The sequence below is a fragment of the Telopea speciosissima genome, chromosome 7 (genome assembly GCF_018873765.1).
Source record: "Telopea speciosissima isolate NSW1024214 ecotype Mountain lineage chromosome 7, Tspe_v1, whole genome shotgun sequence".
NCBI classification, from domain to species: Eukaryota; Viridiplantae; Streptophyta; class Magnoliopsida; order Proteales; family Proteaceae; genus Telopea; species Telopea speciosissima.
In genome coordinates this window covers 49,486,123-49,774,480 of record NC_057922.1, presented here as the reverse complement: position 1 = coordinate 49,774,480, position 288,358 = coordinate 49,486,123, and the positions used below count along the sequence as shown (strand labels likewise).

The window sequence follows — 288,358 nt, the reverse complement described above, 5'->3', positions numbered from 1 at the left end:
CCGGGTTTTTTAGCCGGTTTTGGGTTTTTTCAGCTTCCGGTATGGATCAGTTCGGTTTCGAGGTTGTAATACCCCAATTCGAAACCTAGCCAATAAAACAACTGTTCGGACCAGCTTACCCGGTTCGGTTGACACCCTTAGGTAAACCGATCCCAAATGGGCCAAAACTGACCTCGATTACAAATCGATACGAGAAACCGATACAACCCGAACCCAAATAGAAACGAGCCAAAACCAAACTTTCCTTACTATTTTGGTTTCGGATTCACCATTCCCACACCTAAACCGGCTCGACCCGTACCGACCAGTCAACACACCTAGGTTGGCCAATACACATAGTACTGGATCGGGTTGATTCGATATAGTTTTACAGGTTCAACAAGCACAAAACCAAAGGCCTACTAACCCTAGACCTTGTCTAGATCTGACTAATATGATTTGGTTTGATTCGACTACACACCTGCTCCCACCAATAGGATTAAAATTGAATAAAATAATTCTCTATTTTTTTAAAACAAAAAACAAAAGAAAATATTTATATTTCTGACTTGGATTTTAGAAAAAGTAAACCATATTTTAATTTTTGGGGTTTGTTATTTATTTCTTTGCTTATTTCATACAAAAACTATTAAATAGATGATTTTTTTTTTTTAAAAAAAAAGATGAAGTAAAATAATGCAGCTGGTGGGAGTTGAAACCACAATACCAAGGCCTAATTTATAGTCTTGATCAATTAAGCTACAGGAGCTTTCATGTTAAGATATTTGTTATCTATCATCTTAAATAGAAGGGTATTTTACGTGAAAAAAGAAAAAACAATAAACACAAATATTTGCACCTGGTGGGAGTCAAACCCACAATACCAAGGCCTAATGCAATTGAGTTGATAAATTTAGAGCTACAGGCGCTTCCATATGTTTAGTTTTGCAAAAAAAATAAAATAAACCTAAATATAACGCTTAGCTGATTAAAAATTACAGTATATGAGCGCCGGTTGGGGTCAAAATTAAACACGACACCAAAGCACCAAACCCGTGAACCAAACCGGTCCGAACTAATAATCATTTCTTCGACTAGTTTATACCGATTTGGTAAATACATTTTCGTACCGGTTTGGTCTGATTTGATTCGGTTTTACCGTTTTGGGCTAAACACAAAACTTCAACTCCCGAAGGAATCAGCACAGACTAATAAGCTTTGGTTTGACCCATTTACATTGGGTCGGCTTAGGGGTGTCAGAAATTGAGGCCAAATAGTGTAAACCGGCCCGAATTGAAATTGCCCGGACCGAGCCACATCGATGTCTTATTAGACATGTTTTGGATTGCGGTATTATGACCCCGAAACTGAACCGAACCACACTGGAAACCGACTGAAACCGGCACAAAACCCGGACCGATGCCAAACCGATCTACCCCGATACCAAACTGATAACAACCCGACACCCATTTATAAAAATCAAAACAAACTTGTCCTCAGTTTTTTATAATTATGTAGGTTAAATCTAGGGGTATCAATCGAACGGTTCGGGCCGGTTGAGTCGGTTTCGGCATGGGCATGGTGAGTCCTAAACCAATAAGGAAATTTCGATTTCGGGTTCTTGTAGCGGTTTGTTATCGGGGTCGACTTCGGTTTAACATATGTATTTATACAACAACTATAACAAACAGTTTGATTTTTCAATGGGTTTCGGGTTTTTATCGGTTCCTTAACAGGATAGATCAGTTAGGTTTGGGTTTCGGTCCGGGTTTTTTAGCCAATTTTGGGTTTTTTTGGCTTCTGGTGTGGATCAGTTTGGTTTCGAGGTTGTAATACCCCAATTCAAAACCTACCCAGTAAGACAACGGTTCAGACCGGTTTACCAGGTTCGGTTGACAGCCCGATGTAAACCGATCCCAAACGGGCCAAAATCGACCCCGATTACAAATCAATACAAGAAAGTGATACAACCCGAAACCAAATAGAAACGAGCCAAAACCGAACTTTCCTTACTGTGTTGGTTTCGGATTCACCATTCCGACCCCTAAACTGGCTCGACCCGTACCGACCAATCAACACACCTAGGTTGGCCAATACACATCGTACCGGATCGGGTTGATTCGATATAGTTTTACCGGTTCAACAAGCACAAAACCAAAGGCCTAACCCTAGACCCTGTCTAGATCTGACTAATACGATTTGGTTTGATTCGATTACACACCTGCTATAGGCAATAGGATTAAAACTGAATAAAATAATTCTCTTTTTTTTTTTTAAACAGAAAACAAAAGAAAATATTTATATTTCTGACTTGGATTTAAGAAAAAGTAAACCATATTTTAATTTTTGGGGTTTGTTATTTATTTCTTTGCTTATTTCATGCAAAACCTACAAAATAGATGATTTTTATTTAAAAAAAAAAGATAGAGTAAAATAATGCAATTGGTGGGAGTCAAACCCACAATACCAATACCAAGGCCTGGTTGATAATCTTGATCAATTGAGCTACAATAGCTTTCATATTAACTTATTCGTTAATTATCATCTTAAATAGAAGACTATTTTACGTGAAAAATAAAATAAAATAAACACTAATATTTGCACCGGGTGGGAGTCACAATACCAAGGCCTATCTCATCTCAGTTGATAAATTTAGAGCTACAGCCGCTTCCATATGTTTAGTTTTGCGAAAAAAATAAAATAAACCTAAATATAACGCTTAGCTGACTAAAAATTACAGTATATAAGCGCCTGTTGGGATCAAAATTAACCATGACACCAAAGCACCAAACCCGTGAACCAAACCCGAACCCAAATAGAAACGAGCCAAAACCGAACTTTCCTTACTGTGTTGGTTTCGGATTCACCATTCCCACACCTAAACCGGCTCGACCCGTACCGACCAATCAACACACCTAGGTTGGCCAATACACATTGTACCGGATCGGGTTGATTCGATATAGTTTTACCGGTTCAACAAGCAAAAAACCAAAGGCCTAACCCTAGACCCTGTCTAGATCTGACTAATACGATTTGGTTTGACCCGATTACACACCTGCTCCAGCCAATAGGATTAAAATTGAATAAATAAATTCCCCTTTTTTTTTTTAAACAGGAAAAAAAAAATTATATTTCTAACTTGGATTTTAGAAAAAGTAAACCATATTTTAATTTTTGGGGTTTGTTATTTATTTCATGGAAAAACTACTAAATAGATGATTTTTATTTAAAAAAAAAAAAAAAAAAGTTATGGAATAATAATGCAGCTGGTGGGACTCGAACCCATAGTAATAAGGCTTAATTGATAATCTTGATCAATTGAGCTACAGGAGCTTTCATATTAATTTATTCGTTATTTATCGTCTTAAATAGAAGACTATTTTACTTGGAAAAAAAAAAAAAAAAACAAAAATATATGCACCTGGTGGGAGTCGAACCCACAATACGAAGGCCTAATTCATCTGAGTTGATAAATTTAGAGCTACAGGCGCTTCCATTTCTTTAGTCTTGCGGAAAAAAAAAATAAACCTAAAAATAATGCTTAGCTGATTAAAAATTACAGTATACGAGCGCCTGTTGTTGGGGTCAAAATTAACCACGACACCAAAGCACCAAACCCGTGAAGCAAACTGGTCCAAACTAATAATCTTTTGTTCAACTTATTTATACCGATATGGCCAATACATTTTCGTACCGGTTCGGTCTGATATGATTTGGTTTTACCGTTTTGGGCTAAACGCAAAACCTCAACTCCTGAACGAATCGGCACGGACAAATAAGCTTTGGTTTGCCCCGTTTACACTGGGTCGGCTTAGGGGTCTCAGAAATTGAGACCAAACCGTGTAAACCGGCCTGAATCGAAATTGCCCGGACCATGCCACATCGATGTCTTATTAGACTTGTTTCGGTTTGCGGTATTATGACCCTGAAACTGAACTGAACCGCACCAGAAACCGACTGAAACCGGTTCAAAACCCGGACCGAAGCCAAACCGATCTGCCCCAATACCAAACTGATAACAACCCGAAACCCATTATAAAAATCAAAATAAATTTGGTCTTAGTTTTTTTATATTATGTATGTTAAATCTAGGGGTATCAATCGAGCGGTTCAGGCCGGTTGAGTAGGTTTCAGCATGGGAATGGTGAGTCCTAAACCATTAAGGAAATTTCGATTTCGGGTTCTTGTAACGGTTTGTTATCGGGGACGACTTCGGTTTAACATGCGTATTTATACAAAAACTATAAAAAACAATTAGATTTTTTAATGGGTTTCGGGTTTTTATCGGTTCCTTAACGAGGTATATCAGTTAGGTTTCGGTTTCGGTTTCGGTCCGGGTTTTTTAGCCGGTTTTGGGGTTTTTTCGGCTTCCGGATTGGATCAGTTCGGTTTCGAGGTTGTAATACCCCAATTCGAAACATAGCCAACAAGGCACCGGTTCGGACCGGTTTACCCTGTTCGGTTGACACCCCGACGTAAACCGATCCCAAACTGGCCAAAACCGACCCCGATTACAAATCGATACGAGAAAGTGATACAACCCGAACCCAAATAGAAACGAGCCGAAACCGAACTTTCCTTGCTGTGTTGGTGTCGGATTCACCATTCCCATACCTAAACCGGCTCGACCCGTACCGATCAATCAACACACCTGAGTTGGCCAATACACATCTTACCGGATCAGGTTGATTCAATACAGTTTTACCTGTTCAACAAGCACGAAACCAAAGGCCTATCCCTAGACCCTGTCTAGATATGAGTAATACGATTTGGTTTGATTCGATTACACACTTGCTTTAGCCAATAGGATTAAAATTGAATAAAATAATAATTCCCTTTTTTTTTTAAAACAGAAAACAAAAAAATATATTTACATTTCTAACTCGGATTTTAGAAAAAGTAAACTATATTTTAATTTTTGGGGTTTGTTATTTATTTCATGCAAAAACTACTAAATAGACGATTTTTATTTAAACAAAAACAAAAAAGTTACAGAATAATAGTGCACCTGGTGGGACTCTACCCACAGTACCAAGGCCTAATTGATAATCTTGATCAATTGAGCGATTGGAGCTTTCATATTAATTCATTCGTTATTTATCATCTTAAAAACAAGACTATTTTACCGGGAAAAAAAAATAATAAACACAAATATTTGCACCGGGTGGTAGTAGAACCCACAATATCAAGGCCTAATTCATCTGAGTTGATAAATTTAGAGTTACAGGCGCTTCCATATATTTAGTTTTGCGAAAAAAATAAAATAAACCTACAATTTACACTTAGCTGATTAAAAATTACAGTATAAGAGCGCCTGTTGGGGTCAAAATTAACCATGACACCAAAGCATCAAACCGGTCCGAACTAATAATCTCTTGTTCGACTTGTTTATACCGATTTGGCAAATACATTTTCACACCGAATCGGTCTGATTTGATTCGGTTTTACCGTTTTGGGCTAAACACAAAACCTAAACTCCCGAACGAATCGGCATGGACAAATAAGCTTTGGTTTGCCCCGTTTACACTGGGTCGGCTTAGGGGTGTCAAAAATCAAGACCAAACCGTGTAAACTGGCCCGAATCAAAATTTCCCGGACCAAGCCACATCGATGTCTTATTAGACTTGTTTTGGATTGCGGTATTCTGACCACGAAACTGAACCGAACCATACCAGAAACCGACTGAAACCAGCACAAAACCCGAACCGAAGCCAAACCGATCTACCTCGATACCAAATTGATAACAACCCGAAACCCATTATAAAAATCAAAATAAATTTGTCCTTAGTTTTTTTATAATTATGTATGTTAAATCTAGGGGTATCAATCGAGCGGTTTGGACCGGATGAGTCGGTTTCGGCATCGGAACGGTGAGTCCTAAACCAATAAGGACATTTCGATTTCGGGTTCTTGTAACAGTATGTTATTGGGGACGACTTCAGCTTAACATATGTATTTATACAAAAACTATAAAAAACAATTAGATTTTTCAATGGGTTTCGGGTTTTTATCGGTTCCTTAACAGGGTAGATCGGTTAGGTTTCTGTTTCGGTCTAGGTTTTTTAGCCGGTTTATTGTTTTTTCGGCTTCCGGTATGGATCAGTTCGGTTTCAAGGTTGTAATACCCCCATTCGAAACCTAGCCAATAATAAGGCAACGGTTCAGACCCCGAGGTAAACCGATCCCAAACAGGCCAAAACCGACCGCGATTACAAATCGATACGGAAAAGCGATACAACCCGAAACCAAATAGAAACGAGCCGAAACCGAACTTTCCATACTGTGTTGATTTCGGATTCACCATTCCCACACCTAAATCGGCTCAACCCGTACTGACCAATCAACACACCTAGGTTGGCCAATACACATCGTACCGGATCGGGTTGATTCGATATAGTTTTACCGGTTCAAGAAGCACAAAACCAAAGGCCTAACCCTAGACCCTGTCTAGATCTGACTAATACGAGTTGGTTTGACTCGATTACACACCTGCTCTAGCCAATAGGATTAAAATTGAATAAATAAATTCCCTGTTTTTTTTTTAAACAGAAAACCAAAAAAAAATAAAAAAATTATATTTCTAACTTTGATTTTAGAAAAAGTAAACCATATTTTAATTTTTGGGGTTTGTTCTTTATTTCATGCAAAAACTACTAAATAGATGATTTTTATTTAAAAAAAAAAGAAAGTTAGAGAATAATAATGCACTTGGTGTGACTCGAACCCACACTACCAAGGCCTAATAGATAATCTTGATCAATTGAGCTACTGGAGCTTTCATAATAATTTATTTGTTATTTATCATCTTAAATAGAAGACTATTTTACCCGAAAAATAACACAAATACTTGCACCTGGCGGAAGTCGAACCCACAATACCAAGGCATAATTCATCTGAGTTGAGAAATTTAGAGCTACAAGCGCTTCCATTTCTTTAGTTTTGCGAAAAAAATAAAATAAACCTAAGTAAAACGCTTAGCAGATTAAAAATTACAGTATATGAGCGCCTATTGGGGTCAAAATTAACCACGACACCAAAGCACCATACTCGTGAACCAAACCGGTCCAAACTAATAATCTTTTGTTCGTCTTATTTATACCGATATGGCCAATACATTTTCATACCGGTTCGGTCTGATTTGATTCGGTTTTACCGTTTTGGGTTAAACACAAAACCTCAACTCCCGAACGAACCGGCATGGACTAATAAGCTTTGGTTTGCCCGGTTTACACTTGGTCGGCTTAGGGGTGTCAGAAATTGAGACCAAACCGTGTAAACCGGCCCGAATCAAAATTGCGCGGACCGAGCCACATCGATGTTTTATTAGACATGTTTCAGCTTGCGGTATTATGACCCCGAAACTGAACCGAACTAAACTTGAAACCGGCTCAAAACCCGGACCGAAGCCAAACCGATCTACCCCGATACCAAACTGATAACAACCCGACACACATTTCTAAAAATCAAAACAAATTTGTCCTCAGTTTTTTATAATTATGTATGTTAAATCTAGGGGTATCAATAGAATGGTTCGGGTTGGTTGAGTCAATTTCGGCGTGGGAATGGTGAGTCCTAAACCAATAAGGAAATTTCAATTTCGGGTTCTTGTAGCGGTTTGTTATCGGGGTCGACTTCGGTTTAACATATGTATTTATACAAAAACTATAACAAACAATTTGATTTTTCAATGGGTTTTGGGTTTTTATCTGTTCCTTAACAGGGTAGATCGGTTAGGTTTCGGTTTCGGTCCGGTTTTTTAGCCGGTTTTGGGTTTTTTCGGCTTCTGGTATGGATCAGTTCGGTTTCGAGGTTGTAATACCCCAATTTGAAACCTATCCAGTAAGGCAACGTTTTGGACCAATTTACCCGGTTCGGTTGACACCCCGAGGTTAATCGACCCCAAGCGGGCCCAAACCGACCCCGATTACAATTCGATACGAGAAAGCGATACAACTCGAACCCAAATAGAAACGAGCCGAAACCGAACTTTCCTTACTGTGTTGGTTTCAGATTCACAATTCCTACACCTAAACCGGCTCGACCCGTACCAACCAATCAACACAGCTAGGTTGGGCAATACACATCGTACCGGATCGGGTTGATTCGATATAGTTTTACCGGTTCAACAAGCACAAAACCAAAGGCCTAACCCTAGACCCTGTCTAGATCTGAATAATACGATTTGGTTTGACTCAATTAGACACCTGCTCCAGCCAATAGGATTAAAATTGAATAAATAAATTCCCTTTTTTTTTTAAACAGAAAACCAAAAAAAAATAAAAAATTATATTTCTAACTTGGATTTTAGAAAAAGTAAACCATATTTTAATTTTTGGGGTTTGTTATTTATTTCATGCAAAAACTACTAAATAGATGATTTTTATTTTAAAAAAAAAAAAATTTAGAGAATAATAATGAACCTGGTGTGACTCGAACCCATAGTACAAAGGCCTAATTGATAATCTTGATCAATTGAGTTACAGGAGTTTTCATGTTAATTTATTCGTTATTTATTATCTTAAATAGAGGACTATTTTACCGCAAAAAAATAAAAATAAACACAAATATTTGCACCGTGTGAGAGTCGAACCCACAATACCAAGGCCTAATTCATCTGAGTTGATAAATTTAGAGCTACAGGCGCTTCCATGTCTTTAGTTTTTTGAAAAAAATAAAATAAACCTAAGTATAACACTTAGCTGATTAAAAATTACAGTATATGAGCGCTTGTTGGGGTCAAAATTAACCACGACACCAAAGCACCAAACCCGTGAACCAAACCGGTCCGAACTAATAATCATTTGTTCGACTTATTTATACCGATATGGCCAACACATTTTCGTACCGGTTCGTTCTGATTTGATTCGGTTTTACTGTTTTGGGCAAAACAAAAAACCTCAACTCCCGAACGAATCGGCACAGACAAATAAGCTATATGGTTTGCAACGTTTACACTGGGTCGGCTTAGGGGTCTAAGAAATTGAGACCAAACCGCGTAAACCAGCCCGAATCGAAATTGCTCGGACCGATCCACATCGATGTCTTATTAGACATGTTTCGGATTGCGGTATTATGACCCCGAAACTGAACCGAACTAAACTTGAAACCGGCTCAAAACCCGGACCGAATGCAAACCGATCTACACCGATACCAAACTGATAACAACCCGACACCCATTTCTAAAAATCAAAACAAATTTGTCCTCAGTTTTTTATAATTATGTATGTTAAATCTAGGGGTATCAATCGAACGGTTCGGGCCGGTTGAGTCGATTTCGGCATGGGAATGGTGAGTCCTAAACCAATAAGGAAATTTCGATTTCGGCTTCTTGTAGCGGTTTGTTATCGGGGTCGACTTCGGTTTAACATACGTATTTATACAAAAACTATAACAAACAATTTGATTTTTCAATGGGTTTCAGGTTCTTATCGGTTCCTTAACAGGGTAGATCAATTAGGTTTCGGTTTCGATCCGGGTTTTTTAGCCGGTTTTGGGTTTTTCGGCTTCCGGTATGGATCAGCTCGGTTTTGAGGTTGTAATACCCCAATTTGAAACCTAGCCAGTAGGGCAACAGTTCGGACCGGTTTACCCGGTTCGGTTGACAGCCCGAGGTAAACCGATTCCAAATGGGCCAAAACCGACCCGGATTACAAATCGATACGAGAAAGCGATACAACTCGAACTCAAACAGAAACAAGCCGAAACCGAACTTTCCTTACTGTGTTGGTTTCGGATTCACAATTCCCACACCTAAACCGGCTCGACCCGTACCGACCAATCAACACACCTAGGTTGGCCAATACACATCGTACCGGATCAGGTTGATTCGATATTGTTTTACCGGTTCAACAAGCACAAAACCAAAGGCCTAAGCCTAGACCCTGTCTAGGTCTGACTAATATGATTTGGTTTGACACGATTACACACCTGCTCCAGCAAATAGGATTAAAATTGAATAAAATAATTCCCTTCTTTTTTTTTAAACAAAAAAAAAAAAAAAAAATTTATATTTCTAACTTGGATTTTAGAAAAAGTAAACCATATTTTAATTTTTGGTGTTTATTATTTATTTCATGCAAAAACTACTAAATAGATGATTTTTATTTTAAAAAAGAAAAAAACGTGAAAAATAATGCACCTGGTGGGACTCGAACCTATAGTACCAAGGCCTAATTGATAGTCCTGATCAATTGAGCCACAGGAGCTATCATATTAAGTTATTCGTTATTTATCATCTTAAATAGAAGACTACTTTACTGGAAAAATAAACAAAAATATTTGCACCTCCTGGGAGTCGAACCCTCAATACCAAGGCCTAATTCATCTGAGTTGATAAATTAAGAGCTACAGGCGCTTCCATTTTTTAGTTTTGCAAAAAAAATAAAATAAACCTAAATTTATCGCTTAGCTGATTAAAAATTACAGTATATGAGCGCCTGTTGGGGTCAAAATTAACCACGACACCAAAGCACCAAACCCGTGAACCAAACCGGTCCGAACTAATAATCTTTTGTTTGACTTATTTATACCGATATGGCCAATACATTTTCGTACCGGTTCGTTCTGATTTGATTCGGTTTTACCTTTTTGGGCAAGACACAAAACCTCAACACCCGAACGAATCGGCATGGACAAATAAGCTTTGGTTTGCCCCGTTTACACTGGGTCGGCTTAGGGAATGGTTTCGGCATGGGAATGGTGAGTCCTAAACCAATAAGGAAATTTCGATTTCGGGTTCTTGTAACGGTTTGTTATCGGGGACGACTTCGGTTTAACATACGTATTTATAAAAAAACTATAAAAAACAATTAGATTTTTCAATGGGTTTCGGGTTTTTATCGGTTCCTTAACAGGGTAAATCGGTTAGGTTTCAGTTTCGGTCTGGGTTTTTTAGCCGGTTTTGGGTTTCTTCGGCTTCCGGTATGGATCAGTTCGGTTTCGAGGTTGTAATACCCCAATTTGAAACCTAGCCAGTAGGGCAACGGTTCAGACCGGTTTACCCGGTTCGGTTGACACTCCGAGGTAAACCGATCCCAAACGAGCCAAAACCGACCCCGATTACAAATCGATATGAGAAAGCGACACAACCCGAACCCAAATAGAAACGAGCCGAAACCGAACTTTCCTTACTGTGTTGGTTTCGGATTCACCATTCCCACACCTAGACCGGCGCGACCCGTACCGACCAATCAACACACCTAGGTTGGCCAATACACATCGTACTAGATCGGATTGATTCGATATAGTTTTACCGGTTCAACAAGCACAAAACCAAAGGCTTAACCCTAGACCCTGTCTAGATCTGACTACTACGATTTGGTTTGACTCGATTACACACCTGCTCCAGCCAATAGGATTAAAATTGAATAAATAAATTCCATTTTTTTTTTAAAACAGAAAACAAAAAAAAATTATATTTCTAACTTGGATTTTAGAAAAAGAAAACCATATTATTATTTTTGGGGTTTGTTATTTATTTCATGCAAAAGCTACTAAATAGATGATTTTTATTTTTTTTTTTTAAAAAACTTAGAGAATAATAATGCACCTAGTGGGACTCGAACCTACACTACCAAGGCCTAATTGATAGTCTTGATCAATTAAGCCACAGAAACTTTCATATTAATTTATTCTTTATTTATCATCTTAAATAGAAGACTATTTTACCGGAAAAAAAATAAAATGAACACAAATATTTGCAACTGGTGGGAGTCTAACCCACAATTCCAAGGCCTAATTCATCTCAGTTGATAAATTTAGAGCTACAGGCGCTTCCATTTCTTTAGTTTTGCCAAAAAAAATAAAATAAACCTAAGTATAACGCTTAGCTGATTAAAAATTACAGTATATTAGCGCCTGTTGGGGTCAAAATTAACCACGACACCAATACACCAAACCCGTGAACCAAACCGGTCCGAACTAATAATCTTTTGTTCGACTTATTTATACCGATATGGCCAATACATTTTCGTACCGGTTCGGTCTGATAGGATTCGGTTTTACCGTTTTGGGCTAAACACAAAACCTCAACTCCCGAACGAATCGGCACAGACAAATAAGCTTTCGTTTGCCCCGTTTACACTGGGTCGGCTTAAGGGTCTCAGAAATTGAGACCAAACCGTGTAAACCAGCCCGAATCAAAATTGCCCGGACCGTGCCACATCGATGTCTTATTAGACGTATTTCGGATTGCGGTATTATGACCCCGAAACTGAACCGAACAGCACCAGAAACCGACTGAAACCGGCTCAAAACCCGGACCGAAGCCAAACCGATCTACCCCGATACCAAACTGATCACAACCCGAAACCCATTATAAAAACAAATATAAATTTGTCCTTAGTTTTTTTATAATTATGTATGTTAAATCAAGGGGTATCAATCGAGCGGTTCAGGTCGGTTGAGTAGGTTTCAGCATGGGAATGGTGAGACCTAAACCAATAAGGAAATTTCGATTTCGGGTTCATGTAACGGTTTGTTATCGGGGACGACTTCGGTTCAACATACGTATTTATACAAAAACTATAAAAAACAATTAGATTTTTTAATGGGTTTCGGGTTTTTATCGGTTCCTTAGCGGGGTAGATCGGTTAGGTTTCAGTTTCGGTCCGGGTTTTTTAGCCGGTTTTGGGTTTTTCGGTTTCCGGTATGGATCAGTTCGGTTTCGAGGCTGTAATACCCCAATTCGAAACCTAGTCAATAAGGCAACGGTTCGGACCGGTTTACCCTGTTCGGTTGACACCCCGAGGTAAACCGATCCCAAACGGGCCAAAACCGACCCCGATTACAAATCGATACGAGAAAGTGATACAACCCGAACCCAAATAGAAACGAACTGAAACCGAACTTTCCTTACTGTGTTGGTTTCGGATTCACCATTCCCACACCTAAACTGGCTCGACCCGTACCGACCAATCAACACACCAGGGTTGGCCAATACACATCGTACCGGATCGGGTTGATTCGATATAGTTTTATCGGTTCAAGAAGCACAAAACCAAAGGCCTAACCCTAGACCCTGTCTAGATCTGACTAATACGATTTGGTTTGACTCGATTACAAACCTGCTCTTGCCAATAGGATTAAAATTGAATACATAAATTCCCTTTGTTTTTTTAAGCAGACAAAAAAATAATTTATATTTGTAACTTGGATTTTAGAAAAAGTAAACCATATTTTAATTTTTGGGGTTTGTTATTATTTCATGCAAAAACTACTAAATAGATGATTTTTATATTAAACAAAAAAAAAAATTTAGACAATAATAATGCACCTGGTGGGACTCGAACCCACAGTACCAAGGCCTAATTGGTAATCTTGATAAATTGAGCTACAAGAGCTTTCATATTAATTTATTCGTTATTTATCATCTTAAATAGAAGACTATTTTACCGGAAAAAAAAAAAAAAACACAAATATTTTCACCTGGTGGGAGTCGAACCCACAATACCAAGACCTAATTCATCTCAGTTGATAAATTTAGAGCTACAAGCGCTTCCATTTCTTTAGTTTTGTGAAACAAATAAAATAAAACTAAGTATAACGCTTAGCTGATTAAAAATTACAGTATATGAGCGCCTGTTGAGGTCAAAATTAACCATGACACCCAAGTACCAAACCCGTGAACCAAACCGGTCCGAACTAATAATCTTTTGTTCGACTTATTAAAACCGATATGGCCAATACATTTTCGTACCGGTTCGGTCTGATATGATTCGGTTTTACCGTTTTGGGCTAAACACAAAACCTCAACTCCCGAACGAATTGGCACGGACAAATAAGCTTTGGTTTGCCCTGTTTACACTGGGTCAGCTTAGGGGTCTCAGAAATTGAGACCAAACAGTGTAAACCGGCCCGAATCGAAATTGCCCGGACCGTGCCACATCGATGTCTTATTAGACGTGTTTTGGATTGCGGTATTATGACCCCGAAACTGAACCAAACCGCACCAGAAACCGACTGAAACCGGCTCAAAACCCGGACCAAAGCCAAACCGATCTACCCCCGATACCAAACTGATAACAACCCGAAACCCATTATAAAAATCAAAATAAATTAGTCGTTAGTTTTTTTATAATTATGTATGTTAAATCTAGGGGTATCAATCGAGCGGTTCGGGCCGGTTGAGTAGGTTTCGGCATGGGAATGGTGAGTCCTAAACCAATAAGGAAATTTCGATTTCGGGTTCATGTAACGGTTTGTTATCGGGGACGACTTCAGTTTAACATACGTATTTATTCAAAAACTTTAAAAAACAATTAGATTTTTTAATGGGTTTAGGGTTTTTATCGGTTCCTTAACGGGGTAGATCGCTTAGGTTTCAGTTTCGGTCCGGGTTTTTTAGCCGGTTTTGGATTTTTCGGTTTCCGGTATCGATCAGTTCGGTTTCGAGGCTGTAATACCCCAATTCGAAACCTAGCCAATAAGGCAACGGTTCGGACCGGTTTACCCGGTTCGGTTGACACCCCGAGGTAAACCGATCCCAAACGGGCCAAAACCGACCCCGATTACAAATCAATACGAAAAAGCGATACAACACGCACCCAAATAGAAACGAACCGAAACCGAACTTTCCTTACTGTGTTGGTTTCGGATTCACCATTCCCACACCTACACCGGCTCGACCCGTACCGACCAATCAACACACTAGGGTTGGCCAGAATACATCGTACCGGATCGGGTTCATTCAATATAGTTTTACCAGTTCAAGAAGCACAAAACCAAAGGCCTAACCCTAGACCCTATCTGGATCTGATTAATACGATTTGGTTTGACTCGATTACACACTTGCTCCTGCCAATAGGATTAAAAGTGAATAAATAAATTCCCTTTGTTTTTTTAAACAGACAAAAAAAAAAATTATATTTCTAACTTGGATTTTGAAAAAAGTAAACCATATTTTAATTTTTGGGGTTTGTTATGTATTTCATGCAAAAACTACTAAATAGATGATTTCTATTTTAAACAAAAAGAAAAAATTTAGAGAACAATAATGCACCTGGTGGGACTCGAACCCACATTACCAAGGCCTAACTGATAATCTTGATCAATTGAGCTACAGGAGCTTTCATACTAATTTATTCGTTATTTATCATCTTAGATAGAAGTCTATTTTACTGGGAAAAATAAAAAAATAAAAATAAATATTTGCACCTGGTTGGAGTCGAACCCACAATACCAAGGCCTAACTCATCTCAATTGATAAATTTAGAGCTACAGGCGCCTCCATTTCTTTTGTTTTGCAAAAAATATAAAATAAACCTAAGTATAACGCTTAGCTGATTAAAAATTACAGTACACGAGTGCCTGTTGGGGTCAAAATTAACCACGACACCAAAGCACCAAACCCGTGAACCAAACCGGTCCGAACTAATAATCTTTTGTTCGACTTATTTACACCGATATGGCCAATACATTTTCGTTCCGGTTCGGTCTGATATGATTCGGTTTTAACGTTCTGGGCTAAACACAAAACCTCAACTCCCGAACGAATCGGCACGGACAAATAAGCTTTGGTTTGCCCCGTTTACACTGGGTCGGCTTAGGGGTCTCAGAAATTGAGACCAAACCGTGTAAACCGGCCCGAATCGAAATTGCCCGGACCGTGCCACATCGATGTCTTATTAGACGTGTTTCGGATTGCGGTATTATGACCCCGAAACTGAACCGAACCGCACCAGAAATCGACTGAAACCGGCTCAAAACCCGGACCAAAGCCAAACCGATCTACCCCGATACCAAACTGATAACAACCCGAAACCCATTATAAAAATCAAAATAAATTTGTCCTTAGTTTTTTTATAATTATGTATGTTAAATCTAGGGGTATCAATCGAGCGGTTCGGGCCGTTGAGTAGGTTTGGGCATGGGAATGGTGAGTCCTAAACCAATTAGGAAATTTCGATTTCGGGTTCTTGTAACGGTTTGTTATCGGGGACGACTTCGGTTTAGCATACGTATTTAAACAAAAACTATAAAAAACAATTAGATTTTTTAATGGGTTTCGGGTTTTTATCGGTTCCTTAACGGGGTATATCGGTTAGGTTTCAGTTTCGGTCCGGGTTTTTTAGCCGGTTTTGGGTTTTTCGGTTTTCGGTATGGATCAGTTCGGTTTCGGCCCAATTCGAAACGTAGCCAATAAGGCAACGGTTCGGACCGGTTTTCCCGGTTCGGTTGATACCCCAAGGTAAACCGATCCCAAACGGGCCAAAACCGACCCCGATTACAAATCGATACGAGAAAGCGATACAACCCGAACCCAAATTGAAACGAACCGAAACTGAACTTTCCTTACTGTGTTGGTTTCGGATTCACCATTCCCACACCTAAACCGGCTCGACTCGTACCGACTAATCAACACACCAGGGTTGGCTAGAATACATCGTACCGGATCGGGTTGATTGGATATAGTTTTACCGGTTCAAGAAGCACAAAACCAATAGCCTAACCCTAGACCCTGTCTAGATATGACTAATACAATTTGGTTTGACTCGATTACACACCTGCTCCTGCCAATAGGATTAAAATTGAATAAATAAATTCCCTTTGTTTTTTTAAACAGACAAAAAAAAAAAATTATATTTCTAACTTGGATTTTAGAAAAAGTAAACCATATTTTAATTTTTGGGGTTTGTTATTTATTTCATGCAAAAACTACTAAATAGATGATTTTTATTTTAAACAAAAAAAAAAAATTAGAGAATAATAATGCACCTGGTGGGACTCGAACCCACAGTACCAAGGCCTAATTGATAATCTTAATCAATTGAGTTACAGGAGCTTTCATATTAATTTATTCGTCATTTATCATCTTAAATAGAAGACTATTTTACTGGGAAAAAAAAAAATAAAAACAAATATTTGCACCTGGTGGGAGTCGAACCCACAATACCAAGGCCTAATTCATCTCAGTTGATAAATTTAGCGCTACAGGCGCTTCCATTTCTTTAGTTTTGCGAAAAAAATAAAATAAACCTAAGTATAACGCTTAGCTGATTAAAAATTACAATATATGAGCGCCTGTTGGGGTCAAAATTAACCACGACACCAAAGTACCAAATCAGTGAACCAAACCGGTCCGAACTAATAATCTTTTGTTCGACTTATTTATACCGATATGGCCAATACATTTTCGTACCGGTTCGGTCTGATATGATTCGGTTTTACCGTTTTGGGCTAAACACAAAACCTCAACTCCCGAACGAATCGGCACGGACAAATAAGCTTTGGTTTGCCCCGTTTACACTGGGTCGGCTTAGGGGTCTCAGAAATTGAGACCAAACCGTGTAAACCGGCCCGAATCGAAATTGCCCGGACCGTGCCACATCGATGTCTTATTAGACGTGTTTCGGATTGCGGTATTATGACCCCGAAACTGAACCGAACCGCACCAGAAATAGACTAAAACCAGCTCAAAACCCGGACCGAAGCCAAACCGATCTACCCCGATACCAAACTGATAACAACCCGAAACCCATTATAAAAATCAAAATAAATTTGTCCTTAGTTTTTTTATAATTATGTATGTTAAATCTAGGGGTATCAATCGAGCGGTTCGGGCCGGTTGAGTAGGTTTCGGCATGGGAATGGTGAGTCCTAAACCAATAAGGAAATTTCGATTTCGGGTTCTTGTAACGGTTTGTTATCGGGGACGACTTCGGTTTAACATACGTATTTATACAAAAACTATAAAAAACAATTAGATTTTTTAATGGGTTTCGGGTTTTTATCGGTTCCTTAACGGGGTAGATCGGTTAGGTTTCAGTTTCGGTCCGGGTTTTTTAGCCGGTTTTGGGTTTTTCGGTTTCCGGTATGGATCAGTTCGGTTTCGAGGCTGTAATACCCCAATTCGAAACCTAGCCAATAAGGCAACGGTTCGGACCGGTTTACCCTGTTCGGTTGACACCCCTAGGTAAACCGATCCCAAACGGGCCAAAACCGCACCCCGATTACAAATCGATCACGAGAAAGCGATACAACCCGAACCCAAATAGAAACGAACCAAACCGAACTTTCCTTCTGTGTTGGTTTCGGATTCACCATTCCCACACCTAAACCGGCTCGACCCGTACCGACCAATCAACACACCAGGGTTGGCCAATACACATCGTACCGGATCGGGTTGATTCGATATAGTTTTACCGGTTCAAGAAGCACAAAACCAAAGGCCTAACCCTAGACCCTGTCTAGATCTGACTAATACGATTTGGTTTGACTCGATTACACACCTGCTCCTGCCAATAGGATTAAAATTGAATAAATAAATTCCCTTTGTTTTTTTAAACAGGCAAAAAAAAAAAATTATATTTCTAACTTGGATTTTAGAAAAAGTAAACCATATTTTAATTTTTGGGGTTTGTTATTTATTTCATGCAAAAACTACTAAATAGATGATTTTTATTTTAAACAAAAAAAAAAAAAGTTAGAGAATAATAATGCACCTGGTGGGACTCGAACCCACAGTACCAAGGCCTAATTGATAATCTTGATCAATTGAGCTACAGGAGCTTTCATATTAATTTATTCGTTATTTATCATCTTAAATAGAAGACTATTTTACTGGGAAAAAAAAATAAATAAACACAAATATTTGCACCTGGTGGGAGCCAAACCCACAATACCAAGGCCTAATTCATCTCAGTTGATAAATTTAGAGCTACAGGCGCTTCCATTTCTTTAGTTTTGCAAAAAAAATAAAATAAATCAAAGTATAACACTTAGCTAAATAAAAATTACAGTATATGAGCGCTTGTTGGGGTCAAAATTAACCACGACACCAAAGCACCAAACCAGTGAACCAAAATGGTCCGAACTGATAATCTTTTGTTCGACTTATTTATACCGATATGGCCAGTTCATTTTCGTACCGGTTCAGTCTAATTTGATTCGGTTTTACCATTTTGGGCTAAACACAAAACCTCAACTCCCGAACGAATCGGCACGGACAAATAAGCTTTGGTTTGCCCCGTTTACACTGGGTCGGCTTAGGGGTCTCAGAATTTGAGACCAAACCGTGTAAACCGGCCCGAATCGAAATTGCCCGGACCGTGCCACTTCAATGTCTTATTAGACTTGTTTTGGGTTGCGGTATTATGACCCCGTAACTGAACCGAACCACACCAGAAACCGACTAAAACCGGCTCAAAACCCGGACCGAAGCCAAACCGATCTACCCAGATACCAAACTGATTACAACCCGAAACCCAATATAAAAATCAAAATAAATTTGTCCTTAGTTTTTTTATAATTATGTATGTTAAATCTAGGGGTATCAATCGAGCGGTTCGGGCCGGTTGAGTAGGTTTCGGCATGGGAATGGTGAGTCCTAAACCAATAAGGAAATTTCGATTTCGGGTTCTTGTAACGGTTTGTTATCGGGGACGACTTCGGTTTAACATACGTATTTATACAAAAACTATAAAAAACAGTTAGATTTTTTAATGCGTTTCGGGTTTTTATCGGTTCCTTAACGGGGTAGATCGGTTAGGTTTCCGTTTCGGTCCTGGTTTTTTAGCCGGTTTTGGGTTTTTCGGTTTCCGGTATGGATCCGTTCGGTTTCGAGGCAATAATACCCCAATTCGAAACCTAGCCAATAAGGCAACGGCTCGGACCGGTTTACCCGGTTCGGTTGACACCCCGAGGTAAACTGATCCCAAACGGGCCAAAACCGACCCCGATTACAAATCAATACGAGAAAGCGATACAACAAGAACCCAAATAGAAATGAACCGAAACCGAACTTTCCTTACTTTGTTGGTTTCGGACTCTCCATTCCCACACCTAAACTGGCTCGACCCGTACCGACCAATCAACACACCAGGGTTGGCCAATACACATCATACCGGATCAGGTTGATCCGATATAATTTTACCGGTTCAAGAAGCACAAAACCAAAGGCCTAACCCTAGACCCTGTCTAGATCTAACTAATACGATTTGGTTTGACTCGATTACACACCTGCTCCTGCCAATAGGATTAAAATTAAATAACTAAATTCCCTTTGTTTTTTTAAACTGAAAAAAAAAAAATTTTATATTTCTAACTTGAATTTTAGAAAAAGTAAACCATATTTTAATTTTTGGGGTTTGTTATTTATTTCATGCAAAAACTACTAAATAGATGATTTTTATTTTAAACAAAAAAAAAATTTAGCCAATACTAATGCACCTGGTGGGACTCGAACCCACAGTACCAAGGTCTAATTGATAATCTTGATCAATTGAGCAACAGGAGCTTTCACATTAATTTATTCGTTATTTATCATCTTACATAGAAGACTATTTTACTGGGAAAAAAAAAAAATAAACACAAATATTTGCACCTGGTGGGAGTTGAACCCACAATACCAAGGCCTAATTCATCTCAGTTGATAAATTTAGAGCTACAGGCGCTTCCATTTCTTTAGTTTTGGGAAAAAAATAAAATAAACCTCAATATAACGCTTAGCTGATTAAAAATTACAGTATATTAGCGCCTGTTGGGGTCAAAATTAACCACGACACCAAAGCACCAAACCCGTGAACCAAAGTGGTCCGAACTAATAATCTTTTGTTCGATTTATTTATACCGATATGGCCAATACAATTTCATACCGGTTCGGTCTGATAGGATTAGGTTTTACCGTTTTGGGCTAAACTCAAAACCTCAACTCCCGAACGAATCGGCACGGACAAGTAAGCTATGGTTTGCCCCGTTTACACTGGGTCGGGTTAGGTGACTCTGAAATTGAGACCAAACTGTATAAACCGGCCCGAATCGAAATTGGCCGGACCTTGCCACATCGATGTCTTATTACACGTGTTTCGGATTGCGGTATTATGACCCCGAAACTGAATCGAACTGCACAAGAAACCGACTGAAACCGGCTCAAAACTCGGCCCGAAGCCAAACCGATCTACCCCGATACCAAACTGATAACAACCCGAAACCCAATATAAAAATCAAAATAAATTTGTCCTTAGTTTTTTTATAATTATGTATGTTAAATCTAGGGGTATCAATCGAGCGGTTCAGGCCGGTTGAGTAGGTTTCGGCATGGGAATGGTGAGTCCTAAACCAATAAGGAAATTTCGATTTCGGGTTCATGTAACGGTTTGTTATCGGGGACGACTTCGGTTTAACATACGTATTTATACAAAAACTATAAAAAACAATTAGATCTTTCAATGGGTTTCGGGTTTTTATCGGTTCCTTAACGGGGTAGATCGGTTAGGTTTCAGTTTCGGTCCGGGTTTTTTAGCCGGTTTTGGGTTTTTCGGTTTCCGGTATGGATCAGTTCGGTTTCGAGGCTGTAATACCCCAATTCGAAACCTAGCCAATAAGGCAACGGTTCAGACATTTTCATACCGGTTCGGTTGACACCCCTAGGTAAACCGATCCCAAACGGGCCAAAACTGACCCCGATTACAAATCCATACAAGAAAGCGATACAACCCGAACCCAAATAGAAACGAACCGAAACCGAACTTTCCTTACTATGTTGGTTTCGGATTCACCATTCCCACACCTAAACCGGCTCGACCCGTACCGACCAATCAACACAACAGGGTTGGCCAATACACATCGTACCGAATCGGGTTGATTCGATACAGTTTTACCGGTTCAAGAAGCACAAAACCAAAGGCCTAACCCTAGACCCTATCTAGATCTGACTAATACGATTTGGTTTGACTCGATTACACACCTGCTCCAGTCAATAGGATTAAAATTGAATAAATAAATTCCCTTTGTTTTTTTAACGAAAAAAAAAAATTTTATATTTCTAACTTGAATTTTAGAAAAATAAACCATATTTTAAATACTTGATTTTTATTTTAAACAAAAAACAAAAATAAAGAGAAAAATAATGCTCCTGGTGGGACTCGAACCCACAGTACCAAGGACTAATTGATAATATTAATCAATTGAGTTACAGGAGCTTTCATATTAATTTATTCGTCATTTATCATCTTAAATAGAAGACTATTTTACTGGGAAAAAAAAAAAAAATAAACACAAATATTTGCACCTGGTGGGAGTCGAACCCACAATACCAAGGCCTAATTCATCTCAATTGATAAATTTAGAGCTACAGGCGCTTCCATTTCTTTAGTTTTGCGAAAAAAATAAAATAAACCTAAGTATAACGCTTAGCGGATTAAAAATTACAATATACGAGTGCCTGTTGGGGTCAAAATTAACCACGACACCAAAGCACCAAACCCATGAACCAAACCGGTCCGAACTAATAATCTTTTGTTCGACTTATTTATACCGATATGGACAATTCATTTTTGTACTGGTTCGGTCTGATATGATTCGCTTTTACCGTTTTGGGCTAAACACAAAACCTCAACTCCCGAACGAATCGGCACGGACAAACAAGCTTTGGTTTGCCCCGTTTACACTGGGTCGGCTTAGGGGACACAGAAATTGAGACGAAACCGTGTAAACTGGCTTGAATCAAAATTGTCCGGACCGTGCCACATCCATGTCTTATTAGACTTGTTTCGAATTGCGGTATTATGACCCCGAAACTGAACCGAACAGCACCAGAAACCGATAGAAACCGGCTGAAAACCTGAACCAAAGCCAAACCGATCTACCCCGATACCAAACTGATAACAACCCAAAACCCATTATAAAAATCAAAATAAATTTGTCCTTAGTTTTTTTATAATTATGTATGTTAAATCTAGGGGTATCAATCGAGCGGTTCGGGCCGGTTGAGTAGGTTTGGGCATGGGAATGGTGAGTCCTAAACCAATAAGGAAATTTCGATTTTGGGTTCTTGTAACGGTTTGTTATCGGGGACGACTTCGGTTTAACATACGTATTTAAACAAAAACTATAAAAAACAATTAGATTTTTTAATGGGTTTCGGGTTTTTATCGGTTCCTTAACGGGGTAGATCGGTTAGGTTTCAGTTTCGGTCCGGGTTTTTTAGCCGGTTTTGGGTTTTTCGGTTTTCGGTATGGATCAGTTCGGTTTGTGTAATACCCAATTGAAACGTAGCCAATAAGGCAACGGTTCGGACCGGTTTACCCGGTTCGGTTGATACCCCGAGGTAAACCGATCCCAAACGGGCCAAACCCGACCCTGATTACAAATCGATACGAGAAAGCGATACAACCCGAACCCAAATAGAAACGAACCGAAACTGAACTTTCCTTACTGTGTTGGTTTCGGATTCACCATTCCCACACCTAAACCAGCTCGACCTGTACCGACCAATCAACACACCGGGGTTGGCCAATACACATCGTACCGGGTCGGGTTGATTCAATATAGTTTTACCGGTTCAAGAAGCACAAAACCAAAGGCCTAACCCTAGACCCTGTCTAGATCTGACTAATACGATTTGGTTTGACTCGATTACACACCTGCTCCTGCCAATAGGATTAAAATTGAATAAATAAATTCTCTTTGTTTTTTTAAATAGACAAAAAAAAAATTATATTTCTAACTTGGATTTTAGAAAAATAAACCATATTTTAATTTTTGGGGTTTGTTATTTATTTCATGCAAAAACTACTAAATAGATGATTTTTATTTTAAACAAAAAAAAAAAATTTATAGAATAATAATGCACCTAGTGGGACTCGAACCCACAGTACCAAGGCCTAATTGATAATCTTGATCAATTGAGCTACAGGAGCTTTCATAGTAATTTATTCGTTATTTATCTTCTTAAATAGAAGACTATTTTACTGGGCAAAAAAAAAAAAATAAACACAAATATTTGCACCTGGTGGGAGTCGAACCCACAATACCAAGTCCTAATTCATCTCAGTTGATAAACGTAGAGCTACAGGCGCTTCCATTACTTTAGTTTTGCGAAAAAAATAAAAAAAAAACTGAAGTATAACGCTTAGCTGATTAAAAATTACAGTATATGGGCGCCAGTTGGGGTCAAAATTAACCACAACATCAAAGCACCAAACCCGTGAACCAAACCGGTCCGAACTAATAATCTTTTGTTCGACTTATTTATACCGATATGGCCAATACATTTTCGTACCGGTTCGGTCTGAGAAGATTCGGTTTTACCGTTTTGGGCTAAACTCAAAACCTCAACTCCCGAACGAATCGGCACGGACAAATATGCTTTGGTTTGCCCCGTTTACACGGGGTCGGCTTAGGGGTCTCAGAAATTGAGACCAAACCGTGTAAACCGGCCCGAATCGAAATTGCCCGGACCGTGCCACATCGATGTCTTATTAGACTTGTTTCGGATTGCGGTATTATGACCCCGAAACTGAACCGAACCGCACCAAAAACCGACTGAAACCGGCTCAAAACCCGGACTGGAGCCAAACCGATCTACCCCGATACCAAACTGATAACAACCCGAAACCCATTATAAAAATCAAAATAAATTTGTCCTTAGTTTTTTTATAATTATGTATGTTAAATCTAGGGGTATCAATCGAGCGGTTCGGGCCGGTTGAGTAGGTTTCGGCATGGGAATGGTGAGTCCTAAACCAATAAGGAAATTTCGATTTCGGGTTCATGTAACGGTTTGTTATCGGGGACGACTTCGGTTTAACATACGTATTTATACAAAAACTATAAAAAACAATTAGATTTTTTAATGGGTTTTGGGTTTTTATTGGTTCCTTAACGGGGTAGATCGGTTAGGTTTCAGTTTTGGTCCGGGTTTTTTAGCCGGTTTTGGGTTTTTCGGTTTCCGGTATGGATCAGTTCGGTTTCGAGGCTGTAATACCCCAATTCGAAACCTAGCCAATAAGGCAACGGTTCGGACCGGTTTACCCGGTTCGGTTGACACCCCGAGGTAAACCGATCCCAAACGGGCCAAAACCGACCCCGATTACAAATCGATACGAGAAAGCGATACAACCCGAACCCAAATAGAAACGAACCAAAACCGAACTTTCCTTACTGTGTTGGTTTCGAATTCACCATTCCCACACCTAAACCGGCTCGACCCGTACCGACCAATCAACACACCAGGGTTGGCAAATACACATCGTACCGGATCGGGTTGATTCGATATAGTTTTACCGGTTCAAGAAGCACAAAACCAAAGGCCTAACCCTAGACCTTGTCTAGATCTGACTAATACGATTTGGTTTGACTCGATTACACACCTGCTCCTGCCAATAGGATTAAAATTGAATAAATAAATTCCCTTTGTTTTTTTAAACAGACAAAAAAAAAAAAATTATATTTCTAACTTGGATTTTAGAAAAAGTAAACCATATTTTAATTTTTGGGGTTTGTTATTTATTTCATGCAAAAACTACTAAATAGATGATTTTTATTTTAAACAAAAAAAAAAAATTTAGACAATAATAATGCACCTGGTGGGACTCGAACCCACATTACCAAGGCCTAATTGATAATCTTAATCAATTGAGCTACAGGAGCTTTCATATTAATTTGTCCGTTATTTATCATCTTAAATAGAAGACTATTTTACTGGGGAAAAAAAAAAAATAAACACAAATATTTGCACCTGGTGGGAGCCAAACCCACAATACCAAGGCCTAATTCATCTTAATTGATAAATTTAGAGCTACAGGCACTTCCATTCCTTTAGTTTTGCGAAAAAAATAAAATAAACCTAAGTATAACGCTTAGCGGATTAAAAATTACAGTATACGAGCGCTTGTTGGGGTCAAAATTAACCACGACACCAAAGCACCAAACCGGTCCGAACTAATAATCTTTTGTTCAACTTATTTACACCGATATGGCCAATATATTTTCATACCGGTTCGGTCTGATATGATTTGGTTTTACCGTTTTGGGCTAAACACAAAACCTCAACACCCGAACGAATCGGCACGGACAAATAAGCTTTGGTTTGCCCCGTTTACACTGGGTCGGCTTAGGGGTCTCAGAAATTGAGACCAAACCGTGTAAACCGGCCCGAATCAAAATTGCCCGGACCGTGCCACATCGATGTCTTATTAGACGTGTTTCGGATTGCGGTATTATGACCCCGAAATGAACCGAACCGCACCAGAAACCGGCTCAAAACCCGGACCGAAGCCAAACCGATCTACCCCGATACCAAACTGATAACAACCAGAAACCCATCATAAAAATCAAAATAAATTTGTCCTTAGTTTTTTTATAATTATGCATGTTAAATCTAATGGTATCAATCGAGCGGTTCGGGCCGGTTGAGTAGGTTTCGGCAGGGGAATGGTAAGTCCTAAACCAATAAGGAAATTTCGATTTCGGGTTCATGTAACGGTTTGTTATCGGGGACGACTTCGGTTTAACATACGTATTTATACAAAAACTATAAAAAACAATTAGATCTTTTAATGGGTTTTGGGTTTTTATCGGTTCCTTAACGGGATAGATCGGTTAGGTTTCAGTTTCGGTCCGGGTTTTTTAGCCGGTTTTGGGTTTTTCGGTTTCCGGTATGGATCAGTTCGGTTTCGAGGCTGTAATACCCCAATTCGAAACCTAGCCAATAAGGCAACGGTTCGGACCGGTTTACCCGGTTCGGTTGACACCCCGAGGTAAACCGATCCCAAACGGGCCAAAACCGACCCCGATTACAAATCCATACGAGAAAGCGATACAACCCGAACCCAAATAGAAACGAACCAAAACCGAACTTTCCTAACTGTGTTGGTTTCGGATTCACCATTCCCACACCTAAACCGGCTCGACCCGTACCGACCAATCAACACACCAGGGTTGGCCAATACACATCGTACCGGATCGGGTTGATTCGATATAGTTTTACCGGTTCAAGAAGCACAAAACCAAAGGCCTAACCCAAGACCTTGTCTAGATCTGACTAATACGATTAGGTTTGACTCGATTACACACCTGCTCCTGCCAATAGGATTAAAATTGAATAAATAAATTCCCTTTGTTTTTTTTAAACAAACAAAAAAAAAATATTATATTTGTAACTTGGATTTTAGAAAAAGTAAACCATATTTTAATTTTTGGGGTTTGTTATTTATTTCATGCAAAAACAACTCAATAGATGATTTTTATTTTAAACAAAAAAAAAAAAAGTTAGAAAAATAATAATGCACCTGGTGGGACTCGAACCCACATTACCAAGGCCTAATTGATAATCTTGATCAATTGAGCTACAGGAGCTTTCATATTAATTTGTCCGTTATTTATCGTCTTAAATAGAAGGCTATTTTACCGGGGGGAAAAAAAAAATAAACACAAATATTTGCACCTGGTGGGAGTCAAACCCACAATACCAAGGCCTAATTCATCTCAGTTGATAAAGTTTGAGCTACCGGCGCTTCTATTTCTTTAGTTTTGCGAAAAAAATAAAATAAAACTAAGTATAATGCTTAGCCGATTAAAAATTACAGTATATGAGTGCCTGTTGGGGTCAAAATTAACCACGACACCAAAGCACCAAACCCGTAACCAAAGGGTCCGAACTAATAATCTTTTGTTCGACTTATTTATACCGATATGGCCAATACATTTTCGTCGGTTGGCCCGATATGATTGGTTTTACCGTTTTGGGCTAAACACAAACCTCAACTCCCGAACGAATGCACGGACAAATAAGCTTGGTTTGCCCGTTACATTAGGGCTCGAATGAGACCAAACCGTGTCTTAACGCCGAGCGATGTCTTATTAGACGTGTTTGGATTGCGGTATTATGACCCCGAAATGAACCGAACCACAGCAAACCGACTGAAACCGGCTCAAAACCCGGACCGAAGCCAAACCGATCTACCCCGATACCAAACTGATAACAACCAGAAACCCATCATAAAAATCAAAATAAATTTGTCCTTAGTTTTTTTATAATTATGCATGTTAAATCTAATGGTATCAATCGAGCGGTTCGGGCCGGTTGAGTTGGTTTCGGCATGGGAATGGTGAGTCCTAAACCAATAAGGAAATTTCGATTTCGGGTTCATGTAACGGTTTGTTATCGGGGACGACTTCGGTTTAACATGCGTGTTTATACAAAAACTATAAAAAACAATTAGATCTTTTAATGGGTTTCGGGTTTTTATCGGTTCCTTAACGGGATAGATCGGTTAGGTTTCAGTTTCGGTCCAGGTTTTTTAGCCGGTTTTGGGTTTTTCGGTTTCCGGTATGGATCAGTTCGGTTTCGAGGCTGTAATACCCCAATTCGAAACCTAGCCAATAAGGCAACGGTTCGGACCGGTTTACCCGGTTCGGTTGACACCCCGAGGTAAACCGATCCCAAACGGGCCAAAACCGACCCCGATTACAAATCCATACGAGAAGGCGATACAACCCGAACCCAAATAGAAACGAACCGAAACCGAACTTTCCTTACTGTGTTGGTTTCGGATTCACCATTCCCACACCTAAACCGGCTCGACCCGTACCGACCAATCAACACACCAGGGTTGGCCAATACACATCGTACCGGATCGGGTTGATTCGATATAGTTTTACCGGTTCAAGAAGCACAAAACCAAAGGCCTAACCCTAGACCCTGTCTAGATCTGACTAATACGATTTGGTTTGACTCGATTACACACCTGCTCCTGCCAATAGGATTAAAATTGAATAAATAAATTCCCTTTGTTTTTTTAAACAGACAAAAAAAAAATATTATATTTCTAACTTGGATTTTAGAAAAAGTAAACCATATTTTAATTTTTGGGGTTTTGTTATTTATTTCATGCAAAAACTACTAAATAGATGATTTTTATTTTAAACAAAAAAAAAAAATTTAGAGAATAATAATGCACCTGGTGGGACTCGAACCCACATTACCAAGGCCTAATTGATAATCTTGATCAATTGAGCTACAGGAGCTTTCATATTAATTTATTCGTTATTTATCATCTTAAATAGAAGACTATTTTACTGGGGGAAAAAAAAAAATAAACACAAACATTTGAACCTGGTGGGAGTCGAACCCACAATACCAAGGCCTAATTCATCTTAGTTGATAAACTTAGAGCTACAGGCGCTTCCATTTCTTTAGTTTTGCGAAAAAAATAAAATAAACCTAAGTATAACGCTTAGCTGATTAAAAATTACAGTATATGAGCGCCTGTTGGGGTCAAAATTAACCACGACACCAAAGCACCAAACCCGTGAACCAAACCGGTCCGAACTAATAATCTTTTGTTCGACTTATTTATACCGATATGGCCAATACATTTTCGTACCGGTTCGGTCCGATATGATTCGGTTTTACCGTTTTGGGCTAAACTAAAAACCTCAACTCCCGAACGAATCGGCACGGACAAATAAGCTTTGGTTTGCCCTGTTACACTGGGTCGGCTTAGGGGTCTCAGAAATTGAGACCAAACCGTGTAAACCGGCCCGAATCGAAATTGCCCGGACCGTGCCACATCGATGTCTTATTAGACTTGTTTTGAATTGCGGTATTATGACCCCGAAATTGAACCGAACCGCACCAGAAACCGACTGAAACCGGCTCAAAACCCGGACCGAAGCCAAACCGATCTACCCTGATACCAAACTGATAACAACCCGAAACCCATTATAAAAATCAAAATAAATTTGTCCTTAGTTTTTTTATAATTATGTATGTTAAATCTAGGGGTATCAATCGAGCGGTTCGGGCCGGTTGAGTAGGTTTCGGCATGGGAATGGTGAGTCCTAAACCAATAAGGAAATTTCGATTTCGGGTTCATGTAACGGTTTGTTATCGGGGACGACTTCGGTTTAACATACGTATTTATACAAAAACTATAAAAAACAATTAGATTTTTTAATGGGTTTCGGGTTTTTATCGGTTCCTTAACGGGGTAGATCGGTTAGGTTTCAGTTTCGGTCCGGGTTTTTTAGCCGGTTTTGGGTTTTTCGGTTTCCGGTATGGATCAGTTCGGTTTCGAGGCTGTAATACCCCAATTCGAAACCTAGCCAATAAGGCAACGGTTCGGACCGGTTTACCCAGTTCGGTTGACACCCCGAGGTAAACCGATCCCAAACGGGCCAAAACCGACCCCGATTACAAATCGATACGAGAAAGCGATACAACCCGAACCCAAATAGAAACGAACCGAAACCGAACTTTCCTTACTGTGTTGGTTTCGGATTCACCATTCCCACACCTAAACCGGCTTGACCCGTACCGAACAATCAACACACCAAGGTTGGCCAATACACATCGTACCAGATCGGGTTGATTCGATATAGTTTTACCGGTTCAAGAAGCACAAAACCAAAGGCCTAACCCTAGACCCTGTTTAGATCTGACTAATACGATTTGGTTTGACTCGATTACACACCTGCTCCTGCCAATAGGATTAAAATTGAATAAATAAATTCCCATTGTTTTTTTAAACAGACAAAAAAAAAATATTTATATTTCTAACTTGGATTTTAGAAAAAGTAAACCATATTTTAATTTTTGGGGTTTGTTATTTATTTCATGCAAAAACTACTAAATAGATGATTTTTATTTTAAACAAAAAGAAAAAATTTAGAGAACAATAATGCACCTGGTGGGACTCGAACCCACATTACCAAGGCCTATTTGATAATTTTGATCAATTGAGCTACAGGAGCTTTCATATTAATTTATTCGTTATTTATCTTCTTAAATAGAAGACTATTTTACTGGGGGGGGGGGGGGAAAACACAAATATTTGCACCTGGTGGGAGTCGAACCCACAATACCAAGGCCTAATTCATCTTAGTTGATAAACGTAGAGCTACAGGCACTTCCATTTCGTTAGTTTTGCGAAAAAAAATAAAATAAACCTAAGTATAACGCTTAGCTGATTAAAAATTACAGTATATGAGTGCTTGTTGGGGTCAAAATTAACCATGACACCAAAGCACCAAACCCGTGAACCAAACCGGTCCGAACTAATAATCTTTTGTTCGACTTATTTATACCGATATGGCCAATACATTTTCGTACCGGTTCGGTCTGATATGATTTGGTTTTACCGGTTTGGGCTAAACACAAAACCTCAACACCCGAACGAATCGGCACGGACAAATAAGCTTTGGTTTGCCCCGTTTACACTGGGTCGGCTTAGGGGTCTCAGAAATTGAGACCAAACCGTGTAAACCGGCCCGAATCGAAATTGCCCGGACCGTGCCACATCGATGTCTTATTAGACTTGTTTCGGATTGCAGTATTATAACCCCAAAATTGAACCGAACCGCACCAGAAACCGACTGAAACCGGCTCAAAACCCGGACCAAAGCCAAACCGATCTACCCCGATACCAAACTGATAACAACCCGAAACCCATTATAAAAATCAAAATAAATTTGTCCTTAGTTTTTTTATAATTATGTATGTTAAATCTAGGGGTATCAATCGAGCGGTTCGGGCCGGTTGAGTAGGTTTCGGCATGGGAATGGTGAGTCCTAAACCAATAAGGAAATTTCGATTTCGGGTTCATGTAACGGTTTGTTATCGGGGACGACTTCGGTTTAACATACGTATTTATACAAAAACTATAAAAAACAATTAGATTTTTTAATGGGTTTTGGGTTTTTATCGGTTCCTTAACGGGGTAGATCGGTTAGGTTTCAGTTTCGGTCCGGGTTTTTTAGCCGGTTTTGGGTTTTTCGGTTTCCGGTATGGATCAGTTCGGTTTCGAGGCTGTAATACCCCAATTCGAAACCTAGCCAATAAGGCAACGGTTCGGACCGGTTTACCCAGTTCGGTTGACACCCCAAGGTAAACCGATCCCAAACGGGCCAAAACCGACCCCGATTACAAATCGATACGAGAAAGCGATACAACCCGAACCCAAATAGAAACGAACCAAAACCGAACTTTCCTTACTGTGTTGGTTTCGGATTCACCATTCCCACACCTAAACCGGCTCGACCCGTACCGACCAATCAACACACCAGGGTTGGCCAATACACATCGTACCGGATCGGGTTGATTCGATATAGTTTTACCGGTTCAAGAAGCACAAAACCAAAGGCCTAACCCTAGACCCTGTCTAGATCTGACTAATACGATTTGGTTTGACTCGATTACACACCTACTCCTGCCAATAGGAATAAAACTGAATAAATAAATTCCCTTTGGTTTTTTAAGTAGAAAAAAAAATATATTATATTTCTAACTTGGATTTAAGAAAAAGTAAACCATATTTTAATTTTTGGGGTTTGTTATTTATTTCATGCAAAAACTAGTAAATAGATGATTTTTATTTTAAACATAAAACAAAAAATAAAGAGAATAATAATGCACCTGGTGGGACTCGAACCCACAGTACCAAGGCCTAATTGATAATCTTGATCAATTGAGCTACAGGAGCTTTCATATTAATTTATTCGTTATTTATCATCTTAAATAGAAGACTATTTTACTGGGAAAAAAAAAAAAATAAACACAAATATTTGCACCTGGTGGGAGTCGAACCCACAATACCAAGGCCTAATTCATCTCAGTTGATAAATTTAGAGCTACAGGCGCTTCCATTTCTTTAGTTTTGCGAAAAAAATAAAATAAACCTAAGTATAACGCTTAGCTGATTAAAAATTACAGTATATTAGCGCCTGTTGGGGTCAAAATTAACCACGACACTAAAGCACCAAACCCATGAACCAAAGTGGTCCGAACTAATAATCTTTTGTTCGACTTATTTATACCGATATGGCCAATACATTTTCGTACCGGTTCGGTCTGATATGATTCGGTTTTACCGTTTTGGGCTAAACACAAAACCTCAACTCCCGAACGAATTGGCGCGTCAAATAAGCTATGGTTTGCCCGTTTACACTGGTCGGCTTAGGGGACTCAGAAATTGAGACCAAACCGTGCAAACCGGCTCGAATCGAAATTGCTCGGACCGTGCCACATCGATGTCATATTAGACGGGGTTTAGGATTGCGGTATTATGACCCCGAAACTGAACCGAACCGCACCAGAAACCGACTGAAACTGGCTCAACTCGGCCCGAAGCCAAACCGATCTACCCCGATACCAAACTGATAACAACCCGAAACCATTTACAAAAATCAAAACAAATTTGTCCTTAGTTTTTTTATAATTATGTATGTTAAATCTAGGGGTATCAATCGAGCGGCTTGGGCTGGTTGAGTAGGTTTCGGCATGGGAATGGTGAGTCCTAAACCAATAAGGAAATTTCGATTTCGGGTTCATGCAACGGTTTGTTATCGGGGACGACTTCGGTTTAACATACGTATTTATACAAAAACTATTAAAAACAATTAGATTTTTTAATGGGTTTCGGGTTTTTATCGGTTCCTTATCGTGGTAGATCGGTTAGGTTTCAGTTTCGGTCCGGGTTTTTTAGCCGGTTTTGGGTTTTTCGGTTTCCGGTATGGATCAGTTCGGTTTCGAGGCTGTAATACCCCAATTCGAAACCTAGCCAATAAGGCAGCGGTTCGGACCGGTTTACCCGGTTTGGTTGACACCCCGAGGTAAACCGATCCCAAACGGGCCGAAACCGACCCCGATTACAAATCGATACGAGAAAGTGATACAACCCGAACCCAAATAGAAACGAACCGAAACCGAACTTTCCTTACTGTGTTGGTTTCGGATTCACCTAAACCGGCTCGACCCGTACTAACCTATCAACACACCATGGTTGGCCAATACACATCGTACCGGATCGGGTTGATTCGATATAGTTTTACCGGTTCAAGAAGCACAAAACCAAAGGCCTAACCCTAGACCCAGTCTAGATCTGAATAATACGATTTGGTTTGACTCGATTACACACTTGCTCCTGCCAATAGGATTAAAATTGAATAAATAAATTCCCTTTGTTTTTTTAAACAGACAAAAAAAAAATTTATATTTCTAACTTGGATTTTAGAAAAAGTAAACCATATTTTAATTTTTGGGGCATGTTATTTATTTCATGCAAAAACTACTAAATAGATGATTTTTATTTTAAACAAAAAAAAAATTTTAGATAATAATAATGCACCTGGTGGGACTTGAACCCACATTACCAAGGCCTAATTGATAATTTTGATCAATTGAGCTACAAGAGCTTTCATAATCATTTATTCGTTTTTATTATCTTAAATAGAAGACTATTTACTAGAAAAAAAAAATAAATAAACACAAATATTTGCACCTGGTGGGAGTCGAACCCACAATACCAAGGCCTAATTCATCTCAATTGATAAACTTAGAGCTACAGGCGCTTCAATTTCTTTAGTTTTGCGAAAAAAATAAAATAAACCTAAGTATAACGCTTAGCTGATTAAAAATTACAGTATATGAGCGCCTGTTGGGGTCAAAATTAACCACGACACCAAAGCACCAAACCTGTGAACCAAACCGGTCCGAACTAATAATCTTTTGTTCGACTTATTTATACCGATATGGCCAATACATTTTCGTACCGGTTCGGTCTGATATGATTCGGTATTACCATTTTGGGCTAAACACAAAACCTCAACTCCCGAACGAATCGGCACGGACAAATAAGCTTTGGTTTGCCCCGTTTACACTGGGTCGGCTTAGGGGTCTCAGAAATTGAGACCAAACCGTGTAAACCGGCCCGAATCGAAATTGCCCAGACCGTGCCACATCAATGTCTTATTAGACGTGTTTCGGATTGCGGTATTATGACCCCGAAACTGAACCGAACCGCACCAGAAACCGACTGAAACCGGCTCAAAACCCGAACCGAAGCCAAACCGATCTACCCCGATACCAAACTGATAACAACCCGAAACCCATTATAAAAATCAAAATAAATTTGTCCTTAGTTTTTTTATAATTATGTATGTTAAATCTAGGGGTATCAATCAGGCGGTTCGGGCCGGTTGAGTAGGTTTCGGCATGGGAATGGTGAGTCCTAAACCAATAAGGAAATTTCGATTTCGGGTTCATGTAACGGTTTGTTATCGGGGACAACTTCGGTTTAACATACGTATTTATACAAAAACTATAAAAAACAATTAGATTTTTTAATGGGTTTCTGGTTTTTATCGGTTCCTTAACAAGGTAGATCGGTTAGGTTTCTGTTTTGGTCCGGGTTTTTTAGCCGGTTTCTGTTTTTCGGTTTTTGGTATGGATCAGTTCGGTTTCGGCCCAATTCGAAACGTAGCCAATAAGGCAACGGTTCGGACAGGTTTACCCGGTTCGGTTGATACCCCAAGGTAAACCGATCCCAAACGGGCCAAAACCGACCCCGATTACAAATCGATACGAGAAAGCGATACAACCCGAACCCAAATAGAAACGAACCGAAACTGTACTTTCCTTACTATGTTGGTTTCGGATTCACCATTCCCACACCTAAACCGCCTCGACCCGTACCGACCAATCAACACACCAGGGTTGGCCAATACACATCGTACCGGGTCGGGTTGATTCAATATAGTTTTACCGGTTCAAGAAGCACAAAACCAAAAGCCTAACCCTAGACCCTGTCTAGATCTGACTAATACGATTTGGTTTGACTCGATTACACACCTACTCCTGCCAACAGGATTAAAATTGAATAAATAAATTCCCTTTGTTTTTTTAAACAGACAAAAAAAAATATTATATTTCTAACTTGGATTTTAGAAAAAGTAAACCATATTTAAATTTTTGGGGTTTGTTATTTATTTAATGCAAAAACTACTAAATAGATGATTTTTATTTTAAACAAAAAAATAAAATTTAGAGAATAATAATTCACCTGGTGGGACTCAAACCCACAGTACCAAGGCGTAATTGATAATCTCGATCAATTGAGCTACAGGAGCTTTCATATTAATTTATTCGTTATTTATCTTCTTAAATAGAAGACTATTTTACTGGGAAAAAACAAAATAAACACAAATATTTGCACCTGGTGGGAGTCGAACTAACAATACCAAGGCCTAATTCATCTCAGTTGATAAACTTAGAGCTACAGGCGCTTCCATTACTTTAGTTTTGCGAAAAAAATACAAAAAACTGAAGTATAACGCTTAGCTGATTAAAAATTACAGTATATGGGCGCCTGTTGGGGTCAAAATTAACCATGACTCCAAAGCACCAAACCGGTGAACCAAACCGGTCCGAACTAATAATCTTTTGTTCGATTTATTTATACCGATATGGCCAATACATTTTCGTACCGGTTCGGTCTGATATGATTCGGCAATACCGTTTTGGGCTAAACACAAAACCTCAACTCCCGAACAAATCGGCACGGACAAATAAGCTTTGGTTTGCCCCGTTTACACTGGGTCGGCTTAGGGGTCTCAGAAATTGAGACCAAACCGTGTAAACCGGCCCGAATCGAAATTGCCTGGACCGTGCCACATCGATGTCTTATTAGACTTGTTTCGGATTGCGGTATTATGACCCCGAAACTGAACCGAACCGCACCAGAGACCGACTGAAACCAGCTCAAAACCCGAATCGAAGCCAAACCGATCTACCCCGATACCAAACTGATAACAACCCGAAACACATTATAAAAATCAAAATAAATTTGTCCTTAGTTTTTTTATAATTATGTATGTTAAATCTAGGGGTATCAATCGAGCGGTTCAGGTCGGTTGAGTAGGTTTGGGCTTCGGAATGGTGAGTCCTAAACCAATTAGGAAATTTCGATTTCGGGTTCTTGTAACGGTTTGTTATCGGGGACGACTTCGGTTTAGCATACGTATTTAAACAAAAACTATAAAAAACAATTAGATTTTTTAATGGGTTTTGGGTTTTTATCGGTTCCTTAATGGGGTAGATCGGTTAGGTTTCAGTTTCGGTCCGGGATTTTTTAGCCGGTTTTGAGTTTTTCGGTTTCCAGTATGGATCAGTTCGGTTTTGAAGCTGTAATACCCCAATTCGAAACCTAGCCAATAAGGCAACGGTTCGGACCGGTTTACCCGGTTCGGTTGATACCCCGAGGTAAACCGATCCCAAACGGGCCAAAACCGACCCCGATTACAAATCGATACGAGAAAGCGATACAACCCGAACCCAAATAGAAACGAACCGAAACTGAACTTTCCTTACTGTGTTGGTTTCGGATTCACCATTCCCACACCTAAACCGGCTCGACCTGTACCGACCAATCAACATACCAGGGTTGGCCAATACACATCGTACTGGGTCGGGTTGATTCAATATAGTTTTACCGGTTCAAGAAGCACAAAACCAAAGGCCTAACCCTAGACCCTGTCTAGATCTGACTAATACGATTTGGTTTGACTCGATTACACACCTGCTCCTGCCAATAGGATTAAAATTGAATAAATAAATTCCCTTTGTTTTTTTAAACAGACAAAAAAAAAAAATTATATTTCTAACTTGGATTTTAGAAAAAGTAAACCATATTTTAATTTTTGGGGTTTGTTATTTATTTCATGCAAAAACTACTAAATAGATAATTTTTATTTTAAACAAAAAAAAAAATTTAGACAATAATAATGCACCTGGTGGGACTCGAACCCACATTACCAAGGCCTAATTGATAATCTTGATCAATTGAGCTACAGGAGCTTTCATATTAATTTGTCCGTTATTTATCATCTTAAATAGAAGACTATTTTACTGGGGAAAAAAAAAAATAAACACAAATATTGGCACCTGGTGGGAGTCGAACCCACAATACCAAGGCCTAATTCATCTCAATTGATAAATTTAGAGCTACAGGCGCTTCCATTTCTTTAGTTTTGCGAAAAAAATAAAATAAACCTAAGTATAACGCTTAGCTGATTAAAAATTACAGTATATGAGCGCCTGTTGGGGTCAAAATTAACCACGACACCAAAGCACCAAACCCGTGAACCAAACCGGTCCGAACTAATAATCTTTTGTTCGACTTATTTATACCGATATGGCCAATACATTTTCGTACCGGTTCGGTCTGATATGATTCGGTTTTACCGTTTTGGGCTAAACACAAAACCTCAACTCCCGAACGAATCGGCACGGACAAATAAGCTTTGGTTTGCCCCGTTTACACTGGGTCGGCTTAGGGGTCTCAGAAATTGAGACCAAACCGTGTAACCGGCCCGAATCGAAATTGCCCAGACCGTGCCACATCAATGTCTTATTAGACGTGTTTCGGATTGCGGTATTATGACCCCGAAACTGAACCGAACCGCACCAGAAACCGACTGAAACCGGCTCAAAACCCGAACCGAAGCCAAACCGATCTACCCCGATACCAAACTGATAACAACCCGAAAGCCATTATAAAAATCAAAATAAATTTGTCCTTAGTTTTTTTATAATTATGTATGTTAAATCTAGGGGTATCAATCGAGCGGTTCAGGCCGGTTGAGTAGGTTTCGGCATGGGAATGGTGAGTCCTAAACCAATAAGGAAATTTCGATTTCGGGTTCATGTAACGGTTTGTTATCGGGGACGACTTCGGTTTAACATACGTATTTATACAAAAACTATAAAAAACAATTAGATTTTTTAATGGGTTTCTGGTTTTTATCGGTTCCTTAACAAGGTAGATCGGTTAGGTTTCTGTTTCGGTCCGGGTTTTTAGCCGGTTTTGGGTTTTTCGGTTTTTGGTATGGATCAGTTCGGTTTCGAGGCTGTAATACCCCAATTCAAACCTAGCCAATAAGGCAACGGTTCGGACAGGTTTACCGGTTCGGTTGACACCCCTAGGTAAACCGATCCCAAACGGGCCAAAACCGACCCGATTACAAATCGATACAAGAAAGCGATACAACCCGAACCCAAATAGAAACGAACCGAAACCGAACTTTCCTTACTATGTTGGTTTCGGATTCACCATTCCCACACCCAAACCGGCTCGACCCGTGCCTACCAATCAACACACCAGGGTTGGCCAATACACATCGTGCCGGATTGGGTTGATTCAATATAGTTTTACCGGTTCAAGAAGCACAAAACCAAAGGCCTAACCCTAGACCCTATCTAGATCCGACTAATACGATTTGGTTTGACTCGATTACACACCTACTCCTGCCAACAGGATTAAAATTGAATAAATAAATTCCCTTTGTTTTTTTAAACAGACAAAAAAAAATATTATATTTCTAACTTGGATTTTAGAAAAAGTAAACCATATTTAAATTTTTTGGGTTTGTTATTTATTTAATGCAAAAACTACTAAATAGATGATTTTTATTTTAAACAAAAAAATAAAATTTAGAGAATAATAATTCACCTGGTGGGACTCAAACCCACAGTACCAAGCCGTAATTGATAATCTCAATCAATTGAGCTACAAAAGCTTTCATATTAATTTATTCGTTATTTATCTTCTTAAATAGAAGACTATTTTACTGGGAAAAAAAAAAATAAACACAAATATTTGCACCTGGTGGGAGTCAAACTAACAATACCAAGGCCTAATTCATCTCAGTTGATAAACTTAGAGCTACAGGCGCTTCCATTACTTTAGTTTTGCGAAAAAAATACAAAAAACTGAAGTATAACGCTTAGCTGATTAAAAATTACAGTATATGGGCGCCTGTTGGGGTCAAAATTGACCATGACTCCAAAGCACCAAACCGGTCCGAACTAATAATCTTTTGTTCGATTTATTTATACCGATATGGCCAATACATTTTCGTACCGGTTCGGTTTGATATGATTCGGCAATACCGTTTTGGGCTAAACACAAAACCTCAACTCCCGAACAAATCGGCACGGACAAATAAGCTTTGGTTTGCCCCGTTTACACTGGGTCGGCTTAGGGGTCTCAGAAATTGAGACCAAACCGTGTAAACCGGCCCGAATCGAAATTGCCTGGACCGTGCCACATCGATGTCTTATTAGACTTGTTTCGGATTGCGGTATTATGACCCCGAAACTGAACCGAACAGCACTGTGAGACCGATAGAAACCAGCTCAAAACCCGAACCGAAGCCAAACCGATCTACCCCGATACCAAACTGATAACAACCCGAAACCCATTATAAAAATCAAAATAAATTTGTCCTTAGTTTTTTTATAATTATGTATGTTAAATCTAGGGGTATCAATCGAGCGGTTCAGGTCGGTTGAGTAGGTTTGGGCATGGGAATGGTGAGTCCTAAACCAATAAGGAAATTTCGATTTTGGGTTCTTGTAACGGTTTGTTATCGGGGACGACTTCGGTTTAACATACGTATTTAAACAAAAACTATAAAAAACAATTAGATTTTTTAATGGGTTTCGGGTTTTTATCGGTTCCTTAACGGGGTAGATCGGTTAGGTTTCAGTTTCGGTCCGGGTTTTTTAGCCGGTTTTGGGTTTTTCGGTTTTTGGTATGGATCAGTTCGGTTTCGGCCCAATTCGAAACGTAGCCAATAAGGCAACGGTTCGGACAGGTTTACCCGGTTCGGTTGATACCCCAAGGTAAACCGATCCCAAACGGGCCAAAACCGACCCCGATTACAAATCGATACGAGAAAGCGATACAACCCGAACCCAAATAGAAACGAACCGAAACTGAACTTTCCTTACTGTGTTTGTTTCGGATTCACCATTCCCACACCTAAACCGGCTCGACTCGTACCGACCAATCAACACACCAGGGTTGGCTAGAATACATCGTACAGGATCGGGTTGATTCGATATAGTTTTACCGGTTCAAGAAGCACAAAACCAATAGCCTAACCCTAGACCCTGTCTAGATATGACTAATACAATTTGGTTTGACTCGATTACACACCTGCTCCTGCCAATAGGATTAAAATTGAATAAATAAATTCCCTTTGCATTTTTAAACAGGCAAAAAAAAAAAATTATATTTCTAACTTGGATTTTAGAAAAAGTAACCCATATTTTAATTTTTGGGGTTTGTTATTTATTTCATGCAAAAACTACTAAATAGATGATTTCTATTTTAAACAAAAAGAAAAAATAAAGAGATTAATAATGCACCTGGTGGGACTCGAACCCACAGTACCAAGGTCTAATTGATAATCTTGATCAATTGAGCAACAGGAGCTTTCACATTAATTTATTCGTTATTTATCATCTTACATAGAAGACTATTTTACTGGGAAAAAAAAAAATAAACACAAATATTTGCACCTGGTGGGAGTCGAACCCACAATACCAAGGCCTAATTCATCTCAGTTGATAAATTTAGAGCTACAGGCGCTTCCATTTCTTTAGTTTTGGGAAAAAAATAAAATAAACCTCAATATAACGCTTAGCTGATTAAAAATTACAGTATATTAGCGCCTGTTGGGGTCAAAATTAACCACGACACCAAAGCACCAAACCCGTGAACCAAAGTGGTCCGAACTAATAATCTTTTGTTCGATTTATTTATACCGATATGGCCAATACAATTTCGTACCGGTTCGGTCTGATATGATTAGGTTTTACCGTTTTGGGCTAAACTCAAAACCTCAACTCCCGAACGAATCGGCACGGACAAGTAAGCTATGGTTTGCCCCGTTTACACTGGGTCGGCTTAGGTGACTCCGAAATTGAGACCAAACCGTATAAACCGGCCCGAATCGAAATTGCCCGGACCGTGCCACATCGATGTCTTATTACACGTGTTTCGGATTGCGGTATTATGACCCCGAAACTGAATCGAACCGCACCAGAAACCGACTGAAACCGGTTCAAAACCCGAATCGAAGCCAAACCGATCTACCCCCGATACCAAACTGATAACAACCCGAAACCCATTATAAAAATCAAAATAAATTTGTCCTTAGTTTTTTTATAATTATGTACGTTAAATCTAGGGGTATCAATCGAGCGGTTCAGGCCGGTTGAGTAGGTTTCGGCATGGGAATGGTGAGTCCTAAACCAATAAGGAAATTTCGATTTCGGGTTCATGTAACGGTTTGTTATCGGGGACGACTTCGGTTTAACATACGTATTTATACAAAAACTATAAAAAACAATTAGATTTTTCAATGGGTTTCGGGTTTTTATCGGTTCCTTAACGGGGTAGATCGGTTAGGTTTCAGTTTCGGTCGGGGTTTTTTAGCCGGTTTTGGGTTTTTCGGTTTCTGGTATGGATCAGTTCGGTTTCGAGACTGTAATACCCCAATTCGAAACCTAGCCAATAAGGCAACGGTTCAGACTGGTTTACCCGGTTCGGTTGACACCCCTAGGTAAACCGATCCCAAACGGGCCAAAACTGACCCCGATTACAAATCCATACAAGAAAGCGATACAACCCGAACCCAAATAGAAACGAACCGAAACCGAACTTTCCTTACTATGTTGGTTTCGGATTCACCATTCCCACACCTAAACCGGCTCGACCCGTACCGACCAATCAACACAACAGGGTTGGCCAATACACATCGTACCGAATCGGGTTGATTCGATACAGTTTTACCGGTTCAAGAAGCACAAAACCAAAGGCCTAACCCTAGACCCTATCTAGATCTGACTAATACGATTTGGTTTGACTCGATTACACACCTGCTCCAGTCAATAGGATTAAAATTGAATAAATAAATTCCCTTTGTTTTTTTTAACAGAAAAAAAAAAAAAAAATTATATTTCTAACTTGAATTTTAGAAAAAGTAAACCATATTTTAATTTTTGGGGTTTGTTATTTATTTCATGCAAAAACTACTAAATACTTGATTTTTATTTTAAACAAAAAACAAAAAATAAAGAGAATAATAATGCACCTGGTGGGACTCGAACCCACAGTACCAAGGCCTAATTGATAATATTGATCAATTGAGCTACAGGAGCTTTCATATTAATGTATTCGTTATTTATCATCTTAAATAGAAGACAATTTTACTGGGAAAAAATAAAATTAAACACAAATATTTGCACCTGGTGGGAGTCGAACCCACAATACCAAGGCCTAATTCATCTCAGTTGATAAATTAAGAGCTACAGGCGCTTCCATTTCTTTAGTTTTGCGAAAAAAAATAATGTAAACCTAAGTATAACGCTTAGCAGATTATAAATTACAGTATATGAGCGCCTGTTGGGGTCAAAATTAACCACGACACCAAAGCACCAAACCCATGAACCAAACCGGTCCGAACAAATAATATTTTGTTCGACTTATTTATACCGATATGGACAATTCATTTTTGTACTGGTTCGGTCTGATATGATTCGCTTTTACCGTTTTGGGCTAAACACAAAACCTCAACTCCCGAACGAATCGGCACGGACAAACAAGCTTTGGTTTGCCCCGTTTACACTGGGTCGGCTTAGGGGACACAGAAATTGAGACGAAACCGTGTAAACTGGCTTGAATCAAAATTGTCCGGACCGTGCCACATCCATGTCTTATTAGACTTGTTTCGAATTGCGGTATTATGACCCCGAAACTGAACCGAACAGCACCAGAAACCGATAGAAACCGGCTCAAAACCTGAACCGAAGCCAAACCGATCTACCCCGATACCAAACTGATAACAACCCGAAACCCGTTATAAAAATCAAAATAAATTTGTCCTTAGTTTTTTTATAATTATGTATGTTAAATCTAGGGGTATCAATCGAGCGGTTCAGGTCGGTTGAGTAGGTTTGGGCATGGGAATGGTGAGTCCTAAACCAATAAGGAAATTTCGATTTTGGGTTCTTGTAACGGTTTGTTATCGGGGACGACTTCGGTTTAACATACGTATTTAAACAAAAACTATAAAAAACAATTAGATTTTTTAATGGGTTTCGGGTTTTTATCGGTTCCTTAAAGGGGTAGATCGGTTAGGTTTCAGTTTCGGTCCGGGTTTTTTAGCCGGTTTTGGGTTTTTCGGTTTTCGGTATGGATCAGTTCGGTTTTGTCCCAATTCGAAACGTAGCCAATAAGGCAACGGTTCGGACCGGTTTACCCGGTTCGGTTGATACCCCGAGGTAAACCGATCCCAAACGGGCCAAACCCGACCCTGATTACAAATCGATACGAGAAAGCGATACAACCCGAACCCAAATAGAAACGAACCGAAACTGAACTTTCCTTACTGTGTTGGTTTCGGATTCACCATTCCCACACCTAAACCGGCTCGACCTGTACCGACCAATCAACACACCGGGGTTGGCCAATACACATCGTACCGGGTCGGGTTGATTCGATATAGTTTTACCGGTTCAAGAAGCACAAAACCAAAGGCCAAACCCTAGACCCTGTCTAGATCTGACTAATACGATTTGGTTTGACTCGATTACACACCTGCTCTTGCCAATAGGATTAAAATTGAATAAATAAATTCTCCTTGTTTTTTTAAATAGACAAAAAAAAATTTATATTTCTAACTTGGATTTTAGAAAAAGTAACCCATATTTTAATTTTTGGGGTTTGTTATTTATTTCATGCAAAAACTACTAAATATATGATTTTTATTTTAAACAAAAAAAAAAAATTTAGAGAATAATAACGCACCTAGTGGGACTCGAACCCACAGTACAAAGGCCTAATTGATAATCTTGATCAATTGAGCTACAAGAGCATTCACATTAATTTATTCGTTATTTATCTTCTTAAATAGAAGACAATTTATTGGGGAAAAAAAAAATAAACAAAAATATTTGCACCTGGTTGGAGTCGAACCCACAATACCAAGGCCTAATTTATCTCAGTTGATAAACTTAGAGCTACAGGCGCATCCATTACTTTAGTTTTGCGAAAAAAATAAAAAAAACAGAATTGTAACGCTTAGCTGATTAAAAATTATAGTATATGGGCGCCTGTTGGGGTTAAAATTAACCACGACACCAAAGCACCAAACCCGTGAACCAAACCGGTCCGAACTAATAATCTTTTGTTCGACTTATTTATACCGATATGGCCAATACATTTTTGTACCGGTTCAGTCTGAGAAGCTTCGGTTTTACCGTTTTGGGCTAAACTCAAAACCTCAACTCCCGAACGAATCAGCACAGACAAATAAGCTTTGGTTTGCCCCGTGTACACTAGTTCGGCTTAGGGGTCGCAGAAATAGAGACCAAACCGTGTAAACCGGCCCGAATTGAAATTGCCCGGACCGTGCCACATCGATGTCTTATTAGACTTGTTTTGGATTGCGGTATTATCACCCCGAAACTGAACCGAACCGCACCAGAAACTGACTGAAACCGGCTCAAAACCCGGATCGAAGCCAAGCCGATCTACCCCCGATACCAAACTGATAATAACCCGAAACCCATTATACAAATCAAAATAAATTTGTCCTTAGTTTTTTTATAATTATGCATGTCAAATCTAGGGTTATCAATCGAGCGGTTCAGGCCGGTTGAGTAGTTTTTGGCATGGGAATGGTGAGTCCTAAACGAATAAGGAAATTTCGAATTCGGGTTCTTGTAACGGTTTGTTATCGGGGACGACTTCGGTTTAACATACATATTTATACAAAAACTCTAAAAAATAATTAAATTTTTTATTGGGTTTCGGGTTTTTATCAGTTCCTTAACGGGGTAGATCGGATAGGTTTCAGTTTCGGTCCGGGATTTTTAGCCGGTTTTGGGTTTTTCGGTTTCCGGTATGGATCAGTTCGGTTTCGAGGCTGTAATACCCCAATTCGAAACCTAGCCAATAAGGCAACGGTTTGGACCGGTTTACCCGGTTCGGTTGACACCCCGAGGTAAACCGATCCCAAACGGGCCAAAACCTACCCCGATTACAAATCGATACGAGAAAGCGATATAACCCGAACCCAAATAGAAACGAACCGAAACCGAACTTTCCTTACTGTGTTGGTTTCGGATTCACCATTCCCACACCTAGACCGGCTCGACCCGTACCGACCAATCAACACACCAGGGTTGGCCAATACATATCATACCTGATCGGGTTGATTCGATATAGTTTTACCGGTTCAAGAAGCACAAAACCAAAGGCCTAACCCTAGACCTTGTCTAGATCTGACTAATACGATTTGGTTTGAGTCAATTACACACCTGCTCCTGCCATTAGGATTAAAATTGAATAACTAAATTCCCTTTGTTTTTTTAAACAGAAAAAAAAAAATTTTATATTTCTAACTTGAATTTTAGAAAAAGTAAACCATATTTTAATTTTTGGGGTTTGTTATTTATTTCATTCAAAAACTACTAAATAGATGATTTTTATTTTAAACAAAAAACAAAAAATAAGGAGAATAATAATTCACCTGGTGGGACTTGAACCCATAGTACCAAGCCCTAATTGATAATCTTGATCAATTGAGCTACAGTAGCTTTCATATTAATTTATTCGTTATTTATCTTCTTAAATAGAAGAGTATTTTACTGGGGAGAAAAAAAATAAACACAAATATTTGCACCTGGTGGGAGTCGAACCAACAATCCCAAGGCCTAATTCATCTCAGTTGATAAACTTAGAGCTAAAGGCGCTTCCATTACTTTAGTGTTGCGAAAAAAATACAAAAAACTGAAGTATAACGCTTAGCTGATTAAAAATTACAGTATATGGGCACCTGTTGGGGTCAAAATTAACCACGACACCAAAGCACCAAACCCGTGAACCAAACCGGTCCGAACTAATAATCTTTTGTTCGACTTATTTATACCGATATGGCCAATAAATTTTCGTGCCGGTTCGGTCTGATATGATTCGGTTTTACCGTTTTGGGCTAAACTCAAAACCTCAACTCCCTAACGAATCGGCACGGACAAATAAGCTTTGGTTTGCCCCGTTTATACTGGGTCGGCTTAGGGGTCTCAGAAATTGAGACCAAACCGTGTAAACCGGCCCGAATCGAAATTGCCCGGACCGTGCCACATCGATGTCTTATTAGACTTGTTTCGGATTGTGGTATTATGACCCCGAAACTGAACCAAACCACACCAGAAATCGACTGATGCCGGCACAAAACCCGAACCGAAGCCAAACCGATCTACCCCGATACCAAACTGATAACAACCCGAAACCCATTATAAAAATCAAAATAAATTTGTCCTTAGTTTTTTTATAATTATGTACGTTAAATCTAGGGGTATCAAACGAGCGGTTCAGGTCGGTTGAGTAGGTTTGGGCATGGGAATGGTGAGTCCTAAACCAATAAGGAAATTTCGATTTCGGGTTCTTGTAACGGTTTGTTATCGGGGACGACTTCAGTTTAACATACGTATTTAAACAAAAACTATAAAAAACAATTAGATTTTTTAATGGGTTTCGGGTTTTTATCGGTTCCTTAACGGGGTAGATTGGTTAGGTTTCAGTTTCGGTCCGGGTTTTTTAGCCGGTTTTGGGTTTTTCGGTTTTCGGTATGGATCAGTTCGGTTTTGGCCCAATTCAAAACGTTGCCAAAAAGGCAACGGTTCGGACCGGATTACCCGGTTCGGTTGATACCCCAAGGTAAACCGATCCCAAACGGGCCAAAACCGACCCCGATTATAAATCGATACGAGAAAGCGATACAACCCGAACCCAAATAGAAACGACCCGAAACTGAACTTTACTTACTGTGTTGGTTTCGGATTCACCATTCCCACACCTAAACCGGCTCGACCCGTACCGACCAATCAACACACCAGGGTTGGCCAATACACATCGTACCGGGTCGGGTTGATTTAATATAGTTTTATCGGTTCAAGAAGCACAAAACCAAAGGCCTAACCCTAGACCCTGTCTAGATATGACTAATACAATTTGGTTTGACTCAATTACACACCTGCTCCTGCCAATAGGATTAAAATTGAATAAATAAATTCCCTTTGTTTTTTTAAACGAACAAAAAAAAAAAATTATATTTCTAACTTGGATTTTATAAAAAGTAAACCATATTTTAATTTTTCGGGTTTGTTATTTATTTCATGCAAAAACTACTAAATAGATGATTTTTATTTTAAACAAAAAAAAAAAATTTAGAGAATAATAATGCACCTGTTGGGACTCGAACCCACAGTACCAAGGCCTAACTGATAATCTTGATCAATTGAGCTACAGGAGCTTTCATATTAATTTATTCGTTATTTATCATCTTAAATAAAAGACTATTTTACTGGAAAAAAAAAAAATAAACACAAATATTTGCACCTTGTGGGAGTCGAACCCACAATACCAAGGCCTAATTCATCTCAGTTGATAAACTTAGAGCTACAGGCGCTTCCGTTACTTTAGTTTTGCGAAAAAAATAAAAAAAACTGAAGTATAACGCTTAGCGGATTAAAAATTACGGTATATGGGCGCCTGTTGGGGTCAAAATTAACCACGACACCAAAGCACCAAACCCGTGAACCAAACCGGTCCGAACTAATAATCTTTTGTTCGACTTATTTATACCGATATGGCCAATACATTTTCGTACCGGTTCGGTCTGATATGATTCGGTTTTACCGTTTTGGGCTAAACTCAAAACCTCAACTCCCGAAGGAATCGGCACAGACAAATAAGCTTTGGTTTGCCCCGTTTACACTGGGTCGGCTTAGGGGTCTCAGAAATTGAGACCAAACCGTGTAAACCGGCCCGAATCGAAATTGCCCGGACCGTGCCACATCGATGTCTTATTAGACTTGTTTCGGATTGCGGTGTTATGACCCCGAAACTGAACCGAACCGCACCAGAAACCGACTGAAATTGGCTCAAAACCCGGATCGAAGCCAAACCGATCTACCCCCGATACCAAACTGATAACAACCCAAAACCCATTATAAAAATCAAAATAAATTTGTCCTTAGTTTTTTTATAATTATGTATGTTAAATCTAGGGGTATCAATCGAGCGGTTCAGGCCGGTTGAGTAGGTTTCGGCATGGGAATGGTGAGTCCTAAACCAATAAGGAAATTACGATTTCGGGTTCTTATAACGGTTTGTTATCGGGGACGACTTCGGTTTAACATACGTATTTATACAAAAACTATAAAAAACAATTAAATTTTTTATTGGGTTTCGGGTTTTTACCGGTTCCTTAACGGGGTAGATCGGTTAGGTTTCAGTTTAGGTCCAGGTTTTTTAGCCGGTTTTGGGTTTTTTGGTTTCGAGGCTGTAATACCCCAATTCGAAACCTAGCAAATAAGGCAACGGTTCAGACCGGTTTACCCGGTTCGGTTGACATCCCTAGGTAAACCGATCCCAAATGGCCAAAACCGACCCCGATTACAAATCGATACGAGAAAGCGATACAACCCGAACCCAAATAGAAACGAACCGAAACCGAACTTTCCTTACTGTGTTGGTTTCGGATTCACCATTCCCACACCTAAACCGGCTAGACCCGTACCGACCAATCAACACACCAGGGTTGGCCAGAATACCTCGTACCGGATCGGGTTGATTCGATATAGTTTTACCGGTTCAAGAAGCACAAAACCAAAGGCCTAACCCTAGACCCTATCTAGATCTGATTAATACTATTTGGTTTGACTCGATTACACACCTGCTCCTGCCAATAGGATTAAAATTGAATAAATAAATTCCCTTTGCTTTTTTAAACAGGCAAAAAAAAAAATTATATTTCTAACTTGGATTTTAGAAAAAGTAAACCATATTTTAATTTTTGGGGTTTGTTATTTATTTCATGCAAAAACTACTAAATAGATGATTTCCATTTTGAACAAAAAGAAAAAATTTAGAGATTAATAATGCACCTGATTGTCATCATCGCCAATTAAGGGGTGACAAAAAATCAGCGTCTACAGTTTGCCTCTCTTTGGCCGAGGCCTGTGCCAACAGCCGAAGGATAAAGACAAAAGAGCAACTAATTTTGTCACCAAGAGCATGTACTGCTGACGCTTTGCTCAAAGGCGGCAGAGTTGCTAAAAACAGGCGGTTAATCGCGATGAAATCTTTTGATAATCTTCAAAAGAAAAACCCAGAAGAACTAAATCTTTATCTTGTGAGCATTGCTCAAACAATTTTTGAGGGTGATAAGGCACCGCTCGACCAAAGACCTAGATAAGGCACCACTCGGCCCACAAGATCGAATATGAGGGACTCCACTGGAATAGAATTTTGAGGGTGATAAGGCACCACCCAACCGAAGATCTAAATAAAGCACCACTCGGCCCGAAGATCAAATTTGAGGGTGATAAGGCACCACTCAACCAAGGACCTAGGTAAGGCGCCACTCGGCCCGAAGATCTAATTTGAGGGTGATAAGGCACCACTCGACCAAAAGTCAAACTTGGATGGTTATAAGGTTCCACTCGACAGAAACCATCAAGTTTGGAGGGTGATAAGGCACCACTCGACCGAAAGTTAGTATTGAGGGATTTCACTGGGGATTTTTTTTTTTTTTTTTTTTTGGGGTCCACGGCGCAGTGTATGGGCGGCACTGTGCTTGCACGGCCCCGTGTGCACGGCTCTGTGCCAAACTTCAAGGCTCCGTGGGCAAACCTCCACGGCGTCGTGGGCCGCTGTTCCATGGGACCGTGGAGAATTCCACGGTGCCGTGGGCGCGATAGAGAATTTATTAATAGAGGGCTCCCTTCCTCACTTCTTCACTCTCATTTCTACTGCGAATCTCTGCTATTTTTGATTTTTGACTTTAACCCCTTTTCATCCACTCTCACCATGTCTTTCCGCCGACGAGGACGCCAGTCTCACCGGGAGCCACTACTCGGTACTACTGCGCGCGATGCACGAGCTGCATGGTACCTTTCAGGGGTTACCCTGGTCGACACTGCCCGCCATGGTTGCCGCTCCATATGGGGCCAGGTCAGTATTCTTCCTCTTTCCCTTTCAATTTACGCATTTATTTTATATTAGCTTCACACCTCACCACATAGATTAGAGGTAACGTCCCTAGACTCTGCCCCAAGCACCTAATGGCACGCAAATCCGGGTAATGCCTCTAGATATCATCCTAGGCACCTAGTGGTACACAAACCAAAGCGAGGCCATCAGACACTACCCTAAGTATCTTTTGACACGCAAATCTAGGAAATGCCCCTAGATACCCTCCTAGGCACCTAGTGGCACGTAAATCAAAGCAATGCCATCAAATACTATCCTAAGTGTCTTTTGGCACGCAAATCAAGGTAACACCTCTAGATACCCTCCTAGGCACCTAGTGGCACGCGAGTCAAAGCGAGGCCATCAGACACTACCCTAAGTGTCTTTTGGCACGCAAATCTAAGTAATGCCTCTAGATACCATCCTAGGCACCTAGTGGCACGCGAATCAAAGCAAGGCCATCACCCTAAGTGTCTTTTGGCATGCAAATCAAGGTAACATCTCTAGATACCCTCCTAAGCACCTAGTGGCACGTAAATCAAAGCGAAGCCATTAGACACTACCCTAAGTGTCCTTTGGTACGCAAGTCTAGGTAACGCCTCTAGATACCATCCTAGGCACCTAGGGGCACGCAAATCAAAGCGAGGTCATCAGACACTACCCTAAGTGTCTTTTGGCACGCAAATCAAGGTAACGTCTCTAGATACCCTCCTAGGCACCTAGTGGCACGTGAATCAAGGCGAGGCCATCAGACACTACCCTAAGTGTCTTTTGGCATGCAAATCTAGGTAACGCCTCTAGATACCATCCTAGGCACCTAGTGGCACATAAACCAAAGCGATGCCATCAAACACTACCCTAAGTGTCTTTTGGCACGCAAATCAAAGGTAACGCCTCTAGATACCCTCCTAGGCACCTAGTGGCACGTAAATCAAAGCGTGGTCATCAGACACTACCCTAAGTGTCCTTTGGTACGCAAGTCTAGGTAACGCCTCTAGATACCATCCTAGGCACCTAGTGGCACGCAAATCAAAGCGATGCCATCAAACACTATCCTAAGTGTCTTTTGGCATGCAAATCTAGGTAACGCCTCTAGATACCATTCTAGGCACCTAGTGGCATGCAAATCAAAGCGAGGCCATCAGACACTACCCTAAGTGTCTTTTGGCACGTAAATCAAGGTAACATCTCTAGATACCCTCCTAGGCACCTAGTGGCACGCAAATGAAGGCGAAGCCATCAAATACTACCCTAAGTATCTTTTGGCACGCAAATCTAGGTAACGCCTCTAGATACCATCCTAGGCACCTAGTGGCATGCAAATCAAAGCGATGCCATCAAACACTACCCTAAGTGTCTTTTGGCACGTAAATCTAGGTAACACCTCTAGATACCCTCCTAGGCACCTAGTGGCACGTGAATCAAGGCGAGGCCATCAGATACTATCCTAAGTGTCTTTTGGCACACAAATCTAGGTAATGCCTCTAGATACCATCTTAGGCACCTAGTGGCACGCAAATTAAGGCGATACCATCAAACACTACCCTAAGTGTCTTTTGGTACACAAATCTAGGTAATGCCTCTAGATACCCGCCTAGGCACCTAGTGGCATGCAAATCAAAGCAAGGCCATCAGACACTACCCTAAGTGTCCTTTGGTACGCAAGTCTAGGTAATGCCTCTAGATACCATCCTAGGCACCTAGTGGCACGCAAATCAAAGCGAGGCCATCAAACACTACCCTAAGTGTCTTTTGGCATGCAATTCTAAGTAACGCCTCTAGATACCCTCCTAGGCACCTAGTGGCACGTAAATCAAAGCGAGGCCATCAGACACTACCCTAAGTGTCTTTTGGCATGCAATTCTAAGTAACGCCTCTAGATACCCTCCTAGGCACCTAGTGGCACGCAAATCAAAGTGAGGCCATCAGACACTACCCTAAGTGTGTTTGGGCACGCAACTCAAGGTAATGCCCCCTTTTTACAATCTCTCCCTCTCTCTTTTTTTATTTATTTATTTATTTAATTGTTTAATTATTGTCCTAATTATTTCGGCTAACCATTTGCCTTATTTTTCTTTGCAGGGCAGCTCCCTTCCTTCGCCCAAAAAGTATTGTGGGCTGGAGGCTATTTCAGAGTGGTACCGCACACTTTGCCCGGCGGTACAGTCACGGGTAGTTCGGACCGGGCTAGGGCACATCGCCTCGTCCCTAGCTCACGAGTTGGACAGTCCGACTACGAGGACTCTGATAAAGAGGTGGTGGCCGAGCACCCATACATTTCACCTTCCCTTTGGTGAGGCGACGGTCACCCCCCTAGATTTCTACATGATCATGGGATTACCCTTTGGTGGGTTACCCGTGACACTGACTCTGGAGGAGAGGATTATAGCCTCGGCGGAGCCATCAGAGCGCCTGGAGTATTACAGGCAGCAGTTGGGGATTGCCATTACAGGGAGAGAGATCCCCGCGTCGGTCTTGAGGGGTAGTTGGGATGAGAGGGTCGTTACAGACCAGTCGCCGTCTGTCCTTCAGGATCAACAGGCTCGATGCTTCCTCCTCTTCTTGCTGGCGGAGGTGATCTTCAGCGATATGACGGGTACGATGACAGCCGATGCCGCATATGTTCGCTTCTTTGAGCATTTTGACATGGCCGCGGGCTACGATTGGGGGGGCTCGGCGTACGCCTACTTCCTGGATATGTTAGACTATCTGGTTGTGGGGTCGCCGAACCTGATCGGATGCTGCTATGTCTTATGGGTTAGTTCTCTCAACTTTGCCTTTTTCTCTTTCCTTTTTTATTTTTATCTTATTCTTACTTTTTTGAGCTCATTTATAATTGTCTATTGCAGACATGGAGCTATGAGATCCTTCGGTTCTGGGTCCCTACTTTCAAACTTGGGGATGACCCCGGAACCACCTTTCCTCGGACTACGCGATGGCATAAGTCCCACTTGCTTAGGAGCGGTCGCCATAAGGACCTTGGGTCCATTCGCGGCCTCCTGAACGAGCTGCAGCCTACCAAGGTAAATTTAAAGTGGTTGTTTATCTTATTTTCTCTTTTCTTCTCTTCTTTTTTTTTTTTTGCATTGATCTTGACTCTTACTTGACAGGCTTCTCTCCGTCCTTATTTGGGGGAGGTGATTTTAGAGCCGGACATGTTTGACAGGGCCTCAGCTCTCTCCACTCGCAGGGTCCTTTTTGAGGGCCCATGGGGGTTTGCTTTTTACTTGGGAGAGCGAGTATCCCTGCAGTGGTATGAGGCTCGCTTGGTGCCCTGCCCTCCTCCTACTCGGGTCCATCAGCCAGCCTTGATGGATCGGGATGAGATCAGGCACTGGAGGGTTGGTGAGCCTGCGATTGGGCTGGTGCTAGCCGAGACGGACTATACCGACTTCCTTCTTCGAGAGACAGTCTGCGTCCCCCTCACCCGCGAGGGACGTCAGGTAAGATCTTCTCCATTTTCCCCTCTTCTCCTCAGACTGTTAATCTAGCTTTTATTCTGATGTGTTTCTCTTCTTGACAGTTTCCAGGTCGCCCCATGATTCCAGGGGTCTATGGTGGTGGGAGTTCTTCTCGCGCCTCCCGAGTAGGGGAGGTGGAGTCAGGTGTTGGGCCTTCAGGAGAGGTTCCAGCCCTGCGGATTGCTGGTCCAGATGACCACATTCTAGGGTATCGTTTGTGGTTCATTTGCCACCACGAGCCTGGGATGGTTGAGGTCATCTTACCACCCCCTTGGGCTGCAGATACGGACCTAGGCCTCCCTCTTCCTTATGATGGGGTAAGCACATCCGACTTTCCTAACTTCATCTATTATTTTTCAATTTCTTGACATCTTGGGTGATTATCATGTTTAGGTGGATGCGAGCCGATACGCCGATATGAGGCGCATGATGGCGAGCATGGATGAGATGATCATCTCGCGTGTGGACGCGGGCCATAGTATGGTAATGCTTCGTCTCTTTCCCCCCCTTCCCTTCTTTCTTTTTTTTCCTTTTTTTTTTATTTCAATTTTTTATTATTATTATTTATTATTATTTTTTTTGCTTATCTTTTGATTTTCCTCTCTCTCTCTTTCTCTCTCCTTTTCTAGAGGGTTGAGCTCGACCATTGTCGGAGAGAGATTGAGAGACTCAGGCTTGCAAATGATCAGCTGCAGTTCAACCTTACGCGGGTTGAGGTCGAGAGGGATGCCCTGATAGCGTCCCAAAGCGAAGAGGGGGGAGGCTTGGATGTTGACGATTACTCCCCTAAGTCATGACCGCTCCTCTTTTTTTTCACTTCTTTTTTTTTTTTGGAAGTATTGTTACAACTATGTACATTTACTCTCCTTCTTTATACATTTTGGTATGGATACTGGTGCCATTTTTATGTACACTTTTCTTCTCCTTTCTTTTTTTTGTACACATAAACGAATTGTTTATGAATTCATTGGATTTTTTTCTTTGCACATGAGACTCCATCCCTTTCCTTAGAAGCACAAATTCTATTGGTAAATGGTTCCATTACATAATCAAGGACAAGAGAAATTGAGAAAAGATAGACAAACAAGTAAAGATAGGAACATCCAATTGATATCACTTATTTGTAACATCTTTCGGATAACAGAATCACCACTTCTTATGTCACATCTCTGGGGTTCTGAAATTCTCCATCTTAGGTCGTTCCTGTCTTGGAGATACTAAGTAAGGGATATAAAAACTGGTGTCAGTTAAACCCATGAATCTCACATAATTGTACCCTGATGTTTCTGATTTTTCTATCTCGGCCTTCATCCAAGGGCAGTTCCATTGGATTTCTTGGACATCTCTCTCCTCCAAATATTTCTTCCAGTCTTGGACCTTGTGGAATTCTGACTTTTCCCTTTGTATTTGATAATGCATAGACCAGAGGTGAGGACACGGGATTGGTGTGACCAATTTTAGTTTTTCCATCAACCACATTTGGAACACCGCCGGAGATCCATGAAGGAAGTCTTTTCCGCATTTCTGAGACTGACTCATGGTATCAAACCCTTTGAATGTTTCTGCTAAAATGGTAGGAGCGATGTCGCATCCTTCTTCAATTTGCCTAACCACTTCTGCAATTATTGGAGACATGCCTTTTCCCAGAGATGCTAACAAGTACCTCCCAATCATACAGAATAAGTACGCCCACTTTCTGCGTCGAATCTATCTTTCTTCTTCAAATCCATTGTTGTTGAAGATCTTCACAACTTTCAACGCATCCACCTTGTCATAATTGAGAACTTGCTTCAACTCCTTCTTATTTATGGCAAAGAAATCTCCCAAATTTTTGAAGAGCTGTTCTTTCTTCATAGTTGGGAGGAACAACTTTCCTCGAGGGGGTGACATCATGCAAGCCCAAAATTCTTCAATGATCGGAGCCAGCCAGACTTTTTTGAAGCGAAACGCGTGCAATTGGGGGTTCCAGCACTTCGACACTTCCCTTAGTAAATCATGATGGAGCTTGAAGCAACCAATCCTTCCCAATACTATCAGTTGGTGATCCTCTAGGAGTGTAGGCTCGTCCACATTCATCCGGAGAGTCCACTGACGCAACTGTTCGTCGAGTCCTTCTTTCTTTGGTCCTCTCATGCTACCTATATCGAGGATTGGGTTAGCATTTTGTGACACAGAATGAATAAATCCTTTGTTAATAACTAGCTCTAGATGACTTTACTCCTAAGCTAGGTCAAGGAATGGAAGGCCAAATGACGAGATTTATCCATATGTGCAAGGGACGCCAGCTGGCGGAATTTATGGGAGGAAACCAATACAATGCCTTCTTTTTTTTTTTTTGAGACCGTACCCGAATACATCGAGTTGCCTACGTATCCCTTCGGAGGAATCAGGTCAAACGTAGTTCAAATTGCTTCACATATCTCAGACAAAATACTTCTTTAGCTGGTCCATATTGACCAGACCCCGAAGATCTTCTCCATCAAGATCAGAGAGTTGGACCGCCTGTCCTGGCAATATGGCCTTGACTTTGTAGGGTCCACTCCAATTGGGTCGGAATTTTCCTCTTGGATCGTGGATTGGAGCTCGCTGCTCTCTAAGGACCAAATCTCCTTCTTCAATGCTCCGAGTGCGGACACCCTTATTGAATGCCCTAGCCATTCTTTGCTGATATTTCTTGAGATTGTCCATGGCCTTCATCCTTTTCTCATCCAGGAGATTGAGCTCTTCGTATCTGGCCCTTACCCATTCCCCTTCTGGCAATTGACTATTGAGTAAGACTCGAAGAGAAGGGACCTGAATTTCTACCGGCAATACGGCTTCCATCCCATATACCAGGGAATACGGGGGAGCTCCGGTAGAGGTTCGGATGGATGTCCAATACGCCCATAAGGCTAGTGGAAGTTTCTCCGCCCAGTCGTTGTGTGTATCTGTCATCTTTTGCAATATGACCTTCATATTCTTGTTGGCTGCTTCTACTGCTCCATTAGTCTGTGGCCGGTAAGTAGTAGACTTATGCCTCTTAATGCCAAATTGGTTACAGAGTTCTTCCACTTTTCCCCTGAAATGCAGGCCTTGATCTGAAATCAACTGTTGCGGCACACCGTATCTGCAGATGAGATTCTCTTTTATGAACTTTGCCACCTTGGTGGAAGTTAGAACTGCATAAGATTGAGCCTCTACCCATGTTGTGAAATAGTCGATGGCGACTAACACGAATTGATGTCCATTTGAAGCCTTTGGAGTTATTTTTCCAACTACATCAATTCCCCAGGTAGAAAATGGCCAAGGGGCATTTAATGAGTGCAACTCTGTCGAAGGAATATGAATGATGTTGGCAAATATTTAGCATTTATGACATCGCCTTACGAAGGCAGCACACTCAGCTTCCATAGTGGCCCAATAGTATCCCATCCTAAGAATTTTCTTGGCCAGCATCCTTGCATTCATGTGTGGTCCACATATTCCTTAATGGATTTCTTCCATAATGATTTGAGCTTGATCCTCATCTACACATAATAGTTGGATACCATCATAAGACCTCTTATACAACAAGTTTCCTTGGAGGATGAATTGAGTGGCATATTTTCGTAAATGCCTCTTCTCTCTTTTTGAAAACTCTTCAGGATATCTCCTTTCCTTGATGTAGTCGACCACTGGAGCATACCAAGGTCTTCCATCCTCGGTGAGCGTATTGACTGGTTCTCCATATGCTGGGCAGGTCCTTCTTTCTATTAGGAAGGGTTGGATCTTGTCTCGAGTATCACATTCTACCATGGACGCCAAAGTGGCTAAAGCATCGGCGAATCGATTGCTATCCCTGGGCAGATACTCAAAAGAAACTTCCTTGAAGCATTGCGTCAGTTGTTCCAGATAGACTTGGTAGGGCTTCAACTTCTCATCCTTAGTCTTCCACTTTCCTTGTGTTTGACAGATCACCACAGAGGAATCTCCGTAAACTTTAATTTTGTTAACTCCTACAGACAGAGCCATTTCTAACCCAATAGCACAAGCTTCATACTCTGCTATGTTATTGGTACAACTAAATTCCAATCTGAAGGCCATTGGCAAGTAAAAGTCCTCTAGGGTTATCAATAACACCCCTGCGCCAAATCCTTTTTGATTGGCGGCTCCATCAAAGTATAATTGCCACCCCCTAGTTAGTCCGGCTTCTATGGAGTGCAAATCTTCATCTGGGAAGAGGTCCTCTGTTACTCGGGAATCATCCTCCGAGGGAAATGCTGTTAGATGGTCAGAGATTGCTCGCCCTTTCATAGACTTTTGACTGACATAAGTTATGTTGAATTCTGATAATAGCAACAACCACCTAGCCATCCTCCCTATCAATGCTGGTTTCTCGAAGAGGTACTTAATTGGATCCATACGAGAGATCAACCTGACGGGATGTGACACCATGTAGTGCCTCAGGCGCTTAGTTACCCAAACCAGAGATGTACATGTCTTTTCTACTAGGGCATATCGAGTTTCATACTCGATAAATTTCCTGCTTACATAGTAGATTGCATGCTCTTCTCCATCTGCCTTGCCAACTTGGGCCATCATTGATCCGACTGCTGTTTCCCCTACTGACAAATATAGGAGCAAAGGTTCACCGAACACTGGAGGGACAAGTATGGGAGGAGAAAGTAGATACTCTTTGATTTTCATAAAGGCATCTTGACATTTCTCGTTCTATTCTTTCGGCTCTTTCTTCCTTAGGAGTTTGAAGATAGGTTCACAAGTGGATGTCAACCGAGATGTGAATCTGCTGATGTACTGGATGCGGCCCAAAAACCCTCGTACCTCTTTTTTTGTCCGAGGTGGTGGCATTTTCGTGATGGCTTTTATCTTGTCAGGGTCCACTTCTATCCCTCTTTCGCTGACAAGAAATCCCAGTAATTTTCCTGCTTTGGCCCCAAACACACACTTCTGAGGGTTCAGCCTTAGCTTGTATTCTTTGATTCTTTCAAAAAACTTTTTGAGAGCTGCAAAATGGCCTTGTCGGTCAATAGATTTGACTATCATATCATCGACATATACCTCTACTTCTTTGTTTATCATGTCGTGTAGGATAGCCGTGGCCGCTCTTTGATATGTTACCCCAGCATTTTTCAACCCAAAAGGCATTACTTTGTAACAAAACATGCCCCAGGGTGTGGTGAAGGCAGTTTTCTCCCTGTCCTCCGGGCACATACTAATTTGGTTATATCCTGAGAAACCATCCATGAAGGACAGTAGAGCATGGCCTGCAGTGTTGTCTACCAAAATGTCAATGTGGGGTAACGGAAAATCATCCTTTGAGCTGACCCTATTTAGATCACGAAAATCCACACACATTCTGACCTTCCCATCTTTCTTAGGGACTGGGACAATATTGGACAACCATTGAGGGTACTGGGTTAATTGAAGAAATCCTGCATTCCATTGTTTGATTACTTCTTCCCTGATCTTCTCACTCCATTCCGGCTGCATCCTTCTTAACTTCTGCTTGACTGGGTGAGCCTCCGGATATGTTGGTAATTCATATTGCACAATCTTTGGATCGATGCCGGGTATATCCTTGTAGGACCAGGCGAAGACTTCCTCAAATTCCTTGAGGAGAGAGATCATTTGGGATGTTTCGTTATTGTTGAGAGAAGCACCAATTTTGATTATTCGAGGGCATTGATCGGTCCCTATATTTACGGGGTGGGTATCCTCTCGGACGGGTTGAGCTCTTCTTTGCTCCAATCGTTCTAACAGATTACGATGTTCTAAGACATTATCATCATCAGAAGAATAGGAAGAAGAAGAAGAAACATACTCAGAATCAGTAATTTCATTCATGATAAGTGGAAGAGTACAGACAAACCCAATGGACTGGACATTTCCACCGGACTCAGATACAGACTCAGAGATAGACTTAGACAGGACTATGCTAGAGCTGGTTACAACTTCAGACTCATTAATATGGAAATCTTCCATCATTCTTGCCCAATTTGCTATGGATCCTTGGAGAGGTTGTATGACAAGATGTGGTGCCGGTCCTTCTTCTTCTTCTTCAATGATCACCGCTACTTCGAATAGTTCGCCGATCCCTTGATCCCCTGTGACTTCCTTCTTGCTGGCTTGATCCAATTCCATGGCTATCCAGTCTACTTCGTTCTTAAAGAATATTTCAAGTCCTGGTAGACGTTCGCCCTGCTCTTGATTGAACCATGGTTCTGGATTTCCACAGTAAGGGAAGTCTTCTCCCTCTTTCACGAAGTACCCGTTCAGAGTCTTGAAATATGGCTCACCATTTACCGTACTATTCTTCTGTCCTGTGGCTTTCTTCCTTGGGTTCTTCAGGTTAAACCCTAATCCACAATGGTTGGCATTGGCTGGTATCTCCGGGAACGCCGGTACCCCCTGTTGGTTTTTTCCCAGTCCTAATCCAGGGAAATATTTCATCTTTCTCATAATCTTTACAGAGGCCTCGCTCCATATTGTCAGGAATTTCCCTAGATTCTGGTCTTCTTCACTTGTAGAGGTAGTACAAATGTGGCTAATTTCAAGCCCACCCAGCTGCACTTCTTGCGAGGATGAACCACCTACTTCAATGTTGGCCAAAGTGTGTACCATTTCTGGGTCTCCAAAAATGATAATCACTTTCTGATCATATATGAACTTCAGCTTTTGATGAAGACTTGATGCTAGGGCTCCTGTTGAATGTAGCCATGGTCTTCCAAGCAACATATTGAAGGATGCTTGAATGTCGATGACTTGGAAGTCTATGGTAAAGCAGGCTGGTCCAATCTTGACACTGGTGGTAAGAATCCCAATTACTTCCCTTCCGAAATTGTCGTATGCCCTGATGGTTTGACTGGACGACTTCATTTTGTCTAGAGATAAACCCATGCATCTGGCTGCTTTGAGGGGCATCACATTGAGGCTGGACCCATTGTCTATCAGAACTTGGGGGACCTGATTCTTGTTACATTCCACTGTAATGTAAAGTGCCCGGTTGTGATTCTTTCCTCCTGGGGGTAAATCTTCTTCTGAGAAAAAGAGTGACTGAATGGCATAAGTGGCCCCCACTATGTGAGATAATTTCTCAGGCCCCATTTCTATGGGCACTTGAACCTTGGTAAGAGCTTTCAAAATAGCTTCTCGGTGGGTTGGTGATGCCATTAATAATCCCCAGATTGAGATGTTGGCTTGGGCTTTCTTCAATTGGTCTAGTACTCGGTTTTCTGGCTCAACAACTGCCGTTGATTGGCTAGACCGATATTTTTCCACTGTCAACTCTTTATTCTTGAAGTTTTGGCCACTCCTGGTTTCTGCCACCTCTGACTCTCTTTCTTTAATGACCAACCGGACTGGGCAAAAGTCCCCATCTTCTTCGTCACTATCAGTGATGATAAGAGGACCCTTGGGACAAATTCAGGTTTTACCTCCTTCATCAGACAAGGCCACGATAGACTTCCGGGCTTGATTTAGGATTCCTGACAGGGTTTCTTGCTTTTCAGCAACCTGCTAGACTATATGGGATTCTTCTGGTATCAATTGGCCAATGGCATGAAAGGCTTCCGAAGCCGCTTGGTACATCTTTCTTGCTTCCACCAATGACTTATAGAAGCTGCGATCCTTCTTTTCTCCTTGAGAAACTGAACTTTCGGACCTCTTTTCTGGGGTTGAAATAACTGGGTGGATATTCCCTGTTGGGTCATTTACTGCTTCTCCCTCATTGACATGACACATATAGAAATCATCATGTGCTCTTGCCCACGCACGGTATTCTCTGTTACCCTGATACGGAGACGAGGGAGGAGTCCCACATAGGTCTTGTGTCAAGGCCAAAGTTAACTTTATAGAGTTTTCCAAATGGCGAATTGCTTGAGGGAGCACCCATTGTTCTCTAACAGGTTCCAGCTGTTGAAGCTCCTCCTGGTACTTATCATCCAAGACCACCGTTCTCATGAGTGTTTCTTGGATTTTATCTACATCCTGGTGGATCTTGTTCACCCGGAATGATAATTCCCATGGTGCGGGTCCGTAAATGTTCTCATACTTCTCCAGACGCGTCCTTGGTTGCCAAGGTTCCTCATCCTCCGTTTCTTCTTCCCCTTCGGACACTTCAACATTGGATTCCTCTGATGCAGATTCTTGCTCACTTTCATCTTCTTCAGATGATTGTTCTTCTTCCAACGGCTCTTCCCCTTCATCATCGATGTCCATAGGAAAGTTACCTCTGGTGGGGTCAATCTGAAATCTCCGAGGCTGATATCGTTGATCCATGTGTCCCATGTTTCACTTCTTCGGGGTGGATCCGGATAGGAGAATGAATCTGAATACAAGACCAGGTCTTCTGGAGGAGTTCCGAACAGATCACAGGCCAAAGCATTGATTAACCAAGTCATATTTTTCAGCTTATGGAGGGTTCAAGCGAGTTCATCGCTCTCATTTGGCATCACCAAGCTCTCACAACGTGCTACGAAGTTACTACACACCAGATCTGGAAATAGAGAAGTAGCCTTGTACAGGATCTCTTGAGTATGGGTGGAAACATCGAGTATATCTGCGACCTGGTAGAAGGCGCTCATGTTCCAACGCTCGAAATCTTCTCTGGACACCGTCCAATCGCCTCTGGGAACCTCTGGAGATGATATCTCCTCATCATCTCTGCTTTCATACTCATTTGATGATACAGGTTGAATAAGGCTGGTAGGGTCATTATTATCATCGCTTCCGATGTTATTTACCCAATCCATCCCTTCTACTCCTTCGTCCTCCATCGTTGGACTCTGCTCGGCATACTCTATCCATCCCTCATGGATATCTTGGTCGTCTTCCTCATCTGAACTGTTGTCAGTATCCCCCCCTATATGGACAAGAGAGACTTCTTTGGTCAGAGCCTGTCCAATAGCTAGTGCCGAGACTGCTTTAAGGAGATGAGGTGTGACTCTGGTGATTTCAGTCCCTTCTTCTTCTTCAGGAACCAGGTGAGATATTTCGGATGATGAGAAACCATACTTGCACAATGGTATCATTATCTCGAGACCCTCTAATCCATACTCCAAGAAATCCAACTTTCAAAGCCGATTGATGGATGCTATACCTCTGCCTTGGTCACATGGTTGCCCGCCTGTTCGGATATTCCCATCACAGTTGGTTCGGGCGCAATAAACACAAACCTGTATCCTTTCTGCCCGTGCTTGCCGTGACTGCTCATCTCTTCCTGAATACCACGGGATGGGCTGGATCAATGTAGTAGGATCTTGGAATGGTGTCTCTTCCTGCAGCATGTTTACTGATCCTATAGATGACTCTGGGGAATAGGTCCTCTTCACTAGTGGTTGTGAGATTTTTCATGCAGGTATCTGGTATTCTACCTATGTGGCACCTTCTGACTTTGGATGATAGAAAGGGGAATCAGGCCGATCCACTTCCTGAGACACCTCTTGTCGAATCTGTGGTTCTTTTTCCTCCTTAAGTTTCTTGGTCAACATTGCTATATAGATGTGTGCCTTCATTAGCTTCCTCTTCCCGACTGGATGAATCAAAGTGGTAGGATCTGCTTGCTCGGCATCCTCTTGAAGCATGTTTACTCCATGGTTAGGTAGAGGATTTGTGGTGACATTTGGCAGCTGCTTCTTCTAAAGTTCAATTTTGCCCTCGTCAATCAAGTCCTGGATCGCATGCTTAAGTGCTAGGCATCTATCTGTATGATGACCTTGTTGGTCGTGGTAATGACAGTACAGATTGGGCTTATACCAGGTAGGTGGATTGTTCAAATCCACAGGCCTAGGGGGAACTGAATTGATCATTCCCTATTTCTTGAGCTTGGTGAATAACAATGAGGGTGTCATTCCTTCAAAGTTGAAATTCCTCCTGGATGCTTCAGATTCAGTTTGGATCACAAGAGGGGTAGATCCTGTCGCTACCACCTGGACTTCTGTCGCCTGGCTGCTTGTCCCTACAGCATTTCCTCCTTTGGCTCTTGGGCTTTTCCTCGCCGAATAGCTTCCTGATGCTTCACGGGTCATACCCTGATTCTGCCTTTCTTTAAAGATCTTATCTTCAATCTTCTTCCCAATTGTCATAAGAGCATCAAATGTTTTGATGTGCTGGTAGTATATCTTCTCACGGTACTCACCATACAGATTTTCTAACAATATCTCGACCTACTCCTCCTCAGTAGGGCGGTTCCACATTTTTGCTGCCTTCTCCCTGAACCGCATGATGTAGTTTGAGAACTCTTCACTTGGTTCTTGCCTCAAGGTTTCCAATTCTCTTCGAGTAATATCCATCTCGGTGTTGTATGAATATTGCTTAGTGAAGGCTTTAACCACAGAGGCCCATGACTGGGTTTGAGTGTGATCAAGCTGGGTTAACCACCTCAAAGCAGATCCGGCCAAAGAATACAAGAACGCCTGTCCCATTTGGTTTTCAGAAAGTCCCCATGATCTGGCAATGGTGGCAAAAATCTTGAGATGAGCCCTAGGATCTCCCGATCCGTCGAACTTATCCAATTTCCAATTGAAATCTTCGGGGATTTTCCCTTCGGGAAAGAACACCAGGTCTTCTTCATCTTTTTCTTTGACTTTGCCCTTGATAACCACTTCCAACTCGGCTACTTTTTCTCTCATTTTCTTCTCCCTTTCAGTCTCAGGAGGGTCCATAGGGTGGCTATCTTCCCCTTCTTCTACTGGTATGATGATTGGAGTCTTGAGGGTTGCGGGGTTAGTTTTTCGGACTTCTTGCTCTACTGGTCCAGCTATGGATCCGCCCCTAGATAGTTCATTGACCGACTGAACTAGTTGTGCCATGAGTTGCCGCATTTCGGCCATGTCTACTTGTAGCCTATCCACTCGATCTTCGACATGATTTTCAGACAGGTGATCCTCCGGAGGATTCATGTTACTCACAAGTGATATCTCAGAAGATGAACTAGAAGAATGAGAAGGAATCAGGGATCTTGAGGAGAATGGTGGGCTGGCTCGAGTCAACCTTCCGTCGCGTCGGACCCAGATGGATAAGGACGGAATCGTGCTTCTGTGAAAGAGAGAAGAATACCTAGTTTAGACCCTAAGAAGGCTAAAGAAGAATTTTATTTTATTTTTTCCTTTTGAGTTTTTTATGATTTTTTTTTTGGTATTTTATAACATTTGTTTCATATTATTTTATTATTTTATTCGACTCAAGTAATCGGAGTGGTCATCAGAGTTTCAGCAGACTCCTTCTGAGACCAGACTTCGAATGCCATCATTGCCCAAGCATTTTCGAACACAACAATAAAAAACAAACAAAAGAAAGATCCTAGTTACCGGGTTATTGATGATTATGTCTGGAGTCAAGATAAGATGCCTTCTTTTTTTTCTTGAGGGACATGTAAGGTTCAATTATATGGAAGTGGACTTCCATTTTTCTTTGAGGGACCATCGTGGGACTATGGAATTCCTTATCTTTGGTGGCATCTCATATCAAAACCAGGTTAATCGTCAAATGACCCTAAATTCGGTCTTTCTTACAGCTAACAAAGGTTAGTTTGTGTCGTACCCTAATTATATATGGTCTATTTTCCTACATGATGCATGTAAGGGGTAGGCTTCCATAAGACAGAACAAGACCACCCTTGATAAAACCAATATACCTATCGCTCGTGGTCGCGAATTGTAGGCGCGTGGTTCTTTTTATATAGCTGGAGAATAGGTCACGCAAACTCAGAGTAATCGAGCTAGTGCCTTTTTTGAGTGGCAAAGCACTCCACAACACACTAGTGAATACCCTCGCTGGTGATTCTAAACTCGTACAGTAAATATCAAGGGCTGTAGCTTCACCGCGAATTATCCATGACTACACATGGGGTCCAACGACTAACTACGGGGGTAAGAGGGGTTCCCATGCAGTGTATGTGTGCAAGAAAGTGGTACAGGAAGCGGCTATCATCTGATCTCAGAGTACTTAGTATGACGTGCCTCACCTCCCCGGGGGTAAAGGCACGATAGGGAGTACCCTCGCCGTTTGATTTCACTTCAAGCACTATGCATGATGCGGTTAGTACACACAAGGGTTAGCCAGACAAACATATTATGGTATTTATTTATTCATTTATTTATTTTTTTTTGTATTTTTTTTTGTATATATATATATTTTTTTATATTCTTTTATTATTATTTTTTTCTTTTTTTTAAAAAAAAAAGTTTAGAGAGAACATTCTGTCATTTATTGATAGCACCTATTTAGAGAGTTTGACCTTGGGTGGACATTTGTCCATCACATCCCCAGCGGAGTTGCCACTGTAAGTACCGCGGTCCTTCAGGACGAAGGTTTCCTCGGCCCTTGCCCTTTGTGGTATATGGTGACATAGGGTTTTGGAAGATACATGTGTGTGTGTATGGATGTGGATAACATTGTCAATGTATAATATCAATAAATAGGGGATTGGGATCATGCATTAAAATATGCTAATATAATGAGAAGTCGCCACCTAGGGTTAGGGCCTAGGACCCATTAAGTATAGTCCTACCCGTGGTGAGCGGAATCGGGCTACGTGACTCCATATGGTCCGACCAAAGGTTCAGGTAAGGGGTTAGGTTATGAGTGTGGGAAGGTGTTAGGCACCCACCTCGCCCGCCCGAAGCCGGTTTCTCTATGTTAGATGCTACATAAGGACGAATGTTGTCTCTCCCTTATTACGGGGATGGGGGATATTATGAACTACATTCAGATGCTATGAATTGAACTAAAGCATAATAAACTACATTATATATATGAAAAATGAAGACTAAAACGGTAAAATATGAAAGGACTACATTGGACCAACAAAAATGCAATAATTATACCTGTATGGTTGTATGCCCCTGGCTCAGGGGAGATAGACGTAAGTCCTCCACGCCGCTGTGGAGATGTCCATGGTGCCATGGGTGACGTCAACAGGCTGATGTCACACCCCCTCATGGCGCCGTGGAAATCCAGTACACATCCCCACGGTGTCATGGGAAGGTGCCCACGGTGCCGTGGGAGCGCAGTGTCATTTTTCCTTGTTTTTGGGCCTAAAATGGGCCATTTTGTGCTCAGCATGGTTCTTGGTCCCATGGGTCAGGTATCTTTGGGTCTGAAAAGAGAGAGGGTGCATCGTCCATCGTCCATGTCCCGTTGTCATAATCGCCAATTAGGGGGAGACAAAAAACCAGCGTCTACAAGATGATTTTTATTTTAAACAAAAAACAAAAAATAAAGAGAATAATAATGGACCTGGTGGGACTCGAACCCACAGTACCAAGGCCTAATTGATAATCTTGATCAATTGAGCTACAGGAGCTTTCATATTAATTTATTCGTTATTTATCATCTTAAATAGAAGACTATTTTACTGGGAAAAAAAAAAATAAACACAAATATTTGCACCTAGTGGGAGTCGAACCCACAATACCAAGGCCTAATTCATCTCAGTTGATAAATTTAGAGCTACAGGCGCTTCCATTTCTTTAGTTTTGCGAAAAAAATAAAAAAAACCTAAGTATAACGTTTAGCTGATTAAAAATTATAGTATATGAGCGCCTATTGGGGTCAAAATTAACCACGACACCAAAGCACCAAACCCGTGAACCAAACCGGTCCGAACTAATAATCTTTTGTTCGAGTTATTTATACCGATATGGACAATTCATTTTCGTACCGGTTCGGTCTGATATGATTCGCTTTTACCGTTTTGGGCTAAACACAAAACCTCAACTCCCGAACGAATTGACATGGACAAATAAGCTTTGGTTTGCCCTGTTTACACTGGGTCGGGTTAGGGGACTCAGAAATTGAGACCAAACCGTGTAAACTGGCCTGAATCGAAATTGCCCGGACCGTGCCACATCGATGTCTTATTAGACTTGTTTCAGATTGCGGTATTATGACCCCGAAACTGAACCGAACTGCACCAGAAACTGACTGAAACTGGCTCAAAACCCGAACCGAAGCCAAACCGATCTACCCCGATACCAAACTGATAACAACCCGAAACCCATTATAAAATCAAAATAAATTTGTCCTTAGTTTTTTATAATTATGTATGTTAAATCCAGGGTATCAATCGAGCGGTTCGGGCGGTTGAGTAGGTTTGGGCATGGGAATGGTGAGTCCTAAACCAATAAGGAAATTTCGATTTGGGTTCTTGTAACGGTTTGTTATCGGGGCGACTTCGGTTTAACATACGTATTTAAACAAAAACTATAAAAAACAATTAGATTTTTTAATGGGTTTCGGGTTTTTATCGGTTCCTTAACGGGGTAGATCGGTTAGGTTTCAGTTTCGGTCCGGGTTTTTTAGCCGGTTTTGGGTTTTTCGGTTTCCGGTATGGATCAGTTCGGTTTCGAGGTTTTAATACCCCAATTCAAAACCTAGCCAACAAGGCAATGGTTCGGACCAGTTTACCCAATTCGTTTGACACCCCGAGGTAAACCGATGCCAAACGGGCCAAAACCGACCCCGATTACAAATCGATACGCGAAAGCGATACAACCCGAACCCAAATAGAAACGAACCGAAACCGAACTTTCCTTACTGTGTCGGTTTCGGATTCACCATTCCCACACCTAAACCGGCTCGACCCGTACCGGCCAATCAACACACCAGGGTTGGCCAATACACATCGTACCGGATCGGGTTGATTCGATATAGTTTTACCGGTTCAAGAAGCAAAAAACCAAAGGCCTAACCCTAGACCCTGTCTAGATCTGACTAATACGATTTGGTTTGACTCGATTACACACCTGCTCCTGCCAATAGGATTAAAGTTGAATAAATAAATTCCCTTTGTTTTCTTAAACAGAAAAAAAAAAAAATTATACTTCTAACTTGGATTTTAGAAAAAGTAAATCATATTTTAATTTTTGGGGTTTGTTATTTATTTCATGCAAAAACAACTAAATAGATGATTTTTATTTTAAACAACAAAAAAAAATTTAGAGAATAATAATGCACCTGGTGGGACTCGAACCCACAGTACCAAGGCCTAACTGATAATCTTGATCAATTGAGCTACAGGAGCTTTTACATTAATTTATTCGTTATTTATCATCTTAAATAGAAGACTATTTTACTGGGAAAAAAAAAATATAAACACAAAGATTTGCACCTGGTGGGAGGCGAACCCACAATACCAAGGCCTAATTCATCTCAGTTGATAAATTTAGAGCTACAGGCGCTTCATTTCTTTAGTTTTGCGAAAAAAATAAAATAAACCTAAGTATAACGCTTAGCTGATTAAAAATTACAGTATACTAGCGCCTGTTGGGGTCAAAATTAACCACGACACCAAAGCACCAAACCCGTGAACCAAAGTGGTCCGAACTAATAATCTTTTGTTCGACTTATTTATACCGATATGGACAATACATTTTCGTACCGGTTCGGTCTGATATGATTCGGTTTTACCGTTTTGGGCTAAACACAAAACCTAAACTCCCGAACGAATCGGCAAAGACAAATAAGCTATGGTTTGCCCCGTATACACTGGGTCGGCTTAGGGGACTCAGAAATTGAGACCAAACCATGTAAACTGGCCCGAATCGAAATTGCCCGGACCGTGCCACATCGATGCCTTATTAGACGTGTTTCGGATTGCGGTATTATGACCCCGAAACTGAACCGAACTACACCAGAAACGGACTGAAACCGGCTCAAAACTCGGCCCGAAGCCAAACCGATCTACCCCGACACCAAACTGATAACAACCAGAAACCCATTATAAAAATCAAAATAAATTTGTCCTTAGTTTTTTTATAATTATGTATGTTAAATCTAGGGGTTTCAATCGAGCGGTTCGGGCCGGTTGAGTAGGTTTCGGCATGGGAATGGTGAGTCCTAAACCAATAAGGAAATTTCGATTTCGGGTTCATGTAACGGTTTGTTATCGGGGACGACTTCGGTTCAACATACGTATTTATACAAAAACTAGAAAAAACAATTAGATTTTTTAATGGGTTTCGGGTTTTTATCGGTTCCTTAACGGGGTAGATCAGTTAGGTTTCAGTTTCGGTCCGGGTTTTTTAGCCGGTTTTGGGTTTTTCGGTTTCCGGTATGGATCAGTTCGGTTTCAAGGCTGTAATACCCCAATTCGAAACCTAGCCAATAAGGCAACGGTTCGGACCGGTTTACCCGGTTCGGTTGACACCCCGAGGTAAACCGATCCCAAACGGGCCAAAACCGACCCCGATTACAAATCGATACGAGAAAGCGATACAACACGAACCCAAATAGAAACGAACCGAAACCTAACTTTCCTTACTGTGTTGGTTTCGGATTCACCATTCCCACACCTACACCGGCTCGACCCGTACCGACCAATCAACACACCAGGGTTGGCCAGAATACATCGTACCGGATCGGGTTGATTCAATATAGTTTTACCGGTTCAAGAAGCACAAAACCAAAGGTCTAACCCTAGACCCTATCTGGATCTGATTAATACGATTTGGTTTGACTTCATTACACACCTGCTCTTGCCAATAGGATTAAAATTGAATAAATAAATTCCCTTTGTTTTTTCAAACAGACAAAAAAAAACTGATTAATACGATTTGGTTTGACTCGATTACACACCTGCTCCTGCCAATAGGATTAAAATTGAATAAATAAATTCCCTTTGTTTTTTTAAACAGATAAAAAAAAAATTATATTTCTAAGTTGGATTTTGAAAAAAGTAAACCATGTTTTAATTTTTGGGGTTTATTATGTATTTCATGCAAAAACTATTAAATAGATGATTTCTATTTTAAACAAAAAGAAAAAATTTAGAGAACAATAATGCACCTGGTGGGACTCGAACCCACATTACCAAGGCCTAACTGATAATTTTGATCAATTGAGCTACAGGAGCTTTCATACTAATTTATTCGTTATTTATCATCTTAGATAGAAGACTATTTTACTGGGAAAAATAAAAAAATAAAAACAAATATTTGCACCTTGTAGGAGTTGAACCCACAATACCAAGGCCTAATTCATCTTAGTTGATAAACTTAGAGCTACAGGTGCTTCCATTTCGTTAGTTTTGCGAAAAAAATAAAATAAACCTAAGTATAACGCTTAGCTGATTAAAAATTACAGTATATGAGCGCCTGTTGGGGTCAAAATTAACCAGGACACCAAAGCACCAAACCCGTGAACCAAACCGGTCCGAACTAATAATCTTTTGTTCGACTTATTTATACCGATATGGCCAATACATTTTCGTACCGGTTCGGTCTGATATGATTCGCTTTTACCGTTTTGGGCTAAACTCAAAACCTCAACTCCCGAACGAATCGGCACGGACAAATAAGCTTTGGTTTGCCCTGTTTACACTGGGTCGGCTTAGGGGTCTCAGAAATTGAGACCAAACCGTGTAAACCGGCCCGAATCGAAATTGCCCGGACCGTGCCACATCGATGTCTTATTAGACTTGTTTTGAATTGCGGTATTATAACCCCGAAATTGAACCGAACCGCACCAAAAACCGACTGAAACCGGCTCAAAACCCAGACCGAAGCCAAACCGATCTACCCCCGATACCAAACTGATAACAACCCGAAACCCATTATAAAAATCAAAATAAATTTGTCCTTAGTTTTTTTATAATTTTGTATGTTAAATCTTGGGGTATCAATCGAGCGGTTCGGGCCGGTTGAGTAGGTTTCGGTATGGGAATGGTGAGTCCTAAACCAATAAGGAAATTTCGATTTCGGGTTCATGTAACGGTTTGTTATCGGGGACGACTTCGGTTTAACATACGTATTTATACAAAAACTATAAAAAACAATTAGATTTTTTAATGGGTTTTGGGTTTTTATCGGTTCCTCAATGGGGTAGATCGGTTAGGTTTCAGTTTCGGTCCGGGTTTTTTAGCTGGTTTTGGGTTTTTGGGTTTCCGGTATGGATCAGTTCGGTTTCGAGGCTGTAATACCCCAATTCGAAACCTAGCCAATAAGGCAACCGTTCGGACCGGTTTACCCGGTTCGGTTGACACACCGAGGTAAACCGATCCCAAACGGGCCAAAACCGACCCCGATTACAAATCGATACGAGAGAGCGATACAACCCGAACCCAAATAGAAACGAACCGAAACCGAACTTTCCTTACTGTGTTGGTTTCGGATTCACCATTCCCACACCTAAACCGGCTCGACCCGTACCGACCAATCAACACACCAGGGTTGGCCAATGCACATCGTACCAGATTTGGTTGATTCGATATAGTTTTACCGGTTCAAGAAGCACAAAACCAAAGGCCTAACCTTAGAACCTGTCTAGATCTGAATAATACGATTTGGTTTGACTCGATTACACACCTGCTCCTGCCAATAGGATTAAAATTGAATAAATAAATTCCCTTTGCTTTTTTAAACAGACAAAAAAAAAAAATTTATATTTCTAACTTGGATTTTAGAAAAAGTAAACCATATTTTAATTTTTGGGGTTTGTTATTTATTTCATGCAAAAACTACTAAATAGATGATTTCTATTTTAAACAAAAAGAAAAATTTAGAGATTCATAATGCACCTGGTGGGACTCGAACCCACATTACCAAGGCCTAATTAATAATTTTGATCAATTGAGCTACAGGAGCTTTCATATTAATTTATTCGTTATTTATTTTCTTAAATAGAAGACCATTTTACTGGGGGGGGGGAAAAAAAAACAAATATTTGCACCTGGTGGGAGTCGAACCCACAATACCAAGGCCTAATTCATCTTAGTTGATAAACGTAGAGCTACAGGCACTTCCATTTCTTTATTTTTGCAAAAAAAATAAAATAAATCTAAGTATAACGCTTAGCTGATTAAAAATTACAGTATATGAGTGCTTGTTGGGGTCAAAATTAACCATGACACCAAAGCACCAAACCCGTGAACCAAACCGGTCCGAACTAATAATCTTTTGTTCGACTTATTTATACCGATATGGCCAATACATTTTCGCACCAGTTCGGTCTGATATGATTCGGTTTTACCGTTTTAGGCTAAACCCAAAACCTCAACTCCCGAACGAATCGACACGGACAAATAAGCTTTGGTTTTACCCGTTTACACTGGGTCGGCTTAGGGGTCTCAGAAATTGAAACCAAACCGTGTAGACCGGCCCGAATCGAAATTACCCGGATAGTGCCACATCGATGTCTTATTAGACTTGTTTCGGATTGCAGAATTATAACCCCGAAATTGAACCGAACCGCACCAGAAACCGGCTCAAAACCCGGACCGAAGCCAAACCGATCTACCCCCGATACCAAACTGATAACAACCCGAAACCCATTATAAAAATCAAAATAAATTTGTCCTTAGTTTTTTTATAATTATGTATGTTAAATCAAGGGGTATCAATCGAGCGGTTCGGGCCGGTTGAGTAGGTTTCGGCAAGGGAATGGTGAGTCCTAAACCAATAAGGAAATTTCGATTTCGGTTTCATGTAACGGTTTGTTATCGATGACGACTTCGGTTTAACATACGTATTTATACAAAAATTATAAAAAACAATTAGATTTTTTAATGGGTTTCGGGTTTTTATCGGTTCCTTAACGGGGTAGATCGTTTAGGTTTCAGTTTCGGTCAAGGTTTTATTGCCGGTTTTGGGTTTTACAGTTTCCGGTATAGATCAGTTCGGTTTCGAGGTTGTAATACCCCAATTCGAAACCTAGCCAATAAGGCAACCGTTCGGACCGGTTTACCTGGTTCGGTTGACACCCCGAGGTAAACCGATCCCAAACGGGCCAAAACCGACCCCGATTACAAATCGATACGAGGAAGCGATACAACCCGAACCCAAATAGAAACGAACCGAAACCGAACTTTCCTTACTGTGTTGGTTTCGGATTCACCATTCCCACACCTAAACTGGCTCGACCTGTACCGACCAATCAACATGCCAGGGTTGGCCAATACACATCGTACCGGATCGGGTTGATTCGATATAGTTTTACCGATTCAAGAAGCACAAAACCAAAGGCCAAACCCTAGACCCTATCTGGATCTGACTAATACGATTTGGTTTGACTCGATTACACACCTGCTCCTGCCAATAGGATTAAAATTGAATATATAAATTCCCTTTGTTTTTTTAAACAGAAAAAATAAAAAATTTATATTTCTAACTTGGATTTTAGAAAAAGTAAACCATATTTTAATTTTTGGGGTTTGTTATTTATTTCATGGAAAAAATTCTAAATAGATGATTTTTATTTAAAACAAAAAAAAAATTTAGAGAATAATAATGCACCAGGTGAGACTCGAACCCACAGTACCAACGCCTAATTGATAATCTTGATCAATTGAGCTACAGGAGCTTTCATATTAATTTATTCGTTATTTATCATCTTAAATAGAAGAATAGTTTACTGGGAAAAATAAATAAATAAACACAAATATTTGCACCTGGTGGGAGTTGAACCCACAATACCAAGGCCTAATTCGTCTCTGTTAATTTATTTAGCGCTACAGGTGCTTCCATTTCTTTAGTTTTGCGAAAAAAATAAAATAAACCTAAGTATAACGCTTAGCTGATTAAAAATTATAGTATATGAGCGCGTGTTGGGGTCAAAATTAACCATGACACCAAAGCACCAAACCCGTGAACCAAACCGGTCCGAACTTGTAATCTTTTGTTCGACTTATTTATACCGATATGGCCAATACATTTTCATACCGGTTCGGTCAGATATGATTCGGCATTACCGTTTTGGGCTAAACACAAAACCTCTACTCCCGAACGAATCGGCACGGACAAATAAGCTTTGGTTTGCCCCGTTTACACTGGGTCGGCTTAGGGGTCTCAGAAATTGAGACCAAACCATGTAAACTGGCCCGAATCAAAATTGCCCGGACAGTGCCACATCGATGTCTTATTAGACATGTTTCGGATTGCGGTATTATGACCCCGAAATTGAACTAAACCGCACCAAAAACCAACTGAAACTGGCTCAAAACCCGGACCGAAGCCAAACCGATCTACCCCGATACCAAACTGATAACAACCCGAAACCCATTATAAAAATCAAAATAAATTTGTCCTTAGTTTTTTTATAATTATGTATGTTAAATCTAGGGGTATCAATCGAGCGGTTCGGGCCGGTTGAGTAGGTTTCGGCATGGGAATGGTGAGTCCTAAACCAATAAGGAAATTTCGATTTCGGGTTCTTGTAACGGTTTATTATTGGGGATGACTTCGGTTTAACATACGTATTTATACAAAAACTATAAAAAACAATTAGATTTTTTAATGGGTTTCGGGTTTTTATCGGTTCCTTAACGGGGTAGATCGGTTAGGTTTCAGTTTCGGTCCTGGTTTTCTAGCCGGTTTTGGGTTTTTCGGTTTCCGGTATGGATCAGTTCGGTTTCGAGGCTGTAATACCCCAATTCGAAACCTAGCCAACAAGGCAACGGTTCGGACCGGTTTACCTGGTTCGGTTGACACCCCGAGGTAAACCGATCCCAAACGGGCCAAAACCGACCCCAATTACAAATCGATATGAGAAAGCGATACAACCCGAACCCAAATAGAAACGAACCTAAACCGAACTTTCCTTACTGTGTTGGTTTCGGATTCACCATTCCCACACCCAAACCGGCTCGACCCGTACCGACCAATCAACACACTAGGGTTGGCCAATACACATCGTACCGGATCGGGTTGATTCGATATAGTTTTACCGATTCAAGAAGCACAAAACCAAAGGCCTAACCCTAGACCCTATCTGGATCTGACTAATACGATTTGGTTTGACTCGATTACACACCTGCTCCTGCCAATAGGATTAAAATTGAATATATAAATTCCCTTTGTTTTTTTAAACAGATAAAATAAAAAATTTATATTTCTAACTTGGATTTTAGAAAAAGTAAACCATATTTTAATTTTTGGGGTTTGTTATTTATTTCATGGAAAAAATTCTAAATAGATGATTTTTATTTAAAACAAAAAAAAAAAGTTAGAGAATAATAATGCACCTGGTTGAACTCGAACTCGCAGTACCAAGGCCTAATTGATAATCGTGATCAATTGAGCTAAAGGAGCTTTCATGTTCATTTATTCATTATTTATCATCTTAAATAGAAGGCTAATTTACTGGGGAAAAAAAAATATAAACACAAATATTTGCACCTGGTGGGAGTCGAACCCAAAATACCAAGGCCTAATTCATCTCAGTTGATAAATTTAGAGCTACAGGCGCTTCCATTTCTTTAGTTTTGCGAAAAAAATAAAATAAACCTAAGTATAACGCTTAGCTGATTAAAAATTACAATATATTAGCGCCTGTTGGGGTCAAAATTAACCACGACACTAAAGCACCAAACCCGTGAACCAAAGTGGTCCGAACTAATAATCTTTTGTTCGACTTATTTATACCGATATGGACAATACATTTTCGTACCGGTTCGGTCTGATATGATTCGGTTTTACCGTTTTGGGCTAAACACAAAACCTCAACTCCCGAACGAATCGGCACGGACAAATAAGCTTTGGTTTGCCCCGTTTACACTGGGTCGGCTTAGGGGTCTCAGAAATTGAGACCAAACCGTGTAAACCGGCCCGAATCAAAATTGCCCGGACCGTGCCACATCGATGTCTTATTAGACGTGTTTCGGATTGCGGTATTATGACCCCAAAACTGAACCGAACCGCACCAAAAACCGACTGAAACCGGCTCAAAACCCGGACTGGAGCCAAACCGATCTACCCCGATACCAAACTGATAACAACCCGAAACCCATTATAAAAATCAAAATAAATTTGTCCTTAGTTTTTTTATAATTATGTATGTTAAATCTAGGGGTATCAATCGAGCGGTTCAGGCCGGTTGAGTAGGTTTCGGCATGGGAATGGTAAGTCCTAAACCAATAAGGAAATTTCGATTTCGGGTTCTTATAACGGTTTGTTATCGGGGCGACTTCGGTTTAGCATACGTATTTAAACAAAAACTATAAAAAACAATTAGATTTTTTTGGGTTTTGGGTTTTTCTCGGTTCCTTAATGGGGTATATCGGTTAGGTTTCAGTTTCGGTCCTGGTTTTTTAGCCGGTTTTGGGTTTTTCAGTTTTCGGTATGGATCAGTTTGGTTTCGGCCCAATTCGTAACGTAGCCATTAAGGCAAGGGTTCGGACCAGTTTTCCCGGTTCGGTTGATACCCCAAGGTAAACCGATCCCAAACGGGCCAAAACCGACCCCGATTACAAATCGATACGAGAAAGCGATACAACCCGAACCCAAATAGAAACGAACCGAAACTGAACTTTCCTTACTATGTTGGTTTCGGATTCACCGTTCCCACACCTAAACCGCCTCGACCCGCATCCGACCAATCAACACACCAGGGTTGGCCAATACACATCGTGCGGTCGGGTTGATTCAATATAGTTTTACCGGTTCAAGAAGCACAAAACCAAAAGCCTAACCCTAGACCCTGTCTAGATCTGACTAATACGATTTGGTTTGACTCGATTACACACCTACTCCTGCCAACAGGATTAAAATTGAATAAATAAATTCCCTTTGTTTTTTTAAACAGACAAAAAAAAATATTATATTTCTAACTTGGATTTTAGAAAAAGTAAACCATATTTAAATTTTTTGGGTTTGTTATTTATTTAATGCAAAAACTACTAAATAGATGATTTTTATTTTAAACAAAAAAATAAAATTTAGAGAATAATAATTCACCTGGTGGGACTCGAACCCACAGTACCAAGGCCTAATTGATAATCTTGATCAATTGAGCTACAGTAGCTTTCATATTAATTTATTCGTTATTTTGCTTCTTAAATAGAAGACTATTTATTGGGAAAAAAAAAATAAACACAAATATTTGCACCTGGTGGGAGTCGAACTAACAATACCAAGGCCTAATTCATCTCAGTTGATAAACTTAGAGCTACAGGCGCTTCCATTACTTTAGTTTTGCGAAAAAATACAAAAAACTGAAGTATAACGCTTAGCTGATTAAAAATTACAGTATATGGGCGCCTGTTGGGGTCAAAATTAACCATGACTCCAAAGCACCAAACCGGTGAACCAAACCGGTCCGAACTAATAATCTTTTGTTCGATTTATTTATACCGATATGGCCAATACATTTTCGTACCGGTTCGGTCTGATATGATTCGGTTTTACCATTTTGGGCTAAACTCAAAACCTCAACTCCCGAACGAATCGGCACGGACAAATAAGCTTTGGTTTGCCCCGTTTACACTGGGTCGGCTAAGGGGTCTCAGAAATTGAGACCAAACCGTGTAAACCGGCCCGAATCGAAATTGCCTGGACCGTGCCACATCGATGTCTTATTAGACTTGTTTCGGATTGCGGTATTATGACCCCGAAACTGAACCGAACCGCACCAGAAACCAGCTCAAAACCCGAACCAAAGCCAAACCGATCTACCCCGATACCAAACTGATAACAACCCGAAACACATTATAAAAATCAAAATAAATTTGTCCTTAGTTTTTTTATAATTATGTATGTTAAATCTAGGGGTATCAATCGAGCGGTTCAGGTCGGTTGAGTAGGTTTGGGCTTGGGAATGGTGAGTCCTAAACCAATTAGGAAATTTCGATTTCGGGTTTTTGTAACGGTTTGTTATCGGGGACGACTTCGGTTTAGCATACGTATTTAAACAAAAACTATAAAAAACAATTAGATTTTATATTGGGTTTCGGGTTTTTATCGGTTCCTTAATGGGGTATATCGGTTAGGTTTCAGTTTCGGTCCGGGTTTTTTAGCCGGTTTTGGGTTTTTCGGTTTTTCGGTTATGGATCAGTTTGGTTTCGGCCCAATTCGTAACGTAGCCAATAAGGCAAGGGTTCGGACCAGTTTTCCCGGTTCGGTTGATACCCCAAGGTAAACCGATCCCAAACGGGCCAAAACCGACCCCGATTACAAATCGATACGAGAAAGCGATACAACCCGAACCCAAATAGAAACGAACCGAAACTGAACTTTCCTTACTATGTTGGTTTCGGATTCACCATTCCCACACCTAAACCGCCTCGACCCGTACCGACCAATCAACACACCAGGGTTGGCCAATACACATCGTACCGGGTCGGGTTGATTCAATATAGTTTTACCGGTTCAAGAAGCACAAAACCAAAGGCCTAACCCTAGACCCTGTCTAGATCGACTAATACGATTTGGTTTGACTCGATTACACACCTACTCCTCCCAATAGGATTAAAATTGAATAAATAAATTCCCTTTGTTTTTTTAAACAGACAAAAAAAAATTATATTTCTAACTTGGATTTTAGAAAAAGTAAACCATATTTAAATTTTTGGGGTTTGTTATTTATTTAATGCAAAAACTACTAAATAGATGGTTTTTATTTTAAACAATAAAATTAAATTTAGAGAATAATAATTCACCTGGTGGGACTCGAACCCACAGTACCAAGGCCTAATTGATAATCTTGATCAATTGAGCTATAGGAGCTTTAAAATTAATTGATTCGTTATTTATCCTCTTAAATAGAAGACTATTTTACCGGAAAAAAAAAAAAAACACCAAAATTTGCACCTGGTGGGAGTCGAACTAACAATACCAAGGCCTAATTCATCTCAGTTGATAAACTTAGAGCTACAGGAGCTTCCATTACTTTAGTTTTGCGAAAAAAATACAAAAAACTGAAGTATAACGCTTAGCTGATTAAAAATTACAGTATATGGGCGCTGTTGGGGTCAAAATTAACCATGACTCCAAAGCACCAAACCGGTCCGAACTAATAATATTTTGTTCGATTTATTTATACCGATATGGCCAATACATTTTCGTACCGTTCGGTCTGATATGATTCGGTTTTACCATTTTGGGCTAAACTCAAAACCTCAACTCCCGAACGAATCGGCAAGGACAAATAAGCTTTGGTTTGCCCGTTTACCCGGGTCGGCTAAGGGTCTCGAAATTGAGACCAAACCGTGTAAACCGGCCCGAATAAAAATTGCCTGGACCGTGCCACATCGATGTCTTATTAGACTTGTTTCGGATTGCGGTATTATGACCCCGAAACTGAACCGAACCGCACCAGAAACCGGCTCAAAACCGAACCAAAGCCAAACCGATCTACCCCGATAGCAAGCGATAACAACCCGAAACACATTACAACAATCAAAATAAATCTGTCCTTAGTTTTTTTATAATTATGTATGTTAAATCTAGGGGTATCAATCGAGCGGTTCGGTCGGTTGAGTAGGTTTGGGCTTGGGAATGGTGAGTCCTAAACCAATTAGGAAATTTCGATTTCGGGTTATTGTAACAGTTTGTTATCGGGGACGACTTCGGTTTAGCATACGTGTTTAAACAAAAACTATAAAAAACAATTAGATTTTATATTGGGTTTCGGGTTTTTATCGGTTCCTTAATGGGGTATATCGGTTAGGTTTCAGTTTCGGTCCGGGTTTTTTAGCCGGTTTTGGGTTTTTCGGTTTTCGGTATGGATCAGTTTGGTTTCGGCCCAATTGTAACGTAGCCAATAAGGCAAGGGTTCGGACCAGTTTTCCCGGTTCGGTTGATACCCCAAGGTAAACCGATCCCAAAGCGGGCCAAAACCGACCCGATTACAAATCGATACGAGAAAGCGATACAACCCGAGCCCAAATAGAAACGAACCGAAACTGAACTTTCCTTACTATGTTGGTTTCGGATTCACCGTTCCCACACCTAAACCGCCTCGACCCGTACCTACCAATCAACACACCAGGGTTGGCCAATACACATCGTGCCAGGTCGGGTTGATTCAATATAGTTTTACCGGTTCAAGAAGCACAAAACCAAAAGCCTAACCCTAAACCTGTCTAGATCTGACTAATACGATTTGGTTTGACTCGATTACACACCTACTCCTCCCAATAGGATTAAAATTGAATAAATAAATTCCCTTTGTTTTTTTAAACAGACAAAAAAAAATATTATATTTCTAACTTGCATTTTAGAAAAAGTAAACCATATTTAAATTTTTGGGGTTTGTTATTTATTTAATGCAAAAACTACTAAATAGATGATTTTTATTTTAAACAATAAAATTAAATTTAGAGAATAATAATTCACCTGGTGGGACTCGAACCCACTGTACAAGGCCTAATTGATAATCTTGATCAATTGAGCTACAGTAGCTTTCATATTAATTTATTCGTTATTTAGCTTCTTAAATAGAAGACTATTAATTGGGAAAAAAAAATAAACACAAATATTTGCACCTGGTGGGAGTCGAACTAACAATACCAAGGCCTAATTCATCTCGGTTGATAAACTTAGAGCTACAGGCGCTTCCATTACTTTAGTTTTCGAAAAAATACAAAAAACTGAAGTATAACGCTTAGCTGATTAAAAATTACAGTATATGGCGCTGTTGGGGTCAAAATTAACCATGACTCCAAAGCACCAAACCGGTGAACCAAACCGGTCCGAACTAATAATCTTTTGTTCGATTTATTTATACCGATATGGCCAATACATTTTCGACCGGTTCGGTCTGATATGATTCGCAATACCGTTTTGGGCTAAACACAAAACCTCAACTCCCGAGCAATCGGCACGGACAAAGAAGCTTTGGTTTGCCCGTTTGATGGAGTCGGCTTAGGGGTCTCAAAAATTGAGACCAGACCGTGTAAACCGGCCCAAATCGAAATTGCCGGACCATGCCACATCGATGTCTTATTAGATGTGTTTGATTTGCGGTATTATGACCCGAAATTGAACCGAACCGCACAAGAAACACTAAACAGGCTCAAAACCAGGACCAAGCCAAACCGATCTACCCCGATACCAAACTGATAACAACCCGAAAGCCATTATAAAAATCAAAATAAATTTGTCCTTACTTTTTATAATTATGTATGTTAAATCTAGGGGTATCAATCGAGCGGTTCGGGCAGGTTAGTAGGTTTCGGCATGGGAATGGTGAGTCCTAAACCAGATAAGAAATTTCGATTTCGGGTTCTTGTAACGGTTTGTTATCGGGGGACTTGGTTTAACATACGTATTTATACAAAAACTATAAAAAACAATTAAATTTTTATTGGGTTTCGGGTTTTTATCGGTTCCTTAAGGGTAGATCGGTTAGGTTTCGAGTTTCGATGCAGGTTTTTAACCGGTTTGGGTTTTTCGGTTTCGGTATGCATTAGTTCGGTTTCGAGGTTGTAATACCCTAATTCGAAACCTAGCCAATAAGGCAACGGTTCGGACCGGTTTACCCTGTTCGGTTGACACCCCTAGGTAAACCGATCCCAAACGGGCCAAAACCGACGCCGATTACAAATCAATACGAGAAAGCGATGCAACCCGAACCAAAATAGAAACGAACCGAAACCGAACTTTCCTTACTGTGTTGGTTTCGGATTCACCATTCCCACACCTAAACCGGCTCGACCCGTACCGAGCAATCAACAAACCAGGGTTGGCTTGAATACATCGTACCGGATCGGGTTGATTCGATATAGTTTTACCAGTTCAAGAAGCACAAAACCAAAGGCCTAACCCTAGACCCTATCTGGATCTGATTAATACGATTTGGTTTGACTCGATTACACACCTGCTCCTGCCAATAGGATTAAAATTGAATAAATAAATTCCCTTTACTTTTTTAAACAGGCAAAAATAAAAATTATATTTCTAACTTGGATTTTAGAAAAAGTAACCCATATTTTAATTTTTGGGGTTTGTTATTTATTTCATGCAAAAACTACTAAATTGATGATTTCTATTTTAAACAAAAAAAAAAAATAAAGAGAATAATAATGCACTTGGTGGGACTCGAACCCACGGTTACCAAGAGCCTAATTGATAATCTTGATCAATTGAGTTACAGGAGCTTTCATATTAATTTATTCGTTATTTGTCTTCTGAAATAGAAGACTATTTTACTGGGAAAAAAAAAATAAAAACAAATATTTGCACCTGGTGGGAGTCGAACCCACAATACCAAGGCCTAATTCATCTCTGTTGAAAAATTTAGCGCTACAGGCTTTCCATTTCTTTACTTTTGCGAAAAAAATAAAATAAACCAAAGTATAACGCTTAGCTGATTAAAAATTACAGTATATGGCGCTGTTGGGGTCAAAATTAACCACGACACCAAAGTACCAAACCAGTGAACCAAACCGGTCCGAACTAATAATCTTTTGTTCGACTTATTTATACCGATATGGACAAATCATTTCGTACTGGTTCGGTCTGATATGATTCGCTTTACCGTTTTGGGCTAAACACAAAACCTCAACTCCCGAACGAATCGGCACGGACAAATAAGCTATGGTTCACCGTTTACACTGGGTCGGCTTTGGGGACTCAGAAATTGAGACGAAACCGTGTAAACTGGCCTGAATTGAAATTGCCCGGACCGTGCCACATCGATGTCTTATTAGGCGGGTTTCGGATTGCGGTATTATGACCCCGAAACTGAAACAAACCGCACCAGAAACAGATAGAAACGGCTCAAAACCCGACCAAAGCCAAACCGATCTACCCGATACCAAACTGATAACAACCCGAAACCCATTATAAAAATCAAAATAAATTTGTCCTTAGTTTTTATAATTATGTATGTTAAATCTATGGGTATCAATCGAGCGGTTCAGGTCGGTTGAGTAGGTTTGGGCATGGGAATGGTGAGTCCTAAACCAATAAGAAAATTTCGATTTCGAGTTCTTGTAACGGTTTCTTATCGGGGGCGACTTCAGTTTAACATACGTATTTAAACAAAAACTATAAAAAACAATTAGATTTTTAATGGGTTTCGGGTTTTATCGGTTCCTTAACAGGGTAGATCGTTGGTTTTAGTTTCGGTCCGGGTTTTTAGCGGTTTTGGGTTTTTCGGTTTTTGGTATGGATCAGTTCGGTTTCGGCCCAATTGAACGTAGCCAATAAGGCAATGTTCGGACGGTTTTCTGTTCGATTGATACCCGAGGTAAACCCGATCCCAAAGGGCCAAAACCGGCCCGATTACAAATCGATACGAGAAAGCGAAACAACCCGAACCCAAATAGAAACGAACCCGAAACTGAACTTTCCTTCTTGTGTTGGTTTGGATTCACCATTCCCATACCTAAACCGGTCGACCCGTACCGACCAATCAACATACCGAGGTTGGCCAATACACATCGTCTTGGATCGGGTTTATTCAATATAGTTTTACCGGTTCAAGAAGCACAAAACCAAAGGCCTAACCCTAGACCTTGTCTAGATCGACTAATACGATTTGGTTTGACTCGATTACACACTTGCTCCTGCCAATAGGATTAAAATTGAATAAATAAATTCCCTTTGTTTTTTAAACAGACAATAAAAAAATTATATTTCTAACTTGGATTTTAGAAAAAGTAAACCATATTTTAATTTTTTGGGTTTGTTATTTATTTCATACAAAAACTACTAAATCGATGATTTTTGTTTTAAACAAAAAAAAATATTTAAAGAATAATAATGCACCTGGTGAGACTCTAACCCACCCATACAAGACTATTTTACTGAAAAATAAATAAATAAATAAACACCAATATTTGCACCTGGTGGGAGGCAAACCCATAATACCAAGGCCTAATTCATCTCAGTTGATAAATTTAGAGCTACAAGCGCTTCCATTTCTTTAGTTTTACAAAAAAAAAAAATAAATCAAGTATAACACTTAGCTGATTAAAAATTACAGTATATGGCGCTTGTTGGGGTCAAAATTAACCACGACACCAAAGCACCAAACCAGTGAACCAAACTGGTCGAACTAATAATCTTTTGTTCGACTTATTTATACCGATATGGCCAATTCATTTTCGTACGGTTCAGTCTAATTTGATTCGGTTTTACCGTTTTGGGCTAAACACAAAACCTCAACTCCCGAGCAGATCGCAAGGACAAATAAGCTTTGGTTTACCCCGTTTACACTTTGGGTCGGCTTAGGGGTCTCGGAATTTGAGACCAAACCGTGTAAACCGGACCGAATCGAAATTGCCCAGACTGTGCCACTTCAATGTCTTATTAGACTTGTTTTGGGTTGCGGTATTATGACCCGTAACTGAACCGAACCACACCAAAAACCGACTAACACCGGCTCAAAACCGGACCGAGAAGCCAAACCGATCTACCACTGATACCAAACTGATTACAACCCGAAACCCAATATAAAAATCAAAATAAATTTGTCCTTAGTTTTTTTATAATTATGTATGTTAAATCTAGGGGTATGAATCAAGCGGTTCGGGCCGGTTGAGTAGGTTTCGGCATGGGAATGGTGAGTCCTAAACCAATAAGGAAATTGTGAGTAATTACAATGTTGGACGTTGATAATAATTTTCTTGTGCTATCTTCCTCTTGAAACCCCACCTGTAGCTGACATATTTGCTATGCCTTTGGCATCAATTGGTTCCACTTGAGTGAGATTTTTGGTCAATATTCTGACACCCTGGCTTTCCATATTATATATGGAAGAGTGCATTGCTAGAGACCTATTTCATTTTTATCATAATCGATGTGTACTGTAATCAATTTCCATAGCCAAAAAAGCTAGAAGGAAATACACTGAAGAATGGCTAGACCCTAGGTTTTGGTTGGTGTCTTGTTCATTATCCTATTGGGCCAAGGAAATGGAACTAGATTCATCTAAATTTATCGAACAATATCCAATTGGTTCAAGGAAACTGAACGTAATACATCCAGATTTAAAAGGTTTTATTGCAATCCATTACATACATCCTCACTGCAGTCTGCAGAATAGCCCATGTGTTTTCATCAAATAAATTTTGCAGGGAAAGGGTTGCAGTCTAACAAGAGGAGGAAGAGGAAGAAGAAGAATAAAGGGGGATGCAAATGGAGTTTAATAATGATGGAATGGGGGAGGTGGGACCGACAAAAGGTGTGGGGGCGGAGTTGCAAGAGGAGGAGGAAGAAGAAGAAGAAGAAGAAAGAAGAAAGAAGAAAGAAGGGGCAAAACTGTCTTTTACATCTCAAAACTAATACCTCACTAACACTGTCAACCTTCATGGGTACGGATGTATTTGTTTGAACAATGGGAAGTTACTTGTAATTGGACCAAACTATAGGCGAGGTACATGTAATTTGCTCTCTAATAAATGGTTCGTATTAGGGGTGAAGCAGGGCAACGTTGGATCGAGTTTTTTAAAACCCTAGCCCAACCTTGAGTCCTCTTAGCTCAATCCAAGCCCAACCCGGCCCTAGGTCGAGCTGAGATGTCTCAGCCTAGGCTCAACCCTGTCAGGCTCAACACAGCCCAACCCCGGTTGACCCTATTTTTGCTGCTAGGGCCTGGTTGGCTCTGACTTGCCCTGCTTCATGTGATTGGGTATTGATTTGTTTCATACTCAATTGACTATTAGACGTACATTTCTTTGCATTAAAAAAACTTAGCTTAATCTTCAAATTGTAAATATTTTCGTTCAATAGATAATAATCATTTTTTTTGGGTAAACCAATAGATAATTAGATACTAAACAAAAATTATAAAATGTAATCAATAAAATTGTAAAGCATAACTTAATACAGGCTTGGGTCAGGCCGGGCTGGCTTAGCTCGAAGCTTCAACCTTGGCCCAGCCCGATCGTGACCCAGGGCTTAGAAATTTAAACCCTAACCCACCTTCAGCCTTCAGGGTTGAAAATCCAGCCCAGACCTCGTTCGGGCTCAAGGCGGGCTCAGCTTGATAGGGCCAAACTTACACCCGTAGTTCGTATTACCCATTTACCCCCGCAAAAAACAAATAAAATAAAATAAAAAATGCTTCGATTCGATTAAACCGTTTAATCGTCTGCTTCAAACCGTTTGAAACCGCTTATCCCGTTTACAAACCAGTAAGCAACCTAAACGTAAAGCGTAAAGCCGGCCTTAAACCAAAGGCTCTTGATCGCTGCTCACAGTGAGAGGTTTTTACTTTGTCGCCGTTACGGATTATCCCCGATCTATCATTGGTACTGCTCACAGAGTCACAATCGCAACTTGCAGGTAGATCTCTCATCTCTATCCTTTCTTAGCCTAGGTTTTAGTGTTTTCCATTTTCCCTTTCATTCTTCTTTTCCATCAAGTCATCTCGGCATTCCTTGCCTACGGACTACTGTAATCAATCTCATGAAGTGATCTGTTTTTCGTACTTTGATCGAGGACGAGTTGGATGGGGGAAGATGGAAAGGGGTAGGACAAAAAAAACGACCTTCTGTCCCTCACCTTCCCCCACCCCTTAAAAAAATACCCTAAAAATACAGAGAAAAATAAAATTTAGACCAGGTAAGAAAATCTAACCTCCGTTCTGCTAACAAGCTGAAGGGCGTGCCTCGAAACAAACGAGGATGTGACAGAATTTGAAAAACGAGCACACATATGGGAAATGGGTAGTTTTTGGACAGAATACTTAAAATGAGTTCAAACTTTTGCATTGGATTATTTGACTCCTTCCCTTTTGGGCTGCATTAGGAGAATCACAAATATTTAACCCTGTAACATGACTTAGAAGAGATTTAGTGATCCCTTGTCAAGTGAAAAGTTATATTGACGACTATGGTTAAATGAAGCTTCTGTTTCCCAAGGTGATTTTCTTTTATGCCCACTGATAAGCAGTTCAGCATTAGCCATGTGTCAAGTTTGGTTATTAAAACTGATTACGAGTAGAGCATTATTAATATGAATGCATGCTTCTGCGTGTGCAAAGAGTATCAAGAGTTCTCTTCCCTTCTTTTTTTTTGGGTACTTCAAAGTTTTAGAAATTACTTCTATTCCACTACTCTAAAACCATTATACATTGTAAACAATCATCTATTTGCATTGGCAGGTATGATCTTGTGTCTTCTGTATACTATAATGTATAATTTATTTGGTCAATCAAATGCGGGAAAGCCAACAGTAACAGTTAGTTTCATGCCAACCTTTCGGTTTTCTGATTAGTTTAATTCGTGCATTAACATATCCAGCATGAATTCCAATCCTAAAAACTCCCTGTTTTTGGAATAGTGAGATCACTTGCATCTTTTTTTCCTTTTTAAGATCTTTAGTACACAAAATTTCTTGTGTCATTCTTTCCACTATATATACCATGCAACTGGAGCATGCAGAGTCCAAAGAGCTTCCCTCTCTTCGCCACATATTCATTTTGGTTTGAAGTAAGATTGGCTGGATTCAATGCAATCTGGAATGGGGTTTAAAACAGAGAAACCACTTAAGAAGTTGTTAACTGTTTGAGGACTGTTTATGTACCTATAACCTGAAATCGGTAACAAAACCGAGACCAAAACTGTTTAAACCAGGAAACTGAAACCTTGTAATAAATGGTTTCAGTTTCCCAAACTGGAACCTTATAATAAATAGTTCGGTTTCGATATCTACGTACGATACTCTGAACCAAACTGAACCGTTTAAAATAAAACTTTACCATTTAACATCCTTACTTTGACCCATTTTTTGCCAACTTAATACTGCCTGCACGTTGTGTATGCATCTCCCCTCTCATCCTCTTGTATGCGCTCACCCCTCCCCCTCACCCACTAGTAGATTAGGTCAATTTTGATTGGGAGAGAGGGCCATGACCTGTAGTCCATTAGTAATCTCGATTCTAATGGTTTAAGGAATTATTACTGATGTCTTACCCTACTTACATGGTGCGAATTGGGGAAAGAGAGATCCCGCAAAGTGACTATTTTAGATATTTGCGGTCAATCATAAATAAGGAAGGTAACATCGAGGATGATGTTTCACGGAGAATTAAAGTGGGATGGTTGAAGTGGAGATGTGTTTGAATGCCTTGCCTATTCAAAAGCGATTGGATGCCAAGGCAGTGCCTAGGTGGCGCCTTGACAACTATGCCCGATGCACCTTGACGTAATTATGAAACTTAGAAAGGCAGCACCCGTGTTTTTTCTCTTGGCCAATTTGTTTCCATGTTTTACTTGGTGTGTGATCTACAGGACATTTATATAGTTTCTGTAATATGTTTTTGTAAACATATATTATCAATGTGATTTAGCTTAATTATTATGCATAGGCATTTATGCATGGGAAGATCCAGTTCTTGGACACTTTTGCAAAAAAAAGCATGCTATTCTTATATTGCAAGGTGCAATAGGGAAAGCATCATTGATTTATTTTTGAAAATACAGTGATTTTTTTTCACTTCCTACTCCGTCCTCCCCCTTCCGTTTTGCTGTTGGATACCATTTTACTGGTTTGCATACTCCAGCATGATTGTGATGCAGATACTCTACCTTGGACCGACCCAAACCCAGTTGGATATCTAGACCAAGATGAACCGGGTCCAGTTTGAGTTTTAGTTCAGTAGGATATTTTACTTTATGGTCTATTTTGTAAGTGGGTCCATTAGGAGTTTGATTTATTTCATAATTTCTTTTTATTGTTGAGTCGTGGTAGAGTTAGAGTTAGGATTTTATTTCTAAAGTCCAAGATAGAGTCAATTTCTATTTTAGTTTTAGAGTTAGGATAGGAGTGTTTTGGTTCCTTTTATTTATACCATGTAATCGTGCAATTAGAACTCAGATTGAATAGAATGGAATAGTTATGGTTTGAGTAGCCTGTGTGGCTCTGCGTGTGCACTCTTTCTCTCTCTCTCTCTCTCCCCCTCCCCTCTCTTCTTATACGATTTCTCCTCTCTCTCCCTGCAACTCTGATTTTTCCCACCTTCCTGTCTTCTCCTAACCGGCCCTCCAGCAGATTGTCAAATGAACTTCTCAGATTTAGTTATGCACAGACCAAGGTTGTTTATGCCACTGTTGGTAAGTATGCTGTTTGGTTAGACCCCCATCCTATAATGCAGACTTTAATTCTTTGATACTAAATAGTGGGAGTGGGAAGGAGCATGTCACGTCTTATCCACTTAATGCATGTCTGCTTAAATGTCCTTTGGGGCTGCACTCTGCAACTCTATTGTGATTATTGCAGAAGCTGCAACCATGTGAAAGAGTGAAGAATCTAGCATTCTTCTAGGTTATTGACAGACACTACAGATTTTTGCTGTGTTTTACCTGTAATAGCCTAAACATGTTTTTTCCCGTTTAATACTTGACGTGATTGAGCCTCAGCATAAATGCTGCACACTCATTCTCATGTAGTCTACTTGGATTGAATGATATCTCTGTTGTAATTCCATTTGGCTTGGAAGTGGTCCTTCATGCGTCATTGGCAGTTTTGACTTGTGAATTTACTTGTAAGATAAAGAACAGAGGTGTCTAACTCCAAATTTGCACCTTACTGCAGCTGACAAAGTGTCCAAAGAGGAAAGAAGAAACTAGAGACATAGGGATGGCAAAGCCATTGGGACCAACCGGAGAGTTTTTCAGGAGACGGGATGAATGGAGAAAGCATCCAATGCTGACCAAGCAGCTCAGGCATGCCACCCCTGGCCTTGGCATTGCCATTGTCGCCTTTAGCGTTTATGTCATTGGTGAAGCTGCCTACAACAAGTTGTACGCTCCCCACCCTTCCCAGAGCTCCTCCAGTTCTCATTCTCATTGATTGAAAAAGGTACTAGGTGTGAATTTCCTTCTCAGGTGTGCCAATATTTTAGCATTCTGAAAAACCATGTTACTGCTATATTTAGTTTCTATTTTTTTCAGTATATAGCTTAGCCTTATTTCTTTTGTCCATCTGAATCTAAGTTTATTTGTTTATTCTGGATTGTCTAAATCTAGGACTTCTGGGGTTTTAAATGGGTTCAGGTTCACTGTGTAAAAGTGTATATTTTATATTAGGGAAAAAGAAGCATACACCGCCAGGGTGCAGATTCCAACATACGCCCTCTCACATAATGATCTGTGGGCCCCAAGTAGACCCTATTTGGATGATACCATTCTCCAGACCTTCATTGGTGTGGCGTGCAAATTCCTTCTTTAACTTGCATCGTGCGGAACCCTCTCCATTTCTATTAATATAGTTGTATGTGTTATGTGACAGACATATCTCACTAAAACTCAAAAGGAAAATTCTAGCCTGTGAAACTCTTTCCCTTCTTCCTAGACCCCTTTCCTGGCCTGTATGACAGACCAGTAGACCCTATTTGGATGATACCATTCTCCAGACCTTCATTGGTGTGGCGTGCAAATTCCTTCTTTAACTTGCATCGTGCGGAACCCTCTCCATTTCTATTAATATAGTTGTATGCGTTATGTGACAGACATATCTCACTAAAACTCAAAAGGAAAATTCTAGCCTGTGAAACTCTTTCCCTTCTTCCTAGACCCCTTTCCTGGCCTGTATGACAGACCCCGTGGAGCCCATTCCCTTTGTTGTAGTTGACGAATTGGTGGCATGGGATACTTGTTCTGCAACATCATTACCGTCATCTATGGTCTTAGGTTGAGTTTGCTCCTCCTTCGGAACGGGAGTGGCCAAGTCTGAACCAAATTGATTTCCCCCATACAGACTCAGTATGTTTCTGTTCTAACCTGTATTCTATACTTTCGTCCCCTTCATGGACGAATGAGCAGCATGATGGCCTCCCCCTTAAGAAACTTATGAAGCAAAGACATGCCTCTGTTTTTCACTTTCCAGCCATACCCACAGTGTTCAGCTGTTGGAACACTTTTACACACTGCTGGATTTGTATCTCTCCCCCCCCCCCCCCTTTCTTCTTTAAGGCTAGGTTTGGAAGGCAAGAAAAGAAAAACATAATAAGACAATAGTAATGGTGTCAATAAATATTAGTTTGTGTCAATAATGATTAGTTTATGAGTTTATGTTTTTAAAAGAATGTCATAAGACAAAAGTAATAATGACAATAATTTACTTGTGTTTCTCTCTCTCTCTCTTCAGTTTAAAAATTTTCTCTTTCCTTTCTTGCCTTCCAAACATAGCCTTAAGGGAAAAGAAAAGAATGTGTGTATATGCCCCGGGGGGGGGGGGGGGACTGGAGGAGGAGGTTTGCCTGCTGTAAACATATCATATGCAGTGGCTTGAAACACAAGATGTAATTATTATACACATTTATAGAGACTTTACAAACAGTAAACATGTTTACGTTGTCCTCGTTACAATAACAAGCACACAATTGTTTTATTTTTTTCTAGGGACCAACAATAGAAAAAATAGATAAGCAGAGAATTACAGAAGTACAAAGCAGAGAGCAAAACTAGATAAGCTTTTCCAGAGATATGCTTCTACTTAGATTGATTTGCATATAGAGATAAGTTTGTTGTATACATTATTGATTAGTTTGTCTTATACATTATTGTACACTTTTTGTGGATTCTTTTTTTTTTTTTTTTCTGTTTCATTTTTTTCCTGTAGATTCATACATATTCCCTTTTATAGTATAAAATACCATCCTAGCCTAACCCCTCCCCCCACCCCCCACCCCCCAAAAAAAAAGGTTTAAATCCTGCAATAGACCCTTGATGGGTTGTGTAAACTTCTGTTCGGATGGGGTAGTAACCTCTTGAGTCACCAAGGCAAGAACCAGTCCCGTATCATGGCTGATTTGTTCAAATTCCCTTTGTGGAACAGCTAGCAATTTATTTTCAGATTCTGTCCCCTTTTGATTAGTGCGCATGACACGACGTTTTCGTACTTCTGCAGGCAAATTAAGTGGGTACCACTTGATCTCTTCTCCTTTATGTTGAAACACACAGAGGTTTTTTCTTCCTAGGAGAGCAACATCATTGTCATAAAGCCACGGTCTCCCTAGTAGAACATCAGTCATTCTCATTGGAATGATATTACACCAAATTTCCTCTGAATATTTCTGGGCTTGTAAGGGAACATAGCATCGCTTGTTCACATCAAGCTTATTCCCTTTCAATAAGGAGACTTTGTAGGGCATCGGGTGCTTCTCAAATTTCAGATTCGCCTTCTTCACAAGATCTTCAGACACAACATTAACGCAGCTACCACTATCAACAATTATCTGGGCAGTGCGCTCACCTGCTCGCAAGCGGGTATAGAAGATACAACTACGTTGCCAATCTTCACCTTTAGATTCAGCACTCAATATACGTGCTACTACGTGTACACCTCGGGTATCGTCAAGTTCATCACCCAAGTCGTCAAAATAGGCAGCCCCATCCATCATCATCATTGTTAGGGGGTAATGCATAAATACCATGTTCATCAAATTCGTCAGGGCTGTTTTCTTCCTTGTCAGCTACATTGATTGGTCTCTGTCTTTGTGGGCAGTCCTTAGCATAATGTCCCTTTTCATTACAGCGATAACAAGTATTTGACTCACTAGTGGTCATTGGGGCTTTGCCCTTGTCCCACCCATGTCTATCCTTGACTTGCGCGTGCAAGTTGTGAATTTTAGAAAGTCTACAAACAGTTTTGTTATAATTTCCCTTCATCTTTTCTTTCTTTTTCGTAGTTTTCTGATTTTCAATGATTTTAATTTTCTCTAATTTGCAAATTGTCATTGCATAAATTCAATGAAAGGGTGGACCGGAATCAGCTGCCTTGTTTGATCATGGTATGGAATTTAGATTGGTTGCTTTGTTTGAACATATGATGATTTTGAATTGCATGCTTCCAGTCTGATCCCCTACCTCTCCTTTTTGTCCAACTTTTTTAATAATTTGATTTCTTTTCTTCAAATCACTTCGTATTTTTGATATGTTTTAGGGTACTGCATTACTGAAACAAAGTGCTCTGCTGCAGATGAATGCTTGGCAGAAGATAATGAAATTTGTAGCCCATGCTTTTATCATCCCATTTGTGGTTTGTACTGAATAAAGCTTCATAAAGCCTCTTAATAAGTTGTAGACTTGAATTTGTACCAGAATTCCTGAGTAGGAATTTGGTGATGATGTTTCACTGTTCTGATTCCAATCCAATAACTTTTTCTCATTGTGGTGTAAGAGATGGGTTTTATCCTCTGGTCCCCTTACCACAGCTTACTGTGCTGTTGCTAATAGAAAGAGAATTTGGAATACTATGGAAATCAAAAGCAAATTTGAACTCTTTATGATGTTATGGAATTGAATGTTCCGTGTGTATCATTTGTTTTAAAACTGGAGCTGATGGCTACCACTTTGGCGTATCATGAATGGGTCAGAAGCTTGATAATGAGCTGAGAATTCCCTTCCACTTATAGATACCCTGAAAACCATTTCTCAGCTAACAGCCAATGTAGTTTTATTATTATTATTATTTGAATTTGTTTATCGTACTGTCCTTGGCATCAATTGTTCTAGCCGGCGGCTGAACTTATTAGTAATAAAACTTGGAATTCAAACTTAAATCTTCAATACCCTGTCTTCAAATATTGCTTTCATGATTGTTCAAATACCTTTGAGCAGTTGCTCACAATGATAAATGGTTCACCCTCTTTCCAAAAATTGAGGTTTTCAACCAAGATGGCGGCAGCATAATACATAAATGAAAGTTGAGCCATTGAAGTTAATAATAGGCATTAGAGTTTCTGGTCACTGTCAGCCTTGTGGTATAACCCATCACCCCAAAAGTTCAAAATGTCCACTTGGAAATTATTGAAGGGTATAGTTCTAACTAGATCATCGTTAAGTAGACATTTGAATATAATTCAAGAATGTGCATTTTGCTATATGGAACCTGAAACCACTTGGCACCTATTGCCCTCGTGTCTCTTCTCTAAATTTTGGCCCTGTTTGTTTGATGGGGAGGATGGGTTGAGAATGTTGTGGGACTGGGTCTCACAGTGTAGTGGATAGGAAAACAGGGGTGAGATTTTTGCTTTTCCCATGAACAATAACTAAGGTGGAAATCCTTTGTTTTTTTGTGGGATTTTGGATAGTATAGGGATGTGATTTTCAAGTGTTACATCAACAGATAAAGTATTTAATGTTGTTACCTGAGCTTTTGTAAGTTCGCCACCCCAACAAGATTGGGGTGGGATTTTGAAGTATCACATCAGCATTTTCCCACCCCACCTAAGTCTCCATCAAACAAACGGGCCTAGAGAATATGGGTATAGGGACTTGGACATTGCACACACAAAACTTTGAGGGTTGTGTCCATTGAAGATTTGTTATTCAAATTCTGGTCCTCAAATTTATTCGATCGATCTGAAAAAAAAGAGAGGATGTTAACCATTAGTTCAATAACCATATACTTTATCAGTCTTGCACGAAATCTCCCAGTGGGAACGGGATCTTTAGATCTACTCATCCTCAGAACAACACCCTCCCCATTCACACCATCTTCTCCTCCATCCACACTGCCTCTTTCTCCTAGATCTGGACCCTCTCCAATGAGGAGATTACCCAATGAGTGCCCAATGAGGCATCCAACGGCTGGGCTGCCTTGCATACATCCCGGAGCAGGCCCAACCGTTGGATGCCTCGCTGGGCGCTCATGGGGTGATGCCCTCATTGGAAAGGATCCCGATCCTCTTCTCCTTGTGGACCATTGCACATATCGATTATAATCATTTCATCATCATCACTGATACAAAAGAAACAGGCTAGGCATAAGTAATTATTAACAATGGTAAGGTCATGGATACATTTGTGAATTATGAATATGCAAGAAGTTGAAGGAAGAGGGCTCATGCAGGGGCGCCTCCAATGGGGACAACAAAAGGGAATTCCTACCTCAGAATTATGGATTGAACACAACTGATCAACGTTGGTCATGGGAGTTCTTTGCCTTGCTTTTGGACAATAAAGTTCTCTGTAATAATTTTAAGTCGGTTTCCTTTGTTTTTTCCAGTCAGCTTATTAAAAATCACAGAAATATCAAAATGTAATGAAACGAAAATTAAATAAAAGTATACTTACTTGTCTACAACTTTCGTGAAGGAAGGATAATGGTTGGAGTGGTCTAGAGTTAGGTTCTGATGGGCTCAAGTCGGACTAACACAGTAGACCAACAACTTAAGTTCCAAATGATGCTCCAATGCGCAACAATATGTATCACACATGCAAGGGGTCACCTATTTATAGCCTTATGGACCTGAAACCGTACAAGGCATGTGTTCTTAGTTTCCATTGTTAAATGATCTTTCTTTAAGAAGAGATATCTATCTTGGTTTTGGATGGAAGGAGATCACTTCCACCCACTAAAGGAATGTTTCTAGGGTCTTTTTGGATGTATTTTAGGTCAAAAAATGTGTCTATGGAGGAACTAAGGTCACAAGGCATAAAGCCAAATCAATTCCCAAGCTGAGATTGATTCAATCCCTGATATGTCGCCAAAACTACATAGGATGCACACTAAACGATAGAGCGGAAAAAATGATGTTTGGCAACAAATGATGTCGTTTCTCATGCAACTGGTGTCAAATAATACCAAATGGAGGTTTTAACTGATGTCTCACTCTAATTCGACTGTGGCCTTGGTCTCTTGGGTTAGTCTGGATTTGTTTAAATATGTCAAATGCAAAAAAAAAAAAAAAAAAAAAAGGGGTCAAATTTTAACTACCTATACCATCACTGGATCTAAGAACTCTATCCAAGGCAAAGAGAAAACACCATTGAGTATAACTAGAGGATCACTTCACATTTTTAAAAGATTTTGAACTCATCATCTTCTGGGCTACTCTTGGATGAAAAATGGGGTGTCTACAGGCTACTGTCCACGGTCTTCCGTGAATATAGACGAATGACCGAGCTTACGTGACAAATTTTAGAAAGTCTAAGTCATCTTGGACGGACTACTAAGCCTAATGATTAAGTCCACAGACGGAACTGAGGGTATTCTGTGTGAGCTTCCGTAAGTATCCGAGAGCAGTGCAACTAAGTCATCTCAAGATGGACAATCGCACAGTCTTTCGTGTTGTGCTTTTGTCTATGTCTGAGAGTGGCAGTCTTGAGTCCCTGCAGCTGTGGTCTTTCGTGTGATAATATTTAATGCTACATGGTTAAGTTTTGACTATTTATTAATGAACCACTTGGACTCTAACTACTTGAATAGAACTCTTAAACATCTTCATTGATATTGAGCAGTTCCAATACCTAGTTTTTTTTTGTATTTACATGTTGACTATTGGAGACCAAAATGATTTAATACTTCCAACAAACTTGGAATGAAAGTGGATCTCCATCAACTAGTTTTCCTTGAAAATACAAAGATGATTCAAAACAATTTGAATGGAAAACTTTGCTTGACTCTAACAGCTAGTTTAACATCTAGTTTGTTTGCCTATAAATAAAAGTTGAGTCATTTGAAACATATATACAGAGAAATACTGAGCTCAAAGTGTAAAGTACAATTCTAAGTGGGCTTATCTTGTGAGAGTCTACGATGTTGAATGTGTTAAGTTGCTGCTTGAAGAAAGAGGTCTTAACTGAGCTAAAATGTGAAGCTATTACTTGAAAAAAGAAGCTACAACTGTGCTAAACGTGAAGCTACTACTTGAAAGAAGAAACAATTGTATTGAAGCTTGTGTGGCTTGATTGTACTTTGTGTACTTTAGAAAGGAAATCCTTAACCTATGTTGTCTAGGTGGAAAATCTTAGTTCATCGCTTCATCACGGATGTTCATCAACAACAGTTCTTCTTCAATCAACATGTTATTTTTTCCTTCAATGGTTTTACCTCAAGGATTTACGTTACATTATTCTCTTAGGACATAAACAAATATGTTAGAACACCTAAACACACATCATATAGAGTTTGCATTACCAAAACACATAATCAACTTGGAACCTTCTAGGATCAACATTGGTTTTAACAAATTAATGACTAGTTTTGAGAGGTAATTTTGACGTATGATGTTCTTGTTCTTGTCAAATTCATCACTGATTGGTGGGGGGCCATGCCGATTAATCTACCATTCCTATCTATCCCTCCATTTTTCTCTGAGATTCCTATCCTACCAAACGAAATGACCTGGAATGCTACAACTCTCCCTTCAGTTTCCCTCCCTTTCTTTTCATGTGTCCCACCCCTATCTGTGGGACCTACTCTCTTAAGTTTTTCATTCCACACTTTCCTTAAAAAAAATAATAAATAAATAAAAAGGGTCTTATTGACAACACAGATCCTCTACGGTGCAACTGACCGTAGCGGCCTGTGGGGCGTAGATTGGGTCGTACGCGTAATCATGACCACCTTACTCTTGCTCGGACAAGGCGTTTGGATAGGAGTAAAACGGTCTTTGCGTGCAAGGCTCAGTCTGCGCCGCTCAAATCACTATGGGCAACGCGCCGTAGAAGATCTAGATCCTCTTATTGATTGATTTCGATGTCCTAGGACCTTTGTTCAAATAGACCATGGCAATCAAATCAACTGATCGACTCTTGGAACATTAAGTTCATTTCCGTTTTTTTTTTTTTTGTACAAAATTACAAATCACCCAAGAACCTAGGAGCTACCCAAATGTAGTTTTCAAGGAAGCGGAATTGACAACCGGATCGGCCTCCACCAATTTAGATTCTGATCTACTTGGAATCTAGGGGTGTCAAAAATTAGACTGACCTGATTGAACTCACAAAAAAAAACCCAATAAGACGTAACTAGAATGTGTTTCACACTTTGTTCTCAAAAAATTTTAATTTACCAAAAAACTCCATATTAGTTTAGTTTTGATTTTGGATTTTAAAAACCGCAAAGAGACCAAAACCAACCAATAGGACCAACATAAACCAACCGTTTGGTCCAAAACCAAAAACCTTATAAAAAGCAATATTTATTTTTTCTTTCTATATTTAAAGGCTCGAGACTAGATGACAATTAAGGGTGTGAAATGGTGCGGTTCTAGTTATTTGGTTCGGTTGCGGTGCGGTTTACATTTTGATAAGATGAAATCAAAACCGAATCGGATAGGAATCAACCAAAATCAGAATCGTTTTGCATACGGTCCGATTTTATCGGTTTCTATTCGGTTTTCGTTATCCGATTCACAACCGGTTTACATGCGATTTGTGTAGTGTCGTTTTTGAGAAACAGTAATGACGACAACCTTGGTTTTCAAGGCCTTTATATTCCCTTGTTTCCCCATTCTCTCTCGGTGTCCCTCACTCATCATATTTCCTATGTCTATGTGTGATAAAAATACAAAACTTCCCATCTTCAACCGTCATTTTCCTTTCCTATTCTTTGTTGTTTTCTATTTTTTTTTCTTCTCCACTCTCACATGATGAACAAACTATTTCTTCTATTAAAAAGTAGGATTTTGTTAATCCATTTTAACACTATCCATAATTTTCAATTCATACTTGAACAAATAGAATATATAGTTAATCCATGGCATTTTACTTATTTTATGTTTTATGTTGATGCAATAATTATATTTATTAAATTAATTATATGTTATTAATTAATCCAATTGATGCATGGGTTAGTATTAAAGTAAGAGGTATTGGTTTCTATTCGGTTTAGAACCGCGGTTTTGTAGTGAAAATCAAAACCAAACCGGAAAGAGAACCTATAAAATCAAAATCAGATCATTTTTCTGCAGTGCAGTTCGGTTCGATCGTAAACGGTCGGTTCCGGTTCTGATATTCGATTTCGGTTCCATTTTGACATCCTTAATGACAATAGACTCATAAGTCATGAGGGAACAATAATAGCAAATTGTTAAGGGAAATAGATAATGAAGCAAACCAGACCGACAGCTATTGGTTTCGGTTTGGTTTTTGTAGACTAAACACATTATCGATTTGGTTTCGATTTGATCTATTATATTGAAAAAACCTAAAAGAAAAAACCAAATCGAACCTAACAAACTGTTGTGTTTTTTGGGTCCTATTCCTACCTATACCTATCAGCCCAATGAGACTTTAGCTACCAATTACAAAGAAATCTACCACTACCGAGAGAGAGCCCAATGGGACTTTAGCTACCAACTACAAGAGAATCTACTACTATTGAGAGAGATGATGCCTTAATTTGACACAAATATGCAACTAGGAGAGTCGACTCCTTGACTTCTTAGGAGGCGATGCACTCAACTGACATTGCCACCGACCAACCAACCAAGCGGTCATTACTTTGCACCTAATAAACTGTTTGACACAGCTACTAGATCAACTAGAATTGATAGGAATAGGCCTGAATGCTCATAAAAATCGAATTGAGATTCCGATTCCAATTCCAATTTCGAATTTCAATTTCAATTTCAATTCCAATTCCTTGAATAGTGATCCTTCAGCCTCTAGCCACACAGATTTTAATCCTCTCCAATTCCTAAAGCTCATGGGTGGAGATGCCGACACGTGATAGCTCAGACATCCAACGGTCTGAGCTCAACTTAGTTAATGAGTTCGGATCGTTGGATGTTCGAACTACCACGTGCCGATATCTCCACCTAGCACTACCGCACTCCAGGGCTTTAGGGAATTGAAGTAAGGGTGTCAAACCTAAACTGACACCGTTTAAACCAAAATCGGCATACCGTTTAATTAAATGGTCCGGTTATGGTTTTAGAAATGACACCATTTATTTAATCGGTTTGGTTTGGTTTAGGTCGATTAATCCACCGGTTTCAAACCGTGTAATCCAATTAAAACCGATTATAACCAAACCGTCTAACCGTTAAACTTAACAAAATTTTTTTATTATAAAAAAGTCAAAACCTAGCAAGTAGCAGCTACTAAGCAGTCATGTTTCTTCATTAATGATTTTTTTTTCCCAAAAAAAAAGAGGGAAAATTACATATACCTCCCATGTACTTTGCCCTAATTACACATTCCTCCCCTTGATTTTCCCACCTTACATTTTGACCCCTTATGGCTGACGGTGTTAGGGTGTTGTTAATTAATGGTTTGAAAAGACAATATTACCCTTGTTCTAAAACACCACAAGTAGAATTACAATGATACCCTTTTCATCATCTTCAACCTTAAAACACCCATTTCTTTCCTCCTCCACCGCAGCCACCACCACCGCCATCACTACAGCCACTGCCTCCTCCTCCTCCTCCTCCTCGGACTCTTATTCCCTAAAACTTTAAATTCACGCACTAAATGTTGACCCTTCTATTTGCAGATTATGTTTCAATTAAATGTTAGTAAATTACAATCAGAAAAAGCTTAAGGGGTGAAATAGAAGAATCAAACTTGGATTTGATAATAGATTGAGTGGAAGATTGATTGTTCACCTTGGTATATACCAAGCAGGTGGAAGATCGAAACCATAGAAAACCCTAAACACCAAAACCCCCAACCCCAAAACCCATCCACAAAAAAGAAAAAGAATGAGGATAGCTCCTATCGTTTCTGCTCTGTTATTAGCTCTTCTGAACCGCCTTGCTCCTCCTTTGTCAGAGCTTCCATGGCAGGTTGTGCCCTGGCCGATGAAGCTGGAGGTTCTGATCTCCACCCCCAAAAAAGAGAAAAAGAAGCAAAAGGGCATAGCTAGCTATAGCTCACCTGGAGTTCCTGGAAGATTCCTCTTCTTCTTCACCACTGACACAAGAGTTGGATTGGGAGGAGGGTTAGGGTTTGGATTGGTTTCCTGATGAGCAAAACCTCTGAATGTAGTGGGAGATGGGTTGTTCTCCCCTTCCAATGCCTTGCTCTTGAACAAAAATGGGTACTCTATTGCCATTAAACTCTAAGAGAAAACTGATCTCCGAAATTCCTCTTTCTAACTTGAATATGTGATAAAAAAAATCTGTTGAATTCTGTTGTTTCTGCAACTTTTATCTCTTCCATTACATCATTGGAAGATGCCAATGGGGTGAAGCTTCTTAATCTTGAGATGAAATGATTCCACACAAGACAGACGTCTCCGAAGCATTCGTTGCCTTTGTTTTGGACCCCTAAATCTCTTAAAAGTTCTTGGTAGGGCTCTTGGGTGAAGCTCAAAATTGGATTTCCCAAGATTTACTTGAAACCCAATCTGATTTTGTTTTTCTGATCAAACAAAACCCAATATCCTAAAAGCAGGAGCAGACAACGAATAGACCATATTCGTCTTCAAATCCATTTTTGTATGAATTTTGGGTTCCTCGAGTCTCCGTTGTTTCTTGTTCTTCTCAAAGAAAACCCAGCCAATTATAATCACACTGTGATGCAGGCTGTAATCTAACTTGACTCATCCAAGGGCGAGGTTGGAACTTGGAATTGAAAATTTTTCAAATTGGCAAAATGGGTGGTTTTCTATCACCGAATTGTAATTATGTTGTTCCCTTTTTTTCATTCAACAATGAATCCCTCCAACTGAAGCTGGAACCGTCGATGTTGGTGGAGCTGCCTTGGGAGCTTGCACTAGTAGAGCTAAAACTATTGTCGGTGGTGTCGTTCTTGGTGTTACTACTGGGGCTGGGGTTTTAGGCGTGGTCGGCGTGGTTGCAACAGCGGGTGGTGATGAAATTGACGTGACCGGAGTAGTTGGTGGTATGGTAGTCGGCGTTGCCGTCGGGGCTTGACTGTTGACCATCGCAATGCAGAGAAGGAGGAGGAAGATGAAGAAGGAGGGTAAAAGGGTCATCTGACAAGGACCCAAAGGTTAGTTTAGGGATTATGAAAAATCTAACTATGCCACATCAACACCTAACAACGGATGCTAACGGTAGGGGAGGAATTAGTAATTTTTTAAAAACTACAGGGGAATTGTATGTAAGGTGAGAAAATCAAGGGGAGGAACGTGTAATTAGGGCAAAGTACAGGGGAGGTATATGTAATTTTCCTAAAAAAAAATAATAACTTAGTAAGTAACAAGTAATAACTATTAATTAATAACTAGTATTAATAAACAGAGTAGAAAATGTGCATAGAACCGTCTAGCCAAAACCGGGTAAAATTGTATAGAACCATATAACCGAAACCATTTACCAAACGGTCCAGGTGATTATGAGACCGTTTACTTGGTTATGATTTCTACCCTCAGGCAGTCAAAACCGAACTGAACCGAACCGTTTAAAACCCTTAAATTGAAGAGGATTATTTTCCCTGCCGGGCTCAGGCTCAGGCGTGGAACAAATAGAACCACGCCCCCGCCTAATCCGGTAGTCCGTAGAGGCTAGTGTCGTGGATTCAAACCCGTGTCTTGGTAAGTGACTTGCTTCGTGTTGGCCGTTCACTCGCCTTATCATTCTCAATTACGGAAGCAACGCACGAAGTACCGATCCCGGAGAGTGCTAGCTACAGTCCTCATTTGCAGACAAATGGTGCTGCTTGGCTTGTCGGCTTCAGCAGCACTCTCGCCCTTCGGACGTGAGTTCTTCCTTTAGCTTTTGTTCTTTAATGGCTACTTCTCTCCTTGCCTAGAAATCTTCTTAACCCTATCTTTGTGGGACATCTACCGTTTTTCTCTTAGAATGATTGAATCAGTGCTACTTTCTAATGCGAAACATATCAAGAATCTCAACTCTGCTTGAGATACTGTGTCTTAATTTCTCTCAATCTGCTTAGACGTTATTATCATTTTATTTTTTGGGTAGATAGACATTAATTTAATTCATTGATGGGCTTTTAATCAATTCATCACCGGTGGTGGTTCTAGTATTCTGTACATTGCTGCATGATGGGAAGGATATTGACTTCCGAAAGGAGTAGTTTGAAAATCACATTTTGGCTTCATTTTTTGAATTCTTGAGTGGATAGGAGATACCAGTCCTTACAGGAGACAGAAATTTGTGCACGCCTAATTCACTCACCTTTACGCTTTGATCGGATAAGCAATTAGATAATGTGGATGAAATAAGAGGATCCTAACTGAGGATGTGAACCTTGATTTGTCATTGATCAATTTTGGGCCTTTAATTAAGTTCCATAATTATATCGCTCCAAAATTTTATGGGTCATTTTCTAGATACCTTTTTGCTTTGCATTTGATTGCACAAAGCTAAACTGAAATGAAACTAGTTTTTTACAGTTGAGGGAAACAAGTTTTATGTAGAATTCAAGTAGCATATGAGTCTTTCTTATGCCTTTTGCCTTTTTCTGCTCTCCCTTTTTAGACATTAGCTGTTCTATCATTCAGTTTAAATGTCATCACCTTCTAGATACTGATGGGATCTGGTTTTTATATATAAAAAAGGGAGAAGGTTTCCTACACTGCCTATGTGGGGAGGAATCTGCATGCCACACCAATAGGTATTCTTAAAAATGTATTATTTAAAGCAAGTGAAAAAATAATAAAAATTTTGTGTGAGGGAAATTGCACACTGACAGTGTAGCAATCTTTTTCCCATAAAAAAAAGCTGGGATATTGGTAAAAGTGAAACCTATTAGTTGGATGACAACCCTGTGAGTAGGATGTCTTGTTTTGAATTTCAGTTAAATTAAGAGCTTAACAATGGTTGTTTCCAAATCCTAACCACCAATTAGTGAGGATTTTATTTATTTATTTATTTTTGGGGATAGAGAGGATGTTGACATAGTATTCAGTCATGCAAACTAAGTAGCATGCTATTTACTGAGCCTTGTACAATTTTGATTATGATTATGAGGTGTGCACTGAGGCTATTGGAGCTATGATTCTATGTTTGGAGATACTAAAATATGATTTCCTTGCTAGAGCATTTTGTGCTTAAGCCCCAATTCTGCAGGATATGGTGGTTAGCTCCTGCTGCAGTCATATGGTGAATCTTGTGTGAAACCACACCTAGAGACCTCTGAAATTGCGGACAGGGAATCATTGGAATGTTTAATTTTTTTTTTATAAAAATTTCGGGCCTCTAATTGTTACGAGCATAACTTTTAAAAAACAGATTGGACACCAAACTGAAAGGGGTCCAGCTCTGGTTCAATCAAGTTTTGATCAATCAAAGTGTGGTTCTGTAAAATGAATTAAAAAAATGATCAGAAGTTCAAATATATAAGTAGAAAAAAAAGAAGAAGAAAATCATAAAACAAAACATGAGTTTTTCTTTTTTTTTTGGGTGTGGAAAATCAGACAGTTGATTCTGGTTTTAGTTGTAGTCGGTTTTTGCCTGACTGAACCGATAAGGATCAGGTTGTGGTTGAACCAGTTTGAGTGTGTGGTCTAGTGCAGTTGAAACTATGGTTAAGAGTTTAGAGGAATTTTGGGTTCATACTATACTGTCTGAGTTGAAGTGGTAGTATGCTTAGCTGGTCATGTTTGTATTTTCATACTGCAGGGAAGGGTGACTTCTGTTCTTGGATCCATGAAACATGCTCAAGGTTACAAGGACAAGTATCTAAAGTGATATTTAATTATTTATGGTGGTCATTGAGCAAGTATAGTCCCTTTTGCTAGAGTTAAGAGATTTTAATTATTATCACTTTGATTATGGACTATGTACTGAATATCTTAGAATAGAAAGCACTGGATTAACATGCATTTCTTAATTCAAGTCTGGAGCCTGGTAAAGCGAGTTTACTGAATATGCTGACTTGATTGTGCCTAGCTGCTATCCTCCTTTTGTGGTTGTTAGTTTAGGATGTTGCCACTTGCCATCCTAATTATATGTACTTATTCTGTCAGTAATGTGGTGAAGGGATCATAACAAGCTGCTCATCTTATCTTTTTGTACTTCTATCAAGTTTATACAGATTCTTTTCCTTCCTTTTCTTGTTTTTCTGCATTGAGATCATAACAAGCTTCTTTTTTCCTTCCTTATTTGAAATACAATGTGGCAGGAGGGTCAAAAAGTTGGGCTAAATTATTTCCTAGTTCCTCTGGAAGATGTGCAGCCAATCTAATGTTATTCACAAGATTTCCAAGGAAAGGGTTCTCCTGTATTGCATCAGGTACAGCTGGGAATACTGGAGGCATTGTACAGACATCTGAAGGAGAAACAGCAATGCCATCATACAAGTGGCCAGATAAGCAGGTTGGATTGTTATTCTAGTTAAATCTCAAAGTTCAGATTGATACATATGTTCTATATTTTGTTGAACTTTGAAACTTGTTAATGCATGATCATTTGCATACACAGAGAACTTATCTGGATTCTATTTTCTTAATATTTTTTTGTATCAGGAGATTTGTTGAACGGTTTCTGCTTGGAGAAACATTTAGCATGCAAGTGCATATTCATTGTCAGAATGGCATATACATGCAGTCAGTTGGCGATGTTTGAAATGTGTGTTAAATTCAATATGAATCTTTCCCTTGCATGTTCTTATCAGCTAGTTTGTTGGAGCACATAAAGATGTCTTAGATGGCTTGTAGACTAATATTCCTATCTGTTGAAGTGTATCGTGGGTTGTGTTCCATGGAGGTTCCATGGAACAGTGTACCGTGGGATCATGTCTAATAGCTTAGTTGTTATTTCTCTTTCCTATTGTAATTAGACTTATTAGACTTAGGTAGTTGTTTCCTTTCCTTTCATTGTAATAAGTCTTTGGCTCTTGGTAGACTTCCTAGTAAGAGTTGATTCTATTTTATATAGAGGATATAGCAGTTTGCTTTTCCCCTCTCTATCGTGTTCTAGCTCTTCCCCCTCTCTCGGTTTTCTCCTCTCATAGATTTTAGTTTGCTTTCTCCTTGATTTTGTCACATGGTATCAGAGCGATGAAGAAGAAATAGAAAAAGAAAAAAAATGGGTTTATGCTTACTGCGTCGTGGGATTTTTTACTTGAGGCTATTTGCTGCTACTTGTTACTGATCTTTTCTATTCACATAGGAAAAAAAGGGAAATGGCCTAGATCTACTTGATACGAAAGGTAATTACAAAACAAGTAGGTTTGACTTTGTTTTACACTTGCTTTGTCTTGTAAACCTACTTGTTTTGTATTCTTTTTCTTATCTCGTAAATCTAAGAAATTGCCAAAAAAAGGTTATGAGCATTATTTGCAAAGGCTTATCAGTCACAGCTCTATTATTTGATCTCTTCAGTATCGATATTGCCTGGATCTGTTGGGCTTGTGGTTCTTGATCTCTGATTGCCTAAGAAAATTTTCGATTAAGGATATCTTCTTGTTGTTTTAGCCACAGTAATGCCTCTCAGGCTCGAAATCAAGAGAAAACTTGCACAGAGATCAGAAAGAGTAAAATTCGTGGATCTACATCCAACAAACCATGGACTCTTGCAAGCCTTTATTTAGGATCTGTATGCATCTGAAACTACCAGTCCCAGTCCCACCAGTTCCAAAATTCGGCTTTTCGAGACCTTCAAACGTGAGCCCTAACACTGCCTCCCTATTGTGGTATACAACATTACAATCATAACACAGACCCGGTTCTGGTATTTCTGCCATTGACTGTTCCAGTTGATTACGTGATTCTTCAAGTTGAATGGCTTGTTGGATTTGATAGAGATTTGGGTTGAGAACCCATCCCCAAAATTCCAGAATCACAGGAGTTCTAATAGGGGAGTTCTTCTCTTCGTATTGTGGCTGTTTCCAGCTCCTGGTTTACGTCTGGAGGTAGGAGATTACCCCCCCCCCCACAGAATGATATTCTATTGAAGATTCGTTTCCCATATTACTCCTTGTTCCGTTATTCCACTTTATCGTTAACTTTTATTTTACTTCCAAGTTTACCCCTAAGCTATAATTTTTAATACTACATCAAGTTCTTTCTCTTACCCACCAATTTATACCTTGGAAAATCTAATTAATTATAAGTTTGCCATTCCCTTTTACCTACGAAGTACCCCCTTGGACATTGTGGTTAATTATGGGTCTGCCAGTTCTCTTGGTAAGCTTGCACTAAATTACAGATTTTCCATTGGTCTTGTATATTTTCTATTTTATTGCTTTGGTGGGTCTTAGATCAAATTAGTTTTGGGTTGCAATTTTTGAAGATTGGTACTTGCATGGAGTGACGATGTTGTTGCTCTTAATTGGATGTTGCATATTGTTTATATTATATTTGGATATTGGTTCTTTCCTTGCGAAGCCACCATTTTGCTATTGTTATTATTGGAGATTATTTGCTCAGATTTGTTTGAATTTGACCTATTTGGGATTTTATTTGCTGATTTTCGTGATGCTGATTCTTGCTCCCATATGATGATGGGGTATCATTTATTGCATTCTTTGCATTATTTGTCCACATGTAGTGTTACATGTGGGGGAGATTGGAGTTATCATTTGATATTTGAAGATTATCGTTGTTAGTTTCTCTAGTCATCAGCTGAACATTAATATTATTTACTTGTTCGTGTCATTTGCTCGTGTCCTCAGTGACTATTTTCTTATGAAGATGGTTATATTTGTGGTATTCAACAACATGATTCCTACTTCTGGTTCCCAGCAACCTTATGCTGTGTTATTTGGTTTCCAGCAACATTATGCTGCTACTTGTGGTTCGCAACAACCTATTATGCATTTTATCAATGGTCCCCAACAACTTTATGCTGTTACTTGTGGTTCGCAGTAACCTATGCTGCATTTTATCAGTGGTCCCCAACAACCTTATGCTGCTATCAGTGGTTAGCTGTAACCTATATTGCACTTTTATTAGTGGTTCGCAGTAACCTATAAGCACTTATACCAGTGGTTCTCAGAGACCTATGCTGCATTATTATTTATCTGCTTACTACTCGCCTTCCTTGAGAAGGACTTGTGATGTTGCTGTTGCTGCTATGATATTTTGGATTACGATTGGTATTCTCTGCCGCTTATTTAGTTCGTTGCTGTCTGGATTTATTCGACATGAAGATTTTTCTCTACTATTGCTGATGATGATTGGTGTGCCTGAGTTAGTATTCTACCAGAATGAAGTTCTCTCTGTGCTCACTGGCGTTTACAATTGCTATATATGCTCAAGGCTTCTTTGACTGTTAATATCTATTCTTGTTGTTCCAAGCTGGAGCCTTTGATATATCGGGGGGGGGGGGAGTGTTAAAGTACATTATGGGGTTGTGTTCCATGGAGGTTCCGTGGAAGTGTGCTGTGGGATTATGTCTAATAACTTAGTTGTTATTTTTCTTTCCTATTGTAATTAGACTTATTAGACTTAGGTAATTGTTTCTTTACCTTTCATTGTAATAAGTCTTTGGCTCTTAGTAGACTTCCTACTAAGAGCCGGTTCTATTTTGTATAGAGGATATAGCAGTTCACAGTATAGCTATTCTGTCAATCGTGTTCTAGCTCTTCCCCCCTCTCTTCTTCTTTATAGAATCTGGTTTGCTTTCTCCTTGATTTTGTCACAGTATCATTTGTTTTTTGTTTTTTTGTTTGTTTGTTAGTAGTGGTGTTAATGTGAACTTTATTGGATAGATAGGAAAATAAACTGGTGAAACAATATCTTTTCAGATATTTTTTTTAAAACTTTACGGTGGAATGAAACTTACAGAATGGACTGGTTGCATTGAGTCTAAATAAATGTGTGGAAGAGCTGTTTTGAAGCTGAGTTTGGGAAAGCGAAAACAAAAGGCTTATTCTTTTCTATTTTTATTAGTGTTGAAGTATGTACACCAGAATACCGTGGGGGTATTCTGGTCTTTTTCCTTTCTTTATTTTATGTACAGCCTTGTCGGCTATGTTAGGGACAATTCTGTCCATGTAGTTTCAATCTCATATTATAAATATATGGCTTAGGGTCTACCTTAGACCATCTAAGCATTATTCTCTAATTCTAACTCTCTCAACATGGTATCAAAGCAGGTTATAGATTAGGGACCTTCCCCTTCTCGATTTTTTTTTCCCCTTCGATTTTCTTTCTTCTCTTCTTCTTCTTCTTCCTCTAGCTTGATCCCGTTGCTTCCATTCTCCCACTAGGGCAGCACTGATGAGGTGATCTACAGATCCAGATGCTGCACTCAATTACCTCTTTCCATGCTGCAATTTTTTGATTGATAGGGACAACAACTACCTGTCTGCGATATTTGGAACTTCAGTTTTTTGGGATTGCTTCCATCTCTACTACAAGGGACCGATCTTCCTCTTTGAAGACCAAGAACTGCAGCAGGCTCTCTCCTCAGATTCTGTTTCTGTATTCCCTTGCATTCAAGACCTCCGAAGATTGATTTCTCACAAAAACAGGGGTTTTTTCAAAACCCTGACAATTGTCGATCTAGGAGTTTGTGCCTTCTATTGGTTCTGATTTTTTGAGGGCTGGTTCTTCAATTATAAAGACACACTCGACTGCAATTTGAGCTTCAACAGTTCAGTTTTTGGGCCTATTCTTCCCTACATCGATTTCAGCCAAACAGGGTTTTCGTTTTCAAAACCCTAAAAATATCGATCTAGGGGCTACACTTGTCTGCTGCTGCTGATTTTTGGAGATGCATATTCTCACATTGAAAGGGGATTCTCCTCCAATTTTCAGCCCTTAATTTGAAGGATTTCTTGGGTTTCTTATCACCACAGCCCTTCTCTGTGATTTGGGTTTTTTGGCTGCATTATGGGTGACTCTGAAGTCTCTACTGGCACCTCTGCTGTTGATGGGTTTGGTAGGAATGACAACCGTGATCTCCTCCCTAATCCTATCAAACTGGATGAGAGCAATTATTTGATCTGGTCTCGTTCGGCATATTTTACTATTGCTGGCCGTGGGCTTACTGGCTATATTGATGGTATTATTACCATGCCGACTGCCCCTGGCACTCTTTTGACCAGATGGATCTCCAACAATGGTATAGTTATGTCCTATTTGATTGGCTCAATGCAATCAGACCTTGCCAGTGGTTTCCTTCTCCTTGATATAGCCCATCAAATTTGGTCTGCTTGCAAGGAGACATTTGGACAGCTCGAGAATGATGCATAGGTGTATGAACTCCGGAAGAAGGCCAATAATACTACTCAGGGGGAGTTATCTGTCTCCAAATACTATGCTACTTTGCTCAGTCTCTGGCAGCAACTGGACTACTGATGCAGATCCACGTTAACGCAGGAAGAAGAAGAGCAGCCTTTGATTTGCATTGGAGCCTTTTTACTTTTTAGTTCTTCTTATTAGGGTTAAAACAGTCTTTTTATATTTATTTTCTTAAGTTCTCCCTCCACGATTTTAGAGGGATAAGTATTTAGTTGTGTTAGTTGTTCAAACTTATACTCCTATTTAGAGTATAAGTCTATGATGTGTTATGTTTGTGATTAGGATTCAGATTAGGAATTCCCACTCCTAATCTGACTAGGATTGCTTTTAAGTTGCTTATTTGTAAAGTCTTTTGGCCACCCCCTTTTATTATTAATAGCCAATTCGTGGGAGGCTCCCCCACAACTTTAAACATAAAAAAAAATCTCTGTTTTCAGATCAGGAATTGCTGCCTCTGCTCCTCTGCGAGCTTGCATCCTTGTGGACTCAAGGTGGTGAAGGGTGGGTTCTCCTACGACTCCTTGCACTGTGAAGGTCGGAGGTCTCTTCAATATTCAATCTGCTGCTTAGCACCTTCGGACACTGCAACCGTAAGTTACTGACTGTTCTCTTATTCCCTTTGCTTAACCCTAGCTTACAACCCTTCTCTCTTAAACCCTAAAAGCTCCTAAACACTGCCCAGCCCTAATCAACCATCCGAATCACTCCAAACTTCAACCGAACCCTCTCCCCCACCTCTGTGACACTCGGCCAGAAGCTCTTGGCCTGTCTCCCCTTAGAAACCCTAGATCCCTTTATTCCCTTCATTCCCAAAACCCAAAATCCTAACCCTAATAATTCTGAAACCTTATTTCCTATTCAAGCCTAAGTAAAACCTATACCAATAGACCCCTAAAAACCTGCATACCATTACCTAATAAGACCCTAACTCAATCTCCAATTCCTAACCCTAATTTTTGCCCTAATCACCCTAATCTGCCCATTCGGCCAACCTATTACACAACCTGGTCCTAAGTGAGACTTATTTCACCTAGGCTACATCAACTACTTTTCTGATTACGATCCCACTACAGTTGCTGATATCACTGCATATAAGAAGCATCTGGACAAAACTAGGGTGTATGATTTTTTGGCTGGTTTGAACATGGAGTATGACCAGATTCGTGTTCAAGTGTTGAGTCATTCCCCTTTTGCCACACTTGAACAATCCTATGCTTTGGTCTCCTCTGAAGAGAACCGTCGGGCTGCTATGCTCCATCCTCCTGTTACTGACAGATCTGCCCTCTAGTTTACTACTCAGGCTGCCCTTGCACCTGTCGGACATGTTTCTCTTAGTGATTCTACGATAGGGGCTGGTACTTGTGAGCATTGTCACAAGCCTTACCACACCAAAGAGAAGTGTTGGAAACTTCACGGGAAACCAGCTGACTTTGAGGCTAAATGAGCTGCCAAGAAAAAAACAAAAAATAAGGCAAATCACTCTGAATCTGTTGCTACAGCCCCAACTACTGGCACTGGTCTATCCCAGGATGATCTACAGGCTTTCCTACGAGTGCTAAGGTCTTCGCTGCTGCTGCTGCCTCTACTACATCAGCTCCTGCCACCTCTTCTTCTCCTTCAGGTTCACACTTTGCCCGGTCAGGTATTCCATTTGGTGGTCATTGTGCTTCTATAGCTTCCCATCCTTGGATCATAGATTCTGGGGCTACGGATCACATGACCGGTTCCTCTAGCCTGTTCCATCGGTATTCTCCCACTTTTGGGAAAGACAAGGTCAAAGTAGCTGATGGTTCCCTTTCCTCCATATCTGGAAAAGGAATCATCAACTGCACTTCCTCCCTTACTTTGTCTTCGGTTTTGCATATTCCTAATTTTACTACTAACCTTCTTTCCATTAGTAGTCTTACACGTGATCTTAACTATAAAGTGACTTTTTTTCCTTCCCATTGTGTGTTTCAGGATCTGGCCTCTGGGAAGACGATTGGATTGGGTAAAGTGCATGTTGGCTTGTACCTGCTTGATGATGGTCGTCTCACTCCACCCCGGTTACCATCTCCACATTAGAATTCTTTAGTCTCTTATGAAATTTACCAGTGGCACTTTAGATTAGGTCACCCTCCATTAGGAATATTAGCATTTTTATTTCCTACTTTGGTCAAAATATATGATAAGACCGATTTTTTTTTTGTCAGGCTTATGTTTCGTCCAACAGACATGTTCTACTTATTCGATTTCAAATAAAAGGAGTTCTTCACTTTTTCAATTGATACATTCTGATGTTTGGGGCCCTAGTCGTAAAACTTCCCTTTCTGGTCATCGTTGGTTTGTTTATTTTATTGATTGTCATCTAGGCATACATGGGTTTATCTTCTGTACACACCAAGGGTCAAGTTTTTTCCTGTTTTTAGCATTTCCATAAAATGATCCAAACTCAGTTTAGGCTACTCTCAAGGTTTTGAAAAGTGATAATGGCACCGAGAATAAGGAAAACCAATTTCAAAAGTATTTTGCTGATAATGGGATTATTCACCAGACTATTTGTGTTGATACCGCGGCCCAAATTGGTGTGGCTGAAAGGAAGAACCAATACTTGTTGGAAGTGGCCAGGGCGTTGATGTTTTCGCGCCATGTTCCCTCCCAATATTGAGGGGATGTTGTCCTCACTGTGAGTCTGTGACCTATCTCATTAATCGGTTGCCTTCTCGTGTTCTTGACTCCCGCAGTCTGGCTGAACTTTTACATGGAAATTCTACCTTTGTGGTTCCTCCCAAAGTGTTTGGTTGTGTGTGCTATGCCAGAGACACGAAATCTCATGGCAAACTTAACCCTCGTGGGTTGCGGTGTATTTTTTTGGGTTACTTTCCAACCCAGAAAAGGTTATAAGTGTTACCATCCCCCTTCCTGTCGTACTCTGGTCAGTATGGATGTCGTTTTTCATGAACGCCTTTTCTATTATCCATCCCCACATCGTTAGGGGGAGAATTCTGGTTCTAGTGAAGATGTGTTTGTGCTTCCTCCCCTTGAGGTTCCTCCTCTCCCATCTACTTTGGAGCCTACTTTAGCTGCTGCCCAGTCTCTTTTGGAGCCTACTTTTGTAAAATCCACAATAAATTTAAATTTTTGGAACTTGTGTGATTTCAGGTTCCAGTTCCGTGCCGATGCTTGCTTCGATGCTATGGGCTGCATCGGTCGAGGCCTTAGATCAATCCCCCGACACACCTATGGAGGATTCCAGGGAGTCTTCTTCTCAACCTGCCCTTCTGGAGTCAGAGAACCCAAGTGGGGTCCCGCATCTAAGCTACCTGGAGGGCATGCAGAACCTTTCCCTTAACTAAACTCATTGTAAGTATGAAGTTACATATATTTTATTATGTGTGGTATGACCAATTAGAGTTATAGGGGTATTTTGGTCATTTATCCGCTGTGGGACTCACATCCCCAGTGGGGAATCCTATCCGTAGTAATTACCCGTGTTCGGATTATCCCTGATGTCGTCTGACGTCGCTCTATGGTTAGATTATAGCAATAAAAAAAAGATTTCTGGTAATAAACTGATTTGAAAATCAGTTTTAGAAGTAATTTATATTCAAATGACTAGACTACCCCTTAGTGCTTAAGTGCTATATATACATAACAACCTTACTATTCATAAATCACAATTACTAAGAGAGGAGAGCTGAGAATTCGTTCCAGCCTTGGGAAGAAAGAAAAAGGAGAAGAAAAAGAGAAGGAAGGAAAGGAGAAAAAGAGACCTAGAGCTAGGGCTGGGCATTTAAGGCTTGGACTACCATTGAAGCTGGAACTGAGGCTACTATTACCTCTTTGAACTGAATTCAGGTTGGTTCTCTTTTGTTCTCAAGCTATTAGACATGTCTTCTCCCTCTATTCTTTCCTCTTTTCCATTCTAAACCCTTGGCAGCCATGGAAGTCTATAAATCAAGCTTTGGAATTGGGAATTTGACCTATATAAATCTGATTTAGGTTAGAAAAGGTTCAGACATAGTAGGAAATCATGGCTGCCTCCCAAATTGACCCTAAATCTGGTTCCATGAACCAGATTATAGAACCCTAGCTTTCCAATTTGGGTTAAATAACCAAAATCCCCAAATTGATGCTCAATTTTTGAAATTGAATCATTGAATGAGATGACCCACCTTAGAAAATGGGCAATTTCAGAAATTGACAGCTTGCATGTCAAGATCCTTCAAGTACAGACCAAGCCCCCAATTCTGCCCCTTGAACCGGATGCAAAACTAGGGCTGAACCGGTCGTCCGGTTCAGGTGCCTTGTGAATCCGGTTCAGCCAAATTGGACCAAAATACCCTTGACCCCTTGGATTGACCCCTGGCTGTATTCTGATCCCCAAAGCTTGGTATTTTTTGCTGTTTAGGGACTGTTTCAGCCTGTTCTTCGCTGATCTTGTCTGTGTTGCTGGGATAGTTGGAGGATAGTTGTTTAAACCTGATCTACAGATTCAGGTAAGGGAATTTTGACTTATTTTATGGCTGTTTCTTACTTAATTCTTGTTTATTTTGTGTGCCATGTCATGTTTCATCAACAATACACTGTTCATGTAGTTTCTTAGCGTATTTTTCTTTTGCATTAGTTTGCATGTGATTCTAGGCTGCATTGGCATTGATATTTATTGTTACTGTTCAATTGATGAAAGTGAAGTACTGTTTATTCTTACAACTCAGCTATCCATACATGTTTCTTCATGCATAGATTGCACTGGGCTAGGTTGAAATATCATAACCCAGTACTACGCCCTTTACCAACAGGGGGTGAGATGTTGGACAACCCGTGGTACAGCCGAAGGGTATGCCGGGGTACCATTTACTGTCCCATGTTAGCGTGTGTATTCCGCTGTGGGAACAAACAGTAGGGTTGGTCATTGGGGGTCTGTTGGGTTAGCTGCTTGGTGATATGCTTTCTTGGCGGGTCCTCACCGTGGTAGAATGGTTTCGCTCGGGTGACCGAAGTCTGGTTATGTGTTTCCGGGACCGAGGTTAGCATCTACCACAGTAGTACTTGAACCTCATGAGACTTAGTATTTATGGTAGGTGCATGCTAAACTAGAACATGCATCATGTTTATTGTGTTTGATTTGCATGCATTCCCTTATTGGGCTCAGTCGAGAGCTCACCCTCGTGGATCCTTATTATTTTTATAGATGAGGCTACTGTCGCTGTTGCTTGTATTTCTGTGGGGACTCCTTCTGTTCGGGATTCTCCTGTTGACCGTGGAGTTGATACTTTTGTACTGGTGGAGCATCGTGCTCCTGTGATGATTGCTCGTTCTCCTGATCTCTCAGATTGATCAGGCTTCTTCTTCCCTTTTTTTTGTTATATCACTTTTGTAGTACCTATTGTATATAATCTTTTTGAGTTAGTATTACATCTTTTGTGAACCACTATTGTAACCCTGCTGTACATGAATGTTCATATATAAAAATAACTGTTATCACTAGTTTCCCTTAATTATGTCTTACGTCTTATTAAATTGCTTCCGTTGCACTTTGATTCAGTATATTGTGAATGAAACTGCGAATAGAGAATTGCATTGTGATCTTGGTTGGATGTCTAGGACATCCTGTCACACTTGGCCCTATTAAACCGGGCCGGGGTGTGACAACTTTGGCTGCTGCCCAGCCACCTTTGGAGCCTATTTTGGCTGCTGCCCCATCTCCTGCGGCTGCTGCCCCTTCTTCTGCAGGGATTCCTTTACAAGGGGAGCTTGTAGAAAATAATGATGGTCATGTTCCTAGTCAGGGGGAGTTGACTCTAGTCTAGAGAACCATCAGTGAGTTTCAGAAGAGAATTGACAACTCGGATGTTATCACCTACCAAAAGAGATGCTCCAAAAAAGGGCAGCATCAATCCACTGTGGCACCAATACCTATCTAATTGCCGGCTCAGGATCCAGATCCTCCTCCTACTGGTGAGACCTCTCCTTCCGAACTATCTATTGCTCATCACAAAGGTACTAGGACTTGCACCCTACATCCCGTTTCTTGCTTTGTTTCTTATAGTTCTCTTTCTCCGTTTTTTCGTGCATTTGTGTCTTCTCTTTCTTCTGTTTCTATTCTTAAACATTGGTAGGAAGCTTATGCAAATGGAAAGTGGAAGGTAGCATGTTAGAAGAAATGAGAGCCTTGAAAAAAATTAATACCTGGGATCTTGTTGATCTTCCTCCAGGGAAAAAACCAGTGGGATGTAAATGGGTGTTTGTGGTTAAACAGAAGGTTGATGGGACTGTGGATCGATATAAGGCATGTCTGGTTGCAAAAGGCTTCACTCAGACATATGGGATTGACTACCAGGAGACCTTTACTCCTATTGCAAAGTTGAATACAGTTCGGATTTTGCTATCTTGTGCAGTCAATCTTGGATGGGATCTACAACAGCTGGATGTGAAGAATGCCTTCCTAAATGGAGAATTTGGTGAGGAGGTGTACATGGATATTCCACCAGGGTTTTCTTGTGACAGTAATCAAAGTAAAGTGTGTAAATTGAAGCGAGCACTTTATAGGTTGAAGCAGTTACCTAGAGCATGGTTTGGTCGGTTTCACAAGACCATGATTTCTGTGGGCTATAACTAGAGTAATGCTGATCACACTCTCTTTATAAATTCACTGTTCTTATAGTCTATGTGGATGACATTGTGGTTACTGGCAACGATGGTGATGAGATCAACCGGTTGAAGAAGTTTCTTGGGCAGGAATTTGAGATTAATGATCTAGGGAAGCTACGGTACTTTCTAGGGATTGAGGTTGCCAGATCTTCTAAAGGCATCTTTCTCTCCCAAAGGAAGTATGTCCTAGACTTGTTGGTTGAAACTGGTTTGTTAGGATGTCACCCTTCAGATACTCTTATGGTGGTTACTGTCCATCTCAAAGAAAAGGTGGGTGAACCTGTTGATAAAGGCCGGTACCAAAGACTAGTGGGGAAGCTGATTTATCTCTCACATACATGTCCAGACATTGCTGTTGCTGTGAGTACTGTGAGTCAGTTTATGCATGACCCCTATTCTTCTCATATGGAGGTTGTTTTTCGGATTCTTCACTACTATTTGAAGTTAGCTCCTGGAAAAGGCATTCTTCTGTCTCCTCATGGTCACCTACGGGTAGAGGCATATACCGATGCTGACTGGGCTGGTTCTGCAGATCGGAAGTCTATCTCTGGGTATTGTTCTTTTGTAGGGGCCAATCTTGTCACTTGGCATAGCAAAAATCAGAATGTGGTGGCTCGTTCTAGTGTTGAAGCGGAGTTTCGTGCTATAGTACAGGACTACAGGGCATTTGTGAGTTACTTTGGTTGAAAGGCTTGCTACAAGACCTTGGTGTTCCTGTTCATCTTCCTATGATGTTGTACTGTGGCAACAAGGGTGCAATCAACATTGCACACAATCCAGTACAACATGATCACACCAAGCATGTTGAAGTGGACAAACATTTTATCAAGGAGAAGTTGGAAGAAGGATTGATTTGTGTTCCCTTTGTGAAGTCTACTGATCAGGTTGCTGATATTTTCACTAAGGGATTGTCTGGGAAATTATTCCATCCTAATCTAGTTAAGTTGGACATGATTGACATATTTGCTCCAACTTGAGGGGGGGTGTTGAAGTATGTACACCAGAATACCGTGGGGGTATTCTGGTCTTTTTCCTTTTCTTATTTCATGTACAGCCATGTCGGTTATGTTAGGGACAATTCTGTCCATGTAGTTTCAATCTCATATTACAGATATATGGCTTAGGGTCTACCTTAGACCATCTAAGCATTATTCTCTAATTCTAACTCTCTCAACATTAGGAAACCAACTTGGTTGAATTTTTATAGCTTTGTTTCTTGTGGAGTTTTGGATCAATTTTCAACCCCAAGGTTTCTCATTTCTAATAAATTTTGAAAACTTTAGCGTATTTGCAAATTTGACCAATTTTGGCTAGGTCTTATGGAAACTTCAATATTTGTCTTACTTTTGAAGTGAATATGAGAGTTTGGGGCTTTCTGTTAGTTTCAACCAGGTCATTGGTTAAACTTGAGATTTATGGTGATGGTTTTCTACGTGAATTTTTTTCTCCTTTCATGTGGGCCATAGCTGTCATGGCCGTCCAAGGCGGTGGAGGCCTGTCTAAGCGCTTAGGCGGTAGAGCGGCCGCCTAAGCGGTAAAGGCGGTCTAGTGTTAGTTTTCTCCCTCCCCCCCCCCCCCACCACCACCACCACCACCACCACCAAAAAAAAACACTCAATAGTGAAGCAGGGAAGCTACATCAGTATCTAATATTCTAGATTTCTAGTATCTAACTATCTATTTTAGTGATTCAGGTATTCTCCATTACAAAGAGAACATCAAAACAGAGAAGAAGCAGCAGCAGCAAGTGTTAGACTGTTACTACTTAGTACTACAGAGAAGAAGATTAAGAAACAGCAGTAAGCGTTAACCAATAAAAAAAAGAGAAGAAGCAAGAATGTAGAGCGTTACAGAGAAGCGGGAGAAGTTAACAAGTTACTATAATACCATTACCAAGCCAAAAAAATAAAAGCAGCAGAGAAGAAGAAGTCAAAGAAGCATAGAAGAAGTAGCGAATCTCAGAAGAAGCATAGAAGTTACAAACTTTAAAAAAAAAAAAAAATACAGAGAAGAAGTTACCGTTACAGACTACACTACTACACTCTACAGAGAAGAAGCATAGAACTGTAGAAGTTACCATGCAATACACTCAAACAGAGAAGAAGAGTAGGGATTTATTCGACACAGTAGCAGGCGTTAAAAGAATAGAGCAGCAGGCAAAACACTCAAACAGAGAAGAAGAGTAGGGAACTAGGTGCTTACCTTGCCGGAAGAGTCACGTTTCAGTTGGCAGAAGTGGAACCGGAAGAGTAGAGATCTTTGTCTTGGGGAAGCGATAGCAGCCAGCGATCGTTAAAATTGAAAAAAAAAAAAAAAAAAAAGGGAAAATAGAGTTACAGAGATTAGAGAAGTAGAAGAAGAAGAAGAGTAGGGGAGTAGAGACTAGAGACTTACTGGAACTAGAAGAGAAGATGAGTCGAGTCTTTGTTGCCGCTTGTCGGAACTGGAGGAGATGAAGACTCGAGTTGATGTTGCCGCTTGCCGGAACTGGAGGAGATGAAGACTCGAAGAGTTGCAGGAGACGAAGGCTTTAGAGAGGAGTCGTTAGACTATTAGAGTAAATTTAGGTTTTCACTTTTTCGTTTTTACTTTTAGATAGATTTTTAACTTTTAAGTATTTAGTTTTTTAAAACTAAATAATCCCATGTAGCAGCGTACATTAGACTCTTTATACACAAACAAATAAAAAGCAAGCAAAAAGAATATGAAAAAATAAAAATAAAATAACCATTAGTCGTGGATGGCGGACGCTCTGACCATATGGTGCACCAAGGCGTCGCTTTGACTGCCTTTGCAACTCCTATATGGTCAGAGCGTCCGCCATCCGTGACTCATGGAAAGCGTAGCACTGCCTAGCCCTTGAAATACCGCCAGGACGCCTAAGCGCCGCCTAGGCGACGCCTTGACAACCATGCGTGCGGTTGCATCTGCTGGGGCCTAAACTTTGTGGAAATATTACATGTCATCATTTACTCATTAGTTCGTTTTCAAACAAATTTGATTTCTCCATTAGTCATTACAATAGTTGAAAAAAAAAATCAAATTTTGTTTTTGACTGTTGAAGAACAAGGGCCATTAAATAAACAAGGGGAAAAATCCAATACATGGTGAGCCATGCGGTTGGGACAAACACCAAATTGGGCATGTGTCTTACTCAGGAAATTCCCGACCATCCAATGGTCAAATGATTAGATCATAAGTCAAAGTGGCAGAAAATACCTTCTCCCACACTACGTAGGAAATCTTATCTTGTTCAAATCAATTGATTATGCTCATTCTGATTTTTTGTTTTCTTTTATATTCTTTCTTTTAGATAAGGCTTTACAATAATGGAATTTAGTAGTTAATGCACTATATGATTCCATATTTTGAACTAAAGCTCTGTCACTGAAAATCAGGATTAATGAGTCTATGGGTTATTCCATGGTTACGCAAAAGGTGTGAGGAGGGAAGGAAAGAAAAGCAGTAATAGATCTATTTGAGGAGATTATTTGTAATGTACAAAGACTTCCTTTTCTTTCCTTAGCTGGGTTATTACCTTGCTAATCCTCTTTGGTTAGCTACTGTAACAGATCTAAAACCTAAAGCAACCAACAATCAACAAAGTATAATCAGAGAGAAAGAAGAGAGAAGAAGAGGAAGAAGAAGTTAGAAGGAAGCATGAGAGGCTACCGCTTGGAGAGAATAGAGTTAGATTCCAATCGGTAGCAGAACATGTTTATTTATAACAAGGATCATCACACAATTACAAAACTTCCCTTAGATCACAAATAAGACTAATCGGCAAGGTTATGACAAGTATAACCTTGCAGTACAATCTACTCTACTCAACTCAGCCTTATACCAACTAAATGGGGTCGGCTATATCGTTGGAGTACAATATTTATATAAAAGCGCCATATAATTCTTAACACTCCCGTCATACTGGAAATGAGAAGCATAGCTTCTGTTTCTGTTCTCTGCTTCCTAGCCTAAATTAAAAGTTGTGTCTATGTTTGGGGTTGGAATTTCCCAACAAGACCTGACTTGGTGACACTAGTACATTTGTTTTTGTGTCACCAGTACATTTTTTTGTGTCTTGGAAACTTTTATGATTAACGTTTTAATTGAAGTATACTGTTGTCTGCTGTTCCAGCTTCTTTGTGAATAAATTATTGTTCTTTCTGTTCTTGCTTACTGATTTAAAAGTTGTAACAATTGATGATTTTTAAAACATGCTCTTTGCTTACAGAAGCCACGGATATGCATATTAGGAGGAGGATTTGGAGGTTTATACACTGCTTTAAGAATAGATTCTCTAGTATGGCCCAATGATGAAAATCCTCAGGTAAGTTCTGAATTTTTGATTGAATACCATAAATTTGCTTTCCATCTTCATGATGCTTCCATGGAATATGAATCTGTTCTCTGCTTATAAGCTACTTTAGGATTATGACCTGTGAGCTGGTATAATTTGTCGCTTTGCCACTAGTGCTGTTGTGAATGACCAAAATTCTAAGTTGGAGAAACTCTCTCAAATAGCATGTAGTCAGTTCAAATCAAATTTTCAACTTTCTTCATGATTTCAATGATAGGAAAAGATGAGTAACAAACATCCCCATAGGAGGAAAATAGATTCACGAAGATAGAAAAAGTATTGAAGTGTAATACACAAAGTAATCAAAATATGGTATTAAAAAAAAATTGAAAATTAGGGTTTCGAGTATTTGACTGCCTGGTTGTGCTGAAAACTCTGAATATTACTGGTTCAATTTAGTCAACTAGGTACTTTCTGGGAAGTTTTCTATTATGGATCCACAAACCATGTCCTATTTGGACAGGAATCACAGGATGACATTGCCTTTTATAGATTATCTATCATCAGTCTCGTAGTTTTGTTTTATACTGAAGCTTCAGAGAAAGATTTAAGTTAATTCGATTACAGAAAAATTCCAGAGTATATATTTTCTGATTCAGTTGCATAATTGACCACCCAGCCCAGTCCAGCCCTTCAAGCATGTTACCCTGTGTTCAGCCCGTCTCATTAATCAAGCCCATCAATCAATCCACTGGTCTCCTTACTTAATGAGACTTTTCAGCTATCTATATGCTGACCTTGTATTTGGTGATTGGATGTGTAGTTGTAGTTTGCTTTGGAATTCTTAGCCTTATCATGTACTTAATAAGTTGGTGCTGTCATTTCCTATATCTTTGTTTATTTTCTGTGTCCATGATGGTCAAGAGGTCTCCCTTCTTGTTTTGACTTATTGCTCCACGAGCTGGTTAGTGATTTGCTGCATGGCCTGCATCAATTTTTAAGGTTTTGGTTTTGAGCCTGGTTTCTATGAGGCCCAAAACTGAAATGTTAAGGGCAAAACCAAAATTTTGGCTGAAAGTTTTTTTTTTTCCAGGGAATTTCGATGTTTGATTTTGGGGGCCAAATAACCAAATTAGGTCATGAAATTTGTAGGATCCACAATTTTAGGCCCTCTAAATATAGTGGAACCCTTAGATTTTAAAAAATCAGACCCAAAATGGTAGTTAAACTTTGGACCCTAGGTTTTTTTGGATGAATAACTATATTACCTTACGCCAGGTGGGGGTAGGAAAAAGGGGGGAAGGGAAGAAGGAGAGAAAGAAGGGGGGGGGGGGAGATACGAGAGAGCCACCCAGCCTACGCAGAGGAGGGGGCACATAAAATAGACAGATCAAGACCCCAGGAGACAACAATATGCCTGTTCCTTGGGGAATCCAAAATCCTACCCAAACGGCCGCAACTGATCTTAGAAGAAACATCAAAGAAGATGGCTTTCCAAATCAGGTCAAAAAGGAATCTAGGTTGCTAGTCTACTTTGTATACATTCTTTAATATGGCCTATTCCACACAATCTTTAGTACTAGAACCCATATAATTCAAGTAAAACAACTTAAATAAGCATTAGGAATGAAAAGACATCAAATTATAAACCATTTCATAAATCACACATCAAACATTGTGTTAGAGTTCGTGGGTGTGAGGGTCTATGGAGAACCATAGACCCTACACGATATACCCTGAGGGGTTTATTATTTCGGTTTATATCCCTTTTCTTCTCTATTTTAGTTTCCTTTTTTGTCTTTGAGTCTGAGGTTTAGTTTCCTATTTGTTCTAGGAAACTAACTTCTAGTATATGCATCTATGTGATAGCTTTATTATAAATATAGTGTATGGGAGGCTGAACGATCATCAAGTTCCAGATTTCCTCTCCATTTTCTTCTTCATTGTCGGTTTCTCTTCTTCTCTGCTGCTTGATTCTATCTCCAGTTTGACTACATGGTATCAGAGCTTCTCTTTTGAGGAGATTTGCTGCCCTGCGATTCAGATTGAAGGTCGTTACAGGCTTCACGTGTTGGGTGCAGCACCCCATGCTGCTTGTGTGTGATTAAACCCTAGTTTGATGACAACGTAAGGATAAACTAGGGTCTCGATCTGTTTCCTCTTCAAACATGGACTCCATCCTGCAATTCTGGTTCTGTTTCTACATCTGCGGTGCAGTTTGTGAAGTTTCCTGCACCTGCGATTCAGTTTTTTGAAGTTTCCTGCATCTGCAATTCAATTGTTTGAAGTTTTTCTGCATCTGCAACTCTTCCTGCATCTGCGATTCAATTGTTTGAAGTTTCTATGCATCTGCAACTCTGATTTTTTGAAGATCAGACAGGTCTTCTGTGTTTCAGAAATTGATTTCAACTCAATCCACTCGTTGTGTGTGTTTACTGCTTCTCAAAGCACTCGGTTGGTGTGTTTTCATCTGATTGGATATTACGTCAGATTTTTTTGTCTCTCGTTTCAATCTCCATTCAAGGTATTATCCATTATTCACTTCTACAGTTTGTTTTAAGTTCTTCAAATTGTGTTGACATGCCTGAGACTACGGACAACTTTCATATTCAAATCACTACCATTAAACTTAATGGTGCTGGAAATTATCTCTTATGGGCACAAGCTGTCTGTGTTTATATCAATGCCCGTGGCAAGTTAAAATATCTTTTGAATGACCCTCCTGACATTGGTGATTCTAAAGACCCTACGACCATCAAGATGTTTGAAGATTGGATGCGAGAAAATGACACTGTACTTACTTGGTTATGGAATAGTATGGAACCTTCTATTTCAGCCAATGTTATGTTTCAACCCACTGCCAAAGGGGTTTGGGATGCCTTGAAGCGATGGTTTTCATCTAAAAATAATTTAACTCTGAGTCTATGAATTATATTCTACCTTGTCCACTCTTCAACAAGATGATAAATCTCTTAGCGAGTATTTTAATACCTTACAAGGAATTCGTGATGAAATTTGTGTACATCAGCCATTGACCCTTGATCTTGATCTTCTTCAGCGCCGGGAGGAGGATTTCTATGTGTCTAAGTTTCTAGCAGGGTTAAACACTACTTATCAGTCTGCCCGTGGACAGCTTCTTACTGAGGAAGCAGTCCCTTCTCTTGATGAGGCCTATTCCAGACTTCAGCGGCTCATTACTCCGTCACATTCTGATCCACCAACTAAGGACACATCTGCCCTCATCACTACTAGTCGTGGACGAGGTTTAAATCGAGGTTGCGGTGGTACAAGTGCTCGTGGACGTGGTGGTGGAGGCCGTGGACAGCAAGGTGACTGACCACCACCAAAGTGTACGTTTTATGGACGCCTCTATCATACTGTCGATCAATGTTGGAACAAACATGGTAAACCTGACTTTGCCAATACTGCACTTTCTGAGGGATCTTCTGAAAAGGCCATATTGAACGAGCCAGTAACTGCAACCACTTCACATTTGCTCCTGTATCTCGGGATGAGTATCTTCAACTACTAAAGCGTCTACAATAACTTGAGCCATCTTCTTACATTGGTGGTTCGTCTTCTGCTACTGTAGCCCATACAGGTACATCTGCTCCTTGAATTATTGATTCCGGAGCCTCTACTCATATGATAGGTAAATACTACCTACTTTACAACTCCCACAAGAGCTCCCATCCATCTAAAGTCATTCTTGCAGATGGCTCCTCTATGGATGTGACCTCTTCTGGGACTGTTCATTTCTCTTCCTTTCCCTCTTTACAATCTGTCTTACATGTTCCTCATTTTCCTCTAAGTCTTATGTCTGTTAGTGCTCTCACCAAGTCTTTAAATTGTTCTGTTACTTTTTTCCCTTCTTAGTGTGTTTTTCAGGATCTCCAGACAAAGCAGACAATTGGTGGAGGGCATGAGAAGGATGGTCTCTACTACTTTGAAGAATCTTCATCCCAGTTGTTGCTGCTACATCATCTACTGTTTCTCCCTTGTTATGGCATTACCGATTAGGACATGTCTCCCTTTCTAAGCTTCGCAAAATGGTTCCCAGCTGCAAATCTCTATGTCACATTGAGTGTGAGGCGTGTGAATTGGGCAAACATCATCGGAGGGAGCCGTCAAAATGGATTCAGAGCGGAGGAGGCTAGAGTAAATCCAATCAACTCAAATGCTATGATGTTTAGAGGCAATCCTCCAAATCAATTTGATAATGCCCGTTGAGTGTACATCTTTGATTCTTCTTAGACCATGGCCACCCTCTTTAATTGGGGGGGGGGGGTAGATAGTAGCCCAACTGATGGGGTGAAGGAATTTGGTAGTATCAAACCCTTTCCACAAGAAGGCTGACATGAGAGATTCTAAATCTTTAATGGTATATTGAGGGAGAACAATGCAGCTGGACCAATAAATATAAGATTGTAGGACCGATCTGATAAGAACCAATCGGCCATCATAAGAAAGTAGTCTACCTTTCCAAAGTTGCAGTTTCTTGAGAATGAGATCAAGCATGGGAGTGCAGTGGTGGGCTGATAGTCTGGCCAGAATCAGAGGGAATCCTAAGTATTTGACCGGAAATTACCTAATGGAGAAGCCAATCTTCTGAGAGAACGTTACTTTATCAGTATTAGAAACACCATCCAAGAAAAAGAGGGACTTGTCAGGATTAATATGGAGACTTGACAAGTCCTCAGATGATTGGAGACAAGACATAATTGTCTCAAGGGAGACAATGGAAGCTTTGTAGAAGATCATAAGGTCATCTAGAAAGGCCAGGTGAGTGAGCTTGAGTGCTTTACACTTTGGGATTGGGGAAATAAGCTTCTGGTCCTTGCAAATCTGGAGGCTCCTTGAGAGGACTTAAAAGTGTTAGGGTGTATAAATAATAGTATTGGGGGCATTCCTGACGAATTCCCACAGATGAAGAAAAGTAGCCTGTCGAACTGTCGTTAACCAAAACTCAGAATTGAGTAGAGATACATTGGTGGATCCAGTTGATGAAGGGATGGGGCAAAACCATCTTGTTGACCTTAGAGATGAAATCCCACTGTAAGGAGTCAAAGGCTTTGTGTATGTCAATCTTCATGAGAGCTGAAGGGGAATGAGATCTTCTGTCAAATCCTTTTACTATCTCATTGCAAAGAAGAATGTTGTCTACAATGTTTCTACCATTGATAAAGTCTGACTGATTATGATTGACAAGGGAGTCAACAACCAATTTTAACCTGTTGGCAAGAATCTTGGCAATAAACTTGTACATGAGAATGCAAAGAGATCTGGGCCTGAAGTCTGACATAGCTGAAGCTCCCTTTTTCTTGGGAATGAGGCTGATGATGGTGTGATTAATTCCCTTGATCTGACTTGAATTATAAAAGAAACTCAGTTGCGGATTATTTGGTCAGATTGGGGGTTTCTAGGGATTTCTTGTATTTAGGTCCTTTCCCTATTGTATGGTTCCTCTTTGAGGGTTTCCAACCAATTTCAGTTAGTGCTATAGTTATATTATAGCTCTGTATTTCTTCTCCTCTTTAATAAATTCATTATATATAAATAAATAATAATGTGGATAATAATAAATATAAAATACTACAAAATAACAGTTGCAAAATATAATAAGAACATTAAAAATCAGCAATAACCATGCTTATGCTACAACCACTGTACTACTGCAACATATTACTGGTAGTATTATAGTAGCAGCTTGATTGAAGTAACCAACAGCCAAGGAGATCACAAGTATAGGGACTGCTAAGAGTTACCGTTTTATGTTTACCAAATTCTAAGGGTATTTTGGTCTTGTTTATGTTTCTAGTTGGTTTTATTGTCTTAGGGGTATTTTGGGGTGTTCAGTTGTAATTATTTATTGCTGATATTATAAATAAGATCACCCTCCCCACGATTTGTATTAATCAAATCGTGAGGGAGTCTCATTCTCTCAATCGATCTCTCTCCCTTCTTCTTCTCTGTTCTTCATTGCTGATCAAGCTTAGGGTTCTGTTCTGTTACAAGGTATCAGAGCCCTAATTTTGATCCACAGTTCTCCTTGGTGTTGCAGTTTTGAAGGCTTCTCCTTCCCCTTGCTCTCTTGCCGTGGTCCACAACAACCAAATGCTGTATATTCTTGTCTGAACCCTAGTCATACACTAATGAAGGACTAGGGTTCCCTGATATGCTGAAGATTGATCGTGTTTATCCTTGCACCTGATGCTGTTCAAGATTACTGCAGATTGAAGTGATGTTTGTCTCCATCTGAGAAATCGATTTCTGAAAATCCTGTGAAATCGAGTTTCTTCTTCTCCTGGGATTTCTTCTTCACATTGGCTGCTGGTTTGGGGATCTTTATTTCTTTTTTATTTTTGATGATTGTCTACACCAATAATAGATCGCATATTGGCTGTTTAGCCTCCTTCTGAAGTTTGTCGATTTTTACCCTAATCTGGGTTTAGGCTGAAATCGATTTTGTGCCTCATCCCTGTTATTGTTGGCTGTCTCTGCTCTCTACCTATCCCAGGTATTGTTTAACAATATTTATTTGATCTCATGGCTGATTCTAAGCTTCCTACGGACAACTTCAATATTCAGATTACTACCATCAAATTGAATGGTGCCTCCAACTACCTCCTTTGGTCTCAAGCCTTTGAAGTTTACGTTACTGCTCGCCGGAAGATGTCTTATCTCACTATGACACCACTAGACCCTACTGATGACAAATACGACGATTGGAAGGCCGAAAATGCAACCCTTCTTTATTGGCTTTGGAATAGCATGGAACCTTCCATAGCCTCTAATGTTATGTTTCATAAAACTGCCAAAGGAGTTTGAGAAGAACTCAAGGAGAGCTATTCTCAAGATAGCAACCTGTCTCGAATTTATGATTTGTATGAGAAGTTTTTCTCTTTCAAGCAAGAAGGAAAGTCTCTTGGTGAATATTACAGTTCACTGAAGGGGATGTGGGAAGAACTCAATGTGTACGAGCCTATATCTAATGATGCCTCTGTGATTAAATCCCAACGTTCTGAATTTTTGGTTGCTAAGTTTTTCTCTAGATTGGACTCTGATCTTCAATCAATCAAAAGTTAATTATTGGCTGGTGAGACGATCCCATCTATGAATGAAGCATATTGTCGAATCCAGAGAGTTGTTTCCCCTTCGATGGTGAAATCTGATCCTGCTCATGTCTCCAAGGATAATTCTGCCCTCTTTATTTCTACTGGAGGGCGTGGTCATGGTGGTGGTACCTCTTCTTGAGGTCGTGGTTCTGGATCTGGTCGTGGGGCTGGTTTTAGTGGTCGTGGAACTGGTTCTCACCTTGTTGGTTCATCTTCTGGTGATAGTGGCTCTCGATGGTGCTCTCATTGTGGTCGTCCTAACCACACTATTGACAAATGTTGGCTGAAACACGGCAAACCACAATGGGCACGAGAGCAATTTGCAAACGTTGTAGTTTCTGATGGAGCGGCTAATTCTGTGCATCCTCCTTACACTCCTCATGGGTCTTCCACTGATAGTGGTAGTTCCTCTAATGATCTGTTTCTCAGCTATTACAACGAGTTCAGCAACTTGAGGCATCCTCCTCTACATCTACAACTGTTCTTGCTCACCCAGGTACATCTACTGCATGTTTTGCCTCCTCATCATCTTCGTGGGTCATTGACTCCGGTGCCTCCTCTCACATGACTGGTAAGCCTAATTTATTTTTGTCTTTTACACAGTCCGCTGTCCTTTCTCAGATTTCTATTGCCGATGGGTCTTTTATACCTGTTACTGGTCATGGGGACATCCCCTTATCTTCTGATCTTTCTTTGTCTGATGTCCTTCATGGACCTAAGCTTCCTCTTAATCTTCTATCTGTTAGTCAATTTGCTAAGACTTTGAATTGTTCTATAACCTTTCATCCTTCTCATTGTGTCATGCATGATCTTGCAACAAAGACGACGATTGGTGGCGGGCATGAGAAGGGTGGCCTCTATTATTTTGATTTGGCATCTACTTCTACGGCAACGGTTGCTACTTCTTCTGGTGTATCTCCTTTACATTGGCATTATCGGCTAGGACATCCTTCATTATCCAAGCTGCGCCATCTTGTTCCTAGCTGCAAATCTGTCTCTCGCATTGAGTGTGAAGCTTGTGAGCTTGGCAAGCATCATCGTACCGTTTTTCCTTTGAGTCTAGAGTCTAGGAGTACTTCTTTGTTTCAATTAGTTCATTCTGATATTTGGGGCCCTTGTAGGGTCAAGAGTCAGTTAGGTTTTTCCTATTTTGTTAGTTTTATTGATGATCATTCTGTACCTCTTGAAGGATCGATCTGACTTTGTATCTATTTTCAAACAGTTTTATAATGAAATTCGTGTTCATTTAAAAATTCTGCGCATTGACAATGCCCTAGAAATAATCCAACGTGAAGTTTCGTCCTTTTGTTCTGACAATGGCGTCCTTCCCCAAACTAGTTGCTCTTACACACCGCACCAAAATGGTGTAGCAGAGCTCAAAAACCGCCATTTGTTAGACATTACTAGGTCATTGATGTTTCATATGAATGTCCCTAAGTTCTATTGGACTGATGCAATATTAACCGCTTGTTTCTTAATTAATCGTATGCTTTCCTCTGTTCTTAATAATTAAATTCCTTTTAATATTGTTTTTCCTGATCGGGTTGTTTTCTCTCTTCCCCCTCGTGTCTTTAATTGCCAATGTTTTGTTCATGTGCTTTGCCCTGGTCTTGATAAACAATCTCCTAGGGCTATCAAGTGTTTGTTTCTTGGCTATTCTCGTACCTAGAAGGGTTACAGGTGTTTTGATCTTGTCTCTCGCTAGCAGTTTGTTTTTGCTGATGTTACCTTTTTTGAAAACTCCCCTTATTATGCTGGTTCTTCTGTTGACTTTGGTCTTGATATTGATACTGGTGGTGTTGGTCGTATTGTTGCTGCCCCTGTTCCTCCTCCTATCCCATTAGTTGCAAATCCTGGTTCCACACACATTCAGGTCTACACACGCCATGCCCAACAACACCCGCCATCACTGCCACCTCAACCTATTGTGGCTGCCCCTGCACCACCACCAGCTGACTCCTTACCTGCGGATCCAATTTTTGACACTGATGATCTCCCAATTGCAAAGAGAAAAGGTACTCGCACTTGCACTCAGAATCCTCTTTACCCATTGGCCAATTATGTTTCTTTTTCTCATTTTCCACTCCATTATCATGCTTTTGCTGCTGCATTACATTCTACTTTTATTCCCACCTCTTATACGTCTGCCTTGTCCTACCCTGGGTAGAAACATGGATGTGGAGATGGATGCCTTAGTTTCTCGTAAGACCTGGTCATTTATTGATCTACCACCTGGTAAAGATCTTGTTAGGTGTCGTTGGGTGTACACGGTTAAGTACAATCCAGATGGCACTGTGGAGCGGCTCAAGGCCCGTTTAGTTGCCAAGGGGTTTACACAGACCTATGGGGTCGACTACTTTGAGACCTTCTCTCCTGTTGCGAGGTTAAATTCTGTCCGTATTTTGCTTACCATGGCGGTCAATCTTGATTGGCCTCTATTTCAGATGGATGTGAAGAATGCTTTCTTATATGGTGATCTCCAGGAGGAAGTGTACATGGAGCAACCTCCTGGTTATGTTGCTCAGGGGGAGGATAGTGTCCGGGTTTGTCGCCTTCATAAGGCAATTTATGGAATGAAACAGTCTCCCCATGCGTGGTTTGATAAATTCAGCAGTGTTGTGGCTGGCTGTGGGTTTTCTTAGTGCTATTCTGACCATTCTATCTTTGTTAGGCATCAGGGGTCTAACCTGGTCATCTTAGCAGTCTATGTCGATGACATTATTGTTACCGGTAATGATGCTTCTGGAATTGCACAGGTGAAGACGTATTTACATAATAACTTCCAGATCAAGGATTTGGGTAATCTCAGGTACTTTCTTGGTATTGAGGTTGTTCGCAGTTCTCGAGGTCTTAGCTTATCCCAGAGGAAGTATGTCCTTGATTTACTTGATGTGACAGGAATGTTGGGTTGCAAACCTATTGATACTCCTATAGTCCTATGGATCCTCATGTTAAGTTTGGTACTTCTGATGATGACAAGGAATTTGGTGACCCACATCAGTACCGACGCCTGGTCGGTAAAGTTATTTATCTTACAGTTACTCGTCCCGATATTTCCTTTGCTGTGGGTGTTGTGAGTCAGTTCATGCAGACACCTAAGCAAATACATTGGGATGCAGCTTGTTGCATTTTACGCTACCTCAAGGGTGCTCCAGGTAAGGGGTTGGTTTATTGTCGTCATGGTCATACCAGCATTATTAGGTTCTCTGATGCTGATTGAGCTGGTTCTGATGGCGATAGAAGATCGACTACAGGTTATTGTACTTTCTTTGGAGGTAATTTGGTTACTTGGAAGAGCAAGAAACAGACGACTGTTGCTTGTTCCAGTGCTGAAGCTGAGTACAGAGCTATGGCTCATACAACTGCAGAATTGATGTGGGTTTGTTCTTTTGCTCGTAAGCTTGGTTATTCTAGTGATCAGCCTATGGAGATGTACTGTGATAACCAAGCTGCCATCTATATTGCCAACAACCCTGTTTTTCATGAACGGACCAAGCACATTGAAGTTGACTGTCATTTTGTTCGAGATGCTGTTCAGAAGAAGCTTATTACTACTCCTTTTGTTCGTTCCTAGTTTCAACTTGGAGATATGTTTACGAAGGCTCTATTTCAACCTCAGTTCTTGAATGGTTGTTCCAAGCTGGATCGTGGTGATGTCTACGCTCCAGCTTGAGGGGGAGTGTTAAGAGTTACCGTTTTATGTTTACCAAATTCTGAGGGTATTTTGGTTTTGTTTATATTTCTAGTTGGTTCTATTGTCTTAGGGGTATTTTGGGGTGTTTAGTTGTAATTACTTGCTGATATTATAAATAAGATCCCCCCTCCCCACGATTTGTATTAATCAAATTGTGAGGGAGTCTTATTCTCTCAATCGATCTCTCTCCCTTCTTCTTCTCTGTTTTTCATTGCTGATCAAGCTTAGGGTTATGTTCTGTTACAGGGACCATAGGCGGAAACTGATTAGGTGATGTAGATCACAAGTCCATATGTATCCGCAGGAACAAGCCCCAAAACCAGCCCGGCAAGGTTGTGGATTCGACTGCTGTGAGAAGCAGCCTGGTCTGATGATGTGGCAAGTTTTTGCTGGTTCGATGGAGCATCACCTAAGGCAGCCTCAGCCCAAGCCCAGGCTGCCCAGAGTGATGCATGAAGAAGTTAAAAGACCAAAACACTGTTCACTTGAACAGTGTCACAACCTATATTTTCCTTGTGCAGAGATATTTTTTTGAAGATTTTGTGGACCCATCAAGTGTAGAAAGATTCTCTCCTAATGCTGCCATAGTTTAGTTTCTATTTTGAGTTTTAGAAAGTATATTAGGTAGCTTCTAATTTCAGTTTGTTTATATTTTTGTTTCCTTGCTTGTTTAGAAGGCTGGATCTATAAAGCCTTAGTAGTTTCTATTTTCATTAGTTGTTATTTTCCTACCTTCTATTTTGGTTTTAGGAAGTTTATATTTTCTACCTTCTATTTTGTAAGCTTGCCTAAGCTATTAATAGCCCCCCTATTGTAAGGAAGGATCAGATTTTGGAGAATAGAATTTTCAGGCCATGTTGCCATCGGTTATGGGAGAAATTCCATGTTTCAACAGCTGGGATAGTTGTGGGTGAGAGACCCAGGCTGAGAATGCCATTCCCCTACCTCCCCCTTTTCTTCTATCTTCTCTGTATCCTCTTCTTCTTCTTTCATATGTAAACAGAAAAGAAAAAGCAATAAAAGTTTCAGTAGTTAATTTGTTCTTCATTATTGTGTTGATCCTGGCTGCAATCGATCTCTCGGTGGTTCTCTCTGGTTTGAGGTCGACTTTTGCATTATTAGGGTTATTGATGAATTGATTTGCACAATTAGTTGCTGATATCGTCAAATGCAGTGCAAATACCTACGTCCATAAAAGTTGATAATAGATCTTTGGGCGAGGAACATAGTGGATTTAAGAGTTAATATCATGATTTGTTAAGGGGGAAAATTGGCATTACTTTTCTTGAAAGTTTTAAGCTTATATGAGGTGATTCTTCTGGTTATTGTAAGTTCATCATATATTTGAAATCAGAAGGTTGCTTGGATATTTTATCGGGTTTAGTCTATTTCCATATATGATTTTTTTTTCCCCGAATATTACCTGGGACCCGGGCCGGCCCCTAAGCTTTTATTAAAATTAAATAAAATAATAAAGAATACAGGGGGGGACATACCGCCTTACCCCAACCCGCGACATGGGGAGGACACACCACTTGAAAAGTCTAACCCACCCTTACATGAGTAAGAAGCAAGGCCTTTAATTCCGTAGAACTGGTAATCCAGCCTTGTCCTCATGAAGAATGACCTATAGCAGTCCCAAAGGGATGCAACCAGGTTGAAACCTGGCCGAAGTCTCAGTGTCGCAAGAAAGGTTGGCCAACCAGTCAGCCGCTCTATTGCTTTCCCGAAAGGCAAAGGAAACACAGGCCCGTGTGGCAACCACTAAGTCCTGAATCTCCTTAAAGAGATACCATCCTTTCCACAGACTACACCTCTTCATATTAACTACTTTGACAGTTGCCTTTAAATCACAATTGACCACCACGTTCAAAAGACCCATCTCCTCGCACACCTTCAGCCCATCCCTTAAAGCCCTCAGCTCCGCCAGGGAATTAGTGCAAGGGCCATAAAAGTTAGAGAAAGCAGCCAGAACCTCCCCTTGTCGGTTCCTGATGATCCCTTCCCCACCGCCCAGGTTTGGGTTACCCCGACAAGTGCCATCCACATTCAGCTTAACTGAGATAAACGGGGGGCACCGATACACCGGGATAGGGCGCTTCCTCCTGGGGACAGGTGGCATCAAGCCAAGACATTGCAAAAGTAGTCCATCTCTGGCAGGTCCATGAGTACCTACCTTGGACGGATAGTGAAGTTCCCTCACCCAGGTTATAATACATTCAATAATGCTGCTAGCTGTCCGCTTCTTCTCCCCGTGTCTCCTGTTGTTCCTTTCCTTCCACAGCTCCCAGATGACCAAAGATGGCAGTATCCCTGTTACATAGTCACTGAGGCAATGGCCGCCCGCTAACCACTGCCAATGTAAAACCCTGCTCCTTGCATCCTGGGTGGGGGGCAGGGCAATGTCAAAAATTCTTGAGAAGTAGCCCCAAACTCTCATCGCCGTGCCTCTTGCAACGAGGCAATGATCCGTCGTCTCCCTTCGAGGTCTCCCACAACAAACACACTTGGAAACTATAGGGATGCCCAACAACATCAAGGAGTCATCAGTGGGTTTCTTCCCATTCAACAGCTGCCACGAGAAGAAACCCACTTTCACCGGTTGTGTTTGATTCCAGATCCACTTAGCATATGGCACCGTTGGTGCACCACCCCGCACCTCCTTCCAAACCGCCTAATGAGTCCTAGGTAGGAGTAATCCCACTAGGAACCAGGGTAATAGGATCTCTTAACAAGGCTGGCCGATTGGGACAGCTTAGGCTAATTAGGGCAGAATTAGGGTTATGGTTAGGGTTTCGACTTAGGGTTTTATTTGGTAATGATGTGCAGAATTTTATGAGTCTAATGGTATAAGTTGGATCAAATTTGGTTGAGGTTGGAATTCTAGGGTTTTGGGTAGGATGCCTTATGAAAATGGACTGTTTGTAAGATCTAGGGTTTAGGGGCAGATTTTAGGAAAGAGGTTTATAGGGTATTAATGGGCAGGTCTAGGGGGTTATTTTGGTATAAAGAAGTTAGGGTTTGGATGAGTTACAAAATTCTGCAATTTAGGACAGAATTGGATTTAGGGTTTTAGGGTTCTAATGGATTAATGGAAGGGGTGATAATAGGAGTAGATGGAGCTTAGGTTAGAGGATTAGAAGAAGAAGGTTAAATGCTGAATTAATAAACTACTTACTTGAAAGATTAAATCTTCAATGGTAGCAGCTTTGAAGAACTAGAAGAAGGACCTCCCGATCTACAAGATGCAAGGAGTCGATCGGAGTCCACCAATCCCTTCACCTTGATATTACCCACAAGGTAGCCTTGATATTACTCACAAGGTTCACTCAACAGAGCAGAGTAGCAGCTATGGCAGCAAACAAAAGCTTTTTCATTAATCAAATTCGTGTTCAATGTTGGCCTCCCTTACAAACTTATATAGAAGACTAAAAAATAGACTTAGACACTAAAAAGGAATGGCCTAACCTTATCCCTAACCTATTAGGCAACTTAAACCGACTAGGAAACTCAAATAGACTCAAAATAGAGTCCTAATGACTTTAAACAACTTAAACTACTTAAAATAAAGAAGATTCCCTAGTAGCCAATAGGATATAAGAACCTCTTAGCCAATAGGATCACTTCACTTAAATTAGACCAATTGAACCAATTGGATGCAACCAATTTAAATCGGTTCAATTAAAAACACAAAATAAAAAATAAGTATTGGGCTAATCCCGTATGCAACCTATATACCCCTATTTCAGGCCCACTAAAGTGGCCTAATACATAGAAAACCCTTGGGAACAAAGGCCCAACATGTATATAACCCAACCCAAGGCCTATTTCTAAAGAAATAAGCCCTATTTGGTGATGAATCTGCAACACCGCCTTTGTAGAGAACAAACCATTGCCGCAGAGGGTCCAGACCAACACATCCTCTCTGTCCGACAGGAAGAAAGAGCCTGACGAAATGCTCTCTCTAATGGCTTCAGTGTCTATACTGTCCAGCACCTCTTGCCTCCAGGACCCATCCTCCCCAATGACCTCCTTCACCCGTAGCTCCAAATCAACCACCAGCCCATTATCCACCGTGTCAATGAGCGGGCCAAAGCCCGTCCAGTTATCCAGCCAAAAGTAAATGTCCCCAGCCCCTAGTAGCCATCTGGAATTGTGCAACAGTAGATCCTTGTGCTCCAATGTGTTCCTCCATGACTTAGACCCAGTCCCAACCGCCTCTGAAAGTGTCACATGTTGGTTTTTAAAAAACCTTGCCTTAAAGAAATCACTCCATAGAGACCGCTCCGTTAGGACCCTCCACAGACCTTTAAGTCTGAGTGAAAGGCCTACATCCTCCAGTAGTCTAATCCCCAAACCACCTTCCTCAAGCGGCCTGCAGACCCTCTGCCAACCAACCCAGTGCTTTCTCTTCCCCCACTCCGAGCTTCCCCAAAGGAAATCAGCTATTTCCATATATGATAATAGTTGATTCTTCAAGCCTCAGACATGTCCAGTGGGAAGTAATTGGTTGAAGGAAATTCTTCAATACTTGGATTAAACTACCTTTAATTTTCCCAAATAAAACCCTATAGTTTTTGCTCTGTTTAAGCTACTAATGGTAATTTATTTTTTCCATCTAGAACCCTGAAGTTTTTTCTCTAGTCATGCGCAATGCAGGTGGAGAGCTCTGCTAGTGAAGAGCAAATCTGGTTCTTGTTGGAGGCACTGCCATTGAAAAAATCCAAAGTTGATGGTTTGGTCAGTCCTATTCAAACATTAAAGAGAAAAGAGGGGGGGGGGGGAGGGGAGAGAAGGACAAGTGGTCAACGACTCCTGGTGAGGAACAATTTAGTACAAGTTGAAGGATCTATGAGGACAAAGAGAAGGCCATTAACAGAGATATGGCTCTAGATTCAGTGAATAGCACAGCAGACCTCTCATAGCTGATCTCAGTTATTTAGGATAAGGTTTAGTTGAGTATATGTGGAGCTTCTGCATGTAAAAGGACACTGTCAGAGATAAGATGCGTGGAAATAGATCGAATATAGTATATATTTTTCTGTAATTTTCTGTTTCTGTTGAACCTATTTCTGTGGTTTTACATTTGGTTCTTTATGATCTTGATAGTGTTCTTGATTGATCTAGTATGTTGAAATTTGTTCCTTACTCGGGCCATAGTACTGCAACAAATGGCATTGTGACTTATTAAATCCCAGCCTATTTTCTGTGTAATAAATGATTTTTGCATATTGATAAACAATTTTTGATGATTGATTCCTTCAATCACAGTCGATACATTGTAATACACATCTTGTTTGTTCTTTACATTATAACTTAACTGCTAAAGGGTAAAATTGATTTTGCATCTTTTTTTCTTCCTGAAATAAACTCTCCATTTCATTTGGTAGTGCTTACAATGTTTTTTTTTTGGGTATGGGTCTAGGTGCTTCTTGTTGATCAGTCTGATCATTTTGTTTTTAAGCCAATGCTATATGAGCTTCTATCTGGAGGTATGTTGGTTTGGAGCTTGTGTGAAGCTACCATATTGTAGTCCCTATCTACAATATTACGTTTTGGTCTTCTACCTTTATTTATTCTCACTAGCCAGTTCTCCCACAGAAGTAGAAGCATGGGAAATTGCACCACGTTTCTCAGACTTGTTGGCAAATACTAGTGTGCAGTTCTTCAAAGACAGAGTGAAACTGTTGCACCCTTCTGATCACTTGGGGACAAATGGGCCTACAAGGTCTGGTTGTGGTGGAACGGTGCATCTTGAAAGTGGCACTGTAATCGAATATGACTGGTAAACTTTTTCACCATCTCTTTTCATTTTGTAATTGCTTTTCTTTATTTTTTTCTTTCAGAAATTGCCTCTGGACTAAACATTTAAAGTGGTTTCATGCATTTAATTATATTTAAATGGACTCATGTTGATACTTATTTTTATCAGCATCCAAGGATTCTGACCTCTTTGACCTTGGTATCTTGTAGCATCTTTAATGCTCTAGCTGATGCTATGTCTTTCCACTTGGGCAGGCAGGTTGGTTCTTGCTTTGGGAGCTGAAGCTAAACTTGATATTGTGCCTGGTGCTGCAGAGTTTGCCTTGCCTTTCTCCACCCTGGAGGATGCATGTGTAAGGATCTCTGGAAATATTGTTTACTCATTTTGTCCATATTTTCTGAATTATGAGAACTATTTTTCCTAGCTGGAGTTCATTTTTCGTAAACAAATAAGTATATTTCTGCAGATATGATTTTTTGGCCTTATCTAGTGTGATAGCCCTTTTTTTATTAATAAATTTCTGGTACTAAAAAAATGTCATAATTTCTGGCCCGTGCGTTCCTCAGCATTTTGATAATTGAATTTTCTATGACGTTATGGGAAATACTTGGTTATCATAGTTTCTACGCCAGAGTTACATTGTGCGCTTCATGTTTTTAGGGTTCAGATTTATCAAGTAAATGTAAGTTACTGATGATATTCTCCTGCCAGTATTACAAAAGTTTTGCGCACATGACCAGCAACGAATGGAGAACATCAAGAGTGATGACTTAATGTAGTCCTAGATTGGTAGGAGACCAACTAGGAGCCAGTAAACCAGGATCTGTTATGAACAGGTGAATCGGCTAGGTCAAAATAGGGTTTTGCTGAAATCAGGGTTAAGGTTTGGTTAGGATTAGGGTTATGTTAAGTCAAGGTAGGGGAGTCTAACAGTGAAGGTCTTGAGATGTTTTAATGGGGGGAAGTATGCTGATTTGAATTAACAGCAATATAGGGTTAGGGTTTCGGGTTTTAGAAAAGAGTAAAATAGGGAAATTTCGGGTTTATAATAACCGGAAATCAGGTGGTTGAATGGGCTTAATATTTAGGTTTAGTGTGGGTAAGATGGAGGGGAATATATGCTGAAAGTTACGGCTAAATCAGATGGTTAAATCTGGAGTTATGGAGGTTTCCTAGTAGAGATAGGAGAGAGAGGTAAAGGTGTAATTTCAGACAATCGGCTGGGTGGTCTCTCTTAGTGTTTGAGGAAGATTCGATCAAAATTTTTGCAAGTTTTAACGGTTAGATTTGGCTGGGCAGAATTCTCGCGAAAATCACCTTGCATGTGACCTTCTAGAAGGGAAGAAGAATAGTTGCAGGTTTTCAGTTCTAGACTTACTTGTGGATGAAGAACGGATTGGATCAGACTTGGGGTGATGTTGTAGACTTGAACACTGCTTGATGATGTAGAATCACTCTTGAAGTCAAAACTTGAATGTAACAGCAATGGAGAAAACAAAAACAAATTCGAACCACCCGGGCTTCACACCGCAAGGTGTCGATTGGATCAAACACCAATCCCACCAGCCTTGATCAAACACAAGACAAAAAATCTTCAACGGAGAAGAATAACAGCAAAAAGCTTTTCATTAATCAAAATTCGTGTTCATTACTTGCCCCCATTACAACCTTATATAAAAGATGCAAAAATAGACTCCTACACTAAGAAAGGAAAGCCTAACCCAATCCTTAACTTGTTAGGTAACTTAAACTGACTAGAAAACTGAAATAGACTCAACAGAGTCCTAATCCAGCCCAACCATGGTACTAAATCTCGTTTCGTTTTGGTGTTTCGGTCTGACCGAAATTTCCGAGATACCGAAATTTCGTCGAAATCTCAGTCGAAATATGGTATTTTTCTGTGGGTGTAAAATGCCAAAAATGTCCGAGATTTTTAAAATTTTCGAAACGAGATGACCGAAATTACCAAGATTTCAGAAATTTCTTAATCAAGCAAGCTTATTTTGGTGATGAATTTGCATCAAAGAGACATTGGGAATCCCCTCCCCCCCCCCACCACAAAAAAGAAAAAAAAATGTCATTTGGGCAAAAGTTACGATAGAGATGATTCCTCATACCATTTCATGGAGCGTTGAAAAGAGAGAATGATGTAGCCCAGGCCAGGCAGCTCCTAAAGTTGGTGGAAATATTAGGACTGCAGTAGATGGGTAGGGTGTTTGGATGGTAATACGAGGATTATAAAAGTGGTGGGATATGAAATGGCTGAGAATGGGAGGACCCCACCCCCTTGGACGGGCCTTGGTTCAAGATCTAATCCAATATTGATGAAGGAATACATACCTTCAAGTACTAGGATTAGCAGTAGCAACACAAGAAAGTTCTTTCATTCAATTTGTTTTTCCAAAATTGCTTACAGACAGTCCTTTTTATAGAGTGGCTGGGAGGACTCTAGACTCTCATTGGGATTTCCGTTCCTAGTTCTAGACTCTTTGACTATTTAATGAACTGTACATTTTCAAGGACTTGTACATCCATCAATAAAACTGACTTGTTGACTAAAATAATATCTTCTAGGACTCTACAACTTTAGAAAATATTGATAACTAACTAGTTAATGCTTTTATGTTCCCCACACGTGTTCATTACTTTTGACCCTCGTTTGATTGAGACTTGGATTGGATTAATTAGGATTGGACATATCCGAGCCTCATTAACAATCTAATAACAATAAAATAAGAGGATAAAATTGTCATGAATAGTAATACGTGAATAGTAACATATGCTAGATTTGAACTAGGGGACCGAGTCAGTATTGAACCAGACGAACCCAATTTGCAGGAAAGGCTTTTCTTCCCCTTCTTTCTAGCTGAATACTGCATCAGAGAAGTTGAGTTTTGTTAGTACAACAATTAGGGCTGTAATGCTTGGATGATCAAGGAGACTAGCCAAGCTCTTTATTTATAATAACATAAAGGAAGGAAAAATTACATATAAGCCCCCCTCTAAACGACTCCACTAGTTAGAGTCGGTGGAGGGGGGAAAAACCCAATATGCCCCTACGGCATATCTTACACATAATTAAATACTCTTCCTCAAGTTGGAGCATAGATATCACACATGCCCAACTTGAACAAAAAAGGATGAAAAGTTTTCCCTCCCAATCCCTTAGTGAAGATGTCAGCCAACTGGTCACCAGACTTCACGAAGGGTACACAAACCAATCCACTTTCAAGCTTCTCCTTGATGAAGTGTCGGTCATGTTGAACTGGATTATGAGAAATGCTGATCGTAGCTTTATTATCACAGTATAACATCATCAGAAGAGGAATAGGAACACCAAGGTCTTGGTGTAAACTTTGAAGCCACAACAACTCACAAATCCTTTGGGCCATTGCATGAAATTCTGCCTTAGCACTCGATCTAGCCACAACATTTTGCTTCTTGCTGCGCCATGTGACTGGGTTGCCACTAATAAAAGTGCAATACCCTAAAATGGACTTTCGATCGGGAGAACCAGCCCAATCAGCATTTGTGAAAGATTCAACGCAAAAAATGATCATTAGGAGATAAAAGGATTCCCTTTCCTGGTGCTGACTTCAAGTAGCGGTGGATGCGAAGGACGACTTCCATATGGGTGGAATAGGGATCATGCGTAAACGGACTTACCAAACTCACAGCAAAAGCAATGTTAGGCTGCATATTAGAGAGATAAATCAGCTTTCCTACCAACAAGGTTTAAAGTATCGGTATCAGGTATCATATCGGAAGGGTGATTTTAAGAGACGTATCATAACGTATCGAAGAGACGTAAGATATACATGGCAATGTTTAGGATACATGTGAAATACAATTTTGATGCATAAAACACTATAAATAAGTAATATGTAAAATATTATTTATATGAGATATATCGAGTGTATCGATCAATATTAACCATATTGGGTCACGTATTGATTCTGATACTTTTTTTAGGTATTGTATCGTATCTTATCGATACCCTAAAATTAAGATAAGTATCGGTTAGTATCGACGGATACGTTAAGAGACTTAAAACCTTGCCTACCAACCATTGACAACAGCCTTTGTTAACTGGTTCATCATCACACTCCATTAGTCTGGTATTAGCTTCCGAATGTGTCACAAGGGTGACAGCCCATTAATCCAGTCTCTGTCGGAAGTACTAGGATGTATTTCCTTTGGGAAAGAAATATGCCTTTTGACGATCAGACAACTTCAATCCCAAGAAAATACCTGATCCTAGATCTTTTATTTCAAACTCTTGTACCAGAAAACTCTTGAGACGAGTAATTTCATCATTATCATTCCTAGTGACCACTATATCATCAACATATACGATGAGAATTGTAACCTTATCACCAAATCGTTTGATGAACAAGGTGTGATCGATATTGCTGTATCTGAATCCTACAAAGGTCATAGCCTTGTGAAATCTGCCAAACCAAGCTCGAGGGGATTGTTTCAACCCATATAACGCACGTTTTAGCTTGCAGACCTTGCCACTAGTTGTATCAGATGAAAAACCGGGAGGTACTTCCATGTACACCTCCTCATCGAGCCCTCCATGATGGAAAGCATTCTTCGTATCAAGTTGCTATGGTCCCATCCCAAATTAACAACACGTGATAATAAGACTTGGACAATATTCAACTTAGCAACTGGGGCAAAGGTCTCCTGGTATCCCAAATTAACTATACATGATAATAAGTCTTGGACAATATTTAACTTAGCAACTGGGGCAAAGTCTCCTGGTAATCGATCATGTCTGTGTGAATCCTTTAATCACAAGTCTTGCCTTGTACTTGTCCACATTGCTATCCACCTTTTGTTTGACCACGAAAACCCACTTGCAACCAACCGGTTTCTTCCCTAGAGGAATAGCCACAAGATCCCTTATATTATTCTTTTTCAAAGCCTTCATTTCTTCTACCATAGCTGCTTTTCACTTTGCATCTGCAACAGCCTCCTGCCAATGTTGTGGAATGCGAACAGAGGAAAGAGAGGAAACAAAGGTACGATAGGAAGTAGACAATGAGTTATAAGATACAACATGAGATAAAGGATGTTGAGTACAAGTCCTGGTACGTTTATGAAAAGCAATAGGTAACTCAGGAGAAAATATTTTACTTGAAGAATTCGGCTCTGGCTCGAGGGACTCCAATTGAATAGGTAAAGGTGCTGTAGTGATGGTGGTCTCAACTTGCTTGTTTCTGGTGTGATTCTTACTATAAACCTGAGGATTAGGTTGACTATGCTCCCCCTTGAATTGAAACAACAGTGTCTTCATCATCCTCCCCTTGAATTGGTAAATCTTCTTAATTAGAGATAGGGACAGTAGCACTACCAAGGGACCAAACGGGAACGGGATCTTCAAGAACCAGCACATCTTCATTACTACACTCCCCATGATGAGGTGGCGAAGAATAATAGGAGAGAGACTCATGGAAGATAACATCCATACCACGGTATGATGAGTGGGTGGGTAGTAGCACTTATATCCTTCTTGGGTAGGAGAATAACCCAGAAAAATGCAATGCAAACCACGAGTTTCCAATTGACCAGGGGAATGAGTATCTCGAACACAGCAGACACAACCACACAACCAAATATCCGAGAGGGAACAACAAAGGGTGAGGATCCTTGCAACACTTCAACAGGTGCACGAGCATCTAAAAGTTGAGTGGGCATATGATTTATGAGGTAGGCAGCGGTAAGGACAGCATCACTACAATACTGAGCAGGAACATGACGAGCAAACATGAGTGCACGAGCGACTTCCAATAGATGGCGTGATGCAGCACCAAGTGCCCACACCCGAAGGAAGAAGAAGAAGAAGAAGAAGCAGCCCTAAGTTTGGAGCAATAGCTTAGGTTTACATTTAGTAGGTTCTATACTTAGTTTTATTTCAGCTTATTTGTAAATTTAAATTGAACTGGTTCAAACCATGGTTCAATTTAAGTGATTTAATTAAGTGCCTTTTGTTTTAAGTTAGTAGGGGTAGATAGGTCTTTTAACCTTTTAAAATTTTAAGTTGTTTTAATTAGGTTCACCTCGACAATTTAGTGAGTGAGTCTCTTGTTTAGATTAGGATTTGGCCTATGGCCTTTTATTGTTAATATTGAAATCGTGGGAAGCTCTCCCACAAGTTTATGAATTAAAAAAAAAATCGTGTTTGCTCCCATTGGTGCTGCCACTGCTCCTTGTGAGTGTTTGCCTTATGGTTCTATCAAGGAAGAAGGGTAGGTGGATTTCCTATATCTCCTTGCGCCATGACGGCCGGGAGGATCCCTAAATTTGAAGGTGGTTCTATCCTTCTAAGTTCGCAGCTGCTGCCATTGCAGAACCTGCAATTCCAAGTAAGTTTGAAGCCCCCATCTGCATTCCTCTTCTGCTAAATCCTCTAAACAGCCAACCCTAACTTTTCCCCCTTCTCAAATTAAAACCTAAAGTCCTAAACCCCGCACAGGCCATTCCAGCCATCAATTTTATCTCAGATTTGGATCGATTACTCCCCTCCCCAATTGGGAAACTCGATCTGAGTTTGGTCCCCAAACTTCCATCCAAACCCTAGAAAATCCTACCCCATTGATTCCCAAAAACCCTAAATTCCAGAACCATTACTTCCAGCCATCCATTACTCTTCAAACCTTGGCCGAATCCTCTCCTCTAGCCTTACAAAACTTGACCTTAGCCCCTTGCCCTAATTCCTAGTTTTAACCCTAATTTCAACCTAAATTCTAAAACCCAAAACCTGAAACCCTAATCCTAAATTTCTGAATTTTAATTTTTTAATTAAAACTTCATCAAACCTATACCATTAGCTTATCCTAGACCTGCCTATTAAAACCATATAAGATTTAACTCCATTATCATAAACCTAACCCTAATTCTGCCCTAAATTCCCCAATTCTGTCCATTCAAACCAGCGGCCCCTTTTTGATCCTGTTGCTGGGCCTCTAGTAGGATCCTTCTCCTATCTAGAGCTACATTATGGCGGTTCTTCCTTTCGGCGATCCCATTCTGAGTAGGAGTGTCTACACAACTTGTTTGATGAATGATTCCATGATCAGCAAGATAATTCTTGAATTGATCCTCTGTGTATTCTTTGCCGTTATCACTCCGAAGATTTTTTCTGGTAGCATTATATTGGGTTTGAACAATTTTGTGAAACAGTTGAAAGCTTTGAAACACTTCACTCTTATATTGCATCATGTAGACCCATGTAGTACGTGAGTGGCAATCTATAAAGGTTACAAACCACCTATGACCAGAAATAGATGCTCAACGAGAAGGACCCAATACATTAGTATTGTAATGCCCCACATTTCTAGTATAATACTTTAATATTCATATAGATCGTTTGTTGTTATTATTTTTTTGGGTGAATAGAAATTCATTAACCAAAGAGAGAAAAACCCCAAAAGTGGATACAAAGAAAAGCTCCAAAGGACAAAGGAAAGGAGCTAAAGAACAACAAAAATACAACCCTTAAAGGGCAAAATTCCAAGAGGAAAATCTGAGGGAATCAGAATATCGCAAAGGGATTGCCGATAATTTGCTCTTGATATCAAAGGAGATGGAATCCCAAATCTGATTGAAGGATCTAGATTTGGTAGTCCATCTTCTAGTATTTCTCTCACACCAAATATGATGTATAGCAGTACTAAAAGCTAGTTTTCCCACGCGATCGCAAAAAGAAGAGCCTCCAAAAGTCATATCCACCCAAATCCATTCTCTATGGAAAGGGAGGATCCGCCGATTAACCGGCCAGCAACGAGCTAGGAGCCAAGACCAGATCTTTAAGGAGAAAGGGCATTGGAAGAACAGGTGATCAATATCCTCAGTTCCAGACCAGCACAGGATGCAACAAGGAGAAACAGAGATGTGCCTACTAACCGAGGGATGAAGCTTGAGAACCCAACCACTTTGTTCTAGATTGCAGCATCACCACGAGATCTAATAAGATCCCAAGCTGACTTCAAACTGAACCTGCCAGAATGGGAGGCTTTCCAAATAATTTTGTCACCACTTCCAGGGGAGGATCTTTAAATATTTGGCAGAGCAGCCCAGATTATGTCTAGGGGGGGGGGGAGAGGGGAAAGGAGGATCCTAGATGATCCTCTAATGATGTGAGAGACCATGGCTGATCTGTCCGAGCAAAAGTTATAAATAGATCTGTCGCCCACCTCTAAGAGAATGACACCAGCAGGATGCCAGTTGTCAAGCCAGAGCCAGATTTGTTATCATTTTAGTATCTGTTGAATTGTTTTATTTATTTATGATGAATAGTGCAAGCATGAGGTGGTATGCTTATATTAATCTTAGTGATTAAAAATTGATTAGTATTTGTTTAATATGATTAATTAAGTTAATCCTATTATTAGGGGGATTCTATTATTAGGGGGATTAATGAGGGATTAGAGGTGGCATAACATGATTGGACCATGTGTCCTACTTCAGGGCTGCCACATGGTGCATGGAGAAGATGAGGTAGTGGCATGGTTGGTAGCCACATGGCGTAGGGGGTGAGGTGTAATCAAGGGTCAGCCACTTTGTTTGACTAAGTCTAACCATTTGCATGGCCAAGGTGGTGGTGGCAATAGGAACCCAGCCACATGGCTGGAAGGTGGAGGTAGCCATGGACCTGACTTGACTAAGCACACTACTACAATAGTGCATCACATGGTGGCCTTATAGGTAGCCACCATGTGCATGCTTAAGTAGGTGGTGGCAAGGCTGGGACAGTCATATAGTTGCTTGAAATTCTTAAGGCTGCTGAATTCTTGAGTTGGAGAAAAGAAAGAAAGAAGAAGAGGAAGAAGAAAAAGAAAGTGAAGAAGATAAGGAAGTATAGGTAAGCTTAGTTTCTCCTTCTCCTCTAGCATAGTTTTTATTTCTTTGATGGGTTAACTGATTAGTTTGCTTACTGTTTGCATAGGGTTTAAGGGATTTATATTGTTGAAAGCCTAAATTGAAAGAAGAGATTGAAGAGAGAGTTGAGTAGAGAAGCAAAGTTTGAAAGAACTATTTGAAGTGTAGATTGAATTCTTGAGGGGTGCTTACACATACTTAATTATCTATTGAACGTAGAGGTAGGGATGTAAACGGATCGGATTCCGCCCGGATACAGATCGGATGTGATCGGTTCCGGATATTCCCTGGCCGAATATGGATACCTCTAAACAGATTCGGATACAGATGGAATTCGGATTTTCAACCATCCGTTTACATCTCTGCCTTATGTAAGCCGGGCCTTCCTCCTCCTAGCAGATACAATTCACTCTCAATCCATATCTCTTAGATCATGATTCTCTTTTCGTCATATTCTAGAACCTGTTGAATCTTCAAATACCCTCAAGATCATTATTTACTTAATTTTTTATTATTAAGTATTCATATTTTTTTTCAGATGGATTTTTATCGGAGTATTCGGATTTTTTTTTCGAATATCTCTAAACAAATACGGATGTCCCTAAACGGATACAGATGTGAATCGGATTCGGATTTTCGGATATCCATTTACATCCCTACGTAGAGGTAATCAAATCGAAAGGAAACAAAGGTGAGGGAATCATGGATATTGTATGTCTGATTGATGTACTGTTTAGTGACATGTATGTAAAGTATATGTATATGTCAGTTGTTGATATTGCCTATGTAAGTGCTGTTACGATGTGTTCTTTGGATGTAATGCATTGATGAGCTTGTAGATAATGTTATGTGTTTATGCTGGTGTTGTAGTATGAGAATGGTTATGAGAATGATATGTGATGCAATGTATGGAATGAAGAGATGATAATGATGTATATGTATGTAATGACATGATGATGATGATGTATAAGCATGAAATAAGATTATGATGGTGATGTTTAAAACATGAAATTGAATGAGAAAGAAAGACAATGAAATGTATGAAATGAAATTTAATGCAATAACAATATCCTTTCTTCTTCCTCCTCTTCCCTTCTTTTTGGTCCTAAATCTGCACAAAGGGCAACACTTATGAGGTGGTTGATTGATCTTGCTGTCCTTCTCCTACCTCAATCAGATTATGATTTAGAAGTTGTTTCTTTGATCGATAACTACTGCCCTCTCTTCTGCGATTTTGGAGTCTTCCTCTCTTGAAGATCGAGTCTTACCAAATATTGGAGATCGAGTCTTCTCTTCTTGGAGATCCACATCAGCACACCTTGGACAGCTTATATGGATCATCTTTAACCATTCAATCGACAGTCTCAGCCATCCAAGCAAAAGTCGATCTCAACTGTCCGGGTTTTGAAAACCCTAACACTTGAATCGATTTTGCGTTGCTCTATTCTGTTGCTGCTGATTTTTTGAGGGAAGCTTCCCTCATCATAGAGGAGTACTTGATCCAAATTTGGGCATCTTCTATGGGGTATTTTTGGAGTTCTTGCTGTTGACATTTTTCAGCAATCGATTTCTTGTGTTGCTGCCTCTTTTGGAGCATTTCTTTGGATCATCATGATTGGTTCTGACCTTACCTCTGCTACCTCTGGGTCTGATGGACAACCTCGGAGTGATTATCTTCCTCATGCAGCTGCGATTAAGTTCGACGGTACCAACTACTTGATGTGGTCCAGATCTACCTACTTAACTATGCAGGCACTGAACACATCACTGGCACCACTGTTCAACGAATTGAGGAAGGTCCTACCAAGAAAAGATGGATTGCAAATGACTCCATGGTGATGTCTATCTATCTCAACTCTATGCAATCTGATATCTCTAGTGGGTACTTGTTACTTGATACTGCAGCACAGATCTGGGCGGCGTGTGCAAAGGAGATACATGGTCAGGTTAGGAATGATGCCCAGGTGTATGAACTCCATAATAAGGTTCATGACACCACCCAGAAGGAACCATCTGTCTCTTAGTATTGGGCAGCCCTCCGAAGCTTGTGGTAGAAACTCGATCATTATTCCGACTACCAGCCTACCAATGTTGCGGACATTACTGCATATCGCAAGCATGTGGACAAGATTCGAGTGTATGATTTCCTCACTGGTTTGAATGTTGAGTATGATCAGATTTGGGTTCAAATTTTGAGCAGAGTTACTTTTCCTTCCTTGGAGTAGTCCTATACATTGGTCCTTACAGAGGAGAGTCACCGAGCTGCTATGTTGCACAATCTTACTATTGACCGATCAGCCCTCCAAGTTGGGGCCAACCCTAGCCCTACTCCCACTACCCGATAGTTCCTCTCATTTGGGTGCTTCTTTGAAAGAGGTTGTTCGATGTGAGCATTGCAACTGACCATTCCATACAAAGGCTACTTGCTTGAAGCTCCATGGGAAGCTTGCTGACTTTGAAGCCAAACGTGCCGCCAAGGGAAAACCCAAGACCAAGGCTTATCACATAGAGACAGTTGCCACTTCACCTCCTACCGATTTGGGTCTTTCTCCGGAGGAGCTACAGGCCTTTCGTCGCATGCTGAGGGCCTCATCTGCTTCCGCTGCATCCTCTACTGCCTCTACACCAGCCACTTTAGGTTCCCATTTTGCCTAGTTAGGTATTCCTTTCGGTGGTCATTGTGCATTGGTTGTTTCCACTCCATGGATTATAGATTTGGTGCCAGTGACCACGTGACAGGTTCTTCCAATTTATTTCATTAGTATTTCCCTTCATCTAGTAAAGACAAAGTTCGAGTAGTAGATGACACCCTCTCTTCCGTATCTGGGAAGGGTTCCATAAGCTGCTCTCCCTTTCTTACCTTGTCTTCAGTCCTACATATTCCTAACTTTACTACTAATCTTCTCTATTAGTAGTTTGACCCGAGATTTGAACTGTAAAGTAACCTTTTATCTTGATCATTGTGTTTTCCAGGATCTGGCGCATGGAAGGACGATTGGATTGGGTAGGGTGCATGGTGGTCTCTACTTGCTTTAGGGCTCTTCTACACCAACAATCTTGCCTTCTTCATTCAGTTCATCCTCAGCTTCTGTCTACATTTTCTATTACTTTTTATCAATGGCACTGCCGTTTGGGTCACTCCCCCTTAGGGATTTTATCTCTTTTGTTTCCTAAACTAGTTCAAGAATGTAATCGAACTGAGTTTTTTTGTGAGGCCTGTGTTATGGCCAAACAAACTCGTTCTACTTATTCTCCTATTAATCAGAGAAGCAGTGTTGTTTTTAACTTGGTTAATTCTGATGTGTGGAGTCCCTCTCGTCGTACTTCCATTTCTAGTCATCGCTGGTTTGTTACTTTTATAGATTGCCATTCTCGTCTTACTTGGGTTTATATGATGCAACATAAAAGTAAAGTATTTCGTTGTTTTCAGCTATTTCATAAAATGGTTCAGACCTAGTGCCAAGCTGATGCAGAAGCCGAAACCATGATTAATTTGGCTGTTCTTTGATTTTTCATTGGAGCCTTTTTATTTGTTTGTTCTTTTAGCCTAGGGTTAAAACAGTCTTTTTCATGGTTTATCTTCTTAGTTCCCCTCCACGATTTTAGAGGGATTAGTATTTTATTTTATTTGTTTTAGTTGTTTACACATATACTCCTATTTAAAGTATAAGTCTATTCTATGTTTTATAATTAGGATTCAGATTAGGAATCCCAACTCCTAATCTGATTAAGATTGCTTGAGATTGATTATTTGTAAGGCCTTTTGGCCCCCCTTTATTATAAATAGTAGAATCGTGGGAGGCTCCCCCACCTATTATGTTTTGAAATTTTGTTTCTTCTTGTTGCTGCCGCCATGACTGCTGCTGCTTCTCTGTCTTGTGTGTCATATCAAGACCCCTTGTGAGTTATATCAAGGGCTAGGGTTGGAGAAATCCAGCGACTCCTTGCATCTTGCAGATCGGGAGGTTCGTCTTCTTCTTCCTTCAAGTTCTTCAAGGTTGCTGCTGCTGAAATTCTGCAATTCCAGTAAGAGTTACAATTTCCTGCAACTTTATCATCTGTTCTTCTTACATCCATCTAACCTAATCGACTTCCCCAAACCCTAGCTTCATCTACATTCATCACAGCCCTATTCCCTCATCAGATTACACTCAAAACCTAACCCCAGGTCCATCACAGTAACCCTCCCACTCGATCTCAGTTGCAGCCTCACCTATCCACTACAAACCCTAAATTCCTCCCTCAACATAAAAACCCAGAAACCCTAAAATCTGCCTAGACCTAACCAGCCATCAAAACCCCACCAAAGTCCAGCTGAACCACCCCCTCCCTGCTAGGAAAACTCGACCTAAAGCCCAGCCCCTAAATCTGCTCCTAAACCCTAGTTTCAGCTTAGATCCTAAATCTGGAAACCCAAAACCCTAACCCTAATATTTCTGAATTTCTATTTCTTATTCAAACCTCATTAAAACCTATTCTAATAGACTCCTAAAATTCTGCAGACCATTACCCAATAAAACCCAAACTCAATCTCCCATTCCTAACCCTAATTTTGCCCTAGTTACCCCAAACTGCCCATTCGGCCAACCCTAAAACAGAACCTGGTCCTAAGTGAGATTTATTTCACCTAGGCTACATCACAAGCTACCATTAAAATTCTTAGGAGTGATAATGGTACTGAGTACACAGAGGGCCAGTTCCAACAATACCTAGCTTATCATGGCATTGTTCACCAAACCAGCTGTGTTGACACCCCTGCCCAAAACGGGGTGGCCGAAAGAAAGAACCACCACCTCTTGGAAGTAGCCCGTGCTCTCATGTTTGCTCATCATGTCCCTTCCCAATACTGGAGTAATGCTGTTCTTACTGCTGCTTATCTTATCAACCGCATGCCTACTTGTTTTTTGGGTAGTCGATCTCCTATTGAGATACTGGAGGGGTCTTCCTCTTTTATTGTTCCCCCCCACACTTTTGGCTGTGTCTGTTTTGTCCGTGACACACATTCTCTTGGCAAGTTTGAACCACGTGGGCTGCGGTGTATTTTCCTTGGGTATTCTCCAACACAGAAGGGCTATAGGTGTTACTTTCCTCCTACTCGCCGTACGATGATGAATATGGATGTTATCTTTCATGAGTCGGTTTCCTACTATTCCCCGCCTCCTCTTCAGGGGGAGAATACTAGTAAAGATGTGGCTGTCTAGGATGATCCTTTTCTTCCTATAGATGTTGTGGACACTGAGATTCCAACACAGGTGGAGCCTACTTCTTAGGTTAAAAAGAAGATGATAGATGATCCCAATCTCAAAACCTTTTCTCGAAAGCGGTCAAAGAACAAGCAAGTTGAGATTACTACGACAACAACACCTGAGCCTGTTCAATTAGAGCCCCCTGAGCCAGAATCGAGCTCCACTGGTAATCCCTGTTCTCCTTAACCTTCTCTTGATCTTGATTTACCTATTGCTCATCGTAAAGGCACTAGGTCTTGCACTCAACACCCCATATCTCATGTTGTTTCTTATGATGCATTATCTACTTCCTATCATACATTTGTTTCTTCCCTTTCTTCTATTGGTATTCCACACAATTGGCAAGAGGCTCTTACAGATTCGAAGTGGAAAGCAGCGATGGTAGAAGAAATGAATGCTTTAAAGAAAAACAACACATGAGACATTGTAGCTCTTCCTCCAGGAAAGAAACCAGTTGGGTGCAAGTGGGTGTTTGTGGTCAAGCAGAAAGTTGATGGCAGTGTGGACAGATACAAGGCAAGACTTGTGGCTAAAGGGTTCACTCAAACCTATCGGATTGATTACTAGGAGACCTTTGCCCTGGTTGCCAAGTTGAATATAGTTAGAGTTTTATTGTCATGTGCTGTAAATCTAGGGTGGGATCTACAACTTCTTGATGTGAAAAAATGCTTTCCTTTATGGAGAGTCTGATGAGGAAGTGTACATGGAAGTTCCTCCTGGTTTTTCATCTGACACAACCAGTGACCAAGTTTGCAAGTTGAAGCGTGCTTTATATGGCCTTAAAAAGTCTCCTAGAGCTTGGTTTGGTAGATTTCATAAAGCCATGACCTTTGTGGGATTTAAACAGAGTAATGCTGATCATACTTTGTTCATCAGTCGTCATGGTGACTTGGTCACAACCCTTATTGTATATGTAGATGATATAGTTGTGATTGGAAATGACAGTGAGGAGATAAATCACCTTAAGGAGTTTCTCGGACGTGGGTTTGAGATCAAGGATCTCGGAAAGCTCTGGTATTTTCTTGGGATTGAAGTTGCCAGATCATCAATAGGCATCTATCTTTCCCAGAGGAAATACATCCTAGACCTTTTATCAGAGACAGGACTGTTGGGTTGTCATCCAAGTAAATCTGATAATACCAGTTGAAGGTGATGGAGAATCAGGTTGGCTGAAAAACTGATTTACTCACCTCACACACGATCCGACATTGCCTTTGCTGTGAGCCTGGTAAGCCAGTTCATGCATAATCCCCTATTCCACTCATCTGGAGGCTGTTCTTCTCATTCTTTGTTACTTGAAGGCAGCTCCAGGAAAGGGAATTCTCTTATCTCCACATGATCACTTGAGGGTTGAAGCCTATACAAATGCTGATTGGGGTGGCTCTTCAGATCGTAAGTCAGTTACAGGGTATTGCACCTTTGTTGGAGGCAACCTAGTTACATGGCACAGCAAGAAGCAAAATGTGGTGGCTAGATCAAGTGTTGAAGCTGAATTTCGTGCAATGGCCTAAGGCATTTGTGAGTTGTTATGGCTTCGAGGTTTACTTCAAGACATTGGTGTTCCTACTCCTCCTCCTATGATGCTATATTGTGACAACATGGCTGCAATTAGCAAAGCTCACAACCCAGTTCAGCATGACTGCACTAAACATGTGGAGATTGACAGACATTTTATTAGGGAAAAGATTGAGAGTGGTCTTGTTTGTGTTCCCTTTGTGAAGTCTGAAGATCAACTCGCTGATGTGTTCACTAAGGGCTGAGAGGAAAGTTATTTCATCCTTTTGTATCCAAGTTGGACATGATTGATATCTATGCTCCAACTTGAGGGGGAGTGTTGAATTGTGTGGTGTATACCGTGGGGTATACATGGGATTTTACTATGTAATTTTTTCTTTGTTATTTTTCGTTTTTCCCTATCTAATAACTCTAAATAATAGAGTAAGTTAGAGTAAGGGTAGCAATGTAATTTTCCCTTTAAAGCCTCTTTATAAATAGAAGCTTGGCTGATTCTAATGAATCACTCAAGCATTTCAGCTCTAAACTATTTTCTCTCATATTCTAACGTATACAGATTTGGTCAAGAGGAAGACACTTAAAATATCGTAGCCACTCATGGCTATTTTGGCCGATTGATCTTCCAATATGCTAGTTTCAACAACTCGTTCTTAACATTCTTCCTAGCTGCTTGGCCTTTAGTAGGTATCTGGTTTACTACTTCAGGTTTTAGCACCATGTACCTTCCTGTTCCTTTCAGCGTCAACCTTTTGAAACAGTCATTTGACTTGCAATCCAATTCCCTGGACTTGAATCAATGACGTAAGGCCTATTCTTGAAGGTATTATAGGCTGTAATCTTTGCACATACTACTTAAGGACAGAATTATAACATAACAGTACAAAAATACCCCTGCCGACACTAACTCCTCTTAACAGCGTCCAAAACCTTTTACTCATGCGGACAGAACTAGCTTTACAACGAATTGGAGAAACCTTATTTGGGGGGACCGAACAGATATCAGTAAATGCCAATGTCACATGGTTGCCAGCACAGGAGTTGGAATCAGATGTTAACGATTCTGACATTGCATGCTTGAGAAACATGGATTCAGGGACTTGTTTCTTCAATATTATTTAGTGACGAAAATTGATATATCTTACTTTTTTTTGTCAGTATTAATTTTACAATATAGGTATGAATAAATAAATATTTACATTTCTTGAAATTTTCTATATGAGAAGATGGATTTCTTAGAATATGCTGGATGCTTGTTCATGCCAAATAGGCAAGGATGAAGAAATAGGCAATATAGGAGTTGTCACATAATAAGCCGTGGAATGTGAGAATCTAATGCTGTACATTTGGGAGAATCTATCTTAACACTCTTGACTGTTCTATAGATGATTTTATGAAGGGCTTCCTTTCGATACTGAGAGCTTCTCATATGTTGCTAGTTTAGATGGCTGGAGGTATTGCAAAGACAGCTAGGATATTCATATATTTGACATTAAAAGTAAGTAAACAGAATGAATACTTGACTTGTATGCTGATACTGGTAGGTCATAGGAATATGTTGATTCGAATCTTCTTAGGGTGAGTGCAATGTCACTTAGGTGCTTCTGTCAATCTGGTTGGTGGGGATGCTGCTTCTTTTTTCATATTAGGTCTATTAGCTTATGTACGGCACCTGGGGAAGATTCATTGCCTTCCCGGGTGGGTGGTTTAGCCAACCACTGCGCATCCTGAGCACCTTTTGGGTATCTGACGTAACTTTACTTAGTTGTAGTTGGATAGTTCTCAAAGTTCTTGTTGGATGTGTGTGTGGCGCGCCCAAGTTATTATATAAACTAAAGGTGGCAATGAGTTGTGTCAGGTCATCTTCGTGTCGTGGCAAAGTTGCATCAACCCCAACTGACCCATTTTTTCGTTGTGTTAAAGTACCCCCTAATGCTATAGTAGTTTTGGGTCTACAAGTCATGTTGGATCGTATTGAATTTATTTTATATGAGTTGTTTTAGGTATATTATCTTTAGAAAATGACAAGAAAAATTTCAGCAAAATGCACAGAAATACTTAAATCAAAACACCAAGCTATACATTTCATCAATGTTAAGGGATTATATACACATAACATGTGCTTTTTGTTTTTAATACTAAACAGTTATCATGTCAAACAGATGAAGCTTGTCGCACACGCTCAACCCTAACCCAACCCATTTATTTACCATGCTGTGTCATGCCATGCCAAATTTACCTCAACCCTAACCCTGTAATTGTCGTGTTCGTGTCGGTTTGGCATGCCATGTTGGAAATTGCCACTCCTAATCTAAACTTTCTAACTGGATCTTTCTAATTGAACTTTTTGTGCTTTGTATTTTAGTGAATTTCTTGTTTGATAAGAAGATTGGTAACACTATCTGTTTCTTATGGTTCAGAAGGTTGACATCAAATTAAGAAAATTAGAGAGAGAGAGGTTTGGAAAGGAGTCATCTCCAATTCGTGTGGCTGTTGTTGGCTGTGGTTACAGTGGAGTTGAGTTGGCTGCTACACTATCAGAGCGACTGCAGGATAATGGAATAGTTCAAGCTATTAATTTTGAAACAACAATCTGCCCAACAGCCCCACCTGGAAATAGGGAAGCAGCACTTAAAGTAAGAACTCAACCCTCCCCATATTGTGAAAATATGAGGCAAATATTTAATAATTTCTTCATAATTTCCATGACATATCAAAATTGTTCCTGAATATTGTTAATACTAGCATGACATTAAATAATTTTTTTACAAACATTTAGTTTTTGGCTCCTTTCACAAACCTAAACTTTACCAGAAGCACATTGTGAGTTATGGTGGGAATACATTTTGCTATGCATGTGTAGTCTTTCCCTCTAATTTATTCAATTCTATTTGTTTCTTAAATTAGTTACCAGCCTACAATTTGTTTTAATCAATTTTCAGCTACTTTTTGTGCGTTTCTTTTCTTTACTTTTTCGTATTTCTTTATATGCATAGTGAATGCATATGCCGACCCCATTTAGTTGGGATAAGGCTATGTTGTTGTCGCATATTGAATACATACATGATATGTCCAAATATAAAGCCTTCCTGCTGCATTTACCAGGTTCTCTCATCCAGGAACGTTCAGCTTTTCTTGGGCTATTTTGTACGCTGCATAAGAAAAGCAAGCAATTTTGAAGATTCAGAGAAGCAGGCAGCAGTTGGAGGGGATAATGACATTGGAGCAGAACAAGATCATGATAAAAATAATGATAAATTTGTTCTTGAACTTCAACCAGCTGAAAGAGGTTTACAAAGTCACGTTCTTGAAGCAGATTTAGTTCTATGGACGGTTGGAAATAAACCTGTGGTTCCTCCACTAGAACCATGTGATCAGCCCCATGTATTTCCTATTAATGGCAGGGGCCAAGCAGAAACAGATGAAACTCTCCGAGTCAAAGGCCACCCACGTATATTTGCAATTGGTGACTCTGCTGCTTTAAGGGATGCCTCTGGAAGGCTTCTTCCAGCCACTGCACAGGTATAGTGAATATAATTTTTCTGTGCATGGCCCCTGTGCAAGGATGATGTGCCCAAATTTAGAAATGGCCTAAATTGTTTTAATTTAGCAAGAGAATGGGTGATACAGTTGCATTAGCATGGTTGGACTGGAACGACCCACTTTGGAGACCCAAGCCAAGACGTAACCGGCTCAACCCGGGTTTTTGGTTAAAAGGGGCTGGTAGATTATATAGAAGCAATAATTTATTATTTTATTTTATTATGATGGGTAGATAATGTAGGAGTTATTTTGGTAGTTTCCGTATAATTTATTGTCTAGTTGATTAGATTTCCATATTGAGTTAGGTTTCTATTAATATGTCAGGTGTTTTTCTTTATTTTTTACATTACTGCTGATGAAAATCAGAGAATGGAATGAGAAGAGTTTGGCTTTGAGAAGTCTCACGGTTGTGAGCAGTGGAAGACCAGGTTGGTCGTTGGATTCCCTTTTCTTCTCCCACCCTTTCCTTCTCCTTCCTCATTATTTGTTCTATTCCATATTTTACTTCTGGTTCTGCTCTTCCTTATTCAGTCCTAGTCTTCTTCTATGATTGCCTGAGTTTCTTAAACTGCCGTAACCTGCTAGCGTAAAACACAACCACCACATTCTATCTTTGGATACCCTTATCCATGGTCCTTTAATCCTTATATTTGGAGTTGTTAACAGAATAGGATTAGAGAATGAATGCTTGGATGATTTAGTCATCCCAAGCACATCTTTATTTATAATCATAATGAAGAATGAAACAATTGTACATTAGCAATGTGGGACTAAACCACATGTACGAAATAAATAAAATAACAAAAGAAAGAGGACCAGAATACCCCCACGGTATTCTGGCCATATAGCTAACACTCCCCCTCAAGTTGGTACATATATATCATGCATGCCAAACTTGACTAAGATAGGATGAAACAGCTTGCTACTCAGCCCCTTAGTGAACACATCAGCCAGTTGATCAGTGGACTTCACAAAGGGAACACAAATGAGGCCGGCTTCAAGCTTCTCCTTGATGAAATGACGGTCAACCTCCACGTGTTTAGTACGATCATGCTGGACAGGGTTATGAGCAATGCTAATGGCGGCTTTATTGTGACAATAAAGCATCATAGGAAGATGGACAACAACACCAATATCCTGCAATAATCCTCTAAGCCACAGAAGTTCACAAATTCCTTGTGCCATTGCGCGGAACTCGGCTTCAGCACTAGACCTTGCCACAACATTCTGCTTTTTGCTACGCCAGGTGACAAGGTTCCTACCCACAAAGGAACAGTAGCCAGAGATAGATTTCCTGTCAGGAGAACCAGCCCAATCGGCATCAGTATAGGTTTCAATCTTCAAGTGACCATTGGGAGATAGAAGGATTCCCTTTCCCGGAGCAGACTTCAAATACCTCACAATACGACGGACTGCATCCATATGAGAGGAATAGGGATCATGCATGAACTGACTCACCAAACTTACAGCAACTGCAATGTTAGGGCGTGTGTGAGAAAGGTAGATTAGTTTGCCCACTAACCGCTGATAAGCACCCTTGTCAATAGGCTCACCCTCTTTCTCCCTAAGTTTTGTAGTGGCTTCCATAGGAGTATCTGAAGGATGACAGCCAAGTAGCCCTGTCTCAGTCAATAGATCAAGAACATATTTTCTTTGAGAAAGAAAGATGCCCTTTGAAGATCGAGCAACTTCTATCCCTAGAAAATATTTTAGGGGACCAAGATCTTTGACCTCAAACTCATGGCGAAGAAGAATTTTCAAATCCTTGATTGCAGCATCATCATTACCCGTGACCACAATATCATCCACATTGACTATGAGAAGAGTAACCTTGTTACCAAGTCGTCTGATAAACAAACTGTGATCATCATTGCTTTGCTTGTAACCTGCTGAAATCATAGCCTTATGAAATCTGCCAAACCAGGCCCTAGGTGACGGCTTCAAACCATAAAGGGCACGCTTCAATTTACAAACCCTGCCCTTAGTCCTGTCATCAGAAAAACCTGGTGGAATGTCCATATATACCTCCTCCTCAAGCTCTCTATGGAGGAAGGCATTTTTGACATCTAACTGCTGAAGATCCCGCCCAAGATTCGCAGCACAAGATAATAACACCCTGACGGTGTCGAGCTTTGCCACTGGTGCAAAGGTCTCCTGATAGTCTACTCCATAAGTCTGAGTGAACCCCTTTGTAACCAGACGTGCCTTATACCTATCCACCGAGCCATCAGCTTTTTGTTTAACCATGAAGACCCATCTACATCCCATTGGTTTTTTCCCTGGAGGAAGAGCCACAAGATCCCACGTATTATTTTTGTGTAGTGCTCTCATTTCTTCCAACATTGCTGCCTTCCACTTTCCATCTGTAGATGCTTCCTGCCAATTTCTAGGAATCGAGAAAGAGGAAAAAGAAGATACAAATGCACGAAAAGAGGGAGAAAGAGAGTTATAAGAAACAAAATGAGATATGGGATGTAAAGTGCAAGTCCTAGTACCTTTGCGAAGTGCAATAGGTAGGTCGGAAGGAGATGGATTACCAGGAGATGTAGGATTTGTGTCTGGAGCCGGCAATTGGATGGGTACTGGTGCTACAGTGGGATGCAACTGCCCTCTGGTGGATCTGCCCCTTGTATAGTTGATCATGTTGGAGTTGTCAATTCTTTTCTGAAATTCACCAATAGTTCTCTGGACTAGAGTCAGCTCCCCCTGAATAGGAATATTAACAACACTATTTTCTATAGTCTCCCTCTGTAAAGGATTCCCATTAGGTGAGGAACAGCCAGAGGTTGTTGGGCAGTCTCCAAAGTAGGATGGGCAGCATCCAAAGTTGGATGGGAAGCATCCAAAAAGGGCTGGGCAGCAGCCGTGGGTGGTAAAGGGGGCTGAACAGCAGCCGAGGGTGGTAAAGATGGCTGGGTAGCAGCCAGAGGCACCTCAAGTAAAGGAATTTCGAAAGCCACATCTTCACCAGCACTCTCCCCCTGAAGAGGTGGCAAAAAATAATAAGAAATGGACTTATGGAAAATAACATCCATACTAACCACGGTACGGCGAGAAGGGGGATGGTAGCATTTATAGCCTTTCTAGGTTGGAGAATAACCCAAGAAAATACAACGGAGCCCCCGAGGTTCAAGTTTGCCTGGAGATTTGATATCTCTAGCATAATACACACAACCAAACACCTTGGGAGGCACAATAAAGGAGGAATTACCAATCAAAATATCTGAGGGGCTACGGGAGTTAAGTACCCTAGAGGGCAGCCTATTGATGAGATAGGCCGTCGTAAGAACCGCATCCCCCCAATATTGAGACGGGACATTTTTCGCAAACATCAAAGCTCTGGCCATTTCTAACAAGTGGCGGTTTTTCCTTTCTGCCACACCATTCTGGGTAGGGGTATCAATACAACTAGTTTGATGAATGATTCCATGGTTAGCTAAATATTTTTGAAATTGTGATTCTTTATACTCTGTCCCATTATCACTTCTCAATATTTTGAGAGTAGCCTGGAACTGAGTTTGGACCATTTTATGAAAGTGCTGAAAACATGAAAAAACCTGATTTTTTGTGTGCAAAAGATACACCTATGTGTTCCTAGAATGACAATAAATGAAAGAGACAAACCACCGATGACCAGAAATAGAGGGTTTACGATTAGGGCCCCAAACATCAAAGTGCACTAATTGAAAGCAAGAAGAACTCCTTTTATTTAAAATAGGATAATTTGAACGTGTCTGTTTGGCCAGAACACACGCCTCACAAAAAAAGTCATCCTTAGTATGAAGGGTGACCAACCTAGGAAATAAATGTGCTTAAATTCCTAAAGGGGGGTAACCTAACCTAGAGTGCTACTGGTAGAGTTCAGAAGAGACCATGGAGTTCTGGTGTAGTGGAGAAGGCAATGGTGGTGGAGAGAAGCGACCATCATCAAGCAGATACAGCCCACCGTGCACTTTACCCAATCCAATCGTCCTCCTAGAGTCCAGATCCTGAAACACACAATGAGAAGGAAAGAAAGTTACTTTGCAGTTAAGATCACGAGTAATACTACTAATGGAAAGAAGGTTAGTAGTAAAATTAGGAATATGCAAAACAGAAGTTAATGGAAGAGAGGAAGTGCAGTTGATGATTCCTTTTCCAGATATAGAAGAAAGGGAACCATCAGTTACCTTGACCTTGTCTTTCCCAGAAGTGGGAGAATATCTATGAAACAAACCAGAGGAACCGGTCATATGATCTGTAGCCCCAGAATCTATGATCCAAGGATGTGAAGCTACAAAAGCACAATGACCCCTAAATGGAATACCTGACCGGGCAAAGTGGGAACCTGAAGTAGCGGAAGAATTGGCAGTAGCTGATGTAGTAGAGGCGGCGGCGGAAGACCTCAACATACGAAGGAGTGCTGTAGATCATCCCAGGATAGACCGGGTCGATGCTGAGGGCCGCGATATGATCTCGATCTGATGGGCCTTGGTCTTAGTCTTTGTCTTGGTCTTGGCAGCCCTTTTAGCTTCAAAGTCAGCCGGTTTCCCATGAAATTTCCAGCACTTCTCCTTGGTGTGGTAAGGTTTGTGACAGTACTCACAAACAACAGACCCAGTAGTAGAATCACCAAGAAAAGCAGTGCCACTAGGTGCAGGAGTGGCAGGGGCAGCAGCCTGGAGTGCCGATCTGTCAGTAATAGGAGGGTGCAACATGGCAGCCCTATGGTTTTCTTCAGAGGAGACCAGGGCATAGGACTGTTCAAGTGTGGGAAATGGCTTATGACCCAACACCTGAACCCGAATCTGATCATACTTGACATTCAAACCTGCCAAAAAATCATAGACTCTGATCTTGTCCATATGTTGTTTGTAAGAAGTAATATCAGCAGCTGTACTTGGGTGAAAGTCAGAAAAGTGGTCCAGTTGCTGCCAAAGGCTGCGCAAAGTAGCATAGTACTTGGAGACTGTCAACTCCCCCTGAGTAGTGTGAAGGACCTTCTTCCTGAGTTCATGAACCTGGGCATCATTGCCAAGCTGTTCGTAAGTTTCCTTGCAAGCAGCCCAAATTTCCGAGGCTGTGTCAAGGAGAAGAAAATTGTGCTGCAGATCTATAGTCATAGAACCAATTAGGTAGGACATAAGAACTCCATTGTTGGCAAGCCACTTGTCTTGAGCAGCTCCAACCTCAGTGGGCATAACAGTAGTGCCCCTAATATGACCCGTAAGGCCACGGCCAGCAATGGCAAAGGATGTAGACCTAGACCAAAGCAAATACTTACTGCCATCCAACTTGATTGGATTTGGAGAAAAAGTGTAATAATCTGGCTTGTTGGTTCCATCACCAACAGAAGTAGCAGTCGAATCTACAGAGTCACCCATGAAGACAGTAGAGAAGCCCGAATTGCAGAAGGGGGCTGTTGTGAAGAAAAACCCAAGAAATCCTCCAAGTTAAGGGCTGAAAATTGGAGGAGAGCCTGCTGGTAGTGGTAGAACAATGGTCTCCAAAAATCAGCAACAGTAGCCAAGTAAATCCCTTAGATCGATTTTTACAGGGTTTTGGAAAAAACCCTGAAATTGATGAGATCGATGTAGGGAAGAAGAAGAGCAAAATCTCAGCAGATGGAGCTGAAACTAGGTTCGAGTGGTGCTCTAGTAATGCTGAATCACTCTGCCAAATATCAGCCGCAACAAGAACCTGCAAACCCTTGATCGATAATGCTTAGGGTTTTGAAAAAACCCTGATTTGGTGGAAGAATAATCGATCTAGGATGTCTTCAAACTTGGTGGAGATAGGAACTAATCCAGAATAGTAAATACTGCTGCAGTTCTTGAGTCTTCAATGCTGTAGATTGCTTCCTTGGAAGGGAGTGAGAGCAGTCCACAAAAAACAGAATCTTCAAATATCGCAGGCAGCAACTGGAGCTGAAATTGTCCCTATCGATCAAATAACTTGATCATAGAATGAGGTAATGGAGGGCAGCCACTGGATCTATTGATCACCTCATCAGTGCTGCCCTAATAGGGGTGAATGAAGAACAAGGGGAAAGGAGAAGAAAAAAAACTTGCGAATGAGAGGGGAGGAGGCTGAAATCGAGAAAGGAAGAGACGGGGGGGTCCTTAATTCGAATTCTGCTCTGATACCATGTTAACAGAATAGGATTAGAGAATGAATGCTTGGATGATTTAGTCATCCCAAGCACATCTTTATTTATAATCATAATGAAGAATGAAACAATTGCACATTAGCAATGTGGGACTAAACCACATGTACGAAATAAATAAAATAACAAAAGAAAGAGGACCAGAATACCCCCACGGTATTTTGGCCATATGGCTAACAGGAGTATTATTACTCACCTTAGGGGCGACCCATCTTGTTTAGGTTGCAGTCCCAAAGCTTGCTGCAGTGGTGGATTACACAAACAATTTCAGGTCTGGTTTGTTTCTACCGCCAGGTTTGATTTGCAGCAGCTTATTTTAAAACTAATCTTTGATTGTTGGAATTGCTATAGGCTGCAATCAAGAGGGGTTTGAGTAGTGATCCTTTACCCATAGTCTCACTTCGGTTGGACTTCTCTTGAGGGAGATCTCCTCTCTAAAGCAAACTTCCCTTCCGCTGGCCTTGCTGGTCAGGAGGTTGAAGATGATCCCTTCCCCCATTGATAATTATCTTTTGAGATTTGGTTTCCCAAATTAACCCTCCCCTCTATTCCTTATCCCCAAATATCCCTTTGCCTCTCCCTTTGTTCCTTAAATGCTATCCATATTACTATTATTTCCAGAATTACTCCTACCTTTTAGAATTAATTCCCAACGTATTTCTCCTTTCAATTGCTTTGGTCACAAGGGTCTTACTTTGCTTAGGAAGTTACAGATTTTCCATTACTCCTAATATTTGAGTTGTTTAGTGTTTAGGTGCTCCCATAGCTATCCCAAATGGGGTTTTCGACCTGAGATTGCACCAATTTGGTGTCAAACCTAAGTTTTCTCTTCCCTACCCTAAATTATGGTGGCCGACAGTGAAGTTATTCAGCAGCTCAACTCCCACAGGGAGGAAACTGAAGCCGACATCACCCGTCTCACAGACCGGGTTGATAAACTTGGCACTAGTGTTGATGGTTTCAACTACACAGCCACGGTAAAGGTTGCTCCATTGTGATCAAGTGGTCTCGGGTTCGAGTCTGGAAACAGTATCTCTGCGAAGGCAGGGGTAAGGCTGCGTATATTATGGCCCTCCCCAGACCCCGCAATGGTGGGAGCTTCGTGCACTGGGTACGCCGAAAGAAAGCCACTTCCCTTCAGCCTATGATGGTGTTATGACAGTTCAGATAAGGAAAAAGTCCCATTCAGTCTGGGGATTCTTCCAACTCCGTACCACAAGATCTGCCGCATGTTACACCACCACCACCATCACCACTGTCACATTATATACCACCATCACCTCTTCATTTAACACCACCGCCATGACCATAAGGAGCTGGACGACATGATGATCTTCATGGAGTTGATAGAGGAATGTGGTTGAATGTCCTCAATTATTATGGGACAACAACAACATCAGAACAGTATCTTGACTGCGTTGATGGTTTGGATATTTTTCAAATGGCATGCATTGACTAAGCCAGAAAGATTATATCTGCAGAGACTAAGCTGAAGGGTACTGCTTGAGTCTTGTGTATCAAGTACCAACAGCAGAATCAAATTCAAGGCATTGGGCTAGTCATTACTTGGGCTGAGATGAGCGAAGCCATGAACCGGAGAGTCCTCCTGACCGACTATAAGCAGCGCATGCACCTCATGTTTTCACTGCTGAGACAGGACAGTATGATTGTTGATGAGTATGTGGCCAGATTTTATTACTTAGCCACTTGGTCTGATTTTGAGTGGAATAAGGAGGTATTGGTGGGACAGTTTTGCAATGGCTTGCATACTTGGATCAATGTTGCACTAGCATCCAGTTGACTTCCTACGATGAAGGATGCATATAAGTGGCATATCGGGTAAAAGGAGTCTGAAGAGGTCTTACACTCAGATGACTTTTACAGACTCTTTCTCCTGGGGTGATAGCACAAGGAAACAACCTTCTTAACTAGATAAGTTCAGCAAGTCACAGGCCAGTGGATTCTGTTGGAGTTTATGTATTAAGGGTATTTTTGGTACTGGGTTATTATCTGGTTAGTTAGCTTGTATTAAGCTTTTATGTTTTTATCTTTTACCTCCCTATGGAACTGTATGTAATTTCCAATATCGTATGTTAGTGAATCAATATAGGGAAGAGTCATACCAACTTTCTCCACAAGTTTGCACTCATCTAACTTTTCTCTCCTTCTCTTTCTCATCTCATCAGTCATCATCTTCTTCTTTGTTCCTACTACTACTCTTTCCTTTTCTTCTTTCTCAGCTTGATCTTTGCTCACTTTCAACTTGGTATCAGAGCCAAGAAGGTTTGAGAGTCGACTAGTTGACCTCTTTCATTCTTTGTGCCTCTCTTGGAACCCTAGAAATGTAAAGGGGTCCAATAGGGGCATTACCATGTAAGAAGATACAACAAGAGCTCCTAATGGAGTTCTCTTATCACCTAAAAGACTCAATGGAAGGAGATTAGAGGCTAATGGAAGTCCTAATGAAGCTCTCTTATCACCGCCAAAAGCTTCCTCCCTTGCTCATGTCTCTTTCATCTAGGCTTGGATATAAGTGAGGTCAAGTTTGTTGGAGTCTCCCATGAGGTATCTACCCTTCTCCCATGGCTTTGGTTGATGACAGAATGAGTGGATGGAACACAACTCATTCTCTCATAAACTCAAGTTACCGCCAACTTTTTTGTTCTTGTCTTTTTTCTCATCTGAAGTGCTAGTGTGTTGCACTCGGATGATGGACTTTGGTGAGTTACATCATGTAAGTTGTGTGTGTATGAGTTTCCATGGGATGATGTTCTACATTGAAATGCATATGTGATTTGAGTTTCTTTAAGTTTTGTGAGTTGCCCTCTTGCTGGATTTTTTTTCCTGAGTACTGGGAAGGAGTGTGTACTCCCTTTAGATGTATTCTTACATCATGCCAGAGGTCAGTGGACCTATAGAAGCTTCGGCTGGTGGTTCGAGTGGAATTAACACGCAGTTCAATTGCATTCGACAATCCCAACACATAGATATCCATTCTGAAGATAGACAACACCAACTAATTGGATTGGTCACACTCAATAAAGTTATCCCTGCGAAGTCGGGGGAAATTAGGGTACATTATTGGTACCATTACTGGTCCTCATTCATGTAATCCAATATATCAGAAATGGGAGACCGAGAACCCAACCGTTGTGGCTTTGTTGATTTTCTCTATCAAACCTGAGATTGGCAGGAGCTTTATGAGAAAAGAGACTACTAAAGATATTTGGAACAGTGTTTATAAGACTTTTGACGAAGTGGGTGACTCGGCCAAGGTTTACCATCTCCTTCAAAGGATCATCACAATGAAGTAGGGAGACTGGGAGGAGTATGATCATTACTAGGATCTCTAATTGTCCAATCCTGATGATGAATCAAAAGTTTTATAGAACTCTTGAAAAGGAGCATGTCTTGATTCTCCTTGGTGGGCTGAACCTGGAATATGAGCCAATTCAGGTGCAAATTTTGGGCCGATCGCCTCTTCCATACATGGATGAAGTATGTAGCTACTTGCAGAGTAAGGATACAAGAAGAGTAGCCAATGAAAACTGTACCGTCCCTCGAGAGATCTACTCTCACCTTTAGTTCCCAAAGAGATTGGCATGGCAGAGGAAGAGGCCAAGGACCTTACCATGGGGATGATAGAGACAAACCTAGATATGATCACTGTGGGAAGTCTGGGCACACTAAAGAGAGGTTTTGGGTCCTTCATGGTCGTCCCCCTAATATGTGTGGTGGTTCTACTGGTATGGGTGGCGATAGGAAAGGGGGAGCTAGAGCACTCACTGTGATGGCTGAGACCGAGTCTATTGGGTATTTATCTAGACTACAGACAGATCATAGTTCCCTCTCACGAGAAGATATTGCATCCTTTCATTGTATTATGTTACAGTTGGGCAGTTCCTCTTCCATACCTACAGTGTTAGACACATCAGCTTCCGCCTTGCAAGTCTCCACATCAGCTCCTTGCACTTCCTCTTTTTAGGTTATAGACTCTGGTGCCACCAAGCATATGACTGGTATGTCTCAGTGCTATGACTCCTATTCTATATTCTCTAGTAGAGATATGGTTAGGGTTGTTAAAGGTTCTCCTTTCCTCCATTTCTGTTAAAGGTAGTGTTTATGTTACTTCTTCTATTTCCCTTGACTTTGTTCTTCATGTCCCTAACTTTGCCTCTAATCTCCTGTCTGTGAGTCACTTAACCAAATCCTTGAACTGTTGTGTCACTTTCTTTTCCCTCTCATTGTCTATTTCAGGATTTGGTGACGAAGAGGAGTATCGACTGTTGACGTGAGTACAAAGGGCTCTACTTGAACCCAGTACACCATTTTTTACTACTGCTCATTCTTATGTGTGTGGACGTACAGATTGAAGTACTATTGTTTCTGCTGATGCATTGGCATCAACACTTGGGCAAGATTTTAGGTCTCGGTTTCGCCCCTGGTTTCGCCAGGCCATGAAACCGAGTTCTGCCGTCGGCGAGTTGGTCTATTTTTTATTGTCTTGACTCATTGGTGGGTTTCGGTGTCCATATGCCAAGATAGGTCTTGAAACTTGACATCCACGCTATTTTAGGCCTTCTAAACACAATGGAAACATTAATTTTTACAAATTCAAACCCAAAATGGTACTTTGACTTCGGCCCCTAGGTTGGTACTCTACAACGTAGCTGAGCTCTACCTTAGGCTATTCCACACAATATTTAGAACACATATAATTAAAGTAGAGGTGTAAAACAACTTAATTAAGCACTAGGAATTAAAAAACATCAAACCATAAACAATTTAAGCATTAGGGATCATGTTCATAATCATACATGGTGATGGTTTGATGGTTTGTTAATAATTGTTAGAAACTTGGAAAGAGACATAGATTAAGTGATGTTGAAACTGGAAGTTCTTGATATGCAATGCATCTCCCTCCCTTGATGTTGAAGCTTCAATCTTGAATCTCCAAGCTTTAATCTTCAGTTGATGTGAGATTTGCCAAAAAAAAACACCAAAACCCTCACTGGAGGTGTTTTTCCTTCACAACAAAGGGTGAGAGGTGAGATTTCGAGTTGAGGTCAGAATCTTGCCGAGACAATGCCTTTTTATAGAACCGAGTCAAATTGAGATTGAGATATAACCCGAGATCTCGACCAAGATCTCGGTGAGATACCTCGATCTTGACCGAGATCTTACACAAATCCTGTATCACCTACCATCTTGTCTCGAGACTTCTCGAAACCGAAATTTTTACGAGATCTTGGTGAGATCTCGCCGAGTCTTGTACTATGCGTATGGGCCACCCCTCTTTTGGTGTTATGAAAAAACAATAGCCCCAATTTTTTTCTTCTATTTCTAATTCCCATGTATTTCAATGTGAACCTTGTTATTTCTAAACAATGTCATTCTTCTTATCCTTATCATGGCAATAGATCAACTGTTCCTTTTTATATTGTGATAGTTATGTTTGGGGCCCTGCTTCCATTTCTTGTTTGGTTTTTATTATTTTGTCTCCTTTGTTGATGATTGTTCCTGCAACATCTTTTTTTTTTAAATTTTTTACAAAACACTAGAGTGATGTCTATGATGCTTTCAGAAATTTTTTTGTCAAATGATTTCTACTCAATTTGATACTAAAATTAAAATTGTTTGTTCTGATAAAGGGGGGAGTACACGTATAGTGGTCTTCCATAACTTTTTTTTATTATCGATAATGGCATTATCCATCAGCTTGCATGTGTTGACACACCCCACAGAATGGGGTAGTTGAGAGGAATAATCGCCATTTATTGGAAGTCACTAGGAGTCTGCTATTTGGCATGCATGTCCTTAAAACTTTTTGATTTGATGCCCTTCTTACTACTACCTTCTTAATCAATCATATACCCATTAAGCTTCTTGGTTCAAATCTCCTTTGGACATTCTGTCCCTCTAGGCCTCTGCCTGTTCTCTTTCACGCAAGATGTTTTGGTGTGTATGCTATGTTCATGTCAATGACTCAATAAGTCTGCCGGAACTAAACTTGACCCCAAGGCCCTCAAATGAGTGTTCTTAAGTATTCCCCCTTTACCAAAGGGTACAAGTGCTACCATCCCTCATCGCAGAGGCATCTTCTCTCCGAAGAAGTCACCTTCTTTGAATTTGTGCCTTTCTTTACTCATCATCAGCACCCTCCTCAAGGGGAGAATAATGGGAGCGAAGAAGTTGTTGATGTCACCCCTATTCTTCCACTTCAACCTTTACATATTCCTCCTTTTCTGTTTGATGTGGGGTAACACAAGGAGGTGGATATTGTTGATGTTCTTGATCATTGATGGGGAGCTGGTAATGAGAAGAAGTTACTTATTTACAAAAGAAAGGAAAAGAAGACTTGCCAAGAGTCCTCTTTGGATCTTCATCTTGAGATCCACCTTGAAAGTAAGTGAAGTAATACACCTCCTCCTGAGTTAAATCTTCCCATTGCTATCCGTGAGGAGAAGAGAGCTTGTACTAATCTTGTAGCCCAGTTTGTTTCCTATGATGCTATTTCTCCTACTGATGTTGCCTTTTCTTTTGCTCTTTCCTCTTCTTTCATTCTCAAGAATATCACTGAGGCCATGTCTGACCCAAAGTGGAAGGAAGCCATGTTTGAGGAATTGATGGCTCTTAAGAAGAACTGTACCTGGAAACTGGTTGGTCTTCCCAAGGGGAGAGTTCCGGTTGGATGTAGATGGGTTACTCAATCAAGTACCTATTAGATGACACGATTGAGAAGCATAAGGCCAGGTTGGTGGCCAAAGGACATAGGCAGGTGTATGAGATTGACTATCAGGAGACATTTGCTCCTGTGGCTAAACACAATTTGATAAGAGTCCTTTTATCATTGGCGGCCAAGAAATATTGGCCATTGTACCAACTTGATGTGAAGAATGCATTCCTTTATAGTGACTTGGAAGAAGAAGTGTATATGCACACTCCTCTAGTTTTCAAGTTTCCCTTAGCTGAAGGGAAAGTGTGTCTCCTCAAGGAAGTTGTTGATGTATACATTGATGCTGCCCTTCCCTAACAGTTTGAGTTCTTAGGTAAAATAGTAGTGAACATGGTATCAGAGCAGGGAGGTCAAGTGTTCAACTTCTGGGAAGTGCATCAGAAGAGTTTTCTCGACATTTCTTCTCTCTCGGTGCCGTGCGAAGGAAATGCCCTTGATTGTTTATGTGGATGATATTGTGGTGACAGGGAATGATAGGGCTGAGATAAACAGGATAAAATCCTACTTGGCTCAACAATTTGAGATCAAAGATCTTGGTGTTTGAGTTTATGTAATTTCATGTAATAAGGGTACTTTGGGTATATTGATGTAATGTGTTATGTTGTAATGTTCTTTTCAGGAGACTTATGGAAATTTTTAGAGCTTATAAAAGGAACCTCCACATGATCTTTATCGACGTAGAAAAGGCGTATGACAGAGTCCCTAGAGAACTCATTTGGCATGTCCTAAGGAAGAGAGGGAGCTCAAGTAACTTTGTGGATATAATTAAGCACATGTATGAGGGCGTGGTGACGAGTATTAGAACTGCAGAGGGCCAAAGTAATGAACTCCCAATTACAATTGGCTTGCACCAAGGATCAGCTCTAAGCCCTTATTTGTTTGCACTCATCTTGGATGACCTAACTAGGCATGTTCAAGATGAGGTCCCTTGGTGTATGCTATTCGCGAATGATATTGTTTTGATAGATGAGATAGTAGAAGGGATTAATGCGAAACTGGAGTTATGGAGATCAAGCTTGGAATTAAGAGGTTTTAAGTTAAGCAGAACCAAGATAGAATATATGATGTGTAACTTCAGTCAAACCAGGAGAGGTGATGAAGTTGTGAAACTTGAGGAGTGAGAGCTAATACAAAGTGATTGCTTTAGATACCTGGGGTCAACCTTTAACAAGGAGGGCGATATAGAAGATGATGTTTCCCACAGAATTAAAGTAGGATGGATGAAGAGAGGTGCTTCAGGAGTGTTATGTGACAAATGCATGCCTGTTAAGCTTAAGGGGAAATTCTACAGGACAGTAATAAGACTAGCTATGACATATGGAGCGGAATGTTGGACAGTTAAGAAGAGTAATATAGATAAGATGAGTGTAGCGGAGATGAGGATGCTGAGGAGGATGTGCGGCAAGAACAGGAGAGATAAAATAAGAAATGATTTTATTAGAACCATAGTTATCAAGGCATCGCCATGGCGTCCAGGCGGAAATATGGGAGCAAGGCGGTGGAGCGCCTTATGGTATGTAAGAAAGGCGACCGCCTTGGTCACCAAGGCGTCTCCTAGGCGACCAAGGCGACGCCTTAGGACGCCTTGTGACCAAGGCGGTCGCTTTTTGTTGTTAAATTTATTTTATGTATTTACTTTTTTATTCTATTTCCTAGCTTATTATTTGAAAGTGTATATGGAGTATCTACACTAAGATACATTGGATCAATACTATAAAAACCCCATTTATTTATTTTTATTGTTTTATTCTATTTACTATCTTTTCATTGGCTAGTGTATGTATTATCTAAACTGAGATACATGTTATCAAGGGTATAAAAGACTTTTTCTTCTTCTTTTTCAAGTAAAGTCCAAAACTGAAACCCTTGACTTTTCATCTTCGTTATTTGGGTTTGGGAGAAAAAACCTGCGGTGAAGGAACAACTCCAAGTCTCCATCAAATCCGGCATTGGTCTTCTCCTGCCAGCCGCTTTGATTCCGACGAAGCTTCCTCCGACTACCACGTTTCCAGCAAGGTAAGTAACCTTCTACTCTTCTTCTTCTTCTCTTCAAATTTTCTTATTCTGTTGCTGCGCCTCCATGTCCCATTGTCCCCTCGATTTTTCTTATTTTTTTTTCTTATGCTGCTGCTGTTGCTCCTCCAGCCTCCACCCCCATCGGGGATTCCTACCTTAGGGCCTACTGCCTAGGCCTACTGATAATCGATTTTTTTTCTGTTTCTTCTCATCCTCCTCCTTCTTTACAATTTTTTTTCTTCCTCCTTCCCTTTGACGCACTATGTTCTTTTCTTTCTTTTCTTTTTTATTTTTCCATCCTCATTTCTTTTGCCTATAATAAATTGAGTGATATATCCTCATCCTGAGACAATGTGGACCTGTGAATACATATCATAGACGTCATTTTGTTATTTTGTCGAAATCATGATATGATAGTGTGGCTTCTCCACGCCCACCAGCAATTCTTATGCTGCTGTTCCTACCTTAGGGCCTACTGCCTAGGCACTCATTTTGGCATCATAGAGGTAAGTATTAGCAACCCTTTATTCTTTATATTTAATAATTTATAATGTTGTTCCACATTTGTATGCTAGATTTCTATGATAATATGATGAACTTAGTTTGATAATTTGTTTTTTTGATGAATATCCTGCATTGGTTTGAATCATTAATATTTATTTAGCAAAGTAGAATTATATAATTTTTAATATGCTATTTGTACCAAATAAAATGGTTATATAAGAAAAAGAATACTAGAACGCCTTGTTCGCCAAGGCGACGCCTTGTGGCCTCCCTATCGCCAAGGCGCTTAGGAAGGCCCTCAAACGCCGTGGTCGCCTTGCCGCCTTGATAACTATGATTAGAACCGAATTGGGTATTGCACCAATCCAGGACAAACTCCGTGAGAGCCGCTTGAGATGGTATGGTCATGTACAAAGGAGACCCATGGATGCACCAGTAAGGAGTGACCGGATTCAGTTTGACGGAGCTAAAAGAGGTAGGGGCAGACCTAAAATGACTATTGGAGAAGTGGTAAGAAAGGATATGCATCTGGTAGGGCTCAATCCTACTATGACCGCAAATAGAGTTGTTTGGAGGACAATGACCCGTTTAGCCGACCCACCCTTGTAGGAGGATGTTTCATGGATGCTGCTTTGACTTCTTCCTTTCCTTTTTTTTCCTTTTTACCTCCTTTTACTCATTTTTATTTCTTTGTACTTCTCTTTTTTCCTACTAGTTTTTTTAACCTCTATCGGATCCATGTAGCCGACCCCATTTAGTTGGGATAAGGTTATGGTTGTTGTTGTTCTTTTTACCTTTTTACTTCCCTTAGCTAACATATATTAGCATTGGGGGGGGGGGGGTAAGCATGTACTTTCTCTTAATGCTTAGTGAATCACTATAGTGGAGAGTAAGCAATTTTTTTTTTTTGGGTGAATAAAAAATATATTACCAAGGCCCAGAGGGGGTGAGGAAAAAGAGCCACAAAGGGGGGAAAAAGTGGGGGAGGGGAAGGAGATAGCCCCAAACCCAGCTAAGGGTCGGAAGGGGACTCCAAAAGAGCACTGTCTAAGCCCCAGAAAACAACAATGAGCCTGTTTCTTGGGGAGTCAATGAGCTTCTTGTGAGGAAGAAACTGAATTTTAGAGGAGACATCCGAAGAGATGGCTTTCCAAATCAGGTCAAAGGATCTAGATTTGGAGGTCCATCTCTTGAAGTTCCTCTCCATCCAGATGTGATAAAGGGAAGCACCAAATACAAGTTTGCCTATGATGTCACAGATAGAGCTTCTGGAGAAAGTCATGACCAGCCAGAGCCACTCTCTGGCGAAGGGGAGGGGGGATCTGCTGCGAGGCCAGATGGATGAAAGGGATTTTTTCCAGATGGTAGAGGTGAAGGGGCACTCGAAGAAAAGGTGGCCAATGTCTTCGGAACCGTTCCAACAAAAGATGCAAGAGGGAGGGACATGGATTTGCCGGTGAAGGAGGAAAGCTTGGGTCGAGAGGCAAAGGTTAAGGGCTCTCCATGCCAGGAAGCTGTGGCGAGGGATGTGGCCTTTGAACCAGACAAGCTGATGCCAAATAACGGTCGGGGCGAGAGGCCTAACAAGGTTCCGGGCTGATTTAAAGGTAAAAAGGCCATTTGATGAAGGGAGCCAAATGACCTTGTCCGCAAGAGTTGATGGGGGGGGGGGGAGGGGGGGGGAGGGAGTGCCAGATCTGGGAGAGGATGGGAGGAAAAGGGGAGGGGGGGGGGACCAAGAACCAAGAGAGATAATGGAAGAGAGGGGGGTAGACTTACTACCATATTTGCTACCTGCACAACTTTGCTACCATATTTTTCTTCTTCTCCCTACATTTTTTTTTTTTTTTTTTTTTTCTCTTACTTCTTCATACTCCTTGAATTCTAACTTGGTATTAGAGCTCACTCACAGTCTTGGTTTGAGAGTCGTACTTCGAGCCCTCCATTACCATTTCCTCTCTTTGGAACCCTAGATTACAAAAGGGTTCCAAAGAAGAGGTTACCATGTAAAAAATTCGAATATTTCATAAGATAAGACTTTCCTATGACTGTAGGAGCACCAAAGGGGCCCTCATGTGAAGGAAGTATCAATTGAAGCTCATTTCATTGAAGGGCAGCAACCACACTGGTTAGCGCCACCTGTTTTTTGTGATTTCTCTCTCTCTCTCTCTCTCTCTCTCTCTCATCTGTTGGTATTTGGAGCTGCTACAGGGTCCATATGAATCACCTAAGGGTCCTTCTCAAAGCCCCCGTAGTCTTGGTCAATGAGGATTTGAGTTGTTAGCACACAACTCATTTTGCCATGGTTGGACAGGTATTACAGGTTACCTTTTTTGCTTCTGAAATATTGAGTATTGTGATACTTGTTCCTTGGTGTTGGTAAGTTATGTTGAATGGATTTTATGGAGTTGTCATGAGATAGTGCTACCCTTGGAAGGGTGTATTTGAATTGTTAGAATATATGAAATCCAGAATACCGTGGGGGTATTCTGGTCCTTTTGGGGTATTTTTATGTTATTAAGTGTACTTAGCTTATGTCGGCTATGTGGGCTTTAGTCCCACATCGCCTAGCTTAGACTATTTGTAATTTTCCCTCTATTATAAATACAGGGGCCTTTCTATCAATACAACAAGTCATTCCATTATTTTATTCCCTCTCTCTTACCCATGGTTCAACCAACATGGTATCAAAGCTGGTCTGATCTAGGTTAGAGAGAAAAAAAAACCCTATTTCTCCCATCTCCTCCAATCGATCTCTCTCTTCTTCTCCCTTTTCTTGGTTTTCTCCTCCTACTGGTTTTGTTCTTCTTACCCATGTAAGGGGGCAGCACTAATGAGGAAAATAAAATATCCAATGATTTAGTTGCTGCCCTCCTTCATTCTATTCGAATTTTTCCATTAAAATTCTACTGGATCCTTCTCTGCGATTTGGAGTGCCCCTTCTTTGAGATTAGATCTCTATGAAAACTGATCCTCTAATTTTGGAGCACCCTATGCAGCCTTTTTCCAGCCCTATTCTGCCCTATTCCAAAACTTAACTTCCCTTTTTCTTTATCTCCATCTTTTCTTAACTTTTTCCAGCCTCAATCCCCAAATCGATCTCACCTTATCAGGGTTTTTCAAAACCCTGACTCCAATCGATTTTGGGGCTTCCCTTGTCAGATGTAGCTAATTTTTCAAGAATAATTCCCAACTAATCCAAGCCTTAATTGACCTCAGTTTGAACACAATCTGATGGCTGGATTTGTCCCTATAGCAAAATCTCCTCATCCTGCCTTTTATGGTTCCCTGTTAAAATCGTAACTCAAATCGATATTAGGATTACAGGTTTGAGTTCTTGCTGCCTTTTTGAGGGATGATTACTCCACCTACAGAGTCCACTCGACCTCAGTATTTGCCTCTTTCCAAGTGTTTGAAGACCCCTAACCCCAATCGATCCTTCTTTTCAGGGTTTTTTCAAAACCCTGACCCATATCGATTTTAGGGTTAGGGTTGATTGCTGCTATTGGAGTTTTTTGGAGGTGTTTCTACCATCAAGAAGGACATTCTACTTCAACTATTCCTGACTTGAAGAAGGTCTATTGCACATGATAGCTGCTGCCCTATTTTTCTGCAATTTTTTGGTGTTTCTCTCACGTGAAGATCAAGTCTCAATTACTAAAGAGATTGGTTATTCGAACTGGGGATCCATTCCAGCAGCGGTGGTCAGCATCTATTACCAGAAGACATCACCTTTGACAAGTCATCATCACTTTGTTGAAGCCCCCTTCCCTACAATCGATCTTCCTTTTTAGGGTTTTTTACAAAACCCTGACTATAATCGATCTAAGGGTTAGGGCAGTCCACTATTGCTGATTTTTTTAGGAGAGTTTTATAAACATCAGAGGAGTATTCAGCCCCTATTTCAGCATCATTCATCAGTTCTTTTTGGAAAAATTCAGGTTCATTCTTATGGCTCCGTTTCTCCAATTAACAACTTATGTTTCTTACTTGTTCTTATATGGCTGGCTGCTTCAACTACCTATGGATCTGTCTGGTTATTTATCTTATATTTGTTGGTTATTTTGAGCTTTCATACCTACCTAGCTGGTGTTATTGATTGGCTTCTGTAAGCATGACTGGTTAACATGTTACTGTTGCCTTTATGTGGACTACTGCTGCCCTATTATTGTGACTGAGTTTCTTACTATTGGAGATCGAATTTCTTTCATTCTTGAAGACTCGAATCTGCTATCTAGGAGATCAGTTTATTTGGGACTACAACAATGTGTTCCACGGTTTTTGGTTGCAACTATAAACCTATTCGAGCTTGAATCCTAGCATTGTTATTAATTCAGATCTGATCTAATTTTTGTTGAAGCTTCGACAATCCATTGCTGTCCAAATATCTTCGTTTGTTCTTTTAAGCATGTGAGAGTTTATACATTGGGGTTTTTGTACACTTGTTCCTCCTTGTTTGAAGATTGATCAAGCCTTGAAGAATGGAGCCTTTCCTTACTTCAAATCAGATCTGTATACTTGTCAGATTTGAATATTGTAGTTAGGAGTTTCTCCCCTGCAGGAGTTTCCATCAAAAATGTTTGTTTGATCGTTTGAAGATGGTTGGAGATTTATATGTTGCATTACTTACTCCGTACTTCATTATCCCACTGTTTTTTTCTTCACCACCTCCCAAACCATACCTTTGGCATAACCCATAACCACCTTGGAAGTTAATGGTATTCTCTTCATTGACATTTCTTCTTTTTCCATTACCCTTGGCAGCTCTTGGAAAATTCTGGAATATTATGTTTTGCCCTATATCTTACATCATCCCTGTTATGTCCACGTGTATTACACGTGAGGGGGGATTGTATACAGTATACCTGCAGCCATTGCAGAAAGCAGAACTTGCAGGAACACTTGGTGCAAAACATAGAAGGTCAGAGGTTTCACCATTGCCAATGGGTATCTACTTAGTTATCGGGTTGAGTTTGCCACAAGGGGGAGGTTGGTCTTAAAATTTTGAAGATGTTTGGTTATTGCCTGCCTATATGAGGTTCTACAGTTGGGTTGTTTTTCCGCTGCTTGCTCTTTATTGCTACTTGATACATCTGCTCGCTACCCTAGTCACTTATCTTCAAGATTATCAGTTCGAGATTCATCACTGGACAGCTGCTGAAGATTGGTGAAAGTTTACTGATCAAGTCTGCCTAAGTTTTGAAGGTCTAATTTTACAAGTTCTTTAAGGTTTATTTGGGAGTTGCGTTCATCTTGAAGCTGGATTCTGCTACAACTTATCTTTTTCCATTTTATTCAAGTTGGGCATTAGTACCTTGTATGCGCCAACTTGAGGGAGAGTGTTAGCATTGTTATGGAATTCTTTTTTCCTTTAGTCCAAGCTGGATCTTCTTTCTTTAATATTAGTATAATCCAACTTGAGGGGGAGTGTTAGAATATATGTACTCCAGAATACCGTGGGGGTATTCTGGTCCTTTTGGGGTATTTTTATGTTATTAAGTGTAGTTAGCTTATGTCGGCTATGTGGGCTTTAGTCCCACATCACCTAGCTTAGACTATTTGTAACTTCCCCTCTATTATAAATAGAGGGGCCTTTCTATCAATACAACAAGTCATTCCATTATTTTATTCCCTCTCTCTGACCCACGGTTCAACCAACATGAGTGGAGTTTCCTTTTGTTGTTTTCTTCTTAAGTACTGGGAAGGTGTGTTTGGGTTGAGTGTGTACTCCCCACTTAGTTGGATATCATTTGCATGTTTTTTAAGAGTACTATTGCATTATGTCTGATGTCAGCGGACTTGCAAATACTTCAAGTGGTTCCCAGCCTACTCAGATGGCCTTTGAGAATCCTAATACCCAGAGTTCCATTGTGAAGTTGGACAACACCAACTATTCGGGCTGGGCTCATTCAGTGAAGCTTTCCCTGAGGAGTAGGGGGAATCCACTGTTATGACATGGTTGATTTTTTCTATGAAACCGGAGATTACGAGGAGATTTATGAGAAAAGAAACTGCCAAGGATATTTGGGATAGCGCCTCTAGGACTTTTGACCAAGTAGGTGACTTGGCGAAGGTCTACCAACTCCTTCAGAATGTCATCACAGTGAAACAGGGAGACAAGACTATTTCTGAGTACTATAACACTGCTATTGGCCTTTGGGAGGAATATGATCACTATAGGGACTTCCAGCTTTACAACCCTGAGGATGAAGCAAAGGTTTATAGAACACATGAGAAGGAACGTCTTGATTCTCCAAAGATGTCACTTCTTTGAATCTGTACCTTTCTTTACTCCTCATCAGCATCCTGTTCAGGGGAGAATAGTAGGAGTGAAAAGGTTGCTGATGTTATCACCCCTTTTCTTCCTCCCTTGCATATTCCCTCATTCTGCTTGATGTTGGGAAACACAAAGAAGTGGATATTGTTGATATTGGTGATCATTCTGGGGTTGGTTCTGTTAATGAGGAGTTACTTGTTTACACAAAAAAGGGAAAGAAAACTTACCAAGAGTCTTCTTTGGATCCTCATCTTGAGATCCACCCTCCTCAGTCAGGTAACATTCCTCCTCTGACTTCTGAGTTAGATCTTCCTATTGTTATTCGAAAGGGCAAGCGAGTTTGCACTAATCTTATAGCCCAGTTTGTTTCCTATGAAGCTCTCTCTCCTATAGGTGTTGCATTTTGTACTGCTCTCTCGTCTTCTTCCATTCTCAAGAATGTCACTGAGGCAATGTCTGACCTAAAGTGGAAGGAAGCCATGTTTGAGGAAATGACAGCACTTTAGAAGAATTGTCCTTAGAAGCTTGTTAATCTTCCCAGGGGAGAGTTCCAGTTGGGTATAGATGGGTCTACTCAATCAAGTACCAATCAGATAATGTTATTGAAAGATATAAGGCTAGTTTTGTAGCCAAAGGGTACAATCAGATGTATGAGATTGATTATCAGGAGACATTTGCTCTTGTGGCTAAACATAACTTGATAAGAGTTCTCTTATCATTGGCAGCCAATAGAGACTGACCATTGTATCAATTGGATGTGAAAAATGCTTTCCTCCATGGTGACTTAGAAGAGGAAGTGTACATGTAACCTCTACCCAGCTACAAGTTTCCTTTGACTGAAAAGAAAATGCCTCTCCTAAAAAATGCACTATATGGCCTCAAACAGTCTCCAAAGGCTTGCTTTTAAGAATCGGTATTCCTAGAGTCAAGTTGACCATATTCTATTTACTCGGCGAGGTAATGGTTCTATCACAAGCTTTATTGTATATGTTGATGGCATTGTTGTGATTGGACATGACAAGGTTAAGATAAGTAGACTGAAGAGTGAAGACCTACTTGGCCCAACAGTTTGAGATCAAAGATCTTGGACTATTGAAGTACTTCTTGGGGATTGAAGTTTTCAGGTCAAAGAAGGGGATAAACATCTGCTAGAGGAAGTTTGTGCTGGACTTATTGAGAGAAACAAGGATGTTGGGTTGCAAACCAGCAAACTCTCCTATAGAACAAACCCATAAGCTTGGAGAAGATTGTGGTTCATCCCTTATTGATGCAAGGAAGTACTAGAGACTAGTAGGAAAGCTAATCTACGTCTCTTTGACTCGTCTAGACATCACCTATACAGTTGGGGGTAGTAAGCCAATTTATGCATGCCCCCAAGAGTGGGCACTTGGATGTTTTATATCGCATCCTCAAGCACTTGAAGTCCTCCCCAGGGAAAGGACTCCTATGCATGGTTTTAAGCCTCTTAACGTATCCGCTGATACTAACCGATACGTATCTTATTTTTAGGGTACCGATACGATATGACACGATATGCTACCTAAAAAAATTATCAACTGTATAGGGTCGATACGTGACCCTATATGGTTGATACTGATCGATACACTTGATACATCTCTTATAAACTGAATTGTACATATTACTTATGTATTGTTTTATGCTTCAACATTGTATTTCACATGTATCCTAAACATTTCCACGTGTATCTCGCATCTCTTCAATACGATACAATACGTCTCTTAAAATTATCCTTTCGATACGATACCCGATACCGATACTTTAATCCTTGCTCCTATATGCCAGACACAATCGCTTAAGGATAGAGGGCTACATTGATGCTGATTGGGTTGGTTCAGTCTTTGATAGACGGTCTACATCAGGCTATTGTACTTTTGTAGGTGGTAACCTGGTTATATGGAGGAGCAAGAAACAGCCTATGGTAGCCCGATCCAATGCAGATGTAGAGTTCATGGCTATGACTCATGGAGTATGTGAACTTTGGTAGTTGAGAAGGTTGGTCCAAGAGTTAGGATTTGATACCAAGGCACCTTTGAGACTCTACTGTGATAACAAGCCTACTATAAGTATAGCTTACAATCATGTGCAACATGACAAGACAAAGTATGTTGTGGTAGACCAACATTTCATCAAAGAGAAGATTGACTTGGGCTACATATACATTCCATTTGTCAGGACAGGTGATCAGTTAGCAAATATCTTCACCAAAGGGCTTGTCCATCATCAATTCAGTACACTTCTGTGCAAGTTGGGATTGCATGACATTTATTCTCTAGCGCGAGAGGGGGGGGGAAGTGTTAGAGTTTATGTAATTTCATGTAATAGGAGTACTTTGGGTATTATGATATAGTGTGTTTTGTTGTAATGTTCTTTTTACCTTTTTACCTTTTACTTCCCTTAGCTAACATATGTTAGCATGGGGGTAAGTATGTAATTTCTCTTAATGCTTAGTGAATTAATATAGTGGAGAGTAAGCAATTACTCCCGCACAACTTTGCTACCATATTCTCCCTTAACCTCACTTTCTCCTTTTTCTCTTACTCTCTTATACTTTGCTACCAACTTTGCTACCATATTCTTTTACCTATTGTGGCTAGATCAATTGCAAAGGCAAAATTTAAGGCTATGGTTCATGGGGTATGTGAACTCCTATGGCTGAAAAGACTAGTTCAGGAGTTGGGATTTAATATTGAGGTTCCTATACGGCTCTATTAAGATAATAAGGCTGCCATCAGTATAGCTCAGAATCCTGTGCAACATGGTTGGACCAAACATATTGAGGTGCACCGACACTTCATTAAGGAGAAGATTGACTTCGGCTACATCTGCACTCCTTTTGTGAGGACAGGCGACCAGTTGGCTGACATCTTCACCAAATGGCTCAATTCTCACCAGTTTAGTACCCTTATTTGCAAGCTGGGAATGTATGACATTTATTCTCTAGCTTGAGGGGTAGTGTTGGAGTTTATGTAATAAGGGTATTATAGGTACTAGGTTATTATGTTTTATGTAGTTTACCTCCCTAGGGAGTTGTATGTAATTTTGAATATCTTATGTTTTTTTTTGGGTGAGTAAAAAAATTCATTACCAAAGAGAGAAAAATACAGCAGCTCCCTTAGGGAGCAAAGAGGAACAGAAAAGAAGAGCCAAATCATCAAGAGAAGGAGGATCGGAGGGAGGTAGAAGAGAGACCCCAGGAGACAACAATAAGCTTGTTCCTTGGGGAGTCATTACAAAAGAGGGGGGGGGGGGAGGGCGAAAAAAGCCTAGCATTGATCTTAAAGGAAATGGCGTCCCAAATCTGCTGATGTGTTCGCGATTTGGAGGTCCATTTCCTTAGGTTACGCTCCATCCGGATGTGATTGATTGTCGCACAAAAAGCTAACTTTCCAACAGTGTCGCAAATAGAAGACCCAACAAAAGTCATGTCAATCCAAAGCCACTCTCTACTGAAGGGAAGAATTCTTCGACTTTTAGGCCAGCATTTAGCTAAGACTCCCTTCCAGATAGCCGAAGAGAAAGGACACACGAAGAAAAGATGCTCAGTATCTTCAACATTGTTCCAACAAAGGCAGCATGAAGGGGGGACATCAATCTGACGATGACGGAGGAAGGACTGCGTTGGAAGACAATTGGAGAGCGCTCTCCAGGCTGTGAAGCAGTGTCGGGGGATGTGATGCTTGAACCATAGAAGATTTTCTCTAGGGGACCAAAGTATTTTTGGAGCGGATGTGATCCCAAGCAGCTTTAGCACTAAAGGAACCCAAGGAGGAATGCACCCAAAATACAGAATCACCTCCCAATGGGCTTCTAATGATGGAAGGAAGAGCTGCCCAAATGCTGATAAGCGATTGATGAGGAAGGCGGCGGAGTCCAACCATTGATGCCAAGGATAGCAGCAACCTTCGACTATCTAGAAATGCCCGTTCTGTATATAGCTCTGGGGCTAACAAGGTAGAGAAAGATGCCCATAGGATGCCAATAATCCAGCCAAAGGGAAGTAGAGGTGCCATCCCCAATGCAGGAGCAGATAGGCTAGACCCAAGAAGCATCAGAGGACAGAGAAACAGTCCAGAAAGAATCTTGTTGCAGGTACCTCGAGTAGATCCAGTCAACCCAAATACTTCTCTTTTTAGAGACAATCTTCTAGATCATCTTGATAATGCCTCGAATATCTTATGTTAGTGAATTAATATAAGGGAGAGTCATAACAACTCTCCAAAAGTTTGCACTCATCTAACTTTTCTTTTCATCATCTTCTTCCTTGACCTACTTCTTCTCTCTCACCTTGATCTTTGCTCACTTTCAATTGTTTCTCTATGGCATCCTCACGGTTGAACCATCCTTATTTTTCACCTCGGTGTGGTTCCAATAGGACTCCTTCGTAGCCACGTGCTGAGATATAATTTGTTTACATGCAAGGGATTGGACATTTTTCCGCTCAGTGTCCTAATCGTTTGGTCACTTTTGCTAATAAGGAAGAACTCATGGCTACTGCTTCAGAATAGTAACAGAGAAACAAGATAGTACTTTTGGATGTAGAGCGTGAGCATGAATCTAGTGAGGTTAATGATGGTGGTAGTGATAGAGAGCCACAATATTGCTACATTCTTTGTCCACTTCTAGATGCACATAGGGTATCTGATAAGGATTATTGGTATCGTAATAGTATATTCAAGACCTGGGTACAGTGCAATGACAATATATGCATTATGGTAATCGAGTGGTAGTAGTTGTACTAATGTTGTTTCTGAAGATGTCGTTTGCAGGCTTGGTTGAGTACACAGCCACATCCTAACCCCTACAAAGTTGCTTGGGTGAAAAACACCAACCTAAAATTCAGTGAAAGGTGTTTGCTCATGTATTCTATTCGGGGGTTGATCGATATAGTGTAATGTGACATCCTCTCTCTGAAGGTGTGTCACATCCTCTTTAGGCGACCATGGTTATTTGATAAGAAGGTGCAACATTGTGGCTACGAAAATGCTTATTCCTTCAAGCACGGCAGGCTTGAGATGAAGCTTCTTCCTATGAAGGACGTTCTAGCCATCTAACCTCAAGCGGACCGCACGATCATTTCTCCTCCGAATTGACTCGGATGGTATCCTTTGTCCTCATCTAAACTCGATGGAGTCGAGTTCTTTTCAAAGGAAGAGAGTTGATGCAGTAGTGTTAGGATGGTTGGACTGGAATTCGAAACGACCAACTTTGGAGACCTAAGCCAAGATGCAACCGGCCTTACCTGGGTTTTTGGTCGAAAGGGGGCTGGTAGATTACATAGATGCAATCTTTTATCTTATTTTTATTATGGTCAGTAGATTTCAAAGGAGTTATTTGGTAGTTTCTTTATTTGAATATATTTCCTAGTTGAGTAGATTTCCATATTGAGTTGCGTTTCTATTAATTTGATAGGAGTTTTTCTTTATATTTATATGTACTGCCGATGGAAATCAGAGAATTGAATGAAATGAGTCTTGCTTTGAGAAGTCTCACGGTTGTGAGCAGTAAAAGACCAAGTTGGTTGTTGTATTCCCTTGTCCTCCCACATATTTATTCTATTCCTTATTTACTTATGGTTCTGCTCTTCCTTCTTCTGCCCCCGTCTTTTTTTATGATAGCTTGAATTTTTTTTAATGACCGAAATTTCAGAAATTTTCGGTTTCAAGAAAAGATCGAAATGAAACCAGGTTCAATACTTGAGTCTTACCTAGTTCCGGTCGAAATTTCACAATTTCGGCAAATTTTCACCATGTTTCGGTCAAATCTTTTGTATAAAATGCATGGTTTCAATCAAAATTTCGCAGTCTGTTTCAGGTTTCGATATTGTTTCATTAGTTTAGACAATTTAGACTCCAAAGATAGAATATTCTAGCCATGGCATTAATCTAGGGCTTTCCGTCCGCACAGTAAAGCGTGTGCATTTAGAAAGGTTTACTTCTGTAGGCCCCGTCAGGCTATGTATGTCCAAGCACACAAGCAACGAAGTCGGGTTGGTAAGGTTTCCTCCGAAGAACCAAAAGCAAAGCGCTATGCCGAGATTGGGTAAAAAGCAAAAGTATCTAGAAAACCTCAGTTTTTGTGTTTTTTGGCCAAATCCCTCCCCATATCTTTATAATGAATTATGTATAACAATTTTTACCAAAAAAAAAAGAACCATGTATAACATTTGATAATTATGAAATAATTTCTGATTTTATGTTTATTTATTCCTAAGGCTTATTTTAGTTGTTTTAATTGAATTAGTTCTAATAGTAAATTTCTTTATCACCATTGGGCGCTCTCATTGAATAAAATATAGGGGATGAAAGACCTGCCTTTCGTTCCTCGAGTCACTCCTCTTAAGGCACCCTCTTGAAGAAGAAAGCACTCATTCATATATCTTTAAGTTGTGAGAGAGGATTTTTCCCAGAGAAAGCCCTCGGGCTACGGTTTTGTATATACAACAGCATACAATGTACGCTATCAACCTAGGGTCCGAAGCCTAATTGCCATGTTTAGTGTTTTCTTTTGTTACAATCTAAGGTGTCACTATATTTAGAGGACCTAAAATAGGGTTTCCCAGAAGTTTCAGGATGTAATTTGGCTATTTGGGCCTCCAAACCAGTGATCAAAATTTTGCAGTTCCACGGAATATTTCAATTTCAAGTCCGGTCAAAACCTAGCTTGAAACCGAAACTTCAAACCTTGGTTTCTTAAACTGCTGTTACATGTCTAGCATAAAACATAATCACCATATTCCATCTTCGAATACCCTTATCCCTAGTCTTTTAATCCTTATATATGGAGTGTTATTACTCACCTTAGGGGCAACTCATCTTGTTTAGTTTGGACTCCCAAAGCTCGCTGGAGTGGTGGATTACGATTGCAAGGCTGGTTTGTTTTTACCAGCAGGTTTGATTTGCTATAGCTTATTTTCAAACTAATCTTTGATTGTTGGAATTGCTATTGGTTGGAATCAAGAGGGGTTGAGTGATGATCCTTCATCCAAAGTCTCACTTCGGTTGGAATTCTCTTCAGGGAATCTCTCAGAACCAAATTTTCTTTCCACTGGCCTTGCTGGTTGGGAGGTTGAAGATGATTCCCCCCCCCCCCCTCTGATAGTCATTTGAGAATTGGTTTCCCAAATTAACCCTCCCTCCCCTCTGTCCTTATCCCCACATATCCCTTTCATACATTCCCATGCCAAGTTTGCCCCTCCCTTTGTTCGTCTATTTAAATGCTATCCATATTACTGTTATTTCCAGAATTGCCCGTACCTTTTTGAATTAATTCCCGATTTATTTCCCCTTTCAATTGCTTTACTTTTAAGGATCTTACTTGCTTTGGAAATTATAGATTTTCCATTTTCCATTGCTCTTAATATTTGAGTTGTTTATTGTTTGGGTGGGTCCATAAAGATCCCAAACAGGGTTTCGGAACCCACGATTACACCACAGGATGTGCCCATTGAAAAGGAAAAAACAAAAAACTTTGCAGTTCATTGCCCCATCTCCCCTTCCCCCAACACTCTCCCGCCCCCCAAAAAAAAAGAAGAATAAGCTTTGTACTTAAATTTTCTAAAGATGATTTATGGGTATAGATGAAAACATTTTTCTCTGTTTGGTTATAAATGGTTCAAACTGCTTCTCAGGTTGCTTTTCAGCAAGCTGACTTTGCTGGTTGGAATATTTGGGCAGCTATCAATGACCGGCCTCTGTTACCATTCAGGTCTGAATGTTAACCACATCATTCATTAATCTGTTTATGCATTTGCTCTCTTTAGTAGTGCTCATCTGGACATGGCATATTGCTTCTGAACATGGGTTTTACTTTCTTAAAATGATAACTAGTGTCCGTGTGATGACCTTCCCTTGACACTAGGTGCAGCTGATACCCAATTTCAGGGTTTGGGAATCATTTTTCTACAATTTGTTATTTTGACAATATCTGTTGCAATTGTACCCTTTTGAATCCCAATTCTGTGCAGATGCCTTCACATGATTCTGTTAGAATAATGTACACCAGAATACCGTGGGGGTATTCTGGTCCTTTTGGGGTTAATTTTATGTTATTAAGTGTTATTAGTTTATGTTGGCTATGTGGGTTTTAGTCCCACATCGCCTAGCTTCTATTATTTGTAACTTCCCCTCTATTATAAATAGAGGAGCCTTTCTCTGATTAATACAAGCCATTCTAGTTATTTTATTTCCTCTCTGACCCACGGTTCATCCAACATGGTATCAGAGCTGGTCTGATCTAGGTTAGAGAGAAGAAAAAACCCTATTTTCTCCCTTCTTTTCCTCTAATCGATCTCTCCTCCTCTTCTCTCTTTTCTCGTTTTTTCCTGCTCCTGGTATTCTCCCTTTCAACCCAAAAACAGGGGCAGCACTAATGAGGTAGACATAATATCGATGATTTAGTGCTGCCCCCCTTTCTCTTCTATCGTTTTTTATTAAAAAACCCTACTGGAAGCCTCATCTGCGATTTTGAGTTCCCCTTCTTTGAGATCAGATCTCTATAAACCTGATCCTCTAATTTAGGAACACCCTATGCAGCCTTTTTCCAGCCCTATTCTACCGTGTTCCTAAACCTAACTTCCCTTTTTCTTTACCTCCATCAATTGTCATTTTTTCCAGCCTAGATCCCCAAATCGATTTCACCTTGTCAAGGTTTTTCAAAATCTTGACTCTAATCGATTTTGGGGTTTCCCTTTGTCAGATGCAGCTAATTTCAGGGATAATTCCCAACTAATCCAAGCCCTAATCGACCTCAGTTTGAACACAATCTGATGGCTGGATCTATCCTTACAACAAAATCTTTCCATTCTGCCTTTTATGATTCCCTATTAACACCCTAACTCAAATCGATATTAGGGTTACAAGTTTGAATTCTTGTTGCCTTTTTTTGAGGGATGATTACTCCACCTACAGAGACCACTCGACCTCAGCATTTGCCTCTTTCCAAGTGTTTGAAGACCCCTAACCCCAATCGATCCTTCTTTTCAGGGTTTTTTACAAAACCCTGACCCATATCGATTTTAGGGTTAGGGTTGTTTGCTGCTATTGGAGTTTTTTGTTGATGTTTCTACCATCAAGAAGGACATTCTACTTCAACTATTTTTGGCTTGAAGGTCTATTGCACATGATAGTTGCTGCCCTATATTTCTACAATTTTTTGGTGTTTTTTCCACTTGAAGATCAAGTCTCAATTACCAAGGAGATTGGTTATTCGAACTGGAGATCCATTCCAGCAGTGGTGGTCAGCATCTATTACCAGAAGACATCACCTTTGACAAGTCATTATCACTTTGTTGAAGCCCCCTTCCGTACAATCGACCTTTACTTTCAGGGTTTTTTACAAAACCCTAACTATAATCGATCTAAGGGTTAGGGCAGTCCACTATTGCAGAATTTTTTAGGAGAGTTTTATCAACAACAGAGGAGTATTCAGCTCATTATTCAGCATCGTTTGTCAGATTTTTTTGCAAAAATTACAGTTCATTCTGTTGGCTTGGTTTCTTCAATTATCAACCTGTTTTTCCTTATTCCTATGTGGCTGGCTGCTTCGACTAGCTATGGATTTGTCTGGTTCTTTATCTTCTATTTGCTGATTTTTTTAAGCTTCACTACCTACCTGGCTGGTGTTATTGATTGGCTTCTGTAAGCATGATTGGTTGATGTGTTACTACTGCCTTCATGTGGACTACTGCTGCCCTATGATTGTGACTGAGTTTCCTATTATTGGAGATCAAATTTCTTTCGTTATGGAAGACTCGGATCTGCTACCCTGGAGATCAGCTTATTTGGGACTACAACAGTGTGTTCCACGGTTTCCGCAATTAATAGAAAACTCTCAATATGGTATCAGAGCCTTGTGAGTAAAACCTTCTTGTCTTCTGTTCGACGGAGCTCTGCTCCCTGGCCTCTTGTCTGTGATGATGATGTTTTATATTTTGCAGCCTAAGTATGCTCTGCAGTTGCCGTCTTCGACGGATCCTCTGCATCAGAAATAGGTGCGTGTGGTGTACTGTTGTCTTCTTCTCCGGCCAGGTTGGTAACGTCCCTTGAGTAAGGTATGGGTCTGCAGGCAGAGACCGCTCTAAATCCCGGCACACTCGGGTTACCTCCGGTCTGGTCAGAGAAAGACACTGGTCATCATCCACTATGTTTACTGTTCCCATCTCATAACAGATAAAAGGTCCGGTGCATCTCTGAAGGACGGAAGACATCTCTCCTTCTATCATGAGTTTACAACCTCCTACTGCTCCTGTTACTCTTAAAACTTCCCATGCTTCTAAGGTAGACTACTTATATGAACTTAGTTATACCCCGGCTGAACAGCAAATTCACCCGACCAACTTCCCCATCATAAACCCTTATGATGTTTTCCCCCAGTCTTCTACCTCAGTCACCAGGAAGATCAGGACGATCATATCTCCTAAAAAGACTCAAGGTCTAAAGGAGTACGTCCAGGCTCCTCCTTTCTCTCAGAATCAAGTCACTGCTAGTGGAAAAGAGTAGTATTTTCCTGTGAACATCAGTCCTGAGCTGATCAGGCAATGGATCCAGCTCGGTTACACCCATCTCCACCTTGGTGCTGTCAAGATTGCCATTGCCTTCCATGGCCGAAAGGGTCTCCCGGTTTCCATGCGCCTTAATCTTCTGGACACCAGATTTCAGAATTTCCCACATGCAACCATCACGGACGTTCAGACCACTCTGAACGATGGCACTGTTTTCTACACGGTGTACCCTAACTACAATATTTCTCTGCAAGATCCGAACCTGCCTGATGCTTGGCAGTTTCTGATTTAGTTGACAGGTGTGCCTCAGAAAGAGACAGCGATAGCAGCCACTCTTCACTACCAGATCTGCTACAGACTCCAAAACCATGCCATGAACCTTAATACTGGATTCTCCAGTAATGATGCAGCCTTGTTCGTCCAAATCGGCGAGGATCGGATCCCTACTATTACGCATGTTCCTCGACAGATCGACAGAGCATCCCTGCTCAAACTCATTCCTGAGTCATGGATCACGGCGTACGAGTCTACTCATAACATCCCAGCTGCTACTCCACCTCTGATGGCTACAAACCCTGTCTATCAGCCTCTTGAAGATGGCCGCACACTTGTCACATATCCAAAGCCTGCTGATATGTGTACCATGTTTCCTTCGGCATCCCCAGCATGGTTGGACGACGTCTACCAACTTGATGAAGAAGATCCTCAACCTCCTCCACCTCAGAAGCCAAAGAAAAAAAAGCGCCAGCCAGATCCTCTATGGCTCCGCTATCAGGCCGGCTGTCCAAACGTCGGACCCCTTGGAGAAGACGGTGGCAGATATCAGTTTATCGTAGATTATGGCAATAGCAAACCCTGTTCTTTGGGTTGCTATTCTCCGCCACCAGCTCCATCTCCTCCACCGGTCACGCCCTACTGCAAACCAGATTTACCTCCGGCTCCGCCTTCCCCTCCAACGGCTACCCCGTTGATGTTGTGGCAGACACAGATCCAGCAGCCCATTCCTTGTTTTATGGCTTCTAGTTCGGAAGGGATCAGTAGGAATTTCCCTCCCACTGCTGACTATGAAGATGCTGATCGCCGCCGCCACAAGTGGAAAGTCAGTCCCCCTAATGTCCTTGACAACATGGGACAGATGGCTACCAACTCCTCAGTTGAAGCACAGTTGAACTGGCAGGCAGAAAATGCTTTGGTCCAGAACCAGTATCTGAATAAGCTTCTTTCCTATCAAGAGCACCATACTCTTGCTCTCCGGCAGAATGAATCCGACATCCGTTACCTCAAAACACGGATCGAATCCCTCCACTAAGAGCTAATGACTATAGCTATGACGGTGAAAGATTCCTCTTATGCCTCCTTTCTGATCTCTGGCCGAGAAAAGGAAAAGAAGTTGTTGGAAGAACAACTTAGATTGGCTCAGACTCAACCGTTTCCGTCAAGCCCTACTTTCTTCCCTGACTCCTTCTCAACCCCTATGTACCATGAGCAGTCAGCCCCACATAGCTTCCCAACGGCTATGTTCAAGGAGTTACAGGACCAGCAGAGACATCTAGCTTCCCTCAAAGCCAGATCCTCAAAACCGAAGCGATCCCATACATCTTATCCTGTCTCTTCACAACCTGTTTTCCAACCCACTCCCTTTCCCCTGCAAAAACCCATGGTTCAACCTACTTTCCAACCTTTACCTGACCAGCAGCCAGGATCCTCTAGTTTTGCTCCCTGGGTTCCTCCCAGATCAAAACCTGATACCCCTGATTCAGCTTGTCCCGTTATCCCTTTCCCGGAAAATATTAATACCCTGAGTACTTTCCTCACTCAGCTGACCCTGCCTCGACCACAATCCATACCTGTTTTGTCCATGGCCAAATTTTCCTCTGTTACCTCCTTCTCGGACTCCGACTCTTTCAGTTCCCAGAGTCCTTTACCTGCCTACCAAACCCATCCCCCGGCGCCAGATACCTCTCAGGCTCCGACTGAACCTATTGTTCATAGTAGTGACAGTGAAGTTGATACTGCACCACAACAGCAACAACCCAGAGCCGCCCCTGCACCTCCTCATATTCCCCCTCAGGCACCTAATCCTAGTCCTTTTGCCAACCAGGACCCTAAACAACTATTCACCTTTGATGGTCTCCCATTTCATAAATGGCCTGAGCGGATTTCGGAGTTTCATGCCTGGCTTACTGCAGAAATGTTAGTTGCTGGAGCCACAGACGGCACTGTAATTACCAAGTTCTTGGCCCGTACCCATGGAACCGTCAGAGAATGGTTCATGGCCCTTGGTGGTTATCGGCAACTCCAGTGGACTCAGATTCCTATTGATGTCTTCATCGCACAATTGTATAATGAGATGATTGGACCCATTGAGAACAACAGAATCAAGGCCTGAGAGGAGTACTTCCAGATGAAGTGTTGCTCCTTTCAGAAGGCTGATCTTGCTAAGCACTATACACGGATGTTAGACCGTTTTTACATCCTTGGAGGATTGGACGACCTAAATATGAAACAAGTGTTCCTCAATTCTTTCCCAGAACCTTTGGGAAAAGAGGCCGTAAAATCCTTGCAACATTTTGGCCTCCGAATTGATCAAGCTCCTGTCGATCGTCTCTACCAAGAAATCCTTAGTGCTCTGCAAAAGTTATGTGATCAGCAATTATTCTTCAAGCAATGGGAAAAGACCACTCATAGGCTCACAGATGCTTGTGACACATCCCATCTTAAGATCAAGTGCAAAGACAAGGACTGTTCTTGTCCCTCTAAGAAGAAGTCCCACTTCTCCAAGATCAGTTCCCGTCCAGAGAAGAATCACAAGAAAAATGGTAATCACAGATTTCATCTGTTCAAACGTAAGCATCAACATAGGTCTCAGCAGCAGCCCTATAAGTTCTTCAAACGAAAGAAATTTCGGCAGAAGACCTCTAGCAAATGCTATGCGTGTGGAAAAATCGGCCATTTTGCTCGTAATTGCCCTGACAAAGCCAAGCAAGCCAAATTAATGCATATGTTGGCCCCTTTTTCCATCACTGATGATCTCTCGAGCTAGTTTCTCCCCGGACTTATTGTTTGTCCTTGAGAATTGGGAAGACGACGACTTGGATACCTCCTCACCCGAATCCGAGTCCGATGGATTTGACCCCATCTACCCGATGGCCTCTCCTTTGTCCTCTCCTAACCCTCCTAAGTCACCAGCTTTTGCTATCACCAAGACCCCACTTCCTCAAGCTAGTTTCTCCATCTCTCCTACTACATGGGACCGCCCTATCAGAATCATTGGCTACTTTGACACAGGTTGTTCCACAACCATATTAGCTCCCCATGCCCTTCCTTCTGACTGTTGGAAACCTCACAAGCAGTTCTTCACTGCCGCCGATGGTCAAACCTTCTCGGTCAACCTCATCTCCAAGAACCCTGTCCGTTTTCAATTATTCCCCTCTCTTACCTTGTGTCATACAGTTCTAGGATCCTCTCTTCCCGGTCGTGATGCCCTTATTGGTTTTGACATCCTTTGTCAGTTACCCCACCTCCGATGGAGCATACATGGTCTCAGCTACAAAAAGCAATTCATCCCTTGGACAACTGTTCCTAATTTGCTACTAATCACTCCTATTGCAGATGTTAAAGAACAATTGCTCCTCCGTTGCAGTGCTGAAAATCATGCAGCCTTTCTCACCAAATGTGATCATCCCCTCTGGCAGAACCCAAAGTTCTTCATCCGTCTCCCTTTCAAGAAGAATGAGGATGCAAATCCTACTAAAGCCAGCCACTCTGGCATGAAGCCTGAACACCTCACCAATGCACGCCAAGAAATTGCCCTCTTAGAAGCTTAAGGCCTCATCGAGAAGACATCTTCCCCTTGGGCTTGTGAAGCCTTCTATGTAAATAAGAGAACTGAACAGAAGCGTGGCAAACTGAGGCTTGTAATCAACTATCAGCCCCTCAATGCATTTCTGGCTGACGACAAATTCCCATTACCTACAAGGCCTGCCCTTCTACTTCAACTTTCCAAGGCGAAGATATTCAGCAAGTTTGATCTCAAAGCAGGATTTTGGCAGCTAGGAATTCATCCAGATGACAGGTCCAAAACCGGATTCTGCATTCCCGGTGGACATTTCCAGTGGACAGTTCTCCCCTTTGGTCTCAAGGTGGCTCCTTCCCTGTTTCAACAAGCTATGCTACAGATCTATGCTCCCATACAAGAACATGCTTTGATCTATATAGACGACATACTCCTCTTCTCCAATACAGAAGAAGATCATGTTCTTCTACTCCAGCAGTTCTTAGACATCACCATAGCCCATGGTATAATGCTCTCACCAACAAAGATGGAAGTTGCAGTCGACACTATTGATTTTCTTGGTGTCACTATATCAAAAGGACAATTCCAGCTTCAATCACATATTGGCCGATCCCTCCTTGAGTTCTCAGATGGCCCCTTCACACGGCAAGAGTTGCAGCAGTTCCTCGGCATCATTAATTACATAATCGAGTTCTTACCACACCAGGTCCGATTCACGAATCATCTTCACCGACTCCTCAGAAAGGATGGACCACCCTGGTCCTCTGTTCATACCCAGGCAGTCAAAGATCTGAAAGCCCTGGCCCAGTCATTGCCAACTCTACAGATCCCATCTATAGGACTTCGTATTCTACAGTCCGATGCCAGTGATACCCAATGGGGTGCGGTTCTACTTGAAGAATCCCCAGACAAGATACGACGTATATGCGGATACCATAGTGGCATGTTCAAATCATCCGAACAACACTACCATTCCACATTCAAAGAAATTCTTGCAGTCCGTCGTGGAATTGAGAAATTTCAATTCTTTCTTATTAGCCATACATTCCAGATCGAGATGGATATGACAGCTTTCCCAAAGATGTTACAGTTCAAGCAGAAGCAGCTCCCTGAATCTCAGCTACTACGATGGGCACAGTGGTTCTCACAATGGTCTTTCAAGGTTTGTCACATCAAAGGCAAAGATAATGTCCTTGCAGATTTCCTCTCTAGGACCACGAAGAATTTACCATTATCTTCTTCCATCCCTGCCCTTTGCATGCCCCTTACTCCTGGAGCTTCCTCCTCATCTTCTTCAGCTCCACCACAACCTGACCCACTTGATCCACTCCTTGACCTCTTACCTGCTCTCCCAGCATCTATCTTCAGTAACATTTCCCTCCGTACCCTCAGGACCAATAGTATCTCTACCTATCAGTCCGTTCTTATCTCCATGGTCCATCATAATGGCCTTCAGTATGATTGGGTAGTCTGTCACTCAGATTTCCCTTTCCTTACTCCTTTCACCATCAACCCGGCCCTCTTTGATAAAGAATGTGTCGTTTTCTTCTGGCACCTTCTTGCTGTTCACACAGTTGCTCTCACTTTCAACCGTCATACTCTTTATCACTATCTCAGCACAGTCTCTACCATTTTCTCTAATCCTATTGGCACTGTTTACTTTCGTCTCCAAAGACCTCAGTGTCTAGCCCGTTTTCTCCGCCTCTTTGCTCCCATACCTCAATGGCTTCAGTCCCTCTCTGCTCTTGATGACGACCCCTTCGTCAACTATATTTTCCATCGACCACCTGATTTCATCCATCATCACCTGGTCTCACCCCCCATACTGGATCACAATTTCATTGCCTGTGATCCGATCTTCTTCCTTCATGGCACCAGTACTGAAGATCTTTTTGTTCATCGTGATGATTCAGAGGCTCACAAAGAACAATGGTACACCTTCATGACCACCATGTGCTCCTACAACCATGTTAATCCTGTAACGCTGCCGGATTGCCTACTTCGCAGCACCCGTATAGCTTGGGACGTCAACAAGAAGTTGCAGCACCCAGTCATTCGGTGAATCATGAGCGAACACCTGGAGTTCGAAGTGGACCACGCACTGGTGGATATGTTCATCCCTTACACCAATGACACCGACTTCGACACAGATTAATGCATGTCATTGTAATGCCTGTCATTGTCATCTTTTCTGGTTTGTCTTTTCCTATTCAAGTCTTTGTCCTGTAATTGCCTTTGTCAAAAGGTAACCATGGTTTGTCGGTGTGGTTTGGTTAAGTGACCGTGGTTTGTTGTAAAGTAACTACAGTTTGTAAACCCTGGTTAATATGTCAGCCAGGTTAGGTATCGATAACTATAGTTAAGGTTCTTTTTCAAAAAGTAACCATAGTTTGTAAAAGTAACCTTGGTTATGCCCTAAGTTTAGTTTGTTTGTATCTGTTAGGTTTTTCTATTTAAGCAGATCATCTGCTCTATTTGTAAACAAGTTCCGCAATTAATAGAAAACTCTGAATAATGATGGTACTGTCTCGTGCGTAACGAGAGCCTAAAGTCCCACATCGCTCAGCGAGGATAGCACTCTGTGCTAATAAGTTATCCTGTACCTTCCCCTGTTAAGCGCGTTTTCCAGGTGTGCTGGCGCGGTCCTTACTTGGTATCAGAGCCACGCTCGTTGGGCGGGGTGTGATGGTACTGTTTCGTGCGTAACGAGAGCCTAAAGTCCCACATCGCTTAGCGAGGATAGCACTCTGTGCTAATAAGTGATCCTATACCTTCCCCTGTTAAGCGCGTTTTCCAGGTGTGCTGGCGCGGTCCTTACTTTCTGAGGTGGAGGAGGTTGAGGATCTTCTTCATCAAGTTGGTAGACGTCGTCCAACCATGCTGGGGATGCCGAAGGAAACATGGTACACATATCAGCAGGCTTTGGATATGTGACAAGTGTGCGGCCATCTTCAAGAGGCTGATAGACAGGGTTTGTAGCCGTCAGAGGTGGAGTAGCAGCTGGGATGTTATGAGTAGACTCGTACGCCGTGATCCATGACTCAGGAATGAGTTTGAGCAGGGATGCTCTGTCGATCTGTCGAGGAACATGCGTAATAGTAGGGATCCGATCCTCGCCGATTTGGACGAACAAGGCTGCATTATTACTGGAGAATCCAGTATTAAGGTTCATGGCATGGTTTTGGAGTCTGTAGCAGATCTGGTAGTGAAGAGTAGCTGCTATCGCTGTCTCTTTCTGAGGCGCACCTGTCAACTGAATCAGAAATTGCCAAGCATCAGGCAGGTTCGGATCTTGCAGAGAAATATTATAGTTAGGGTACACCGTGTAGAAAACAGTGCCATCGTTCAGAGTGGTCTGAACGTCCGTGATGGTTGCATGTGGGAAATTCTGAAATCTGGTGTCCAGAAGATTAAGGCGCATGGAAACCGGGAGACCCTTTCGGCCATGGAAGGTAATGGCAATCTTGACAGCACCAAGGTGGAGATGGGTGTAACCGAGCTGGATCCATTGCCTGATCAGCTCAGGACTGATGTTCACAGGAAAATACTGCTCTTTTCCACTAGCAGTGACCTGATTCTGAGAGAAAGGAGGAGCCTGGACGTACTCCTTTAGACCTTGAGTCTTTTTAGGAGATATGATCGTCCTGATCTTCCTGGTGACTGAGGTAGAAGACTGGGGGAAAACATCATAAGGGTTTATGATGGGGAAGTTGGTCGGGTGAATTTGCTGTTCAGCCGGGGTATAATTAAGTTCATATAAGTAGTCTACCTTAGAGGCATGGGAAGTTTTAAGAGTAACAGGGGCAGTAGGAGGTTGTAAACTCATGATAGAAGGAGAGATGTCTTCCGTCCTTCAGAGATGCACCGGACCTTTTATCTGTTATGAGATGGGAACAATAAACATAGTGGATGATGACCAGTGTCTTTCTCTGGTCAGACCGGAGGTAACCCGAGTGTGCCGGGATTTAGAGCGGTCTCTGCCTGCAGACCCACACCTTACTCAAGGGACGTTACCAACCTGGCCGGAGAAGAAGACAACAGTACACCACACACACCTATTTCTGATGCAGAGGATCCGTCGAAGACGGCAACTGCAGAGCATACTTAGGCTGCAAAATATAAAACATCATCATCACAGACAAGAGGCCAGGGAGCAGAGCTCCGTCGAACAGAAGACAAGAAGGTTTTACTCACAAGGCTCTGATACCATATTCAGAGTTTTCTTTTAATTGCGGAACTTGTTTACAAATAGAGCAGATGATCTGCTTAAATAGAAAAACCTAACAGATACAAATAAACTAAACTAAGGGCATAACCAAGGCATAACCAAGGTTACTTTTACAAACTATGGTTACTTTTTGAAAAAGAACCTTAACTATAGTTATCGATACCTAACCTGACTGACATATTAACCAGGGTTTACAAACTGTAGTTACTTTACAACAAACCACGGTCACTTAACCAAACCACACAGACAAACCATGGTTACCTTTTGACAATGGCAATTACAGGACAAAGACTTGAATAGGAAAAGACAAACCAGAAAAGATGACAATGACAGGCATTACAATGACATGCATTAATCTGTGTCGAAGTCGGTGTCATTGGTGTAAGGGATGAACATATCCAGTGCGTGGTCCACTTCGAACTCCAGGTGTTCGCTCATGATTCGCCGAATGATTGGGTGCTGCAACTCGTTGTTGACGTCCCAAGCTGTACGGGTGCTGCGAAGTAGGCAATCCGGCAGGGTTGCAGGATTAACATGGTTGTAGGAGCACATGGTGGTCATGAAGGTGTACCATCGTTCTTTGTGAGCCTCTGAATCATCACGATGAACAAAAAGATCTTCAGTACTGGTGCCATGGAGGAAGAAGATCGGATCATAGGCAATGAGATTGTGATCCAGGATGGGGGGTAAGACCAGGTGATGATGGTTGAAATTAGTTGGTTGATGGAAAATATAGGTGACAAAGGGGTCGTCATCAAGAGCAGAGAGGGACTGAAGCCATTGAGGTATGGGAGCAAAGAGGCGGAGAAAACGGGCTAGACACTGAGGTCTTTGGAGACGAAAGTAAATAGTGCCAATAGGATTAGAGAAAATGGTGGAGACTGTGCTGAGATAGTGATAAAGAGTATGACGGTTGAAAGTGAGAGCAACTGTGTGGACAGCAAGAAGGTGCCAGAAGAAAACGACACATTCTTTATCAAAGAGGGCCGGGTTGATGGTGAAAGGAGTAAGGAAAGGGAAATCTGGGTGACAGACTACCCAATCATACTGAAGGCCATTATGATGGACCATGGAGATAAGAACGGACTGATAGGTAGAGATACTATTGGTCCTGAGGGTACGGAGGGAAATGTTACTGAAGATAGATGCTGGGAGAGCAGGTAAGAGGTCAAGGAGTGGATCAGGTGGGTCAGGTTGTGGTGGAGCTGAAGAAGATGAGGAAGAAGCTCCAGGAGTAAGGGGCATGCAAAGGGCAGGGATGGAAGAATTATCTTCGTGGTCCTAGAGAGGAAATCTGCGAGGACATTATCTTTGCCTTTGATGTGACGAACCTTGAAAGACCATTGTGAGAACCACTATGCCCATCGTAGTAGCTGAGATTCAGGGACCTGCTTCTGCTTGAACTGTAACATCTTTGGGAAAGCTGTCATATCCATCTCGATCTGGAATGTATGGCCAATAAGAAAGAATTGAAATTTCTCAATTCCACGACGGACTGTAAGAATCTCTTTGAATGTGGAATGGTAGTGTTGTTCGGATGATTTGAACATGCCACTACGGTATCCGCATATACGTCGTATCTTGTCTGGGGATTCTTCAAGTAGAACCGCACCCCATTGGGTATCACTGGCATCGGACTGTAGAATACGAAGTCCTGTAGATGGGATCTGTAGAGTTGGCAATGACTGGGCCAGGGCTTTCAGATCTTTGACTGCCTGGGTATGAACAGAGGACCAGGGTGGTGCATCCTTTCTGAGGAGTCGGTGAAGATGATTCGTGGTGTGGTAAGAACTCGGTCATGTAATTAATGATGCCGAGGAACTGCTGCAACTCTTGCCGTGTGAAGGGGCCATCTGAGAACTCAAGGAGGGATCGGCCAATATGTGGTTGAAGTTGGAATTGTCCTTTTGATATAGTGACACCAAGAAAATCAATAGTGTCGACTGCAACTTCCATCTTTGTGGGTGAGAGCATTATATTATGGGCTATGGTGATGTCTAAGAACTGCTGGAGTAGAAGAACATGATCTTCTTCTGTATTGGAGAAGAGGAGTATGTCGTCTATATAGATCAAAGCATGTTCTTGTATGGGAGCATAGATCTGTAGCATAGCTTGTTGAAACAGGGAAGGAGCCACCTTGAGACCAAAGGGGAGAACTGTCCACTGGAAATGTTGAATGCAGAATCCGGTTTTGGACCTGTCATCTGGATGAATTCCTAGCTGCCAAAATCCTGCTTTGAGATCAAACTTGCTGAATATCTTCGCCTTGGAAAGTTGAAGTAGAAGGGCAGGCCTTGTAGGTAATGGGAATTTGTCGTCAGCCAGAAATGCATTGAGGGGCTGATAGTTGATTACAAGTCTCAGTTTGCCACGCTTCTGTTCAGCTCTCTTATTTACATAGAAGGCTTCACAAGCCCAAGGGGAAGATGTCTTCTCGATGAGGCCTTAAGCTTCTAAGAGGGCAATTTCTTGGCGTGCATTGGTGAGGTGTTAAGGCTTCATGCCAGAGTGGCTGGCTTTAATAGGATTTGCATCCTCATTCTTCTTGAAAGGGAGACGGATGAAGAACTTTGGGTTCTGCCAGAGGGGATGATCACATTTGGTGAGAAAGGCTGCATGATTTTCAGCACTGCAACGGAGGAGCAATTGTTCTTTAACATCTGCAATAGGAGTGATTAGTAGCAAATTAGGAACAGTTGTCCAAGGGATGAATTGCTTTTTGTAGCTGAGACCATGTATGCTCCATCGGAGGTGGGGTAACTGACAAAGGATGTCAAAACCAATAAGGGCATCACGACCGGGAAGAGAGGATCCTAGAACTGTATGACACAAGGTAAGAGAGGGGAATAATTGAAAACGGACAGGGTTCTTGGAGATGAGGTTGACCGAGAAGGTTTGACCATCGGCGGCAGTGAAGAACTGCTTGTGAGGTTTCCAACAGTCAGAAGGAAGGGCATGGGGAGCTAATATGGTTGTGGAACAACCTGTGTCAAAGTAGCCAATGATTCTGATAGGGCGGTCCCGTGTGGTAGGAGAGATGGAGAGACTAGCTTGAGGAAGTGGGGTCTTGGTGATAGCAAAAGCTGGTGACTTAGGAGGGTTAGGAGAGGACAAAGGAGAGGCCATCGGGTAGATGGGGTCAAATCCATCGGACTCGGATTCGGGTGAGGAGGTATCCAAGTCGTCGTCTTCCCAATTCTCAAGGACAAACAATAAGTCCGGGGAGAAATTATCATCGACAGAGTAAAGGGATTCAACATCTGCATCTAGATCATCAGTGATGGAAAAAGGGGCCAACATATGCATTAATTTGGCTTGCTTGGCTTTGTCAGGGCAATTGCGAGCAAAATGGCCGATTTTTCCACACGCATAGCATTTGCTAAAGGTCTTCTGCCGAAATTTCTTTCGTTTGAAGAAATTATAGGGCTGCTGCTGAGACCTATGTTGATGCTTACGTTTGAACCGATGAAATCTGTGATTACCATTTTTCTTGTGATTCTTCTCTGGACGGGAACTGATCTTGGAGAAGTGGGACTTCTTCTTAGAGGGACAAGAACAGTCCTTGTCTTTGCACTTGATCTTAAGATGGGATGTGTCACAAGCATCTGTGAGCTTATGAGTGGTCTTTTCCCATTGCTTGAAGAATAATTGCTGATCACATAACTTTTGCAGAGCACTAAGGATTTCTTGGTAGAGACGATCGATAGGAGCTTGATCAATTCGGAGGCCAAAATGTTGCAAGGATTTTGCGGCCTCTTTTCCCAAAGGTTCTGGGAAAGAATTGAGGAACACTTGTTTCATATTTAGGTCATCCAATCCTCCAAGGATGTAAAAACGGTCTAACATCCGTGTATAGTGCTTAGCAAGATCAGCCTTCTGAAAGGAGCAACACTTCATCTGGAAGTTCTCCTCTCGGGCCTTGATTCTATTGTTCTCAATGGGTCCAATCATCTCATTGTACAATTGTGCGATGAAGACATCAATAGGAATCTGAGTCCACTGGAGTTGTCGATAACCACCAAGGGCCATGAACCATTCTCTGAGGGTTCCATGGGTACGGGCCAAGAACTTGGTAATTACAGTGCCGTTTGTGGCTCTAGCAACTAACATTTCTGCAGTAAGCCAGGCATGAAACTCCGAAATCCGCTCAGGCCATTTATGAAATGGGAGACCATCAAAGGTGAATAGTTGTTTAGGGTCCTGGTTGGCAAAAGGACTAGGATTAGGTGCCTGAGGGGGAATATGAGGAGGTGCAGGGGCGGCTCTGGGTTGTTGCTGCTGTTGTGGTGCAGTATCAACTTCACTGTCACTACTATGAACAATAGGTTCAGTCAGAGCCTGAGAGGTATCTGGCGCCGGGGGATGGGTTTGGTAGGCAGGTAAAGGACTCTGGGAACTGAAAGAGTCGGAGTCCGAGAAGGAGGTAACAGAGGAAACTTTGGCCATGGACAAAACAGGTATGGATTGTGGTCGAGGCAGGGTCAGCTGAGTGAGGAAAGTACTCAGGGTATTAATATTTTCCGGGAAAGGGATAACGGGACAAGCTGAATCAGGGGTATCAGGTTTTGATCTGGGAGGAACCCAGGGAGCAAAACTAGAGGATCCTGGCTGCTGGTCAGGTAAAGGTTGGAAAGTAGGTTGAACCATGGGTTTTTGCAGGGGAAAGGGAGTGGGTTGGAAAACAGGTTGTGAAGAGACAGGATAAGATGTATGGGATCGCTTCGGTTTTGAGGATCTGGCTTTGAGGGAAGCTAGATGTCTCTGCTGGTCCTGTAACTCCTTGAACATAGCCGTTGGGAAGCTATGTGGGGCTGACTGCTCATGGTACATAGGGGTTGAGAAGGAGTCAGGGAAGAAAGTAGGGCTTGACGGAAACGGTAGAGTCTGAGCCAATCTAAGCTGTTCTTCCAACAACTTCTTTTCCTTTTCTCGGCCAGAGATCAGAAAGGAGGCATAAGAGGAATCTTTCACCGTCATAGCTATAGTCATTAGCTCTTAGTGGAGGGATTCGATCCGTGTTTTAAGGTAACGGATGTCGGATTCATTCTGCCGGAGAGCAAGAGTATGGTGCTCTTGATAGGAAAGAAGCTTATTCAGATACTAGTTCTGGACCAAAGCATTTTCTGCCTGCCAGTTCAGCTGTGCTTCAACTGAGGAGCTTTTCTGGTTCATATCCGGCACACTCTGGAGCTTGAATCCTAGCATTGTTACTGATTCAGATCTGATCGAGTTTTGTTGAGGCTATATCTATTAATTTCTGTCCAGATATCTTCGTTAGTATTATTTAGCATGTGGGAGTTTATACCTTGGAGTTTTTCGCACACTTGTTCCTCCTTGTTTGAAGATTGATCAAACCTTGAAGATTGGAGCCTTTCCTTCCTTCAAATCAGATCTGTCTACTTATCGGATTTGAATATTGGAGTTAGGAGTTTCTCCCCTGCAGGAGTTTCCATCAGAAGTGTTTGTTTGATCGATGGAAGATGGTTGGAACTTTATATGTTGCATACTTTACTCCTACTTCATTATCCCACTGCTGTTTTTCCTTCACCACCTCCCAAAACATACCTTTGGCATTCCCCATAACCACCTTGGAAGTTAATGGTATTCTCTTCTTTACCATTTCTTCTTTTTCCGTTCCACTTGGTAGCCATTGAAAAATTTTGGAATGTTGTGTTTTGCCCTATCTCTACAATCATCTCTCTTATGTCCACGTGCACTACACGTGAGGGGGGGATTATATACAGTATACCTGCAGCCATTGTAGAGAGCAGAACATGCAGGGACACTTGGTGCAAAATATAGAAGGTCAGAGGTTTCACCACTGCCAATGGGTTTCTACTTTGGGTTAAAGTTTGTCATAAGGGGGAAGTTGGCCTTAAAGTTTTGAAGATGTTTGGGTATTGCCTGCCCATATGAGATCCTACAGTTTGGTTGGTTTTTTCCGCTGCTTGAGTCATTTGCCGGCTACCCTTCAAGTTCTTGAAGGTCTATTTGGGAGCGGCGTTCATCTTGAAGCTGGAGTTTGCTACACCTTGCCTTTTCCCATTTTATTCAAGTTGGGCATTAGTACCTTGTATGCGCCAACTTGAGGGGAAGTGTTAGCATTGTCATGGAGAGAGTTTTTTTTTCTTTAGTCCAAGCTGGATCTTCTTTCTTTAGTATTTGTATAATCCAGCTTGAGGGGGAGTGTTAGAATAATGTACACCAGAATACCCCGGTCCTTTTGGGGTTAATTTTATGTTATTAAGTGTTATTAGCTTATGTCGGCTATGTGGGTTTTAGTCCCACATCGCCTAGCTTCTATTATTTGTAACTTCCCCTCTATTATAAATAGAGGGGCCTTTCTCTCATTAATACAAGCCATTCTAGTTATTTTATTTCCTCTCTGACCCACGGTTCAACCAACAGATTCCTCACTTAGCAACTGTTGGATTTGTCTTAGAATTAGAAAGGCGTCACGACAATAAAAAGTTTGCCTTAGGAAATGGGCCATGAATGGATCCAATAGGACAGTATAGTGTTTATCTCATTAAATCAAAATTATTTCCATTTATTTTACGATCATGATTCAATTTGGACCTTCGCTGTAGTTATTGAGTTTGTGTCAAAATGGATTTGTGCCAATTCAAGATTTGGGTATCTAGTGTTTATCTCATTAAATCAAAATTATTTCCATTTATTTTTACGATCATGATTCAATATGGGCCTTTACTGTTTGGAGGATCTTCAACAATTGTCTCCCAACTCAAGCCTTTCTCCGGCACCGCCACATCCCGGTCAACCCCTCTTGTTGCCTCTGCTAGAACAATATGGAAGACACTGATCACCTCTTCTTTGAGTGTCCCACTACTGCTGCGATCTGGAAAGGCATCTTACTTAAATGTTGGCCAACCCCTAGAAGAATTCTTCCCTTCTCCAGGGAATGGATTTGGATCGACATGACCTTTGCTGGACGCTCTTTATGTGATACTGCTGGGAAGCTTGCTTTTTGTGCTACTTTGAACCACATTTGGATGGAACGCAATATTAGGAAATGGACCTCCAATTCTAGATCTTACCAGCAGATTTGGGATTCCATTTCCTTTGATATTTCGGCGAAGTTATCGTCAGCCCCTCCTTTTTGTCCAAACACCCCTAGGAACAGGCTTATTATTGCCTCCTGGGGCCTCTCTTCTGTCTCCCTTGTTTCCCCCTGCCCGCAAAGCTGAGGCTAGGGGCCTTTCTTATTTTGTGTTTTGTTGCTCCCCTTTGAGGGCACTGTAATTCTTTTTTCCTTCTTGGTAATGAATTTCTTATTCACCCAAAAAAAAAAAGATGTGGGTATCTAGTGTTCACTGGACTCCATACTGATTTATAAAGCAAACCTCATGGAAGTGTAACCTACTTGAACTGGCTGATCTTTTCGTCATTATCTTTTTATATCTTTGTAATGTTTGCTCAGATAAATTTTGAGAGTTCTTTGATAAATAACAATTCTATCAATGAAAAAGAATAGGAGCTAGGACGACATAAGATAAGAAAAACAACAAAGTCTTGTAACACAAAACAGAACAATATTATTAACAGTATTTATGAAGAGGGGCGGACCTCAGCGCAACGGCAAGGTTGCTTCATTGTGACCTTGAGAACGGAATGATACTATTTCCTGTTTAAACAGAACAATGAATAAAATTCCATGAGAATGGAATGATACTATTTTTGGAGTAATGGAATCTGTTGCAAATCCATGTGAATCTATGCCAATAAGGAATGATGTAGAATCTTTCCACATCAGAATGCTCATCATATTTGTCATCCATATGAAAATTGAATATTTGGCTTCCATCAACTTGTTGCTTTATGAGCTCATCTTAATCTACCCTAAAAATTTAACCCTAATTTAATTCCCCGACCTCCATACCCAAAAAAGAAATGCCAAAACAGAATAAACTGCTAGTGTTGGGTTTTGAGCTTGACAGTATTATCCTGAAGAGATGTTTTGGTGGCTGCTAGTGGGTTTTGATGTTGGTTCCAGGTTTAATGGGGGGGGGGGGGGGAGGATCAAATATGCTTCTACTATCATACTGTTTTTCTAGTGTAGCACTTATGGATAAAAGTGCTTTTATCCACGTCTTTGGCCAGGGTATGAAGGATTCTAGCATTCAGATAACCATAGTTATCAAGGCGGGAAGGCGACCATGACATTTTAGAGGGACAAAAAAGCAAGGCGACACCACCATGGCGCCCAAGGCGACCAAGGAGTCTAGACGCTTGATAACTATGCAGATAACATAGGCTGGCTTCTTAATGGTGAACAATAACATGCAAAGAAGAAACATTTAGGTGCCTAGGGAAAAAGAACCAGGACACATCTGAGTTAGAGGCTATGTTGCTTATGCATCTTATCCAACCTTGAGTTGATGCTTCTATCAGTAGGCTTTTTGACTGTTACCTTATTCCATATAAAGCTTTAATGCAATATAATTTCCTCTCTGCTCAATGACAATGAACTGTCAGACTCTTTAAAAATATAGTGGGAATTGCCTAGATCTACTAAATAACAAAAAGATTTACAAAACTGGTCGATAGTAATTATATTTTGCAAACACTAGTTACAATATTGAAAAGATTTACCAAATTCCCAAATGAGTAAAAAAAAAGCTAAAAGGAACTGTTGAATAATGTACACCAGAATACCGTAGGGGTATTCTGGTCTTTTTGGGTTTAATTAGTTTATTTTATGTACTGCCGACTCTATTAGTTAGAGTCGGCTAGAGCAGGGACAATTCTGTCCTTTAGGTTGTAATTCCTCTTTTATAAATATATGCTTGCTTGGTCGTATTGATCATTCAAGCTATTCATTCCAATTGTGTTTTGCTAGCATGGTATCAGAGCCAATTCTGATCTAAGTTACAAAACACTTCCCCCCCCTCCCTCCCACCCCATCGTTTCTCTCTTCTCCTTTTTTTCTCAACTTCTTCCTTTTTTTTTTTTTTTTTTTTTTCTGTTTTCTTTTTTCACTGCTTAAGGGGCAGCACTAATGAGGTGATCGAATGATCTAGTTGCTGCCTTCCATCTACCTCAATCGATGCTATAAGATTTTTTTCTTCTTTGCGATGGCTGCTGCCCTGTTTTCCTTCTGCGATTTTTGGAGAATCTCCCCTTTGAAGATCAAGTCTCATTCCTATTGAAGATTGGTTGTTCGCATTGGAGGTTCCATTCTTGCAGCTCTGGACAGCTTCTATTGCAAGTCTACATCAAATTTTGAAGCCCCCTTTCCTCTTTCGATCTCAAATTCAGGGTTTTCCAAAACCCTGACACTCATCAATTTTGGGGTTAGGGTTCTCCTCTTTTACTGGTTTTTTGAGGGGAGTCTTATATACACCAAAGGAGCATTCAACCAGAATCTCAGCCTCATCCTTGGAGCTTTGCTGCAAAATTTCAGATTTCCAATTTCTGGGTTTTTTTTCATAACCCTGCCCCCTATCAATATTTGGGTCTTCTCTTGTTGGATCGATTTTTTGCTGGCATTCTCTGTTGATTACCTGCAAGTATGGCTGGGTCAGATATTACCACTGCTATCTCTGGAGATGAAGGTCAGTCCAGGACTGAATTCCTCCCTTATGCTGCTGCAATTAAATTGGATGGTTCCAATTACTGTGGGCCAGATCTCTTTCTCTAACTGTGGCTGGAAGAGGACTCACTGGTCATCTTACTGGCACCTCTGTTCAGCCTCCTGATGAAGGCCCTCTTCGGACTCGTTGGACTGCTAATGATGCGATGGTTATGTCATTCGTATTGAACTCTATTCACACTAATATCTCTGCTCAGTATCTTCTCCTTGACACAGCTACACAAATTTGGACTGCTGCCAAGGAAACGTATGGACAATTGGGGAATGATGCTCAAGTTTATGAGATTCGTATGACACTCCATACTACTACACAGAAAGAATTGTCTGTCTCTAAGTACTATGCTGCCCTCAAGAGTCTATGGCAACAATTGGATTACTACTCTCGGTTTCAGCCCTCTACTGCTGCGGACATTACTGCCTATCGCAAATATGTGGACCAGATTCGTACCTATGATTTTTTGGTTGGACTTAATGCTGAATATGATCCAATTAGGGTTCAAGTTCTTGGTCGGGTACCTTTTCCAACCTTGGAGCAAGCCTTTGCTTTTGTTCACACTGAAGAAACCCATAGGGCTGCAATGTTACTCCTACGATTAAAAGATCAGCCATAGTGACTGCTGGTTTTACTCCTATTCCTCCATCTAAGGGTAATGCTTCGGCTGTTTCACAAACGAGCCTATCAAGGGTGAACATTGCAATAAACCATATCACACTAAGGCTACTTGTTGGAAATTACATGGGAAGCCTTCTGATTTTGAGGCCAAACGTGGTCGTGGTAAAACTAGAAACAAGGCTAATCACACTAAAAGTGTAGCTACAACCCCCATTGCTGAAAGTAGCCTCTCCCAGAAAGAATTACAAGCTTTCCAGTGTATGTTACAAACTTCTACTGCCTCTACTACATCTCTTGCTGCCAGTTACTCCACTCCATCAGGTTCCCACTTTGCCCGTTCAGGTATTTTCTTTACTGGTAATTGTGCATCGGTTGTCTCCACTCCATGGATCGTAGACTCCGGTGCCACTAATCACATGACAGGTTCCTCTAGTCTTTTTCATACATATGCCCCTTCTTCAGGCAAGGATAAAGTCAAAGTAGCTGATGGATCCCTCTCATTAGTGTCCGGGAAAGGATCCATTAGCTGCTCCCCTACTCTTACCTTGTCTTCTGTTTTGCATATTCCCAATTTCACTGCTAATCTTCTCTCTATTAGTAGTATTACAAAACATTTGAATTGCAAAGTGATTTTTTTTTTCAACTCATTGTGTTTTTCAGGAACTGGACTCAGGGAAGACGATTGGATCGGGTAAAGAGCATGGTGGATTGTACCTGCTTGATGGTGGACATCTTGCTATGCAAGCATTACCTTCTCAACTATGTCAACCTGCTTCTTTTTCCTCTGAATTACACCAATTGTAATAAAGAATAATTTTTTTGTGAGGCTTGTGTCTTGGCCAAACAGACACGTTCGAATTACCCTATTTCTAATAAAAGATCTTCTTTATTTCAATTGACTCATACTGATGTGTGGGGTCCTAGTCGTAAAGTTTCTCTTTCTGGTCATAGGTGGTTTGTCACTTTCATAGATTGTTTATTCCTGATCCACTTGGGTCTACCTGATGTACACAAAAAATGAAGTATTTTCTTGTTTTCAGCATTTTCATAAGATGGTCCAGACCCAATTTAACGCCACTCTCAAAGTCTTGAGAAGTGACAATGGGACAGAGTATATGGACGGTCAGACCAGCTGTGTTGATACTCCAACCCTGAATGGTGTGGCTGAGAGAAAAAATCACCATCTCTTGGAGGTAGCTAGAGCACTTATGTTTGCTCGACATGTTTCATCTTTTTATTGGGGAGATGCTGTCCTAATTGCGGCCTATTTGATTCATAGGCTACCTAGTCGTGTTCTTGACTCCAAGTCCCTTGTCGAGCTATTATATGGCTCTTCTTCTTTCATTGATCCCCCTAGGGTGTTTGGCTGCATTTGTTAGTATCCCCTGGTAAACTTGAGCCTCGTAGTCTCCGTTGCATTTTCTTAGGTTACTCTGCTGCCCAAAAGGGGTACAAGTGCTATTATCCTCCTGCCCGACGTACCTTGGTAAGTATGGATGTTGTTTTTCATGAGACTGCCTCCTATTATTTGTCCCCACCTCTTCAGGAGGAGAGTGTTAGTAAAGATGTGCTGACAATAGAACCTCCCCTTCCGTATGTTCACAATGAATTTGTTCCTATCCCTTCTACTCTTATTCCTCCCTTTGCCTCAGGGGAGAGGTTCCTATACAGGGGGAGATCATCACAGATACTATTGACATTCCTATTTAAGGGGAGATAACTCCAGTCCGACAACTCCAGTCCAGAAAACCATTATTGAATTTCAGAGGAGGATTAATGATTCTAATGTGCAGACATATATGAGAAAACATAAGTAGCTTCAATCTACTGCAACACCAATACCCATCAAGTTGCTGAACCTGGATCCAGAACCTGCTTCTCCACCTGGTAATACTTATTCTCTCGATCTACCTATTGTTGTTCGCAAAGATGTCAGGGCTTGCACTAAGCACCCTATATCCCATGTTGTTTCCTATGACTCCCTTTCTCCATCTTTTCATGCTTTTGTTTATCTCTTTTCTTCTGTTCGTATTCCTAACAATTGGTAGGAAGCTCTATCAGATGGAAAGTGGAAGGCAACAATGATGGAAGAAATGGAAGCCTTGAATAAAAATGACACATGGGAGCTTGTAGTTCTTCTACCTGGGAAAAGGACTGTTAGATGCAAATAGGTGTTTGTAGTGAAACAGAAGGTGGATGGCACTGTGGATAGATATAAGGCACGACTCGTGGCAAAGGGGTTCACTCAGACATACGGGATTGATTACTAGGAGACCTTTACTCCTGTTGCAAAGCTGAATACTGTTCGAGTTTTGCTATCTTGTGCAATCAATCTTGGATGAGATTTACAGCAGCTGGATGTGAAGAATGCTTTCCTAAATGGAGAACTGGATAAGGGGGTGTATATGGACATTCCACCAGTGTTCTCTTATGAAAAAAACCAAGGCAAAATGTGCAAATTGATGTGTGTACTTTATGGCCTGAAGCAGTCACCTAGAGCATGGTTTGGCCGGTTTCACAAGACCATGGTTTCTGTAGGCTACAAGTAGAGTAATGCTGATCACACTCTCTTTGTAAAGAGGGTTGGTGAAAAACCCACTATTCTTACAGTCTACATAGATGATATTGTGGTTACTGGCAATGATGGTGATGAGATCAGCCGTTTGAAGACCTTTCTTGGATGAGTTTGAAATTAAAGATCTAGGAAAGCTGAGGTACTTTCTTGGGATTGAGGTTGCCAGATCTTCTAAGGGCATCTTTCTCTCCCAAACGGAAGTATGTCCTAGATTTATTGGCAGAAACTGGTTTGTTAGGATGTCACCCTTCAGATACTCCTATGGATGCTAATTTTCGTTTTACAGAAAAGGAGGGTGAACCTGTTGATAAAGGCCGGTACCAAAGACTTGTAGGGAAGTTGATTTATCTCTCACACACACGTCCTGACATTGTTGTTGCTGTTAGCATGGTGAGTCAGTTCATGCATGATCCCTACTCTTCCCATATGGAGGTTGTTCTTCGTATTCTTCACTACTTGAAGTCCACCCCTCGGAAAGGCATTCTCCTGTCTCCTCATGATCACCTACGGATAGAGGCATACACTGATGCTGATTGGGCTGGTTCTCCGGATCGCAAGTCTATCTCTAGGTATTGTTCTTTTGTGGGTGACAACCTTGTCACTTGGGGTAGCAAGAAGCAGAATGTGGTGGCTCGTTCTAGTGCTAAAGCAGAATTTCATGCTATGGCACAAGGCATTTGTGAGTTGCTCTGGCTGAAGGGCTTGCTACAAGACCTTGGTGTTCCTATTCGTCTTCCTATGATGTTGTACTGTGACAACAAAGCTGCAATCAGTATTGCACATAATCCGGTATAGCATGATCGTACTAAGCATGTTGAAGTGGATAAGCATTTCATCAAGGAAAAATTGGAAGAGGGGCTGATTTGTGTTCCCTTTGTGAAGTTTGCTGATCAGCTTGTTGATATTTTCACCAAGGGACTACCTGGAAAGATGTTTCATCCTAATTTAGTCAAGTTGGGCATGATCGATATATTTGCTCCAACTTGAGGGGGAGTGTTGAATAATGTACACCACCGTAGGGGTATTCTGGTATTTTTGGGTTTAATTAGTTTATTTTCTGTACTGCCGACTCTATTAGTTAGAGTCGGCTAGAGCAGGGACAATTCTGTCCTTTAGGCTGTAATTCCTTTTTTATAAATAAATGGTTGCTTGGTCATATTGATCATTCAAGCTATTCATTCCAATTGTGTTTTGCTAACAGGAACAACCTAAAATACCCCCAACATCTCTCTCTCTCTCTCTCTCTCTCTCTCTCGCTCTCTCTCCTCTCTCTTCTTTCTTCTTCATCTTCTTCTTCCTGCGACGATGGATCACCTCCGCATGGCATTAAGAAAAGCTTGTCATGTTGGTGAACAGGTACAGGCATGTATACATCTACATTGTCCATTAATATCAAAATAGCCTTCCTCCCTATTTCTTCATTTGTGCCCTGTAAAGCAGACAGCGGAATCCTGAATAATTGGAATTTCATCTCCAGCAAACTTGTAAAAGTTTCGAAGCTCTGCCAGAAACACAAAATCCAAGAAAACTTCGGGCACTGAAGGCATAATACTCACTTAAGCAATAATTGATCAATAAAACTAATTTATTATTTAGTTCATTTGTCATACCACGGAGCTCCAATTCCACAAGTTCCAACAACTCTTCATCATCAACAGCATCAACCTTATTTAGAAAGCACACCAATGATGGCATGCAAACCTGAATCATGGACGGAAATTAGAAGATCCGAAGTCATGTAAAAGAATAACAAGAACAAAATGACAAACTCTAGAAATTCGTGACAGCATACTTATGAACCAGACATGATCTACAAACTGCAAATAATAGTTTACCCACCTGACGAGCCAGCAGAATATGTTCCTTTGTCTGTGGCATGGGTCCATTCTGGGCAGATACAACCTGAATGCCCCAATCCATCTGAGCTGCTCCAGTAACCATATTCTGGAATTCAATTAACAGTTTACGCAAGGAAGTAATTTGCCATAAGTATTACCATTCAGCTAATATGATTGCAATGGCATTGATGTAAGAGACAAGTCTCACTAATATATATTTTCATTGATATTTGTTTAGTCAACTAATAATTTTAGAAAAACCGTAGCTGGAATGGGGTGAGTTGGGTTTGCAGGGGAGGGAGGGCTGGATGGTGCTGGTGGAGGTGGTGCTCCTAGGCAAGTTTGCAGGGTGGAGGGTGGGGCAGGGTTACAGGGGAGAAGAGGGAGTGGTTGCAGAGGTGTTTCTTCATCGGAGGAGAAAGAAGAAGAAGAAGAAGAAAAAAAAGGAGAGAGAGAGAGAGAGATGATGAGGGTATTTTAGGAGGTTCCTCTAGATTTTTTTACTCGTGAGGATTTGGTATATCTTTTCAACATCGTAACTTGTGATTGTAAAATATAATTACTACCTACCATTTTTGTAAATCCTTTTGCTATTTGGTAGATCTATGCAATTCCCCCAAAAATATATTCCTGCAAATGGTTGCCCCTAACCAATAGTAATTTAACTTTATCATTTAAATGCAGGTTTCAGAATCTGGGTGAGATGATGGTTCTTGGCAGGAATGATGCAGCACTTTCTCCAAGTTTCATTGATGGGTTAACCTTGGAAGGTCCTATTGGTCATACAGGTAAAGTCTGCATATCTTTGCATTGATTTTTTTATTTTTTTTTATTTTTTATTTTTTGGCTTCTCGTCTCCTAACCATGTTTCTTGTTAATATTGCAGCACGGAAGATAGCATATTTGATCAGATTACCCACTGATGAACATCGACTTAAAGTTGGAATAAGTTGGTTAACAAAATCTACCATAGACTCCATTGCATCATTGCAGAGCTCCCTAACCAAAGTTCTTTCAGGATCTTAGATCCATTCATGTTCTCTTAGGGAAAAAATGGTGGATATATGTGTACATTTTTCCCCTTAATTTTATGAAGCTGATGTATTTGTTTATGCTTGAGGTGTGTTTGTTTACCACTAAGTTTTTAGAAAGATTTGCAGAGACAGCTTGTAAGTGAATTTTCATGGATAACTGAGATCATTAACTTAAGATCAAGCCTTCTTCAGGCCACTACAGTGTATTTCCATGGAGATACAAATAACTGTGTAAATTACTGAGAGTTGACAATGCAATATTCGATTTAAAATACGGTCATTATGCAAAAATTTTCTATTAAGTAATTGATAGCAGATATGCAATAATCTTACTTTCTTCAGAAAGGTAATATGTTACTCTAGTGTTGAAATGGAGACGAGTTTAATCTTTTGCAAACTGAGTTCGGTTTGGAGGTATTGATCATATTTTCATAAGATTGTACCTTCCAGAAGAGCTGGTTGTTTCAATAGAAAGATGGATGGGAAAATTTAAATGTACTGTGAATTTAACATGCTATACTCAAATAGATGAATTGAGACAATGAGTTTAAACCGGGAGATTTTGTGTTAGATCTGTCAAATTAAGTAATGGATTTATGGCAACTAACCAATTTTTTTTTTTTTGCTTACAATGTATAATTCCTGATGGAATGCTATACGCTGAGATATGAGGGATCCAAGGGTCATTCTAAATGTTTATCGGCCTACCATCTTCTATACGCCAACAAACCAGGTTTTGTTAAATTAGGGCGAATAGACGTTAACACCAAGGGCTAACCCTTTTTTTGAGATTAAAGAAAATCATGTGAAGTAAATACCAGAGGTGTAGATAGCTCTCTTACTAAGAAATGCTTAGCATATTTGTGAATATCAGATCGAACTGAGAGGGGTGGGGGTGGTGTGAATCAGTTCTCTTAATCTATGACGTTTTTTGCAAACCGAACAGTCACTTATAGTCTCACCTTGCACCACTAGAATGTGGCCAGGTCTAGCAAGACTATAAACCCACTCTGCAAAATAGGGATTAGTTTCCAACAAATAACAGTAGACAAAGAGACAAGATATATGTGGTTCACCTCACAGTATGTGAAGACTACTTCGACGGAGCAATACCCGTCGGGGTTTCGTATATGCCCAATACTCAACTCTAATAAATTAGCCGCCCCAACGGCCAGGATACCCCTTACCCTGCTTTAACCTCTCACCTCAGTGAGGGCAAGGATCTCAATCCCAATACAAAAATGGCCTCAGCCTTACAATCAATCAACCCAATTAACAGATTCAATCATAAACGAAACCCATAATAGATTACACTATAGGTTCTACCCAATACTTTCAAGAATAATGAAATAAACCTAGAACAGAGAAGCAATGGTTTGCGAACACGTTTACCTTCTTAAATGCAAACTCCAAACTCTAAACGAATGCTATGAAATCTTCAATAGAATGAATTAAGCAGTCGAATCCATCACCAAAAACCACACCGATGTTTTTTGTCGATTTCCTCACACTTATGCTCTCGAATCATGCCGGAATGATAGAAGATGACTTCTCCTCGATTTCCTTCTTCTTTAGGGCTCCAAAGATGCGTTTTCGGTCCCCTCACGAGAATATATATATATGTCGATGAAGAGCCAAGTCCTATTGGTCTTACGGGGGTGGCAGCCCCCAAGGCAAATTTTTGGGCTTGCGTTTTCTTGTTTCTTTCTTATTGGTCCGAAGGCTCCAAAGATGCGTTTTCGGTCCCCTACTAGTATCAGAGCCAAGTTTTATTTCGCGGACGATTGATTATTAGTACTATTCCTCTGTTTTCGTCCTCTTTTTACCGTCCTCTGGGAGTTGCATCGGGAGTTTATGTTGCTTTCTGGAGCCGTGTAGGGCAGATGACTGTAAGTCCCGCTATCGGTTGTTAGCACTGAATCACCCTTCACCCTTTGGTGGATGAAAGTGTGTTTCTATATGGGGGGATAGTACCGATAACCACGAGTTGACTTAATAGGTCAATGTGTTCGAGATTTGTAGGCGAACCTAGTTCGGACAGTAACATCATTAGTAATGAAGTCTTCACAGGTGATCTTGACCAGTCCCTTCAAAATTGGACAATGCCTAAAGTCCCAACCAAAAAAGTTTACAAACAAGATTGGTATAGTTTCTGCGAAACTATCAAGACCGTTGGACAAACTATTAATTATTCTACTGATATGGAAGAGATCCAACTTCTAGAGCCATCCAATCTTAACAAACTTAAAAAAGATTTCAATTATATCCATATAGGACTCATCCAAGTGGCCATTAAACCTCTCCACAGAGAAGGACTCAATATCTCTCTCCTTCTCGCACTTAGAGACCAAAGATTCGTAGATTTTGAAGACTCTCTTCTAGGAATGCTAAAAATCAGTCTTTGCAAAGGACCAGTCTACTTTAACTGTTACCCTGATATCAATCTCCCTCTTAGTGATGCCAACTTACTTGATGCCTTAAAAGTTAACATCAACATAAGTGGTTATAAAATGCAGAAGGGTTCTATCCCCATTGCGATAGTTCATCGCATCCAGTATAAAGCCATGAAGACCATAAGATTCAGAGCCCTTAAGAGAACCACTAAAGGCCAGACTACATTTATAGAAACTGATTTCATCCATTCTAGAACCATTCCACCAAAAACCATCAGTTGGAAAGATGTTAAGTTTCCACCCAAATGGTGTCTTCAGTGTCCTTATCCTGAACCACCCATTGAACCCCATTCTGAAGTTGAGTCCATAAACCAAAGCCATGATGGAACTGTTACAATCACTTTCCAACGAAACAAAGAAAAAGCAAAACCTAACCTTGAGGAATTTGAAAACCTCAGTCAGGTACCTAGTCGAGCTTCAACATCCAACACGTCCACCTCTACCCTAGCAAGTTTACATCTTGAAAACCAACGTTTACAGGAACAACTTAGAACTTTCAAACTCCTAGGGTTACAGACACACAGTAATGTTGCCCAGGGTTTTTACGAAGAAAGATCTCGACCGCCTTCTCCTACTAATAATCCATCCTCACCAACACAAACAGAGATACAACATGATGCGAAAGTTAGTGTCATTTCCTTAGAAGACTTCCAAATAGACAAACCAAAACTCCGACAAGATTTCCTTCTCCCCAAAAACAAAGAAAAAAGAGGTTGGTTTTTTAGTTATTTCACTGAAACACAGCAACAACATATAAAAAATCTTTGGTATGAGAAAATGAATACTATTAAAACCAATATAATGTTTTTCACATATCTTGACATCTATACAAGTAATAGAAATATTAATTATCCTTTTACAAACATTAGTGTGAATAAAAAAGTCTTCCGAACTTACACTACGACAGAAGATAAGACCATTGAATCAATCCACCCTCCGACCTCAAATATCAAACTAAAGGTCAATAATGGTGAAATTTTTGCAACACCTTTTAGGTCTATTGAAGGAGTTACTGATGGGTCAAAAAAGGTCATTGAACAAGTCAATTATACAAACCAATATTTACAAACTATAGGAAACCAGCTTGTCCGAATAGAAAATCTTGTCCAAAAAGACTTACATACTGAGTCCCCGTCTGATATGAATAAAAACTCTTCAACAACTACACTATTCAAACCTTTTACCATATCAAATAAAAGTCAAAAAAATCTCAATACCATAGAAGGAAAGAATTTCTTGGACCAAGTTTCTACAAGATTATCTTCTTTGGTTATCCCTGATACACCCCAAAAGGAATCACAAGGCAGCACTGTTGCTACCATACAACAACAATTTTCCTCTGAAACTTCCAGTGATGATGAGGAACAAGTTAATGCCATTACCAGCTCCTACATGTCCCTAAACTACTATCCCAGACCCACTTACCCAGATCTCCAACTCGAAAATAGAAAAGATTTCTCCCAAGCTAATTATCAAAGCGGCATCATCTATGAATGGAACATAGATGGAATGTCTGATTACAATTTAGCCAATAAACTTCAAGAAATGACCATGGTCAGCAATGCCCATCGAATCAAAGAAATACCTGACCAAGCCATTGCAGAAATACTTATTTCTGGGTTTACTGGTCAACTCAAGGGATGGTGGGATAATGTTCTTAGCCCAGCTGAAAAAGAATCAATTTTAAATGCAATACAAATTACTGAAATAGGCCTTCCCATCATAGTCAATAATCAACCAATAGGAGATGTTGTTAATACTCTTATTTTCAATATCACTAAGTATTTCCTAGGAAATCCCACCAGACTCAAAGATAGATCTTCCGAACAATTATCAAATCTCAAATGTAAAAAACTCCATGACTTTAAATGGTATAAGGACACGTTCATGACAAAAGTCCTAACCAGAGAAGATGCAAATCTTCCATGTTGGAAAGAAAAATTTATCACAGGACTTCCCAGTCTGTTTTCTAAAAAATTAAAACAAAAATTAAGAGACGAAAACAACGGCGATATTCCTTATCAAGACCTTACATATGGAGACCTTATAAGTCTAGTTCACAAAGAAGGACTAGTTTTGTGTACTGACATCAAACTCAAAAACAAATCAAAAAAGAATCTAAATTCTACAAAAAAGAGCTAGGAGGATTTTGTGAACAATTTGGTTTTGAATCCAAAGAAATCTCACATAAAAAACATAAATCCCATCGCCACATTAGAAAATCTAGAAATAGGTTTTTTAATAAGAATCAAATACCACAGAAAGATTCCGATAATAAGAGAAAAACATGGCAACATAAAAAATCTTTCCGAAAACCAAAACCCACTCAAAAGCCTGGATGTTACAATTGTGGCAAACCAGGGCACATTGCCAAATATTGTAGACTTGCCAAAAAGATAAATTCTCTAATTATGCCTGACGATACTAAAATCCAACTTTTAGCTGACCTAGCAGAAATCAAATCCGACTCAGACACTGAGTCTGAAGGCAATGAAATTAATCAAGTAGAATCAGAAAACGAAGAACACATCTCCCCTTGCACTTGTAGTCAAGGAATATTTTGTGATAATTGTAACGAATCCGAAGAAACCAAATCTATTAACATGATCCATACAAGTCTAGGAATGAAGAATTTTGACAAACCAGAAGAATTTCTTAATTTTGTTGATCAAATCAAAGATAAGAATACCAAAAAATTATATCTTTAACATGCCTAAGAACTAGTACAACAATTATCAACAACTAATACACAAACTAAAGCCACTTCTTACGATATCAAACAAATTTATAAAAGATTTGGAAAAACTCCCATTGCTTCACAAACATCAGACAATATACGATTCACAAATCTAGAAGCAACCACCAATGACCTTAAAACTGAGATTAAAAATATCAAAGCTGATATAGCAAAATTGAAGAAGATCCAACAGTCCAGTACAGTCCAAGAAGATGAAACACAAACGAACAATGACACAGACAATGAAAAGGAATTTATTGATATTATCAACAATGTTTCATGTCAACAATGGTATGTCAATATCACACTGGTAATATCTTCTTCCCACAAAATAAGCACTGTTGCATTAATAGATTAAGGGGCCCAAATAAACTGCATAGAAGAAGGATTAGTCCCAACCCAATATTTTGAAAAATCATCACAAAAACTAACAGGAGCAAATGGATCTCGCCTTAATGTAAACTATAAACTTTTTGATGTTCACATCTGTAACCAAGGAACCTGTCTTAAACAAGTTTTTATTTTAGTAAAAGATCTAAGTACTGAAGTAATCTTAGGGCAACCATTTCTCGAACTTATTAAACCTTTCACGGTAACCAACCAAGGTATTTCGACCCAAATCTTAGGAAAACAAGTTGATTTTGAATTCTTAGAACCAGCCCAGACAAAACAAATTGACCTTCTCAAATCTGTTGCTCTTTCCACGCAACCAACTATTAATTTAATCAATAGCAAACAAAAACTCTGCTACAAAACCATACAAAAACAAATATCTAATATCAAAGAACGATTTGAAAAAGACCTTTGTTCTGAATTTCCTGATGCTTTTTGGTACCGACAAAAACATATTGTTAGGTTACCTTATGAACCAGGATTCCTTGAGAAAAACATTCCTACCAAAGCTAGGCCTATTCAAATGAACCAAGAACTTCAAGAAACTTGTAAAAAAGAGATACAAGACCTCCTTGACAAAAAATTAATCAGCAAAAGCAAGTCTCCTTGGAGTTGTGCAGCTTTTTATGTTAATAAAAATGTTGAAATTGAAAGAGGAACACCCAGGTTAGTCTTCAATTATAAACCTCTAAATGATGCTTTACAATGGATCCGATATCCTATACCTAACAAGAAAGACCTGCTCAAAAACTTTACCAATCCACTATATTCTCCAAATTTGACATGAAGTCTGGTTTCTGGCAAGTCCAAATCCACAAAGACGATCGATACAAAACAGCTTTCACTACACCATTTGGCCATTATGAATGGAATGTCATGCCATTCGGCCTAAAAAATGCCCCCAGTGAATTCCAAAACATTATGAATGACATTTTAAATTCGTTTGGCAATTTTATAATAGTCTACATCGATGATGTCTTAATATTTTCCACATCCATTGAACAACACTTCAAACATTTAAAGAGCTTCTTTCATACTACGAAAATTAGTGGCTTAGTACTCTCTCAGAAGAAAATGGAATTATTCCAAACAAAGATCCGCTTTTTAGGCCACTATATCCATCAAGGCAGAATTATCCCTATTGAAAGATCTATTGCTTTTGCAGATAAATTCCCTGACCAAATTCTTGACAAAAAATAGCTCCAACGATTTTTGGGAAGTCTCAACTATGTACGAGATTTCATCCCCCAAATCAGTCATATTTGCAAAAACTTATACTACCGACTTAAGAAAAAACCTCCTCCTTGGACTACTGATCAAACTACAGCCATTCAAAATATCAAAAAACTTGTCAAAGACATCCCCTGTCTCCATCTTGCTGATCCTACTCTATTCAAAATAGTCGAAACTGATGCCTCAGAATTAGGCTATGGGGGGTACACTTAAGTAAGTCCAGGATGATAAAGAAAAACTTGCCCAGTACACTTCCGGATTATAGAATCAAGCTCAACAAAATTACAGTACTATTAAAAAGGAAGTTTTATCTGTCGTTCTTTGTATCCAAAAATTTCAAAGAGATTTATTTAGTAAAAAATTTCTTGTTCGAGTTGATTGTAGTGCAGCAAAACAAGTTTTAAAAAATGATGTTCAAAACATTGCTTCCAAACAGATTTTTGCTCGTTGGCAAGCACTTTTATCCAGTTTTGATTTTGACATAACTTATATAAAATGATATATGAATTCCATTCCTGATTTCCTCACTTGTGAATTCCTGCAAGGTCCAAAAACCATTTCTTTCATTATGGCTCCAAAGGAGCCTCCCAAACCCACAGTCAAATCCAAAGATTCCTATGCAAAACCTGCCCCTTCTAACCAAATGATAAAAGTCTCTTCTTCCAAACAAGTCACTCCAAATATTCCTTTCAGTCAAATTGTAGCAACCAGTTCTACCCAACTAGTCCCAGCTACCAGGTCCTCATTCCACTACAGTTTCTAAACTAGCCCCATCTCAAAATACTCCTCGGAACCAATATGTCCAAAAGTCCTTTTATCAAGATCTTTTTACCCTTGATGAACAATTCACCAAAGGTTGCAAATCCCCTCTTGAGGTTGCTCAATGAGTTTTCTACCAAGGATGGCATTTCTATTCCTCCAACAACACCAAAACCCAAGAGTTCTATGAATTTATCCTTGTTGATACGGACTCTGTCCTTATAAAATAGAACTTTGATAAAAATGATCCCCATTTAGTCTCCCTTACTTTAGTAACAATCCTCCAAATCCTTAGCCCAAAAGATTGGGGTACTCACCCTCTCACTACAAAAAGATTCTCACAAAATTTTCAACCCCAAGACTATCACTATTTTGACTACATGGATGCCTGGCACCATGCTTTCTTCTACCAAAATAGTAGGAACCAACATTTCTGGTTCTTTTGTTTTGACTACAAGTTTTCTAGTCCAATTCCCCATTGATTCCCTAGATGGTGGGCCGGCTTTGGTCCAATTATTGATATCCTGCCAGATCCCATTTTTGAAGCCTTTCACATTTTTTGCCAACATATTAAACAGATCCCTGAACAGCCAGACCTCCTCTATTTCTTTATCCAATGTCGTTTGGCATGGATCATGTATTGGGAGTATGCCATTGAACAGGCCAAAACTCCTTAGTACTCTATCCCTATACTTATCAGAGGATTCAAAGTAAAATGGTGGGACAAATGTGACCTCAACAAGTGCTCCAAAGAAACTCTTATCAAAGCCTTAACTAGAATCAAACCTAAACCCCAAGATACTTTATCCTTCAAATCTGGCGACAGTAAGCGCCTACAACTTAAAGCCAAACAGGCTGAGATTGAGGCCTAGCTTGCAGCGTTGGACACTGAAGAAGAGGATGAGGATGATACAAGATCCAGTATTGGGTCCATTACACCTCACCTCCATGAAGGCCAATTTGATCAAGATCCAGATGAAGGGCCAGAATTTATTAGCCAACAATTTTCTTCCTCTTCTGTAAGATCCATTAGAAGGTCCATGGGCCACATGGGCCAAACATCCAAGAAGACTCTTGATAAGCCCAAGGGCTAGTTTCCAGGCCTTGATGTTGGAAAATTGTCAGCCATGACGACATCAAACAAATGGCTCAGCAATTGACACGCGGCTGATTTCTAAAGACGTGTCTCAGTCACTATCTCTGATCATAGATAGCCAAGCCACCACTAGGCCCATTCTAATACAGTGATCACTCTAAACCAAACCAATGAGGAAAACAGTGTTTTTACACGTGGAATACCTCGGTACGATTTTTGAAGATATTCTCCAAGATCTACAGCTCAAAATTTTCACCGACACATTGATGAATAGTAAAAAAGTCAAATTTACTGTAGCACTCCAGTCCAAAACTACTTTCAGTGCCTTTTGCCTCGAAAGTCAAAAGTTTCCATCTCTTCTTTTGGCGTGTAGGCTCCACTGGCCTCCGAAGTCAAAAGCAGCTGACAAGCCCATGTGCTCTCTGTCCAAGATTCCTTCCGGATAAGGTTCCATTTTCGATGGAGAAGCAGCAAGTTCTCTATTTATAGACCACTTCGTCTCCAAACAAGGGGAGGAGAATAGAGGAGAGAAACCAACAAGTGCAGATCCTCTGCAACTCATCTCTTCAAGGTTCTTCCTACATCAAAAGGATTTAAGTAAATCCTCTGCAAATTTTAATTTTTATTTTAGTTTGTAATCCAAGTTCCCAAATGCTTGCAACAAGAATCAAGTGTTTGTAATATTATTCCAAAGTTCAAGTTTCATCCTAAGTTCCATAAGCTTTTATCTCAAGCTTTCAAGTGTTCGTCTTTATACTTGTAAGTTAACCCTTCCAAGTTTCAGATCCTCTGTTTGTATCAAGTCCTCTTTGTTTCATGTTTGTAATTCAAGATCTCCTTTAATATAATATATCAAATTTTCTTGTTTTATTTTCAAATATTTCATATCTACTTGGCCGGCTCAGCCACCTATTCAAATCACAGCAGAAGACTACTTGCAAAATGGTAGATCGCTGAGGGTTACCCCCTCTAAGACTGAAAAAGGGTCCATACTGGATCATTAGCACCTGCTTCACACACAAGACACCTTTACTTTATTTTATTCCTGCATAATTTTATTGAGCATCTTGGTTAACCTACTGGTATCAGGAGAGAGAGAGAGAGCCTTCGGACCAATAAGAAAGAAACAAGAAAACGCAAGCCCAAAAATTTGCCTTGGGGGCTACCGCCCCCGTAAGACCATCAGGGGCACTGCCCCACGCCTACGGCAAGGATACACCCTATTGACCAACTGAATACTATCTCCACAACCATATGTTGATGACCGCCACTGCCAAATCCTTGTTGCCAACAATGACAACACTGCACTGCTGCCACTACAAGCACAAAGAGCACTAACAATATCATGTGAAGAAAATTTTATCCTCTCAGGTTCTCTACCCGGTACAGCTGCCCGGTGCCTCTAATAAGAGGGGGTGGACCCCACCTAGGCAATATGTTCGGGAAGGGGGTTAGGTCGTCACTTCCACCCCCTATGAGAGGAATCAGACAACTGTATCGGGAAGAGAACCTCAGAGGATAAAGATCCAGAAATATCACCCTGATATCATGTTTCTCTGTGAAACTTAATGTCATGACCGTGCTTCCTTAAAACTACATGCTCCTGGATCTTCTTATGTTTCCTCTGTATTTGTCAATAGTGTTAGTCCTAAAGGTGGGAAAGTAAGTATTTGGGTTAACCAATCCAAACCTCCCTATTTTGGAGGTTAGTATCCATCACTATTTTATTGGCTTGAAAATCTCTGATTCCTGCTTTGGCATTCATTGGATTATCTGCCTATATGCCCCCCCGCAGTATTCACCTCAAGGAACCTGTTAGACTGAAATTCAATGCTTTATTTCTTCTATTGCCAGCATGTTCTGTATAATTGGATATTTTAATGAGGTTTTGGCTCAATCGGAGAAACTTGGTGGTGCTCCTTTTCAACCTGTACCCTCTACTCATGTGCTCAAAGATATAATTTCTTCCTTCTCTCTTGAGGATGTTAAGATGAGGGGTTCTTCTTTCACCTGATCTAATAGACAAAAACCACCTAACCTAGTTAAAGAATCCCTGGACTGAACTTTAGCCTATGCTAAATGGTTTTCATGTTTCCCGTATGCTTCTCTCTCTAAATTATCCTCTGTTGGATCAGACCATAACCCTATTCTTCTTAATATTTCTGGTTCACAACCTTCATACAGAAACTTTTCCATTTTCAGGAAGCCTGGATTCATCACCCTGAATTTTTTTTCATTTTACTATTACTCTTCGTCTGGTTCCTCTGATGATCCGGTCTCAACCAAACTATCCAACTTTGCTAACCTACTTAGATCTTGGAACAAGAATGTCTTCAGACATATTGACTTTCTTAAGAAGAATTTATTCAATGGTTATTTTATGTCTGATAATTGTACAATCCCCAACTTTGAGACCATGTCTCGGATCTCAAATCAATTGAAATGGATCTTCAAAGCCAAAAAAGTGTCCTAGTTACAGAAATCACGACACGTTTATATTAAGGATGGGGATAGAAATACCATATTTTACCACTCTGTTCCCAAAATTAGCTTGAGGAAACAAAGGATAGACTTCATCCTTTCTGAAGATGGAACCAGATTAGAGGACCCTAAAGATATTGCTTTGCTAATCATCTTAAGACTAATTTTCTTTTTTTTTTTAACTTCTAACCCTCTTGATGTAGGTTTTGTAGAATGTCTTTTTCCTTCTATTTTGTCGGTTGACGACAGATCTATTCTCATGATTTGTTCCACCCCTTTGCTAAATGAGATTAAACATGTGGTGTTCTCCTTTGGTCCTTCTAAGATGCCAAGAGTGGATGGCTTCCAAGTCTTTTTTTTTTCCAGAGATTTGGGATCTAATTATCTCTAAGTTACTAAATTTTGTATCCTAGTTTTTCTCTGATGCTTTATTCCCCAGGGTGTTAATCACACCCTTATTTTCCTCATTCCTAAATTGGATAAGGCATCTCCGTTGGGGGATTTTAGACCTATCAGTCTTTGCAATGTTATTTATAAAATTTTAGCCAAGCTAGTTGCCAATCGTCTGAAAGTGCACCTTCACTTTTTCATCTCCCCCTTGCAAGCGGCTTTTATTCTTGGTAGACAAATTTTTGATAATATTGTGCTTGCCCAGGAGATTTTTCATTTTGTTGACCATAGGAAAGGTAAGGGTGGTATTGTTGCTGTTAAGCTTGATATGTCCAAGGCTTTTGACAAGCTTGAGTGGGGCCTTATTAAATCTATTTTTATTTTTAGGATTTGGTGAGCAATGGGGAAATTTGATATCCTCTCTTATTTCCTCTACTTCTTTTTTCTATTAAGCTTGATGAGCCCTTTTGATCTATTTCGGGCTTCTCGTGGCATACGTCAAGGATGCCCTCTTAGCCCTTATTTGTTTATTTCGGCTATGGAAGTCCTTTCCCATCTTCTTTTTACTTACCAAGACCTAAATTTGTTTCATGGTATTAAAGTTGTCTGTTCTGCCCCGGAGATCTCTCATCTCCTCTTTGTAGATGATATCTTTATTTTTTGCAGAGCTTTGAGGATCTCCTCACAATTAAGGCTGTCCTTGACTTGTTTTCCTGATTCATCAGGCTAGGAGATTAATTTTCCTAAGAGTGGTTTGCATTTTAGTTGAAATGTCTCTCACCTAGACAAAGGTCATCTTTGCTCTGTCATTGGTATAAAGGAAATGCCCAAGATTCGACTTATTTAGGTACCAATATGTTTCATGGCCGTTGAAAGGTTAAGGAACTAGGATCGATTGTGCAAAGAATTAGTAATAGACTGGCCTCTTGGAAAACTAATTTTCTCTTATTCATGAAGACGGGTTTTAACCCAATTTGTTTTAGTGTCTATTCTTGCATATTTGATGAACTGTTTTGCATTTCCTCTTAAAGTTTGTCGTAGAATTTATTCGATTTGCCTTCATTTCTAGAATGGCTGCTGCGACAATAAAAGAAAGACCTCTCTAATTGCTTGGGATAAATTATGCCTTCCCATATCTAAAAGAGGTTTAGGATTCCGAAAGGCTGAGACACATAATACTACCCCTTTAATGAAGTTAGGTTGGTGTTTATTATCTAATGACTCCTCCATGTGGGCTAAAGTCCTTAAGGCCTAGTATTTTCCAAATTCATCCCTTTTTCAATAATATGATTGCTTTAAAAAGGGGATCTTGGACTTGGAATAGTATAGTTCATATCCTCCCATCCTTGAGAAATATTGCCATTCGGAAAAGTAGGTAATGGATTAAATACTTACTTCTGGACGGATCCATGGATTCCATCTATTCCTAGTTTCACTCTTCCTCCAACTCTATCTTGCAACCGGCGGATGGAAAAGGTTTGTATGTTCACCAGTTCTTCTCAGTTGAATGTTGGGTTACTGGAATCTTCTGTCCCCCCCCCCCTCCATTTCATCTTGTGATGTATATTCATTTGATGGTGAGGTTCTATCATTAACTACTATTAAATCCTTACCTATTTTAAATTTCACTATTTTGGCATGCGCAAGATCCGGCCAATACCAAAGACCTAACCTTGTCTAGTTGGACTTACTGCATTTTGTTAGGTGGAAAATTAATTTTGATTGCTGCAGGTTATATCACTTCTCACCATGCTTTGGAATCAGAAGTCTTTAGCATTACAACAGGCCTTGAATATGCAAATCAACTAGGTTTGAGGGTGAAAGAAGTCTGGTGCTCGAACAAGATGATCCCCAATCTTCTTCCATCTCCAACTCAATCAGCATGGCTATGGCCTCGGGCGTCTTATTTTTTGAAAATTAATGATATTTATAATGGAGCTATATTTTTGACAATTAAGGGTCCTTTTCTTTTTGTGTTAACTGATCACTTGGCTAACAAAGCCCGATAGGACATGCTATCTTTGTATATGACATCGCTGTAAATACTTCGGGCTATTCAAACATTTTCTATTTTCTCATAAAAAAAATGTGAAGTAAAATACTTTGTTTTAAGAGGCTGAACCGAGATATGGTGAGGACTTACTAGTCTTGATTGGGAAAAGAAAGCAAGACATAAGGTAAGATGACATGAAACATAAAACAGATTTTATCTAGACAGTACATCCAGCTTGGCTAAGAAAATTAATTTTCCATGTACTAAGTTTTTTTTTTTTTACTATAGTGATTACATTAGAAAAGGTATGATTCATAAATCGGGCAAAAATAAATTTGTTTCTAAATAAGTAGCATTTTGATGCATATCATCTATTCTAAAAAATTCCTAGATGGGTCTTTGAACCATCTCTGGAGTAATACTACTGAAATAAATACCAAATTTAGATAGATTAATCTTTTGGCCGGATAGATCTTCAAAGAGTTCAAGGATAGTTCTAGCAGTTGTGACAATATTTTTGGTAGCTCGAGAGGAAATGAATGACTCATAAACAAATATTAAGTGAATGATTTCAGGAGCCGCCATTCGAGCCACTTTGATTCCACGTCAAAGATTCATATCCTGGTATACATCTAGAAGTTTTGATATCCTTCCTTCGTAATAACAAAAATATAAGGGTTCAAGGGACAACTTTTACAAATGTCCTTCGAAGGGTTAATATGCTCGAAACAACTGCCCTCAAGTTTTATTGAATAAAGAACAAGAGGAGAACATATACCCTTTAAGATCACATCAACCTAAAAATTCAAAAATGACTCTAATAAAACCCCATTTTATTCTATCATAGGTGTTTGACATCAAATTTAATCATGAACCCAGTCTTGCCCTTATTTTTCTTCTTCAAATAGTGAACATTTTTATGAGCAGTAACAATATTGTTTGTGTTTTGTCTGTCTTTGACAAATACAATTTGAAAAGGTGAAATGAATTTTCTAATGGTGGCCTTAATCTAAGAGATAGAAGTTTCACTATAATTTTGCATGAAATATTGCATAGGCTAATTGGCCGAAAATCTTCATAAGATTTTGGGTTCGCTTTATTGGGTACAAGAGTGAGGAGAGTATGGTTGACCCGAATGATAGTGTATTGGTTTGAAAAAATTCATGTGCAAATTTGCAAGCATCTTGCTTAATAGTATCCCAACCTTTTTTTGGTAAAAAAAAAGTTGGTAACCCATCACTACCTGGAGCTTTAAAATCATCAATACTAAGTTTAATTTCTTCTTCAAGAGGCACAGTTACTAATTATGTATTCTAGATGTCGGTAATTACATGTTGAACAAGGGATTGAGGATCAAGAGGATTTAAGAGTAAAAATAGTACGCATATGATCTGCAAACAAATTGCAATCTACTGAGTATTTGAAATCTAATTCCCCATGTTATCTTTGATGGGTGGAATCCTATTTCTATGAAGGAAGCTATCTTATGGTAGTAATTAAGAAGTATTCCAATCCCCCTCTGAAATATATTGGTGACTTGATTTCTGATACAAGAAAATTTCCTCAGTTTCTAATAACCATTTAATATAAGTATAAAGATCAGCTAATCTGTTCAAGGAAGAGACATCCAAATCAGTTGTAGAGTCCAACAAGTGGTATTCTTGGATTATATTTTGTTTTAGATAGTTCAAGTAAGCAAAATTTCTTTGTTCCATGTTTTTTACAAAAACTATCAATACCATTGATTTTAACTATGAGATCTGTCCACTTGAAGGATTCAAGGTAGGGGTAAAAATTCCCAAAATTGGGGATGGTAAACCCAAACTGCTTGAAAATGGAATAGCTTTTTAAAAGACCAGAAAAGGATTATGGTTTGATCCTATGGAAGCTAGAGTTCTAAGAATTGCATTTGGCCACCTAGGCCAAGGTTATCAAAACACTGGTCAAATCGACCTTTGATGAAATGTAGAGGTTTCTTGGCTAGCCTCTTCTAAAACAAGTTCCTCCAAATCAAAATGGTCTAATAAATTTTGGGATAAATTTTTCTATCCGGGAGTGTGGCCCCATGCCAACATTGGGGCCAATGGGAGTGTGCGCAAAAACAACAAGAAGGGGATTTCCACCTTTTGTGAGGTGCGACAATCATTTTGCGGGGGCCTGTGTCTGAACACAGGAGCCACATTCCCAGGCACTCCTTTTCCCAAAAATTTTAACTTCAGGGCAACAGTTTGTTAGGATTAAGAGACATCCCACCAAATTTGTCACAAAGGGATATTTGTTCATTAAAATCTCCAATGATAATATAAGTTTGTAGTTCATCCCAAAACTGGGCATGGATACGGGGATTAGGTAGAGCATAAATTCCAATAGCACACCACTGGTTAAATGCTTCGAGATCCCAAAAGCACAACAACAAATCTATTTCTAATAATAGTCAAAGTCACCATATGAGCAATCCTGCCAAGCATCCATTACCCTCCCCCTCAACACCTACTACACGAACTAGTAGTTAATCCACCCTTAACCATGGTTCTAAATCTCGGTTTCGTGAGTTTCCGGTGTGAAACCATGAGTCGATGTCAAAATGTTACTGGTTTCGACCAAATTTCGACCGTCCTTATATAATACATCAATTTGATCGAAACTTGCTTATTCGACAAGTTTTGACTGAGAGCCCTCTGGTTTCGCAAGTTTCAACTATAGGGAGCATTTTTTGCATAAAACACTGTACTTTTTTTTTTTTTTTTTGCCTCAATTCAACATCGAACTCCTATTTCTTGCATTCTCTAAGTCAACCAACCTTGCTAGACATTAATTTGGTGTTTGCAGCTTAAAAGTTATAGTATTTCTTCCCTAAATTCAAATTTTTTTGGTACAATATATTATAATCCATGGTAGATTTCTATTAAATTTTTATATGTTAGCTAGAATGGCCTTATCTATGGCTCCACCAAGTTAGATTATTTTTTGGGTGGTCCATTTATTATTTTATTTTTGTTTTTAAAAATGTATATTCCCACAACAATTTTTGAAAAAGATAAGGGCTATATATGATGGTTGGACACCTATTTAATATATGTTAGACACCATTGGTCAATCTACGACGTGACAATATTGAAATTTTTTGTTGTTGTTAATTTTGTTTTAATTCTCGAATCTTTGAAAAATAATTGCTGAAATGCAAAAATATATAAATAAATAAATAAGAAGAATATTCTATTTTAGTTTGAAAATTGAATCAAATTAATAAAAGTATAGGGAATATGTTTTCATCTGTATTTGATTAGTAATATGATGTTCTTTAATTAATTAATGGTGATTAATTAATTTATTAAAATAATAAAAAATATTTAAAAAGACAAAAATATCATACTTGAGGGGAATTTATAATATGCTTTGTTGTTGTTCAGGAGCCATATTTGAAGGGGAAAAGCCACTTGTCACTCAGGTGGGTTACAAAGTGTTGTAACCTATTTCACAATACCCTTGTGACAAGGAGATGATTGGACAAAATGGAAACTAAAAGGTAATTTCACAGTTTGTACTTATTACACAAAAAAGTGAATGACCCACATAATTGTTAGGCAAGTGAGGGTGCAAAGGGAATTACACACCTTGTAACATCTAGTCATTTAAGGTATTTCAGATCATCATTTTCAGTCGGCACTTATTTGCACAGGGATTCCTAGTTTAAACTGGTGATTAGAGCACATTTAAGTCTCCAAATAATATTCAAGTTTCTTAAAGACTGCATTAAATATAAAATAAAACTAAAATTATACATCATAAGTTGTTCCTACAGACAGCAGAACACACTGGTTGAAGTCTCCATAGCAAGTCCTATACTCCTATACTCTATGTTTGTCCGCAAAAAAATATGGAAAGGCTAAACGACAGAAAAGAACAAAAAGGAAGGGGAAGGGGAAGGGGAAGGGCTCTGGTTGCCTCAATTATTCAGTTCATAACTGCATATTGGGAAAACTACCGGAGAATGATGAAGTTGAGCATGACGGATGCGCTTGAACGTACAACTATCAGCTGAACATCACACATGGTAGATTAATTAACAATATGAAGAAGTACAAAAATACAAATGAATCACTGAGAAATTATGTTTCAAAAGGAATAGTGAAACCGAGTGGAGATTATCAGTGACTTTATGTTTGAAACCCACGGGAGAAAAAAGAGAGAGAGAGAGAGAGAGAGAGAGGTCGGGCCTTTACTTGGCAACTTGATCGACTCGCTGGAGGTGATTTACGATCGCTGGCAGGAGTCGCTACACTGGAACCCTATAATCCAGACAGAGGGAGATTAGAGATGCAGAGGCTGACAAAAATCTTGAACCGGAAACTAAATAGGTAAAGCATAACCTTAAGAACCAGTGATATACATAAAAATATACCTATACAGGTGTCAGTATAACAAGAGGTTCCACTAACAACATACGGCCATATGGGTCCCCCATCATTAATATATCAGAAATATCACGTCTTCTACTCTCTTCCAAGACAACTCAATATGATCGGCTTAACTCAGTCGATCGCAACAGCTCACCATCCACTCAGTTGGATCGTAAAGCAAACCGACCCAGACTATATAAGGAGCCTGGTTTGACAGAGGTAGGAACTCACCTTTATTACTCTTACCATATTTCACTCATACTTACCGTTGCCTAATACTGACTGGATCGGAGTTACCACGAGTTAATCTCGGGGTCATTCGACCATTCTCTATCCCTCCTATAGGTCATCCACCTCAGCCCAGACAGAATCCAACGACAACAAATCGACGTTGTCTGTGGGAATGACAAGAGTATAGGTAATCATACCCGTGAATACCGAAGATGGTGAATACCAGAACCTCCCGACCTTCAACATTTGAACAAACCTCCTACTTCGCAGGAAGTCTCTCCGGAATGAGATCGGAACCTTGCGGCCAATAGTGCCACCTGTGTCTCTCCTGACATTCGCACTCTAAATTCTGCGGCACTTCCATGCACCAATCATGGAAGTAAAGCCAAGGACGTGCATCTGAAGACAAGGATCCAGATCATTCACATCATACATCGTCGAGCCTACCTCAGGCTCTAGAATGTGTCGTTACTTAATTATAGTTCATCACCCTCCAATGACAAGTTCTGCCTTAACTACTGTGGTTAATTTGAACACTCAGGCGGTTGAAAAGGCATAATCCAGAGAGAAACTTCCCACTATAAGTCCAACACAAACTGTAAGTGGACACAACCAATCTTCTTCCATGGATCCCAACCGAAACCCATCGAGTCGCGCTCAAATAAAGTGATAAACAAAAATAGCATTATTTCAATCCAAAGAACCCCTGGAGAAGCCTACCATTGATCCACCCAAAATAGATGGCCTTAATAAGCAGATCAAGCAATTACAGGATCAGATGCAAAAAATGATCCAGGTTCAAGCTGAAGCTGAGAAGCCTGTCTTCTCTGGCACATCGACACTATCTGATGAGATCTCGGCCTTTTCCTTTCCCAAGGGTTTCAAGATGCCAATTCTTGAATATTATGACGGGACTACCGATCCTATTCAATATCTAGAGGGATTCAATGCCCTCATGGCATACTGTGGCACATCCAACCCCATCATGTGCCAAGCATTTCCAACAACCTTAAGGGGCGCGGCGAGAACATGGTTCACCCAACTTTCGCCCAAATAGAGCCACGTCTTTCACAAACTTCGTACAGCATTCGTCACTACCTTCACCAGTAGTCGTAATCACAGAAGGACTTCTGTTAGTCTTACCATGCTAACGCAAAAGCCAAACTAGTCCCTATGTCGTGACTTTATCTCTCGCTTCAAAACCATGAAGTTAGAGATCGAGTATCTTGATCCGACAGTTGCCAAAGCTACCCTTATAGTGGGAATCTCGGATGTGAACCTTAGTTTCTCCATGTCCAAAAAATAACTGAAAGATTTGAATGAACTCTTGGTCCGATGTGAAAAATTCATGAACGCCACGGAAATCATGGATGCCAGAAGAGAAAATGCACGGGGACAAACTGATAGGAAAAGATCATATCAAGATGACCATGATCGATCACAAAGATGATCGGAAGAAGCAATGCCCTAAGAAGCGTCGTGCTACAAGCTCGCTGAAAGCCTTTGACAGATACACCCCCTTACTCATAATCAATCTCAGATCCTTATGCAAATCCAGAATGAAAATTTTGTCAAATGGCCTCCCAAGATGGGCAATCACCCAGGTCGGCGTAACCCAAAAAAATTTAATAGATTCCATAATGGGAACAGCCATGATACAGACGAATTCAGAAATCTCAAGAGCGAGATTGAAAGCCTTATCCAATAGGTTATCAATCGTTATGTTGACAATCATGTAACTCCTAGGAAGAACCTAATCGCGGTGATCAAAGGGCACCACCTAACCAAGGAAGAATTAAGGGGCCTGACTGCAGGAAAGATCAGGTGAAACTTGAGAAGCACTACATTAAAGATGAGCAAAAAGAGAGGATCGTCTGCCCAACATTGTACAATCAAGCAAATCCATTCCCTGGCAGGCGTCATTTCTACAATTAGCGGAGGACCTGCAACAGGTGCAAGTTCTTCATCTTCCAATAAAGCCAAAGCCTTCGCTCAGGGTATTCACACAACGGCGGTGGCTAATAAGAAGATCAAACCCTCCTCGGCGATTTCCTTCTCCGACCAAGACGCGAAGGGTACACAAACGCCTCATGGCGATGTATTGGTTGTTATTATGAACATCATCAACTTTGATGTGAAGTGCATTTTAATTGATAACAGAAGTTCTACAGACATTCTGTTTGGGGAGACCTATGAACGTATGGGTCTTAGTCGTGACTGCTTAAAAACCGTTGAATATCCTTTGCAAGGATTTTCTAGTTCCCCGGTCAGAGTCTCGGGTTCAATTGATCTCCCCCTTACAGCTAGATCCAACGACTTTCAATCTACCATGATGTTATGCCACATCTCTCTGAGGGAAATCAAAGGTAAGGGAAGCAATGCCCATCGCTATTGAGGATCTTCGCAATGATACTATCCCTGTTCGTGTAGAACCAGTTGATAAACCTTGTGGAAGATGATCATTCCCGACAATTGCAAATCGGATCTCACCTTCAAGGAACCCAGCGACAAGAAATGATTACTTTCCTCTAAGGAAATTCAGACATTTTTGCTTGGTGCACTTCTGACATGCCCAGTATTGCTCGCAATGTCATCGAGCATAAACTGAGTGTCGACTCAACAGGAAAGCCTATGAGACAGAAAGCTTAGAACTTTGGTCTTGATAGACAGGATTAAAGCAAAGAAGAAGTCCAAAAATTACTTTCTGCAGGATTTATCCGGGAAATAGCTTATCTCGAATGGCTAGCTAATGTCATGATGGTCCCTAAAGCCAATAGCAAATGGCGAATTTGCATTGACTACACGGATCTGAACAAAGCTTGTCCCAAGGATACCTATCCTTTACCCAGAATCAGCCAATTGATAGATACTACAGCCGGCCATGATATGCTTAGTTTCATGGATGCATACTCCGGCTACAACCAGATCAAGCTGTATGAACCCGACATTCCCAAAACCGCTTTCTTCATTAGTGATAACCAGTATTGCTATGAGGTTATGCCTTTTGGTTTGAAGAATGCCGACGCTACATACCAACAACTTGTCAATAAGATTTTCAAAAAACTTATTGGTCGAAATATGGAGGTCTACGTAGATGATATGCTCGTAAAAAGCATATGATCTACCGACCACCTCAGTGATCTCAAAGCTACCTTTCAAATCCTCCGTTAGTATAATATGAAGCTAAATCCGGCGAAATGTGCCTTCGGTATTACTTCGGGGAAATTCTTCGATTTCATGGTTTGAAAAAGAGGCATTGAGGCCAACCCGGCGACGATTTCCGCCATTCAAAACATGATGTCCCCACGAACGGTATGGAGGTCTAAGAACTAACCAGTCATGTGGCCGCCTTGGGACGATTCACATCTCGTTTCGTTGATGAGTGCCTGCCATTTTTCAAAACCCTCAAACACTCTAAGAAGTTTCTCTAGACCACTGAATGTGAGGAGGCCTTTTTGAAACTTAAGGGATATTTATCTTCACCACCGGTACTTGCAAGACCCGAAGGCGACGATGTCTTATATAGCTCTACCTAGTTGTCTCAATAGTGGCTATTAGTGCCGTCCTCATTCGAGAAGAACAGAAGGTCCAGAAGCCGATTTATTATGTCAATCGAGTCCTACTCAATGCAGAGAGTAGATATAAGCAAATTGAAAAGGCAGCTTACACTCTTGTTATGGCTGCCCAAAAATTATGGCCATACTTCCAGTCTTACACTATCGTTGTACAAACCTCTTTGCCTCTAAAGCGTATTCTCCAAAATCCTTACCTTTCGGGTCATCATGTCAATTGGGCTGTCGAACTTAGCGAATTTGATATCCAATACAAACCAAGAACGACCATCAAAGCACAAATCTTGGCTAACTTTGTGGTTGAGTGCATGTCGATGGTTCTTCAACCTCTTCTGGCTGTGGTGCAGGTCTGATTCTTATCAGCCTTGAAAACTTTAGAATTAAGTGTGCCTTGTAATTTTCATTCCCGACATCCATAATGAAGTTGAGTATGAAGCCTTGTTACCCGGCATCCGGCTAGCCAAGGCGGTTATGGTCACTCATCTCTCCGCTCATAGTGCTTCCCAACTTGTGGTTCGTCAGGTTAACGGAGACTATGTAGCAAAGGAATCCCGAATGGATGCCTACCTTAAAAAAAGCCACATGTTTTGATCTATTTACTTTGCACCAAATCCCTCGGTCGAAAAATGTTAGTGCTGACTGACTATCCAAAGTCATCACTCCTAATTTCACTGAGCTTGGTCACATGGTTTACATGGAGAACTTATCCCATCTGAGTATTTCCCTTCTCCACACTGTTGTACCGATACATATGGGAACCAAGCTGGATGGACCCCATTCGGGCATATTTGACTGATGGAACCCTCCCAGAATCCAAGATTGAAGCAAAGAAACTCCGTATCAGATTTGCAAATTTCACAATCATAGAGGATGTTCTCTACAAAATAGGCAGAACCCTGCCCTGCTTACGCTGTCTCCGCCCCACTGAGGCAGATTACGTGCTTCGCAAAATCCATGAAGGAATTTGTAGTTAACACTTGGGGGGCAGAGGTCTAGCACAAAAGATCCTCCGACATGGATATTATTGGCCACAACTGCAGCAATCGGCTCTCACCTTTGTTCGCAAGTGTGCTAAATGTCAACTCTTCGCGCTTATCTCTCATCAACCGTCCACACCCTTGATGACACTTTTTAGTCCCCTACCCTTTGTAATATGGGGGATGGATATCCTCGACTCCTTTCCTATGGCCTCCCATCAGCGCAAATTTGTCATTGTTGTCATTGATTACTTTACGAAATGGGTTGAAGTTGAACCATTAGCCACAATCACCAAAAAATAAATGGAGGACTTTTTTCGGTCATTTATTGATTCAACATCCCTCATGTCTTAATCACGGACAATGGCAAACAATTTGCCAACCCCAAGTTCAACAATTTTTGCACCACCTATGGCATTCGGCACTGCCACACCTCGGTTGCATATCCCAAACAAAAGGTCAAACAAAAGTCACTAATCGTATTATGCTTGATGGAATCAAGAAAAACCTGGATGATGCCAAGGGTGTTTGGTTTGACAAACTATTGGGTACACTTTGGGCCTATCGAACCACGGTTCAAACAACCACCGACGAAACTCCTTTCTTATTGGCTTAAGGGTCAGAAGTAGCTAGTCCTGTTGAAATTGGTATGCCTTCATTTCGTATCCAACATTTTGATGAAGCTAATAACGTTGATGAACTACATGCAATCCTTAATCTTCTTGATGAAGTCAGAGACCAATCACATGACCGAATTTTGGCATATCAGCGTCGTACTACCAAGTATTATAATTCCCGAGTTTGAGAAAGGATCTTTTTGCCAGGTGACCTTGTTCTCCGCAAGACTGAAGTCTTTGATCCCCGTCATCAAGGAAAACTTTCCCCCAATTGGGAAGGCCCTTACATAGTCACCCAAATGATTCAACCCCGCACTTATCATTTGGCCACTTTTGGGGGCACGGACATACTCCGAACTTAGAATTTAAAAAATCTCCGCAAATATTATCAGTAGTTATCATTTACATTTTCTTTTTGGAACATGTGGTTCTCTTTAGGAAACTCTATAATCTTTTGTAAAATTCACTTATAAAGCTGCAAGTTTGGCATACATCACTATTATTAATATCATTATGCTACGACATTTTAAGCCGAGCATTACCTGTCTAGGATCCAATTCCTTAGACAAATAAGTATCATTATGCTATGACATTTTAAGCCGAGCATTACCTTCCAAGGATCCAATTCCTCAGACAAATAAGTATTATTATGCTATGGCATTTTATGCCGAGCATTACCTGTCGAGGATCCAAACGCTTGGGCAAATAAATATCATTATGGTACGGCATTTTAAAGCCGAGCATTACCCGTCGAGGATCCAAACCCTTGGGCAAATAAATATCATCATACTATAGCATTTTTAAGCCGAGCATTACTTACCAAGGATCCAAACCCTCGGACAAAAAAGCATCATTATGCTACAACATATTTTAAGTCGAGCATTACCTACCGAGGATCCAAACCCTCAAACAAAAAAGTATCGTTATGCTATAGCATTTTTTAAGCCGAGCATTACCTGTTGAGGATCCAAACCCTCGGACAAATAAGTATCGTTATGCTACGGCATTCTAAACCGAGCGTTATCCACCGAGGAATATATTCCTCGGACTACTCAATATTATTCACCATAGAGTCATCACAAATATAAACTAAACAAAAACACTTGACCAAAATAAGATACTTCATTGAAGACGATGACTTCCGCTTGTTCAGAATAGTTCTTCATTACCAGTCATGAACCCCGCAGGTACCCGACACAAAATATGGAGCCGCTGCATCTAGGATTAAGTCACTTAATTCCTTCGACTTCTTAAACTCGTCAATCGCCCACTCCCCTTCCACCTTGGCCTTTACTGTATCATCCCTCTCTTTCTTAACCTTCCGCAACACCTCGATTATCTTATCCATCTTACCCTCCTATGCCAAAAGATCTTCTTCCAATTTCTGATTCTTTTCTTCTACTTCAATTTTCTCTTTCTTCACCACTTCCAAATCATTTGTGGTCTTTGCTAAAAGGGTGGCCAACTGCTCCATCCGAGGCACCGATTCACTCGAATGCAAGAATGTCTAAAAGAAAAACTCAGGCAAAGACAACACAATTACATAAACACATACTTTTTTCTCGCTAAAAAAGAACAACCTCAAGCATTTACTTATCCTTGCGATTGCCACATACGAGGATGCCGCCAAATGCATAGTAGACAAATGCGACATTTTGTTCTAATCGGAGGGGAGACGACCTTCATAAATTAGCTCCTTAGTCGTCCGTGAACTGGCAAGGCTGCTATCATTAGCCCTCAAATTCCAGGCAGGGATAAATGGAACATCTTCCTTATCGTGCCGAGGAGTACGCTCGTGAGCCCGAACGACCGAGGACATACCTCTCTCACCTTCTTGCCCTGGATTCCCTCGTGACCCCCCAATTGCTCCCAAAGCTTGGATCGCTAGAGGTGGGTCCTCACTTACCACCCCTTTCTGCTTCTTGCTCTTGCTTTGCCCTAACTTCTCGGCGTCTTTCTTCTTTCTCTTATGCCTTTTAGCTTTCTCTTCATCTTTTCTCTTGCTTGCGCCCTCATTCTTCTTTGTGATTCTTCGGTTCAGTTCCCCGGGATCCATTGTAACTGTATAAATAAAACATTTTTTAGAACACACACCCCATATAGAATTTACAATAAAAATGAAGCCTTATTAGGTATGCTCACCCGGGCTAAGCCCATAACGAAGGAGAAATGATTCTATTTCGATACGATCATTTTTTACCACTCGATGTTTCGACCATTGAAAAATAGTGGAATCCTCGACACTCAGGTTGAAAAGTTCATTGGCAGTTTTTATCATCGGTTTCGCCCATATTATATTAAAGGGAAATCCCGTACTAGACTTCACAAAGAAAATTCCATTGTGGGACCTTTGAAATATGCCTATTTAAGAACTTCATATGCTCTCTCGCCTGAAAGTAAAACCAACCGTATCCTTTAGGCAATGACATGAGTAAAAAGCAATTATTAAACAACTCCATGGTAGGTTCTTCCCCAACTGCTTTAAACACGCTACAAACGCACTCACACTCGTAAAAGATTTGGGAGCTAGTTGCGCGGGGACAATACCATAATGCCTAAATATGCTCGTATATAGTTCATACATAGGCAAATGAAAACCACTCTTAAACTAATCTTCATAAAAACAAACTTTATTATACGTCCTAAAACATGCCTGCTCGGCATCTAATGGAAGTCTAAGCTTGTATGAATCCAGAATCACATATATAACTTTTATCCGATCCATGTCAAACGACTTCAGTTTAGGCAACTCTTTCATAGCATCCACCTGGGATGGATGGTTAGCTGAGGCCATGACATCCGCCTACTCTTCAAAATAATCTCCTCCCATGCCTTCTCCATCAGAATACATTGCTGAAACCTCACTCTTGGATGAAATACTCGAATAGGAAGAGGAATTAGTGGTAGATGCACTTGAAGATGACTCATTATCCTCGGGCACCGGATTTATAGATGAAGACATTCTCAACAGTAAGAACAAAACACAAAATGAGCAGCCAAAAAACTTACTGATTACGAACATAGATAAACCCTATTCCTCTCCGAACAACCGACCACTCGACTCCAATATGCTCCGGGCAAATCTTGAACACTTGAACTTTCAGAATGAGACACAATAGCCGCCAAATAATACATCATCATTACATCTTAAAATTGATGATCATCTTCTTTGATTTAAAACCATGGGTCACGTTTGCTCTGGCAGCCACGACATTAAATCCGAGCATTACCTGCTAAGCATCTAAACCCTCGGTCACATTTGCTGGCATTAAAGTTGGGCATTACCAACCGAGCATCTAATCCCTCGGTCAGATTTGCTTGGGCAGCCGACATTGAAGCCTGGCATTACCTACCGAGCATCTAAACCCTCGGTCATATTTGCATGAGCAGCCACGGCATTGAAGCCGGGCATTACTTGTCGAGCATCCAAACGCTCAGTCATGTTCATTCCGGCAGCCATGACATCCAAGCCCGGCATTAGCTGCCAAGCATCCAAATGCTCAATCACCTTTGTCCCGGCAGCCATGGCATCGAAGCTGGGCATTAGCTACCGAGCATTCAAAATGCTCAAAATAATATTTCGTCCCTACAGCCATGGTATCGAAGCCGTGCATTAGCTGCCGAGCATCCAAAATGCTTGGAATCATATTTTGTTCCGACAGCCACGACATTGAAGTAGGGCATTAGCTGCCAAGCATCCAAACGCTCAGTCACGTTCATTTTGGCAGCCCCGACATTGAAGCCGGGCATTATCTGCCAAGCATTCAAATGCTAGGAATTATATTTTATCCCGACAACCACGACATCAAAGTCGAGCATTAGCTGCCGAGCATCCAAACACTCGGTCATGTTCATTCCGGCAGCCGTGGCATCGAAGCCAGAAATTAATTGCCGAGCATTTCATCAATTTGTAATTCTTGCCTTTATTTCTTCCTCTTTGCCACCTTTTACTTTACTCCCTTACCCTTATTATCTAAGTCAAGGGAGTCAGGGGCATCTGATATGCATAAAAATATTCCTGTACAGGTGTCAGTATAACAAGAGGTTCCACTGACAACGTACGGCCATATGGGTCCACCATCATTAATATACCTAAAATATCATGTCTTCTACTCTTTTCCAAGGCGACTCAATACGACCGACTTAACTCAGTCGATCGTGACAACTCACCATCCACTCAGTCATATCGTAAAGCAAACTGATAGACTATATAAAGAGCATGGTCTGACAATGGTAGATACTCACATTTGTTACTCTTACCGTATTTCACTCATAGTTACCATTGCCTAATACTGACTGGATCATCGGAGTTACCACGAGTTAATCTCGGGGTCATCCGACCATTCCCTATCTCTCCTATAGGTCATCCACCTTAGCCCGGATAGAATCCAACCGCAATTGGACAGAATCCAATGGCAACAACCAGCACTATCAGGAAGATGAAGTTGTTTTGGAGAGCAGATCTGTAACTTAAGGTTGCTTCTTGAACTCAGCAAGGAGGAAGAAGACAAACAATTTCTTTGGAGAAAAGTGACAATATTTTACAAACATATCATCCATCTAATCGTTTAGGTTAAAAATAAAGATTAGAAAATTAAAATTGAATTGACATTTTTAACCTCAAAAGCATCTATAAGAGGACAAAAAAACTGAGGGCAATGTAAATTAAGTCATAATACTTTTGTAACCATGTCGGTTACACATAGATAGAATCTACTTGAAGTGTACACATTAATAATCTTTGTGTTCTTGTTGCAACAGTGTACCAACTAGTGCTACATAATGGCTGGCCAAGACATGGAGACATTGCATGGCTGCATAGTAGACCCCTTTCAGCTGACAAGAAGTAATGTGAGTGTAATTATTGTAAGAAGAGAATTGAGGGATGTACGACCACTAGATTGAAGTGGCATCTTGCTAGTGGTTACAAGAATGTCACAGACTATCGTAGTATGCCAAGCTAGATAAAGAGGGTTATGGCAACGCTTCTGAGGGGCGGGGTAAAAGTTAGGAGGGAGAAGAGGCCAGCCAAGGATGAGTTTGATGATGTCGAAAGAGGATGCTTGAGTTAGGGGAGAGGATTATGATAGTGATTAGCTAGATTGGAAAGATGTATAAACACTGATAGAGGCTACATAACTGATGAGGGCAAGGATAGAAAGAAGAGAGACTTTTAGGATGGATCAGGAGAGATTGATATAGATGGTCAGGGGAATTGGGTTCATCTAGATAGGCTAGAGATGAGCCAAAGCCATAGCTACCTCAGAGGAGGAGGTTAAGACATAGAGAGCTAGAGATTCCATTCATGAGAAGCCAGAGTGTGAGGGCCCCAGCCCAGCCCCAGCCCCAGCCCCAACTAGTGACCCAACTATTGCGGTCCTTTAGTCTAATCTAAACCTCTTTCCAAGACAAAACCAAAAACAAAGAAATCAAAACAGTTGTGGACTAGTGTGAAGGAGAAAGTGGGGATTGCCTTCTCTAAGTGGGCTTTCTACCACAACATTCCAACCAATGCCACTATAGGGCCATACTATCAGAACATATTAGATGAGATAGGTAAGTTGGCATAGGAGTGAAGGGGCCCACAACATATGAGATGTATAATATTTACTTGCCCCACCATAAGGTAGAGTTGGTGGAGTATATTAAGGGGCTAAAGCCGCTGTGGGAGAATTATGTAGTGACTGTGATGTGTGATGGTTGGATTGGATCCACTAGATAGTCCATCATCTACTTCATGGTCTATTACGATGGGATGACCATGTTCCTCAGGTCAGTTGATGCATCCACAGAAAAGAAGGATGCAAAGTACATTTACAAGCTGTTAAAGGAGATGATGAAGGAAGTGGGTATGGAGAATGTGGTTCAGGTTGTCACTGACAATGGGAGTAATTTATGAAGCTAGCAAGGTAAAAATTGATGAACAATCTCAGGTGCCGACTCTTTTTTACTCAATGTGCAGCCCACTACATCGATCTCATGTTGAAGGAAATAGGGAATCTGAAGATTGTAAAAGAGGTGGTTGAGAGGGAAAGATAAGTGACCACCTTTGTCTACAATCATTGATTTCCCTTGCACTTGTTGAGCTTCGTGTTGACGAAATCTTGACTTAGGTCTATGTTTGCTTCAGAAGAGTAGTTTGGTTGGTAGGGGTCTAGCTCTTGTGCAGGTTGGGCAACGCAGGCCACCATTCTAGGATGACCTCAAGAAGGTCATAAAGATTTTAGACCCCATCGTCACAGTGTTGAGAATGGTGAATTCACAAAAGAAGCTCACCTTACCACACTTGTGGGCAGCCATTGACATGATGAAGATGCAAGTAGAGACAATGTACAAACGGGGTAACACAAGGTTCATTTCTATTATCAAAGATCGCTGGGAGAGGCAGCTCTTGCATCTACTACATAAGGCTAGTGAGTTGTTACTTTATTCACCTCAATTCAACTTGTCATTTAGTTTCTTATCATGGCACCTTGCATGGTTTTCAACATACTATTTGAATCTTAAGTACCAGTACAAGTATAGACTTGCAATGAGACAAGATCTGATAGACGTAGTTCACACAATGGTCGAGAGGCTTGAGCCATATAAAATAAGTCCCATATATAGGTGGTGCTTTCATCCAAAACCTGGTTATCTATGATAGAGAGAGATGATGGGGGCAGTTCTTCCGCTATTTTTATGGGTTTTGAACCAATGTTGTGGCGGAAATAAGTATAATTATTGATGGTATTAGCTATGGCAGAGGAAAATGATCCCTCTGGTGCAATCCTCTAGGGAGACTTCAGAAAATTCTTGTTGAATGAGGATTACCATACCTATCTAGAGAGTAGTGAAGCTGCCAATTTCTTGTGTTAAAATAAACTATACAGATCAATTTCCAGAATGGCCGCAAAGATTGATTTCTCTTAATAAGATTAGTTTTTTAAATACTTGGTCCAGATAAGAGTGTTTACCTGCATACTACAAGTAAGATTGTCTTCCCCATCCTTTTTCTGTAATTTGGGATAATTTTGTTATAGAGTGCATAGGGCAAGGTTTATGTATCCCATTTTGGATGTACCTTTTATTTTATATATGAGTAGAGATGAGAAAGAAACTTCCTTCATCCCGTGACTACTCTTGAACAGCTTGTACTCTGAATTAGGGTTGCCTTATAGGGCTTTCTTAGGCGTGGCTAGCCAATTCTGAATTTAATGTGGTCCATGTATAAGGGCAACCTCCTTTGCATTGGTAATTGAAAGAATAACCAAAAGGCATGACCAAGGCTCTAGAGAATATTCCAGGTTAAAGATTGTCACCACTATATACAATTCACTACACTGCACTGCACCTTTTAACCCAATCATAATGGTACAAGGATGGAGTAAATATTTTCCTTTTCTTTCACAATAAATTGATTTACTGATAAAAAAAATTTTAACAAAAAACTTTCCAAAACTGGTTCTCTTATTGTTCTTTCTTTGGCCATGCAAGCGCGTTTACGGAGATTTAAGGACACCAAAACTCCTTTATTTGCTACTGGTGAGAGGCCTCTGTTTTTTTTGGTTCCTTAAAAAAACAACAGGATGGAGGCAAAAAGTGACTGGAAGCATGGAGAGCAAAATTGGCAGTTACCTCATTATGGTCATGGTGCAGAATAGGAGTGTTTGCAATGGGAGAAAAGCCAATTGTTGGCAATCCTCGCTGCCGGAAGTATCGAGCATCTGTAGTGTCTAAGCTTGCAAGAGTTCAAATGCAAGTATTTATTTTCAAATATGATATAGTGACACTTGTCTAAAGGAAGCCATACCTACACCTACAGGTGGATTAAGTTTTAACCTTTAATTAAGAACCTAATAAGTTAAATTAATATTGACTTTTCCCATGAAGACTATTGTTTAGTTATTGTGAATGGATTAATTTCTATGAAATACCAAAGTATATATGTACATGCAAGAAAATAGGATTATATAAAGTATGTTTCAATAATGTACCACGTGTCTCGCCACATGAAGTAGCAAAAGGAAGCAGAAGCCCGTAAATATGGTACCACTGCACAAAAAGCCACCAAGAAACCTAAAATAAAAAGAAGATTAGAGAAGTTGATGTTTTTTTGGGGGTTTTAAGAGAGAGAGAGAAATCATCACCTCATGTGTTGAATGAAAGACACAGCTTAAAACAGGAACCAAACCCATTTGTTTGGTGAAATGATGAGGCCAAGAAGGCTTTTCTGTTGTTGCAAAGAGACTATTATTGCAGCACCTGCCATGAACCCAATAAGGGTTGCCTTTGATAGGAAATCTATTATAAATCCAAGCCTGCAAAGATCAATCAAACCCCTTATATAACCTTTCAAACCTTATAAACCCCCCCCCCCCCCCACAAAGTGAAGAACAAGATTGATTCTAATTTTTCCTTAGAATTTCAAGAGAAGCTTGAACAAGATTGATTCTAATTTTGCCTTAGAATTCCAAGAGAAGCTTGAACAAGACCAGCAAAGATGACATGTACAAACATGTTTTGGTAGGTAATTCATGGAATCAGTTACATAAACCTGGGTTTCAAATTCCATAATGATTTTATTAGGTTATGGATTTATAAGAAGATCGGATCGAGAGTCATAAGTCTAAGGAAATAAATGACATATATTGTAACTTCTTAGAACTTTAAGTCGATGCCTTTTTTATTTTGGTAGAAAGTCGATGCCTTTAAAGAAAGGCAAAGAGTAAAAGTTATTAACGTAAAAAAAGACATATATATATGTCTTAGATATATATCTAGTGAGGCTAAGAAAGATCTATCAACTCAGTATAGTCAAGACAAACTAACTGATATACCTATATATAGCCTCTGACCACTATTGTGGTATACATTTAATGGAATGAGCCCTAAAGGCCTGTGACATAAGTCATGTGATAGACATCTAACCTATGTGAAGAGATATATTCATGAATTATGTTCAAAAGGGTAAAAATGAAGTCATTAGATGACTTGACTAGTACTATTATTTTTCACCTCATTCTGATTAAATGGGAAAGTAGTACCACCACAATGAAAGGAGGATGAATTATAATCTCTTAATTAGCCAAAAACTCATGAAATGTGGGGGTGTGTTAACTGTGGTGCACACTATGAGCTGGCCTACGTGGATGTAGAAGGTGAGGTCACCTACCGATGAGAATTTTATAGGTGAATTCTCTAAACATACATGCATAGTTCAAAACCTCATTTCGTCTCGGTCGAAATCTCGAATATTTCGATCGAATCGAAACAAAATGCAAATTCGAATTGAAAAAATGCAATATTTCAAAATTTTCGGTGAAATTTAAGTCATCTCGTTTCGGAAATCTTGGTAATTTTGGTCGTCTCATTTCGGAAATTTCAGCTATTTCAGTCATTTCAGCATTTTACACCCACAAATGACCAAGCAAAACTCATAGAAAAAGTACCATATTTTGACGAAATTTTGATCAAACCGAAACACCGAAACAAAACGAGATTTTAAACCTTGCATACATGAGACTAGATAGGGACAAGGCTGGTATTTTTAAAATGTTCAATTTTGTCATGAAAGGAAGTCACATAATGTCGACTAGTAGGATATGGATGGTGAGCTTATCGGCTACACAAACGAGGATAGGTTCAATAAGTCTGACTTTACCCATACTCTGTAGAGAAGTTCATCAGGCATAGTGCAAGCTCTCTCTCTCTCTCTCTCTCTCTCTCTGCGGTGAAAGAAGGGAAGAGACAAAGAGCCTCTCCAAACCCATATATCATTCCATGACCAGTATAATAGCCCTTCAAGAAATAATCTCTGTTTGTTGTAGAGGATTGAAGGTTGAGACCTTCTCCGTCATTTCAAGAAAGCTTTTAGAACAATGAAGGAGAGAGACATTTGATGGGATTATTGTGATTCTTCCATTATTGTAGCAGAATCTTGAGACCAATTCAAATCCGTCTGGGCCTCTCTCCCCAGAAATCGTTGACCTCAATTTCTGGTCTGGGTTTTCCTCTATTTGCTTTAAAATCTTCTTCAGCCTTCCTGAGAATTTTGAAACCACTCTGCAGAATTCAAGAAAAGAGCAAGAGCTGATGTTTGAGGGAGGAGAACTGTATGCAAGAATACCTCATTTAGAAAAAGAGTGCACTGTCCATTAACATGGGTTTTGAGATCACACAAAACATGTATCTCTGGTATAAGGAAACGAAGGAAACCAAACGCTAGAGAAGATTATACGTACAGTGTTGGATGGCTCAAGGATCTTTATGAACGCACGAAGGCTTGAGGCAGGCATAGACTCGCTTGCGGACATCTTTGCTCGATCGGTACTAGATTTTCCACGGAAGGTTATGGCCACGAAGGGGGAGTTTTAGGTTCTAGTCGCGTTGAAATCCTTTGTTGGAAATCTCATAGACGAACCGGTTCGTCACCATTAGAGTGTTCGCCCTCTCTTGCCTTCCCCTGTCTCCCCAGCCCAGGCAAACCTGCAACAACCCCTCCCCCTTCGCTCTCACTCTCTCCTCCCCTAGACCCATGCCCTCCTTCCTCGATTCCTCCCATCAGAGGGGGATAAATCAAGGGTAAAATTGACATTTGAAAAAAATTAAGGAACCTCAAATGTTACATCGTGAATTGTAAGGTACTTCAAAGGTAACGTTTGGTGACACGTGGTGCGTCTAAATCATAAATTTCAAATGTTGGGCATCTTAGCCCGTACTTTTTTATCTTGTGTCAAGGAGTTTTCTCTTCTTATCTATTGAAAGCAGAGTTAAATAATCACATTTAAGGTATAAAGACAAGTAGAGCCGGTCCCCGTGTTAGCCATCTTCTCTTGGCAGATGATTGCATGTTATTTTCAAAAGCTAGCCTTGATGAGAGTGAGACCCTTTTGTGATTATTTACCGATTACTATTTAGTTTTAGGCCAAACTGTTAATGTTCGTAAATCTAGCATTCTTTTTAGTCCAGGTGTCCCTTCTCATATCAAAGAAGCCACATCTCAAGCTTCTGGTTTTCCTATTGTTCATAACCATGGGAAATACTTGGGACTCCCTACTGACTTTGGGTGCTCCAAGAGATTGCTTTTCTCTAGCATTACGGATAGGATACAAGCTAAGCTCTCGGGTTGGAAGGAATCCCTTTTATCTTTGGCAGGCAAAGAGATTCTCATTAAATCCGTTGCCACTAACATGCCAACTTATGCTATGTCCATGTTTTCTCTCCCTACCTCTATCAATGATAATATTAATAGCCTTCAAACGGATCTGGTGGAAGGATAGGAATGGGAAGGGGGTCTTTTGAAAAAAATGGGATGTTCTTTGTTCCCATGAATCATTGGGTGATTTGGGCTTTAGAGATTTGGGGTCGTTTAATCTAGTTCTGTTAGCTCACCAAGGGTGGCGTATCTTGCATCATAGTGATGCGTTTTGGGTTCGTGTTCTCAAAGGGAAGTATTTTCCGTCCTCTTCTTTTCTTGAAGCGAAGGGTCGACAAAACTGCTCTTGGGGTTGGTGTAGCATTCTTAAAGGAAGGGAATCCTTACTTCTTGGTTTAAGAAGGCATATTGGTAATGGGTGTACGACTAGAACTTTTAAGGACTCATGGATCCCTTCTCTCCCTGGAGGGCATATTACTAGTTGTCTTCCAAACCCTAGATACAATTTGGTCTCCAGCCTTCTTGATCAGCTTCTTAAGGAATGGAATTCCTCTATCCTTTCTAATCTCTTCTCAGCTGATGAAGGAATGGCTATTAAGCGTATCCCTTTGCCTATTTCGGATATAGAAGACAATTGGATTTGGACTTGTTCTAAAAGTGGGCGCTTTTCGATCAAATCAGGTTATCATACTATATTTCGCAATCACGTTAGCACTCCCTCCTCGTCCTCGGACCCTTTTTGGAATTGGTTATGGAGCCTGAAGCTCTTACCCAAGATAAGCTATTTCTTTGGCGAACATGTTCTAATGCTTTGGCTGTTAATGATCTCCTCTTTGGGAGATCTCTAGCTCAAAACCCTTTTTGCCCTTTTTGTAATAATATTGAGGAGTCTATAGTCCACTCCTTAGTACTTTGCCCATTTGCTTCCACTTGCTGATGGCTGTCTCCTCTTCGAATTGATGCCAATCTGTTTAATGGTTCAACCTTTAAAGAATGGATTGCATTTTTAAACACAATAGGCCAGCATTATCCAAACCCGAATGATTTTGCTTTACATTGGACATCCCTTTGTTGGAAAATCTGGAAAAGCAGAACTAGATTTGTTTTTTCTTTTATTCAGTCTAATCCTCACACTCTAATATCTACTTTTTATTTGTTCTTGGAGGAAAGCATTGTTGGACTTCAATCTTTTCACTCGCTACCGAATGTACACTTGGTTGATCCATGCTCTCCTTTGAGTATGCCTTTGCATTGTCCTTATGCTATTACTGACGGTGCGTGGTCTGCCAGTTCTTCTAAAGGCGGGCGTGGGGTTATTCTGTTTGATTCTTCAGGAGTCTTTATGGTAGTTCGTTGCCGGTCATCTTTTGGATGTTCGGCTTCTATGTTAGAGGCTTTAGCCATTCGCGATGCTGTTACTCTTGCCAGCAGTCTTCAGCTACCTCAGTTGCAAATTTGTTCTGATTGCCTCATAGTTGTCCTTGCGTTTCAGAGGTCGCCAGCCACTTTGGATTAGGCATCACAGTTAGTAGTTGATGATATTTTAGTTCTTTGTACTACTTTTTTCTTTGTGTCTTTTTTGCATGTTTTTCGAAACTATGTTAAATAGGCTCATTTCCTTGCTATGGGGGCTTCTAGGTTTGATTTGTTTCATTTTTTATGGTCCAGCACACCTCCTGTCTTTGTAAATCTTCCAGCTGGCCAAAGTTTCTCTATTGTCGATTTCTTTTAATAAAATTTTTCATCCTTGACCAAAAAAGTAAAAAAAATGCAATTTTTCTCAACGTTGGCTACCTTAAGACCGTCATTTATCCTTAATAAATTAATTATGGGATCCATATACCCATGACACATGTCATGTAATCAGTATATGTGAACGGATTGACGTACATGATTTTTTTTTGGCTCGTGGTCTATTTTTGGGGATTGGACTCCTCTGTTTGCAAGGCATCGCTCAGGAAGTCAGGAATCAGGACTGTGTCGTACTCATCTCAATGACTCATTCGGTTCCTTGTTTTGGCAGGCCCGTCGAGTTCTCACGCGCCCTTACGCTTGGGGTTGGGGCTACACCGCTACACTACTTAATCGGCCAAATAGTAGCGAAGGTGATTAATCACATATTGAACGAATACGGCAGCATCGGATAAGGCTACTTAGTTGGTACGTTTTGTTTCGGCTTTACACTTATTTAGGGTTTTGTTTTATTTGATACTTCTGTTTCATGTCTTATGCCATTCTTCAATGGGAAACTAAATTATGATTTCTAATCAGATCTTGTGCTTGCTTTGGATGTCTTCTTCTTCTTGTGGCCTTTTTTTATCTACGATTTAGGGGAAATTAGGAATATAGAGGCTAAGAACTGCTTCACAGTCTTTTTTTTTTTTTTTTGGTATTGGTAGAAGCTTCAGTCTTTGAATCCTGAAGATAATATCTGATCGAATCAAGCTATTAGATTCATCAATTCTGCTCCAAATACAATTCACGCCTTTTGATTTTTCTACCCCTTAAAAGAAAAGCACAAAATATGCAGTATTGATGCCAATGATCTGTGGTTCTTATGAGTTCTGTGGGGTTCATTCCTGTGATCGATGCAATATTACTGCACATAAAACAGTTTCTTTTCTGGTCTATAGTTTACAATTCAGCCTCAGATGTCTACTTCAGGGATGCAACAAACCCCAGTTCATCAACATCCCATGCACCCTTTGAAGATGTTACTCTGTAGGCTTTAGAACAGCAGAAAACAATTAAATACATATAACAATGGCTTATGATCACCTTCCATTCATACACCTACAGACTACAAAACTATATCAACCAAGTAAAGGCCAAGCCCCCCTTTCCAGATTGGAGATTGAGAGCCTATTCACATCCGAGCCTCATGGGAAATATTGTTGATTCTAATGAAGCAAGATGTGTTGAGAGGTGACCAATTGTAGAGGAGAGGAAGCGCTTCATGAATAGTAGTGAAGGGACATGGATGAACTTACCAAGCTAAGAGTGTAGAAAAGCAAAGGGAATTTGCAAATTTGTACTTGGGAGTAGCTTAAACCGCCTAAAGTTCTATTCAAATAGACACTGGAATCATATGGGTTTTGAGGAGTATCTAAGTTGCACTAACTACTGATATCAAAATCTGAGTGTAGTGGTATCAGTCATTGTCTCCCAAAGATGCAATTTCAAAGTAGGGAACCCGAGCATAGAGTGTGATTCAACCCTGGTTAAGTTATTTCACATTCAACCATAAGAACATCATATTGTATCAGCTACCATCAGAAAAGGAAAAGCAATGAGGTTTTAAACACCCACTACAATAACTCTACTTGTTGTGATGGCAGAGTAGTTTGTTCAAACTCATTTTTTCTTTCCTCAAGAATTTGGAGTGGGCTACAGAACACACACTTATGCCCGCCTGAAACCTGCATCTGCCAATTACCTACTAATCACTGCCCACCAAAAAATAAAAAGAAGAGAAAGAGATTTGTCATATGTGATATTCCTTAACCAAGTAATACGAATATCACTTCTGATGTTCTTATGAATAAGATTTGTTGGAGAACCCAAGATATAATGTCAGCAAGATAGTTGTTGCAAGGGAAATAGATGAATAGTTTGATCAGTTTATGGCTACACAATTTAGTATCAAGTTCTCATGGTATGAAGAGATTCAATGCAAGCTAAGCCTCTGCCCGAATTACTCGGTGTCTTCTATATACACAGATCCTGTATGAAGAGACTAGTAAAAACGTTCATCTTCTGTGTAATTGTGAAAAATGATGGACTGGTATTTGAATAACATTGCATTTCATTGACTGCATAGATACCTTACTCTGTTAGTTTGGACAGTTGGAAGTTCTTGTGCAAGATAATTAGAGACAATGGAAGGAGCTTCTAACCTGGACAGTGGGAAGCGAGAATCCAAACCTAGCAAGGGGTTGTTGCAGAGTGAGGAATTGTATCAGGTACTGTCCATGTTTCTCTTCAATTAACATTTCTTTTTAATCAGACCTTTATGTTGTTTGCACTCCTAACTTCAAGATTTACTTTGTTCTTCAAACTCATGTGATAGTATATCTTGGAAACTAGCGTGTACCCACGAGAACTGGAACTTCTCAAGGAGCTAAGGGAAGCTACTGCAAAACACCCGAAGTAACTGTCTTTTTACTACCTCATAAACCATGTTCTTTTTTTTTTTTTGTAAGGACTCTGATTTCTTGCACGGCCCATCTAGGAAGGCTTTCTTATACATCCCAAATTAATTTTGTGGGCAGGTAGGCCATTCCCCCCCCCCCCCCCTGCTCACATGTCAAGTTTCAGCCCGAAAAGAGTTGGTTGTGTGGTGAAATAAAAGCCATGCTTTATCTATCCAATGGTCAAAGTTGCCACTTTATCCTTCCACATGGCACAATTAGGTGTGCCACATAGGAAGGCCTTCCTATGTGGGTAATGTAGAGAACATTTTGCTTAAAATAGTTTTTGTTTCCACTTTTATCCACCTTGTATTGTTGTTCTGACCAAAATTTGTTATATTTAGAAGGATAAGTAGCAATTTGTATGACCAAATAGATTGAACTAACAATAACCTTTGTCAAAATAATATCATTTAAATTATAAATGAATTTCTGATAATTGGTGGTACTAAATGAATAGAGCAGTAAATATCTTCATATTACTCCAACCTCTAACATGTACCTAACATTGTCTTTCTCTTCAGGGCTGTTATGGGTACTGCACCCGATGCCGGTCAATTGATGGCCTTGTTCTTGAAGCTAATCAACCCAAAGAAGACAATTGAGATTGGTGTTTACACTGGATACTCTCTCCTTCTAACAGCTCTTTCCATACCTGATGATGGGAAGGTATTTTAAACCACTATATATCCATTAATCTTCTCCATTCATCTACATAGCTATTTATTGTGCAGAATACTTTATGCAGATTGTGGCCATAGATTTAGAACGAGAAACATATGAGATTGGGTTACCAATTATCCAGAAAGCTGGTGTCGAACACAAAATCACTTTCATTCAGTCCCTTGCGCTTCCAGTACTTGACAAATTGTTAGAAGATGTAAGTATTATACCTCTAATTCCCTATTTTTATTTGCATTCTTCAATATTTAAAATTTACATCAGCTCCATTTTTTACTATTATCTTGTTTGGGTTCTTTTGCAGCCTGAGAATGAAAGCACGTTTGATTTTGCTTTTGTTGATGCAGACAAGGTTAACTACTTGAATTATCATAATAGGATCTTAAAACTTTTAAGAGTTGGTGGGATAGTTATCTATGATAACACACTTTGGAGAGGAACAGTTGCTTTACCCAGAACCTTGGTTCCAGAGGACATGAGATTGTCCAGCCATCTTATAATTGAGTTTAACAAGTCAGTAGCAGAAGATCCTCGTGTCCAAATGTCTCATGTTCCTGTAGGAGATGGCTTTACTGTGTGCAGACGCCTGTATTGATCTCAAGCTTTTAGCTCTCTTATTGCTCCCCGCCATTATTCTGTTTACGTACTCTGTGTAACTTAAGCTTGGACTGATTGGAAGTCTTGAATACCAGTTTGTAACTTCACCCCTAAATTTTAAGTTATGCAATCGTTTTTTGCCCTTGTTCATCTCATTTTAGTTGTATAAATTATCCTCTGTATGACTATTTAAAACATGGTACACCATAGATAAACTTTTTATTATGCTTTCTCCCTCTCTTTCTTAAAATCTGTTTAGGTTGATAGAAATTCTCTGTATTGCTTTTCACAGTCTAACTTTGGTTCATGAACAAAGTTTTCAACAAAATAGTAATTCTAGCCACAGTGTGCACACATTGTGCATTTTATTGCAGAAAGAATAAATGACTGGTAACTAGGATCATTGTTGCAATATCTCGTGTATAACTTCTGTAATTTTAACCTCAAGGGGTTAGCGCAGTTGGCTTGGAGGGGACATGAGACTCCGCCTCAGGTAGCAAAGTCTCATGATCAAACCTTCGCCACTGCATAATTTCTTGGGGCCATCCGCCTGAGGCTCACTAGGGCCCAGAAGATCCCGGTGTGTGCGTGGCACGGGGGTCATGTACGAGCCCAGGGGGGATTTAGTCGGCCTAAAGTCAGATACCTCTCCTGTCTCCCAAAAAAAAAAAAAAGACCTCTGTAATTCTCAAGTGTCTGTTCTTATCATATAAAAAATTATTTCTTTGCACAATTTTAATCCATATTTCTTTTTATATTTGGGATTATTACATCCCTTTCCAAGTGGAAGATTAAGCATTAGAGTACTAAGCTAAGTACTAATAGGTAAATTTGGAACAATCCTACAAAAACAACATCATGAAGGCATGAAATCGAGAATTGAAATAGATGACTAAAAAGGAAGAAATGACAAATGGACAAGGAATATTTTCTGTACTGTTATTATAGAATGGTTGCATGGAAGACAATAAACTTACAAAACAAAATATTATTCACTGCAAGTTTTCCTCATATTGTGAAATAAATGGAAAGGAGCCTGCAGTACATATATGGGAATCTTCATCTTGACCTCGAATACTCAGATTTATCTGATCAAAAGCTTGGGAAGATGGTTGACAGCTTGTAACAACAGGGGGATAGGGGAAGAAAATTTCGCAGGACATCCTCTTCTCTCAGGATGTATGTGTTCCATTTGGAGGGGAGAGCTCTTTTAAGATCTTTGATTCCAGGTTCTTCACGCCATGCGATGACTCTCAGAATAGAGACTAAATCCATGGTTTGTTACTGTTACAAATCAATATATTTTAATTGCCATTTTTCCTCTTGCCAATAATCTGTTGTTATGAATCCATTTTGAATCCTGAAAAGCTTGGTTAGTAAAAAACAGAATGTGATGGTAACAATAAAGGAAACTACGTTTCATCAGGTGCCAAAAATTGTAAACCCACAAAATGGTTTTGCCAAAAAAATTCTATCACCCTAAAGTAATGGGAGACAAAAAAAAAGAGAAGTGCATTCATAGAGCAAGAATAGATGCAGTTTTCTATTATGGAGCTTTTAATGCTGACATTAAAGGCCGTACCCAGTGCAGTTAGAAAAGGAAAGATGTTGGATCAATATTGGATATTGAACTCAATATTGGATTCCTCTAGCAACAGGGATTGTTCCTTGGTGGGAAAGATTGGATGGGTTGGTGATTAGTCCCAATAGGAATCTCAATATTTCTTGCCCATGTGTGCTACCAATTTGGAAGTGAGAGGGCAAATCACATACATTCATGAGATTGCCAAAATGCAAGAAGCACTCTCTCATTCTTGGAAAATCAGTGGAGCACTCCCCTTCCTAGAACCGTTTTCTCTTTCTCTCCCTCTCTTGGTGTTTGATCTTGGAGAAAGCTTGGATTTTGAGAACCCTTATGTGTGGAGGAGTTGGCTTGATCGTGTGGGAACGCCAAGTTTTGAGTAGTGCGTGAAACGACTGAGAAAGGGCTATCATCGGTTGGAGGTTTTGCATCTGTGAAACTTTAGGTAATGATCAATTCCCCTGTTGTTCTAGATAATTTAATAGTATTCTCCATTGATAAAATCGATTTTACCATGCTTCCGCAGATCTATGTGATCGCCTTCAGTGTTGGACCCATTAGTGTTCAAGCGAGGTATGGTTACGAATACTTTGTAACATTCACTGATGATTACTCTCGTTATGGTTATATATACTTGATGCACCGCAAGTCGAAAACTTGTGATAAATTCAAAGAATTTCGAGTAGAAGTTGAAAAATAGTTGGATAGTTACATCAAGTGCCTTCGATCTGATCGAGGAGGAGAGTATTTATCAGATGAGTTCAGGGACTATCTGAAAGAAGCTGGGATAGTATCTCAGTTGACGGCCCCAGGGACACCTCATAGAACGGAGTCTCAGAAAGGCGGAATCGAACATTTTTTGACATGGTTCGATCCATGTTGAGTTATTCAGAAATACTGTTAAGTTTTTGGGGTTTTGCACTAGAAACTACCATCTATATACTGAACAGGGTACCCACAAAATCTATACCCAAAACACCTTTTGAATTGTGGTATAGGCACAAGCCTAGTCTCCAACATATCAGGGTGTGGGGTTGCATAGCACGTGTACGTGCGGAAGCAACAGACGGATAAGTTAGAATCTCGTACAGATAGATGTTATTTTCTTGGACACCCTAAGACTACAATAGGCTACTATTTCTATGACCTGGTGAATCAGAAGGTCATAGTAAACATGCGACATTTCTAGAGGATGATATGGTCTCACCGAGATCGGATCCAGTGGTCATAAAGGAAATATCTAATGACCAACTACCCTCTGCACCCACAGAAATTTCAGCCGACGTACCTACTAAGGAGCAACAGCCTCAAGAGCCTAGACAGAGTGGGAGGTCTATATGACCACCGACTTGTTTGAATCTTCTCACAGAGGAAGATCAAAGTGTGGAAGAATTCCACATGGTGTCAGATTATTCAGACACAGATCCTTCTACTTATGTTGAGGCTCTAAAGGATGTTGATTCAGATAAATGGAAGGAAGCAATGCGCTTTGAAATAGACTCCATACATTCTAACCATGTCTGGACTCTTGAGGATCTGCCACAAGCGGTGAAAACCATTGGCTGTAAATGGATCTTCAAGAGGAAGAGAGGTATGGATGGAAAGGTGGAACGTTTCAAGGCGAGACTAGTTACGAAGGGATACACTCAAAAAGAGGGTATCGACTATGATGAGACCTTCTCGCCAGTAGCGATGATTAAATCCATTTGGATTCTATTATCGATTGCAGCATACCATGATTATGAGATCAAGCAGATGGATGTACAGACTGCTTTCCTTAACTGGTATCTTGCTGAGGTCATATACATGGATCAACCAGAGGGTTATGCTTCCCCAGGGGAGAAAAACAAGGTATGTAGGTTGTTGAGGTTCATTTATGGACTGAAACAGGCCTCTAGAAGCTGGAACATCTGTTTTGATCAAACTATCAAGGAATTTGAGTTTGAGCAGAACATTAATGAACCATGCGTGTATAAGAAAATTTGTGGAGGTGCCGTCTGTTTCCTTGTCCTATATGTGGATGATATACTTCTCATTGGGAATGATGTGGAGTTACTTTCATCTGTAAAGATGTGTTTATCCAAAATGTTCTCAATGAAAGTTCTGGATGAAGCCAGTTACACCATAGGAATTAAGCTTGTGAGAGATCGCAAGAAGAGGATGTTGGGATTGTCACAATCCACCTACATTGACAAAATGCTTAACAAGTTCAACATGTAGGATTCTAAGAGAGGTAATGTGCCCCTCATACATGGAATCGGTCTTTCCAAGTCACAATGTCCTCAAACTTCTAAGGATGTTGAGGTTATGAAATGAGTTTCCTATGCTTCGGCAGTAGGAAGTCTAATATATGCCATGTTGTGTACCAGACCTGACATTTGTCACGCTATGGAGATTATGAGCCAATATTAGTCCAATCCAGGACAAGAACATTGGACAGTTGTCAAGGGGATCCTTAAGTATCTAAGGAGGACCAAGGATTACTTCCTTGTTTACGGTTGTGATCAGCTGTCAGTAGTTGGATATACCAATTCGGACTTCTAAACTAACAAGGATGACAGAAAGTCCACCTTTGGGATGGTATTTATGATTGGTGGTGGTGCAGTGATTTGGAGGAGTGCTAAACAAAAGTCAACAGCCGATTCCACAATAGAAGTTGAATACTTGGCAGCTAGTAAAGCAGCTAAGGCAGGTGTCTGGCTTAAGAAATTTTTGACTGACTTAGTGGTGGTGCCTGAGCTAGTGGAGCAACCCATACTATTGTTATGTGACAATAGGAGAGTTATAGCACAAGCAAAGGAACCAAGAGCTCATCAAAGGAATAAGCATGCAAAGCGGAAGTATCACTTGATTCGTGAGATCATTCAGCGTGGTGACATAACCATAGTTAAGGTTGACATGACAGATAATTTATCTGACCCTATGACTAAAGCATTATCTCCTATTGTTTTTGAGAAACATGTTGGGAATATGGGGATAAAGTTTAAGGGTAATTGACACTGATGTACAAACTCTTTTTGAATTAATGAATTTAATTTTTGATTTGCATGATCAGTTGTTGAGCTTAGTTGTTGTCCATAGGTATTCATACCTAAAGCTGTTCACCACTAGGGACGGGACTGGACATCCTGCCCGGCATGGTGGTCACATTGTGTGTGCTTAGGAAGGTTACTTTTCCAAGACACAAGTGTGAGTGTACATACGGTGTGTACATTAGAATGGATCACTTGAGAATTTCACATGTAGTGTACTGTCAGTTTATAAAGAAAATGAGATTATCTTAAGTAGTTCTCGATTTGTCCATTGACTTGAGGGGTCCTTATCGTTGCATTCAAATGTTGTGTTTTGGTGCACCAACGGTTGGTGTCTCTCTGACTATATATCAATGCACTGGACTCACAGTGTCTGGCTGTATTCGAAAGAGATGCCCAACATGGAATCCACAGCCCATACAGTGGGAATATGTCGAAAGAGTATTCTATACACTGTGAGTCCAGTGCATTGATATATAGTCGATTTGTCCATTGACTTGAGGGGTCCTTATCGTTGCATTCAAATGTTGTGTTTTGGTGCACCAACGGTTGGTGTCTCTCTGACTATATATCAATGCACTGGACTCACAGTGTCTGGCTGTATTCGAAAGAGATGCCCAACATGGAATCCACAGCCCATACAGTGGGAATATGTTGAGAAGAGTATTCTATACAGGATTGGAGACAAATCCAGATCCGGTAACATTTTCAAAATGTTTTTTGAAATGTTTTTAGATATATATTTGCAAACCATTATCTATTTTCTTGAACATTTTGTTTGAAATGTTTTTCCTTGGTCCAATCAAGGTAATTGAATCTCTCGTTCGGCGTATCGGTTCGTTGAGGATTGACAGTCTCAAACACATGCCTTATATTAAACCATGCAACATTGTTTTGTGGGGGACTAATGTGTGTCTTAACTACTTACCTTGGGTGTTGATTGTTATACTTTGTTTGGCATCTTTGGTGATTGCACACTTTAGAAGCTGAGTAGAATCCCATTGCAATCCTACCCATTTCCTTTCGATTCCATTCATTTATGCAGCACGGTTGACCATGATTTTCTTTTTGTGAACCTCTTGTAAGATTGGATCTTATAGTAGGATGGAGGATATTGTTAGAAAAGAAAAGATGTTGGGTCAATATTGGATATTGGACCCCATATTGGATTCCTCTAACAATAGGGATCTTTCCTTGGTGGGAAAGCTTGGATGCAGTTGGGGATTGAGTCCCAATAGGAAACTCAATATTCCTTGCCCATGTGTGCTACCAATTTCAGAGTGAGAGGGCAAATTACATATATTCATGAGATTGCCAAAATTCAAGAAGCACTCTCTTATCCTTGAAAAATCGGTGGAGTACTTCCCTTCCTAGAATCGTTCTCTTTTCCTCTCCCTCTCTTGGTATTTGATCTTGGAGAAACCTTGGGTTTTCAGAACCCTTGTGTGTGGAGGACTTGGCTTGATCATATGAGAACGCCAAGCTTTGCGTAGTGCATGGAACGACTGAGAAAGGGCTATCATCGATTGGAGGTTTTGCATCTGTGGAACTCTAGGTAACAATTGATTCCCCTGTTGTTCTAGATAATTTAATAGCATTCTCCATTGATAGAATCAATACTACCACGCTTTCGCAGATCTATGTTGATTGCCTTCATGCACAAGGCTCCCACATTTATGTTGATATTATTATATATATTTTTTATAACATTCTACTAGCAAGTTTGAATTCACTTACATATAGCTAAAAAAAAGTCAATCTCCTCTTTACCTTCTAAAAATCTCAATAATGAAACAACATATGGCATGGAGTCACATTTGTCATACTGAAAAAATATATTGGCAATAAAGCTGCCCTTAAAACTCAATGTTAACAAAATACAGGCAAATGATATTTTAAGATATAAGATAATGGAAACTACCTCAAGCTCATTATTTAATCTTACGGGTCCTCTTAGTACGCAGCCTTATTCTTCATCATCACTTCAAGAAGCAATCTCATTATCAAGATTCCTTATTTCACCTTCTTCAATTTCTCCAACATTCACCATGTGTCTCTTACCCTTCTCTTCTTCACTGCTTGAAGAAGATGAAGACGACAAGAGTTGTCCAAGATGATAAGGAAGGCTGAAGCATACTAATGAGTACTCTACTAAAGACCTTAATCGTCCCCCTACAGGTGCAATCGGGTTTCCGAGTAGGCCTCCAAGATACAACAACCTTTGTTGTCTTCCAGCAATAACAGTGCACTCTGCTACTACAAACCTCGTCGAGAACTTCGGAGTTGTACTTAGGCTACACTTGTATGCAATGCATTAGTGAAGACGCTGTGTTGATTTTAAGTAAATGGGTAGCATAACAATATAAGAGAAAGAGAGAAAGAGGGAGAGAGTATAGCACGGATTTGTGCATACATTTGAAGGCACCCACTACCTCTATTTGTAGAAGTAGATGCATCCCTTCAAGCAACCCATGGAATGGGTGTCCATTGGACGGATTGGATTAAAAGATTCTAATCCAAGTGCTAGGCACGTATGGGTATGTGTCTATGTGTCTATATATATGGGTACAATGTATTTTGTACTGCTTGCCTTATGGGCTTGAGTCCATTTAAGTCCAAAAAATAATTAATGTGACCAAGCCCAAAACCGGCCCAACAATGAACCAAAAAGATAATATGGGCTGGGCCACCACACCACACCTCGCCTTGGGGGGGCATTCCGAGATGGGAGAGTCTCTCCTCTAAGGGACATACATTTCCTAGAGAATCATATTCTATTCATATACCTTTATTCTTTCTTTTCCATTTCCAATGCAGGACTAAACATTCCCCACAAAAAGTGCATTGCCTAAAAGCAAAACACATGAAGATAAAAGTGCAAGATCCTGTGGGAGGGAAAAACCAAAATTTCAAAACAAAAGAAAAGACTTGAATTTTTATTAAACAACATTTAATACAAAAATTCTTCCCACAGTTTAAAAAAGTCGATAAAATACATGATAGACTGAGCATATTAGAATGATACGACACTTAATTGTAAATGTCTTTCAGACTTGAATCTTACTAGGTCTAATAAGCTACGCTACAGAGGAGAGTGAAGTCAGACTTCTTGAACCTTTCCTCATTGGTCTAGCCAATTGTCTTCCTAGTCATATCCTATCATCCAACCCTTCAATATACCCTTTAAATAAAATTGGATTCCTTGGCCTTGTCACCATCTTGGTTTCATGGTCGTTTTGAGAATTCGCCTATGTAATCCTTATTGAGGGCGGGCTCACTCTCTATGATCACTTAGTTCAGCCCTTAGTATGTAACAAGGTTAACATACCCTCACGATTTATGGGCTTTGCTGATTAAGAGTTCTAAACTCATCTTGATCATCGTGGTAAGTACTATCTTCTCATCTAACTGAAATAGGCAAAATATGATAGTACTAATCAAGTCAACCAATGACTTCATTTTTACCCTTTGAACCTAATTCCAAGGATCTCCTATCACATAGGTAGGGTGTTCATTACCTTGACTCGTGAATCACGGACCTTTTAAACCTTTTCCTTTAGATGTTTCTTAAATCACTTTGGTTGTTCGTGGCTTTGTGAGCAAGTCTACCACATTTTCCCCCGATTTTACAAAATCAAGGGCAATGGTACCATCATTAATGTATTGTCGCACCAAGTTATGCCTTAGAAGAATGTGTCTTTTCTTACCATTATATACTTTACTTTTAGCCTTTGAAATCGTTGCCTGATTATCACAATGTAAGTGTGTAGGCCGCACTGGTTTAGGCCATAATGGTATGTCTGTTACTAAATTCCTTGGCCATTCAGATTCAGAACCGTTTTTTTTCTAAAACCAAAAATTTAGCTTCTATGGTGGATCTAGTCCCACAAGACTGTTTAATCAATCTCCAAGAAATCGTACCACCACCTAAAGTGAATACGTACTCACGAGTAGCCAAAGTCTCGCTTGAGTCTGATATTCAGTTAGCATCATAGAATTCTTGAAGCACTGAAGGGTTACCACTATAATGCAAAGCATAGTTCATATTACCATTTAAATATTTTAACAAGTTAGTTAAAGCATCCCAATGTTTTATTCCTAGATTCTTAGTATGTTAGCTCAATTTACTAATAGCAATATCTAGTTTAGTGCAATTCATTAAATAAGAGACAAAACCAATAATTTGAGAGTATTTCGGTTCACCCTCATTTTTCTTTATATGACCTCCAACAATCAATGGAGTTTTCAAAAATTTCTCATCAAAATAACCATACTTTTTAAGTAGGTTTTCAACATAATTATTTCATTTTGTCTCCTAATAATCTTGATCTCCAAAATCACATCAGCTTCTCCTATGTCCATTGTTTCAAATTTAAACATAAGAAAGGCCTTAGTTGATTTAACTCTATCAAGACTAGTCCCCATGATAAGCATATCATTCACATATAGAATGATAAATAAACCTTTATTATTATTATTATGAAATTTACTATAGACACACCTATCATAATCATTTACATGAAACCATTTGATGTTAAAACATTATCGAACTTTTCATTTCATTGCTTAGGTGCTTGCTTTAAGCCATATAATGATCACACACGATTACACACTTTATGTTGTTGACCAGGAACTATACATCCTTCCGGCTATTTGATATAAATTTCTTCATCCAAATCTCCATTCAGAAGAGCAACTTTTACATCTATTTGATGTATGACCAACTTATAATAGATACAAGTATAATAAATAGTCTAATTGTTACAATCCTAGTAACTAGAGAGAATATATGAAAATAATCTATATCTTTCTTTTGCCTGAATTTATCAAGTGAACCATCAGGTTTTAACTTCTTTCTAAATATCCATTTAGTTTCTAGAACTTTAGCTCCAAGTTGAAGATTAACCAACTCCCAAATATAATTTAGCAATGATAGAATCTAATTCACTCTTTATTGCTTCTTTCCAAAAAAGGGCATCAGGGGATGTAACCGCTTAATGATATGTTATGAGATATTCATCATCAACCATGTATCTAAACATGCCATCCCCTAAATTTGTTTCCCTTCTTAACCTCTTGGTTCTTCTTAGGAGATTTTCACTACTATGTTCTTTTTCTCTTGATTTTAGAAAATTTTCATTCACCTTTCTTAGTGGATTAGAATTACTAATCATAGAAGTACTAGTTGAAAATAAATCCTTTCTCATGAGAAATATATACTAAAAAAATATAGCATCTCTAGATTCTATGATAGTGTTAGCATAAAAAATGTCATCAATAGATTTACTTATCAAGAATCTGTATGTTGTACTATATATGCATAACCAAAGAAAATACAATCACAAGTCTTGAGTCCTAACTTTCTTTTCTTGAGTTCAGGTAAACCTGTTGGATTAATTACATTTAATGTATGTGTCCTCAAATCTAATTTAATATGATTAAATTAATTAATATATTTTCATATTCATTTGCTTCTTGTGATTATTTTGATAATGTGAAATTGCCCACTTTTACAGTTCTTGTATTGAACATTGATCCACTGGAATTTTTGATTTGGTTTACCGCCATTATATTTGCAAGGAGAATTTCAGGTAGTTATTTTTTCCTATACTTGAGAGACACTTACTGTTGCGTTTATATTTCATGCAATTCTTGTGATTGGTTTATGTCATACCGACAAGACACTCGTTGTACATATGATTCATATGCGTGAATGGGTGAACATCCAAATTTGTGAGTTATTGGATAATGATCGATCGAAATCCGGGGCCTCAGTAATATTAGATAATATTATTTGAAAGTAGTTTCAAATAATTTTTGTTAATCATAGGTCTTAATACTCACCGTTAATTATACAATGCACTTGCAATGTTGGCGGGACGTTTTGTTTTCATACTTCTGAGGGTGCATTGTGGATGTTAGTAGTGTGGGGAGAAAGTGTACTGGAAGTTTCTACCATAAGGGGTTTTTAGGTTACGTCTTTTGTAAAGATGTCCTTTTATGCAATTAAAAAAAACTTTAAAGTGTAGAAATTTCTTTTTGTGTAATTATGGGCAACTTAAAGAGTTACCCTTTAAGATCACACCACTTGATATGATTTTGATTATTTATTTGTAATTTATTGATTAAAGCTTTTCTATTTAAAGAGAGACTTGGTTCAAACCCTAGTGTGACAACACAATTATTCTCAACAGTTGAGAGAGAGTTCTTGAGAGAGAAAAGAAATTCTTCTTCTTCCTCAATATAGGGTTTCTACCATTGGAGTTGGGAGCAAAGCTTTGGTGATCGTGTACTCTTGTATTGTATTCCTTTGGAGGAACGTGCCACCAGTGCGTTCTAGGTAACCTAGTTATCACAGTGATTGATTTGATATTACATGTGTTCATTGAGATCCTGTCTCTATAATTTTTATTATGTATTCGGTATCGTACCTCTTCCGCTGCTGCCAACAATACCAACCTTAGTCAAGCAGCCCCAAACATTTAAATTTTCTAGTTAGGTTGTCTGCAATGCCAGAACTCAGATGGTAAGGAGCAGTGGTTTTATGTATAATCTCATTTGCTTTACAAAATTATGAAAGACTGTAAATATCATACTCTGTACTTCTATCAATCTTAAGTCTTTTAATTTTCTTATTTAATTGATTCTCATCCTCAATTTTATAAGAAATGAATGTCTTTTCTATTTCATCTTTGGTTCTCTAAAGATATACCTTAGTATACCTAGAATGGTCATCTATAAAGTAATGTAATATCTCTTTCCACCTCTTGATTCAAGTGATTTAAAGTCACCTAAATCATTATGGATTGGGAAGAGAAAGCAAGACATAAGGTAAGACGACATTAAACATAAAATAGATTTTATCTAGATAGTACAACTAGTTTGGCTAAGAAAATAAATTTTCCATGTGCTAATTTTTTTTTTTTTTTTTTTTTTTTTTTTTTCTTTTGTTACTAAACTGATTACACTAGAAATGGTATGATTCCTAAAAGGGGTAAAAATAAATTAATCCCTAATTAAGTAGCATCTCAACGCATACCATCTATTCTCAAAAAATCCTAGATGGATCTCTTAACCATCTCTGGAGTATTAATACTGAAATAAATACCACATTAGATAGATTAATCTTTTGACCATATAGATCTTCAAAGGGTTCAAGGATAGTCCTAATAGTTATGACATTATTTTTGTAGGTTGCCAGGAAATGAATGAATCATCAACAAATATTAAGTGAATGATTTCAGGAGCCGGTTTAGCCACTTTGATTCCACGTAAAGAATTCTTGATATCCTTCCATTGCAATAACAAAATTATAATTCTATCAAAAAAAATAACAAAATTATAAGGGTTCAAGGGACAACCTTAGAGAATACCCCTAGAAGGATTAATGTGCTTGAAGTAACTACCCTAATGTTTTACTGGATAAAGAACAAGAGGAGAATAGATAACCTATTCACATCAACTTAAAAATAAAAAAATGGCTCTAATAAAACCCCAATTTATTCTATCATAGGCTTTTGACATATCAAATTTAATCATGAACTCAGTCTTGCCCTTATTTTTCTTCTTCAAATAGTGAATTTTTTTTGAGCAATAGTATTGTTTCTGCTTTATTCGCTTTTGACAAAGACAATCTGAAAAGGGAAAATGAATTTTCTAATGGTGACCTTAATCTAAGAGATAGAAGTTCCACTATAATTTTGTACGAAACATTGTGTATGCTAATTGGCCAAAAATCTTTAACAGATTTTGGTTTCGCTTGCTTGGGTACAAGAGTAAGGAGAGTATGGTTGACTCGAATGGTGGTGTATTGGTTTAAAAAACTTCATGTGCAAATTCGCAAACATCTTGCTTAATAGTATCCTAACATTTTTGGTAAAAAGAAAAAACAATTGGTAATCCATCACTACCTGGAGCTTTAAAAGCATCAATACTAAGTTCAATCTCATCTTCAAGAGGCAAGGTTACTAAGTATGTATTCTAGATGTCGGTAATTACATGTTGAAATAGGGAATAAATAAAATTAGGATCAAGAGGATTTTTTTTTTTGATAGAATGATCAAAAGGATTAGAAGTAGTAAAAATAGTACGCATATAGTTTGCAAACAAAGTTGCAATCTGCTGAGTATTTGAAATCCAATTCCCCATGTTATTTTTGCTTGATGAAATCCTATTTCTATAAAGGAAGCTATCTTATGTTTTTTTTTTTTGGTAAATCAAAAAGATAACATGGAGATTGGGGTAGTGCACACACTGGCGCTAATTCCACAGATGGGGCAATGTTTTTTCTTAACGAAGGAAGTATTTGGATAGTGCACACTGACGCTAAATCCACAAATACATCGGCTCTACACCTTGGAGGGTGCTCATCATCGTCATGGAAAACCTCTGGGGGAAAAGACAAAATAAGGTGTCTAAAGTTGTACAAGTAATAGGCATGGTTTTCAGTATTTTATCACTTTTGTCGATGATCATTCTCGTCTTACGTGGTTGTACTTTTTGAAGGATCATTCTGAGTTTTTATTTGTCTTTCAAAAATTTTATAATGAAATAAAGACTCAATTTGGTATTTTTATTAAAGTTTTTCATTCTAATAATGCTTTGGAATATGTTCAAAATGAAATTTCTTCTTTTTGTGCTACTTATGGGATAATTCATCAGACTAGTTGTTCTTATACTCCACAACATAATGGGATAGCGAAACGGAAAAATAGTGATTTACTTGAAGAAGCCCATGCCATTATGTTACATATGCATGTTCCCAAACAATTTTGGTGTGATCCTATCCTCACTGCATGTTTTTTAATTAATTGTATGCAATCCACTATCTAGTGGGTTGAACTAATTAATAAATGTTTGGTCATTGATACTTGTTCCAAGGTCTTGTATCTTGTTCCAATGCCTTGATGCAAGCTTCAAGGTTGAAGTGGGTGTCTCAATAGAGAAGATCTTATAATATTCTTGTTGCTTCTGAAGAGAGCTCATAGGAGAATGTGAGCTTTATGGGGAAATAAAGAGATACAAGGAAGATGAAGGTCATTCACGAGTTGGATTGCATATGTTCAGTGTAAAAGGCATAGCTCCTTCATTTTAGATCCATTTGACCTCATTATTCCAAAGCCATTGGAACAAAGACTCAAAAATCTACAACTTCTGTATTTTGCATTTCTCCAAATTACCAATGGAAATAATACGAAATGTCACTTGAAGTGGAGGCATGTGCAAAGTCATAATTCTGAATTATTCATTGGTCAACTTTGAGTTGCCACTTTTGTTGGCCTTGGTCTTTGGTTCATTTTGGACCAAGAGTTGGTGTTGGATCTTGAGATAATTTTGTGCTTCATGAGCTTGAATGGGCTGATGTCGGCCCACATGGTGGAGTTGGGTTGAGGTCTTCAAGATGGGGGCTAGGCCTGCATCACTTGTACTCTAAATTAGGGCATCCTTAGGGCTTTCTTAGGTGTGGCTAGCGAATTTTGAATTTAATGTGGTCCATGTATAAGAGAAACCTCCTTTGCATTGCTAATTGAAAGAATACCTAGAAAGTATGACCAAGGCTCTAGAGAATATTCCAGGTTAAAAATTGTCACCAAAATTAGGGCTATAAACGGATTAGATTCGGCTCGGACTCACTACTATCCGAATCCGAATTCGTTTACCAAATGCCATATCCGAATCCGATCCGATATCCGACGGACTTTTAAAATGTATTACCATATCCGAATCCGGGAGTTTATCAGATATCCGAATATTATCCGATCCGATAAGCTCTCCGATTAGTGAACACATCTGACATTACAATTATGGCCTCCTTTGAGCCATTGATTAAGATTCAAAACCAAAGAACACAAAGGAGTCACAGAAATCAATTATAAATTATTTTAGATATAGATTGAAGCAGGATAGGGATTTATTACAGATCCGAAAAGATAAGAAATTAAAACGAGATTACAACTCAAAGGCAAGATCCAGTATGGATCAGACAAAGAAAAAACTTCAAAGAAAAACAAGATTGGATGAAGGCCGATGCATCTGAACGCTCCAGTGTATAGTGTCGATGATTAGCTTGCTTCAATTCTCCATTTTCACTGTCTTCTTCGCTAAGATTTTGCCTTAAATCTCTCTTTTCTCAAACCTTAGATTCAGATTTTCATTTCTTTTTTCTCTCCTTTCCCTCCGTTTTCTCTCCTTTATCTCTATTTTCTCACTCAGAACGAAGATCCCCAAAAATCCCTTTTAGAAACCCTTCTCTATCTTTTTCTCCTGTTTTCTCTCTTCTCTCCCTTTTTTCTCTCGCCCAGAACGAAAAGATGGTGAAGAAACCTAATCAGGAGTTGAGATGGAAAAACAAAAAAAGGGAAATCAGAAGGCAGAACCTACCGTTGCCAGTTGCGCATGTGTCGCTGCCGGTGAGAATCGAGAGTCGAGAGGGTTGTGCATATGCCGTTGCCGGTGCCGAGTCGAGAATTGAGAGTGAGAGTTGAGGTCTTGAATGACCTTGAGGCTTGAGTGCAGAGTGCCGCTGAAGGTGAGGGCTTGAGACATTGAGACTTGAGAGACAAGAGTGAAAGAGTACAAACGGAAATGGGATTAGTCGATTAGGGTTTAGGCCATATTACCAAAATAACCTTAAAAAATAACGTTGTAAATGAAAAGTTAAACGGATCGGATATCCTATCGGAAATGGGGAACTATCCAAATCCGTATCCGATTAGTTATCGGACGGATTCGGATAGTTTCCAAACGGATATGGATAGTAATTTTTTGAATACGGATAGTCCTAAACGGATTCAAACACGGATCGGATTCGGATTTTCAGCTATCCATTTACAGCCCTAACCACAATAAACAATTCACTACACTGCAATGCACCTTTTAACCCAATCATATTGGTAAAAGGATGGAGTAAATATTTTCCTTTTCTTTCTCAGTAAATTGATTTATAGATAAAAATTAAAAAAAAAACTTTCCAAAATTTAATGAATTGTAGGTTGACTAAAAAACTTTTGAATTTTTAAATTCTTTTTAGGTAATGAAATCTATTTTTAGTAAAATTTATAACCACAAAAACTTTGAAATTTCAAAATATTTTAAAAAGTATTTGAAATCTACTTAGTAATATAAACTATTAATAGGTAAGTTATTATGACATTGATTGTAATTGGTCTAATTATTTTCTATTATAGAGATATTATTTAACATAAAAAATAGAGCTAAAATCCTATCCAGATATTATCTAGTAGAAACTTGTGAGAAAGAGACCCACTACCTGGGGTTGGATTTTTAAAAAGGAAAAAGATAGGGCAAAAACAAATTGATCTGACTGGCCCTCATATTATTTCCATAGGTAAGAGATCCATATCATGTGGCTTCAGCCTTTTTGAGCTGTGTGGAGGTCTCCTTTCTAAAATTGGGCAATGACTGGGAAGGTTCTCCAATTGATTAACCGAGTTTTTGGGTCATGGTCACATCCCTATCGTATGGCCTAGTGAATTAAGATTTTTATCCTTGTATTTTCACCAGCCAAAATGAAGTTACCTCAAAGCTGCCACCATTGAATTGCCAATCAATTTTTTACATTCATACATCCATGTAAGAGAATTAGATAGGACTTAAACTTTCCAAATTTATTGATGATGATGTGGACATTTCTATAAAATTTGACTAGCAAAAAATCCATCACATTGGATGTATTTGGCTGTGTAGAGGAGCCTCTCTACGAAGGACTATGGAATATATATATATATATATGTATGTATGAATGTATGTGTGTATGTATGTATGTATGTATGTATTTATAGTAACTATGAAAATTATATAAGTGAAATCTATCCATTCAACCATAAAGGAAACTAAAGCCAGCTGCCCTCCCCCATTCCCTTAATTGTTTTCCTTTTATGTATATATTTTTCCTGTTTTAAACTTATTTTGTCAATTCCTTTCCTAAAATCTCACCCAAAAAAAAAAAAAAAAAAATCCCTTCCCTAAAATGCCTAGTATGAAATTTGGGAGAATATTTGAATAATTCCTTCACTTTTAAAGATCATTCCGCTTTTAAGGAAGGTGCCTCTCCCCAAAAATTTCTGAAAGGATATGATCCATTATAATCTTCCCACAAATTAGGTTTCGTTCCATTCAAACTTTTAAGAAATATATCATTTACTAATATAATATTCAGCAATGCATTAAATTTGGGGTGATGTGTCAATTTATTTTGAGTTCTCTATATAAAGCCAGCCATCTCCATAAACCATCCATAAGCAATTTGTATTTCAATGAAGAATTCTTGCGATCAGGTTTCATTGGGTAACTATTCATCTCCTCCTGTTTTTTATTTTCCTCCAACATGTGATATTAGTATCAATTGTGTTCGATCTCCATTTTGTTGCTCTTTATAATGTTAGAATGTTCTATCAATGCATAAGTGTAAGAGCAGTTGATAGTTTGTAAAATCAAGAATATGCATATGATAGTTGGGACTTATTTCATTGCTATCTTATTTTAAGTTTTTTATATGGATATATTATTCGCTTCTTACATTTAATTTTATTAGTGAGAAAGATATTAATTAAACGAACAACCATGGAAACCGGCTAAGTTATTATAATGTGTCTAATAACCGAGAAGGTGACTAGTCGACAAAAACGATCTACCTAAATTAAAATATAACCACCTGCTTATAGTGGCGGTAAAACATTACCGTTGCCGTATTACTTAGCAGAAAAATAAAAATCTCCGGAAAGAGATTTATACAAAGAATTTTTTTTGCGGTGGTAAATATTACTTTTGTTATAAAATAAGTATCAAATAGACAATAGTAGAACTGCTGGGACTGTTTTGGTGGTGGGAATAATACCACCATGGTTTGAGGAATCCGTATCGGATCGGCCGGATCGGACAATTCATCTCAGTATTGGTAGATGTCGATATCAATTCCTGGCTGATCCCAGATCGGTGGATCAGTTTTCGGACAAAGGGTATACAGGTAATAAAATTCAATTTGTAAGGAAAATCAAGTATAAATCCATCCAATCTGAATCAGTAAGCCAATTACTAAATCCCTGATTACCATCGCTACATGATCTCATCTGCAGCAGTAGAAACAAACTTCCCTTAAAAAGTTTGATATTTTAATTTTAGCACATGAATTTTAGTGGCGGTAAAAAAATGCCTCTGCTAAAATTCATACTCAGTAGTGGTAAGATCGTTGGCTTCAACAATTTTGAGACATGTGGAGGTCGCATTTCTAAAACAGGGTCATGGTTGATTAACCACGTGTCAAGCTCATGGTCACATCTCTATCATGCGGCCCAGCAAATTGAGACTTTTATACTTAAATTTTTAATAGCTGAAATGAAGATACTTCAAAACTTATGTTTAAGTGAAATCTATCCATTCCACCATAAAGGAAAGTGAAGTCAGCTGCTCTCCCCCTCTCCCTTAATTATTTCTCGTAATAAATATATATTTCTGCTTTAAACTTATTCTCTCTGTTACATCCCTAAAATGCCTAGGATGGCATTTGAAAGAATGGTCACCATCAAGAACATTGTCCTTTTAAGGAAGGTACTTTCCCCAAAAAAAAATTTAATGGATGGGATCCATTATAATCTTAAGTCTTCAAAATTTGAAGACTTAAACTCTTTCTTACCTTATCAATAAGAGGAGTAAAGCTCTTTTCTTAGATTCAACAGGGAATAATCTTCCCAATGTTATTGAGATTGATTTACGTTTTTATCCGCACATCTCCTTTCGTTTTTTTCTTCCAATCTTTATTCTTGTAATAATTTTCTAAATGATTGAAATATCTAGTATGACTTTAGACAAAAATCTACTGACTAGCTAGAGATACTTATGTATAAAATGAGATTTAACATTCCTAAATTATAATAAGTTTTTCAGACCAAGTATGCTTTGGTAATGAATGCTTAAAACTGGCCTACCAAGAAGCCTGATTCAATACTACAAGATAGTTTTGTGGGTGTAGCCCACTGTAATGAAGATATACAATCACATGGTTGGATACTCTAGAGGTACAGCTCACTTTACTAGGTGAAATGCTGTTTATTAAAGGCTAGTCATGACACTAAACACCAAAACCCATCATAGCCCTCAGTTTTTTGGGTTCAGTCCAAGAATGGCCATATTACGACAAAACAGGCCTAATGATGGGCTTGGCATTGCTGATCATGAGCCTCATGATAAAACATGTGTTATTAATATGAAATGGACTATTTCATGCTATTCATCTTATTTGCAGCATTTAATTATCATTCTAGTGTAGTGTACAGTTAGTATATGATGGTCTTTCATTTTGCCTATTACTTTGATGAAGGATTTTTTTTTTTTTTTCTTTTTTTGTCATTCAGCCCACATTTTTTTCAGGTATGTATTTTAAGTGTATGAAAGTTTCAAAACATGGCAAATGCATTACTAGAGAAGAGATGGAGGATTACTGTTTCCACAGCATTAAGAAGCGCAAATAAAAATTTGGAAAGCTATACAATCGGATCAATGATTTACCAGGTGTGTTACATGAGTTTCACTCTTTCTTATATTTCCATAAAAGGAACAAAAATAAATACACAAATAAACCTTTTTATACGAAAGCACGCCTGTTTTATCCCCATATTGTTTCTTAAATTTTAGGTTCGTCACATTAATCTATGAATGGTGGCATCCAAAATGGCATAATGCATATCTATTTGTCATAATCTATCATTTCATTGGTTATTCCTTTTAGTAAGTTTTTAAATTCTTATCCAGTTAGATGCAAACCTCTCCGCCCGTAAGCATCATCTATTCGTTTACATATTTATCCTTGTACTTGTTATGTTTCTTAGCTTGTCCTCGCTTTCCAAGAAATAACTTATCTAAGTGAGACCTTTATTTCACCAAAAAAAAAAGTGAGACCATTATGCCTTGTGGCAATTTTTATCATCCTATATGTTTTTTTATCCGATAACAAGAACATGGATACCATAGTCTAGCAGTTTAGAAAGGCCCATATCCAAGCCCATTCCCAAACCGAAACCCACAAACCCGGAGGGCCAAGTAGAGTTATATCCATGGATGATTGAATGCAAAGAGAATAAGAGATCCATCCAATTGGACCTACTTCATGGACACACAGAATTATTCTAAGCCATTAGTGTTTGATCTCAACCTTGAACCTGACATTGCTGTTTGGATCTCAACCATGAATGATATGCACAATTATTATTTTGGTAATCTAAAACTCGAACACCTTCCATTGTACTTGTTTGATGTTTTCTGGTTGATGGTCAGATATTGATAATTTTCATCAATTTCAGATTAGGCTTCTGTCTTTCTGAAACTCTGCTTCCTGGTTCATTATGTAAGAGATGGATGAATCAATATCCATAAGCCTTAATGCCACAGAAGCAGTCGTTTATGGTAACCATGGAAGTACCGCAACTGATCCATGAACTGACTATTAATCATCCACAGCACACTCTTCAGCGGGTTATTATCGAGGTTTTCACTTATTAAATTTTCTGCAAAAGGGCATTGTTCAACTTCGATGGATCGTATAGATATAACCTCTTCAGATAGTAAAAAAGAAGTCGGTATCGAAAAGCAAACATTACTAGATGTTGGATCCAAGGATGCTTCTTTTACAGGCTTCAACCACCAGGCGAAAAGTTTGCAAACCATGATCACCATTCAGGACTCTTAAACTCCTAATGATTCCAAGCTATTGTTATGAGGGAAGAATTAGAGGAAGTAAGCTCATAACCGGCATTTTTAATGATGCAGCTAAGTCTACTAGTTCAATATACAGTAGTTCCATTGTGGATCTTACTGGAAAAAAATAATTACGGTGTATCAACCGAGAGATCTCCTCTCTCCATACTTTCTCTCCAACTACCATGCATGCACCTGCCATTCTAAGCAATATCACATGTGGCAATTCTTTGGATATGAAGACTTACCATTCACAGTGTTATCATATGTGGCATTTCCTTGGATAACAAGACTTACCATACACAGCGTTATCACATGTGATAATATCTCTTGTAATATCCAATTTCCTATTATGTATTATTCTCTAAGATCCTACAAGATCACAATGTAATCTCCTGTATATATACTCTACTATCATGGTAGAGACAATCAAGGTGAATTAATATACAATCAATTTCCAACACGGTGAGACTAATTATAGAACAATATGGAAGGAGTTTTAAGAAAATGCAAAAGTCTAGTTCATTGTAACTAGTGGGCATTACCTGTAATGATACCTTTCCGATCTATAGACCAATTGTAAGCTCTCAATCAGAATCGTGTACTTTAAACAACTGAAAATAGTACATTCAAGATTCTCATGTGATCCAGCAAAGTTATTCTATGTAATATTTTCACTAGAAAGACAAAATTGTACAGATCGATCGAACAGACAAAGCCAAAAAAGCAGGCCGATCAGTGATCAACCTAATCTCCCCCTAACAAGGACAGACCCTGGCAGGGGGAGTAGAAGAATTAAGAAGCAAGCGCATACATAAGCCCGAAAGGAAACACAACAAAATGAATACAAAAGTTTTTTTTTTTTTTTTTTTTGCTAAAAGATCATTTGTATTAAATTGAGGAAAAAGATACACAAAAACCTGGCCAAAGCCAGAAACAAGATACAGTCAAAGCCTGAGGAAATCCTCCCATCAACAATTGAGAAAAATGCTGAAGAGAGGAACACAAGCCAAGGGTACCACAGAAAAAAAGCCAACTAACAAAACCGAAATCTCGGTCTATTGAGAGCATCAATCATCAAATCATATTGAGTGAAAGAAGGGAGATCCACCATCAAAGAAGAAACTCTAAGTTTTACTGTAGACTTGGCCAGAAAATCCGCAATAGGATTCGCCTCTCTGAAACAATGAGTGATTTTCCAATGAATGCTTTCCCGAAAGGAGAGAAGCATCCACCACCTTTGCCATTAAAATCAAGGAATAACTCCTTTAGAAGCAAGAACCACTACTGCCGCTGAGTCACACTCAACCCACAACTGAGAAACACCCAACATCTTGGCAAATTCAAGACCCAATAATAAGGCAAAGAATTCCGCCTCAAAATTTGTCATGGTACCCAGAAGCTTCTAAAACTGAAAATCACTTTGGCATTGTGATCCCTAAAAATACCTCCTGCACCAGCTCACCCTGGGTTTCCCAAGACACCTCCAACAAGGACAGAGACAAGATACCACCCACTGAACAATAAGAACTTACACCATATAGATGATGGGGGTGTTTTGGACCCCCCGATACCAAATTCAAAATTTAACCATTTTGCACATTTCACCATACTTAGCGAAACAGCAATCTCATAAGTTAATTACAGTAATATACTACAGCCAAGGAGATGGGGGACTTGCTTAAAACCCAATTTGCTAGAACCTATGTCATACATCTCGGATTTATGAAATTAGATTTGAAACATATAAAATCCTTGATATCGCTACGGTGAGATTGATATTCACAAAGTGGCTATATTAATGTTCAGTTCCACATGTAATTATCATCTAAAAATCTCAAATTTTCAATACAATTTATTTGTGAGTATAAAAGTTCTCCTTGAAACTCTCTCTGTTAGCCCCGAATATAGGATCAACTTCTAATCAAAATGGATTCAATCACATGAGTGCAACCCAAAGAATGTTGAGCATAATAAGACCTTTCAATAATGGTGGAGACTGTTGCCGCCGGGATCTGTTTCGTTACAATATGAGGTCACTTGGATAAGGAGACAAAGATTGGACACCAAAGAGGATCGAGGCGGATTCCAATGGGGACTCTCTGATGCTTAAGTCAGAGTTCCGTACAACAATAATTTGCGTCGGGAACTGAAAGACCAATAAGCAGGAAAAAGGATTAAAGAAATCAGATCCTGTACCTTGTGCCCCACCTTTCCTATTTAAGGGATGGGGAATGATGTAACCCTAATCCCAATGCGTGGTAAAAGACAATCTGTGTGCTCATTGGGAAGTATCTTTATGTGGATCTTGTACCTTCTTCAAAGCACGCTTTGTTGGGTTCAATTTCATATTGTACCTCCTCAGGATTTGGAAAGCTTCTTCGTGGTCAGCTATGCGATTTTTGGCTTCAGGTCAGTGTAGTCCATGCAAATCCTCCACTTCACGTTAGCTTTCTTGACCATGACCACATCGGTAACCTAATCAAGGTAGAGTATTTCACAGATGAACCCTAACCTGACAAGTTTGTCAACCTCCTCGCCGATCGTCGCTTATCCCTTTGGAGCAAAGTTCCTCTTCTTCTGCTTGACGGGCTTTTAAGTGGAATCGACACTAAGTCTGTGCTCGATGACCTCTAGGGTAATGTCGGGCATGTTTGAGGCCGAACTAGCGAAGAAGTCCGAGTTTGCCCTGAGGATTTTGATCATCTCTTCTCACTGGGCACCTTCGAGTTGTACTCCAATCTGGACTATTTGGTTCAGATCTCCTTCCTCAATCTCCACCATGGCTAGGTACTCGGCCGACTCTTCTCTTCGTTGGTCTGAATAATCTATGAGGTCTTCAATCATAATGGGCAGTGCTTCACCCAACCTATTTTTTCCATGAAAGGCACTAACATAACACTGCCGAGATTCTTTCTGGTCTCCTTTGAATTCTCCCACTCCATGTTATGTAGGGAACTTCATCTTAAGGTGGTAGGTGGAGACAAAGGCTTTTAAGCTATTGAGCCCTACCCTGCCAAGGATCGCATTGTAGTAGAGGGGATGTTGACAACCATGAAGTTCACCGTGACTATAGATTTGCATAGTCCAGTCCCTACTTTCACGGGCAGCTCTATTGAGTCCTCGACCTTGACTAGAGCTCCCGAGAACCCATAGAGTGGGGAATCAACCTTTTTTGACTTATCTTTACCCAGCTTTAACTTCTCCTATACATCGTAAAAGAGGATATTCGTCGAACTCCCATTGTCAATGAACATTCTCCTCACCTCGAAGTTTATGATCCTAAGTACTACAACCACAACATCATCGTGTGCTACCTAGATGCCCTCGAGGTCTTCATCGTCGAAGGATATCGTTTGCTCATTCAAGGTTCTCTTACTCAGAAAATCTGTGGTATAGACCCTCCTTGCATAAGCATTCCTAAGGAAGAGCTGCCCCCAGTCGCTGTTCCGCTGTTGATTGTGGCAATGATCCCATTCGGGGAGTCACAATCTGCCTAGTCATTCCGTTCTTCTAGGTTGGCCTAGGTGTTCCTTTCTAGTCATTAGTCTCTAACTTTAAAAGATTCTTTGGTGAAGTGGCTTACAAATGATCGAAGAGATTCACCACTGCACTATTTCATTGCCATCAAGTTAATTGCGGTCTTCCTGTGCCATCTACTGCTCAGGAAGTTATAAATGAAAGCCTTACTGAGCTCGTAGAAGTTGTTGATGGACCTGGGCTAGGGGTGAGAGAACCAAGTTCTGGTCGACTTCTTCAGAGTGGAGGGCAACGCTCGGCACATGATGGCATTGGGGGTCCCTTAGAGTATCATCACATTCTTGAAGTTTTCCAAATGCTCCAGGGGATCCATGGTGTCATCGTATGTTTCAAAGGTTACCATCTTGAAACCGTGGGGGGGGGGGGGAGGTGCCCTCATGATCACGTCAGAGAGTTGTATCTCTAGAGAATTCCAGCTCTTTGGTCCGCATTTGCCTACCCATGACTCTCTCAACCCGCTCATTGGGCTCTCTGATTTTGAGGTTCAGCGTCAGTTCGGTCTCTTGGTTGTGGGGCTCTTTTTCTTGGCTTCTCAAGATCTCAGCCCTATTACTCCTCCGATCGGGCCGATGGCTGTTAGTTTGGCCTAAACAATCATAGTCAGAGTTGGTTGAATCCGATCTGCTTCGGTTCTCTTTGGTGTTGCTATGGTTGTGATTGGCATGATATGACTACTCGTGGCCGCAGACACAACTAATTGTCCTGGAGTTTTCTTTGACAACTCGTGCTAGGTTTCAGATATGCTCTTGCAAGGCATTGAACTACGTCATGGTCATCATAGCCTGTGAAGCTTGATGTATAGCATTGGGGTTTAGTGGCATCGGTGGGTTTAGGCATCCTTCCTCTAGCACCATGGCAACACTTTGTTGATCTTCAAACCGTCGGGGTCCTCGATTCCGGTCCTCATTGATCCGTCCTTCTTTATGATGTCCCTCCCGAAGTTCCCGAGATTGGGCAAGAGCCAAAGGGGAAGTTTGACTTGTAAGCATGTTTTGACTCAACTTTTTAGTGTTTCTAGTCATGAGGAATCTCCTTTATGATTGCTCTTTCTTTTCCAATAGATGGCACCAATCTGTTGCTGCTAGAATCTGTGTTGTCATGCTATGAGGTCACTTTTGGATAAGGAGACAAAGATTGGACAACAGAGAGGGTTGGAGAGGACTTCGATGGGGGCTCTCTGATGCCTAAGTCAGAATTCCGTTCAACAACAGTAATTTATGTCAGGAACCAAAAGAGCAATAGGAAAGAGAAAAGATTAAAGAAATTGGATCATGTACCTTGCACCCCACCTTTCTTATTTATAGGATGGAGGATTATGTAACCCTAATCCTAATGAGTGGCAAAAGACCATCTTTCTCCTCATTGGCATGGTTCTAAATCTTAGTTTCTCAAGAAAACGAGACGAAACTTGGTACGAGTTAGGTTTCGACTGGTTTGGACCATATTTCGCACATTTTAGTAGTTTTGACCAAAAAATACCAAGTTTTGACCAGTTTTTCATAGCACATAACATATCGAGTTTTGCCTAGAAAAGTAGCAGGTTTCGACCTGATTTCGGTTGAAGCTTGGAAAATATTGGTTTCCTGGCTGGTAAAACCCGGTCTCAAAATCGAGATTTAGAACCTTACTCATTGGGAGACATCTGTACGAAGAGTCCCAAGTTTGTCATGCGACGGAGAGCCCAAGTCCCAAAGGAATGTGATGGTTTTAAGCTGATCCTTATTTGGCCTGATCCCTTGCCACGTGTTAGACACCCATTGGTGGGTTGATTTTATGCATATCAAAGTAAAATGATTTAGAGATTAAAAATGGAGAGTAAATTGGCCATTTCCAATCAGGGTATTAGGAATCGGTATCGGTTACGAGATTGGTCTCGATTGACACCGATGAAAGTGCACCTTAATTGTAGGAGTAGAAATCAAAGCTAATATCACCCCCTCCAAAACAAAACAAAAAAACCAAGCTATAGCATCGAGTTCAAGGGAAAGTACAACTTAATTATTGAAATAGAAAACAACAGAAACGTATTAAAAAAAAAACAAAATAAAACAAAAAAGAGAGGACAGTTCACCCACCATCCTAGGGTTATAGTATGTTCCAAAAAAAGGGGATGGTTCATCCCCCTCCAAATTTGTTTCCACTAAATTAGGAAGGATACTTTTTAGGCGAGAAGCAGTCTCCCTAATTCGAAGGGACTCTTCAGGGATATTATTTGCCATAATTGTACCCCCACCTTCCAAAACACTCTCCACCGTCTTCTCTCCCACTTCACCACCACTAGAAAATTAAGAATTTGGCACCATTGCCAGGGATGATCCCAGATCACAATCAGATCCCTCCAAAGAATCATTATCAGACTTAGAGTCATTACTCCTTGCAGCCATAGGTACAGATGAAATGGGGAGAATACCCTCTTGGTTCTTGGATTCCCTATGACCACCAAGCTTCACTCCAGGAAAATCACCACCTCTTTCACATCTCTTAGACTCGGCTGCCATTCTCTCTTTGCACATATTGATCGAATGCCCTACTTGACGATAAAAGCCGCAATTGGTCATGTCATCCTCATAACATGTTTTTTAAACCAAAACTTCTTCGAAGACCCCAACTGCTACCTTGCCACCAGAATCTCCTCCAACCATGAATCAACAATCTCCATATCAACAAGGACTCTTGCATCATGCCAACAGACTCCTCCCTGGTTCTACGATCCAATACTATAGGAGTACCCAATGCTTTCACCAAAGATAAAAGAATATCAGGATGGCAGTATTCATATGGTAAATCTGGGAACCTCACCCACACCAGTTTATGAAGCAGATGATTCCCATTACCGTTGAAGCCAAAGAGACTGTCCACCCACCCAAATGGGATTGCGATGCCAAATTATGGCCATGTCCGATTCTAAAGCAATTTGGAAAATGATAAAACCCTTCCCAATAGAATGATTTTGACAGAATCCTTCAACCTCCATTGAACCCTGATTGATTTCCTCGGATTAGCAAGGGACACTTGACGAAGGTTGAATCTTCCAATCAAAGCAAAGTGAAATGTTACACCCGCACCCAAAACCCCAGATTAATTTGAACTTTCATAGTGGGTGTTGCCTCGGTGACTATTGACACCAGTGATTCGTGAGATGTTACAGTCATGACGATAATTGGAAGAAATGACAACTCCTCATGTAAGTGCCGAGGTGTGAAGAAGACCGTAGGGAATACCCAAAGCCCTTTTGGGTGTGTGTTATGGTATGTAACTTCACCTGAATTGCATATGAAGTGTATTGGAGAAAATCTTCGGTCATTTGGAGTTGAAATGAGTTTTTAGGTATCATACCTTCTTTGATACTTGTGGACCCTCCTCGAAAGTGTCATGGACAGGTCAACCTATCGCCCATCCTCCTAAAGAAATAAACTGGAAGGAGACCGGCGAGCGGCGTATATTGGGACCTGAGATGATCCAGGATCCTATAAGGAGGTAGATTTGTTTTGAGACCGTTTCGAGGCGGCTCATTCGGGGCAAAAGAACTACGCCAATGTTAAATGGAAGGACCTAGAGTTTGTTATTGGAGACCTTTGGGTATCACCCAGCAAACGAGTGATGAGGTTTGGGAAGAAAGGAAAGTTGAGCCCGAGACTCTTTGGGCCATTTGAGGTTTTGGTGCACAGCGAGTAGGTAGCATGTAGTTTGACTTTGCCCCTCCTCATTGGCAGGATTCCACGATGTCTTCCATGTATCGATGTTACGGAGGTATCTCCTAGACCCTACTCGTGTCTTGACTCAAGTGCAATCCGAACTTGCTACCAACTGAACCAAAAGAAGCTCCACCTTCACAACCGTCCCTTTACCTAGGCGAAGGTGCATTAGAACAGTCTTTTCGATAAGGAAGCGTCACGAGAGTTTAAGGTCGCACTGCGGGCGACGTTTCCACAACTCTTTAACCCATCCAATAAGTCAATTTCGAGGATGAAATTCTTATAAGGTGTGGACAATGTTGTACCCGTGACCCAACTTGTACTTATAATACTTGTGTGCGTGTATTAGTATAGCTTGGGCAGCCTTCAAAGTTCTAGAGGAAGACCTTGACTTGGTAAGCTATAGACTTAGACTTTGTACCTTGTTGTATACCCATCTAGCATGACTGGTTCTTGACCATTGTCTTAGCTTCTATGTGTATTAATTATACCCTCTCTTATCCTCCTTTCATGTAAAAAAAACCCCAATTAGAACGAACCCCTCTCAACCCGTACCTATACATCCTCAAAGTAGGCGAGATCATCAGAATCAATTCGATTCTAGTTTGCTGTCATTGCATAATAGCCAGATTCTAACTCAATTTTGAGGGCCTTTCTTTCTGATTTAGTCAAAGGTTTCTTCATAAAAAATGTTGCCCTTTAAGTCTAGTTTACAACTCATTTTTAATCGTGTTATTTCATTATGTATTGACCAAGTTATGGCTAAAACAGTGGATAGGTCAGATCATGCCTAGGAAACCAGCGGACGATGCACACAGTCCGCCACTGCATCATCTGCCCAATGTAAAAAGGATGTTATTTCGATTTAGTTCTATCTTGCCTTAGCCCTTAGTTATTTTAGACAAATTAGGACCCATATGGCCTAACTTAACCCTTAGACCATAACCATAGACCCATTTGGGTATTACCATGTTTTAGGATATTTTTTGGACTCCAAGACAACATCCAACCAAACAAAACCTAGAGCTCTTGTCTAAACAAAATAGGAATCTGTCCCCTCTTCATTTCCCTCTTTTTCCCAACCCTAGAGAGAAGAAAAAACATGGAGAGCAAGAGAGGAGTGAAGGAGGAAGAAGGAGGAGAAAGAGAGAAGAGTAGGAGGAAGGGAAGGCCCCAACCTCCTTTGGAGCTGTCGATAAATAAGTTCACAAGGCTTCACCTACCAGTTGTGCACTTGCTTGGGACCTTGGAGTTTGTGAGAACTGTGGTTGGGAGCTCAAGTTCAGCTTGGAAGCTTGTTCCCTCATTGTTCTAGCTTGTTCTTGGGTAAACCCTCTAACCTATGTACTTTTCTAAGATAATTCCTACTTTGATTTGATTAGAACCTACCCAATTCCCCCACCAAACCAGAGGGCTTTTGTTTCTAATTAGTTTATTCATCTAATTGGATGCTTAGAGCATCATTTGGTATCCTTGAACACCCCTTTCCCCAGCCTTTGGCTTAAATGCCATGAAAACCCCATGGTAGACCTTCATTTTGGGGTTTTGGCATTAAACACCCAATCTATGCTTATGGATTCTAATTAGGATCAAACCCACATGTTTAATAACTTATTTGAAGGCCATTAACATTCCCCACTTATACCCCCTGATGGCCCCTTGGCCATTAACCTATGGTATGCTCGAGCTTGGGCCAAACTGCTGCAGTTTTGGCTTAGGCGGACGATGCATGATCCGCCTAGGCTACACAGCATCGTCCGCCTAGTGCAATTTACTACTGTTTTGGAGTTTCAACTCCGAGACTTCAACCAAACCCTTTCTTACCTATTGTACACCTGTGTAACGACATGATAGGCTAGCGTACGTGTATGGGAAGGGCGTGCATCACCTGTGACTTTGTGAGTGGATTGAACACTTAAACTATTTTATGGCGTGTTTCTCATTAGGCATCAAACTAAGCTATGCATGTGGATGTGTATGAATACTATGCATTGCATGTTACTTTACATTCCTATCTTTATGCACTGATGTGAAGAATAATGAAATACAATCATGATTGAATGATGCTATGTATGGAAATGGAATGTGGGTTGTGTATGAACATGTGATGTAATCCAAGTGCCGTGAGTAGGTGTCGGGCTTGGGATTACCATGAGAGTATGGTGAGGAGAGTGCTATAAGTGTGGAAATTTATATGATATGTAATCGATGGATTAAATTCGGGTGGTAACCGGCCGACCGGTATATCGGTATCACACCCGTCGTATTGTTACTTTGTGTGGATGTAAGCTAGAGGGGCGAGAGGATAGTCAAGCCTCTAAGTAAGGCACTATAGACTCGACCTCTAAGCTACTCCAGCACCTGTGTATATATATATAAATATGCATTTCAATAGTTGCTTGTTGGATAGGATGTAATTCAACCAGTGCTACGATCCTTACCGACAGGGGTTTAGGTGTCGGGCAAACCCATGGCTCCTGACCATATTTTGGGGTAGCCCACCATGAAGTTTAGGCATCGACCATGTATCAGGCTGGACACTAGGATGGGGTTTATATCGGGGGCTTGCGGACAACCCGGTGAGGGGTCCGGTCTCGTAGGTTTCCATTGTAACATGGGTTTGACATGGTCAGAATGTCATCCAGTTTATGGCACTGTTATCGACGATGCTACCTATGGTACTGTAGTATTTGACCCGACTTAGAATCTCATTGTTAGGGGAAAAATGAACAAATGCATTCATGCATCATATGTGATTAGCATACTTTAGCATGCATTGATAATGTATGTTTTACTGTATGATTGTGTATAGTTTAATCACTCACTGGGCTTGTGGAAGCTCATCCCTCAGGAATCTTTGTTTTAGATATAGACACAGGAGTGGTGGATCCAACTGAGGTTGATCTGGCGTATCATTATGGTGAGGACTACGAGGCTTGGGGTGCCCAGCCAAAGATGGAGCAGGGACCTGATTACCTTTGTGATGAGTGTGCTCATGATGCATAGTAGTTTGGGCTTGAGGCCCAATGATTGGAACATTACTTTACTTTATGTTGATGGATATTGAGGATGAATGTATCCAATAACTTCCGGTATCGTTTTTATCTTTCTTTAGAATTGATATTTAGTATTCGGTATATGATGACAACTTGATTGTTTGGAATAAAATGCCACATATATAAATATGATATCATTTAGAGCTCCTAATTAATTGAATTTATTATCTTTACTTATATCCACTGTAACTCTGATTTCTTTCTTATTCCTAGAATTAGAAACCGAGTAGTGTACATGACACAGCAAATTGTCGATCCTGTAGATTGGTGTGGAATACATGGGTATTCCCATCACAATACCGTCATCTAGGGATGGGGGTGTGACACGAAACCTTTGAATATGAGATTCATAGGTGCTCTGAGGGATTTTGACACGAGTGATCCCTCCTTCATGAATCGGCTCAGGGAGAGCTACCACATCAAGGATGACAAGTTTTCCCACTGCTTCTGCAAACTTTTTACCACTCACCTACTTATGCAGCAAATTAGATGGGCTTCCTGGTGAGGATCGCCCTCTTCACAATCATCTTCCTCCCCAGACTCTTTCTCGACTTCGAACACCCTTGCCAAACCTCCACTCGACATTCTCCAGAAAATAAAAAATACAAAATTTTCTCCTTTTTGGGTCTTAAACATAGAGTGCTTCTCCAAAATTGAAATAAGAGATTTTATTATTTTTTAGATTAGGCTATTATCCATAGATAATAGCCTAATCTGAAAGGGCATTGTTCAACTTCGATGGATCATATAGATAACCTCTTAAGATACTGAAAAATATGTCGGTATCCAAAAGGAAACATTACTTGATGTTGGATCCAAGGTTGCTTCTTTCACAGGCTTCAACCACCAGGCGTAAATATTAATATCTTATTGATTTATTTTTGTTAAAGATCAGCAAATGAATTATAATACTATCGCAAAACCAAAAGAATGAACGAATACACCATTGAGCTACTAGTCCACCTTCGGCATGGCCATCAGCAGAGTAGTAACCTAATCAAGCAAAAGACAAAGTTACAAGAACCTGTATCTAGGTTTCATAAGAGCATCCCAGGTAATATCATCAGTTAGAAAAGAGTGGGGGCTATCCCAATCTGCGCTAGTTAAGGTAGTTGTTGCATGTTTTGCCAGTCTGTCCGCAACACAGTTAACCTCCCAGAAGCAATGAGAAACTCTCCAAGATATGTTTTCCAGGTACAGCTTGTAATGCCACCATCTCTGTCGATTATCGATAATATATTCTAACTGTGTGGTAATATCTTTGAAACGTAAACGGATCTCTTATCTTATGGAAGCATATGAGGGCCACTCTGATTGGCTGGTTTCTACTCTCTTTTTTTTTTTTTCTTTAAAAAATCTTACTCCTTGTATGCTGTAACCATTAGGTATCTTTCTTGCAAGTATATATGAGATAAACTCCGAAGAGGAGTTCTAGGTTTTTTTTATATTAATTAACTCTTTCGTAATATAAATAATCAAAATTTTTACAATCAATGATTTATTAACTTTCCTAAATTGGGGCTATGTGGAAGATCGTTGTAGGGTGGATCCCCCTAAGGGGCCTAGAAATCCCACAAGTCTATTCCTTGTTAAGAAATTGGTAGTCTCTGCAATTTGATCCACCATTTAAGCTCTCTTTAGTTGGGGCCTTGTGTGTTTTGTTGTCATTGGGTATGTTGAGATTATCTAGGGCAGCCTTCCATTGATTGTAAATATTTTCCTTTTCTTTCTAAATAAATTGATTTAATGATAAAAAACTTTCCTAAAATTTAATGAATTGTAGGTTGACTCAAAAAAATTTTGAATTTTTAAATTCTTTTTAGGCAATGAAATCTATTTTTAGTAAAATGTATGTGGGACCACCAAAATTTTGAAATTTCAAAATCTTGTTAAAAGTAATGAAATCTACATTTAGTAATAAACTATTAATAGGTAAGTTATTAAGACATTAATTGTAAATGGTCTAATTATTTTCTATTACAAAGATATTAATTAATACCAAAAATGGAGCTAAAATCCTATCCAGATATTATCGAATAGAAACTTGTGGGACAGAGACCCATTACCTGGGGTTGGATTTTTAAAAAGGAAAAAGATAGGCCAAAAACAAATTGATATGAGTGGCCCTCATATATCCAAAGATAAGAGATCCATGTCGTGTGGCTGCAGCCTTTTTGAGCCATGTGGAGGTTGCCTTTCTAAACTGAGCCATGGTTGGGAAGGTTCTCCAATTGATTAACCATGTGTCAAGGTCATGGTCACATCCCTATCGTGTGGCCTAGTGAATTAAAAATTTTATCCTTGTATTTTCACCAACCAAAATGAAGTTACCTCAAAGCTGCCAAAGTTGTATTGCCAATAAATTTTCATCCATGTAAGAGAATTAGATAGGACTTAAACTTTCCAAATTTATTGATGATGATGTGGACTTGTCTATAAAATTTGACTGGCGAAAAATCCACCACATTGGATGTATATGGCTTTGTAGAGGAGCCTCTCTACGAAGGGACTATGGAAATTATATATATATATATTTAGTAACTATAAAAATTATATTTTAAGTGAAATCTATCCATTCGACCATAAAGGAAACTGAAGCCAACTGCCCTATCCATTCCCTTAATTGTTTTCTTTTTTTATATATTTTTTTGTTTTAAACTTATTTTCTCAATTCCTTCCCTAAAATGCCTAGTATGAAATTTGGGAGAATATGTGCATAATCTTTCTCTTTTAAAGACCATTCCGCTTTTAAGGAAGGTGCTTCTCCCCAAAAAAATTCTGAAAGGATAGGATTCTTCCCTAAAATTAGGTTTCAATCAATTTAAACTTTAATTTATCTTTAAGTAATATAGAATGAATTTGATGCAGGCCTGTACCAAGACCACTTGGACCGCAATAATGTTCAAAGATCAACCCATATTCAAACTCAAGTCCAGCCGAAGGCCTAGCACTTAAGCTTGGTCCGTAATGCAAAGTAAGCCCATGACTAATATTTCTTAATCTTTGCTATGCAATGTAAAGTTTTTACCTCAACCATTGAAGCTCAATTGGAATCGACGATTGAGATATCGTAGGAAATTTTAGGGTTTGATATATGGAAAGCTTCATAATGGAAGATGATGTAGCATCTTCCTTGGTGATTATTTCAACTATCCTAGTGGAAAGATGATGTGGAAGTAAAGAAGATAATGTGAACTCATCACATCCTTAGTGCTTGATGATGTGGCAGCCCTTCTCCCAAAGATTCTCTTGGTCCAAGCACCTTCAATTAATTCTCGCAAGAGTCTTCCTTGTAGACTACAAAATTTCATTAGTCTAGTAGAGTCTTCTTTGAAGACTACAAAAGCTAGAAGCATCTATGACAAAGTGCAACCCCTATGCTATCTTTTGGTTTTTCTTTTCTTCTTTTAATCTCAACCATTGGTACATCATTAAGATCAAGGGTTGAGATGTTGCAGTCAATTTTAGGGTTTTCTTTATTCTTCTATAAAACGCTATCTATGTTGCTTGTAAGGCATTCTATTTTAAACGAAATATTATCTTTTAATCTCAACCATTGGTACATCATTAAGATCAAGGGTTGAAATGTTGCAGTCACTTTTAGGGTTTTTTTATTTTTCTATAAAATGCTATCCTATGTTGCTTGTAAGATATCCTATTTTGATTAAAATATTATCTTTTAATCTCAACCATTGGTACATCATTAAGATCAAGGGTTGAGATGTTGCAGTCACTTTTAGGGTTTTCATTATTTTTCTATAAAAGGCTATCTATGTTGCTTGTAAGGCATCCTATTTTGAATGAAATATTATCAAAGGTTGAGATGTTGCAGTCACTCTTGTGAACCAAGTTGAGTTTCTCCTTCTGAAATCAAATTGAGTTTCAATCTTAAATCTTGAAGAATTGAAGAACCTCCAGTGACCTAGAAGTGTTGCCTCCATCAACCTTGAAGAGTTGGTAAGTCTACCCCCACCAAAGGACCTAAAAGAGTTACCATCATCCTTACCTATCCCCTACATACCTGTTCATCTCATTTTTTGATATTATTATTACATACATATTATCCTTTCGAACCCAAATCCAAGCTCATAACATCCCTTTTTCATTTCTATATTGCACATCAAGCTTTGGAACTCATTCTATAAGTTTCCCAGATTCGGATCTGGGAAGTGACCTCAACTTCAAGACCCCCATATTACCCTCTTTTATTCCTAATTTAAGCAAACTCAAAGAACAAAAGTTTTATCCCTATCTTTTAGCTTTCATCCCCGACTAGAATCACCTGAAACCGAGGTATACAGAAAGTTATCATTATTTTACTGAAATAGTGCAAATCTGCCCAAAATTGAGATTTCATTTTTGTAGTTATAATTCTCTCCCGATCTGAGTTTGTGAAACCTAGCCAAGGGTTACATCAGAATCAATATGTTCTCTTTTGTAATAGTATTTAAAAAATCATTAAATTTGGGGTGATGTGTCAATTTATTTCAATTTTTTTTTATTGTTTCAACCAATCACTATTCTATGTTTTTCAATTTTAGATGGCATAGAGTTTCCATACAAGTTTCTCTACTTCCAGGTTTAGCAAGCACATTAATTGAGTTCCCTATATAAAGCCAGCCTTCTCCATATATAATCCATAAGCAATTTGGATTTCAGTGAAGGATTCTTGCGATCAAGATTCATTGGGTTACTACTCATCTCACCCCCTATTTTTTTTTTTATTTTTTTTATTTGCCTCCAATGTTTGATATTAGTATCATTTGTGTTCAATATCCATTTTTTTGCTCTTTATAATGTTAGAATGTCTTATCAATGCATAAGTGTAAGAGCAATTGATAGTTTGAAAAATCAAGAAGATGCATATGATAGATGGGACTCATTTCATTGCTATCTTATATAAAATTATTTATATGGATTTATTATTTTGCTTCTTACATTTAATTTTATCAGTGA

The 288,358-nt window shown here is 40.1% G+C and overlaps 3 protein-coding genes and 2 long non-coding RNA genes across 9 annotated transcripts; 4 read left to right on the top strand and 1 right to left on the bottom strand.

The window, feature by feature from the left end:
• The first annotated feature begins 86,722 nt into the window (after positions 1 to 86,722).
• Positions 86,723 to 93,560, top strand: LOC122666708 (NADH dehydrogenase [ubiquinone] 1 beta subcomplex subunit 3-B-like). 4 transcript variants are annotated; one of them, XM_043862760.1, is made up of 3 exons: positions 86,723 to 86,745; positions 89,998 to 90,264; positions 93,385 to 93,560. In XM_043862760.1, the coding sequence occupies exon 2, from the start codon at positions 90,043 to 90,045 to the stop codon at positions 90,253 to 90,255; it is 213 nt and encodes a 70-aa protein (XP_043718695.1). In that variant the 5' UTR covers positions 86,723 to 86,745; positions 89,998 to 90,042; the 3' UTR covers positions 90,256 to 90,264; positions 93,385 to 93,560. The 4 variants fall into 4 exon arrangements, with proteins under 4 accessions (XP_043718695.1, XP_043718693.1, XP_043718692.1 ...); XM_043862758.1 differs by having other exon boundaries at positions 89,998 to 90,271; positions 93,349 to 93,560; XM_043862757.1 differs by having other exon boundaries at positions 86,724 to 86,745; positions 89,998 to 90,259; positions 93,345 to 93,560.
• A 9,094-nt stretch (positions 93,561 to 102,654) lies between these two features.
• LOC122668851 (alternative NAD(P)H-ubiquinone oxidoreductase C1, chloroplastic/mitochondrial-like) lies at positions 102,655 to 212,958 on the top strand. 2 transcript variants are annotated; one of them, XM_043865406.1, is made up of 11 exons: positions 102,655 to 102,806; positions 105,198 to 105,391; positions 121,130 to 121,225; positions 137,430 to 137,496; positions 137,606 to 137,789; positions 138,027 to 138,120; positions 155,836 to 156,051; positions 156,521 to 156,937; positions 186,285 to 186,361; positions 212,503 to 212,606; positions 212,705 to 212,958. In XM_043865406.1, exons 1-11 carry the CDS (start codon positions 102,758 to 102,760, stop codon positions 212,842 to 212,844), a joined length of 1,638 nt encoding a protein of 545 aa, XP_043721341.1. In that variant the 5' UTR covers positions 102,655 to 102,757; the 3' UTR covers positions 212,845 to 212,958. The 2 variants fall into 2 exon arrangements, 1 of the variants encoding a protein (XP_043721341.1); XR_006333922.1 differs by lacking the exon at positions 186,285 to 186,361 and having other exon boundaries at positions 212,705 to 212,844.
• LOC122668853 lies at positions 122,280 to 122,818 on the top strand. The gene is made up of 2 exons (XR_006333924.1): positions 122,280 to 122,436; positions 122,716 to 122,818. It is a non-coding gene; the product is annotated as an uncharacterized LOC122668853 (long non-coding RNA).
• LOC122668852 lies at positions 211,396 to 211,883 on the bottom strand. The gene is made up of 3 exons (XR_006333923.1): positions 211,820 to 211,883; positions 211,591 to 211,681; positions 211,396 to 211,481 (listed from the first exon to the last, which is right to left on the bottom strand). It is a non-coding gene; the product is annotated as an uncharacterized LOC122668852 (long non-coding RNA).
• A 37,173-nt stretch (positions 212,959 to 250,131) lies between the features above and the next one.
• LOC122667029 (probable caffeoyl-CoA O-methyltransferase At4g26220) lies at positions 250,132 to 252,883 on the top strand. The gene is made up of 6 exons (XM_043863190.1): positions 250,132 to 250,323; positions 251,159 to 251,283; positions 251,391 to 251,470; positions 252,036 to 252,180; positions 252,260 to 252,391; positions 252,497 to 252,883. The coding sequence occupies exons 2-6, from the start codon at positions 251,200 to 251,202 to the stop codon at positions 252,785 to 252,787; spliced, it is 732 nt and encodes a 243-aa protein (XP_043719125.1). The 5' UTR covers positions 250,132 to 250,323; positions 251,159 to 251,199; the 3' UTR covers positions 252,788 to 252,883.
• The last annotated feature ends 35,475 nt before the right edge of the window (positions 252,884 to 288,358 follow it).

Excerpts from the sequence above, each read along its gene's own strand:
- LOC122666708 (XM_043862760.1), top strand. The coding sequence starts at position 90,043 with ATGGCAAAGCCATTGGGACCAACCGGAGAGTTTTTCAGGAGACGGGAT.
- LOC122668851 (XM_043865406.1), top strand. The coding sequence starts at position 102,758 with ATGGTGCTGCTTGGCTTGTCGGCTTCAGCAGCACTCTCGCCCTTCGGA. Across the intron at positions 121,226-137,429 it reads CCAATGATGAAAATCCTCAG|GTGCTTCTTGTTGATCAGTC; the intron begins GTAAGTTCTGAA and ends GTATGGGTCTAG. Across the intron at positions 138,121-155,835 it reads CCACCCTGGAGGATGCATGT|AAGGTTGACATCAAATTAAG; the intron begins GTAAGGATCTCT and ends CTTATGGTTCAG.
- LOC122667029 (XM_043863190.1), top strand. The coding sequence starts at position 251,200 with ATGGAAGGAGCTTCTAACCTGGACAGTGGGAAGCGAGAATCCAAACCT. Across the intron at positions 252,181-252,259 it reads CCATACCTGATGATGGGAAG|ATTGTGGCCATAGATTTAGA; the intron begins GTATTTTAAACC and ends TACTTTATGCAG. Across the intron at positions 252,392-252,496 it reads TTGACAAATTGTTAGAAGAT|CCTGAGAATGAAAGCACGTT; the intron begins GTAAGTATTATA and ends GTTCTTTTGCAG.